Consider the following 272,271-nt stretch of genomic DNA (forward strand, 5'->3'; position numbering starts at 1 on the left):
TCCGCAGCGCAGCATCGTTCACAACCCAGTATTATGGCCCATCTTGCAAAATGGAGACCCGATGGTGTATCTTATGTTGAGACAAAGATGGATGGCTATGCTGATAACTGGAAGCAACATCCCGTTCTCATTTGCGGATGTCTACAACAAATCCGTGAAGGATGTTCCCGGATTCGGAGATCGTTCGCCAATACGCAAATGGCAGAACAAAGGTTACTCAAATAATGAAAGGTAAGTGTTGTTGTTGTCTTTTAGTAACCAGCAAGCACTGTACAGTTAGTAGAACAACTGTGTTTTTATTACTGTGTATTTGATAGGTGCCATCTGAAATTCAACTATTTCTTTTATTTATATATATAATGAAATAAATATATATAGCTAGAATTCACTTAAAGTCAAGTATTTCATACATATATATATATATTGATATATATATATGAAATATATATGAAATACTCGAGTTGGTGAATTATACGCCACCCCTCTTGACCACGCCCCCCGCCCCAACCCCGCCTCCGCCCCACCCCCGACCATGTCCCCGCCACCCCCCACCTCCCGAAATCGGAGGTCTCAAGGTTGGCAAGTATGACCTGCATTATCCTTTCTATCCTTACCCTTTGCGTCCTTTGTAACTGAGCTACTGTGTGGTACAATTTCCCTTGTGGATAAATGAAGTTTGTCTAAGTCATAGTCTAAATTGCTATCCAAACAACACACAGTTTGTTGACAAGATGATGTGACAGCCATCAAAGCACATTTAATCCCGTTCATAACCATAGGTAAAACAATCTGGTGAAAAGATTCAAGAGAGATGGCATCTTAGCCAACAAACTGCCGCTGGTAACTGCTAAAACCAACAAACACAGCTGCGTTGAAACCCTCGAAGATGTCACACGTCACTAGGCACCAAACAAAACTCAGCACACTGTGCTCATATATCACTTTTAAATGATATTTAAAGGTGTTTTTTTTTAAACAACGTAGAAAATACTTTCTTTAGTAATTAATTCAACTAATTAAAGAGTAATTCTGTTAGTAATGAAAGTGCTTTTTAAAACTGTTTTTCAAGACACTGGTTATTACGCGGGGGCTTCACGGTGGCAGAGGGGTTAGTGCGTCTGCCTCACAATACGAAGGTCCTGCAGTCCTGGGTTCAAATCCAGGCTCGGGATCTTTCTGTGTGGAGTTTGCATGTCCTCCCCGTGAATGCGTGGGTTCCCTCCGGGTACTCCGGCTTCCTCCCACTTACAAAGACATGCACCTGGGGATAGGTTGATTGGCAACACTAAAATATTGGCCCTAGTGTGTGAATGTGAGTGTGAATGTTGTCTGTCTATCTGTGTTGGCCCTGCGATGAGGTGGCGACTTGTCCAGGGTGTACCCCGCCTTCTGCCCGATTGTAGCGGAGATAGGCGCCAGCGCCCCCCGCGACCCCAAAAGGGAATAAGCGGTAGAAATGGATGGATGGATGGATGGTTATTACGCACCCACTACACTCGGACCTTGAGGAGAGAATGAGCATGTTCAGTGGAAGGCTCAGACTCTCAAAATGTTACACGGAACGACACAGGAGGTCCTTCGTACAGACAGCCATCAGACTGTATAATGCATATGTTCCTTCTTGACTGCACTTAAATGTAGAATATATGTAGAATATATTTATACTACTCATATATTATATATTAAATATATAATACATTTTATATATCATTTATTATTATCATTGTCTGTTGCAAGCAAACTGTGTTGCTGAATTTCCCCCAGGGACCAATAAAGTACTTTCTATTCTATTCTATTCTATTCCATTACAACTACATACACTGTCTCCGTAGTTGTCTACAAACAAACATGAATTACTATCTACAGATACTGTAATGTGTTAATGTTTTTCAGTCAGTACAGTTTGGTTATTATACAGGTCGGGGAACGTAAAATAAGTTGTTGGATGCATTCCTAAAGTGATTTAGTGGCAGAGTGGATTGCTCCCATTTGCTGCATTGCTAGCCACCAAAAACGAGCCGATTTTTACAAATTTGAATGCAAAAAAAACCAAGAAAATATTTTGTCTTCTTTCATGATGATTGCGAATCATAGAGAAAATAAAAAAAAATGTAAAAAGGTGCAGTTACCCTATAAAGCAGGGGCGCTCACACTTTTTCTGCAGGTGAGCTACTTTTCAATTGACCAAGTCGAGGAGATTTACCTCATTCCTATTTATAATTTATATTTATTTATTTATGAAAGAGACATTTTTGTTAACAAGTTAATGGTGTTTAATTATAATACAAGCATGTTTAACACACATAGATTCCTTTCTGTCATGAAGACAAGAATATAAGTTGGTGTATTTGATTCTGATGACTTGCATTGATTGGAATTAGACAGTGGTGCTGATAACGTCCGCATTTTCAAATGGAGGAGAAAAAAAAGTCCTCCTTTCTGTCCAATACCACATGAACGAGGTTGGATTTGGCATCTCATTTGTCCAACTTGCATACTCGTTTTTAAACACTTTGTTATGAGAGTAGCATATGTGTGTGGCCCTTTAATGTCTGGCAGCAGGTGAGTGATGTCAGTGAGAGTGCGGGTGGGCAAGCAAGTGAGAAAGCGGCCGCTGAGGGCGGGGGAGAAATACATTGGCATCAAACTCCGTAGCTTGCTAGCTTGTGCACGCTAGCTTTCTGAGACTCTTATTTTGTTAGCACAGGCAGGATGAAACAGGTCTTTTATGGTGAAGACAGGAACTGTGCAGTCGCTCTTTAGAGTTTTGACAGTAGGTACGGAGTCTCTAGAAATAAAATGTGTTTCTCTGCGTCCGCCCTGTTAGTGATTTTTTTCTTAAATATGAGCTTGCAGCAGCCAGCGTCATCTCACAAGATCCTCGGGTGCCGAGAATGTCAAACAACTGACGAAAGTGAAGTCTTGGTATGATTGATGATTGCTCATTTTTATGTATATTTTTTAATGCCTGGCTTGAGATCGACTGACACACCCTCCGAGATCGACCAGTCGATCGTGATCGACGTAATGCCCACCCCTGCTATAAAGGGACTACACGCAAAGCCGCAACATTAACTGGATGACATCAAGTACTTGCAAACGTATTTTCAGAGGGACCCGTTGTGCTTACAGTGAAAGTAAAACCGGAAATCCGTCACGGCACACTGTCACCACAGGGAGGACAACGCCAACTGCAAGTTCAGCCAAGCCACATATAACAGGCGGGGAGAAAATACTCAGCTGACAAGTGCAAGCACTTAGTCGCCCACTTGAACAAAGAGGACGAGGGGAAAAAAATACTGTTGTGCTAAATTTAGATATATGGAGCCTGATGTTGATGCATATTCACCAGGAAACTACACTGTGTTTAATTTGGGGGACGACTCAAGAGGCAACACTAACTGTGGTGAATGAAAGACCCCTAAATGGGACAAATGTAAGACCAGCTTTATCTTCGTGTGTAATTTGCTTCAGGTGCAAGACATACAGTATAGCTACACAATTTCAACAAGTTATTCACTTTATGACAGTATCACTTCTCAATGGTCGGAACCGTGAATGGAACTTAGATGTACAAAACCCAAAATCTGTGAAGTTAGCACGTTGAGTAAATCGTAAATAAAAACAGAATGCAAAGATTTGCAAATCCTTTTCAACCTATATTCAATTGAATAGACTGCCAAGGCAAGATACATAAAAGGCCTACTGAAACCCACTACTACCCACCACACAGTCTGATAGTTTATATATCAATGATGAAATATTAACGTTGCAACACATGCCAATACGGCCTTTTTAGTTTACTAAATTGCAATTTTAAATTTCCCGGGACTTTTTTCTTGAAAACGTGGCGTAATGATGACGTGTAAGCGTGACGTCACGGGCTGTTATGAATATGAGCGCTGCGCCCACACACATCTAAAAGTTGTCTGCTCTAACGGCATAATTACACAGTATTTTGGAGATCTGTGTTGCTGAATCTTTTGCAATTCGTTCAATTAATATTGGAGAAGTCGAAGTAGAACAATAGAGTTGGGAAGCTTTAGCCTTTAGCCACACAAACACACGGTGATTCCTTGTTTAAAATTCCCGGAGGTGAAACTTTACTATGGATCACAGCGGACATGGATCCCGACCACTTGTCAACCAGCGGGTTTCGGTGAGAAAATTGTGGTTAAAAAGTCGCTTTTTACTGGATATCAGCTGGGCTTGTGCCGCCCATAAAGCTGCCGTCGACTTCCCTGAGACACTGCGCGTCAACACACGGCCGTGGACGTACACTTCCGACTATCAGGTACTGTTAAACTCACTAAAACACTAGCAACAAAATAGAAAGATAAGGGATTTCCCAGAATTATCCTAGTAAATATCTCTTAAAACATATGAATCCATCTCAATGCAACGCGATTGCAATCGCATTTTTATTTTTTTTAACTTGTTTATTTTTTTTTAGTCCGTCGCTATCAATATCCCCAGACACGAATCTTTCATCTTTGCTCAAATTAATGGGGAAATTGTCGTTTTCTCGGTCGGAATAGCTGTTTTTGTTGGAGGCTCCCATTAAAATCAATGTGAATATATGAGGAGCCATCAACATGTGACGTCATCGTCTGCGACTTCCGGTAAAGGCAGGGCTTTTGTCCAGTTGCGAACTTTATCGTCAATGTTCTCTACTGAATCCTTTCAGCAAAAATATGGCAATTTTGCGAAATAATCAAGTATGACACATAGAATGGACCTGCTAACCCCGTTTGAATAAGAAAATCGCATTTCAGTAGGCCTTTAACGTCCGAACTGGAAAACGTTTTTATTTTTTGCAAATATTAGCTCATTTGGAATTTAATGCCTGCAACATGTTACTCAAGTGGCAAAAAAGACTGATAAAGTAAAAGAATGCTTATCAAACACTTCTTTGGAACATCCCATTGGTGAACAGGCTAATTGGGACGAGGATGGGTGCCATGATTGGGTATAAAAGAAGCTTCCATGAAATGCTCAGTCATTCACAAACAAAGATGGGGCGAGGGTCACCATTTTGTCAACAAATGCGTGAACAAATTGTCGAACAGTTTAAGAACAATGTTTCTCAACGAGTTATTGCGAGGAATTTAGAGATTACACCATCTATGGTACGTAATATCATCAAAAGGTTCAGAGAATCTGGAGAAATCACTGAACGTGAGAGGCAATTCTTGTGAGCTTCGATCTCCGAGGCGGTACTGCATCAAAAACCAACATCATAAATAAATGGGCTCAGGAACACTTCAGAAAACCATTGTCAGTGACTACAATTTCTCGCTACATCTGTGAGTGCAATTTAACTCTACTATGCAACGCGAAAGCCATTCATCAACAACACCCAGAAACGCCGTCGGCTTCGCTGGGCCCAAGGTCATCTAAGATGGACTGATGCAAAGTATTAAAGTGTTCTGTGATCTGACGAGTCCACATTTCAAATTGTTTTTGGACACTGTGGACGTTGTGTCCTCCAATACAAAGAGGAAAAGAATCATCCGTACTGTCAAAGGTGCAAAGTTCAAAAAGCCAGCATCTGTGATGGTATGGTATTAGTGCCCAAGGCATGGGTAACTTACACATCTGTGAAGGCACCATTAATGCTGAAAGGTACATACAGAATTTGGAGCAACATATTTTGCCATCCAAGCAACGTTATCATGGATGCCCCTGCTTATTTCAGCAAGACAATGCCAAGCCACGTGTTACAACAGTGTGGCTTCATAGTAAAAGAGTGTGGGTACTAAACTGGCCTGCCTGTAGTCTAGACCTCTCTCTCATTTAAAATGAGTGGCGCAATATAAAGCCTAAACTACCACATCAAAGATCCCGGACTGTTGAACATCTTAAGCTGTACAGCAAGCAAGAATGGGAAAGAATTCCACCTGAAAAGCTTCAAGATTTGGTCTCCTCGGTTCCCAAACGTTTACTGAGTGTTGTTAAAAGGAAAGGCCATGTAACACAGTGGTAAAAATGCCCCTGTACCAATTTTATTGCAATGTGTTGCTGCCATTAAATTCTAAGTTAATGATTATTTGCAACAACAAAAAAAGTTTCTCATTTAGAACATTCAGTATCTTGTCTTTAAAGTCTATTCAATTGAATATATGTTGAAAAGGATCTGCAAATCATTGTATTCTTTTTTTTACCATTTACACAATGTGCCAATTTCACTGGTTATGGGTTTGGTTTATAAACCACTAAATCTGGCAGAGGGGTTAGTGCGTCTGCCTCACAATATGAAGGTCCTGCAGTCCTGGGTTCAAATCCAGGCTCGGGATCTTTCTGTGTGGAGTTTGCATGTTCTCCCCGTGAATGCGTGGGTTCCCTCCGGGTACTCTGGCTTCCTCCCACTTCCAAAGACATGCACCTGGGGATAGGTTGATTGGCAACACTAAATTGGCCCTAGTGTGTGAATGTGAGTGTGAATGTTGTCTGTCTATCTGTGTTTTGATTGATTGATTGATTGATACTTTTATTAGTAGATTGCACAGTACAGTACATATTCCGTACAATTGACCACTAAATGGTAACACCCGAATAAGTTTTTCAACTTGTTTAAGTCGGGGTCCACGTTAATCAATTTATGGTACAAATATATACTATCAACATAATACAGTCATCACACAAGTTAATCATCATAGTATGTACATTGAATTATTTACATTATTTACAATCCGGGGGGTGGGATGAGGAGCTTTGGTTGATATCAGAACTTCGGTCATCAACAATTGCATCAACAGAGAAATGCGGACATTGAAACAGTGTAGGTCTTACAGTAGGATATGTACAGCCAGCAGTGTTGGCCCTGCAATGAGGTGGCGACTTGTCCAGGGTGTACCCCGCCTTCCGCCCGATTGTAGCTGAGATAGGCGCCAGCGCCCCCCACGACCCCAAAAGGGAATAAGCAGTAGAAAATGGATGGATGGATGGATGGATAAATCAGGTGATCCGAAGTCACAGCCTTTAATAAAAATCCAGCCTCACCTCAATGTGATTTTAGGGAAATAAAACAATTATAACAAATTGTATTTAATACTAACCAGGGTTAACATTGGGCTTGGAAAAAGGTGGAGATGGAAAGCAGATGTGTTGAGGCTTTCCGAACAACTAATTATGGGGGTCAAAGTGTTTCTAAACAGCTGAAACTTCTAAGTTGACCTTCAAAGGGCCCTATATGAAGTTGTGACATTTGACCTTTTGGCGGCGAGGAAGCTTTTAATTATTTTAACACGGCACCTTATGCATGTGGTTATGCATTAACGGGGAAAGAGCGTGGGCTGGGAGCGAGCCCTGAGAGATGGCCTGAATGACAATTGACTGTCAGTTTGTGAGCAGCCTCAGCCTTGACACACAACCATGTGGACGGACACCCTTCAAGTTTTGCTCTCATGCGCTATTTACACGTTTCCCCGCTAATTGACTTTCATTGTGGGGGGATCGTTATCTCTGCCGCTGAACCGCTGAAGGCTCATCACGAATGCAGCTGTGGTCGTGGTTGAGGTTCTCGCTCCGGCAAGTCTTTTAAATCAGCAACTATTAAGTCGTTAGGCTGCCCGTGCAGCCAAGTTTCGCTCCACTGGATCACGCAACTCTCCACTTTTCATCGCCTGATTCAGAGCGGCGGGCGGGCCATCAGTCATACTGCAGACGTTATTGCCAATAGAGAAATCGAGTTTAGTGTCTATTTATACGCAGAAAAGGTCATGCTGTTGATTACTTGCAGCTGAAACACTGTTCCACACTTTGAAGCATCCCTCATATTGCTAAAGTTAAAGTGATAATGATTGTCAAAATTATCCTCTGGATTTGACCCATCACCTTTGCTCAGCCCCTGGGAGGTGAGGGGAGCAGTGGGCAGCAGCGGTGGCCGCACCCGGGAATCATTTCTGGGGATTAAACCCCCAATTCCAACCCTTGATGCTGAGTGCCAAGCAGGGAGGTAATGGGTCACATTTTTATAGTTTTTGGAATGACTCGGCCGGGGTTTCAACTCACAACCTACCGATCTCAGGGCGGACACTCTAACCACTGGGCCACTGTGCTAACATAATATCCTTTGGTAAGATGCTTCATTTCAAAGAAAATTTAGGTAACACTTTAGTATGGGGAACCTATTCACCATTAATTAGTTGATTATTAAAATACAAATTAGTAACATATTGGCTCTTAATTACCGTATTTTTTGGATTATATGTCCCTCTGGAGTATACCTCGCACCGGCCGAAAATGCATAATAAAGAAGGAAAAAAACATATACGTATACGTGGCACTGGAGTGTAAGTCACATTTTTGGGGGAAATTTATTTGATAAAATCCAACACTAAGAATAGACATTTGAAAGGCAATTTAAAATAAATAAAGAATAGTGAACAACAGGCTGAATAAGTGTACGTTATATGACGCATAAATAACCAACTGAGAAGGTGCCTGGTATGTTAACGTAACATATTATGGTAAGAGTCATTCATATAACTATAACATATAGAACATGATATACGTTTACCAAACAATCTGTCACTCCTAATCGATAAATCCGACGAAATCTTCTTCCTCGATGTCGCTTCTAAACAACTCTGCCAACTCCAAAGGTATGCGCCGCTTCCTCTTGTCGTTTTCTGCATATTTCACTACGTCCAGCTTGTAATCTGCAGCACATGATTTCTTTTTCAGTGCCATTGTTGTTCAACCCTTCTCAGTTTTTATAAATTGCCGCCAACTTGAAATAATCAATTTTAATAGCTACGGCAGTAGCATATAGCATATAGTAGTTAGAATCCCATGACCCACAATGCACTTCTGCCATGACCGTCCCCCGCCGAATTCTTATTGGTTGACGTGTGTGTGACGATTGCTGACATTTTCTTCATCTCTTCCGCGAATTAGATAAATAATATTATTTGATATTTTATGGTAATGTGTTAATAATTTCACACATAAGTCGTTCCTGAGTATAAGTCGCACCCCCGGCCAAACTATGAAAAAAAACTGCAACTTATAGTCCGAAAAATACGGTAGTAATTATTAAGTACTTATTAATGCCTTCTTCTGCATGGCCCCAACCCTAGCCAAATAAAACTAAATAAAGTATTTGTTACTTACAATATGTTCCCCTAGTGTCCACATAACGCTTATAATAATAAGAATTACACGGGAACGGCATGGCACGGTTAGGAGAGTGGCCGTGCCAGCGACCTGAGGATTCCTGGTTCGATCCCCACCTTCTACCAACCTGGTCACGTTCGTTGTGTCCTTGAGCACAGTGGCCTCGTGGTTAGATTGTCCACCCTGATATTGGTAGGTTGTGAGTTCAAACCCTGGCCAAGTCATACCAAAGACTATAAAAAGCATCAAGGGTTGGAATTGGGGGTTAAATCACCAAAAATGATTCCGGGGCGTGGCCACCGCTGCTGCCCACTGCTCCCCTCACCTCCCAGGGGGTGAACAAGGAGATGGGTCAAATACAGAGGACAATTTCACCGCACCTAGTGTGTGTGTGACTATCATTGGTACTTTAACTTTAAGACACTTCACCCTTGCTCCAATGGGTCGTGGTTAGCGCCTTGCATGGCAGCTACCGCCATCAGTGTGTGAATGTGTGTGTGAATGGGTGAATGTGGAAATAGTGTCAAAGCGCCTTGAATACCTTGAAGGTAGAAAAGCGCTATACAAGTATAACCCATTAACCATTTAATTAAGTCTTTGTTGCTTAGAATATGTTCCCCCATAAAAAATTATTACCAAAATGTATAAATTTTTTTATGATTTTGTGGAGAAGCGGAGCCGACGGACCGACAGAGCGGCAGGGCATGCTGGATGGCAGCGAGGAGGCGGAGAATTCGAGCGAGCGGCGAGGCGGGGCGTGCCGGGAGCGACGCCACAAGCAAGATCAGGTGCGTTGATCGCGCACCTTGAGACAATTGATGAATCCTCTCGCACTGATGAAAGGGGCGGCAGCTGTGAACGTGGGGGGGGGAGAGGCGTATTGGAAGGAGCCAACGTGAGGTGGACGCGCAGCGAGAGAGGAGGAGAGCCCGAGACAGACGACGAGCAAGCGAGCGTAGAAGTGGAGCTGAAAAGTGACCTGGACTGACGTTTGTAATTTCAAAAAATAAACAAAGTCAGCTTTGCTCGAAGATGTCCCTGTTTGGTGATCCATGGAACCCGCACGACAGCGAGAGACTGTCACAGAACTAAACATACTCAATTTGGTGCAAACCTGTGTACATTTGGATAACAATTGAGCAATGAATACTACACAAATAACTCTATTTTGTCAGTATTTAATTTTAGCTATATACATTTTTGGTTGAATAAGAATCCGTTCATTTCAGCTTGTACTATTGAGTACAATGTTACTATTTATTTATTAGTAACATAAGATTCATGTTTAAACGTTACAGTCTTGTGTTCAATAAATATTCATAAAAAATGCATGGAATTAGTCTCGTCCAGGGGTGTCAAACTCATTTTAGATCGGAGTACACGTGGAGAAAAATCTACTCCTGAGTGACAAAAACAAGCCACGATAACTTAGAAATAAAGACAACTTCAGATTGTTTTCTTTGTTTAAAATAGAACAAGCACATTCTAAAAATGTACAAATCATAATGTTTTTTTTACACTTACATGTTACGGTTAATAGTATTCTATTTTTATTTGTCGTTATTTATACTTTCTGAATAAATTAAGTGATAATGTTCATCAGTCAACTCATTGGTGTTAATTTTCAATCAATAAAGATAAAAAAAATCAAAATCAAATTACAGGATGTTATTTATGTAGTTTGCTCAGTTTCCTCGACTGGTGCACTAACATCAAGTGGTGTTTTTTTGTTTTTTTTACATATGTAGCATTCTACAAAGAATTGCTATTGTGACATCTAGTGGACACATTTAGAACAGCAGTTTCTTTCATTCCAAAATTTTGGCAATTTTTTTTAGTTAGCAAATTCATCTCGTGGGCCCGGATAAAACCTGTTCGCGGGCCTGATCTGGTCCGTGGGCCGTATGTTTGACACCCGTGGTTTCGATTATTAAATACACTATTTCATATTAATTCAAATAAAGAATCTAAAACATTTTTTGTAATTATGAATTTAAATTGTATTTGATGTATTTTTTAAATCATTTATTTTGAATGCAATTCAGTATTTGTTTTATATTTTGGAGTCCACGGGATATATAATAAAACTATGCAATTTCTTATGATGGAATAGTCAGAATTACAGTTGCTATGATTAAATTGATTAGAAAAAAACTTCAATTAATATTATGTTGCTTTGACTAATCTTTTAAAAAGTGTAACTAATTAAAATGCATCACTTCCAGATTGCATGGAGTACCCGGAACTTTAAACATGCCAACCTAGTTTCTACCCAGCCCCTGCGATAGAGCGATCATGAAAGCGGTGGTGCGTGGGTGCTGTGATCTGTGTGGGGGCGAAGGGCTGATTTTTTATTTTTTTTTGTTATTGTTATTAATTTACAGCTGTTAAAAGCGCAGTTTCAATGTTAATGATTTGCATTTATTAGTAAAAAAGAATGAAGGTTACGGCAAACAAACAAAAAACAGTTTATTTCAACAAGTTTCCCTAAAACATACACATTGAGACTAAAGAGGGTTTTTTATACGACTACTCCATTAATTTAGCAAACTAAACAAAATATTATCAATCAATCAATGTTTAATTATACAGCCCTAAATCTCATATATTACTCCATTTCAAAAATAATGGGTCGCTGCAAATGTAATAGTGATGTCAAACTCCTATGCCTTTACACATGTACTTACTATTTAATATTATTGCAATATTATTTTATGCAACAACATATTACTTGTATAGTATTTCCATTACCAATACCATCCTAGCAGACATACTGTCAGTGATGGGCAATAACAAAATACATGTAGCAAAGCTATACGTAGCTTAACTAAATTTCCCAAGCTTGTCGGTAGCTTCACTTTATTTTAACGAGCAGCGATTCCTGTGGCTTACTTTTAGACCCATGTGGCGAGGTAGTTTACATCAAAGCTACAAGCTTAAAAGACAGAAAATGGACTGCAAATCCAGGCCAACAAAAAATATGGAGAAAATACAAAGACCTGGATGAACGAGAACATCCATACATACGGAGAAAATCCATGATGATTAGTTGGTGTTTGTATGATGGGTCACAATTGGCTAAGTTTGGGGCGAAACATTATGGACTGGCCAATCAGAGGCAAGTAAAGGCAGGTCATCATAATCATAACAGAAACTCATGTCACATGATGAGGGAGTTGGAGACAGATGGACACTTCAAGATGACTACTCAAAATAAAAAATAAAAAACATACATGAAAATGGCAGAGGGATTCTCTCCTGCAGATTAAGAATCATACAATAGTGCGTGTCCTTGGTTATATTCAGACAAATGTATGCATTTAGAGAAAACAATGCTCAAAACCTTAATTTTTAGTTTTTTACTCTATAAACTGCTTTCTTCATCTAAGACAGGGGTGTCAAACTCATTTGAGCTTGGAGGAAAATCTATTCCCACGTGGGCTTTCCGGAAAGGTCAAAATCAAGGCATGTAACTTAAAAATACAACTATGACAACTGCAGATTATTTTTTTTATTTTTTTTACTTCGGCCCAAAATAGAACAAGCACATTCTGAAAATGTAGATATCGCAAATAATCCTCTCGACAAAACACTTCGAGTTTGTTGAAAATTCTGTGGAAAAAAAAATCTGTGCCGTTTCAAAAACACCATGAAGAACAATGAATTTAGACTTCATCTCAGTGTCTCTACAAAATAATTCAACTTTAAGTCACAGCCCATCTAGGATTGAACATAAAGCATAAATAAAAACCCTTCTATGTATCAACTATCTTAATTGTCATTTCACATTTGTGCTAACAAGCTCTATACAAACTGCAAACTGGGGTAGAAACTATTCAAGAAGGTGGAGTTACTCCCTGCCTTCAAGGCATCATTGTGTATTGATAGGAAAATAAAAACTGGGCAATGAACATTTTTAACAAACCAACAATAACAACTTAAGAGAATGACAGTATTGCAGTAAATCACACACTGTTCACCTTCTTTAACCCTTGTGTAATGTTCATATTGTTGTTACTCAGCCAGCATTTGTGGGTCTGATGGACCTGTTGCATTTTGTGGTTTTTAATGCCTCACAATCAAACACTTTTATGTTAAAATACTGAAAACATGTTTATTTGGATAAGGTAAACAGAACAGAACATCAGAGGGTCAAATGTGCGAGAAAATGAGAGCAGACAGTGTTGACAAACAATGTTGCAACCTTGTGTGGGAACCGCAGGTGCACAAACAAAAAGATCCCTATGGGATGCAGAAACTGACAGAGAAATGTACCTTGCAACGTTCATATTGTTGTTACTCAGTCAGTGTTTGTGGGTCTGATGGACCCATTGCATTTTGTGGGTCCATCACACCCACAAACGCTGGCTGAGTAATGACAATATGAACGTTGCACGGAAAACTTCTCTGCCAGTTTCTGCATCCTACAGGGATTTTTCTTTTGTGTTTCTGCACCTGCGCTTCCCACACAAGGTTGCAACATTGTTTGTCAACACCGTCTGCTCTCATTTTCTCGCACATTTGACCCTCCGATGTTATGTGTACCTACACTCTGTCCTCCTTCTGTCTAGACCTACTGTGTGTGTGTGTGTGGTACACCGAATATCAATTTCCACACCTCTATTAGCCCGGGTGGCTATGGACCCGGACATCTTATATGTAATAGAAATATGTAGGGGGGGTGAATGGTGTGTGGTCTTTAAATATGCATTCTGATATATGTTATTTACAGAAAATGAGCCAAAGTCAGTGAGCCTCAGTTTGAAAAATTAATTGTATCATTTTTTTTAAAATACAAAAATAAACGGGTCCCACAGACCCGAACACCACACAAGTTTGCAAAGAAAACACAAAATTTCACAGAACTACATCAATATGCAATGTCTCATGCATCATTTAATGTGGGGTTACAAATTGTTTATTTTACTCCTCTTTGTGTAACATTAGGTGGAGGGGGAGGAGTCGCAGCTCTGCTTCAGCGTGTACCTCTTGCTCGGTATACTTGTACATTTATTTGCCTAACATAATTACTATTGCGACATCTAGTGGACACATTTAGAACAGCAGTTTATTTAACTAAAAAAATGCACCTTAATTTTACACTTAGCAAACTCGTCTCGCGGGCCGGATCGACCCGGTTCGCGGGCCTGATTTGGCCCGCATGTTTGACATCCCTGATCTAAGATGTCCAACACAAAATTAGGAGCACACATTAAGGTGAGTTGAGTTCATGAAAAGCTTTACTGCACATGAATATTACCAACTGCTCCCACAATACTCTTTTGTTTTGTCAAGATATATACAGATGCTGTTTTTTTTATTATTTTAAGGGAGAGAAAATGAATACCATTATGGGGTGGGCCAAAGAAAAACCAAAGTTAAAATAAATACATATTGCAGGGAGCAGGGACCCTACAGGGAGTTGTTACTGAGTCCATTTGTACACTCTGTTACATTAACACTGAAATTATTTACATAGATGTAAATGCCGTTAAATTCTCTGGGGATAGCTTCCACTGTATAAGCTACATTTATTCAAGAGTAACTCGTAGCTTAGCTTACATTTTCTAAGTAGATTTCCCATCACTGCATAATGTACAGCCCTAGGGGTGACAAGTCAGTCCCACATAGAGCACCGGTAGTATTTTTAATGTGCACGCTTATTGCAGACCTCAGTGTGCAGCTCTCATAGATTCTCCTCAAGTGTCTCTTTTAAAACTTGTAATGCTGATTAGGGGCGCAAACATAATAACTTTTCTATGATGCTCGTGCCACTTGGCTTGGAGGGTTTGCAAACCATAATAGTGCGGTGCGGCACCGCAACGAACCGCCCGGTCAAAAAAGCAAATCACTCAGTATCTCATAGGAGTGAATTTAATGGCCGCTAGTTGCTCCGGGCTCTTGACCTTCGCCGAGAGGCTCCGTGTTAGTCACTCTTCACCGCTTTCCAATTGAAACTCAGCCAGATGAGTTTCGCTGCCTGTGAACACTGGAATGAGTTTCAGCTAATGTTCACGCAATGGCGTGTGTGACAATCTGTAACTTTTCTTTTGGAAAAAAAAATGTACTTTTGACTCGTAATTGATTGTTATTAATGTGATGCTTGTTATTCAGATCAATAATGTAATAATGTGTGGAATAAATATAAAAATATGTTTGCTTCCATTTGTCAACATTTATTTTATGTCAATCTACATTGTCAATACTTACTGAAAAACACTTGATGCTTATATTGATTGTAAAATTACCGGTATGAACCAACAATAAAGGTCCTTGATTCTGAGGCCTGGCGTTGCATCTAATATTCGGCTGTGTTGTTCTGCCATCCAGTGGCTACTCGTTGTACTGCAGAAGGCAGTGTTCCGTGTGACAAGTCAAATTGGTGCGTTCAAGGAATTTTATTCCCAAGTACACAATTGGTGACAACTGGAGTGTTTGATTAATCAGTGGCTGTGTAAATAGTTTTTTTTATCGAACTACTTCAGCAATATAAAAATAAAAAATACAGTACATATGTGGTACACTATATTGCAGAACAATACACACGAATAGCATGTTTACATCTAAATTACACAAATACTGTACTGACCCAGATATCTTAAACACCACATTAAATATTTTCATGAACAGCTTTGGCGTGAGAAGTGTGTACACATTTGCATATATAAAAGCAACAACAATGTTTAAATATTGTAGCAAGATAATAAAAAAAAGTTTGGACTATTGCACAACAGTCATGTGAAGAGGATTTGCAGATATATCAGAAAAGAGAAGAGTGATCATTTGTGGGAGTGCCCATTGTGTTCAGGGTTTTCTGCGTCTGAAAACATAATAAAAATGAAATAATTAATGTTAGTCTTGCAGATGTGTATTAAAAAACAAAACACAGTAGCTTACTTGGTGATGCAATGATGTCCCAAGCTAGGTCCCAAGTTGGCACCGGCCCTCATCTCCATAGCCACAGAGCACTGCAGAGAAAAAACACTTTGAGACCCAACAGTCAATTTATGCTTTATTTTAAATGAGTTATGGCAGGGTTGTAATTATCTGCAAAACATTTGGCTTTTTAACTATAAACGTACTCCCTCAGCTGAGCTCAAACAGAGTTTGTAACTTAAATGCTACTAGTAAAAGGCCTAGTGGCTAGAGTGTCCAATCTGAGATCGGTAGGTTGTGAGTTCAAACCCCTGCCGAGTCATACCAAAGACTATAAAAATGGGACTCATTACCTCCTTGCTTGGCACTCAGCATCAAGGGATGGAATTGGGGGTTAAATCACCAGAAATGATTCCAGGGCGCTGCCCACTGCTCCCCTCTCCTCCCAGGGAGGTGATCAAGGGTGATGGTCAAATGCAGAGAATAATTTCGACACACCTAGTGTGTGTGTGAGAATCATTGGTACTTTAACTTTAAATCAGATGCATGTCCATGGCAACAAAGTTTTAATTGGCTCAAAATCTCACGATACATGGCCCCATTCATTCTTTCCTTAACACTGATCAATCGTCCTGTCCCCTTAGCAGAAAATCAGCCCCAAAGCATGATGTTTCCACCCCCATGCTTCACAGTAGGTTTGGTGTTCTTGGGATGCAACTCAGTATTCTTCTTCCTCCAAACACGACGAGTTGAGTTTATTTTGGTTTCATCTGACCACATGACATTCTCCCAATCCTCTGCTGTATCATCCATGTATCCATTTTGGTATAAACTCAACTCATTGTGTTTGGAGGAAGAAGAATACTGAGTTGCATCCCAAGAACACCATACCTACTATGAAGCATGGGGGTGGAAACATCATGCTTTGGGGCTGTTTTTCTGCTAAGGGGACAGGGCGATTGATCCGTGTAAGGAAAGAATGAATGGGGCCATGTATCGTGAGATTTTGAGCCAAAACCTCCTTCCATTAGTGAGAGCATTGAATGGTTGACCAAATACTTATTTTCCACCATAATTTACAAATAAATTCTTTAAAATTCCTACAATGTAAAATCATGGATTTTCTTTTTACATTCTGTCTCTCACAGTTGAAGTGTTCCTATGATGAAAATTACAGACCTCCGTCATCATTTTAAGTGGGAGAACTTGCACAATCAGTGACTGACTAAATACTTTTTTGCCCCACTGTATTGTGCCTGATGCACATACAGTACCAGAAACCGCAGTTAGCCGTGCTAATGTTGGAACACATTTCCTCAGCGTGTCAGCATATTGAGAAGGAAATAGGCATTGACATTACCCATATCCACATAGGTTTTATTTGTCAAAAATATACGTTAGCCTGTATGTTGATGTGTCATCCAACTGACAGGGCAATGGGCATATATTCCCCTTGTTAGCATTGATTGGGCTAGCATGCTAAGCATTCGTTGAAAGATCATAGACTGTATTGGACAATATAGTTTACATACGAAATGTCCATTTATTACAAGTAATAAGAAAAAGTACTACTACAGTATCTTGTAACAGACATTTCCGCCATGTTTGATCAAGGTAAATATGCTAACAGCTGATCAATGTGATCAAACTGAAATTAATCACAATCATTGTTACGATCATATTATTGCCCAGTCCTAGTTAGAAATACGACTAAATTGGTGTCAACCTGTATTTAGTATTAATCTGATTGTGGTCATTTTCATACCCTTGTCTCCACGTCAGTCACAGCGCCATTTTGATTGTCTCCGCTCGTGCCTTCTGAAGACCTCCTCTTGCGGCTTAGGAGTTTTAAAAGTGACATATTGTTAAAACCCTCAGAACACCTTCAGTAGTTTTGGAATTGACAAAGAGTTGGTCCCTACCCTGGAACTGTGGTGAGCTGCTGTTTAAGTATCTCAATGTCAGTGAATTGGACAGATTGTCCTCCTCCTCTTGTCTTCAACACGTCACCCTAAACATACACAAACATATTGCGGTCAACCCACACAACACTCATGGAAGGACATATTCCATATGAGCGGTCTTACCTTAACAAGTTTGGTCTGTATCTCTCCGTCGGAGGCGATCTCCTGGTGCGTTAACACGTAGCGATCACACTTGGACAGCACTTTCTCATTGGGGGCTGACACTTGGATGGCGTTATGTATTACGGGTTGCAGCACCGTTCCCAAGTCCAGGCTGGAGGAGGGCTTGTGGTCCACCCACTTCTCACCGCCAGCTGAGCGGGAACGCCGGTGCAGGGGACGAACCGGTGTTGACGTCTAGTTAGATTACAGAAAAGGAGGACATGAGAGATACTGCATGCTGCATGAAATCAGGGATGTTTCGAAAACATACTTCTAAAACATGGCTGCTGCCAAAGCCTGTATTAATGTTGGCCATTGGTCTGATTTAGCTCCCAAAACTTGATTTTAGTTTATTACCTTAGTCTAAGACTCGAAGGTCTAAAACTACAAACCCCGTTTACATATGAGTTGGGAAATTGTGTTAGATGTAAATATAAATGGAATACAATGATTTGCAAATAATTTTCAACCCATATTCAGTTGAATATGCTACAAAGACAACATATTTAATGTTCAAACGGATGAACATTTTTTTTTTTGCAAATAATCATTAACTTTAGAATTTGATGCCAGCAACACGTGACAGGATAATTGGTGTGCAGGATAATTGGGAACAGGTGGGTGGCATGATTGGGTATAAAAGCAGCTTCCATGAAATGCTAAGTAATTCACAAACAAGGATGGGTGGGGCGAGGATCACCACTTTGTAAGCAAATTGTTGAACAGTTTTAGAACAACATTTCTCAACAAGCTATTGCAAGGAATTTAGGGGTTTTACCAGCTACCGTCCGTAAAATAATCAAAAAGTTCAGAGAATCTGGAGAAATCACTGCAAGTAAGCGATGATATTACAGACTTTTGATCCCTCAGGCGGTACTGCATCAACAACCGACATCAGTGTGTAAAGGACATCATCACATGGGCTCAGGAACACTTCATAAAACTACTGTAAGTAACTACAGTTGGTCGCTACATCTGTAAGTGCAAGTTAAAACTCTACTATGCAAAGCCAAACCCATGTATCAACAATTAACTGAAACGCCGTCGGCTTGGTTGGGCCTGAGCTCACCTAAGATGGACAGATGCAAAGTGGAAATGTGTTCTGTGGTCTGACGAGTCCACATTTCAAATTATATTTGGAAACAGAAGACGTGGTGTCCTCTAGAACAAAGAAGAAAATAACCATTCGGCGTGTTATAGGCGCAAAGTTCAAAAGCCAGCATCTGTAATGGTATGGGGGTGTATTAGTGCCCAAGGCATGGGTAACGTACACATCTGTGAAGGCCCCATTAATGCTGAAAGGTCCATACAGGTTTTAGAGCAACATATGTTGTCATCCAAGCAACGTTATAATGGACGCCCCTGCTATTTCAGCAAGACAAATGTTACAAGAGCGTGGCTTCGTAAAAAAAAGTGTGCGGGTACTTTCCTGGCCTGCCTGCAGTCCAGACATGTCTCCCATCAAAAATGTGTGGCGCATTATGAAACGTAAAATACGACAGCGGAGACCCCGGACTGTTGAACGACTGAAGCTCTGGATAAAACAAAAATGAGAAAGAATTCCACTTTCAAAGCTTCAACGATTAGTTTCCTCAGTTCCCAAACGTTTATTGAGTGTTGTTAAAAGAAAAGGTGATGTAACACAGTGGTGAACATGCCCTTTCCCAACTACTTTGACACATGTTAAAGCCATGAAATTCTAAGTTAATTATTATTTGCAAAAAAAATAAAGTTTATGAGTTTGAACATCAAATATCTTGTCTTTGTAGTGCATTCAATTGAATATTAGTTGAAAAGGATTTGAAAATCATTGTATTCAGTTTATATTTACATCTAACACAATTTCCCAACTCATATGGAAACGGGGTTTGGAGTTTATGTGAAATAAAGGGACATGTCAGAAAGCAACTGGATTAATTTAAAGCAGATTATTCTAATCCTGGTTTTATTTATGCCCCAAATGCAAAACCAGGCATTTATGGCCATTTTTAATCATTAAGTTATTTGTTGCGCACAAAGTAGTTGTTGGAGAATGACAGTGGTCTTTTGAGTTTCACAGCTAATAAGACTGTTTTTTTCAGAAGAGTTTGGTGCAGTAACCACATTAAAAAAGGAACCGCACATTTTTTGGAATTTTGGTTATGATTCACAATCCTTATATAAGAAGAGAACGCATATGATTTCCTGTTTTGCATTCTAAATATTAAATAAATGCGATCAAAAGTCATCTTACAATGGGAGTCATATGGGAGCTGCTCGATTCTGCCTATAAAATCACTTAAAAACATCCAAACACTTCTGTTATGGTTTTATATATATGCTGTAAGTTTATATGTAATGTAGTGGGCACATTAATAATAATATTTACGTATTTTGATAATTTTAACCATACGCAGCAAATTAATTTAAAAAACATCTCAACATTCACTTTTTTCCCCACTGCATCTCTGATTTCTGCTCACTGACTTACTGTGCGATGTCTGCAGTTATTAGGATGCCCTCTGATAGCATCTTGTTATATTCCCGTTTTTAGATGAAAAAAGTGCTCGCGGGCGTAAGGCAGGGTACACCCTGGATATGTCGGATAAAAACCTTGTCTTTCTACTATAAAAGGTGGGAGGCATGATTAATAATATACAATAAACATTCACGAGTAAAGGAAGCAGCTTCCCACTCGATGTAAACAGGCAGACATGCCATTGATCACAGCACCACTATAAATAGTTTATGTGCATTAGCGCTTATAATAACAATATCACTAATACTTGGTTAATATTCAAGTCACGAAATGTGAATGGTGTATTGTTGGCCCTTTTTGTATGTTTTTTCATTGGGTTTTATGGGCGGAATAGAGGATCTCCCACTGGTTCTGTTGTAATGTGAATTTTATTTACGAGTAAGAAAGTATTAAAAAAAAAATGCATCTGTCGCCTTGACCTTAATAATGATAGGCAATATTCAAAAAAGTGCAGTTGCCCTAGTGTCATTACCTCCAGCAGGAAACTATGTAACCCTTGTTGTTCCATTGTCTCTCTGTAAGTCAATTAGTTAACAAAATAAATCAAAGAATTATGTGCACTTTTTCATGCGATTTTTAGGGAACTGATTTTGGGCCTGATTCAGATTATTTTTACTATGTTACCTTACGTCAGAGATGGGCAAATAGTTTGACTCAGGGGGCCACATTGAGAGAAAAAGTGTGTTTTGGGGGCCAATGTGTATGTGTGTATGAATGGTAAATACACATTTAGCTTTAAAAATCTGCATTTTTTTTAGGAACATTAATTAAAAATAAAAAAACAATGTCTGAAAGAATTCTAAAAAGTTATGAAACACCACTTTAAAAAAACGGAATGGAATTTTAAAGTTTTTTACTGAATGGGACACCCAAAATGTACATTGAAATGGGATTTACAATATTTACTATGAAGAATAAAACACTGAATATTAACAACATATGAACGTCACTCCTCTTACTTCTCAGACCAGCTTCTCGTAAGACATCTTTTACAAACAAGCAAAACACAACAAAAATGTAACTACCAGCAAAATATCAATGCATCGGGTAATAAACACCTACAATATGATATATTATCATTCTTATGCACACATTTGTTGTAAAAATTTGCTTTCGCATCCGTTCCTGACACATGCGTTTCGGGCTGGCTGCTCTGAAAACAAACCCCGCCCACACTGCTTTGTTCCTCGAATGAGCAGTTGTGACGTAGATTACTGTAATAACTTGTTTAACACTCAAAAGGGCAGATTTCAACCATTGAAATACTTTCTATAGTTCAAGACTTAGTCATTTAAAAATAGCACTGCATGTCATAATGGCGGCTACAGTTTTGATGATAAAGGTCTAAAAAAATTATGTAGAATGGCCGGCGGTCCGAATTGAAAATCTCAATGGGCCGCATGTGGCCCGCGGGCCGTATTTTGGCCAAGCCTGCCTTACGTATACGACAGACAACAATGTTCACCTGGTTTCTTTCATTGCACTATCAATAGCTCGAATAGTTCCATCCATCCATCCATTTTCTACCGCTTATTCCCTTTTGGGGTCGCGGGGGGCGCTGGCGCCTATCTCAGCTACAATCGGGCGGAAGGGTTACAGGCCAATTTTCTTCCAGGAAGTGTCCGAAATGGGATAAAGAACAAGTCTTTAAATGCCTACTGAAACCCACTACTACCCACCACGCAGTCTGATAGTTTATATATCAATGATGAAATGTTAACATTGCAACACATGCTAATACGGCCTTTTTAGTTTACTGAATTGCAATTTTAAATTTCCCGGGAGTTTCGTCTTGAAAACGTCATGTAATAATGACATGTACGCAAGACGTCACAGGTTTTTAGGAAGTATGAGCGCTACGCGCACACACACAGTTAAAAGTCGTCTGCTTTAACTGCATAATTACACAGTATTTTGGAGAACTGTGTTGCTGAATCTTTTGCAAGTTGTTCAATTAATATTGGAGAAGTCAAGGTAGCAAGATGGAGTTGGGAAGCTTTACCCTTAAACCACACAAACACACGGTGATTCTTTGTTTAAAATTCCTGGAGGTGAAAATTTACTATGGATCAGAGTGTGGTCAAGCGAGCATGAAACACGACGGAATGTCAACCAGCAGGTTTCGGTGAGAAAATTGTGGTTGAAAAGTCGCTTCTCACCGGAGAAAAGCTGAGCTTGCCCCGTCCATAGCTGCCGTCGACTCCCCTGAGACACTGCGCGTCAAGACACCCGTGGACGTACACCTCCGACAATCAGGTACTATTTAACTCACTAAAACACTAGCAACACAATAGAAAGATAAGGGATTTCCCAGAATTATCCTACTAAATGTGTCTAAAAACATCGGAATCCGTCCCAATGCAATCGCGTTTTTATTTTTTTATTTTTTTTTTTAGTCCGTCGCTATCAATATCCTCAAACACGAATCTTTCATCCTTGCTCAAATTAATGGGGATATTGTCGTTTTCTCGGTCCGAATAGCACTTTTTGTTGGAGGCTCCCATTAAAAACAATGTGAATATTGGAGGAGCCCCCACACTTGCGACGTCATCGTCTGCGACTTCCGGTTGAGGCACGGCTTTTCTCCAGTTGCCAACTTTATTGTGGATGTTCTCTACTAAATCCTTTCAGCAAAAATATGGCAATATCGCGAAATGATCAAGTATGACACATAGAATGGACCTGCTATCCCTGTTTGAATAAGAAGATCTCATTTCAGTAGGCCTTTAAATTTTGGAGCTGATTCGGATCACCATCTGAATTCAGGACTTGGCATTTGGCGGAGGTCTGCACTTTCCTAGTGCTTTTCACATATTGATATTTGCTTAACCTTTACGTGTTGCTGGCCATGGTTGGACTAATCCAAACATAGATACCGTATCTGCATTCTAAGGAGAGGATATGTCATTTATGCCAACTAACAGTGTTGAATATAAAAGTAATCACATCATAGCATACCGGAACAGCAGAGGGTGAGGCGGATCTCTTTGCAGGGATGGGAAGGCGCTCCTCTCTGGAAGGCCTCTGAGGTTGCGTCTGACGGGGTGGAGGCTCAGGGCGGCCTGGTTTGTTGTTTTCGGTCACGATGGCTATAACCTGCTTCAGCTGCTCGTCCTTCACCCATAGTTTGTTCTGCAACTGCTGCTGTACTGCATTCACACGTCGCTCCTGCAAAGCGAGGGGGATGTTCCACATCATTTACCAAATTGAAGGACTCACCTATCCTAATTATTATTTGAAGGAGACATACGCACACATTTTTTTTCCCACTTGTACTGTGTGTCTGTGACGGCCCCCTGCATGCGCTCCTCCATGCGTCTCTTCTCAGACAGCTCTCTCTGCAACCTTTGCTCTCTCGTTTCCAGCTCGTGCTGTAGGCAACGTTTGTCGTCCTCATAGATCTTTGTCGTTTTCTGAAGGATGTCAATCTAGGATGGAACAGTGAGGGATAATCAGAGACACGTCACAGTCAATGTACCCTCTAATTTTTCAAGTGCAAAAACTCCCTGAGTACTCAGTGGAGCACATGTTAGCAGCATCAGATGTGCACACCGTGGCCATACTAGCATCGCACCTGTCCCAAGTAGGGTAAATGTTTATTTCATTTAATAAACAAATAAGAGCAGTAATTTTTATGAGACTATTTTTAATATAAGGAATTTAGCCCACTTACAATTAAAATAAAGGGAAAAAAAAAAGTTTTTCGTGAGCTATGTACCAGTATTTTATGCCCGGATGGGGTCCTACTTCTTGAAATAATTTGTATTCCTTTCAGGATCACATTTTGTTCCCCTTAAAACATTTTCATGTTGCACAATGAGATGTAAGCCTGGGATAAAGTGTACATTCCTGAAACTTTCTGTCTGTAAAATATATATTTTTATTAGCATTTATGTAATTTAACAACATTTCATGATTAATATCAATAAATTAACATTCTTAATAAATGACAGTAGAATAAGCACACATCTGATTGAGGAGTCATATGGTAACGACCTGGCATTTACACTTTGTGTGGTGTTGGAGTTGTCCGACTTTTTGTGTGGCCTTAAACGCATCAGTGGGTAGGTGCCATGAGTATGTGTGTTGGTGCAGCTGAGAGAGAGCGGAGTGCCTGCTGTTTATATGACAGATGACAAAGAGTTGGTTATGGCTTAGTTTGTACTGTAGAAAACGACTAGTTTTTCTAAATAAAAGTCTTTAGATATTTTTTTGGATGTAGTTACGCTCGAATATTAACAGTTTCGCCCAATAAAGTGATCAATGGAACATGTGTCTTTAAAGGGTCTTGACAGACGTTACAATAATTGAACAGTGTTGACATTGTATTATCTTTTACAGAACAAATAGTTATGCGTTTATTTTATTTATTGTCTTTTTTGCATGGCATAAATTTGCGGTGCGCAGAAGACGCATAAGCAGTGCCCTATTGTGCAGGCGCGCACCTTAGAGGGAACCTTGGTCACAATCAAAGCCACAAACTCAGGAGGGTTTTGGACATGAACACACCTTGTGTTCAAGCATCCTTGTTTTTTTCTCCAGTCGCTCAAGCTCTGCCTTGTTGTTTTGGATAATGTTATCTTTCTCCAAGAGCTTGCTGTTCTGTTCATGAATGTAACTCTCTTTGGAATTAGCATTGCTGTCAAGCTCATGGAACCTAGACTTGATCATGTTGGCTAGAAGAAAACAATAAAAGACGTCAAAACAGTACCAGATTACCAGAAAGAGGGGGTTAGCTCAAACTTTAAAAGGCACCTGCTCTGTTGTAGTCCTCTAATATGATCTGTCTAATCCTGGCTCTGTTCTGTAGAACTTCAATCAGCCTGGGCAGGGTGACATCATCGTGGGCATCTGTAACCTCGGAAGACGGGATTGGAGGCAAGCTGTGTATCGCTGGGCTTAATACAACAGGTACATCTGTGGGGAAAAACACGATATAAATTACACTTTTTGTATTTTGTGACACAAATATTACCTCACTGGCACATTCTGATGTGCCATAATGTGCACAGAATGTGCATTGGTAAAATGCACATCATTACAGATGTAAATTGGACTAAGATCATTTTTACCACACTTAGCTAAATGAGCCCTCCTTTGTCCACACATTACTTCAGTGAAAACAGCTTTGTGAAAAAAAATAAAAATAAACAGACACACTACACTTCTTAAAATACAGCCAGGAGTTCTAAAAAAACTGACAGTCAACTTAAGACTTGGGAGGTGTACAGCTTATCATTTTTTTACTCTTAAATCAATACAACACCCTACCATTATGTTGCGGTTAGAATGTGAGTTTAATGTTAGCATTGTAGCTCAGATTGCCATACTAGCGTTCTTAGCTTTTGTGTCCAACTTTTCCACTTCTTATAAGTGCTGTAAATCACTGGCTCAAAATTGGAACTCTGATCAAAAAGAACATCTAAGAAAATGACAACCTGCTAGCATATGTTACCATGACTGGTTTAGAAAAACAGATTAAACAACGTCTATATTTCCAATGGCTAGAAGTTAAGGTCATGTCTGCTCGAACACGGATATTTTATAAATGCATACCTATCTCTGTGTTTAGGCCTCTTGTCCACACGCAAACGCATACTCTTGTCCTTAAACACACAGACTTGTGCAAATGTTGGCCAAAGTGTACAGTTTGAAAACACGGTACAAACGGAGAATTGTATTCCTCTGATACCGTCACATTTGTGTGGTGTCATATCCTGTTTTCTTGGCTTTGAACACACTATAACATAATGTACTGTATGTTTAAATGTAAACATGCTATTTTCAGTCCGCTATTTTGGACATGATTGCTGTCGAACCTCCACCTGATGGAACAACTTTGACGAGTAAGACTTTTTGCTTTATGTCATAAGAAAGATGCAACATTAGCTCATTAATCCTTATTCAATGACAGATCATGAAGTGATTTCCATTTGTGTACCGTATTTTTCGGCTTATAAGTTGCTCCGGAGTAGAAGTCGCTCCGGCCGAAAATGCATAATAAAGAAGGGAAAAAACATATAAGTCACACTAGAGTATAAGTCGCATTTTTTGGGGAAATGTATTTGATAAAACACCAAGAATAGACATTTAAAAAGGCAATTTAAAATAGATAAATAATGTCCAACAGGCTGAATAAGTGTACGTTATATGAAGCATAAATAACGAACTGAGAACATGCCTGGTATGTTAACGTAACATATTATGGTAAGAACCATTCAAATAACTATAACATATAGAACATGCTATACGTTTACCCAACAATCGATTTGTCACACCTAATCGCTAAATCCGATTAAATGTTCTTCCTCGGTTTCGCTTCTAAACAACTCCAAAGGTAGACAATGCGCCACTTCGTCTTCTATCGGTAAGTCGCTTACGTCAGAGTCATCGTCAGTTGCAGTTCCAATTATTCCAACCTTTCTGAATCCGGACATTATGGTTTCGGTTGTCACTGAAGCCCATGCTTTGTCGATCCATCCAAAGACATCCAGAAAAGTTGTAATACTATTTGATATTTTACAGGAATGTGTTAATAATGGCCCTGCAATGAGGTGGCGACTTGTCCAGGGTGTACCCGCCTTCCGCCCGATTATAGCTGACATAGGCACCAGCGCCCTCCACCACCCCAAAGGGAATAAGCGGTAGAAAATGGATGGATGGATGCATGGTGTTAACAATGTCACATGTAAGTCACTCTAGAGCAGGGGTGCCCATTACGTTGATCGCGAGCTACCGGTCAATCACGGAGGATGTGTTAGTCGATCGCCAGCCAGGCATTAAAAAAAAAAGACCTAAAAATTAGCGATCATCAATCTTCACCAAGACGTCACTTTTGTCACTTGATTGACATTCACGACACCTGAGGGTCTTTTGAGATGACACTGGCTGCTGCGAGCTCATTATTAAGAAAAAGTGATAGACAGAGAGACGAGAAAACCTTTTTATTTCAACACATTCGTGCCGTACCTGCTGTCAAAACTCTAAAGACCGACTGCTCAGTTCCTATCTTCACAATAAAAGCGCTGCTTCCTCTTGCCTGCGCTAACAAAATAAGAGTCTCAAAAAGCTGGCGTGCACAAGCTAGCAAGCTACGGAGCTAATGGATTTCTTGTAAAGTGTATAAAAACGAGTATGGAAGCTGGACAAATAAGATGCCAAAAACCAACCACTTTTATATGGTATTGGACAGAAAGGAGGACTTTTGTTCTCCTCCATTTGAAATTGCCGACGTTATCCGCACTTCTGTCGGATTCCAATCAATGCAAGTCAGCCGAATCACGAAATACTCCAACTTATATTCTTGTCTTCATGAAATAAAAGACTCTGTGTTAAACATTATTGCATTATCATTAAAAACATTTAATATGTTAACAAAAACGCATGTTTCATAAATAAAAACATATAGATGATATATATGAATGAGGTATATCCCCTCGACTTGGTCAATTGAAAAGTAGCTTGCCTGCAGAAAAAGTGTGGGCACCCCTGCTCTAGAGTATAAGTTTCAACCCCGGCCAAACTATGAAAAAACTGCGACTTATTATCCGAAAAATACGGTAAATTGATTTGGGTGCTAAAAACAACATGATGTAGCGTCCTCCTTGTTAGTGTGAACTGATGTTAAAAGACAATATACACTGCATTGCACATGTAATATATTACTATAACTAAATATTTATAATAAATATTTCCACAGGACGTTTGCAGCGGCACACAAAAGTCTGTGTGCTTTAGGCACTTACACATTTAAAAATTCCCTTGGCTGCTTAAAGTTTGTGGCGATTTTACAAATTGTGTACACTTCACATGTATTATATCAGCATGTTATAATCTATTGTGTTGGTGGGTTTAAGCAGCACAGGCACATATGTGTGCTTTAAACACAAAGAGATTTATAATGTTCCCAGGGCTCTGTGTACGTGCAGGCATTGTATGTCTTTCATATCAAACTAAACATTTTAACAGAAGTGTAATGCCACCAAGTCAACTGTTGCTGCTTTTTTCATGCTTTTTATTGGACATAACGTGCTTGACAGCAGGAGTACCGTATTTTTTGGACTATAAGTCGCAGTTTTTTTTCATAGTTTGGCCGGGGGTGCAACTTATGTGTGAAATTATTAACACATTACCGTTAAATATCAAATAATATTATTTAGCTCATTCTTGTAAGAGACTAGACGTATAACATTTCATCGGATTTAGCAATTAGGAGTGACAGATTGTTTGGTAAATGTATAGCATGTACTATATGTTATAGTTATTTGAATGACTTAGCACAATATGTTACATTAACATACCAGGCACCTTCTCAGTTGGTTATTTATGCGTCATATAACGTACACTTATTCAGCCTGTTTTTCACTATTCTTTATTTATTTTAAATTCCCTTTGAATGTCTATTACTGGTGTTGGGTTTTATCAAATAAATTTCCCCCAAAAAATGCGACTTATATATGTTTTTTTCCTTCTTTATTATGCATTTTCGGCAGGTGTATATATATACCTCCGAAAAATACGGTATATGTGTGTTTGTAGACCGAGACAGTTTTGAAACCACACCCGTGTGGATGGAGATTGTTTTAGCCCCGTATGTGAGTTTTTGAAACTCCAAGTGTTCGTGTGGACACGACCGCAATTGAATAAAAATGAAACTCCAAGTGTTCATGTAGACACGACCGCAATTGAATAAAAATTGTTGTTTGGCCCTATTAAGATGGCTGGTGGTGTTTATGGCTGTCAGTCATGGCTGTATCGTACAAACGTAGACGCTGGTAGCGTGTGCACACACACACACACAAGTACTCACAGAGATGCGGCCAACAATTTGCAGTCACGCTGCTGTCACATAATAAAAAAAAAATGCATTCAATAATAGTTAACTAGTAACTAACTTTGCCATATTGCAAACATAACTAATGAGCTTGTAAGGTACTGTGGAGCATGGCTTACATAGTGGGTGGTGGTATATAGTAGGGATGTGAATCTTTGGACACAACACGACTCAATTTGTCTCGATTCTTACGGTTAACGATTAGATAATGAAATCGATTCTTGATTCAAAATCTATACTTTTTTATATTGTTAAATACATTCTTCCATAAAATAGACATAATACTTAAAAGAAAACTTGTTTAGTTCAACAAAATTCAAGCCAAACATTTAATAAAGTCAAATACAAATAAGGTAACGAGACATATCCAACACCTCTTTTCTAAAGTAAATCTGTACAGCAGACATGGGCATCTAGATTAACAATTATACTTGCCTGAGTGGCTGGACAGGACAGATTAAAAAAAAAATACAATTTTTTTTTTATTATCCGATTAAGAATCTATACAAAAAGAAATTATATTAATTCGAAACTCGATTTTTTGACTCCCCTAGTATATAGTGCTTGCAGAGTTGCAGCATGTTCCAAAGTGCCCACGTAACCGTTATCTATCATGTTGGAAATGCAGTGACAGTTACATAGTATATTTAAAAAGTGGATAAAGTGAACAACATCACTTTGTGAAATCTTCAACTTTTTTGGAGAAAGGCAGGGGAAATCGCTCATTAGCATTAAAACTACTGACAAACATAATCGCATGTTTTTAGTGGGGTTGACTAAAAGCTCTTGTAAGTTTACAAGTGCTTTTAGCAGCTTCAAGTCTCGATACTGGCCAACACATGGTTGTCTCGGACATAATTGTCTTTCATACACCATTGTAGAACCTCTAAGACTTATTACAAACTATAAATAAAAATGTTTAAAAGTATGAAATGAGGAGATATGCCAATTTATTAACCGATTTTCTTGAGTAAAGATGTAGTCGTCATTGCTAGAAGTTTTTTTTGTAAGGGGGTCAGTGAGGTAGGTATTCTGCATTTCCTGAATTTAGTGTTTAAAATCAACATCATTGCTGGTAGGCAAAGATGAGGAAAACAAAGCAAGAGCAATCACAAAAGCTAATCCCCTCAGGCTAATATGGTAATTATTTTTAATCCCCAAGGTGACAAGATAGCAGAATTATGTGTCTCCAAACAGCGAGGACCTGCTCCCCCATGTTAAAAATAATTTCTACAACAGAAAAATGAACTGCATTTCTTGGTATCATTGTCAAATACTGTATTAGGACGAGACTAAACAATAATAATAATTAATAATACTTTAGAGAGAAAGGATAATATAAAAACTTTTGGTGTGTCAGCATCGCCACAGTTAGTACGCGACATGTAAGAGGATGGCGGATCAATCCCTACAGTTTTGGTGTCGATACCAAGGCTGCTATCAGTATATGGTATACTAGAGTTTTTATGGTAGATGTATATTTTAATTTTTTCATAATCGTTTTTCTTTCAATGTTACAAACTCGTAGACTAATTCCCTGGATACAGTAGGATTTAGAGGGCAACAAAGGGTTCAGTGATTGGTAATGGAAAATGTGCAGTTAATACATGTGACTTGGATAGGCCAATCTCACTCATGAATGATCAGAATTGGCAGCACAAATGCCTGATTGGAACAAATGGCTACAATGTGCTGATTAGTGTGTATAGTTTATATCTACAGTATGCATGTAATGCTAGGACCACAGTACACTTTGATTAAGGCTGTGTATGTTACATATTTACACAAAGCTACCTCTGTATATTGGACCACCACGCTCCTCCAACTTGCGAGACAGCTCATCTTTGAAGGCCACGTTTCTATGGCGGCGGCCTGGCGTGAACCCACAGATGGGTCTGTCCACTGGTCGAGCTACTTCCACTTCCTGGGTCATCTCTGCGAAGCGCATCACCAGCTGGACGGTGACAGAAAATGATTTGTTACTCAAGCTGTAAGACCTATTTTAATGATAGCAGAAAATTAAACATGCAGACTGAGCTCACCAAAGTTTCTTCGTAGTCATCCGCTTTTGGGTTGACGCAGACAATCATTTTGACTTTTCCTTCTCCGTCAAAGTAGTTTTTGAAAAGATGTGTGATTTTGGAGTCTCTGTAGGGAACCATCTAGAAGAAAAATATCAAACAGTTGCAATGTGGACTAAAGTGATAAGTGATGTGCAGCGCAGCACTAACCCGGTTTGTGCCACACATCTGGTTCTCTCGTAGGATCTCTATACACGTCCGCAGATTCAGCAGAGACTGATTGATGTTTCCTGCAAGGGAACACACAATTAACTGCCACATAAATTCATGTCAAAATAATGCTCCCTCTTAACACCACATTACCTGCTTCACGAATACGAGTGCCCTCCGCCCCTGTCCTGCCTGTTCTCTCACTTCCTGCCAGGTCTACCAGACACAGCTGACTGACAGCCATCTGGTTCTTCTCATTCAAATAAGTTGGAAGGGCAAATAAAGGAATACAAATCCAAACTGTTCTTAAACCAGTCCCATAAATGTTGCTTTAGTTTCAGTTTACCTGTAAGATGGTGTCACCATCCGCATCTAGAGGGGCCTGGGCCAGTTTGATAATGAACACGCTGTGGGAGCGACTGGATTCTCGATTTAGTCGTGTATTGGCCACCTTTCTCTTCTTCTGTCCTGGAATGACATCAATCCACATACTCTGTATTAACAGAGAGGTCTTCCTCAAAGTGTATGATAAACTATTTCATGGTCTGTTCAGTAAGAGGATTAAGTGAAGTAAATTCCCGGTCAGAGTCCACCCAAAAGCCAACAACACCAAGTCAGTCCAATCTAAGATCATCAGCACAAAATGCCTTTGTAATTATATTTCCACAACTCACCTCGCCAAAACACCTGAAAAGCCTCCTCAGCAGACTTGACTTCAACCTCCATGCAACCAGCAACGTACATGTTGTGGTTCTGATCCTCTCTGAGAAGTCTAGACTGAGGTGGCCTGCATTAAGAGCAAAAACAAGTTTTAGCTTGTAAATACATCAAAGTCCTTCTAAAGAAAAGGTTAAGCCAGACCAAGTATTTTAGTTTTGCCAATACAATGCAGTGCAACGACGAGCAAAAGCAGCAGCAGCAACAGCAACAGGGAGACAACGTCAATAACTCTGCCATCACTGAAGACGTATGGATCACATGTTATAGAATGTATTGCCAATTCTTGCAGACTGCGTACACACATGAACATTTTGGAACTAGAGTACACCAGTTTGCACACCATCAGGGGTGTGTTTATGACTGAAGCTGAGGTTTGCACTTGTGTACAACGACACTGCATCATGACACCTGTTTCATATGTTGTACTAGCACTAGACCTGGGTGATAAATCAATTGTATCAACAAATTTGAGTTTTTTTGTTGCAGACGTTTTAAAAACTAAGAAAATTATGTTTTTCTTTTCTTGCTCCTGCTTACTTTTTGCCCCTAGGAGCTTCTGTAGCGTTCACCTTACCTGTCATTTACTTGGTGGAGATTCACAAACACAGCAACAAAATTGCTACTGCTAACGCAAACGAGAGAGAGGAAAAGTGTCGTCATTGGTTTGGATTTGTGACAACAGGCATCGAACAAATGACTGCATTGTTTATTTTAAAAAAGACAGTAGGAAAACGAACGTAAAGAAAACGAGAAGACGAACACAACCGCAACCACAAATAAAAAAATTACTGCTTAAAAAGCAGCTTCCTGCGGCAAAATCGTTTACTTAAGGTACCATGTATGATAGGAAAGGAGCACAACTGAGAATGAGAACTAAAGTGTTGCTCTAAAGATGTGGTGCCCAAACAGTGAAAAGGCCTGTGTGTATCCACTTACTAAAATTATTGAGCCCTCTCAATGTTAGAGTTGGTAATTTATTTGCATACATTCTGCAATACTAAATTTTTGTTTACGTAGGTATTTAAATCAAAACATCAGATTTAAGTTTGCACTTTATTAATCTCAATACTGCAGTCTATTTATTTTCATGTAAAGTGCAATGTTACAGTTTTGTTTACGGAAGTATTTTATTCAAGACAAAGATTTTGCCTCCAAGTGCAAGCTCTTAATTTAGTTTTGTGTCAATTAGAGTATAAAAAGGGCAGATTATATTTGTTCTAAAAAGAACAACTTCATAAAAAATAAGTTTTGCCAAGAGTAAATGCAGTGTATGTTCACGCCATCTATCCGTGTAAATGGTGGCATTCTTTGTCTCCTTTCAAACAACAGTATTAGTTTTTGATAAAATAAAAACAAAACATGTTTTAAAAGTATCTGTCATTTGTAGTTAATTGTTTTTTTACGAAGTAAGAAAACGTTTGTTTACATTTTTTTGGTGAAAAAAAAAAAAAAAAAACACTGCCCAGGCCTAACTACCACAATATTAGATTTAGGTTTCCAGCTATGGCAAAGTATACAAAAAGCACATTCGGCACACGCAAGTGCAACAGGGATCCTGATTCTAAATGGGAAACTTAAAAAAGGTGAAGTTTGCAGCGAAGCAGTGTTTGGAAAAGCGTATGATCTCACTCACCAGTTTAACACCGATATTGCAATATTAACAATCATTTTGAAATCTTTTAGTTCCAAAATCTCTACTGAGAAGAGGCTCGTGCGATGGCCACGCACGTCTATGCAAAATAGCTGTGATTGACAGCCATAAACGCAAATGTAATATTTCCCAGTAATTTTTTACTTTTAATTGTGACATCTATTCTCTTAAACCACTATTGGTAACACATCCCAGCCACTAGTAGTGTTCTTATGTTTTTTGATTTACATTACTGTAGTTTAAATTTGAAACCTGCTGCAAACTACCTTTTTAATACTAAAAGCATATTGATGCTTTCATAACAATTGGATAATACATATGAGGTTCACTGGTCACGTACATGAACTCAGTATTCTGGCGCACAGGTGTACCACCACCATTCCACCTAGTAAGAAGAAAATAGAATAATTTGATTTCTAGCTACTCTGAAAATGTAGTTCAACAGTAAATATCTGAACATGTTGACAGAATTTTAAATCTACAATTCTATGTTTTATGTGTGTACTCACTTTGGCCTGATTGCATCCTCTTGATTTTCCTCGAGAAGATCATAGATGTAGTTGTTGTAGATTTCAATGTAGGACACAAAGATACTGTAGCTGCTGTCCTCGTCCAACCCCTCAGCTCTACAGGCCTCCTCCGACGTAATCATATCAGCCATTTCAGGATCAAGCTTCTGTCTAAAGTTACGGTAGCAAATTCCATATCAATAAACAAAATTTACATAGAAGCTGGGTTCCAGTGTTTCCTTTAGAGGTATAGGGGCAAAAATATGCACACATGCATCACTGTTACCGCTCCTCAGATCACACGTTAGTCTGTGTAGCTTGGGCTGACAACCGATATATAAATACAAACATGTTCGCAGTGTCGGTAGTCTCTATTAGTCCACAAAATAAAAAACTTATAATAATCAATGTGTTAAAATATTCTACAAGAAAGGTATGCTGCATATATTGATTGCATTCCATCTGTTGTGATCTGGCACTCTATAGAACATTTAATTAACTGGAACTTGTGGGGGAGGGTGTTTCCCCGCCTAATATCACTGAAAAGGGAAAAACTGGTTTTCTATAAATGGACAGCATTTTCATGTACCTGGATGAGGCTGTTTTTGGAATGCAAACATTTTCCCTCCGTTGGCGCTCCAGCAGGGCATCGACTTCATTCTGTACCTCTATGCCATTTTTATCATCGGTCTTGAAAACCTAAGAATTCAAATTGACATTTATCATCATTGAGTCAAAGAAAACGTTTTTTAATATTGGATTTTTTTTTTAATTATGTGTATTTAACAGGGCCAGGTATATACTGTACATGAGACGTGATATTTTACCGCACTTGTAGCAATGGCTAACCTCAGATTTCCACTGAAATTTATTCAAGTCAACATGTCCAAATCCACTGCCTGCGGAACGCCACAGACTTGACATGGCGACGAAGTTCTGCATTCCAGCATTAAATATATGCAGAGCTTCTATATTAACTGTTTGTAGTAAGGAATTAATACATTTAGCTAAAATTGTGTTGGACAGGAAGTCATGCACAAACACAAAAATAATTTATACAGTTTAGTTACAAAATAAATTAATCCGTTTTTCAAGGCGGATCCTATTTTACACTTTTAAACGTCCTAATGGACTTGAAGTCAACTTTTCAAATGGTTTCCAGATGTAATGTCACCCCTTTGACACAAATGGATGAGGACAAGCTGACATGAGGTCCAAAATTGACAAATCATATACAGGCATATCCCGGGTAGCCAAATGGAATATAGGGGCCTGTGTCAAATATAAGCTGACACAAAGGGAATGGTGCGTCTGTGTGCCACAGAATTAACTGTTTTGGGTTCGCTTTATTGCAACTACCCTTGTCATATGATTATGCGCAGATTTGAGAGATCTCGTAACATTCTCCTCCTTTTTGCGGCAAGGAGCAACAAGGGAACAGCGGTGGGGATTGTTAGACTGCGGACGCCAGTGTCGTTCCGCATCCAGTTGAAATCTGGGGTCATTTGCAACGCTGGTCCCTAGAAGGGCCTTTAAAATAACTACTACAATTGCCCATGAACAATAAAAACTGTTAAAACACACGACAAAATGCAAAAATAAACCCTTCACAGTTTATAATTCATGGTCATATGAGTGACCTTGTCTTAAAACACCTTTAAGTTCATATCTAAAATCTATGTGCATTCCTTACATATCTCTTGGCCTGGTAGGGCCCAATGCTGTTGAAGATCATGTCAAGGCAGCGAGGCAGAAGTCCACCCATGCCAGGTGAGCCCGTCATGGTGAATGTCTTCCCACTTCCTGTTACTCCATACGTAAAGAGTAGACCTGCATTAAGAAGAAACAACAATCAAACAACATTGGATTAAATCACCACAAGCAAAGCATATTAAGTATCTGAAGATTAACCATGTTCTTACCGTTTTTTCCATGGATGAGGTCATCAACCAGAGGTCTGGCAACACTCTCAAACAGCTCTGGTTGAGATACTAATACTCCAAATACTTTCTTGAAAGAGTACTGTGTCTGTTAGACGAAAAAGATTGAACAATTTTATGGTATACGTTTCAAAACCAACTCACCTGTTTGATTACTCCTACTTTGAGGTGTGCAGTTTATTTAACAATGAGTGGAAATTAACGAATGAATACGTTTTCTTCTCGCTCCATAATGAAACTATCATGGAAACAAGTCAGACACATTAAAACAAAAATCTCAAAAGCCTCTCAATTATAAACAAAGCAAAACTATACCTTAATGAAAATGCACTTTGTACTCTATACCAGTGTTTTTGAACCACTGTGCCGTGAGATGCAGTCTGGTGTACCGTGGGAGATGATCTAATTTCACCTATTTGGGGTAAAACATGTTTTTTGCAACCCAGTAATTGTAGACTGCAAATGACGATTACCATGAATTGATTAACGTGGACCCCGACTTAAACAAGTTGAAAAACTTATTCGGGTGTTACCATTCAATGGTCAATTGTACGGAATATGTACTGAACTGTGCAATCTACTTATAAACGTATCAATCAATAAAAAAAAAAAAACATGTGTTGTTGAGTGTCGGTGTTGTCTAAATTAACCGTGTAATACTCTCCCATATCAGTAGGTGGCAGGTGGTTAGGGTTGGGTGATTTTATTAATATCGCCATATTTTTATGCCATATTGAGATATACGACATATATTACGATATTTTGCTTTGGCCTTGAATGAACACTTGATGCATATAATCACAGCAGTATGATGATTCTATGTGTATACATTAAAGCATTCTTCTTCATACTGCATTAATATATGCTCATTTTAAACTTTCATGCAGAGAGGGAAATCACAACTAAGTCCATTGACCAAAAGTGTATTTATTAAAAACTCTTCATTCTCTCGCGGGTGACTTTTTAAATGAAAGAACAAATTAGTAGTGCTGCTACCTTTTTGTAGTAACACTTCTGCTGCATACTTTGCATATTTCTGTTGTCTGCTGAATATCTTCCCACTTGAAGCCAAACCACCGCCAGATGATGGACCCCCTGCTCTTTATTTTGGGCATTTATTGTTCATCCTGCATTTGTGATCAGTTTCGCACCTTCTGTCTCTTGTAATGTCACAAGCTCCGCTTCGCTCAACCTGCCTCAGCTACGGTTAGCCATGCTGCTACCTCTCTGATCGGCGAGAGCGTATGACGCTACACGAGCGAGAGTATGTGACGTATGTAAGAAGGCGGGCTTGTTTTTCGTCCCCGTGAGAAGGAAACGAGGAGTGAGAAACGCCAGTAATGTAATGCACGCAGCTAAAAGCAACTCCACCTGCCTCAGCTAACGTTAGCCATGCTAACGTTAGCTCTCGGCGAGAGCGTATGACGCCACTTGCGTAATTTCCTTGCAGCTCTAGATTAAGCTTATTCAACATGTTGGTCAGATCGGTTAAAAATGCCAAGTCTAACAGCCACTGACCGTCATTTAGTTGCGTGTATTCTGCATGTCCAGCTACACGGAAAAACTCCTTAATCTCTGGACAGGGCTCTCGAAATCTTTGCAGGAATTTCCCTCGACTAAGCCATCTCATGTCAGTGTGCAGCAACAACTCAGAGTGGTCGCAGTCAGCCTTCTCCAGATGTGCACAGAATAACCGTCTTTGAAGAGATCTGGCGCGAATAGAACAGGCGATCTTCGTTAAAACATCCATCATCTCCTCCAAGTTGAGCATTTTAGGACATAACGCTAGTTGGTGGATTATGCAATGGTAATTTAGGAAGTCCGGGAAATCATCGTCCTGCCTGCACTTGGCAATAAATCCATTCAAGCGGCCAACCATTGCGGGAGCTCCATCCGTGGTGATAGAAATCAGTTTGTACACTAGGAGCCGAGTTTTCTCCCTAAAGTTTTTAAACGACTGAAATACAGTATGTCCTCTCCTCGCGTCTGTTCTTTTATGGGCTGTACTGTTAATAGCTCTTCTTTTGTAGTGATATCACTAAACACCATACGAATGAAAATGCAAATCTGGTCTGTGTCACTCACGTCCGTAGATTCGTCCAACTGCAGTGAGAAACACTCGCAATCTCCGATGTCCTTCCAAAGTTGCTGGGTAAAATCCTCAGCCATGGCTTCACAGCGACGTGTAACTGTACTTCTTGACAGCTGGAGAACTTTGATCGGAGATAATATTTCTGCCTTATTTTTAAAGTCTCGGAACAATGAGTCAGCTGCTTCATCGAATGCCTCCGTTACCATCTCTCCGTCTTGGAAGGACTTCTTGTTATTAACGATGATGTTACTCACCCGGAACGATGCTCCGGTGGCGGCTTTCGCTTTTGACGTTTGTTGTGTGAAAAATGACTGCTGTCCGGACAACTGGGATTTCAGTTCCTTCACTTTTCTCTTTCTCAGCTCGCTTTTCAGCGGGAAGTCTATTTCGTATTTTCCATGAATAGTCCGAAAATGCCGCTCCACATTTCCCTTCTTTGGTAGACAGGCAGATGAGGCAAACGCACTTAGAAAATGTCATTATGGAAAAAAAAAAGTCCTCCTCCCATTCCCTATGAAAGTGATAAGTTTTTGTCTTCTTACTTGGTCCAGCTCCCACATTAATTTTTATACCCTTTCTTAGGTTTAAGAGGAAAAACTGAGGGCTGAAAATTGGCGGTAACTCGCTAAAAAGCTTGTTTGTTTTGCTGCACTGAGCGCCGTTGTTTGCGCATGCCCAGTGACCTAAGTGTCAGAAAAACGCAGAGGTCATCTGATAGGCTGCCCTGTTTATCAATCAAAAGACGGGATGGATGATAGGCTAGCGTCAATTTTTTTTATGAAACGCTTCAATTTTTTTTTATGTAATGCGTGACTGGCTGCCCTTTTTATCAATCAAAAGACGGGATGGATGATAGGCTGGCATCAATTTTTTTTTATGAAACGCGTCAATTTTTTTAAATGTAATGCGATGTACCAATACTACCTTTGAGATCGACTGGTAGATCGAGATCGACGTATTGAGCACCCCTGCCTTACATATTACAATTAATCATCTGATCATATTACAGAAAAGAGCAGTGCGGATCATTTACAACATTGTTTTGTTTTTGTTTTTTTAGAAAATACTCTTAATCTGTTTATGCAATCAAAGTTGCTCAAATTTGATGATCTTGTTAAATATAATACATCAATCTTGTATAAAGCATTTAAGAAATGATTAGCGCTTAATCTACCAGGTTTTTTTTATAACATGAAAGGCTTTGGATATTTCTCCTTGCCGAGAGCTCAAATCACTCAAACTTTTGTGTGTGTCTGTATGCGGAGTACAACTATCGAACAAACTAGACTTATAACACAAGCAATGCCAAACCATTAATTGATTTAAACTGTTATACAAACATCGGGTCTGGTTCAAATATAGAGATGAAGGTCTTTAAAGGCCTACTAAAACCCACTACTACCGACCACGCAGTCTGATAGTATATATATCAATGATGAAATCTTAACATTGCAACACTTGCCAATACGGCCTTCTTAGTTTACAAAATTGCAATTTTAAATTTTGCGCGGAGTATCCTGTTGAAAACGTTGGTATGACGCGAATGATGACGCGTGCGCGTGACGTCTCGGATTGTAGCGGACATTTTTTTCCAGCCCGATCCAAGCTATAAGTAGTCTGCTTTAATCGCATAATTACACAGTATTCTGGACATCTGTGTTGCTGAATCTTTTGCAATTTGTTCAATTAATAATGGAGAAGTCAAAGAAGAAAGATGTAGGTGGGAAGTGGTGTATTGCAGCTGCCTTTAGCAACACAAACACAACCGGTGTTTCCTTGTTTACATTCCCGAAGGTGAAGCTTTACTATGGAACAGAGCGGTCAAGCGAACATAGTTCTCTACCACATGTCAACCGGCAGGTTTCGGTGAGAAAATTGTGGTAATAAGTCTGCTCTTACCTCCTCCGACCGGAGACACTGGCGGTCACCACACCCCTCCGACTTTCAGGTACCATATAATCTCACTAAAACACTAGTAACACAATAAGCAGATATGGGATTTTTCCAGAATTATCCTAATAAATGTGTGTAATAACATCAGAATCACTCCCACTGCCCTCGCCTTTTTCTTCTTCAAGTCCTTCACTCTCACTATCCTCATCCACGAATCTTTCATCCTCGCTCAAATTAATGGGGAAATCGTCGCTTTCCCGGTCCGAATCGCTCTTGCTGCTGGTGGCTATGATTGTAAACAATGTGAGGATGTGAGGAGCTCCACAACCCGTGACGTCACGCGCACATTTTCTGCTACTTCCAGTACAGGTAAGGCTTTTTTATTAGCGACCCAAAGTTGCGAACTTTATCGTCGATGTTCTCTACTAAATCATTTCAGCAAAAATATGGCAATATCGCAAAATGATCAAGTATGACAAGGAGAATGGACCTGCTATCCCCGTTTAAATATGAAAATCTCATTTCAGTAGGCCTTTAAATTGACTTGCTGTTGTACTCTGTCACAAAGTGTTAACGTGCACAATGTTTCTTCACCATTAATGCTATTTTGTCAATTACCATTGTTGGTATGTTCATTCTTCCTACATTGTTGATACAAATTATTGTTAAGGTGTAATTATTATTGTTACCCGTACTTTATTTGACGGAATAAATAAAGTACTATCTATCTATCTAATGCCACCATGATACAACATTTGTATTATAATCTTTGTCATTGGCACTCATCGAGGGTCGACGCTCCCCTTTCCTCTCCCTTATCTCTCCTGCTTGCTTCTATGTCTTGTCTTAACTTTCTTGTTGCACTGCTCTCCAAATCTAAACATTGGAACTATTTAACTGGCTGCAACGAAATTGACAAGATCTTGGGTTTGGGGGAGCCTGCTTGTCGTGACGGAGCGGTTGTTGCTGGACACACGACGGACTCTTGGGAGAAGAAGGAGTGCTGCGTGCCTGGCGACCCAATCAGTCGAGGACGTGAAGATATTCCACATATTCAGAATTATGACATCAGGACACCTGCTGATTTGAGTAAGCGTTGCTTTGGTTTGTTCAAAGTACCCTAAAGCTGCCACAAATGATTGGAGGATGCGGGAAGAACTGTGGACACTCTTGTGATTTAGATAACATCGGATTTTCTGCCCTGCAGGATTTTGAGGACCATCCATCCATTTTCTGCCGCTTATTCCCTTTGGGGTAGCGGGGGGCGCTGGTGCCTATCTCAGCTACAATCGGGCGGAAGGCGTATACACCCTGGACATGTCGCTACCTCATCGCAGGGCCAATTTTGAGGACCAGTCACCGGTGATTTATAGTGAAAAGCAAATATTATTTTCACTCGCATATAAAACATTCTAACTTGGATTGTTTCCCTGGCTTCGAGACTCTCCCGAAGGGCACTGAAGCGAAGACACAACAACCTCCCTTCTTGTCCCTCATGGACACACACCTGTTGTTGTTGACTTTGGACTGACTAGGGACTGCACGACACCAAGTCCGCGGAACAGAGACAGGCAACAGGCACACACACACACACATCCATCGCCCTTGACACGAATCCCTTAGGGGTGATGGACGGATGGGCAGTGCCTGAAGGGCTGCAGCCAGCCACCGTGGCCCCCACTCCCTACCCTCTGTTGCTCGTCTCGAAATGTTGTAATATGTACAGTATATGTGCTTTGTTATGGGGTTTTTTCCCCACTCCAGACTGGGGCCCCTTATGAGCCCAGTCTAGATTGTATTTTTTTGCTCATCCTTCCCCAGCATTTAACTTATTCCTATCTTTAACAGGGCGCCTTGTGGCGACCCATCAGCGTTCCTCTTCTGTAACCCTGTACACTGTTTGTTTGTCTAATTTTGAACAAGTTTGTACTGAAAACGAAGTTTTGTTGTACTTGTGCAATTACAATGAAGACCTACCTACCTACCATAATCCTTAAACAAAGTAACAGTAAAACTCAATGTATTAATCACTGAATGTAGAGCTGGGGGTGGGATTAAAATAAATTATCTTCTTCACACTCCCTTTTCAGGCAAAACTGGATCATGATGCTTACATACTATACATTATCTTTTACATTATATTCAATTATATTATGTGTTGTGTACTTTGTACTTTTTATGCCATTGCCTGAAATAGATGATTTATGGATTTATCTTCAGAGTTAAATCAGCATAGGTTACTCTCGACTGCCTTCACTCACCTCTTTGTACTCGCCGTTGCGGTTTGTTTTAAAGCCTTCAGGTGCATGCAGTTGAATGGTGGTGCTGCTGATCACCTCAATGCAACATTCCTCATTTTCTGTCCCGAGAGGTCGCACACGGCAGTAAACCTGAGGGGAAATAAACATGGCTGCCTAAGCACAGCGGATCTCGTCTATCAAATACATACTATTTACATAACACTTACCCCGACCGGGTCTTTTTCCTTGCTAGACGTTTTTTTGTAAGGTGGTCGATGCGGTCTTCTGCCTTTCCTGAAATTAGTCAGTGTTTGAAATGACAGGCGAATATGGGGAAAAACAAAGCCAGAGGCGAGTTAGGCCCACAGCTAACAGTGTTAACAAAAGTGGCCAACCTCCACCCTTTTTGATATTCGAACACGCCAGTTAGCAACATTACTTTTATCGGAGATAATACGTTCATTGAGTCAACTGAGTCATTATTATTTTACTTACGCTTGCCTGTTCATTTTGGCTCGTACGTTCTGTTTTAACGATTTTCACTCCTCCCTCGCCTGCGTTCAAACTAAAGGACGTATTCAAAATGCGCCAGTGTCAGCCAATCACAGCAATTAGTTTTTGCCTACGTAGTTCCGCTTCCGTTTAGGTTTTTTATTTATTTTAATTGTTTTATTTTATTTTATTTTATTTTTATTGAACAACAAACGTAAGTTTATAATTCACACAAAAGTCAAGGCACTTTCAACAAAGAGGGAAAAAAAACAAAAGCAAATACAGAAAGTAATATTACAAAAAACATTCAAAAAATAAAGTAAAATAAAAAAGACAAAAAGGTCTTAATAAATCACTTTAAATGTTTTTAACAAATACACCAATTTAAGAGTTGTTGTACTCCTAATCATTCTCCATTATTTGATTGATAATTGTAAACCATTAAGCCTATTAGAAAATGCAGGCCTTACTTTCATAAATCGACATTTATATTGAAAACATTTTGCCTTGAACACAATAATTACAAACATTTCTATGTTACAGTCGTTTATGAAAATACCAAATGTTATCTCTTCTATAGAGAATTGGGACATTTCCACACCCTTGTTTCTCAGCCAATCTCGGTTTAATGTTACCTCGCCTGCAAAAAACGGAAGTGTTTTTTTAGACCGTAAAACGTGAATATGTGTGATTTTGACTAAATCATCTGATTTAAGTTCCGCCATTACTAACGCTTAACTTTTTTTGGGATAATATTAGTTGTACATGTTCATAAGTAAGTACATGGATAAAGCTTTTACTTTCAACTGAAGGCCTGTAGCAAAATAATTAGTTGCTTTTTCAATACATTTATGTGTTTATTTTTAAATACATTGTGTAAATTTACTAATCTATTTTTGAATTGACCAAAATCGTCCATTAATTTTCTACCGGTTATGGACGTTTATTGGTTAATGGTCCAACACTGCCACCCATCTGTCAATCTTGGTAGCTCATAAGTTACAAAACAGCCATTGTATAAAACCAAACCTAAGTGAGTGCTGTTGTGTAAACGTTGCTAGTTTCTTTTTAAGCTGCGACTCCAAACGCCAAGCATCACAGGTGAGCTGCAAGAGGTTGTGATGCAAGTGTGACATATTGCTTAGAATGTGTGCTGTTGTGTTTATGACCATGTCAAGTCAACGTCTTTTTTTTCAACGTTAGACATGAACAGCAGACGATCGAAGTCGCCCGCCTCTGAATCCAGAAAGGCCAAGGTAAAGAAACGAGCTGGCGAAAACTCTGCAACGCTCTGTAGGAAACTACGAGACAAGAAAGAAGCAGAAACAGGTGTGCATTGTGCAATTACAGAATTTGATGAGTTTGGGGCGTGTTGACTGTGGGTCTGTCGGCAGGGTCTCCTGTCAAGCCCACTGCATTCCAGAGGAAACGTGCACATGGCAGCATACTGCACTACATCTACAGGAACACTCTGGGACAAAGTCTTCACTCTCATGTGAGACAGGTAAGAGTGGAGCTGCACATGTAAGCACAATACTAATGTGAGCAATTTGCAAAATGCTGTTGCAAATTGCTTCCAGCTATATATTTCAATAATATGTGGTGCACATTTTGAAAATCAATGGGCGCATTTTGCAAATTTGTATAATGCACAATTTGTATAATGTACAACTAAACTACTACCACAAATGGGTTTATTATTTATAAAATATAACAATGTAGGGTTACCTGTAACTTGAAGTGTCAAATCAAATCAAATCAAATGTTTACATCACTATACTGTGTACATCCACAACTAAACTACTGACTAAACTACTATCACATTTGATTTACTATTTATAAAATATAATAATGTAGGGTTACTGACTAAACTACTACCACAACTTTGTTTAGTAATTTATAAAATATAATAATGTAGGGTTACTGACTAAACTACTACCACAACTTGGTGGTTTACTATTTTTAAAATATAATAATGTAGGGTTACTGACTAAACTACTACCATAACTTGGTTTACTATTAATAAAATATAATAATGTAGGGTTACTGACTAAACTACTACCACAACTTGCTTTACTAATTTATAAAATATAATAATGTAGGGTTACTGACTGGGGGCCTCACTGTGATAGAGGGGTTAGTGCGTGTGCCTCACAATACGAAGGTCCTGCAGTCCTGGGTTCAATCCCAGGCTCGGGATCTTTCTGTGTGGAGTTTACATGTTCTCCCCGTGAATGCGTGGGTTCCCTCCGGGTACTCCGGCTTCCTCCCACCTCCAAAGACATGCACCTGGGGATAGGTTGATTGGCAACACTAAATTGGCCCTAGTGTATGAATGTGAGTGTGAATGTTGTCTGTCTATCTGTGTTGGCCTTGCGATGAGGTGGCGACTTGTCCAGGGTGTACACCGCCTTCCGCCCAATTGTAGCTGAGATAGGCGCCAGCGCCCCCCGCGACCCCAAAAGGGAATAAGTGGTAGAAATGGATGGATGTATGGTTACTGACTAAACTACTACCAAAACTAGGTTTACTAATTTATAAAATATAATAATGCAGCCGTCCTCAAACCATCCATTTGCACGGTTGCGCCATTTTCTAACAAAATCTCATCTTAAATCTCGTATTGCGATATGCAAATTGCTTGCACACACAATGGAAATGACGTATAATTTGCAAAGGGCGCCAGATTGGTGAAATGCTTACAACACACACAACTGCACATGACTGTTAATGTTTAGGTATGTAGCACCTTTTAAAACAACCACTACTGCCCCAAAGTGATGTGAAAGTTGAAAGAAACAGTATGTAATCTCATGATAAACAAACAGACCTCCTAAACTCTATCTCTTAATAATAAATAATCCAGCCATCCATCCATATTCTACAAATTGTCCCGTTCAGGGTCACGGGGGTGCTGGAGCCTATCTCAGCTGCAAGGCAGGGTACACCCTGGACAAGTCGCCACCTCATCACAGGGCCAACACAGATAGACAGACAACATTCACACTCACATTCACACACTAGAGACCATTTAGTGTTGCCAATCAACCTACCCCCAGGTGCATGTCTTTGGAGGTGGGAGGAAGCCGGAGTACCCGGAAGGAACCCACACAGTCACAGGGAGAACATGGAAAGTCCACACAGAAAGTTCCCGAGCACAGGATCGAATCCTTAAAACAAAGAAAAATCCTGAATGCAGACACTGATCTGAATCCGCCACTTTTGTTCACTTCCTTAAAAATTACACATATGTTTCTTATTGCAAGTTTGTCCATAAATAAAATAGTGAAGGTACTAGACAACTTGTCTTTTAGTAGTAAGTAAACAAACAAAGGCTCCTAATTAGTCTGCTGACGTATGCAGTAACATATTCTGTCATTTATCCTTCTATTATTTTGTCAACATTATTAAGGACAGGTGGTAGAAAATTAATTATTAATCTACTTGTTCATTTACTTTTAATATCTGCTTACTTTCTGTTTCAACATGTTCTATCTACACTTCTGTTAAAATGTAATAATAATTTAATCTTTTGTTGTTTGATACTTTACATTAGTTTTGGATGATACTGCAAATTTGGGTATGAATCCGATACCAAGTCATACAGGATCATACGTTGGTCATAGTCAAAGTCCTCATGTGTCCAGGGACATATTACCTGAGTTTACAAGCATAATATAAATGTAAAAAAAAACAAGGAAGATTTTGTGATGCTAAAAAATATCGATGTAATCATAGTAGTATCGACTAGATACACTCTTGTACTTGGTATCATTACAGTGGATGTTAGGTGTAGATCCGCAAATGGCGTTTGTTTATATTGTAGCTTCCCGGAAGAGTTGGTGCTGCAGGGAATTCTGAGGATTTGTTCTCTAGAGTTTATGTTGTGTTTTGCTGCAAATATTCTCCCAAAATGTGTTTGTCATTTTTGTTTAGTGTGGTTTCACTATATAATACATATTTATGACAGTGTTGGCGTTGTTCATACGGCCACCCTTAGTGTGACAAGTATGCCTGTTGACTAAGTACGCGCTTCATTCACTTTTGTGTAGTGTGTTCAATATTAAATTGGTATAGTGAAATCTTGTCTTGACTTTGATAACTATAGACTATTTTTACCACATCCAATGTCTTGACTCCGGTGTTCTACAGTGTGTAGTGAAGCACGTACAGCCACCACTCGCCCTGATAAGTGAAACAATTGTATTTCGGTTGTCTCCATAGAGACAAGGATTAGAGATTTAGAAGTAGTTACAATGCTGCTGACAAATTCTGTCCTCCCTTTTCTGTCTATTGTCTGTTTGCAAGTACTTTGTAATTGTGCACTGCCGAACATACTCGTCTGCATGATACGACGTGACGAATATGACTCAACAGTATCGCCGTACTCTACTAATACCGGTATACCGCACTAATTGGATCATCTTAGCATATGCCACATTGTTTGATTTATTTGCTTAATCCTTCCCTAATTTGATATCACATACAAATATACTAAAGGTCTTAAGTGTTGTACGTGCATACAAATGTTTTAAATTAGATTTTTCTCTAAGGTTATATTTCTTCTCTTTTGTTGAGAAGGATTGCTGTACGTTCTTCGGTAGCAAGTTAGTTTGTGTTGTGCATAATTTTAGTTGTTTAAATTTAAGATTTAGGTTTAGATTTAACATCCATCCATCCATCCATTTTCTACCGCTTATTCCCTTTCGGGGTCGCGGGGGGCGCTGGCGCCTATCTCAGCTACAATCGGGCGGAAGGCGGGGTACACCCTAGACAAGTCGCCACCTCATCGCAGGGCCAACACAGATAGACAGACAACATTCACACTCAAATTCACACACTAGGGCCAATTTAGTGTTGCCAATCAACCTATCCCCAGGTGAATGTCTTTGCAAGTGGGAGGAAGCCGGAGTACCCGGAGGGAACCCACGCATTCACGGGGAGAACATACAAACTCCACACAGAAAGATCCCGAGCCTGGATTTGAACCCAGGACTACAGGAACTTCGTATTGTGAAGCAGACGCACTAACCCTAGATTTAACATATATATTTATATTAAACCTTTACCGCTCACATTTACTTTAGGTTCAGATTTAAGATTTAGGTTCAGATTTAACATTCAGCGCTTAAATTTAACATTTAGGTTGAGATTTAACACATAGGTTTATATTTAAGATTTAGGTTTACATTTAACATATAGAGAAAAGTAAGTGAAATCTGAGAAACTTTTACATTTGGCAGTATAATCATTAATTTATTAAGATTACATGCAATGAAAAAAGCTTTATGTTGTAATTAATAGAGATGTCTATTATAGGCCGATAAATGCTTTAAAATGTAATATCGGAAATTATCGGTATTGGTTTCAAAAAGTACATTTTATGACGTTTTAAAACGCCGCTGTGTACACAGACATAAGGAGAAGTACAGAGCGCCAACAAACCTTAAAGGCAGTGCCTTTGCGTGCCAGCCCAGTCAAATAATACCTACGGCTTTTCACATACACAAGTGAATGCAACGCATACTTGGTCAATAGCCATACAGGTCACACTGAGGGTGGCCGTACAAACAACTTTAACAATGTTACAAATATGCGCCACACTGTGAACCCACACCAAACAAGAATGACAAAACACATTTCGGGAGAACATCTGCACCGTAACACAACATAAACCCAACAGAACAAATACCCAGAACCCCTTGCAGCACTAACTCTTCCGGGACGCTACAATGTACACCCCCAACTACGCCCACCTCAACCTCCTCATGCTCTCTCAGGGAGAGCATGTCCCAAATTCCAAACTGCTGTTTTGAGATATGTTAAAAAAAAAAATATTGCACTTTGTGAAAGTCACAGAATAGTATTTCCCATAGTTGTAGTGGGTATCGATATTATCTCAGGTAGATCCATCCACCCATCTTCTACCGCTTATTCCCTTCGGGGTCGCGTATCTCAGGTAGAACACGTCCCAAATTCCATTCTGCTGTTTTGAGGCATATTAAAAAAAATAATGCTTTGTGACTTCAATAATAAATATGGCAGTGCCGTGTTGGCATTTTTTTCCATAACTTGAGTTGATTTATTTTGGAAAACCTTGTTATATTGTTTAATGCATCCAGCGGGGCATCACAACAAAATTAGGCATAATAATGTGTTAATTCCACGACTGTATATATCGGTATCGGTTGATATCGGAATCGGTAATTAAGAGTTGGACAATATCGGATATCGGCAAAAAAGCCATTACCGGACACCGCTAGTAATTAAAATTTGAAGCAGATACCAGGAATGCAATCTTACTTTCATGACAATACTATGTGACTCACCAGTTCAACAAAATATTTGAGTTTTTACAATTATAATATTTGTTATCATGTATAGCCCTCATATCTCATGTCGCGATATAGTGAAGAGATTTTCTCAAGGCATACTAAACATTGAACTAATGAAATAAACTATGGATGTTGTACATTTTACAAGATATTTTCTCAACAAAAACAATGAACTAAGGATGGTGTGGTTCAGTCATGAAAAAGAGATGTGGTAACATCTAATGGTTAAAAAACATTGGTAAGTGTTTTTGGGCTTTTACATAATTTCTATGTAGGAAATGCTTTCCAAAACATCTTCAAAATGGTCAAATGTATTCAACTTCAGAGGGCAATGACCCCTGAGCCCTCCAAAAGTGTCCCCTTGAACCTAGGCTGATATTTTTAAATTGTATTGTTTACCTCACTGAGATCCCTGTTTTTTCTGCATGAGCTAGCTTTATTTCCTGTCCTGTTCTTGTGTCTTTTTCAGTGTCTCCAGGAGCCTTTTGTCCGCTCGCTCTCATCCTACCTATTCCACGCAGCCACCAGCCCCTTTGATCGCAGAATCACCTCCTTGGAGTGGCATCCCACTCATCCCACCACGCTGGCCGTGGCCTCCAAAGGTGGGGACATTAATCTGTGGGACTATGAGCTCCCCAGCAAAAGGATGATGATTCAAGGGGTAAGCCTGCCTTCAGTGAGCATTAATATTGATATTACTATTGTTGGAAGATTATGGATTGATTGACAGCTTGCTGCTGGTTCCCTGATCAGATGAGTGCCGTAGACTCAGTTACAGATATGAAGTTAGACCCGTTAAACCCCACTCATCACCTATGTGGTATCACAACACTGTGATTTAAGTGGGACAACTTAAACAGTGCTTGCCTTCTCAGACTCACAAAAGTAAGAATACAGTGCAGATGTTGACGGTCTGGGTCTTCATGTGAAATTTCAGCGAAAACGTGGAAATCCGCATACCGATCTCTCGTGGTTTAAAGGAGCTGAGCCGGAAGACAAAGTTCTCAATTTACTGGCCGATCTATGTTCCCATCCTCACCTATGGTCATGAGCTCAGGGCGGGGTTCAGCAACCCGCAGCTCTCGAGCCACATGCGGCTCCTCAGTGCCGCCCTAGTGGCTCCTTAGAACATTTTTTAAAAAGGATTGAAAATGGAAAAAGATGGGTGGAAAATAATTTTTTGGTTTTAGCTTTTTAGGCTTTGTCTCATTTTGTCCACCAAGCGTTTTATACTGTTCTGTGCGTGAATGCACAAAGGTGCGCTTTGTTGATGGGATTGACTTGTTGGACTGCTAATCAGGCATATTTGGTCAGTGCATGACTGCAAGCTAATCGATGCTAACATGGTTTTTAGGCTAGCTGTATGTACATAGTGCATGTCCAGGTGTGAATGAATGATGGGTTCCCACTTCTCTGTGAGCGGTTTGAGTATCTAATAATAGAAAAGAGCAATATAAAATCTAATCCATTATTATCATTATTATTATCATTATGCCTCATTTGTAGGTATATTTGAGCTCATTTAAGATCCTTTACTTTTATCTTCTTTGTATGTAACTTAGTTTTGCATGTCTCATGACACATGATCTGTGTGTAATATTGGCTGCATTTCAGATAGTTGTTTGTGTGCCATGTTGTTCCGGACCATAGCAAATGTTACCCAGTTTGCAAAAATTGTAATAAATCCACTAGAAGAAGACAGCCTGACATTTCCTTTACCTTGGACATACAAATCTATACATTTGGCCATTAAAAGCCAGTATTTTCCAGGCGTTATGTCACCTTCTGAGTAGCCTCTGATTTATTGATGTTTTCGAATATAAAAAATGTGTAGAATAAATATAAAATTTAAACATTTATGTCAACAAAGATTTGCTTCAGCCTGCGACACCTAGTCATTTTGATAGTAGGCTATTATAGCTAATGTACGTCATGTGTTGCCTTCATTATAAGACTTATGTACAACTTTTCGTTTTTTGCGGCTTCAGACACTTAAATTTGCAAAGTTAATTTAGTGTACCGGTACATGTGTTGATGGTGTTGGATTTTGACATTATTTTGTGTTTATCTACTACCAAAAACCAAACATTTCTGTGGTACATTACATGGGACATGTAAGTGTCAAAAAGGCAGCCAAAAATGGTTGGTAGAGAACAAATGTAGAGGTAAAATATGGTGTAGGTATGCAACCAAATGCAAAAAAAATAGTTTTTATTTTCAAAATTGTCTTCAGAGGTATGCATAGCAGCATTTTATGCTGATAGAAATGTTCCTCTTTTTTTCACAACAGGTGCTCACTTTTTTGCTTAATGGATTAACCCATCATTGGTGATCATGCCAAGACTATATTTTAGTTGTATCCTTGCCAGGCTATGGGTTAAAAATCTCATTTTAGATTACAAGTGCTCAATGAAAGTTGTGTGTGTGTGTGTGTGTGTGTGTGTGTGTGTGTGTGTGTGTGTGCGTGCACACAGAATGGTGCTGGAGACTCTATTGGAGGGATGAAGTTTTGCCCCATGGACCACTCCAGAGTCTATGTGGCGTCCGTTGAGGGCACACTGAACGTGCAGAGCTTTGAGGGACACGCAGCCACCATTTTATCTCGAACTGGAGACTGTGGCCACGATCACCACAATGTTTGGTAAGAAATGTGCAAAGAATGGGGATGAGAGTTGTTTGATTGTGTGTGTTTTTGTATTTTTGTGTTTAAGTTTCTTTAAATGTCCCCTATTATGCATACGTGACTTTTTTTAACAACGCTATAAATATGGGTGTCCCGATCAAATATCATCTAAAAACAAGTACTGTGTCGGATGAAACCGGCTTGCATCTGCTTGTATCTGTGATACAAGCAGTCCAACAGCGGGTTTACTTGTGCAAAGCTAGACCGCCTGCTGACATGTAAATGTCGTCACATAGCACAAAAGGTTGGTCTTTTCCTTTATTTTAATCATGTCAGTTAAAGGTGCCATATGTAGTAATGTGGCCAGAAATGGTACTGCAATCACGATCAAAATTCTGTAGTCCCCTCCCACTCTCCATGACTGAGGTTGCCAGATACGCAGCCCAATCCGAATCCTACTTCCAAGGAACTTCAAATGGCAGTGGATGAGTCCTACGGTGTAGGTTTCTCTTGTTTATGCTTCTTGCAAGATGGTTTACTAAGTAATTATGCCACATTTTATTGATGTTGTTTAGCCAAATGTATTTGTAACGTTATGCAGCAACATTTTAGTCAAGACAGATTGTTGGCATTACCCTGCTTAAATGTCTAGAGTGACCGCACGGACCCATCCATCCATCCGTTTCCTACCGCTTATTCCCTTTCGGGCTTGCGGGGGGCGCTGGCACCTATCTCAGCTACGGACCACCGTCAAATTAATTATATATATAATAATAGACAACATAATATATATCGCATACAACATAATATATATCGCGTAAGCCTACTTTGATGGCAAGCCAAAGCCAACAGTAAAATTAACGCCACATTTCATGGCCACTCCAACCTGACGCACTGCATTCTTTTCCATGTACGCACATCACCATCTTTCAGTGCAGCGTACGATTCTATGAGCCAACCCACATTACGCATAAATCATATAGCCTACTACCATGTCAGTACACAAAGTAGAAAATCATTACATGTAATGCGTTATATTGTGCCAAGCAAATCCCACCCCATATGTGCCTGATGCACATACAATACCTGAATCCGCAATTAGCCGTGCTAATGTTGGAACCCATTTCCTCAGCGTATCAGCATATTGAGAAGGAAATAGGCACTGACACTACCCAAAGCCACGTAGGTTTTATTTGTCGAAAATATATTTTGCCCTGTCAGTTGAATCATATTTCAACATACAGGCTAACGGGCATACTGTATATTTCCCCCGTCAGCCTGTATGTCGATGTGTCAATGACGGGCTCGCATGCTAAGCATACCTTGCACGAACATACTAGCTTTGTTAGACAAGATCACATAGTATTGGACAATATAGTTTACATACGCAATGTCCATTTTCATTTATTACAAGTAATAAGAAAACGTAAATGCCTTACTTACCTATCAAGGCGGAAACTAGCAAGCTTAGTGTCAGATGAAAAATTCTTCTCCGCCTTCAATCGTCTCCATCTTTCAAAGGCATCTCCTGGCTTTGTCATGAATAAGTTGAGAATCGTAACGACGCATTTTAGATTTACTAATGTCTGACATGTTTAGTAACTTTACCAGTGGCAGTAACTGGCAACCTGGTGACAAACTCACAGACTTTCTAATTGGTCAAACGGTGGAGGGGGGGGGCATTGAAATGAAAACAATAACAATATTTGGGGTCTGTAAATCTTAATTTTGAAATGAGCATATCCCGGCTGAACTACTGTTATCTGTTATAAAGGTATTCAAAAATAACATGATTTATTAATGCCTTTTGACATATCAGGGCCATTTGATAATGACTTTACATTAAATTATTACATATGGCACCTTTTAATAAATGTAAACGTGGTAGGCTGCAGGCCAGTAGAAGCTAACAGGAACTCCGCACAACAGCTAAGCACACAAGCTACACATACGTAGTTAGTGTTCTAATTGAACGATATTGCTGTCTATCCATCCATTTCCTACCGCTTGTCCCTTTTGGGGTCGCGGGAGGTCGCTGGAGCCTATCTCAGCTGTATTTGGGCGGAAGGCGGCGTACACTCTGGACAAGTCGCCACCTTATCACAGGGCCAACACAGATAGACAGACAACATTCACACTCACATTTAGTGTTGCCAATCAACCTATCCCCAGGTGCATGTCTTTGGAGGTGGGAGGAAGCCAGAGTAACCGGAGGGAACCCACGCAGGAGAACACGCAAACTCCACGCAGAAAGATCCCGAGCTCGGGATAGAACCCAGGACCACTCAGGACCTTCGTATTGTGAGGCAGATGCACTAACCCCTCTTCCACTGGCTGCCCAGTATATTACAGTCTAAAACACAACATTTGTCAATTTAAAATCACATAATTATATCCATCCATCTTCTTCCGCTCATCCGAGGTCGGGTCGCGGGGGCAGCAGCCTAAGCAGGGATGCCCAGACTTCCCTCTCCCCAGCCACTTCATCCAGCTCTTCCCAACGTGTCCTGGGTCTTCCCCGTGGCCTCCTACTGGTCGGACGTGGCCGAAACACTTCCCTAGGGAGGCGTTCGGGTGGCATCTTTGTTGCAGAAGTTTTGTAGTTCCATATTTCCTTGCTCAACAATCTTTGATGTCGTTTCAATAATCTCTATAAGTGTAGATGGATCCAGTCATGAATCTAAGTCTTCTTTTTTTGTCGTCCCTTGCAGCGTAGTAGTGTTGATGTTGAATTTAGGTGCTTGTTTTCTGTCAGAGTCCATTATCATCGTTGTTGTGGAAACTGTAAACTTAAAATTTGTCCAGGTCCTTGATGTCATTGACAACAATTACTCTTGCTTCTGGACCTCCATTCAGCTTGATGTAGATTTTACAGTTGGCGCTCCAAGTTCCTTGGAATTTTCCCTGCTTTCTCAAGTCGCGTGCTTTTTTGGCGATTCCAGAATTACGTTTGGTGAGATGCTCATTCATGTACACATTTGTTCCCTTCAGCTTCTTTCCCTGTCTCAGCAATGCCATTTTAGATTTTCTGTTTACGAGTTTCACGAGCACGACTGGAGTGGGGTTCTTGTTTCAAAGGTATTGTCGATTTCAATTTCCTTTGATTGCAGAAAGTTGACCACTTGCTGTTCTACCGAGACAAGATCCATTTCTTCTGGTTCACCTTCATTATTCACAGCCTTCGCATAGGATCTTGGTTTAATTCGGTGCCCTGTCACGATGATATCATTCATTCGTTTACCCTGCTCCATTTCTTCTATGATATTCCACAGCATGTAGTTGTCTTCTTGAAGGGTCTTCATTTGTTGGCGCATATCTTCTTGAAAGGTCTTCAATTGTTGGCACATATCAGAGACATCATTTTTTCTGGTGATGATTTGAGTTTTCAGACTTTCAATATTTTGCTGCAGAATTTTCACATCTAGTTTGTGTTCTTCCATTGCTTTTTTCAGATCTTTTTTTATTTCTTTCATTTCTTCTTTCATTTCTTTCCAATCTTCTTTTAATTCATGGAGTATTTTTAGTAGTACTCCTTCTTGATTCCCATCATATCATGTGTCCAGTCTCAAATCGTGGTCCCAGTTGTGTCCTGTGTCGGCTGACACCGAAGGTTTCGGGCTTTCAGTCTTCCCTTTAGCTTTTGGCATCGTGGCAGATCGATGACGTCAGTGCCTCTTGTGTCTTAAACGGCAGTTACTTTAGCAACTTGCAGCACGTTTAACTTGTTTGTTCCAACAATGCGTACCTTGTGTTGTTCACAGATCAATTTGAGGTGTTAGTCTGTCAACTTATAACACTCTGCGACAGTGGAAGCACTTTAAAACAGCTGTAAACTCGCCGTAGCTTTTGGTTGCTAGGCAACCGCTTTGAGCTGCGGTAAGGCGCCGATGGCTTGAGGCAAACGTCTCATCCAACTTGCCTTATTTCAGCGTATCAGTGCCTCACAACTGACCAAAATGAGGTCAAGGATGCCAGTTGACTCTCATGTGGCTGTGATCGCAAATCAGTGGTCAAAATCTTCAGAATAAACAAAAACTCCGGTAGCAAAACCGGAGCCTTTTTCTTTTGCGTCCTTTCTCATGAACAGGAAGTGACGACAAAAGGATTAAAAAATGCTTGTAAGAAGAAGAATACACTATATAGAAAATGTATAGTACAAAGAACTACAGAGGCAGAAGTTAAGTACAAAAGGTATAAAAACAAGTTAACAAACATACTACGATCATGTAGAAAAGAATATTACAGTGAATTATTGGACATGAACAAAAATAATATGAGAGCAACATGGGGCATTCTCAATAGCATTATTAAAAAAGTCACTAAGAGGGATTGCCCCCAATACTTCCTAGATGGAGATAAACATAATGACAACATAAAGGAAGTAGTTGAAAGCTTTAATAACTACTTTGTAAATATTGGACCAAAATTGGAAGAAAGAATTTCAGACCCAGTTTTAATTGAGGACTATAATGATACCATAGAGCGAAATCCCAACTCCATGTTCCTCAGAAATGTGACACAGGAGGAAATAGTTAAAATCATGAAAAAATGTAAATCATTTACATGAATCCTGAAAAATTATGCGTGTCCGCCTTTGTAGTCTGTGACGATGACGTAGTTGATAAGCTTCTTCTTTTTGTCTACTTGTTATGGGACTTTCATTCTCAGCTGTTGCCATTTCTAATATAAAGTAGTGTAAAGTTCTTACTTCCATCCATCCGGCATAGCTCGGTTGGTAGAGTGGCTGTGCCAGCAACTTGAGGGTTGCAGGTTCGATTCCCGCTTCCGCCATCCTAGTCACTGCCGTTGTGTCCTTGGCCAAGGCACTTTACCCACCTGCTCCCACTGCCACCCACACTGGTTTAAATGTTACTTAGATATTGGGGTTTCACTATGTAAAAAGCTTTGAGTCACTAGAGAAAAGCGCCATATAAATATAATTCACTTCACTTAACTTCACAATTTTCTACCGCTTATTCCCTTTGAGGTCCCGAGTGGCGCTGGTGCCTATCTCAGCTACAATCGGGCGGAAGGCGGGGTACACCCTGGACAAGTCGCCACCTCATCGCAGAAGTTCTTACTTACACCTGTCAATAAACTCGCCATGAAAGCGCTAAAACATACCGGTGTAGTGAGTTTACATTATTCACCCAAGTAACTTTAGTTATTAGAGAGTTCCGGTCGGACGGTTTTTCACGGGACACATTTCCTGTGTTGTTTCTGAATGGGGTGATGCTGCTCCGTTATTGATTTAAGTAAAGTCTGAATGTCATTAAAACCGTTTGCTCCATCTTTGACACTTCTTCCCCTCCCGTCCTTGCACGCTACACCGCTACCCCAAAGATGACGAAGGTGAGCGACGTAAATAAGACCGCCCACAAAACGGCGCATCCGGTAGAGAAAGCGGCTTGATGAAGCTCTGTAAAACATGATCTATGTAACATTTTGACCAAACAACCACCATTACATGTTATGTAGACCACACGGAAGTGTTTTCCATTTCGAAAAAAATAAATAATAAAATTACTCTTTGAATGCGTCCTATAATCCAGTGCGCCTTATATATGAAAAAAGATTCAAAATAAACCATTCATCTGCAGTGCGCCTTATAATCCGTTGCGCCCTATACTCCAGAAAATACATTACTTTTTTATATATTTGACACGTCTCTTGTATTTAATCATATTAGCCAGTGATTCTAATTACATCACTAGTTAGCGTGGGCACTTCTTAGCAATCAGTAATTTGTATGCGTTTATGTAAGATGAGTGACAAAAGTTATGTGTTTGCAATGTTGTCCTTGCAGTTGCTGGTACTGCTGTGTAGACGTGTCCATCAGCCGACAGATGCTCGTGACAGGGGACAACTTAGGGAAGCTCTTACTTCTGGGTTTGGATGGGCAAAAGGTCCTTGGTTTTTTTGTTTTAATACTACAATAAATGTCATCACTATGACTTCACATAATTCTTGTCAATGTTTCAGATTTTCAGTGGCAAGTTACACAAAGCGAAAGTGAGCCACGCAGAGTTCAACCCGCGCTGTGATTGGCTGCTGGCGACGGCCTCTGTGGACCACACCGTGAAGTTGTGGGATCTGAGGAACATGAAGGACAAAACGAACTTCCTCCATGAAATGCCTCATGAGAAGGCTGTCAACTCAGGTGTGGCTCTCACTTTTAGAAGCACCAGTGGACAAATTTGACACTGCAGCTTGTTCCACTGCATGTAAGGCGATTATCAAGTTTCTGCTGTGTCCTCATAGCCTGTTTTAACCCCCTGGATGGTTCTAAGTTGCTAACAACTGATCAGTACGACCAGATCCGCGTCTATTCATCTCACGATTGGTCCAAACCTCAGCAGATCATCCAGCATCCACACAGACAGTTTCAGCATCTCTCACCCATCAAGGTTGGTTGACTCGGCAAAGTTAGCACTCAGCTGTCCGGACATTTTGGTGTTGGAGGGAACCTGTATGTCACATCAGAACTTGTTTTATCTTTGCAGGCCACATGGCATCCTGTCTATGACCTCATTGTGGTAGGTCGTTACCCTGACGACAGGGTTTGCACTGGAGACCAGAGGACCGTTGACATCTTTGATTCAAACACAGCAGAGCTTGTGTGTCAGCTGCAGGATTCCGTTGTTGCCGGAATCAAGTCTGTGAGTAAAGAACCAATTAAACGCCATAAACAAGAGACAACTGTACATATATTTAAAAACAACTCGATTGTATTAGTTATTAGTATCAACTAGTTTTGCAAAGGGGTGGAAGTTTCAAGTAAATTTCCAGAAATTTACCATGGGAAGTTAAGCACGGGAAGTTTGGAAATATTGACCATTTTTTGATTATTCAAAGGTGGACGCCGTCCATAGGAATTAATGGGGAATTACAATAATTATATGTTATTGGGCACTTGTCTATATGCTGCTGCATCTTTGTCTCATTGCACAGTATTTGCAAATGTACACAGCCTTTCAGGTTGGGGTGAAATGTCTACACACATCAGTTGGTGTACGTGGCATTATTCTGTTTGTGTTTTTTAATTCTTGTAAAAAAACTAATACAATGCCACACAGAGATATAAATTGTCAGCTAAACAATTGGAGTAGTCTTTAAACATATTTTACTGATGGACTAATGAATAGAAATAGGCTAGATCAGCTCGATTGGTACCGGGCCGCAGAATAATTATTTATTAATCTTAATTATTTTTTAATAAAAAGATATATATATATTTTTTTTTTTAATTAAAACAACGTAAAAAACACAAGATACACCTACAATTAGTGCACCCACCCAAAAAACCCTCACTTTTTCATGACAAAAACCTCCCTTTTTCATGACAAAGGGAAAAAAAAAACCCTGTCTAGATTTATTATTTGCTAGATGAACTTTACAGATCACAAAAAAGGTAAATTCGGATCGCTAACATCATTAGCATAAATGAATGGGATTTAACATTGAGAAAATTAGCATCACGACTAACGGAGAAATATTTTCGGTTCATTATGAGACTGTGGTGGTACATCAACCTAGCTAGCTAGAGATATTGGCCCCAAAATCATTTAACAAGGACAGGAACAGCTAGCTAGCTTGAGTGGAAGTCTGCTGGAGCAGTCAACAGTCATTACACCTCTATTAAACTTAAATATCATAGATCAAATATATTTACCCCAGTAATATCATCAACACTTACCTGACTGGATAAAGTCTTAGGGCCCCAGTATTAGTGTGGCCTCAATAGCCCTGCTGTATTGTGTAGCATGCTGCGAATTATCTGCACATGTGATGGAGGAATGCACAGTGTAGGGTTGAAATTCTACTGAATTTGCATTAAATCAGTTTGTTTTAGCTAATAATAATGCTGCAAGATATAGCATGTTGCATTAAATGTTTATTCCCATTAATTTCCCATTAATTCCCGTTTATTCCCATGGAAAGTTTCCAACATTGAATATTCCCAGAATTTTGCAACCCTAGTATCAACATATCCTTTTCTTGTTACATTATTTTGTTTTGCTATCATTTTCAAGGGTTGCTACTTATTTTCTTAGACAGGTTGTACTTTGCACACAATGTTGTAATTACTTTGGCAGATAGGTAAACAGTATTATAAATTAGAGATGAAAAACATCTAACTCAAGGTTGTTTCTTAATATTCTCCACAATGAAGTTAAGCACAAAAAGAAAAGTACATTAATATACACATGAAAAGCAGATGGATGTAGGAATTATGTTCAATCGTCAATACAGTTTGCAATAAAGTAGAAAAAAATCTGATGCACCCACAAGGGTTGTACGGTATACCGGTAATAATAAAGTATCGCGGTACTAATCAATGGAAATCTGTACTAAACCATCTTTGAAAAATGCCGGTACCATTCTTTCATCTAAATGCAGCTGTGCGGCGGTGACTATAGAGCCGAAGCGCCTGATGTTGAGTGTATCAAAAAGAGCATACAAGCAATAACATCATGGAGTGGAAGAAAGGCAAAAAACAGTAATTCTATTGGTTAAGAAAGAGGGTGCGTGAAGTGCAATATGGAGGTATTTGGGCATCAAAACTTACAATAAAGGTGACGCTGTAAACAGTTCGGTTTTACACCTTTCCTGCTTGTCGGCTCCCAGACTGTGGTCGAGGAGCGAAGGGGAGACGTTCCCTCCAGGGCCGATGTTTTATCAGGGGTAACACCCTTCACTTTACTTGGCAATGGGTCTGTAAAGCTCCACTCTTTGGTCGTAATGACGAGGCCGTCGATTAGTTACAAGTTGGTCACTTTATTTATAATTTCCACAGGGCACACCCGGACATCCACCATGGTATTGAAACTCCTCCACATGCTACCGCTACCTCTCCTTTCTAGCCCACTCACTTACTCACGTCTCTCACCCCACATACTTCCATTCTTAAAGGAACACACACAAATACGCTACTCTCACAACAGTTGCTTTAAAACACGCCTCGCCAAATGTGGCGATTTGTATTACCACCTTTGCTTCAAACTTAGGTAAACATTCAAATAATAAGCATTGAGATCTGCACAAGGAGTTATAACAAGTGACAGGTAATAATGTAGTTGTTATACCTGTCCTGCTGTACAGCTCAGGCGCAGACCACAGTCGGGGAGCGCAGGGCAGACGTTCTTTCCAGGGCGGATGTTTTCATTGGGGGTAACAGCCTTCACTTTACCCGTGCAATAGGTCTGCAAAGCTCTGCTTTGCGGTCAGAATGACGAGGCTGCCGATTCGTGACAGTCTGATTTCTTTTTTGTTTGTTTGGCTGGACACAACAAGACCTGTTCATCATTCTACTGTGAAGTGCACACGCTGCCTCTCTCTCTTTACTCCCCCACTCACTCACTGACGTCACTCAGCCAACACGTTGCCATTCTCGCAAACACACACACATACACACACACACGCACACTACACTCATAAGTTAACCAGCTCCTCTGTTGTGCACATGTAGATACATAGACACGCACACAGCTGCTTGGCTTGATGCCAAATATTAGCGGAGTTAGATCGCCCAATTAGGGAAGTGCAATGCAAGTAAAATGACTGTATTTTTTAACATATATACATTTTAATCTTGTATAAGTTTGTTAAAAAAAATAATAATATATATATATATATACACCTCTGTCTCTCTCTATCTATCTATATATATATATATATATATATATATATATATATATATATATATATATATATATATATATATATGTATATATATATATATATATATATATGTATATGTGTGTGTGTGTGTGTGTGTATATGTATACCATATTTCCTTGAATAGCATGTAATATGCGCCTGCCTTGAATTACTGCCGGGTCAATCTCGCTCCCCAAATTTATTAGCGCATGCTTACTTTTACCGTCGGGTCAAAGTCGTGACGTCACGAGAGATGCTTCCCCTGTCGTCATTTCCAAAATTGCTGTTACTATGTGTAAGCCAGGGGTCTTGTTCCACAGCCATACAGATCACACTGATGGTTGTGATATAAAACAACTTGTCTTTAACACTCTTACTGATATGCGCCACACTCTGTGAACCCACACCAAACACATTTCTGGAGAACATTGGCTCTGTAACAAATTATAAAGGCAACATAAGAATTACCCAGAATTCCAATGCATCCACAACTCTTGGCTATATTATACACCCCGCTAGTTCCAAAACCAAACCTGACCCAGCAACACTCAGAACTGCAATAAACAGAGCAACTGAGAAGACACAAACACAACACAGAACCAACCAAAAGTAGTGAAACAAAAATGAATATTATCACTAACAGTATCAATATTAGTTATAATTTCAACATAGCACTGATTAAATATCCCTCATTGACATTATCATTAGACATTTATAAATATAAAAAAAAGAACAATAGTGTCACAGTGGCTTACACTTGCATCGCATCTCATAAGCTTGACAACACACTGTGTCCAATATTTTCACAAAGATAAAAAAAAAAAGTCATATTTTTACTTCGTTGAATAGTTAAAACAAATTTACATTATTGCAATCAGTTGATAAAACATTGTCCTTTACAATTATAAAAGCTTTTTTTTTTTTTTTAAATCTACTACTCTGCATGTCAGCAGACTGGGGTAGATCCTGCTGAAATCCCATCCATTGAATGAATACAGAATCGTTTTGAATCGGAAAAATATGGATTTTGAATCGAGAATCGAATCGAATCGATATTGAATCAAATCGTGGGACACCCAAAGATTCGCAGCCCTAATATATATATATATATATATATATATATATATATATATAGCGATTAAAATTTTTAATCAAAGTTAATCGCACTATTTTTCCGATTAATCGCGATTAACTGCATTATATACGCAAAGCCCAATAATAAATTCAAAAGTAGTGTGTAGTGCAGCTTTATTGGAATATTCTCCCATATGAACTAAAGTGTCAAAACATTTGTTGTGCAAACAATTTAAATCACTACTTTTTAAACAGTAGCAGTTAAATAGCATATTTTTTGAAAATCCGCTCCAAAAATATAAATACAAACATTCAAGCTTATTGCCATTACCAGGGTATTTAAGTTATCCTGTTTATGGAAAATAAATATAATCTACATACAAATCCCTGAGCCACAATCACAACATCCGAACAGGCAATTTCTGAGGTAACAGCAGAAACATTTTCTTATATCAGGGAGAAAGAAAAGAAAGGGTGAAGCACAAAACACTTCACCCCTGGGATTTCCTTTACAGGGACTAGAATGTAAAGTCAATGTTAATAATGGAGTTCCTTCAGAGAATCTCACTCAACTCGGTGCAGTTTGTTCATTCATAGAACTTGACGGCCATTAATTTTAAACATACTGCCCTTTGAATTAAAGTGCCATAATATTTACTGGGCAAACACACTTTTAATAGCATTTTTAAAAAGTTAGCAGTCCAATAAAATATTTGTAAATCTTCAGCCTCAGCTTCAACAATGTTGTCGAAGCAAATACAAAATTAAAGCTTATTGCCACTACTTGGGCATTAATGTTATACTGTTCCTTATGAAAAATAAAAAAAATCCTGAGCCACAATCACAACAATTCTACAGACAATTTCTGAGGTAACAACAGAAAAGTTTTACGGTCATCATGAAGCAGCACAACAAGTCTATATTCAGAACAAAATGTTTCTATTAGAGAGAGGTGACGCTCCAAAAAATTCACTGCTGGGATTTACTGTGCTGAGGACTAGACTATAAAGTTATATACTAGAGTTCATTTGTTTACTCTTCTGCACTGAGCCAGTTGGTAAGGCACACAAGAATATTTACATTTTCAGAAGATAAAGCAGCTCTCTTTTTCTGCACAATATGACCAGCAAGAGAAAACAACCTTTCACAGGGGACATAGGTTGCAGGTGTGGCCAGGTACTTCTGTGCTGTGTGAACCTGCATGGTTGGACCACCAGTCTAATGGACAGAAATCTGAATTTATGGCAGGTTCTACTCTATCGATGCACACTGTTCTCAATTGAGTCTTCTTCATGTTCAGAATCAGACTCAGATGAAGCAGCCAACAGGGTTAACTTTTTCTTTGGTGGCTCTGAGGTTTTTTCTTGCACAGGTTTCTCTGCAGTAACCATGTCTTCCTTCAGTAAGTTGGTGATTGAAGCCCACACCTCACTCCTCTCAGCTCTGGGGATGCACTTGAGGGCCGTGAACCTAGGGTCCAATGCAGTAGCAATCTTCAGATATGCAATGTTGGCATTTCCCTTACGTGTCTTTAGATCAGTGGTTCCCAAAGTGGGCGGTACCAGGGCGGTGGAAAGATCTGGGGGGGCGGTGAGGAAGAAGGGGGCAGTAGGGGGGCGGCAGTCCGAAGTCGAAGTCAGAAGTTCGAACGTTTGTTTGACGATTTGTAGACAACACGTGCAGCAGGACGAGTCAGTGGACGACGCATCAGGGTCCGGTTACCACACGCCGCTCTGGCCCAGTCAAATCCGACAGCATAGACTACAAAAGCAAAAGCTCAGGTTTGTAATTTCAAGCTTGTAATGTTCAGAATTGTATCTTATAATAAAAACCGCATTCTGGCGGTCAACATCATCTTGAGTTCAAGTCAACATGAAATTGGGGACTCGCCAGAACGCGCCGTGTTGTGTTGTGTTGAGCTGGTTAGGGTGGTGCATTCACTGATATATATTGTTACGAATGTATATGACTTTGTACCTGTGTGTGCATGTGTGTGTGCGGGGGGGGGGCGCTAGGAATTCACTGGGGAGCCAAGGGGGCGCCAGCCTGCAAAAGTTTGGGAACCATTGCTCTAGATCCTCTCTAAATGTAGACTTGAACTTGGTCACGTAGGCGGGGTCATCATCTGAGCTCTCCATCACCCGAAAGAGATGGCAAAAAGCAGTGAGAACCACAGAGCAAGACACATACTTTTCTCCTCCCAAAAGTTCAGTCAAATACCTGCAACAGAAAATCCACTCCACTTCAGCCAAAAATAAATAGCATTCATTTATACACAACAAATATCTTCTACATATTCATGCTGCATTTACATATTTTTTCTCTCTTACATGAAATCGGACTGGATATTGAGTAATATGATGTAAAACATACCTGCAAGGTTCCAGTAGCGTTTCCAGCCTCTGCAGCTTGTCCATTTCAGCTGGAGTTGGCATGGCAATCTTGGTGCTTGTGGTGAGGACGTCACTCAGAGGACGTTCATTTCTGCGGATGCTTTTTATCATGTCCAGAGTTGAATTCCATCTGGTAGGAACATCTGGCACAAGGGCCTCTTTCTTATGTCCATGTTCAGCTTGTTTTTGCTCTAATTCTGCTGCATTTGCTGGACTATGTTTAAAGTGCCCGACAACTTTTCTGCACTTGTAAAGGATGTTGTCAAACGCACTGTTGTGCAGACAAACAGTGACAGAACGCTGGAGACTGTGCGCAAAGCAGGGGATATGATCAAAAGGCAGTTGTCTCGTTGTCTCGCAGCAGCAATCATATTTCGTGCACTATCCGTGCTTAGTGTGGTGACTTTATCTGTCAATTTCCACTGTTGTATAACTTCAGTGAAGTGCCCCGCGCATATTTCAGCATAATGCCTCTCCTCCGTTTTCATTATAGACAGAGCATATGAATGCATCACCCCCTTTTCATCAATATAATGCACTGTAACTCCAGGTAATTATGGTTACCGATTGATGTCCAGTAGTCCCCACTGAGAGCAACTACAGCTGCACGTTGTAAAGTTGTCAGTTTTATAGTCCTCTTCTTTTCATACAACTCGTGTATTCTTCGTGCGATGGTGCGTCTCGATGGCGGCTCACACGTGATGCGATTCGCACAATGTTTCTCAGGCCGACGTCTTCCACAACACTAATGGGCCTACAGTCTGTAACTATCCACTTCGCTATAGCATTTGTTAGCTTCTCTTGCTCTCGTTTATCTATACTTCTCCCGCACGCTGCATTTAACGTAGTCTGCCGGAGCCTGGCTCCACTTTCTACTTTATTGAATGGTTTGCTCGCATCAACAGTGTGCTTCGCGTGAAGGTGATATTTTAGACTGGAAGGACTCCTGTGATAAGAAAATTCAGCTTGGCAGTGGCTACAAACGACTTTGCTTCTATCAAATCCGCCCCCTGGAAGTACTTTATACTGAAAATGACCCTGTAAAAGTTAGGTTGAGTTACCCTTTCTCTCCATGGTTGTTTTGTTTTTTTCTGTGTTCTTCTTCCTTTTCCGCCGGAGCCAGCAATAGCCGTTAACGAAATAAAAGCATGTAAACAACATACGCAAATGCGCGATCAAATTATTCTGTCAAATCCGCCGCCTGGAAGTACTTTATAATGAAAATGACCCTGTAAAAGTTCTGTGGAGTTACCCTTCCTTTCAATGTTTTTTTTGTTTTTTTTCTGCGTTCTTCTTCCTTTTCCGCCGGCGCCAGCAATAGCCGTTAACAAAATAAAAGCATGTAAACATACACAAATGCGCGATAAAATTATCATCGGCGTTAATAGATTGATGAGTTAACTCAAAATTAACGCATTAAATTGCCCACCCCTAATATATATATATATATATAAATCATCAATCAATGATTATTTATATAGCCCTAAATCACTAGTGTCTCAAAGGGCTGCACAAACCACAACAAAATATATATAATATATATCCATCCATCCATCCATTTTCTACCGCTTATTCCCTTTCGGGGTCGCGGGGGGCGCTGGCGCCTATCTCAGCTACAATCGGGCGGAAGGCGGGGTACACCCTGGACAAGTCGCCACCTCATCGCAGGGCCAACACAGATAGACAGACAACATTCACACTCACATACACACACTAGGGCCAATTTAGTGTTGCCAATCAACTTATCCCCAGGTGCATGTCTACATGTGTATATATATATATATGTATGTATATATATATATATATATATATATATATATATATATATATATATATACACACACACACAACCAGTATGTATGTAATTGCGTGTGGGTGTTTTATTTTTCTTTTTTGATATCATTTTATAATTATTTATTATTGTAGCAATATGGTTGTTAAAGCCAGGGATTTTTGTGATTTCTGATCATTTTTGAGGGCACCAAAAGGACTTCTGAGTGCATGTGCTTGTTGGAATAGCAGAGCATACAGCACAGCTAACCTTGTGTATTTTTAGCTTGTTAATAGAGAGAGAATTCATTATAAATCACCATCTTAATCACCTCCTTGTTATGAGTATTTAATATACAATGTATAGAGTGTTTTAGCATTTAGATTATTTTTCAAGTTTACAAAACCTAATTAAAACAGGCATTTTTGTCAAGGCTGCAACCCATTAATCATATTTAACGTACAAACTCTCCGATTTATGAACCCTGTTCAAAAACCAATTAAGTTCATAATTTGAGGATTTACTGTATTGAATGTAAGATATTGTTTTACGTTGAAGGTACTACTAAGATGTAGAAGAAGTTCAAAAGAAATGCAAAGACATGTAAATGTCGTTACAGATCAACAAATTTAATCCCACAGGAGAAGTGATTGGCTCTGGAATGGGTGAGTTGATGATACAACAACGTATATTTCAGTGCTGGATTGAGGCTCTTTCAAGTAATTTTTGTTTTGACTGACAGGCGTAACAGTACTGATTTGGTGCAGAAACAAGTTGTTAGGAGACGGAAACAAGCAAGAGGAAACGTCCACCTCAGCTCAGAGTTTAAGGAGTGAACGTAGTGGTCAGCAGCGATCCGTTAGGAACAAGAGAGTTGCTGATGTGGAAGCCAAGCTCAAGAAAAAACTGCTTTCTCTGAAGGAAACGGAGACCGGAACCAAGACTAAGAGCACTAAGCAGTCGAGGAAGCACTGAATTTAACTTGTCTAGTTTTTGAAATTCTTTACTACTATGTTAAACTTAGAAATATTGCACGTTATTGTTTTTTCTACTGTATTTGTAATAAAAAGTTTTTACCATAAATTATTGAATGATTATTTAAACATAGCATCCACACTGGGCTCCATGAAGTTGGATACCTGTTTTGGGCTGACAGTAACCTTTTTATATTTAATATTTTGTCATCTGTGTGTCACCACAGTGAAGTCGTAGTACGACTACTCCTTCCAGCATGGAAACAAACACACCTGTCTCTTGAGAATGAAAGCTTGGCAGCAACATTACATTTCAAGTTGATTATTATTTCCTGGAGTTACATAATGAAGTTAACATCACCAATTATGCAACCAGTAGTACAAGAACATGTTAAAACCATTTTGATTGGATTTTAAAGTGCAATGAATGATTTTGCCAAGAATAATGTTACATGTCTTTGCCTTGAAAAAGTAGTTGTTGCTTTTTCCAGTAACTAGCATTCAGACTACTCTTGGGACTACATAAGTGGGCTTTGTAGTTCCAAAGGTGGATAACTGAAGCGATTGCTATACCTGTATGAGGTCCTTAAATACGCTGCATGTGAGGCTAGTCTACACTTTCTGAAGGAAAACACATGTAACATTCTTTAATAGTGGCCTGATCTGAAAACAATAGAGCTTGAAAAACAAAAGTGAAAGCCTGCAAATTATGACAATACAAGTTGTATATTCACAATTACTGTATATACCAATGATCACCCGCAAATGGATGAAATCTACATAAAAGGAAGTCATTTCTCAACATCATAGTTTAAAACGTTAAAAAAAATAACTCTCTTCATACCCCTGCGCCTGAAAGTCTTGACCGAACATCCATCCATCCATTTTCTACCGCTTATTCCCTTTTGGGGTAATACACACCAAACATGAACATTTTCCATCAACCACAAAAAGCAAATCATTTTTTAATGTTGACCAACTTCCATGGTCTGCACTTTTTTTGGAACTAAATACAATGCTTATGTGAAACTAAAACAGTTATTTCCCTTTAATGTGCATTCTAACTAGTGAAAAACTACTAGTAAAAGGCAGCTAACGATGCACGTAATGTGGATACGATCTATTCGCCAATGTTTTATATCCATTCTGTATTTATGTTGGCCACTCTATCAACCGGTTGGTAGAGTGGCCGTGCCTGTAACTTGAGGGTTCCAGGTTCGATCCCCGCTTCTGCCATCCTAGTTACTGCCGTTGTGTCCTTGGGCAAGACACTTTACCCACCTGCTCCCAGTGCCACCCACACTGGTTTAAAAATGTAACTTAGATATTGGGTTTCACTATGTAAAGCCATTTGAGTCACTAGAGAAAAGCGCTATATAAATATAATTCACTAATGTAATGGGGTAACAGGCACACTCATGATAATGTAATATTTACAGAGTTTGGTTCATATAAGCTTTACTGTAACTGCTTTCCTGGGTGCATTGGTTTCAAGGTGTGCATAGCAACTGTAGCATTTGTTGCAATGCAGTCTGTGAACCTGTCTCAACAACAAACTAAGGAACACCCTCTGTGCTGTTTGCTCCCACTAACGGAATACTTTTTGAGAGCCTTGGAGCGTAATCATGCAGCGCTATTACTAAATGCTTCAAATGACTTAAATTGTGCGCTACAACTGGGATGGTTTCATCTTTCAGCACTTGGGCTCTCCTTGAGTTGGTAATTTCTGAATACTTCTCAACGGTTCCTAGTGACGTTGCACTGATTTTATGCCGCATTCCATTTGTTGAGCGCCATATTGTATCAAGTTGGTAGCGTGAGGATTTTATAAGTTGACTAACTCTACGGTTTGGTGATTGAGACTTAGACAAACTTTATTGATCCACAATTTGAAATTGTTCCACACAGTAGCTCAGTTACAAAGGATAATGCAGGTACAAAGTAGGCAAAAAAATGTACCGTTGTAGCTATATAAAATGTAACATATATGCAATATTTACATGTCGTAATTCATCCATCCGTTTCCTACCGCTTGTCCCTTTCGGGGTCATGGGGCGGATGCTGGAGCCTATCTCAGCTGCATTCGGGCGGAAGGCCGCATACACCCTGGACAAGTCGCCATATATACTGATATTATATTATATTTTTGTGTAATATATACAATATATAGGCACCGGTGACCCCAAAGGGAAAAAGCGGTAGGAAATGGATGAATGGTTAACAAATCCCAATTACCATGTACAATATTACAGTATATTAAAGCAAAAACATTTTAAATTCTAGCATTACCTTTTTATTTAACGTTGTTAATGTAAAGGCAATCGAGTAGAAGCAGCTTAAGCTCCTTTATTTATGACTGGTTGCAACCAACCAAGCTCAAGTAGCTACTAGCTGGCTGCTCGCTCGCAGTCACAGGAGCACAAGTACAACCATTTCATTTCAGTGTGAGCAAGGTGATGTGTCACGCCAGAAAAGTAGTTCCTCTGTGTTTGCTCTTACGATACCATAGAATGGATAATATGCAGGTAACGTCATGCTAATGAAGTGTTGTTGGTGCTTTTTTATGTTGTTTTTTTTGGTTGCTTTATAGGAGGATTTACTTGCAGCCTAGTCACCTAATTTTATCAGTTTTTACTCTATTTATAAGGTGCATAAAATGGAAACATGCATGTTCTTGTCTCACTGGGATGATGGGCAAAAAAAACACAAAAAATGCACTTCCCCTTTATGATTACGCAATGTTTTGTTTTTTTTCCTTTGTCAAATACAAATTCCATCTTACTGGCTTACCTGGAATGTCTGTACATTTCCATTCAGGGTTTTTCAACTTACAAGAATGGTGCAACTATTAGTTTTGACTGACATGACACGGCGAGGCTGTCATTTAAAAATATGTTTATTATTGTTCCAGTGCTATATAGTGTCCGCCCTGAGATCGGTAGCTCGTGAGTTCAAACCCCGGCCGAGCCTACAAAAATAATGGGACCCATTACATCTGTGCTTGGCACTCAGCGTCAAGGGTTGACACTGTTGAATCACCAAAAATGATTCCCGAGCGCAGCCACCGCTGCTGCTCACTGCTCCCCTCACCTCCCAGGGGGTGAACTTGAGAATGGGTCAAATGTAGAGTAATTTCAACACACTTCAAATGTAGAGTAATTTCAACACACCAAGTGTGTGTGTGACAATCATTGGTACTATAATTTTTATATTTTTACCCTTGACTATTTTGCCCTTGTACTTGTTGATGTAATGTTACTTTTATATTTATTTACATGAAGTGTTTGTGTTTACTGCTGTGTTGAGTGTACAATCAGACTAGTTGTGTCCCAAATTAGATTTCAATCACTTCATATTTTTGCATTACAAATCACACAAGCAGCCCCGGCTTACAGGACACGTGCCTGACATGAGAATGTGCATTTAACCAGTCCGTCAAGTTTGCCAGCATTTACTGAAGCTGCTTAGGTGGAATGAGGGGAAGTTATCTCATCTCACCTGCGGGGCAGGACGGAATAACACTCGGCACTAGCTACCCCTCGTCAGCCAGATGGCAGCGTGTGTGATCAGCAGGGAGGACCTCATATGTCCGCGGTGCACCGAGATCTACTGCTTCCCCGTTCTGCTCCAGTGTGGACATAACGTTTGTAAAGTTTGCCTGCAGAAGTTCTGGGAATGGAAAGGATGTCAGGAATGTCCCGTGTGTTGCGCCGTGTGTATTCCCAGGAGGCCTCCCATTAATTTGGGGCTGAAGATCGCCGCAGACCAGTACAACTTGGAACAGAGCAAGAGGGCCGGAGGAGAACTCTGCAAAATACACAACGCGAAGCTTAGTATTTACTGTCAGAATGACGAGGAGCCCATCTGTGTGGTGTGCCAAACATCCAAACAGCATAAAATTCACAAATGCTGCCCGCTGGAGGAAGCCGCCAAGCAGAAAAAGGTACCGCAGAGTTCTAGATCTATCACTTTGAACACTGACTTCCAAAGCAAACGCTAATATACTTGGAATATGTCAGGAAAATATTACAGTCCGACTGGAGTCTCTCAAGAAAAAGCTCCAGACTTTGAGAAAGACACAGGAAACTTGGGAAGGAACCCGAAAATTCATCCAGGTTCAAGTAATCATAGTTGACCGATGTTTTCCTCTGTAACGTTGTGTCTAAGCAGCTGTGCTAACCCTACAGATCCAAGCAGCTGCAAACCACAGAGCTATCAGGGATGAGTTCCAGAGGTTGCACTTGTTCCTTTTCAAGGAGGAAGACTCCCGACTTCAAGCACTCAAACAGGAGGAAGAGGTGAAGGTAAAAGTAATGAGACTCAAGGTGGAACACATCTCCAAGCAGATCAAGAACCTTTGCTCCACCATTAGCGACATCCAGACAAAACTCCAAAGCGACGATTTCCCCTTTTTGAAGGTACACAGATACCTTCCTTTAGTCGCCAGTCTTGTTCTACATTCCATTCTTCTCTTTTTTTTCTGTAGGATTACAAAGACACAAAGAAAAAGTATGTGTTTATATTCCTGCATCAGTTTTATTCCCCCGTGAGACAACAGTGTGATCATTGTCAACATGTGTGTAGGCTGAAATGCAACATTGGAGAGCCAGAAATTATACGAGACATCCTGATTAACTCTGCAAGTCATCTGGGATCTCTTAAATTCAAAGTGTGGAGGAAGATGGAGGACATTGTCCAAAGTGGTGGGTCGACACAACACAGGTTATGGTTGGGGTTGGGGATTGACATCAGGTTTTGGTTGGGAGGTGAGGTTTTGAATATTATTTTGGTTAGGACTAATATACAGAAGTTGGGTTGTTGCAATACTTTTAGTCTTAACGTGGACACCGACTTAAACAAGTTGAAAAACTTATTCGGGTGTTACCATTTAGTGGTCAATTGTACGGAATATGTACTGTACGGTGCAATCTACTAATACAAGTTTCAATCAATCAATCAAAAGTCTCAAGTGTTGGGGTTGGGCTAGGCTCTGGGGTTTGGATTTCGGTTGGAATTAGATTAATGTTGGGTTGGGGTTAGAGTTTTAAAATGGGTTTTAGTTAAGGCTAAGTGTTGGGGATGTGGTCGGGATAAAAGAGTTAAGTTTAGTGTTACGGTTGGGGTTTGTGTTTGTTTTCAAGTTCTTTTTAGGGATGGGTTTTCGATTAATCAGTTTAGATGTTGGTTGGGAGTTAGATTGAGGTTCGGGTTTTGATTGGAGTACTAGTAAGGTTTTGGTTTAGGTTTAGTTTTAAGGATGTTGTTTTGGACAGGGTTAGGCTTACAGTGTATCCGGAAAGTATTCTCTTCGCTTAATTTTTTCCAAATTTTTTGTCACTTTTTCCATGATGGAAAAAGTTTATTTTAGAGCATTTTGTAAATGTATCCATCCATCCATCCATTTCTACCGCTTATTCCCTTTCGGGGTCGCGGGGGGCGCTGGCATAAAAAACTAAGAAATCGCATGTAATGTAATCACAGGCTTTGCTCAATACTTTGTTGATGCACCTTTTGGCAGCAGTTACAGCCTCAAGTATTTTGAATCACAAGCTTGGCACACCTTTATATTTGGCAGTTTTGGCCATTCCTCTTAGCAGTACCTCTCAAGCTCCATCAAGTTAGATGGGAAGTGTTGGTACCATCCATTTTCGGATCTCTCCAGAGATATTCCATCGGATTCAAGTCTTGTCTATGGCTGGGCCACTCAAGGACATTTACAGAATTTTCCTGTAGCCATTTCTTTGATATCTTGGCTGTGTGCTTAGGGTAGTTGTCCTGCTGACAGATGAAGACGAAAACATCTGGGATCAATTCCATGTAAGATTTGTACCTTGAGAACCTCTTGTCTAGGAGGTCTACAGACAGCTCTTTCAACTTCATTCTTGGTTTGTGCTCTGCCATGCACTGTCAAGTCTGAAACTTCATAAATAGACAGGTGTGCCTTTACAAATCATGTTTAATTAACTGAATTTACCACAGATGTACTCCAATTAAGCTAGAGGAACCGCTCACGAATGATTAGATGCACCCGATCGCTCACTTTTGAGCTTCATGTCAAAGGCTGTGAATAATTATGTACATGTGATTTCTTTGTTGTTTATTTTTAATACATTTGCAAAAATCTCTCTTAAAAAAGTTTTCACATTGTCTCGGGGTATTGCTTGTAGAATTCTGATGACAAAAAGGAATTCTGCAAAAAGACTCACATAAAATTTTTTCGAAAAAGTGAAGCTTTCTGGATGCACTGTATGATTCATTTTGGAGTCTGGTTAAGCTTCGGTTAGGGTTGGATTTGAAGGGTTTGAGAGTTGGGTTTTGGACAGGGTTAGGCTTCTGATTAGTTTTGGGATCTGGTTTTAGAATTGAGGTTAAGTTTAGGGTTGGCAATGTGATTGGGTTTAAGGGTTAGGGTTGATTTTGGTTAGGTCTAAGTTTACTGTGGGTTTAGTGTTAGGGTTAAGGTCGGGGTTATGTTTAGTGTTGGAATTGGTTTCAATTAGAGTTAGTTTTGGAGTCAGGGATAGAACTACATTTTTTTGGTAGACCAATTCAGAGTGTAACCCACCTCTCACCCAAATTCAGCCTGTATAGGCTTCTGCTTACCTGTGGCCCAAAAGAGGACAAGAAAATAAACTGTTAAATTGATCCGTCTCTCTTCCAGTTCCCATCACTTTGGATCCAAACACAGCTCATGCCAATTTGGAGCTCTCAAATGAGCTGAGCTGTGTGCAGTACAGCAGCCAACATATTCTACCAAACAACCCAGAACGCTGCACAGGTAGTTTGTGTGTGCTCGGAGTCACTGGCTTTGTGTCTGGAAAACACAGCTGGACTGTGGACGTGGGACAGGGTAAAGACTGGTACATCGGGGTGGCCCAGGAGTCCATCCAGAGGAAAAGGGCCTTGTTCCTCAAGCCTTCTGAAGGCATATGGCTCATCGGTGGGACTATGGGGGACGGCATTTGGGCTCAGACTTCACCTCGCATCAAGCTGGACTTGAAGCAGAAACTCGAGAGGATTATTGTGGAGCTGGATTACGACAAAGGGAAGGTGGTGTTCATCAATGCTGAAGATTCAAAGACAATTTACACATTTAAAGACAAGTTTACTGAAAAAATCTTCCCTTACTTCAATCCCGGCATCCATGAGGAGGGCAGTGGCTCCTTCCCCCTCACCATCTGTCCGCAGAACATCTCAGTGACTGTCAAAGACCCCAAGTGAAGAGCATGGTTTCCTTTGCACTAGGTGTTCTGACCAGTTTTAAAAAAAACAATCTCATTAATTGTTATATGAATAGATGATGCTTTAGGCATCAGGAAATAAATTTTGTTTAGTAGCAGCCTTTGTTTCAATACTAAAAAAAGAATGTGCCAGTAATGTTCAATCACGTTTGGCTGGTGTTTTTTTTTGTCTCATGTCACTTCCTGGTTCTACTGTAGAAACTCATAAATGCCCAACTGTCTGATGTAAACAACTGTCCACCCTATCAAACATTGTTTCTGAAAGAATAACATTTGTGCACACAAGAACGTTAGAGTTCATTTATACTATAAATGAACTCTAACGTTGAAAGAGCCATATTGGACCAACCATACAAAAAAGTAATCTGTCTGGAACCGCAACAAATTAAAAGACTTACATAATTGTTCTAATGATGGCAACACATGATGTAAGTGGCTAATTAGCTATAATAGCTTAATATAAAAATGACTATGTGTCGCAGGTTGAAGCAAATCTTTGCTGACAAAAATGCTGAAATGTACTATTTATTCTAATGGATTTATTACAATCTTTGCAGGCTGGCTAACGTTTGCTTTGGTCTGGAACAACATGGCACACAAACAACTATTAGAAATGCGGCCAATATAACATCCATACAATGTGTCATGAAACATGCATATATAAATAACATAAGTAAAGGAAATTAAAATAGCTCAAATATACCTACAAACGATGTATAAAGATGCAATTTGTACATACAGCTAGCCTAAATAGCATGTTAGCACCGATTAACTTGCAGTCATGCAGTGACCAAATACGCCAGATTAGCACTCCATAACAACTCAACAATATCACCTTTTTGCATGCACGCACAGTATAAAACGTTTGGTGGACCAAATGAGACAAATAAGGAGTGGCATAAAACACGTCTTTCAGTGGCAGCGTCAGAGAAACAAACTTCTTCTTCTTCTTCTTCTTCTTCTTTTGTTTTTATGGCGGCTGGCAAGCAACCTTCCGGTGTGCATTACCGCCACCTACTGTAATGGAGTGTGGACCGAGGTGGATCCCTACTCTATATTGTTTTATTTAACCCAGTGTTTTTTAAATATGTGTATATTGCTTTGTATCCTATGTTTTCTGAATGCAATCCTAATATACTTCCCACTTGTAACCTAATATTTTCTTTTGCTAACTTATTTTCCAGTATTTCTCTATCTCTATTGTATTTCCTACATTGTATTAACCTTCCTCTTGTGTTAGCTTTCTGTTACCATCTCTTATGTTAACAGGTCGGTTTTGACCCATGTTTTAAATCAGCTGTAAAATACACTAAAAACAATTATCCATCATCCAATTTGTTTCTCATCTCTTGTTTACCTTGTTAGGCTTCCTTATCCTTGAAAATATTGGTTTTAATATTTTTGGTTTGGGCCATTGGGCCTTATTTTGTCAGTATACCCCTCGATTTCAATTTTTCAAAATGGTAAAACGAACCTCAAGAGAATCATATAAATAAAAAAAGGTTGTTGTGTTACCTAACTATTACTAAGGGGTATTAGAACACATCTCTTAAATAAATGTGTTTTGTTTATTTTTTCATTTTAAGAATTTTAACTATTGTAACATCTATGGTGTTACGGGTCAATTTCGACCCATATATATTTACTTCAAGAAAAAGGCTAAAAAGTATTTTTTTCAGCAACAGAAATCCAACATCAAACAAACAACCAATCCAGCAAATGAAACCAAGAGAAATAGATTACTAGTTCCAAAACTAATAAAAAAACTAAATCAGAGTGGCAAAAAGTAACACTTTTAGTGTCCGTGTTTTGTTTGTTTTTGTACAGGATAACAAGGTCAAATGAGAATCCACTAAAGCTCACATGATTGGGAGAGGAGCTGGCAGTCAGTGTGTTCAGTTTTGGCTCTTATCATTGCTTTATCATCTTATTTTTATAACCAGGTCGAAACCGACCCTAACAACACCAAGGGCATCATTTCTACCAGAGCATTTTATAATTTAGTGAAAAAAATTAAAATGTTTTATTTTGTTGACAAAGAGGTTCCTGAAAAAGTAAAAAAGCTTTGATGCAAAAAAATAAATGTATGTGGTGTTTTTATGCATTTAAAAACTAAAACGGGTCGGTGCCGACCCTAACACAAGACGAAGGTTAAAACATGGTCAACATTCTCTATTTGATGGCAAAAATCACACAGCCCTGTAGTATGTTTTCCTATCAATTTTAGTGAACTATTTAGATATGTATGTCCTAATCTCATTCTAGTAATAATGTCTTCTTCTTTCCTATTTCTACCCCCTCCTCTCATGACACCTACTCTCCTCTGGACTTTGTAAAACTCTCTACCTTTTATTTCCTTATTCCAATTATCCTGCCACTTTTTATTGTGATCTATCTTAATTATGCTCTTCACTTCTTCTTTACTGTGCTTAATCTCCATGTTTACTTCTGTTTTAGTGGTTGCTTGTTTTCCGTATCTATCAGCTAACTCATTTCCCTCAACTCCTACATGAGCAGGAACCCAGAGAAATGTTACCACACCTCCCGCTTTATTTATCCTGTAGATTGCCTGAACTATTTCATAAACTATATCTAGTCTTGTTTCTGATGCTATGTTTTTTATGCTCGTCAATGCACTGCTGGAGTCCGAGCACACGACTACTTTCCTTGCTTTGTTTTCCTATATCCAGTTAACTGCCATATAAATTGCTACCAATTCCCCCGTAAAAACAGATAGTTTATCACTGATTCTTTTACTTAATACTATATTTCCTTGGGGGATAACTACAGCAGCTCCTACTTTACTATTTATAGTTTTTGATGCATCTGTGAATACCATGATGTTATCAAAAAACATTTCCTCAATCCAATGTTCTATCTGGTAACTATTTAAATTTCTATTCTTCAGTAATTGCATGTTTACCTTTGGGTTTTCATACATCCACGGTGGTATTGCAGGAATTGGTACTGTAGGGCTAACTTTAATATTGTCAATTTGTGCTTTGATACATATATCTCCTATTATCCACCCAAAACTATTCATTATTTTCTTCTCTTTTTCTTGGCAGTTTATTAGCACTTGACGGGTTGGATTTCCTTGCTTGGATCCTTTTAAGTTTGCCCAATAAACTGCTGAGAGTTGATCTCTCCTCATGTCCAAAGGTTTTTCGTTCATTTCAACTTGTAATGCTGCCACTGGAGTAGATTTAGTAGCTCCACAACATAACCTTAACGCCTGTGACTGGATCCGGTCTATTTTCCCAAGTAGTGTTTTTGAAGCGGATTGATAAATAATGCATCCGTAGTCAATAACAGATGGAATTAAAGTGATATATATTGTTTTCAATGTCAACCTATCAGCCCCCCAATCTTTACCCCTCAAAACCCTCATTATATTTAACACCTTTTTACTTTTCTCCACTATTTTGCTGATGTGGGTTGACCAGTTAATATTTTTATCAAACCATATTCCTAAATATTTAAATACTTGTACCTCTTCTATGTTTTCTCCATAGAGTTTTATTTGGAGCTTGTTTTGTACTTTCCTCTTCGTAAAATGTATGACTTTTGTCTTTCCAACAGAGAATCTTAAACCCCAAGCCGTCCCCCAGTCTCGAACATTATTTACCGCTTTTTGAATCTTCTTTTATATATGATTTGTATTTCTACCTCTCTTCCACATCACTCCATCATCAGCAAACAATGCCACCTCCACTAACCCTTCCACTTCACTAAAAACTTCATTTATCATGATGGAAAATAGTACTGGACTTATTATACTCCCTTGTGGGGTCCCATTTTCCACTTCGTATTCTCTGCTATATTCATTCTGTATTTTTACTAATAATGTTCTACTTGTTAAAAAGTCTTTTATCCATCTGTACATTCTTCCTCTAATCCCAATCTTATATAGTTTCATCAGCAACCCCTGTTTCCGCAACATATCACAACATAGCTTTCTCTATGTCAAAAATTACTGCAATTATACTTTCTTTATTTATTTGTCCCTTTCTAATTTCCTCTTCCAGTTGCACTGCTGGGTCATTTGTGCTTCTTGCTTTGCGAAAACCACTTTGGTAGTTTTTTATAATTTCTTTTGACTCTAAATATTATATAAATTTTTCTTTAATCATTTTTTCCATTACTTTGCCCAAATTTGAGGTCAATGCTATCGGCCTATAATTTCCTGCCTCTTCCGGATCTTTCCCTGGCTTGCATATTGGAATTATTACAGCTGTTTTCCACTCATCTGGTAATTTTCCTTCTTCATATATCCTATTATATAATTTCAAGACCACTTCTTTGCCGATGCTACCTACATTTTTGATCATTTCATAACTCACCAGGTCTTTCCCTGGCGTCGTATTTTCAACTTTTTTTAAAATTCGAACCATTTCATACAAAGAAAATGTCATATCCATAGTGTTGGTAAAACTATTATCGTTGTCTTCCTTCATTTCCTCAATATTTAAACTAATTGTTTCTTCTCTCTTTTGTTTTTCTACATTTCTCAAATTATCATTACTGTGCACTTTAACAAAGGTTTTTGCTAAAAGTTCTGCTTTTTCTTTCTCTCCTACCACACTCCGCGTTCCATCTTTCATCACATGATTTTTATGTTCTTTTCTGACCCCTGACATTCTCTTGATCATTCCCCACACTTGGCTTAAAGGAGTAGTTCTATTTAGTGTTTCACAAAAAGTTCTCCAATGGTGTTTTCTTGTTTTTTTAATAACATACCTTACTCTAGCTTGATGCCTTTTATATTGGATCATGTCTTGGAAATTATGTGTTCTTCTCAATATTCTAAATGCTCTATTCCGTTCTTGTATTGCATCTGTGCACTCTTGTGTCCACCACGGCACTATCTTCCTTCTTCTCCCTATACTATTCCTTGGTATGCTCTGTTCGGCTGCTTCTATTATGCACTTTGTAATATCTGTATTTAATTGTTCAATATTTTGATTTATATCTACTTCCTTTAAAGTTATGTCGGTAATTTCCCTAAATTTCCCCCAGTCACCATGTTTATACTTCCATCTTCCTTCTATCCTAGTGCTTTCTGTCCTATGATTTATGTTAATGTGAATGAAGATTGGATAGTGATCACTTCCCATTGTGCTGTATGTATTTACTTCCCACTCCACCTTTCCTGCTAACCCTTGTGACACTAGAGTTAAATCTATTGCTGTTTCTTTACCCGTGACGACATCCAACCTTGTTCCCGACCCATCATTCACACACACCAGTTCTTTTTCCTCCAAAAGTGCTTCCAATGTATCCCCATTCCAGTCATCCCTTTCACCCCACATTGTGCTATGTGCATTAAAGTCACCACACCAAATAATATTGCCACTCCAGTGCTCGATTATTGTTTCTAGTTAGTGAATTTCTAATTTCTTGCATGGATTATAGAAGTTTAGTACTTTGTATCTTTCTTTATTATTCCATACTTCTACTCCTATTTCTAGTTCTTGTTTTACTTTTAATATTGAATAATGCATATCTTCCTTAATAAATATGGCACATCCTCCTCCTTGCCCATCATTCCTATCTTTACGTATCGTTATATATCCTTTTATTATAAAGTTTAATTTTGGCTTCAGCCATGTTTCTTGAATACATATTATATGTGGTTTATTTTTCATATTATTAATATATCCCTTTAATTCCTGTCCGTTTGCTATCAAACTTCTGGCATTCCACTGAACAATTAACATGGCGTTGGATTGTGGTCACATGACTCGGTCTCGTCTACTCTCTGTAGCTCACCTTGCACCTGTTCCCAGGATAGCTCTTTTAAATTTAAAAACTTTGCTGCTGCTTTGACAATTATTTTGATTTTCTCAGTCTTGTTTCTAGCCTGTTCTGTACAATTTATTACGTAAGCCAGGAATACAACTATCAATCAATCAATCAATGTTTACTTATATAGCCCTAAATCACTAGTGTCTCAAAGAGCTGCACAAACCACTACGACATCCTCGGTAGGCCACATAAAGGCAAGGAAAACTCACACCCAGTGGGACGTCGGTGACAATGATGACTATGAGAACCTTGGAGAGGAGGAAAGCAATGGATGTCGAGCGGGTCTAACATGATACTGTGAAAGTTCAATCCATAATGGATCCAACACAGTCGCAAGAGTCCAGTCCAAAGCGGATCCAACACAGCAGCAAGAGTCCCGTTCACAGCGGAGCCAGCAGGAAACCACCACAAGCGGAGGTGGATCAGCAGCGCAGAGATGTCCCCAGCCGATACACAGGCAAGCAGTACATGGCCACTGGATCGGACCGGACCCCCTCCACAAGGGAGAGTGGGACATAGGAGAAAACGAAAAGAAACGGCTGATCAACTGGTCTAAAAAGGGAGTCTATTTAAAGGCTAGAGTATACAAATGAGTTTTAAGGTGAGACTTAAATGCTTCTACTGAGGTGGCATCTCAAACTTTTACCGGGAGGGCATTCCAGAGTACTGGAGCCCGAAATGAAAACGATCTATAGCCCACAGACTTTTTGGGGGCTTTGGGAATCACTAATAAGCCGGAGTCCTTTAGTTTGTCCATGGAAATTCCTGTATTTGCTGCCTCTTGTTTTTTATTTCTTGAACTATTTTCACTTCTGTCCTGTTCTGCACTTTCTTGATTTCTTATTTCAACTGCCTCTGCGTATGTAATATTTCTTTCAACTCTGAATTGCCTTACTTCTGTTGCCTGTTTTCTTATGATGCAGCCCCCATACGCTGCTATGTGATTCCCGCCACAATTACAACACTTGACCTGTTCATTTTCTCCACATTGTCCATATTCATGCTCTCCTCCACACCGTCCACATCTCATCTTAGCATGACAAACACTAGCTATGTGCCCATAGTGTTGGCACTTGAAACAACGTACTGGGGGTGGCACGTAAGCTCTAACATAGAAGCTTAAATACCCAATCATGATTCTCTCTGGTAGGACCTCCTCTGCAAATTGCACTAGCACGGATTCGCTCTCAGTCTTTTCACCGTTCTTAAATGCCATCATTCTTTTCATCATAGTGACAGTTCCTCCTTTTATTTCTTTTTTCAGATCATCCAAATTTTCTCCTCTTGGGATTCCTGTCACGACTCCTCTTGCCCCCTTTCGTTCTCCCACTTCGATTTTTTCCTTTATTATTTTGTTGCACAGTTTTTGCAATCGCATAGCTTTGTTCTTTTGCTCTCCATTTTTGCATTTGATCAACAGCCGTCCGTCCCTGAGCACCTTCGCTATCTCCACCTCTCCAATGTCCTTCTTTAATCCCTTAACCAGTGTCATCAAACTAATGTCATTCATATCTTGGTTTGATTTAAATGTATAAATTATCTTATATTCATCCACCATAACCCTTTTCCTCTTATCAACCTCTTCATCGTCTTCATGCAGTCTTTTAGCACTCGACTTTCCTTCACTCCCTCCTCTCCCCTTCTTTCCTCTCTCCCCTCTAGTCCTATCCATTTCCATACTATCCTCATACATCCCGTCACTATCCCCTTCCATCTCGATCCACTCACAAAACAGCTTATGCTCAACCGCCAAAATAGATTTAGACACTCTCGCCGCCGCCAAATTCACTCCAAATGTTTGGTAGTTCCGCGTTTCTCCTTCCGGAAGCTTCCACCCGTCGTGTGAATGTGACGCCCCGTAAGACCACCTCCCCTTCGCCCAGAGGAACAAACTGTTGAGTCACAGTCCAAACAACGGTGAGTTCAAAGGCCGCTGAAGTTATTAGGACAAAACGGCGCTTGCCAAATACTCCCATCCGTGAAGCATCAATCAATCAATCAATCAATGTTTACTTATATAGCCCTAAATCACTAGTGTCTCAAAGGGCTGCACAAACCACCACGACATCCTCGGTAGGCCCACATAAGGGCAAGGAAAACTCACACCCAGTGGGACATCGGTGACAATAATGACCCAGTGGGACGTTGGTGACAATGATGACTATGAGAACCTTAGAGAGGAGGAAAGCAATGGATGTCGAGCGGGTCTAACATCCATCCATCCATCCATTTTCTACCGCTTATTCCCTTTCGGGGTCGCGGGGGGCGCCGGCGCCTATCTCAGCTACAATCGGGCGGAAGGCAGCGTACACCCTGGACAAGTCGCCACCTCATCGCAGGGCCAACACAGATAGACAGACAACATTCACACTCACATTCACACACTAGGGCCAATTTAGTGTTGCCAATTAACCTATCCCCAGGTGCATGTCTTTGGAAGTGGGAGGAAGCCGGAGTACCCGGAGGGAACCCACGCATTCACGGGGAGAACATGCAAACTCCAAACAGATAGATCCCGAGCATGGATTTGAACCCAGGACTGCAGGAACTTTGTATTGTGAGGCAGACGCACTAACCCCTCTGCCACCGTGAAGCCCGGGTCTAACATGATACTGTGAAAGTTCAATCCACAATGGATCCAACACAGTCGCGAGAGTCCAGTCCAAAGCGGATCCAACACAGCAGCGAGAGTCCCGTTCACAGCGGAGCCAGCAGGAAACCATCCCAAGCGGAGGCGGATCAGCAGCGCAGAGATGTCTCCAGCCGATACACAGGCGAGCAGTACATGGCCACCGGATCAGACCGGACCCCCTCCACAAGGGAGAGTGGGACATAGAAGAAAAAGAAAAGAAACGACAGATCAACTGGTCTAAAAAGGGAGTCTATTTAAAGGCTAGAGTATACAAATGAGTTTTAAGGTGAGACTTAAATGCTTCTACTGAGGTGGCATCGCGAACTGTTACCGGGAGGGTATTCCAGAGTACTGGAGCCCGAACGGAAAACGCTCTATAGCCCGCAGACTTTTTTTGGGCTTTGGGAATCACTAATAAGCCGGAGTCCTTTGAACGCAGATTTCTTGCCGGGACATATGGTACAATACAATCGGCAAGATAGGATGGAGCTAGACCGTGTAGTATTTTATACGTAAGTAGTAAAACCTTAAAGTCACATCTTAAGTGCACAGGAAGCCAGTGCAGGTGAGCCAGTACAGGCGTAATGTGATCAAACTTTCTTGTTCTTGTCAAAAGTCTAGCAGCCGCATTTTGTACCAACTGTAATCTGTTAATGCTAGACATGGGGAGACCCGAAAATAATACGTTACAGTAGTCGAGGCGAGACGTAACAAACGCATGGATAATGATCTCAGCGTCTTTAGTGGACACAATGGAGCGAATTTTAGCGATGTTACGGAGATGAAAGAAGGCCGTTTTAGTAACGCTTTTAATGTGTGACTCAAAGGAGAGAGTTGGGTCGAAGATAATACCCAGATTCTTTACCGTGTCGCCTTGTATAATTGTTTGGTTGTCAAATGTTAGAGTTGTATTATTAAATAGAGTTCGGTGTCTAGCAGGACCGATAATCAGCATTTCCGTTTTTTTGGCGTTGAGTTGCAAAAAGTTAGCGGACATCCATTGTTTAATTTCATTAAGACACGCCTCCAGCTGACTACAATCCGGCGTGTTGGTCAGCTTTAGGGGCATGTAGAGTTGGGTGTCATCAGCATAACAGTGAAAGCTAATACCGTATTTGCGTATGATGTCACCTAGCGGCAGCATGTAGATGCTGAAGAGTGCAGGGCCAAGGACCGAACCCTGGGGAACTCCACACGTTACCTTAACGTAGTCCGAGGTCACATTGTTATGGGAGACACACTGCATCCTATCAGTAAGATAAGAGTTAAACCAAGACAGGGCTAAGTCTGACATACCAATTCGTGTTTTGATACGTTCTAATAAAATATTATGATCGACGGTATCAAAAGCAGCGCTAAGATCGAGGAGCAGCAACATAGATGACGCATCAGAATCCATCGTTAGCAATAGATCATTAGTCATTTTTGCGAGGGCTGTCTCCGTGGAGTGATTTGCCCTGAAACCGGATTGAAAGGTTTCACATAGATTGTTAGACGCTAAGTGTTCATTTAACTGCTCCGCAACAATTTTTTCAAGGATTTTTGAAATAAAGGGAAGGTGAGACACCGGTCGGTAGTTTACCATGAGGTCAGGATCGAGGTTAGGTCTTTTAAGAAGAGGATGAATAACCGCTTTTTTGAATGCTAGGGGAACAGTGCCCGAGGAGAGCTATAAGTTTATAATATTTAGCACTGATGGACCTAATAATACAAAGAGCTCCTTGATCAGTTTCCCAGGAAGAGGGTCAAGTAAACATGTTGTCTGTTTTATTCCATTTACACGTTGTAAGAATTCTTCGAGTGTTATTTCCTCAAAATGAGAGAAACTATTTTGGAGGGCAGTATCCGCCGTATATACAATCGTGTTAGTGTTAATAGAACCCCGTTGTAGCTGGGACGCATTGCCTTTAATCTCCTTTCTAATGACTTCAATTTTCTTACTAAAGAATTGCATAAAGTCATCAGCTGAGTGGGTTGAGCTACTGGAAGGGGTCCCTTGTTGGGTTAGCGATGCTACCGTACTAAACAAAAATTTAGGATCGTTTTTATTACGGTGGATGAGATTTGAGTAATATTTAGCTTTAGCTAAGGTAAGCATGCGTTTCTAAGTTATTAAACCATCACTCCATGCTTGATGGTGCACCTCAAGTTTAGTCGTGCGCCATTTGCGTTCCAGCTTTCTACATAATAATTTCTGAGCTCTAGTTTCTTCTGTAAACCACGGGGTGCGCTTTTTTGGAGCCTTTTTTAACTTTAGCGGTGCTAAATGGGCATTTTTTTGTGTGTTTTTCTTGCCATCTCTGGGTATAAACTGAATTTCAAAGTTGACCAACATCTCGGTTTATGGCTACATCCTTTTACTATCCAGGTGAGAGGCATGATTTATAATCTAAATTTACTTTCACCAACTCACAGGCGATGCAACAGCTCACCGGCTCAGTATGTCACTATAGCAGCATAAATTATAATTATCTTATTGCGCCACTAATCAGGTCATTGACCAAGTCCTGCCGTGTAGTCCTGGGCTGATTCCTCACCTTTCTTAGCATCATTGAGACCCCACGAGGTGATATCGTACATGGGGCTCCACTCCGATTGAGATTGACCGTCATGTTTAGCTTCTTCCATTTTCGAATGATTGCTCCAACAGTGGACCTTTTTTCACCAAGCTGCTTGGAAATTTCTCCGTAGCCCTTTCCATCCTTGTGGAGCTGTACAATTTTGTCTCTGGTGTCTTTGGACAGCTCTTTGCTCTTAGCCATGCTGAATGTTTGGGTCTTACTAATTGTATGGGGTGGACAGGGGTCTTTATGCAGCTAACAACCTCACACAGGTGCATCTGATTCAGGATAATACAGTGGAGTGGAGGAGGACTTTTAAAGGCGGACTAACAGGTCTTTGAGGGTCAGAATTCTTGCGGATGGACAGGTGTTCAAATACTTTTTTTCAGCTGTATCACACAAATAAATTGTTAAAAAAATCATAGATTGTGATTTCTGGATTTTTCTTTTTAGGTTATCTCTCATACAGTGGACATGCACTTACCGTGAAAATTTCAGGCCCCTCCATGATTTCTACGTGGGAGAACTTGCAAAATAGCAGGGTGTTCAAATACTTATTTTATATATATATATATATATATATATATATATATATATATATATATATATATATATATATATATATATATATATATATATATAATATATATATATATATATATATATATATATATATATATAAAAACTGGAAATTGTGATGTATCATGTTTTATGCATGCATGTTCGAAATAAACACCAACTCAACTCAACAGTTGTCCATTTAATTTAGTATTTTTTTGCGTTCACTTGCTGCTGCCCACCTGCTAAAATCATTAGTTTGCCGCGACTTTTATTTTGAAAATTGAAACCAGGCGGAAGTTATCGAGCTCTGTTTGTGGACGCCGCAGAGACACGTTGTCAGACAAGCTGTTTTCACAATACTCAGCATTTATTCATTACTAACATTTCGTTTACATTGCTGCCTATTTGTTGTAAATATCTTAATAGAGTCGCTTTCAATTGTCCGTTTGACGTGACTAGTAACCGGAAGTGTATCAAACAAGCTAACAGGAGAAAACCCACGGTTTCCCCCCGGATGTGTTCATTTATGTGCTTTGAAAATGACAACCACGTTTTTCGTGTTGTTTACTGTGCTGTGCTGCTGCTGCTCGGTTAATGCCACGCTGTCAAAAACGGACGCAAAGAGGTCGAACAAAGTGGAGACTCAGGTGAGCAAGTCTTTTACTTTGACAGTGTGCGTGAATGAGGTGTTAATGGCGGCACGTGTGTTTGGCAGGCTTCCCCAGCACACGTGACCGTGTTGGAGAGAGGGCTTGTGGTGGCGGAGGTCCACTGGAAGGACATTGTGAAGGAGGAGAAGAGATACTCTTCCCACATCAGGAGAACTTTTCCTGGAGCAGTTCTTGGTTATGTTACACCTGTAAGTCTGAACTACTACTACTAGTACTACTATTACTACTATTACAAGTAGGTCTGTATTGCTAATTGAGCACACCAGAGGATGCAACAATTAGAACATGCCAATCAAGGTTATTTCCAGCAAGACCTTCTCTGCTGGCCTAACATAACCAGAAATCATGATCATAACTAGAAACTTCCCATGGGAATTTTGATGGGCCTGCTGTCTGTGCCCTGGACCTTTGGCCAGGGGTCGCCGGAAACCGCCGTACTTATTAGATAAGGGGTCACCAACCTTTTTGAAACCAAGAGCTACTTCTTGGGTACTGATTAATGCGAAGGGTTACCAGTTTGATACACATTTAAATAAATTGCCAGAAATAGCCAATTTGCTCAATTTACCTTTAATAAATACATCTATATATATATATATATATATATATATCTGAAAAATGGGTATTTCTGTCTGTCATTCCGTCGTACATTTTTTTTCCTTTAACGGAAGGTTTTTTGTAGAGAATAAATGATGAAAAAAACACTTAATTGAATGGTTCAAAAGAGGAGAAAACACGAAAAAAAAGAAAATGTGAGCCTCAACCCCGCCCACCTCAACCGAGCACGGGGGGGGGGTTGGTGCTAGCGGGGGTGTATAATATAGTCTGGAAGAGTCATGGATGCATGGGATTCTGGGTAATTGTTATTTTGCATTTATGTTGTGTTACTGTGAGGATGTTCTCCCGAAAAGTGTTTGTCATTCTTGTTTGGTGTGGGTTCACAGTGTGGCGCATATTAGTAAAAGTGTTAAAGTTGTTTATATCACAACCGTCAATGTAACCTGTATTACCCAGTATGCCTTGCAATCTCGTACGTGTATATGCTGAAGCCACACACAACATGATACTGGACTGGCAAGCTGTTGGTACATGTTGTCGAAGGCGTCAAAGGCAATGGCTACATATCACGCCCTTATTATTGTTATCCGGGTGACCACCAGCAGTTATTCGCAAGAATGATTTCGGCTCCCATTTTCTTCTTTATTTTGTGAAATGGGTCAAAATGGCTCTTTGAGTGGTAAAGGTTGCCGGCCCCTGAGCTAGAGCAATGATTTAGAATCTACAAATAACTTTCACCAACTCAGAGGCGATGCAGCAGCTCAGCGGCTCAGTATGTCAGTAGCAGCATGAGCTTGTTACCTTTCTGTGATCACGCCACTGCTAAAAATAATTCCTCAGTGTTTGCGCTTATCATAACAATATTGATATTACTTAGTAATATGCAGGCCATGAAATCTAAATGGAGTATTGTTGGCAGTTTTAAAATGTTTTTAGAGGGCTCTATGGGCACAATAAATTATTCCTATTATCTTCATTGTTAGTCACCTCATACTTGCCATATTTTACAAATTAGAATGCATAAAGAAAGAAATACATATGTGTTCTTGTATTACATAAGGATTGTGAATGATAGGCAAACTTCCTAAAAAAGTGCAGTTCCATTTTAATGTGTCTTGTATTCATTTTAGTATTTAAGCTCCTACCTAGCTATCAACTAAATGAGCTTTATCACCAGTTTATCGAATTGTGGTTATCAATCATGTTTTTTTGATCATTTTAATTTGAAACGGTAATACTAACCATCAGGAATTTTACCGCAAATGTGTCATGGATATCGATGATGGTTAGAAACCACTAAGCACGCCACATGCCGCTGTTTCAACGTGGTGGTTGGAGTTTGCAGTGGCGTAGAACTGCACTACAATACATTATGCTGACAGCTCTTTTTAATACTTTACATAAAAGTTTAACTACTAGGGACAGCATGAGGCATTAGTTGTACACCACTGCAAACTAAAACCGCAGTAGTATATATCGTGCATGGGTCCGTAACGGACAATGCATGGCGTAAAACGGAAAGAGTCCTTTGGAAATCAGGGTTAAGGCCTGGGAGGCAGGGCTTCCCCCCTCACAAATATTTTATTTTCAGAACCAACATTGTATTAAACATTTTTTGGTCTATGTATTTTCAAAATTCACAACAAAATAGCTATGTTTGAAAAACACAAGTGTCCACTGCATTGGAGGCTGGTATTTATTATTTAAGAGGTTAATATGTCAATGCAAGGATATACCAATATTTACACTAGTCCAAGTTCCTCTATACAACAAGAGCATGCTAGTGTATTTTATTTCCCAGTATCCATCCATCCATTTTCTACCGCTTATTCCCTTTTGGGGTTGCGGGGGGCGCTGGCGCCTATCTCAGCTACAATCGGGCGGAAGGCAGGGTACACCCTGGACAAGTCGCCACCTCATCGCAGGGCCAACACAGATAGACAGACAACATTCACACTCACATTCACACACTAGGGCCAATTTAGTGTTGCCAATCAACCTATCCCCAGTTGCATGTCTTTCCCTGTAGTGCTGTCAAATGACACATTTTTTAGATCCGATTAATCACTTTTGAATTTGGAATAATCATGATTATTTACAGGTTATCACGCTCTTCCATATTTTAAATCAACCAAAAAAAGACCACAATATTTGGGCAAAAATGCAATATCTTTGTCAGAATGTCACCCAGGAACATTTACAAAACTGTTTTATTTGAATGCACCTCATTTCTTTTCTCAAAACAATTTTATCCTAAGTCCAGTCAGTGTATTTTGAAGTGAAGTTTACCAAGTCATCATCATCAGCAGTCACTTGAACGAGTATGACGATCCTCCTGGAAGGGGTGTATCCCTTCATGGAGGATGCCTGTTTGTGACTTTGTTTAACGTGGGCAGACTGGTGCACAGACAGTCACCACACGATCCTTGACAGAATCAGGTCAGGTTCCAGTGGCATGGAGTCCAAGACGACTGGGGACCCTTTTCTGCTGCAACCTTCTTCCGCCATCGCAGCCGTTGTGATAGTTCTTAAATCTACCGTCTTCCGCCTGCTCCGCCGTTGAGGTCTTCACCGTATCCCTGGCTAGGGTACAGTCAGGTACTAGGCCTTTGCCAAGGGCCACCTGGTGTAACAGTAGTTAACCTCCTAGCGCCCCAATACCCCATAGAGGAGCCTCCACTGCTGGATCCACTTTAACGTCATGCTTAGGAAACAAGTCGCAGTCTCCTTACTCATCTTGGCACTGACACATGCTTTGGCTTGATCACTGCTGTTCTTGTTTTGTATTTTGGTTTAGAAATTGTTACTTAAACAAATTGCAAACAGCCCTTTTAACTCTTCCAAGTCCGGCACGCTCGGCTACTCCAAGTGCACTTAGCTACACACTTGGGTTCAATACACTTCCCCCTTCTTTAACAGGATTGGAAAGAGGTGTGCCAGGAAACTGCACAATTCCCCACAATAACAATAATAGACCTACTTGAAATAATAGAAATGCAGAATTGTAGAAGTAAGCAAACCTGTGCCATACTCCTTTTGTTGCATCCACACAGACCATTTTTATTGTCCATGTTGTACCTCAAAGTAGACACCCACACACCTGCCACTGCACAGAGCATCAATGCACATTCAGCAAAAATTTAACCCGGAAATCTTTTAAAAATCCTCACAGCACAAATCTGACAAAATAAAACTACAGTTGACTTGTGCTGTACGAGTATGCTGCAAAACAAAACAACAGGTTAGAAATGAGTGAATGAATAGATATCCTCACTGTGAGATATTTTTAAGTCAAATTTCAGCTTCCCCAAAACTACTGTGTACATTATTCACTTTGAACAAGGAATGTTTTAAACTATTTTTGACTCAAATGTACATTTGATCTATTTTAATTTATAAATAACACATTTTAATTTGGATTTTGTGAATAGTACTGGCAACTATTTTTTTTTTTGGGGTAATCTATTCCACCAGTGGAACTCTCACGGTTATGACATCACCAAGCTGTTTGGGCCCAAGCTGACATCTGTGTCTCCAGTGTGGCTTCAACTCCGCCGCCGAGGACATGAGACCTTTGAGGTGACGGGGCTCCACGACCACGATCCAGGTAGACCATCTGTGTCCTCACCAATAGAATGTTTCTTTTAGGCTTGTCCCGATAGCAATATTTTGGTACCGGTACCAAAATGTATTTTGATAAGTTTTGATACCTTTCTAAATAAAGTGGACTACAAAAAAAAAAAGTAATTATTAGCTTTATTTTAACAAAACAATTTATGGTACATTAAACATATGTTTCTTATTGCAACTGGAGAAAAATGTTGTCCTTGAATAAAATAGTGAACATACAACTTGTCTTTTAGTAGTAAGCAAACAAGGCTCCTAATTTATCTGCTGACATATGCAGTGACATATTGCGTCATTTTCCATTCTATTATTTTGTGAAAATTATAAAGGACAAGCTGTAAAAATTGATTATTCCACCTGTTCATTTACTGTTAATATCTGCTTACTTTTTATTTTAACATGTTCTATCTACACTTTTGTTCAAATGTATTAACTTATTCTTCTGTTTGATACTTTACATTAGTTTTGGATGATACCACAAATATAGGTATCGATCTGATACCAAGTAGGAGCCTACATTGGTCATATTCAAAGTACTCATGTGACTAGGGCAGGGGTCCCCAAACTTCGGCACGCGGGCCGAATCCAGCCCATCAGCGTCCAAAATACGGCCCGCGGGAAGTCCCAGGTTAAAAAAAAATATATAAGGGGTGTAACGGTACGTGTATTTGTGTTGAACCATTTTGTACGGGGGTTTTGGTTCGTTACTGGGGTGTACCACAGGAGTTTCTAAACAAAAGTCTTAACAAGCTGCTTTGCTTCTTCTGCCTTTGTCTCAGGACCCAGCATTGTCCCACCCACACAACCATCTGATTGGTTACATATATAGCGGTAACAGCCAATCAGCAGTGCGTATTCAGAGCGCATGTAGTAAATGCTTCAGCGTCGAGCAGATAGGTGTTTAGGAGGTGAGCTTAAGGCAGCGTACTCTCCCCAAATGATATTAAACACTTCCCAGTCAACTACTACTAACATCACTATGAGCCCGTTGACCTTCTAGAAACTTAAACTGCAGCTCAGTTCGTTAGCAGTCCTGGCTTGAGGTGAAGGCTAATTAGATTATAGCGTAACATTAGCTAATTTTGCGGTGTGTGTGTGTTTATTTTACGGACAGAAAAGCTTTGAATGGCAGGGTCGCTGCTATCACATGTTGATAAAAAAAAACAAAATTTACATAATAAAAATCAACTGAAGGCTTCCCAAATGCTGTGATAAATTAAGCATGAGGAGTTGACTTGAAACTGTTTAATGTTGCACTTTTTATATGTAGAAAAAAAGTTTTGTAATTTTACTTAATCCGAGCAACAATTTGAGGCAATTTAATGTTGATTAACATGGGCAGAATTATTATAGTGTTCCCAATGTTAAAAAGATAAAGCCATTGTTTACAAATTTGGTAAATAACCCCCAAAAATTATATTTTGTTGTGTTCCAACTTTACCGAAAATGAACATATATATATATATATATATATATATATATATATATATATATATATATATATATAATTTTTTGGGGGATATTTTTTTAAATCCGTTCTTTCTAATCCATTTTCTACCGCTTGTTACTTTTGGTGTCTCCTAGCAGCTCAGTCAAATCATATTGTCTAAAAATACATATTTCCCATCCATAACGTGACATAATTGCGCTTGGACTATATATATATATATATATATATATGTATATATATATATATATATATATATATATATATACACATATACACACATACAAACACACACACAGCCCGGACCCTGGCCAAAATTTTTTTTTAACCCAATGCAGTCCCCGAGTCAAAAAGTTTGGGGACCCCTGGTCTAGGGACATATTTCCTGAGTTTATAAACATAATTTCATTATTATATAGGGTTAGGCCCAATAAGTGATTAACTTCAGCCTAAATCAATCAATCAATCAATCAATGTTTATTTATATAGCCCCAAATCACAAATGTCTCAAAGGACTGCACAAATCATTACGACTACAACATCCTCGGAAGAACCCACAAAAGGGCAAGGAAAACTCACACCCAGTGGGCAGGGAGAATTCACATCCAGTGGGACGCCAGTGACAATGCTGACTATGAGAAACCTTGGAGAGGACCTCAGATGTGGGCAACCCCCCCCCTCTAGGGGACCGAAAGCAATGGATGTCGAGCTGGTCTAACATGATACTGTGAAAGTTCAATCCATAGTGGCTCCAAGACAGCAGCGAGAGTCCCATCCACAGGAAACCATCTCAAGCGGATCAGCAGCGTAGAGATGTCCCCAACCGATACAGGCGAGCGGTCCATCCTGGGTCCCGACGAGCGGTCCATCCTGGGTCTCGACTCTGGACAGCCAGTACTTCATCCATGGTCATCGGACCGGACCCCCTCCACAAGGGAGGGGGGGACATAGGAGAAAGAAAAGAAGCGGCAGATCAACTGGTCTAAAAAGGAGGTCTATTTAAAGGCTAGAGTATACAGATGAGTTTTAAGGTGAGACTTAAATGCTTCTACTGAGATAGCATCTCGAACTGTTACCGGGAGGGCATTCCAGAGTACTGGAGCCTGAACGGAAAACGCTCTATAGCCCGCAGACTTTTTTTGAGCTCTAGGAATCACTAATAAGCCGGAGTCTTTTGAACGCAGATTTCTTGCCGGGACATACGGTACAATACAATCGGCAAGATAGGCTGTAGCTAGACTGTGTAGTATTTTATACGTAAGTAGTAAAACCTTAAAGTCACATCTTAAGTGCACAGGAAGTCAGTGCAGGTGAGCCAGTACAGGCGTAATATGATCAAACTTTCTTGTTCTTGTCAAAAGTCTAGCAGCCGCATTTTGTACCAACTGTAATCTTTTAATGCTAGACATGGGGAGACCCGAAAATAATACGTTACAGTAATCGAGACGAGACGTAACAAACGCATGGATAATGATCTCGGCGTCTTTAGTGGACAAAATGGAGCGAATTTTAGCGATATTACGGAGATGAAAGAAGGCCGTTTTAGTAACGCTTTTAATGTGTGACTCAAAGGAGAGAGTTGGGTCGAAGATAATACCCAGATTTTTTACAGAGTCACCTTGTTTTATTATTTGGTTGTCAAATGTTAAAGTTGTATTATTAAATAGAGGTCGGTGTCTAGCAGGACCGATAATCAGCATTTCCGTTTTTTTGGCATTAAGTTGCAAAAAGTTAGCGGACATCCATTGTTTAATTTCATTAAGACACGCTTCCAACTGACTACAGTCCGGCGTGTTGGTCAGCTTTAGGGGCATGTAGAGTTGGGTGTCATCAGCATAACAGTGAAAGCTAATACCGTATTTGCGTATGACGTCACCCAGCGGCAGCATGTAGATGCTGAAGAGTACAGGGCCAAGGACCGAACCCTGGGGAACTCCACACGTTACCTTAACATAGTCCGAGGTCACACTGTTATAGGAGACGCACTGCATCCTATCAGTAAGATAAGAGTTAAACCATGACAGGGCTGAGTCTGACATACCAATTCGTATTTTGATACGCTCTAATAAAATATTATGATCGACGGTATCGAAAGCAGCGCTAAGATCGAGGAGCAGCAACATAGATGACGCATCAGAGTCCATCGTTAGCAATAGATCATTAGTCAATTTTGCGAGGGCTGTCTCAGTCGAGTGATTTGCCCTGAAACCGGATTGAAAGGTTTCACATAGATTGTTAAACGCTAAGTGCTCATTTAGCTGCTCTGCAACAATTTTTTCGAGGATTTTCGAAATAAAGGGAAGGTGAGACACCGGTCGGTAGTTTACCATGAGGTCAGGATCGAGGTTAGGTCTTTTAAGGAGAGGATGAATAACCGCTTTTTTGAATGCAACGGGAACAGTGCCCGAGGAAAGTGATAAGTTTATAATATTTAGCACTGATGGACCTAATAATACAAAAAGCTCCTTGATAAGTTTCCCAGGAAGTCGGTCAAGTAAACATGTTGTTTGTTTTATTCCATTTACACGTTGTAACAATCCTTCTAATGTTATTTCATCAAAATGAGAGAAACTATTTTGGATATTTGCAGTATCCGCCGTATATACAATCGTATCTGTGTTACTATAACCCAGTTGTAGCCGGGACGCATTGTCTTTAATCTCCTTTCTAATAAGTTCAATTTTCTTATTAAAGAACTTCGTAAAGTCATCTGCCGAATGGGTGGAGCTACTGGAAGGAGTCCCTTGTTGGGTTAGCGATGCTACCGTACTAAACAAAAATTTTGGATCGTTTTTATTAATGCGGATGAGATTTGAGTAATAATTAGTTTTAGCTAAGGTAAGCATGCGTTTATAAGTTATTAAACTATCACTCCATGCTTGATGGTGCACCTCAAGTTTAGTCGTGCGCCATTTGCGTTCCAGCTTTCTACATAATAATTTCTGAGCTCTAGTTTCTTCAGTAAACCAGTAAACTCTTTCGGTCTGCAACATTTTTTATTTTCAGTCTATGAATGTACAACTGTTTGTTTTGCTTTGTTGATCATTGACCGAAGAACAATAAACAACAACAAGAATTTTATAATGAGGAAACAAGATTCTGTTACGATAAAAAATGTAAATGTAATCATAGTAGTATCGACTAGATACGCTACTGTACTTGGTATCATTACAGTGGATGTCAGGTGTAGATCCACCTATGGTATTTGTTTATATTTAGGCGCAATAGCTTTTGTTAGCGGTGACGGCGGTGAGCTGTTGTATCTTACTATAGTGTGTAATAAAGCATGTTTAGCTATACCTCATCCTGCAGGTATGTTACTTGTAAGAAACTTACTTTATGTGTCGCCATGGAGGCGAGGATTAGTGATTTAGAAGTAGCTAAAACACTGCCAAATGCGGATGGATGTTCGCTGCTAGATAGCCATGTCTTAAAGCACCTCTTCTTGAGGGCGTTTCCGTGTTATAATTTCACCTTTATTGTTAGTTCTTAGGCCAAAATGCGTCCGTTCTCCCTTTTCTGTCCACAAACTGTCTGCTTGTAAGTACTCTGTGATTGTGCACTGTCGAACATGCTCCTCTGCTCATAAACCCAGCAATGTCATGACGTGATGGTGCGGAGTCATGCCCTTTGGAGACCGGTACTTTTCAAACATAGTATAGTATCGTGACGCAGCATGGCTCTGTTGGTAGAGTGGCCGTGCCAGCAACTTGAGGGTTCCAGGTTCGTTTCCCACTTCTGCCATCCTAGTCACTGCGGTTGTGTATTTAGGCAAGACACTTTACCCACCTGCTCCCAGTGCCACCCTCACTGGATTAAATGTAACTTGGATATCGGGTTTCACTATGTAAACTGCTTTGAGTCACTAAAGAAAAGTGTTATATAAATATAATTCACTTCTTCACTTCACTGTTTTTGATTAATTAGTACCACAATACTATACTAGTACCAGTGTACAATACAACCCTGGTTTCTTCTTATTTAGGAGTCTTGTGAGCTGGAGGATCGGCCCATTTTCCACCAACATTCCCAGCTACTTGCTATACTTTTATCCTTCCCTTTTATTAGCTCAAGAGTTCTGTAAGATATTCAGATGAGACTGATGATGCACGTGTCTTTCCAGGCTGGGTCAAAGCTGTCCGAAAGTCTAACAAAAAGGTCAGATTGGGTGAGTTGATGTGATCATGTGACTCGGTCGTTCTTCTCCTGATAAAGACTCCATATTGTTTGTTGCCAGTGCCGAGGTTGCTGTTTGACGGCTGGTCATACCAGGACTACATGAGCGTGCTGGCCAGTGAAGATGAGATCGAGGAGCTGGGAAGTGAACTAGTGCAGGTTGCAAAGGTAAAGTGGACTGACTGGGATTACTTTTTCAAATCCTTTAGTGTATTTTAACTTATTTTGTGCTGCTGCAGACTGAAGGATTTGATGGTTTCACACTGGAGCTGTGGAGCCAGCTGGCGGGCAAAAAAAGAAAGTAAGTCACGGAGTAATATTTGTATTTAATTGTGACTTACGTATGAGTGTTGTGTGTCTCACAGAGAATTGGTCCATTTGGTAAAACACATCTGTGAAACCTTGAAGAGCAAAAACTTTGACTGCATCCTCGTCATTCCCCCTGCTGTGACAAGGTGAGTAAGGGGGGAGTTGGAGCACCAGCGGGAAAGTCAATATATGTCTTTAACTCTTCCATGTCTGGATCAGCACGGGGCAGTCTAGTATGTTTGGAAGGGAGGACTTTGAGCAGCTTGCTCCTGCAGTAGATGGCTTTAGTCTCATGACCTATGACTACTCAAACGGTGCCAGGTAAGAATACAAATACAAGGCATGGTAAAATGTAGAACATTTTTCACATGATCTGGCATTTTTCTAAAAGGATGTAAAAGCCCAACAATCAGAAAAATAGGATCTGAATGTGTAACCCCCGTAGTCCCGCCTGGGATTCGAACCAGCGTCTTGGTTTGCACACGTACAGTGGGGCAAAAAAGTATTTAGTCAGCCACTGATTGTGCAAGTTCTCCCACTTAAAATGATGACAGAGGTCTGTAATTTTCATCATAGGTACACTTCAGCTGTGAGAGATGGAATGTGAAAAAAAATCCAGAAATTCACACTGGGAATTTTAAAGAATTTATTTGTAAATTATGGTGGTAAATAAGTATTTGGTCAACCATTCTAAGCTCTCACTGATGGAAGGAGGTTTTGGCTCAAAATCTCACGATACATGGCCCCATTCATTCTTTCCTTAACATGGATCAATCGTCCTGTCCCCTTCGCAGAAAAACAGCCCCAAAGCATGATGTTTCCACCCCCATGCTTCACACTAGGTGTGGTGTTCTTGGGATGCAACTCAGTATTATTCTTCCTCCAAACACAATGAGTGGAGTTTATACCAAAATGGATACATGGATTATACAGCAGAGGATTGGGAGAATGTCATGTGGTCAGATGAAACCAAAATATAACTTTTTGGTATAAACTCAACTCGTCGTGTTTAGAGGAAGAAGAATACTGAGTTGCATCCCAAGAACACCATAACTACTGTGAAGCATGGGGGTGGAAACATCATGCTTTGGGGCTGTTTTTCTGCTAAGGGGTCAGAACGATTGATCCGCGTTAAGGAAAGAATGAATGGGGCCATGTATCGTGAGATTTTGAGACAAACCCTCCTTCCATCACTGAGAGCTTTGAATGGTTCACAAAATACTTGTTTTCACCATAATTTACAAATTCTTTAAAATTCCTACGATGTGAATTCCTGGATTTTTTTTCCACATTATGTCTCTCACAGTTGAAGTGTACCTATGATGAAAATTACAGACCTGTCATCATTTTAAGTGGGAGAACTTGCACAATCGGTGGCTGACTAAATACTTTTTTGCCCAACTGTACTATTGCACTGCCACACTCACTGGCATCTTACATACACATTATGTTAAAATCTCATAATTGTCCAAAGGTTTTTTTTAACATATTTGTAATTATCATTCTATACATTTATAAAATGCTACTAATACAGTGATACCTCAACTTAAGTGTTTGGAGGTAAAAGCAGTCTCTCAGCCAATTATACTTTTTACAAGCATCCCCAACATAATTTTGCAATACAAATGTTTCAGTGAACCCTGTGAGATCTGCCCAAAACATCTGGTGAGCATTAACTTATGGTTTGAGTTAGGGCTGGGCGATATATACGATATATCTCGGGTTTGTCTCTGTGCGATATAGAAAATGACTATATCGTAATATTCGAGTATACGTTCTCACGCAGTTGCTTTTAGCTGCGGGCGTACACTTCAGGCTCTTCTCACTCTTTCCTGTCTCTCCTTCTCACAGATGAGCAGGCGCACATTCTTACATACGTCACATACTGTCACGTCATATATGTGTCCGCCCTCGCAGAGCAGAGAGGTAACAGACTGGGCTACGTTAGCTCCTAACGTAGCCGTACGAGAGAAAGAAGGTGCGGATCTGGTAACAAATGAAGGAAGACTTAATTCCCAATAAAAAACAGCAGGGTTTCCATCGTCTGGCGGTGGTTCGGCTTCAAGTGGGAATGTGTCGAACAGACAACTGTAATTTGTCAAGTGTGGGGAGAAAAAGCGTTGCTATAAAAAGTACCTACACTGCTAATATGTAGCATCATTTGAAAAGTCACTCGCTAGAGAATGAAGAGAATTTCAAAACCTTAGTAACATACCACATAGTGAAGGACGAATACTATTTGATTTCTTATTATGCAGCTCATTTTTATTTGACACTTAAAATGTCTCTGACAATCTTGCACTTTCTGTTTTGGAAATGACTTAAATGTTTGTGCCACTGCTTAATAACTTTAATAAATACACTTTTGGTCATTTGACTTAGTTGTGATTTCCCTCTCTGCATGAAAGTTTAAAAGTAGCATATATGAATGCAGTATGAAGAATGTTTTAATGTAGACACATAGAATCATCATACTGCTGTGATTATATGCATCAAGTGTTCATTCAAGGCCAAGGCAAAATATCGTAATACATATCGTATATCGCGATATGGCCTAAAAATATCGCGATATTAAAAAAAGGCCATATCGCCCAGCCCTAGTTTGAATCCAACCATGAGGAAAAAGGGAGTGTGAAGGTGACATTGATTTGGGATACAAAGGTTTTAAGCGCCGCCACAGAAATAATTAAGCTCGTAAGTTGAGGTACTACTGTAATAAAAAAATGCATGGTCGGTCACAAATGACATTTCATCGCAGTTGTTATACTGTGTATATGTAACATGTATTTTAATAGAAAAAGTAATCATGTTAATGCTCAGTTTTGGACAATGCTGTAGAGGCATTCACTTAACAACTGTTATTATTGTAGTGCAGTTGCAGTAGTTTACAACAGCCCAACATACTGAGATTTGTCTGTTTTGTCGCTTTAATGTAGCTAAATACTAAGAAAAAACTGCTTTGTTTTTAATGTATGTTGCCTCTTCCAGTTAAGCATTGCAAGTTTTTTTTTAAATTGTGTACATCCAAAATCCAAGTCGTTAGGTCCAGTCTAGTGCATAGCAGTAAACAAACAAAGGTGATAAATTGATTTTGAAGAAAGTGTAAGATGGTGATGCATAGTGGGTGTTTGTTCCCAGACCAGGACCAAACGCCCCCCTGTCCTGGGTCAAAGACTGTGTCCTCCAGCTGGCACCCAAGACAGAGTGGAGGTCAAAGATCCTGCTTGGACTCAACTTGTATGGCCTGGACTTTGTCAATCAAGGGGTGGAGCCAATACTCGGGGGGAGGTGAGCCAAAAGCTGCGGGACCACAATGTTCCCTCGCCACTTTGTGGTTTACTTACCACTGACTCAAGAGTGTGAAGAGTTTTAAGAACATAAGAAATATTTCACTGTTTTTGAAAGCTTTGCGGAGGGATTATAAAGACGAATGCATATAATTTGGAAATTAATATTGAATGAATAGCATTGCTACTTAGCAGGAATTCACTTACCACAGTGCTGGGGTCACAGTAATCGAGAGAACACTGTACTTAGATATGATTAAAATGTTAGTAGGATGGAAGAGTCACTGTGTGTGTGTGTGTGTGTGTGTGTGTGTGTGTTTTTGTGTGTAGGTATGTAGAGATTTTACGTGAACACAGACCCAAACTCCTCTGGGACGAATATTCTGCTGAGCATTACTTCACATACAAGAGGTAATGATGGACAGTGTCATACAGTCAATACAACTTTATTGAGTTTGATCTGTACAACTAACGCAATTATTTCTGGTCTTAATTTCAGGAGCAACGGGGCTAAGCATGTTGTGTACTATCCAACCTTGAAGGTACAGCTTTTACTATGCCTGTGAATATTCTCATTCATTCTGGTAATTGAATCGAGCATAACTGGACTGTTAAGATTGTCTTTGAAGACATTTCGCTGTATTGTTGCAAAAGTGCAGTTTTTGAAAGCGTCCTTGTCTGAGCATGTCACTACCTGTAAATGATAATTATTAAGATCCAGCACCATCCTCGCAGACTAGAGCTGTCATATCCAGGTTTGGCAGTATTAACTGATAAAGCCTCCTAATTTAAAAGGTGCAAGTCTTCTAGACATTCTGAACAATCCTGTTGTGATCTTTTACTGTACAATGGAAATGTTTTATCAATGTTTTATTGTGCACATTTTACAGGCAGTGTAAAAAGTAAAGTCTATTTTTCCAATTATATAATTGGTGTTTTGGGTTTTAAGGAATAAATCATGTTCCTTTACTTGTTCTTTCCAGTCAGTGCACATGAGGATCTCTCTGGCTGAAGAACTTGGTACAGGTATCTCCTTATGGGAACTTGGACAAGGATTGGACTACTTCTATGACCTCCTATAAGAACTTTGTTCATCAGCACAAGGATTTGTGTAATCATTTCAGATTACAAAGGCAAGCGCTGCACAGATAATTTTTTTGTTTGAAATGACTAACTCTAAAATGAGACAATATTTAAACAATAGTACTTTAATCTGTGGACAAATGGGTACATTGTTTTCCGCGGCTGACAAAACACCTATTTGGTTCAAGTCAAAGTATGAGTGTATGTTTGAAGTGTTCCGTTGAAGATCGATGAATTTGTGAAATGACTAAGCTTACTTGGCGCTAGAAAGCAGAATTAAATTGTTGACAGCAAGCCAGGTGGACTGCATGTTCTGTCCAGTGATCAGGTGTCTGTCTGTGACCACATGCACGGCGTCTTCTTGGCTTGCTGGGAAATAAAGAGTGACTTGAGTTTTTACTAATGTAATTCTTATGAATTTGTCAGCTCACCTGTGTATGATCCCCCACTGTCCTTGACAAAGTCTTCCACAATTAATGGCAGGTTTGCAAAGTCAGGCCTACGGACCAGTTCAAACACTGATGGCTTCAATGGAAACAGTCAAATTTAGATACACAGGACATTTCACCAACATTATACCAAGTGTGTTAACTTGGATTATGTCCAATTTCCCCAAGTGTTACAACCCAATTTGCATTGGCATTAGGTTACAATAAAGTGAAACATACCCCAGTCAAGCTGTAGCCATTGAAGATCCACCTGTGTTCTTCTGTGGCACAACAGAGTGCAGACACTCCTTGTCCTACAGCACACACAGGCTCTGCACACACACCAACACAAACCGTATACAAGTACTGTACATACACGTAGTGACACACTTTCTAGGAAGCCTCACTGACTTTGCTGGGAGATGAAGTGTGACAGAATGCGGTGCAAAGAGCCGCTATGTGCCAGGTCATTGGGCGCTCCCGGGCAGTCGGGGATAAGCAGGGCCTGGTATCGCGCACCTGGACACGGCCAAGGAGACACAGCTGAGCAACACCGCGGGCAAGAAAGAACACTGACCATAGATGATTCTCACCATCGATGGATTCAAGTTTGGCAGGAGTGGCATAAGGATTCAAATTGAAGTCCTGCACCCACCTGGACGTGCTTTCATCAACCCCAAAAAAGTCTATAGACTTCCCCTTTCAGTATACAAGAGCAAAATCATCGTATATTTAGCGTACAGTAGATAAATCAAGTAAACATCCAACCACAATAACTAATGTGACTTAAACTTCAGTAGAAAATAAAGTACACACATAGTGTATTTTGCCGGTTTTGTAAACCTTTTGAGAACAATGTTTTGGCATGTTACCTATAACCTAGTATTACTATGACACTACTGTTATTTTAACAGGAGTGTGTTCACTTCTATTGCCACTGATGATAGTCTTCATTCGTTTCCCAAGTGATGGAGAACGATTAAAATACACTATATATTTTATCGAAAGGTATTTTCTTTATTTATATCCCTTTTGCAGTGTAAAGAAGAATCTTACCGCCGGCGTGGCTGTCTGCAGGTTAAAGACTGAGGAGCAAAGACTGAAGCACTGATGGAAAGACTTTGCCGACACTCCTGCAAGGAAGGAACACAAACATGACTATACGCTACCAAAATGTCACTTATTACACGAAAACATGCTCGTCGAATGTTGATTTACATACCTTGAGGAGACGCACTCAACACAATCAAACATGTCGGCTTTGCTGACATTTCTACTTCACGAATCCGTTTAACATTAATAAAATGTTGGTTACAACCCGGAAAACCGCCGAAATAGAGGTGCAGTCACCTGACATCCGCCCATAGGACCTTCAGAATAAGAGCAGCCAAAATGTTACCGGAGTGAAACGCCAGGGAAAAAAAAACTGTTATATCTCTGTCAACAGGGGGTGACAACACAAGCTTGGAGATGAATATACAGTATCGTATCTTAAAAGTTTTCACAAAACCTAGTTTACTTTTTCAGTCACGTTTAAACAAGACATTTACAATGCGGCTTTCACACACGAGTTTATAAGATGGTCTGTACTCTGTACTGCATGGGTGCCCACACTTTTTCTGCAGGCGAGCTACTTTTCAATTGACCAACTCGAGGGGATCTACCTCATTTATATATATCATTTATATTTATTTATTTATGAAAGAGACATTTTTGTAAACAAGTTAAATGTGTTTAATGATAATACAAGCATGTGTAACACATATTGATGTCTTTCTTTCACGAAGACAAGAATATAAGTTGGTGTATTACCTGATTCTGATGACTTGCATTGATTGGAATCAGACAGTAATGATGATAACACCCACATTTTCAAATGGAGGAGAAAAAAAGTTGTCCTTTCTGTACAATACCACATGAAAGTGGTTGGTTTTTGTCATCTAATTCATCCACCTTCCATACACTTTACAAGAAAAACATTGGCGGCAAATTCCGTAGCTTGCTTGATTGACATTCACGGCACCCGAGGGTCTTGTGAGATGACGCTGGCTGCTGCCAGTTCATTATTATGAAAAAAATGACAGAGAGGAAGGCGAGAAACACTTTTTATTTCAACAGACTTTCGCGCCGTCCCTTCCGTCAAAACTCTAAAGGCCGACTGCACATTTCCTATCTTCACAATAAAAGCCCTGCTTCATGCTGCCTGCGCTAACAAAATAAGAGTCTCGGAAAGCTGGCGTGCACAAGTGATGTGCACGCCAGCTTTCCGAGGGATCGCTTGTGCACGCCAGTTTTCCGAGACTCTGTATTTAGTTAGTGCAGGCAGCATGAAGCAGGGCTTTTATTGTGAAGATAGGAAATGTGCAGTCGGCCTTTAGAGTTTTGACGGAAGGTACGGCGCGAGAGTCTGTTGAAATAAAAAGTGTTTCTCACCTTCCTCTCGGTCATATTTTAATAATAATGATCTTGCAGCAGCCAGCGTCATCTCACAAGACCCTCCGGTACCGTGAATGTCATTTAAGTGACGTCTTGGTGAAGATTGATGATCACTAATTTTTAGGTCTATTTTTTTTAAAAGCCTGGCTCGAGATCGACTGTCACACCCCCCGCGGTCGACTGGTAGCTCGCGATCGACGTAATGGGCACCCCTGCTGTACTGTATGAAATGATTAGTGAAATGCATTTAACAGGCAGGTCAACACACATTGTGTATACTGTATTGTATATAGTTTTAAAAAAATACCACAAAAGGGACAGCATTTTAAACATACAGTATCACCACACCAAGATAGTATTTACCTACTTTGATAGCATCTTTAACATGAAATGAGAAAAATCATGTTTTGCATGGTGAAGTGCTGCCCAGCAGCATAACAGAATCTTATGTATGCATATTTTATTGACTTAAAAGTCCAACAGGATTGAAGAATAACTTAAGTCTCAAACCACATGTTAACACTTTAAAAACTTCCAAAATCAGTGTGGTTCATCTTCCAGCTTCTGGTAAAGGCAGCAAGTAAACATCATTCCAAGAAGCTGAAATTAAAAAAAATAAACCTTAATGTTAGTTTAAAAGGTCATATTGGTTAAAAAAAATGAGGGACTCCACCTGCAAAATTGCAATCCCAATGCCCAATCCACTCAGAATGTAGAGCTGATACAGAAGGAAGTCCTCTAACTTCCCAATACAGCCTCCCTGGCAGTACAGGAAGAGTAACAACACTTGTATCATTATGAGATGTACAATTCCAGGACATCTGTGTCCACCTCCACCTTGTAGATATTGGATGGATGGTCCCTGCGGCCACAGAGGCTGCTGGGAGTCTTACAGCAGCTGACAGGAACGAGCTCCTCGTCCTGTGCAGCCTGGATCCAAGTGCTGTATCTCCAGTCAGAGGAACTGTTACTCCCGCAGCACTGGAACTGAGCGGTAAGAATTGACTTTGAATCTAATCAAGTTTAGTGAAAATGTCAAGTTGGTCAGTCTGCACTGGAAGACAACATCTCACATGCACACCTCCTGATGGAGCTTGTCCACAGTACGCGTGACCCCGTCTTCTCCTGGTTGTTGGTATTTCTGCAGCAGGGTCACCTCCAGGTTCTGTCTCAGCGCATCATCCAGCTGTGAAGCAGACACTACACATTAGCTCACAAACAATATTACATTCTTATTTAAACATCACTAAATGCTAAACAGGATGTCTTCAAGTTCTTTGGAATTCTCACTTTCAATTTAAAGATATCTGACTTGAAGTGCTACAGTTCAAGCATTTCATATCAACGTGTCACAGCATGTTGATACGAAATTGCAATTTACCTGATGGCAGAAAGGGAAACACTGGAGCAAGAAAAATAGGGGAAGAAAGACAGGAGTGAGAAAAATTTGAAAATCATGCCAAATGGAGATGTGAATGAAGGCACATGCGGTCAGTATTCTATAGGCCAGGGGTCATCAACGCGGTGCCACCAGGTAGCCCGTAAGGACCAGATGAGTAGCCCGCTGGCCTGTTCTAAAAATAGCAGCACTTACCAGTGAGCTGCCTCTATTTTTTTTATTTGATTTATTTACTAGCAAGCTGGTCTCACTTTGCTCGACATTTATAATTCTAAGAGAGACAAAACTCAAATAGAATTTGAAAATCCAAGAAAATATTTTAAAGACTTGGTCTTCACTTGTTTAAATAAATTCATTTATTTTTTTACTTTGCTTCTTATAACTTTGAGAAAGACAATTTTAGAGAAAAAATACAACCTTAAAAATGATTTTAGGATTTTTAAACACATATACCTTTTTACCTTTTAAATTCCTTCCTCTTCTTTCCTGAGAATTTAAATCAACGTTCAAGTATTTTTTTTTATTGTAAAGAATAATAAATACATTTTAATTTAATTCTTCATTTTAGCTGCTGTTTTTTCGACGTAGAATATTTGTGAAATATTTCTTCAAACTAATTATGATTAAAATTCCCAAAAAATATTCTGGCAAATCTAGAAAATATGTAGAATCAAATTTAAATCTTATTTCAAAGTATTTTGAATTTCTTTTAAAATTTTTGTTCTGGAAAATCTAGAAGAAATAATGAATTTTCTTTGTTAGAAATATAGCTTGGTCCAATTTGTTATATATTATAACAAACTGCAGATTGGATTTTAACCTATTTGAAACATGACATCAAAATTCTAAAATGAATATCAATCAGGAAAAATGACTAATGATGTTCCATAAATTATTTTTTTAATTTTTTCAAAAAGATTTGAATTAGCTAGTTTTTCCATTCATTTTTTTCAGTTGAATTTTGAATTTTAAAGAGTCGAACTTAAAGATAAAATATGTTTCAAAATTTAACTTTCATTTTTTTCGTGTTTTCTCCTCTTTTAAATCGTTCAATTAAGTATTTTTTTTCATCATTTATTCTCTACAAAAAACCTTCCGTAAAAAGAAAGAAAATGTACGATGGAATGACAGACAGAAATACCCATTTTTATAAATATATATAGATTTATTTATTAAAGGTAAATTGAGCAAATTGGCTATTTCCTGCAATTTATTTAAGTGTGTATAAAACTAGTAGCCCTTCGCATTAATCAGTACCCAAGAAGTAGCTCTTAGTTTCAAAAAGGTTGGTGACCCCTGCTATAGGCAGTCCTATGGTAAATAAAAAATGGACACAAATGATAGGAAGCAGTAAAAAAAAACATGCATGGCAAAAAATGTTTTTAAAATTGTGGCATGTAAAACTACAGTCATGATCAAAAGTTTACATACACTTGTAAATAACAATGTCATGGCTGTCTTGAGTTTCCAGAACTTCCCTCTAGAAGGTCTTATCTTTGTCCATGTGATGTCAGATGAAACAAAAATTGAGCTGTCTGGCCTAAATACCCAGCAATGTGTTTGGAGGAGAAAAGGAGAGGCCTTTAATCTCTGGAACACCATCCTACCATCAAGCATAGTGGTGGTAGTAATATGCTCTGGACCGTTTTTGCAGCCAATGGAACTTGTGTTTTACAGAGAGTAAATGGGATAATGAAAAAGGAGGATTACCTCCAAATTCTTCAGGACAACCTAAAATCATCAGCCCGGAGGTTGGGTCTTGGGCGCAGTTAGGTGTTCCAAAAGGACAATGGCTCCTAACACACCTCAAAAGTGATAAAGGAATGGCTAACTCAGGATAGAATTAAGGTTAATTAAGTCCTAACTTAAACGCATTGCTGAAGAAACAAGTCCATGTCAGAAAACCAACAAAGTTAGCTGAACTGCACCAATTTTGTCAAGAGGAGTAGTCAACAATTCAAACAGAAGCTACCAAAAGTGCCTTATTGCAGTGAAACTTGCCAACGGACATGTAACCAAATATTAGCATTGCTGTATACTCTTGACCCAGCCGATTTGGTCACATTTTCAGTAGACCCATAATAAATTCATAAAAGAAGCTAACTTCATGAATGTTTTTTGTGACCAAAAAGTGTGTGCTCCAGTCACTCCATCACAAAAAATAAGAGTTGTATAAATTATTGGAAACACAAGACAGCCATGACATTATGTTCTTTACAAGTGTATGTAAACTTTTGACCACGACTGTACATGTTGGCAATTACATAAAGGCTGGAATTGAAAGGGTTTAGCACTCATGAAATAGTTCACCTCTTGGTAGGTAATATAAGCCATGACTGCTGCAATGAGTTCCAGCAGGAACACGCAGAGTAACAGGACCAAATACTGCAAGAGAGATACAAAATACCAACAAATAGAGCAGGCCAGTCATAAAATATCTAAAGACATTACTAGTATTAGATACAAAAAGCCAACATGAAGTTGTTCATCTGTTGCCGGAGTAACAAGGTCACTAAGGTGGTTCCCATTATCGTCTGTATTACAGTGCATGTATCCTCTGGCTGCGTCTGCGTGTCTGCTGCACACGGCCGCTTGTCATGCTCCTCATTCCTGTGTCATTCGTCACACTCTAAATGTAAACTTTTAACGACACACCACTTGACTATAACAGCTACCGTTACTGTAGTGAGCTGCAGGAACAGACACGGTCACTCAGGATTAACTTTCAATCCCATACAGACCTGTGTGTGTGTGTGTGTAAACAGAACCTAGAACAGCCCTTTTTTGTCTGAGTGAAATAAAAAATATATATATTTTTCTCATATGCAGTCTCACCACAATCAAAAGACTCTTATTCTCCATCAGGGTCGCGCAGCATCCGATGATGCCAGTCACAAACACAATGACCCCGGCAGCGATCAGGATGTAAGCAGATTTTGAGTAGAAGCCAGAGTCAAGGAGACTGATGTAGTCGCTCTTCTCCACCACAGTCCACACACCCACGGCCACCAATGCACCCCCAGCTAGCTGAAAGAAGACCCAAAATTGAATGCCTTGTTCGTCTTTGAGCCTCGCTGTCAATTTATTTGACAGAGGAAATAATAAATATTGTAGTTTTGATTCTGTCCTAATATACCATAATAGATTAAATTACAATAAATGTTACAGTATTATACATTTAAACAAATAACATGGTTGCTTAATGTCTCAACACTTAAATCTGCATAATCTCAAATAGGGGTGTGCCGTTATTAACATCTTGACTCCCGATACAATACTTATATTTTGGAGCCTTGAGTGTTGGCTAATACTGACAATCTGATACGACATCAACACAAACCTTAGTACATACTTTGAAGTGTGATCAAGACAAATTACTCAAGATTGATGGTAGGCATGAAAAACACTAACTTTATGAGACTGATGCTGTCTTTAAATTGAAATTGAGTGGCCACAATAATTAAGTTAATCTAATGATGCAGTAAATTGAATGATTTGTTACTGGAAACTTTTCAATAGGCTTCTGCCTCAGATACTTTGTGTAAGTAATGTGCAACTATAAGTATTTGATACTTGTTAATGTTGACACGTCGGGTTTTAGCCCGCATTATAGTTAAATTACGTGTGTCTAGCTTGTGAGATTGTGTTTGCTTAGCTGCAAGCTCTTAGTAAACCCATAGCTTACAATGTTTACTGTTCATAAATAACCACTAAAATAAAAGACCACATAACTGGTGCTTACTGGAGGAGATTAAGCTGTTAACTGGCTGTCCAGCTTTGCACAAGTAAATGCGCTGCAGGACTGTTTGTATCATTGATTTTACATGCAGGCAGTTATAAGTGCTGATATTGAACCTATGTTTGATATTAATATCGGATGGGGGGACCTTCATTTTCAAATAATCCATCAGAGATCAACTTACCCAAAAAAGAATGTTGAACACAATGAGCAGATACTTCAGACAGATTGTCCCACAGTTGTTTTCACGGATAGTTTCCATTCTAAAATAAAGAATCACTGTGAGGTGAGTCCCACCCCATGTGTTGCAATGCAATACAGTTTGATAATAACAGGATTGGCTGACTAGTAATAAAAAATATAAAGTCACTTCCCTTTAAACAGTGCACAAGAAACAATTTATTGACTGGAAATCAAAGGCACTAGGAAACATGGATAACTTTACCTTATTGCTAATGTATATATCATCAAAATGTATTCAGATGCTCTAATGTCCCTGCATGGAAATATGAAGTAGAGTTTAACAGATGTCTTGTTTTTTTGTACTCAAACTTCCCAAAGTGCTGTTGAGTATCTTCCATTTTGACTTTGCTTCACAAGCCTGTCAGAAAATGCACTACATTGCCAGACACTTTTCAGGGATTTTTAGTCACATGGGTTAATTTTTTAAAAATCAGATCAATAACAATAACTTTGGCATTTTTTAAGTTATTCTTATTCATATAGTATTTTATTAGTTAGTAGTTTTTCTATAGATCCACACCGTCCCCAGCATTACTATACTGGATTACAAAAAAAGAGTGTAAAGGTGACTTCATGATTAGAAGGCTCACATAATGTTGAAAAACATATTGAGAAGGTCATAAAGAGGTTTTTATGTTAAAGCTATGAAATTATTTGATTTATAATTGATTGGATAAGATCAATTATTGCATTGTGGTCATGTCCTGAAACCAACCAAAACAGCTATTAACGAGGCACTACTGTAATTTAGATTTTTAATAGAATTGAACCCTGAATTATTTGTTGGGGCTGACCATCATAGACATAGCTTATCAGCCAAAAGTAAAAAAACTAACCCAGAAAACTTAATGCTGTAAATATAAATACACAGAAAATATGCCTTTTGTCACATAAGACAAAAGTGCACATGTACAAGCGGTGGTCAAAGCAAAACACTTTCCTGCTGGGAGTTATTTTTAACTGTTGTCATGGAAAAACTTGCTCTTGCTTTGCAGTAAAGCCAAACGGTCCTACCTGATTCAAGATCACAGTAGCAACGTTTTCCTGGATCAGCCCAAAGTGGACGTGCTTCTACTCATGCAGGTAGCACTTTCACGTCTTATTGACAGAAGTGTCCCTCAGCAGTGTGTCCTCTTACAGCTGCTCCCTTAACTGAAGAACATGTCTGCCCCTGCCTGGCCTCTCTCATACACTGGAGGGCTTCAGGTGGCCAAAATGTGAGTGTGACTAGGAGGAAGCCGTTAGGAAATAGACTATGACAAGAAGGGTAAACCCAACTATATTTAACCAAATCAGTGTACAGAGAGCTTTACAGTAAACTCGCCTTTGAGCAAACAGAAAATTACACTATGTGTGCGTGTTGTTAATCTCTAGACTACACTGTCCAGTTGTGCAAGTGTAATTTTAACTTTTAACTCAGAACTGTCCCAACTAATGAACTGCAAGGCCAACAAATTGTGCCATTCTTAAAAACGTCCACTGATCATGCACAGCAACCGCTTCGTGCGGTACACTGTGCCAGGGAAAGTGTGTCTTCACGTTGTCGATCAATCTGGGCAACCAACATCCTGGAATTAAAAAAAAAAAGATAAAATACACTCAGTGACTACAACATTAGATTCACCAACACAATCAAATTACGATGAAACATAAAAGTGTGCCCTTTTAAACATAACGCCTTGTCTCATATGTGGAAGTGCACTGCAACATTTCTATTGCAATCAAAAGCAGTAAAAAAGCCATTATAACACTGTGATGAAACACTGGAATAGATCAAATAATACACACGTTGGGTGACAAAAACATGCATACACACTACAGAAAACACATTAATACTTACATATGTAGACACTGACACTTATGAATACATCACCTAAAACATGGCACACCACTTAACGTGCCCTATTCTTATTACAATATCAGATAATGTATTTCTTTCATAATCTACTTATTTAGTTTTGTATTGCTACATTTGAGTTGATAGTTATTGTGATAATAAAAGGTAAATACAGGTGGGAATCTTTGGGTACAGCACGATTAGATCGAATTTGATTGAGAATTGATTCTCGATTCAAACAGATTCTTGTAATTCTTTATATTTGTATGGTAATTGAAGTGCGAGTAACCATGGAGATGGCCTAAAAACATTTTTAAAATGTGATTCTTAAAAAAATAAGAAATACAAAAACAAACATTTTTAAATTTTTTTTTTGAAAACTATGAATCAATTTAGAATTAAAAAAAAAAAAAATCACAAATCAGATGTGAATTGATTTTTTTGAGCGCCCCTAGAAAATATTATTTGTAGTTAAAATTGTGATTACTGTTATTGTAATTATAGTGTAGTAATGATCATTGTCAATACTGTATTGATACTGTTCACTTCCTTAATTTGTTTTTATGAATACAGTTAAATATGTGTTGTTGTAATTATAGTGTAATAATGATCATTGTCAATAGTGTTTTATAATTGTTTAATTCATTAATTAGTTTTTATGAATATTTGTATCATATTTGTATCTGCTGGTGTACCTTTGTTGCTGTTGTGTTTTTATTGTCACACTTTGTCTTGTCCTCTTTTTCTTAACCCTTGTCTTCTTTTTTCTTCTTTTCAACCCTTATTTGATGTGGTTGCTATTATTGAACTTATTATTATCATAATCATATAATATTTGGACACAGAACAGGCATCATACAATAAATTACATCATAGCTTTTGTAAGAAATAGTGAATATTGTGGTGGAAAAAAATGTAAAAGAGTCCTACTGAGCCAGGTGAGTCATCAGCTCTTCCATATTGTATCCAGTTTTAGCACTGCACTCGTAAAACAGAGCTTGGTGCTGCTGCTTAGACCAGAGGAAGAGAGAATATATTTGATTATCCCAGCATAGGCAAAAAGTTCTTGAATGATAAATTGTACCTTACTTCTGCCAACTTCTGCCCATCTCTAGTCATCACTTTTCTATTTTCCGAAACGTCTGCCAGGTCAACCTTGTTCCCCAGCATCATCAGCACAGCGCCATCGCACGCCTTCTCCTGGGATACACACCACTTCACTTTACTCACTCTAATTGAAGACAGTTGAATTATAGTTATGTAATCAAGAATAAAAAATATTATTGTTTGCTCATCAACTAGCCCACCTACATCCACTGATTCCATCCACCCTCTCACAGCTTTGAAGGAGGCCGCCTGAGTGACATCATACACAACCAGAATGCCGTCAGCCTTGCGGTAATACTGCTCCGTGATGCAGCGAAACCTGCAAACGTGTGGAAAAACGTAATACGTTAGTAGCAGACTAAAACAGCTCTAAATATATAGTGTGGCATACCCCAGGGATCAAAAGTGGGACCAACATTCTTCAATTTCTATATATAAATCACATATGTAAAGTTACAAAAATCTTAAAATTGTTAGTATTTGCAGACAATATGACCCCATTTTGTTCCGAAGAGAACACACAGAAGTTGATACAAAAAAAGTATAAGAAATTAACCAATTAAAGAGATGGTTTGACAAAAACATACCATCCTTGAATCTCATTAAAATTAAAATAATTCTATACGGTAACAGTAGGAGAGAAAGTCAAACACAAATACAAACAGATGAAGTAGACATCTTCAGGGTAAAAGAAACCACATTTTTAAGTGTAATAACAAATACATGATAAAATTAACCAAAAAAACACTTATGAAAATGTACAATGTTAGGTAGCAAGAAATACGTCAATGAATAAAGCAAAACATCTAGAGGACCAAAAATCATTCCGTATTTTGTACTGCTCGCCAGTGTTACCATATCTGAGTTATTGTGTAGAAGTATGGAGAAATACCTACAAAAGTATGCTTCATTCGCCAACCATGTTACAAAAAAGATCAGTTAGGATAATTCATAATGCCTGATATAGAGAACACTTTATTTAGTGGATACAAATATATTAAATTCAATGATTTTGGTGAATTTGCAAATAGCAAAAACTATGCAGAAAGCAAACTATAACTGTATACCGAAAAAGAGAAAAAAAATCTCAAAATAGGAGAACTATAATTTAGGGAAAAAGTTTAAATAACTGTATGCACATACAGCACTTGAAAACCTTTAGCATATCAATATGTGGAATTAAATTATGGAATGAGTCAATGTACTGATAAGATGAAGTTTAGGAAACTGTTTAAATTTAAAGTGTTTACAGAGTATAAGGAAAAATACTGATAAACATTGATTGATTGATTGATTGATACTTTTATTAGTAGATTGCACAGTACAGTACATATTCCGTACAATTGACCACTAAATGGTAACACCCGAATAAGTTTTTCAACTTGTTTAAGTCGGGGTCCACGTTAATCAATTCATGGTAGTCATCTTATTGAATAAGGTGATCTTTTAAATCATCTCATTATGTTAATCACAACTTGTAGCTATTCATGAGAACGTTATTATTGATGTATTTATTATTTTTATATTTGTGTTACATATCGAGCACAGAGTGAACAAACAAATGTGTTAGCAAATGCTATGGCAGTAAAAGGGTATGATTAAACACACTCTGCTTCTTCCTACTCTTTTTCGGACATGTAATGAGAAACTGGAAATATGTGATGCACAATATTGTAACTATATGCATGCTCGTAATAAACGAATACCATAAAAAAGGCGAAGTGGACTGACCTCTCCTGGCCTGCAGTGTCCCATAGCTGTAGGGTGATTGAGGTGGAGCCCAGAATGAGCGTCCTCATCTGGAAGTCTATCCCTATAGATGCAAACGAGCTAATAAAGGAGCGAAGGACGTGTTAAAGGCTGTGGAAGGGTGATAAAAGCTTACCAACAGTAGTGCTCAAAGGACTGCAGAGATGTCCTGTGCAGTAGTGCTGGATGAAGGAGCTCTTACCCACCCCTGCGCTACCCAAGAAGACCACCTTGAACACCTGCTGAGGACTCACGAGTCTGTTCTAAAAAGGTCACATTTCCTTGCAGTAAGGAAGGAGTTTTACTCTGTCTCTGCTGTAGCTGAAATTGATATGGTATGAATGATTTGATTAATGTTTTTTTCCTACCTGTCCAACGTTCTCAGAGTCACACCTGACTTTACATGACGGATGGCAACTCTGAGATGTGTTTGATTTGACTGCTTTTATGTTTTTGACAAGCTCCAACTCATCACATGAGATCGGGCGTCTTCAGCGTAGGTAAGTCGGTACACAGAAGGCGTTGTTAAGATAAGCCAGTACACAGTGTGTGTCTGCTAACTCGCACAAACCTTTGCAATGGCTTGTCTTGGAGAAAGTACTGCCCTACGACCGACCCTCTTTTCAGCAAACTCTGCGCCATATTCAGATTCTGAAAAACGGTTTTGTGGGAAGGGAGAAAGAGGAAATTAGCTGCGATATGATGTGAAATATTAATTAACACTGTCACCTTCACTTGTAGTACAATAAAAAGTTACCAAGTTCTCAGTGGCGACATTTATTCTGCGGCACTAAAAGTTTCACAGGTTAAGCACACATCTGATTTCAATTGATGCAGGACAATACAAGGTACTAATAAAACTGGTCATGTTTCACGCATTTTGGAGATTATTTTCCACCTTGTCTCTTAGTATTACTGTGCACCGCTTGTATTTTTATACCCACGTGAGGAACGGAAATTCAAAATAACACACAGAATGAATGTCTTTTCACTGTCAATCAGCCCATGCATCCACACTTGACCAAGATGCTGACTGAGTTCAGTCAGGAACAAGCTGCCATTCAAAGGAGGCGTGAGAGGAGCAGTGCGCAGGTCCCAGACTTAGCTTAGGGGGGATAAATGTGCTGCTTCCATGCGGTGTAAAAGTCTGCACTGAAGTCATATGTTAGTGGCGGAGGAGAAAGGAGCGGGCGTCTGTGACTAACCCTCTTCTTTGTCAGTTGGGCATCTTTCTCGTCCCGAAGGTTTTTGTTCATGTCCCTGCAGACCAAAGTAACAGTGGTTACTAATAAATTCTTATTCTGATATACGTACACCTGTAAACTCTGAGATCCAATACGTGACTCACGTAACATGAGTAGTATTACAAATGTTTTTCCCTTAAAAAGTAAATCTCAAGTATTAATATTGTAGATGTAATTATGCAGTGATATTACGAGTAATATTTTGCCCCTCATCAGTGGAGTTCTTTAACACAGCAAACATCTTATGAAAGTTGAATGCAAAACCAAGCATGAGTCAACCTGTGAGGTATTTTTGTCACGTATTGAGAGTAATAACACTTTGCTGTTTGGAGTATATTTCAATTAAAAAAATTAAATAAAAATGTTGCTATGGACTTACCTTAACAACTCTAGTTGTCTGAAGAGACTTTCCTTCTCTTTTTGCATGTTTCTTGACACCTTTATCACATTTCTATGATGAAAAAAGAGATACATTTATTTTAAATTTCAAGTAGGTCTAATATGATGTATTTGGGAATAATGACAAAAAGATTAATTCAAGATAAGAATATTACATTGACAATACACTCTGAAAACAAACTAAATGCAGATATACCTTTAACTTTACATTACCAACCAAACATATTGTATAATTCTCTTCAGTCTGAGTCAATGCTGGTAAAAATGTTCCTGGACAAGATAATTCTCAATTTGTAGCATAATTTGTTGATACAAAAGCAGGTGTGTGAAACTAATTTAATGGAGGGCCACGTCACAATTATGGTCATATAGTACTGTATTTGAATACAAATGTATAATAGCCTTGTTTAACAATTTGCATGGGCAATTGTGTTTATTACATTTTTACAAAATGATTGATGGAGATTAAGTCAGGCTGACAAACATCTATTAAGTATTTATTTTTGAAAACCCAAAACAAACAAAAAAATGTAATATCTTGTTGGATGATCAAATAATATTAACATTTAGAAGATATGCAATTGCATGCAGAACATTTTTTCTGCTAAAATTGAAAGACAAACTAACTTTCAAGTGTTTTTGGATGCACATTATTTGCAGCCCGCCGCGGGCCACGTAAAATGACGTGGCAGGCCTTTGACTTTGACACCTCCGATGCGAAGAGAGTTAAGTTTTGGTTTGAAATGAAACATTTATAGAAGGTGTTTGATAAACTTCAAGTTTTGCTACAGGACTGTCTCACTAAATTAGAATATTGTGATAAAGTCCTTTATTGTCTGTAAAGAAACTAAAAACATGGAAATGTCACACATTCTGGATGCACTACACATCAACTGAAATATTGCAAACCTTTTATTATTTTAATATTGCTGATTACGGCCTGCGATGAGGTGGCGACTTGTCCAGGGTGTACTCTGCCTTCTGCCCGTTTGTAGCTGAGATAGGCGCCAGCGCCCTCCGCGACCCCAAAAGGGAATAAGCGGTAGAAAATGGATTGATAGATGGATGGATTATGGCATACAGTTTAAGAAAACTCAAAATCCTACCTCAAAAAGTTACAATATTTCCTCACACCAAGTAAAAAAAAAAAAGATTTATAACAGCAAAACAAAATCAAACATTTGAAAATGTCAATTGATGCACTAAGTACTTTGTTAGGAATCATTTCGCATGGATTACAGCATCAATGCAGCGTGGCATGGAGGCAATCGGTCTGTGGCATTGCTGAGGTGTTATGGATGCCCAGAATACTTCACTAGAGTCCTTTAGCTCATTTGCATTATTGGGTCTGATGTCTTTCAGCTTCTTCTTCACAATACCCCACAAATTCTCTTTTGGGTTCAGGTCAGGGGAGTTGGCCGGCCAATCGAGGACAGTAATGCCATGGTCAGTACACCAGTTACTGGTGGTTTTGGCACTGAGGGCAGGTGCCAGATCATGCTGGAAAATTAAATAATCATCTCCATAGAGCTTTACAACAGATGGAAGCATGGACTGCTCTTGGTACACAGCTGCATTGGCTCTTGACGTGATGAAACACAGTGGACCAAAACCAGCAGCTGACATGGCTCCCCAAACCATTGCTGACTGTAGGAACACACTGGATTTCAAGCAAGTTGGATTTTGCTCCTCCCCAGCCTTCCTCCAGACTATAGCGCCTTGACATCCAAATGAAATACAAAATTTGCTTTCGTCTGAAAACAGGACTCTGGACCACTCTGCAACAGTCCGTCAGTCAGACGCTTCTTGCGTTGTCTTGAGTTCAGGAGTGGCTTGACCATGGGAATACCACTATTGTAGCTGTATCTGTTGAAAAGCTCTATGGAGATGCACCAGTGTACTGTGTACGGTACACTGGCACAGAAAAATCGAGGACAGTAAAGCCATGGTCAGTACACCGTACTGGCATTACATTACTGCCATGGCAATACTGTCTCCGATTGTCCTGCCAACTCCCCTGACCTGAACTCCATAGAAAATTTGTGGGGCATTCGGAAGAAGAAGCTGAAAGACACTAGACTCAATAATGCAAATGAGCTAAAGGCCGCTATTGAAGCATTCTGGGCATCCATAACACCTCAGCAATGCCACGGACTGATTTCCTCCATGCTACGCCGCATTGATACAGTAATCCGTGCAAAAAGATTTCCCAACCAGGTACTAAATGCATTAATTGACATCTTTAAATGTTTGATTTTGTTTTACTGTTATAAATCTTCTTTTTTTACTTGGTCTGAGGAAATATTCAAATTTTTTGAGATAGGATTTTTTAGTTTTCTTAAGCTGTATGCCATAATCAGCAATATTAAAATAATAAAAGGCTTGCAATATTTCAGTTGATGTGTAATGAATCTAGAATGTATGACACTTTCATGTTTTTAGTTGCATTACAGAAAATAAAGGACTTTATCACAATATTCTAGTTTTCTGAGACAGTCCTGTATATGAAGCTATGCAGAAACCAAACTGAGGTAGCCCGTGCTTCTTACTGTTGTCTGGCCACTTGCTCCTTGGCAGCGCTGAGCTGCAGCTGGGCCAGCTGACCCAAAGCAGCCTGCAGCTGGTCTCTGCTGCTCTCCGCCTGCTCCTGGAGCTGCATGTTGAGGCTACGCAGCTGGTGGTTCTTCTCCTTCATGCTTACTTGCTCAGCGATAAGCTGCTGCATTCTGGTGTCCAGCTTCATGCAAATAGAAGTTCTGGTGACTTTTGTTATGTTGACATTGTAGAGTAGTAACATCCTACACACCTCTTTCTGTCTGCTGAGCGTTATCTCCAATTCTTGGTCCCGCATCTTCAACTCTTCTTCAAGCTGTAAGCCTCTTTGCTTCTGTCTGACACTATCCTGAGGTCATTTAATTAGTAAGATCAGCTGTTCAACAGTCAAAGTACATACTGCCTGTTTATACCTGAGCAAGGCGTTTCTCTTGTTCCTCACGGAGCTGGTTTTCCATTTCTTCATAGATGGACCGAACAACTTGATCATGTTCAGTCTCACGTCTTTAAGTGCAACAAAGTTCAAGGGATTTTCAAACTGAGCTCAACGTTTGAGCCCACAGAGCAAAATGAAGGGAATAGGTTTTCTACCTGCGCAAAGCCTGTTCAAGACTGTCTCGGTCTCTGATGGAGTCTTGTAAACGGGTCAAGGCATGGAGCAGGATGCCTTCCAGGAGACACAGCAGCTCTGGACGCTCTCTCTGGAGCTCACACCACAGAGAACAGAGCTCCTGCCGACTGCCACACAACAGGAAAACAAAGTCAAATTTCAAAAGCATACACTGTAGTAATAACAATCATTATGAGTCGAAAAATACACTTGCCAAAAAACTATTAATTCCAATGAGCATCCCTTGATTTTATAATTCACTACTTACCAGTATTTACAGACTGGATTTCTCATAACATAATTCACGCTTTCATATTGTATGTATGTACGCCGTGAAACCACAGTACCTTAAGCAACAATGTATATTTGCACCTCAATTTCATATGCTCGGTTTTAGACAAAAAATGGAACCTATATATGTCTTAGTTTTAGTATGATACAGTCAACGAGAGCCTTAGAGTCTGTGTTTCCAGAGCTTCACTTAATTCACCAACCTGCTATGCTAAGTCTTGCTAAACAATCAAAAGTAATATGGGGTTTACCGGTATTAACTTTGAAATAAACCCAGCACGTTTTGACTGCCTCGAACATTACTTCCACCTCGTATTCGATGCTGATGTAAAGGGAGGAGGGGTGACCAGGCAGTTTGCCAGAACAAGAAAGACGGCATGTAAACACATAAAGCTGTCATGACAATGTGACGTGCTGTGTCGTAAAGCTATCTTGCACTCATGCGTGTGATAGCATTGGTTGATGTAGAGAAAGTTGATTAAGCGCAAGGTTGTTGTGTGTGCGTTCTTGGAAATAAGTGCAAACACATAAATATGGAGAGAAACACTATTGAATTCAAGAAAGAACTGGAAACAAAGTACATAGGTGGCATAAACTTCCACCACCCCTTTTCCCTCTACACATCTTTTCTGCAAACAAGGGTCTTTTATTAACGATAAGTTATGTTAAATGTTAATTTATCAATTTAATTTGTCTTTTATATGCATTTTGTAGGATTTTCTGTGTGTAAAACTATGATTGTTTTCTATTTACTGTGTTTTGTGTTACAATTTGTATGTCTGGAATAGGTTAATTAGATTTACATTGTTATTGGAAAATGTCGGTTTTTAACAGAAGTTTTTGAACGAATTAATAACAAAACTTGAGGTACTACTCTACTATACATTTTAAGAAAAAGTTAAAGTTAAAGTACCAATGATTGTCACACACACACTATGTGTGTTGAAATTTGTCCTCCGCATTCGACCCATCCCCTTAATCACCCCCTGGGAAGTGAGGGGAACAGTGGGCAGCAGCTTTGCCACGCCCGGTAATCATTTATGGTGATTTAACCCTCAATTCCAACCCTTGATGCTGAGTGCCAAGCAGGGAGGCAATGGGTCCCATTTTTTTTATGTAGTCTTTGGTATGACTAGGTCGGGGTTTTAACTCCCAACCTACCGATCTCATGGCGGACACTAACCACTAGGCCACTGAGTAGGGTGTCTTGTCTTTTGGGGTATTTTTTTTTTTTTTACCAGCAAGGATCTCACCTGTCAAAAAGTTTGTCTGCACCAAGTTCATTTAGTAGGTGTGTGAGTGTAATTGCAGCCGAATTTTCAGACCAGTCGACCTGTTCTCTTTCCTTGTCTGTAAGGTCTTGGCTTTGCTCTGTCGAGTCATTCTGCTCCATCAGTTCACCTGCACCGTGAATTTGAAATATAAGACAGTTAATATGTATTTCTCCATTGCATGTGGGCTACAGTCATTTGAAGAAATCCAGATACTCCATGGCAGTGTTCCTCAAATGGGGGTACACGTACCTCTAGGGGTACCTGAAGGTATGCCAAGGGGTACGTGACATTTTTTTAAAAATATTTTAAAAATAGCAACAATTCAAAAATCCTTTACAAATATATTTATTGAATAATACTTCAACAAAATATGAATGTAAGTTCATAAACTGTGAAAAGAAATGCAACAATGCAATATACTGTTGACAGCTAGATTTTTTGTGGACATGTTCCATAAATATTGATGTTAAGATTAATTTTTTTGTGAAGAAATGTTTAGAATTAAGTTCATGAATCCAGATGGATCTCTATTACAATCCCCAAAGAGGGCACTTTAAGTTGATGATTACTTCTAAGTGTAGAAATCTTTATTTATAATTGAATCACTTGTTTATTTTTCAACAACTTTTTAGTTATTTTTACATCTTTTTTTCCAAGTAGTTCAAGAAAGACCACGACAAATGAGCAATATTTTACATTGTTATACAATTTAATAAATCAGAAACTGATGACATGGTGCTGTATTTTACTTCTTTATCTCTTTTTTTCAACCAAAAATGCTTTGCTCTGATTAGGGGGTACTTGAATTAAAAAAATGTATATAGGGGGTACATCACTGAAAAAAGGTTGAGAACCACTGCTTCATGGTGTAGATTTTACAGACATGAGCTTATCATACACCTTAAAAAGTGTGACCCAAATTTCAATCTTCAATCTTGGTATATTTGTCAGAAAAACAATATCTAGGCAACCAAGTAGGGGTGCATATTGCTTGAAATAAAATTGACGTCCCGTCCAGCTCATTGAATACGCATGGTGGTCAAGCCAGCGTCTGTTGTCAATGGGTACGAGGCGCCAACATATAAATAAATAATGAATCAACTTTGATTGATTGATCCTTAAGACACATTTTGGCTACGAGTGTTCCCTTAAACACCAACTCGGCAAGTCTGGATAAAATAAATCAAATGTGAGCGAAACCTACAAGAGTTAAGCTTTTACCAAAGGCAACGATCATAAATGAAGCTTTCAATGAAGCTTTCAGCACATACACAACGTTGACATCAATAGTTATACTTGGTAAAGAAGGGAAATGACACATACGCGTAAACTGTGTAAGCAAGGGCAGGAAACAATATGAAAGGAGACACAAAGTTAAATCAAATAATGCAACTTTACCCGAGCAAAAAAGATGCACATTTATCCGGGAGAGTCTGATACCAATGTCCTGGAAGCAGCCATAAACAAAGAAGCTGTAGACCTCAATGCTTTTAGAAGTTTTTATATCTTTTGTCATGTAGAATGATGTTTGGACTATGGAGCACAAGATAGTTTGATATGTTTGGAAACCCCACCGACAAATAATCCGTTATCACTCAACAAATCTTTTTTTGATAGGGATCTATTCGAGGGTTGCAACTAACAACTAATTTGATAATTGATTATTCTGTCGATTATTACTTTGATTAATCGATTAAAAAAATGGATAAAAGAGACAAACTAGATTTCTATCTTTTCCAGTATTTTATTGGAAAAAAAACCTGCATACTGACACCATGCTCTTTCAACTCGCCAAATAAAATGAGTGGCCTGGTCAAGGCAGATTGACTTCATGTTCCATTCTTCTCCAATGTAATGGCATGTATTGCCAAGGTGGCTACACTTGCCCACACATCAGTAGTGAGAGCAATTTGCTCCTAGTGGCTTTTATGTCAGTCTAAACTGCTTAGAATGTCTGCTCGTACTTCCTCTCCATCAGTTTGGTAAAATGGCTCCTCCAGGGAAGAGTGTAACCAGGGCTGAGGATGTGAATTAATTTGTCTAAAACCTTCATCTTCCACCATTTATAGTGGCCTCATGTCAGTTAGCAACATATTCAGGATAGCATCAGTCAATGCAACCGCTTGCTTTGGTGTGCACACCTTCCTTTGTACCTAGTCACTAATGGTGGCTTGTTTATTTCTGAAATGAGAAAAACCATATAATGAACGTACATAGTAGCATCATTTACATGTAACTTAATACACACCTAGTTGATTTAATTAATAGTTTCTGACGTGAAAGGCAAATACGCCACCACATTAAAAAAAACAGCTCAATTAAATAAATGGACATTGGGGTTGCAGCATACAACAATAACACACAAATGTAACTCATCAGATCAGAATTGGGTTAAATATTGTACATGTTTCTGTTGTGAATAATAAATGATTCATTTTAGGCTGCCTGTGAATGATAGCATGAAATATTCCAGCACCTTCATGACGTTTCGTTATACTAATGCGTCACTCAAGTTTAAATAGATTTATATAGCTTTATTGGGCCCTGCTACATTGATCCATTATGAAACCAACTTGAGATATTTCTGTCCGTGATGTTTATTTCGAAATTGTTAACCGTGCGTTTTCTCCCTCAAAACGGAGTCAAATCTGCCGCAGACACATTATCAGCCCCGCGTTGCAAGAAAGGGATAACGTTAATGTTACTCAGAAAAAAGAGCTGCCATGCTTAACTCATGAATGCCTGTTGCGACTCATAACAACACAGAAAATGAAGTCGTCGCACTCTCCAAGATGTTCCTAACACTCTGAAAGTTAATACACAACAGTTGCTGCAGCGCTGCCTTAAAAAAATCTCCTTGTTAACAAAAGATTAAAAATACACAAAGACAGACACAACGGATATATTTATCCGGACTCTGGACTTAAAGTTACATACCGTGAGTTCCCTTCATCCATGGCTCCCACATGTTTCCTCTTCAGGTGCTCCCGAAGCAATGTTGTCCTTCCGTGCCACGCGAGGTCCATGCTGCACATTTTGCAGGAAACTGTCTTCTTTCAAGTCTTTATAGTAAAGTATTCCGACACTTTGGACGACTTAGGTCGTACACTTTTCTCCGTTGAAGCATTAACCTCAAGATGTTTCTCCGCTGAACTATCGGTACTGCTTTCTTCCGCCATTTTTCAAATGTTTCCAGGCAAAGCATACGACGTGGTCACGTGAGCTGCACAGTACACATCATTGGCTGGCTTACTGCCACCTCATGAGATGTAGCCGCAGCGCATGAGTATAGTATAGATCCAACGAATCGATGACTAAATTAATTGGCAACTATTTTTATAATTGATTAGTTGTTGCAGGCCTAATTTATTCAATTTGCAGGAATATACAGGCCCATTGCGTACTCAGTGCGTGCACTGCTTGCTGTACAACAGCCATCTTAGCTTGGTTTTCACTTCTGGGAAGAAATCACTTGTTGGATTACAAGTATTTATGAGAAACGTGCACCCTTTTGTTTAGAAGAGTCTGAGTAGACCAAGGGGTGTACAGAAAACTGTATGTTGAAGTGCAGTATGCTCACCAAGTCCGGTGCTGAATTCCAGAGGAGTAAGGAAACCATTGCTTTCGCGGTCTAAACTCTCAAACACTGTCTCCAGCTGTTCAGGCGAAAGAGGCAACTCCATCTGCAGCCTCTGTGGAAAGGATGTCAGTCATGTGACTGTAGACCCAACACCTTTTCTTTCTCCTGAGGACCCTGAAACGGAATGGGCTCCCTCACGATCTCCTCTCAAACTTCTACCGCTGCACAATAGAAAGCAGCCTGATTACAGCTGTACAGTCTGGCACTGCAGCTGCACAGGAAATAAACAAAAAGGTCCTGCAGTGGATCATCAAAACGGCTCAGTGCATTGTCGCCTCCCCACTTCCTCAACTGAGAGACACTTACTAAAGAAGTCAACAAGAACCACAAACACCTTTACCACTTTCCCTTCAGGCAGACTCGGGACCGGACCCACATGCACAAGCAGACTAGGAAACAACTTTTTCCCCCTAGAGCTTTTAAGAGTCTACTGAATCCCTAAACCCAAACCCACTGCACACACACGCTCGCACACACACAAATGTGGACATGTATGTTGTATGTGTGACACACAAATGTGGACATGTATGTTGTATGTGTGTATACATATCTGTTCTCCTTTACTTCAAGTGTAAAATTAAAGTGCTACTAAAACCTGCTGCACCTTTTGTAAGAAATACATATCTTGTCTACACTTGTATTGTTCTATTTAAAATGTTTACACTTGTTTTGTTGTTTATTCTATTTTATTCCTGTAAATACCTTGTACAATGTCTCAAGACTGCTTGCCATTTCAACGGACCACCGAATCAAGTTTTGTTGTGTACTTTGCGCAATGACAATAAATAATCTTAATTACCTAATTAACTTCTATCAGCTGCTCACCTGCATGTCACGCTTGGTGATGAAGCCTTTCCCCTCTTTGTCGCACAGCACAAACAGCTCCTTTGCCTTGCCCAGTGTCTCTGCCTGCGGGCTTGAAGCTGCTGATGCTCTTCTAGCGATGGGTGAACCCAGTGGGCTATGACCCCTGCCTAACATTGGGCTCCCTGCTGGCAGTACACGAGGTCGCGGGCTCACGGGTACCGCCTCGCCACTCCCTTTACCTTCTAGCACCTCGCCGTCGTTCAGCCACTTGGACATTGCTGGAGCTGTGCTGAGACAGAGAGGAAAGAGTGTGGACTGGATCTTTAAAAGAGAGTAGAAAAACTCACACCTGGGCGTCAACAGACTTTAGTCTACAATGTTCTATTAGCAGTCGGCTTACGGTTCCTCCCTAGTCAAACAAAAACTACAAACTCTGCTAGGACGCTAGACATGATTTCTAGCTGCTGTGTTAAAGCATACAGGTACAATATATAATGTACATCATTAAACACACACACACACACACACACACACACACACACACACACACACACACACACACACACACACACACACACACACACACACACACACACTTATATAAGCTCAAACTCTAGTGAGACATGTCTTTTTGGTCAGAAACGGGGAATTGGGAATCAATTTCCATCACTTAAATATATAACATGTTACTAAGGCTAACTACTTATTGGACTTTTCCGGACTATAAGACACACTTAAAAAATGTTTTCCTCAAAACTCGACAGTGCAACTAATAACCTGGTGCGCCTAATGTATGGAATAATTCTGGATTTGCTCAACGACTTTATTTGGTACATGGTGGAATGATAAGTGTGACCAGTAGATGGCAGTCAAAAATAAGAAATAGTGGTAAGAGGTATGATGCAATAGCCCTCAAGTAAACACCCACATTTTATATGTTGCATTGAAAATATAGGACATTACACACGGGGCTCAAAAATCTATCAATATGTATTAGTACGACTTTGATAAGTTATGAAGCCGCTCCGCTTGGTGGATTGCTGGCGCATTAAAGATACGAGTATTATTATGGTGTGTGCATAAGGTAAGACATTATCTGAAGTTTTGTTTCGCAATATTATGCAAAAGCAACTTTTTTTACCTGCCAGTACCTGCTGATCTGTATTTGGGATCTTCATAAATCCTGGAAAATTGCGCGTGTCCGCCTTTGTAGTCTGTAAAGGTGACATAGTCGATAGGCTTCATCTTTTTCTCCATTTTCTTGTTATGGGACATTCATCCTCTGCTGTTGCCATTTCTAATATAGTGTAAAGTTCTTACTTATATCTGTCAGTAAACTCTGCATTAAAACACTAAAACATACCAGTGTAGTGAGTTTATATTTTTCACCCAAGGAACTTTAGTTATAAGGGTTCCGGTTGGACGGTTTTTCAAAACTTCTTGTTGTTTCCAGATGAGGAGATGCAGCTCCGTTATTGATTTAAGTAAAGTCTGAATGTCATTAAAACAGTTAGCTCCACCTTTTGACACTTCATCCACTCCCGTCCTTGCACGTTACACCGTTACAACAAAGATGACGGGGAGAAGATGCTGCAGAAGGTGAGCCACGTGAATAAGACAGCTCACAAAACAGCACACGTGGAAGCCACTGTCAAGAAGCGGCTTGAAGATAATTTGTAAAACATAATCTATGCAACATTTTGTCCAGACAACCACCATTACATGTTATGACCACAAGGAAGTATTTTCAATTTAGAAAAAAATAAATAATATGACTCCTTTAATGCACCCTTTATATGAAAAAATATCAAATATAGACCATTAATCGGCGGTGCGCCTTTTAATCCAGTGCACCCTATGGTCCGGAAAATACGGTACAAATGAAGAAATAAAAAGGATACATTACACAACAACTGTAACATGCTCCAGGCTGTGTAAAGGGTATGGCCCGGATTGGAAGGATCATGTGAGGTTTGTGTATTCTTCAAGAGGAGGGTGGATAGGCAAGAGTGAGGAGATGCAAATAGTGTTTGACCTAATTTGCATTGTTAGAGCTACCACAATTGCAGGCAAATCTGCCTCCAAGAACCGCAGGGAAAATGTGTCCCAAACTTTTGGCTCTTACTAAAAGTGATTTATGACAGCGAGCCTCCATGTTATGTTATTTCCATTTATTATACGCCCCCCTTCAACCAACTGTTACATTTGATGTTATAACAAGGATGGATGATAATTTAAATAAAGCAAAAAAAGTACCTTATCTAGCGAACACAGATGTAAAACACTAAAATGTTTCCAGATTCATAACAATTTTTAAAACATTTTTATTAATTTTTTTTTTATGAGTGGCAACTGATAAGCTATGAGGAGATGATAAATGGAGCCTTTAGAACTTCCTCCTGACATAAGAGATAAGTGGAATTCCAGTGTGAAAACTTGTGTCAACATTATATGTGGAGAGTTTTAATGTTTTAGGTAGTCAGGCAGGGCAAGAGTGAAATTAACTTTTAAAAGTCAGTCATTTGTTCAAGGCAGTGCCATTGAACTAAATTGTTTTGGGGGCAATATTTCCGGCAAGCAAATAAGTATTCTTTGTATTTAGTGCAGAAGTTTGGGGAAATAATCATAAAACCAACATGCATCCCTGAACAATTTTAGAAAAACGGGCACTTAGAATTATCCATAATGTGGGGTTCAAGGAGCACACAAATAGCTTATTTTTAGGGTCAAAACTGTTGAAATGTGGCAATATTTCTGGCAAGCAAATAAGTATTCTTTGTATTTAGTGCAGAAGTTTGGGGAAATAATCATAAAACCAACATGCATCCCTGAACAATTTTAGAAAAACGGGCACTTAGAATTATCCATAATGTGGGGTTCAAGGAGCACACAAATAGCTTATTTTTAGGGTCAAAACTGTTGAAATGTCCTGATTTAGTAGAATATTTGACAGGGCTTATCAAGTTTAAAGCAATAAGTTATCAAATGCCTGCAAATATTCAAAGTTTATTAATTGAAAGGGATGTGGGGTATAACCTCAGAGTAAGGGCCAAATATAAACACGCTTTAGCACAAGGAAAAGTTTATCTGTCTCAGTCTGTGGGGTGAAAGTATGGGACAGCCTGATTGATGAGCTCAAACACTGTTCAAACATTGAGCTGTCAAGCTTGGGCATGGATTGTGTGTGCTCCTTCGACGCAAAGGGATTACAGGACAAGCCAGGCATGAATTAAGGTACATGATGTTTTATTTGGAATTCTAAATACAAAAATAAACAAACTAAGGGCGCTCACAAGGAGGTATAAAACTTGGCTACAAAACATAAACAGGAAACAAAAACACTTGCTCGATTGGCATGAATGAACTATGAACAGAAACAGCACGATGGCATGACTATAAACAACTAAAACAAAACACTTACTGTGACAACAAAAACAGGAGGCAATAATAGCAAGGTGTGTGGCAGGTGATCGTGGGCATGGAGAATGAGCAGCAAAGGTCGTAGATTACAATGAAAGTTAGAAAGGCATGGGTAATGAAAGTTGATGTTCCCAGACTGATGGACAGAAAGAAATTGACTTAAATAGTGGCTGTGAATAATTAGGAACAGGTGCGGGACTGAGGGCATGGGCGTGACTAGGAGGGCAAGGTGAAGAGCAATGAGTTGTCATGGTAACAAAAACAAACCAGGAAGTGAAAAAACAGAACAAGAGTCCACAACACAAAACAAAACATGATCAAACATGAAATCAAATTTACAAACGTGACATGAGCACTTTAAGAAATTGTACAAATCTAATATTTTGGTTCCGTACAGTAAGGTCTAGGCTTGTTTTGAATATGAGTATGAATGACATATATGACTTAATTATGAGAATTGTAAGCACATTGTTCTGGGCAAATTGCATTATGTGGAGCCAGATTAATGTGATAAAATGTGGTTCAGAGGAAACCGGAACTTAGTTAAACTATCTATGTAAAAAAAACATTTGACATATGTATAATTTCATTTAATTGTATTTTCTTAATTCAATTGTAGTTTTTTTTTAAAATTTAAATATCAATACTGCCATTGAGCACAAGACTGTTCACTGGAGATATGTCCTGTATGTATATTATGTACTACATGTATGATGTGGAGCTGACAATGTCATACTCAATAACAACAAATAAACTATTTCAGTGTTTTTCAACCTTTTTTGAGTCAAGGCACACTTTTGTTAATAAAAGAAAAAGCACACCACCAGCAGAAAAGAAAATGAAACTCCAACAGGTTGTTGTGCCTTATTTCTAGTTTGTTGTTGTTTTCCTGTGTGTAGCGCTTTAGTTCTTGTCTTACGCTGTTATTTTGGTGGCTCTTTCTGTTTTATTGGTATTTTCCTGTAGAAGCTTCACGCCTTCATTTGAGTGCTATTGCCTGACCTGCTTTGTATTGGCAAACAAGACTATTTCAGTTCTGTGGACGATATCCTTCTTTGTTGGGACATTGTTGATTGTCATGTTACATGCTGTAAGTCTTTGCTGTAGTCCATCATTCTGGTTTTGTTTAATTTTTAGCCAGTTCAGTTTTACTTTCGTTTTGCATAACCATCCCTATGCTTCAGTGCCTTTTCCTTTAACATGGCAGACCATGGTTAACCTGCCGAGCTCTACACAGCACAGGCAGAAGACAAGGGCACGTCATAATTATTGATTACGAAAAAATATTTTTTGGACCAATTAGGTGAAGTTGCATCATTTCTCACGGCACGCCAGACAATATCTCACAGCAATCTAGTGTGCCGTGGCACATTGTTTGGAAAAACACTGAAATATGTATGATATTCCTGAGAACCATGCAGTGGACATTTGATTTGTTGTTCATTTTGTCAGCGTTGCTGTTCTTAAGGACCTGCTGCCAAAAAGATGGTCAAAAATCACCTATATGAAAAGGAATCTGCTGCAAAAATGTTCATCTCTTCCACGTTTTTTGAATTGAACTCGTGGGCCGGTCTGGTGTCATTTTCCTGGGCCAGTTTTAGCCCCCGGGTCACTGGTTGATTAGCCCCGGTTTAACTTGTGTTTTTCTACCCACAAGGGAAAAGTGGAGTAGGGGCTAAGTTTCATATTTATAAATGTAAGTTTCTCAATATCCGACCTGTTTTTTGTGCCTTTAAAAAATAATTAGAACTCTACTTGAAAACACTCTCTACCTCTAACAACCAAAAAGCTGTGAGAACGATGACACTGTGCTCCAAATGTGGATTATTTACGGAATTTGTGTGAGCCTCAATTGCTTTACATATTTTTACATGTATATATTTTGCATTCTATTTTAGTTACTTTATCAAGTTTACAATCCCCTGGCTCCGTTTTGTACTGTTTCTGTACTTAGTTTGTTTTTATTTCTTGATTCTATGTAAATATTGCATATTATAAACATCCATCCTTCCATCCATTTCTACAGCTTATTTCGTTTATAAAATAAAAATAAAAAAGTGGAGTAAGAGGTTACAGGCATGACTCGACAACTTACGCTGAATATAAATACTGTATTTACTGACAACTTCCGCCACAAAAAAGTCTAATTCTACAGTCAGTTTAATTTATACTTATACAAAATATAGCAACCAAACAGCTGTCGCTTTGGTAACGTTAGCTAACTTAGCTAACCCACGTAAAATACAACATAAAGTGGCACTTGAAATTACTCATAAAAAGAAACAACGAAGCTTTATTTACGTTGGCACACATTTAAAATTGAGAAAAACTAGTCATACACTCAAGTTACATCAATTTGTATGAGTTTCCAAAGTTTCGAGAGGTACATACCTCGGTGACCAGGCGCAGGTGTCCACTGTGTCCTTTGATCACTTGCCGCAATACGGTCAAGTACCAATTATAGCCGCAAGGTGGCAGTAGAGATCGGGTTCACTTAGCTTTACCGTAAAGCCTAGTATTGAACGCAGTAGGAAATTCGTGCAAGTATTATTGAGCCCTTAACTCTGTATTTTAGTGCTATTTAAAGTATTATGTTCAAAATTAAACTAAAATAACTTACAATAATGTTGTGTCCATGCGGTAAAACACGTGTGAGAAAATTCCAAGAACCACTGTTGTGTTTATTACCGTGGCGGGCCCTGTTGTCATGAGGATACGGAAATGAAGGCACAGTTTACTTCAGGAAAGCGTTATGGAGGTTGATGGCTGTTATATCTGTGGGGCTGTGGAGGATGTCAGTCATCTGGCTGGGGAATGTGAGAGTGTACATGTTTCTTGGGAGGAGATCAGAGATTGGCTGAGGAACAATTTGGAGATGTCCCCATTCTCTATAGAAGAGATCAAAATTGGTATTTGAGTAAACGACTGTAACATAGAAATGTTTGTCAACATTATTATTCTCCTGGCAAAATGTTTTCTACATAAATGTCGATTTATGAAAATAAGGCCTACATTTTCCAATTGTCTTAATGTGTTCTAATTATCAATCACATATCAGACAATGATTAAGAGTACAAAAGCCCTAAAATTGATATCCCTGTTAAAAACATTTAAAGTGATTTAGGTATCCCTTTTTGTCGTTTTATTTATTTATTTAATAATAATAATAATAGATTTTTTTTGTAAAAACATCTTACATCGACAACCTCAAAGTGCTACAGTGCATTTAAAAAAACAAAAACGCTCGAACCATAAATAGCTGCCCCCATCAAGAAAAATAAATAGTACAAAAAAATGTAAACTACAACAGCCTAAAAGCCAGAAAGAACACACATATATCTAAAATATATTTATTTATTTTTTCATATTTTTTAGTATTATTACTCTATTTGTATTTTATTTTGTTGTCTTTCCTTGGTGTTGAAAGTGCCTTGACTTTTGTGTGAATTATAAATGTTTGTTGGTTGTTCAATAAAAAAAGAAGACAATTATCATGCAAATAAAGTTATTTGAAAAAAGCAAGTTGACAGGAAGTGAAAAAAAAAAAAAAAAAAAACCTTCTGGAAAGCATTTCCAGCAGGCATTGTCTCCTAGGGAACACATGAAGGTGTTTTATTCTCCTTTCGAGTCTACTTTTTGTCCTCCTTGTTCCTTTTTGCCGGTAAGATGCGTCGCTTAATGCCTTCCGGTTCGGCAGCGAAGACAAATATAACAACGCGGGAGCTTAATGTAGAAAAACAGCTAAGCGGAATTCCTCGAAGTTACCACGCTGTTGCTAAGGATGCCAAATTAGCGATTATTGCATGTTTTCTTTCCTAAGCAGTATCGATTTACTGGGACATTAAAAGCGAAATCGTGGCCGTTTGTGGGGTGGGGGAATGCCAAAAAAGATTTAATGGTAAAGTACGGCCAGTTGACTATTGCAAATTAGGTCCATCCATCCATTTTTTACCGCTTGTTCCTTCATTTTGGCGCAATCAATTCCTCGGGCGGGACTTGTGTAAGAGTCTGAGCATGTCGAATATATAACGCTCTCTCGCTGACATCATTCCAGGGCCGGCAGATATCTTAATACAGGTACAAAATCACAGTTTACCTTGAGACAATACACACAGTCATCCTTTCTTTCTGTTTCCTTGCAGGCCATCATTCACTATGTGGGGATCTTTAGTGAAAGATGCCATTGTACAAAGAGCTGCTTCCTGGACTTTCTGCAATCATGATATATCTCATCCCTAAGGAGACAAAAACAGTATGTTTCTGATCAGAGACGTTACAGGAGTGGCCAAGCATTTTTTTTGGAAGAATACAACACTTTCTATGTGAATGAACAGACGCTCGCAGGCAATCGCCATTGAGAATCTTGGTGTGTCGGAGTAGTGAAATATGCTGCAGACAGGCAACTACTCACTCGTGCTGCTGATCCAGCTGACACTACTGGCCTTTGACCTCTTCGTCAACTCCTTCAGTGAACTCTTGAGAGGAGCGGCCGTCATCCAGCTTGTGCTCTTCATGTAAGTCCTTTATTTGCGTGTGTAATGATAGTAGTTTCAGGAGTACTGTACTTCTAAAATTGACTGTGGCATGGGCAGAACGATATACAGTGCATCTGGAAAGTATTCTACAGACAATGTGAAATGTTTTTCTTTTTAATTTTGCAAATGTATTAAAACTAAAAACAAAATATGCATGTACATAAGTATTAACATATTTTGCTCAATACTTTGTTGATGCACATTTGGCAGCAGTTACAGCCTCCTCAAGTCTTTTTGAATATTGTGCCACAAGCTTAGCACACCTATCTTTGGGCAGTTTTGCCCATTCCTCTTTGCAGCAGCTTTTAAGCTCCCTCAGATTGGATGGGAAGTGTTGGTCCTCAGCCAGGATGTCTCTGTACGTTGCTGTATTTATCTTCGTCTAGTCCAGGGGTGTCAAACTCATTGTAGATAGGGGGCCCCATGGAGAAAAATCTACTCCCAAGTGGGCCGGACTGGTAAAATCATGGCACGATAACTTAAAAATAAAAACAATTTCTGATTGTTTTCTTTTTTTTTAAATAGAACAAGCACATTCTGAAAATGTTCAAATCATTATGTTGTGTTTTTTTTTACACTTACATGTTGCAGTTAATAGTATTCTATCTTTATTTGTCGTCATGTATACTTTCTGAATAAATTAGGTGATAATGTTCAACAGTCAATTTTCAATCTATCAAGATAAAAAAAATATCAAAATCAAATTACAGTATTTTATTTATGTAGTTTGCTTATTTTCCTCGACTGGTGCATTAACATAATGCATCGTTTGTTTTTTCCTCATCGTTGCATAGTCCACAAATATACAAAGAATTGCTGTTGCGACATCTAGTGGACATATTTAGAACAGCAGTTTCTTTCATTCAAAAATTTCGGCAAATTTTTATTCTTAGCAAACTCATCCCGTGGGCCGGAAAAAACATGTTCGTGGGCCGTACGTTTGACACCCCTGCTCTAGCCCAAATCTTCTCAAATATTTCCTGTTACTCTCCCCCTAGGAAGAAGAAAATATTTTGCCCCCCCACTTTCAACTGTCACTATAAATAGTATAATTTATCCATAAAAAAGTGTCACTATACCTCTGCATAACATTGTAAGTTTATTAAAATTAAAATAAACAACCCACTGGCCTTTCCTCGCTTACCGCCGTGGTTACAGTGAAGCCAAGTGCTACATACACTTCGTCATATTCTGGTGCGGGACAAAAGCATGTTGCCCAAGGTCACATGTTACCCTACTATTTGAGAAGGACTTGTCTATCTTTCTGTGTGGAGTTTGCATGTCCTCCCGTGACTGCGTGGGTTCCCTACGGGTACTCCGGCTTCCTCCCACTTCCAAAGACATGCACCTGGGGGATAGGTTGATTGGCAACACTAAATTGGCCCTAGTGTGTGAAAGTGAGTGTGAATGTTGTCTGTCTATCTGTGTTGGCCTTGCGATGAGGTGGCGACTTGTCCAGGGTGTACGCCGCCTTCCGCCCAATAGTAGCTGAGATAGGCACCAGCGCCCCCCGCGACCTCAAAGGGAATAAAAAGGTAGAAAATGAATGAGCTAGTCAGGGAGGTGACCAAGAACCCTATGGTCACCCTATCAGAGTTACAGCATTCCTCTGTGGAGAGGACAACCACCTACAGCATTGGTGTCAAACTCATTTTAGCTCAGGGGCCGCATGGAGGAAAATCCATTGGCATGATAAATTCAAAAATAAAGACAACTCCAGGTTGTTTACTTTGTTCTACTTTGGCCAAAAATGGAACAAGCACATTGTGAAAACGTACAAATCACAAATAATCCTCTAGAAAAAACACTTCAAGTTTGTTGAAAATTCTGAGGAAATTGGTGCAGTTTCAAAAACACAATGAGTTTAGACGTGGTCTCAGTTTATCTACAAAGGCAGGATTAAACTTAAAGTCACAGTCTTTTTGGGATTGGACAAAAAAACATGTGAACTCTTCGAGGTATCAAACACTTCCTTTGTCATGTCCACATATCAATCCAGAGCTAACACAACAAAACTATCCAAAAGGGTTAAGTTTTCTCACTATATTTTCATACCTTAGTTGGTGCCTGTCGTGGCGTTAATCCTGGAACCCGTTGGTGAACACCTTATTTCATCGGTTTGGTCCATGTCCCGCCTCTAATGGCTCTGATATTCCGAAGCGTTGTGGGTGTGTAGCAAAATGTTTTATCCATCTATTATTATTAACAATGTTATTATTACCGAAAAAGACAACAACGAGGCATCTTGCAATGGTAAAAGTTGATTTTCAAGACAAAATATTATTTTCAAGGTAAAAGTTGATTTTCAAGACAAAAAGTTTTATCAGAGTACACAAGATATTATCGTCTATTCTTAAAACCCACACAAAGACATTATTGGGGAGTAAGGGTGCCAAATAATGTGTTTGAAGCAGAAGACACAAAACGGCAGGTTTTAAGTTTCCATGCTATACGTTGTACCTCTTGCTGGTCTTAACAGAATTGCTATTGCGACATCCAGTGGACACATTCAGAACAGCGGTTTCTTTCATTAAAAAAAAAAATGCAACTCATTTTAATACTTGGCAGACTCATCGGGCGGGACAGATAAAACCTGTTGGCAGGCCTGATCCGGCCCACGGGCCGTATGTTTGAAACCCCTGATCTACAGCAATCCACCAATCAGGCCTGTATGGTACCCTTGCCAGACGTAAGCAATTTCTTAGTAAAAAAAAAAAAAGGTTTCTGAAATACACTGACCATGAGAAATTATCTGGTCTGACAAGACAAGATTGAACTATTTGGCATGAATGACAGGCATCATGTTTGAAAGAAACCTGGCATCGCTTGTCATGAGGCCAACATCCTCCCTACAGTGAGGAAAGATGGTGGCAGCATCATAATGTGGGGATGGTTTACGGTGGCAGGACCGGCAGACTAGTCAGTATAGAGAACAATGAATGTGTACATGTAGAGATTCTGGATAAAAAAAATAAAAAACTTCCAATCTTATCTGATGGAGCTTGGGAGGTGCTGCAAAGAGGAATGGGAATTGACTGTTAAAAAAATGTGAAGGTTTTGTTACGTGCTTTGTATCCTCATCAAAAAACTCTTGCTTGCAGCATCCAGGACATCGCCATCTTGTTCAACGTGATCATCATCCTGCTGATGATGTTCAACACCTACGTGTTCCAGGTAGGCCTGATGTCCCTGCTGCTGGAGCGGTTCAGAGCCCTGCTGTTGTTCTCCGCCCTTTACCTGACCTTCAGCATCTGCCTCCACAGCTGGGTGTTGGTATGCCATACATCATTTGTCTTAAACGATCTCTGAAAAAATACAACTGTGCACCACCTTTACAAGGGTTTTCCTTTTTGATAGAATCTAAGATGGAGAGAATCTAATCGCTTTGTTTGGACAGACGGCCTCCAAGCTCTCTTTGTGTTCCAGAGGACAGGTGATTAATTTGTCAAAAAAACATTTTTATTTCACGCTCAAATATTTTCTCTGTTTAGCAAGTGTATTTCTGCTTACAGTGGCAGTTTTGTATTACTACTTCTACAAACGTACAGCCGAGTACATGGGAGACCCGAGGCTCTACATGGATTCTCTTTGGCTCCGTGAAGCCTTTGCCAAAGCTCGTCAGTAGAATGTATTTTCATCAACTACTAAGGAACAAATGCCTTCAGGTGGTAGGTGAACATTGATGTAGCAATTTCTTCTACATTCAAAGCCTTTTTCACATTTCAGTTGCTTCAGTTCATTCATAAACTAATCAACCTAATAAAAGATACTTCAAGAGGTCAAAACCACGAAGAATCAGGGCTTAAGCTATTTAGGGAATGCTGCCATTGTTTTTACATTAATGGCAGGACACTACAGTACTACTTTTTTACTACTGGCAAGAGGGCAGATGCTTGAAAGCTTTCCACTGACAGGCAAACTAAACCTGGGATATTGTGTTAATCAGTATTGAGCTGGGTAATCTATGTGGCCTTTAAGACAGGGGTGTCCACACATTTTCTACTGAGGGCCGCACACTGAAAAATCAAAGATTGTCAAGGGAAATCTTGAATTTGTATATTTTCAAAACCAGTACTACAATAGATTTATTTAAAAGAAAAAATTCTGCCCTGCATGTCAGCTTTATTAGGGTTAACATTTATGTCCCCCTTTTAAATTACACCGGTTTGCTTTTTATTCCACTTTTTATATACTTACACACATTATATATATATATATTATATACAAAGAATATTCTTTGAGTATGCTTTATGTATAATACAGCATGTTTGTCACACTTATGAAGAACCCTGTTGTCCTTAATCCTTGTGTAAAGCTTATACAGTATGAGCTGTTTACATGATACCAATGATGACTACAATGTAAGTCCATGATCCTGTCAGTAATTTTTTTTTAGTTCATGTTGTTTTATTTGTATTATTAAACAAACTTTTTCCAATCCTGTTGTAATCCATCACTAGGCTACTCTGTATTATCCTGCAGACAAGGTGAAACAGACGTTCTATTTTTAACACGAGGATTAATCAGGGGATTGGAGGTTCTAGGAGCCACTACCAGTGCATCACACCATAAATAGCTGTCTCAGTGTTAGAAATAACCTTCTCGTTGCAGGTTAGGTTGCTGTGCACTTCCATGTCTAGTTCTTGAAACTGCAAAAAAAATTTAATTAGATGTATGCGAGTGTCGCAGCTGACGTGTTAAACAAATGAAAAGTATTTAAGTTGTACAAACCCCTCTTTTATTGTGAAAACAGTCCAAAATATTGTCAGTACACCCAATCAAATGCAAAAGCCAGGTGTGTGTGCGTGTGTTTTGTCTTGTTGGAATGTGTCATCTTCGAAGTCAGCGACCTGAAATGACAACATAGGCAAATTAGCTGCACCCTAACATGAAAAAAATACATTCCAAATTGTTTTTTGTCGCTCTATAACGCACCTTCATACATAGATGCCAACCCAAAGGAGCAAGAAGAGCACACCAAAGCCCATAAAAAGCGAAGCCACCAGGGAGATGAGCAACTCCTTGTAGACATCTCTGGTGTATTTCGTTGACGTCACCTCATAGCTGATGAAGCTGAAGTCAAGGCTGATCTCACTTAAAAAACGTGATGGGCAAGCTACTCGGAAAATGTAGTTAGCCAAGCAAGTTACTCTCAATTAACTGTAGCTAAGCTACAGGGGAAACTATCCCTAGAGAATTGTAGCTAGCTACTGCAAATGTAGCTTGCTACATTTAACAGCATTTATAGCATGTATAATATTAATGTGAATGTAACAGAGTGTACAATAGGACCCAATAAGGGTCCATTACTATTAACTGTCATTTAGCTTAGGACATCCTACAACTACTTCTAGGGGTCCCTACACCCCACTCTGTATTTTGTTTGTCTTTTCTTTGGCCCACCCCTTTAATGTTATTTTCTCTACCTACATCTTGAGAAAAACTGTGATGTGGTATGGTTTGAAAAAATGGCATATTCATCTTAGTCCCCCCTCAATCTTAAATTTTGTTTCAGACAGTTACAGTATATGTGTTCAACTTTGTGGTAAAAATAAAATTGGGACTTTTCTTTAAGTCCAAATAAAGTTAAAAAAAAAAAGTGCTTGGAAGAGTTGGTGTAGAACAGTGGTTCTCAAATGGGGGTACGCGTACCCCTGGGGGTACTTGAAAGTATGCCAAAGGGTACGTGAGATTTTTTTTTAAATAAATATTCTAAAAATAGCAACAATTCAAAAATCCTTTATAAATATATTTATTGAATAGTACTTCAACAAAATATGAATGTAAGTTCATATACTGTGAAAGGAAATGCAACAATGCAATATTCAGTGTTGACATAGATTTTTTGTGGACATGTTCCATAAATATTGATGTTCGAGATGTATTTTTTTTTGTAAAAACATGTTTAGAGCACTTCAAGTTGATGATTACTTCTATGTATAGAAATCTTTATAATTGAATAGCTTGTTTATTTTTCAAGAAGTTTTTAGTCATTTTTATATCTTTTTTCCAAATAGTTCAAGAAAGACCACTACAAATGAGCAATATTTTGCACTTTAATACAATTTAATAAATCAGAAACTGATGACATAGTGCTGTATTTTACTTCTTTATCTCTTTTTTTCAACCAAAAATGCTTTGCTCTAATTAGGGGGTACTTGAATTAAAAAAAATGTTCACAGGGGGTACATCACTGAAAAAACGTTGAGAACCACTGGTGTAGAACACTCACATTAGACACCTCTGGGATAAACAAAAACAGAGACTGCAATCCAGCAGACCCTAGCAGATGGTTTTTAGGGTGTATGGAAAAAAATCATCCCAACAATTAACTCTTAAAACTGCATTTTCACTTCCTGCCTAAATTTAGGGTACATTGGCCAAAATAATAATCATATTCATTTCTTTAGCAATATTTAACTCACTAATATTCATTACGTTAGGTAACACCTAAATATGCACACAACTCTTTCACTGCAGAAACATAGCAAAAAAAATTATGTGTTAAAAGACAGCCAATCGAGGAAATACAGACAGATTTTTTTTTTTTTTTTTACCCACAGACCTATCATATGGACAGACAACTGAAAACACACCCGCAAAGCTCTGATTACACACACAGACACAATAATTTACGGACAAGTGAATTGGATTACAGATACGCATTTACAAAAAATTTAGCTAAAATAATAGTTCCATAACTCGGCCAACCAGTGAACATTGCTGCAAAGTACAAAATTTAGGAGGAAAACTTTTTTTTTCAAAGCCAAATGTCCCTTTGTGGTTATATTTCAGCTTCAAATTGGATGATCAATATGAGCTCTTTAACTGGCAAGAACAAGAATCGTTTTTCCAACTGGAAAAACTGCACTTAAAAATGTTAAGTATTTATTTCATATATAAGGCGCACCAGATTGTAGGGTGCATTAAAGGAGTCATATTTTCTTCTGAATTGAAATCACTTCCTTATGGTCTACAAAACATGTAAACGGTGGTTCTTCGGTCAAAATGTTGCAAAGATTATGTTTTACAGTTCATCTTCAAGCTGCTTTCTGACAGTCGCTTCCAGATAGGCCGTTTTGTGGGCGGTCTTATTTACGTGGCTCACCTTCAGCAGTGTCTTGTCCCTGTCATCTTTGTTGTAGCGGTGTAGCGTGCAAGGACGGGAGTGGAAGAAGTGTCAGGAGATGGAGCTAATTGTTTTAATGTCATTCAGACTTTACTTAAATCAAACACGGAACAGCTTCTCCTCATCCGGAAACACCACCAGAAATGTGTCCTGTGAAAAACCGTCCGACCGGAACTGTCTAATAACTCAAGTTTCTTGGGTGAATGACTTAAACTCACTATACCAGTATGTTTTAGCGCTTTCATGGCAAGTTTACTGACAGATGTAAGTAAGAACTTTACACTACTTTATATTAGAAATGGCAACAGTGGAGGATAAATGTCTATCCATCCATTTTCTACCACCTTTTTCCCTTCGGGGTCGTTGGAGCCTATTTCAGCTACAATCGGGCGGAAGGCGGGGTACACCCTGGACAAATCGCCACCTCATCGCAGTGCCAACACAGACAGACAGACAAAATTCACTCACATTCACACACTAGGGCCAATTTAGTGTTGCCAATTAACCTATCCCCAGTGGATCTTTTTGGAGGTGGGAGGAAGCTGGAGTACCCGGAGGGAACCCACGCAGTCACAGGGAGAACATGCAAACTCCACACAGAAAGATCCCGAGCCCGGGATTGAACCCAGGACTACTCAGGACCTTCGTATTGTGAGGCAGACGCACTAACCCCTCCTCCACCGTGCTGCCCAGAATGAATGTCCCATAACAAAAAACAAATACAGAAAAATATCACGGACTACACGGGTGAACGCGCGCAATTTTTCAGGACTTAATCAGATCCCAAATACGGATCAGCAGGTACCAGACCGAAGAAAAGTTGCTTTTTGCATAATATTGTGAAACAAAACAAGAGATAATGTCTTACCATATACACATACACACCGTAACAATACTGGTATGTTGAAGCACATTAAGTGGCTTCATAGCTTACCAAAGTCATACTAAAACAGTTTGACAGATTTTTGAGCCCAGTGTAAAATGTTCTATACTTTCAATGGCACATGTAAAATGTTGGTGTCGTTTACTTGAGTCATATTGCCATCATAGTGCAGCCTCCACTTATCTCTTATGTCTGACTGCCATCTACAGGTCACAGTTATCATTACACTACGTAATGGGGTTAGAGTGTCCGCCCTGAGATCGGTAGGTTGTGAGTTCAATCCCCGGCCGAGTCATACCAAAGACTATGAAAATGGGACCCATTACCTCCCTGCTTGGCACTCAGCATCAAAGGTTGGAATTGGGGGTTAAATCACCAAAAATGATTCACGGGCGCTGCCCACTGCTACCCTCACCTCCCAGGGAGTGATCAAGGGTGATGAGTCAAATGCAGAAAATAATTTCGCCACACCTAGTGTGTGTGTGTGTGTGACAATTATTGGTACTTTAACTTTAAATTACCACATACAATAGCTTCGAGGTGGGTAAGCTCATCAAACCTATTCCTAACATTAGGTGCACCAGTTTATAAGGCGCACTGTCGAGTTTCAAGAAAAATAAAAATAATTTTAAGTGCGCCTTAGAGTATGAAAAACACGGTAAATTCAAATTTTCCTTACAGAAATTAGTTAATTTTATTTTTTTCGTTTCATTATTTATGATTACTAAAAGTTATTTATCTTTCAATTACAGTACAATGGTACACATCCATCCATTTTGAATTCTAAGAAATGTTTTTGTTTTTTTTAATTGGTTACTTGCATTATTATATATTATTATTACATTACATTATAATCACAGCATATGTATTGGTTATTTCTTCAGTTTAACAGCATGATGTATTGTTGATTAATTATTCAATTGACTAATTGTTCACTCATACCTTAAGTATTCAAAAGTTAATAGTCTTGACAGGTCATTTAACTGTGTGTTCACACTTGTAGTCTTGTACTGTGGACTGGAGCAAAAATATTAAAAAGATACTTTGTGTGCATTTGAGTAGAGTTCAGTTTGCATTCATATTTAGTTAGTTAAGCTTATGCATAAAGTCGGGCCTCAACTCGACAATGTTTTTTTCCCAAATGCCGTGGCTGCTGATTGCAGGAGCTCTGTGCTCTTTTGCATTATCCTTTTGTGTTCTTGATGTTTCCCTCCTTTTTCATGTGTTTTTTGCCCTTTGGTTCTGCACTACACTTTAGTGACTTCTCTGTGCTTTTTTTGTGAACTTTTGGATCCACCTCAGGGGAGTTTTGGCCATGACTTTGTTTGCACCGGAGACCAGTTGCTGGCTCTCGTGAAGAGACAGGACTGCGCGTCAGGATGGACGAACTTCATTGAGCCCTGCCTAGCTAAATGAGAATGTGTTGGACACTTAGGTTTCCCTAGATCAGGGGTCAGCAACCCGCGGCTCTTTAGCGCCGCCCTACTGGCTCTCTAGAGCTTTTTCAAAAATATATGAAAAATGGAAATGATGAGGGGGGAAAAAACATATTTTTGTTTTAATATAGTTTCTGTAGGAAGACAAACATGACACAAACCTCACTAATTGCTATAAAGCACACTGTTTGTATTAAACATGCTTCACTGATTCAAGTATTAGGCGAGTGCCGTTTTGTCCTACTAATTTTGGCGGTCCTTTAACTCACCGTGGTTTGTTTACAAGTATAACTTTCTCCGACTTTCTAGGATGTGATTTATGCCACTTCTTTTTCTGTCTCCTTTTGTCCACCAAACTTATAACGTTGTGCATGAATGCAAAAAGGTGAGTTTTATTTATGTTATTGACTTATGTGGAGTGCTAATCAGACATATTTGGTCCCTGCATGACTACAAGCTAATCAATGCTAAGATGCTATTTAGGCCAGCTGTATCTACATATTGCATCATTATGCCTCATTTGTAGCTATATTTGAGCTCATTATTTTCCTTTAAGTCCTCTTGATTCAATTTATATCTCATGACACACTATCTGTATGTAATGGCTTTTAATTTTTTGCGGCTCCAGACGGATTTGTTTTTGTATTTTTGGTCCAATATGGCTCTTTCAACATTTTGGGTTGCCGACCCCTGCCCTAGATGGATTCTCGCTCATCCACGCGGTTTTATTATTGGCATATAGAGTGGGCTCTCTGGGTTGCTTTGTTAGGTCTGTTCTTGTCTCTGGCTGTGCAAACCCCCCCACCCAACCCACAAGACAATGGCGTGGAGCACCGCAGATACCACCATGGTGTATATGGGTGTTGAAATGGTGTTTGGATTTTGTTTAGTTTTTTGTCTATGTATGGTGCAATCATATGTGCACAATAGCCTATCTATTGTTCATTGCTCTTTTTTTTTGGTGTTTGTTTTATTTTTGTAGTTTTATGTGTGGCGACTTGTCCGGGGTGTACACTGCCTTCTGCCCATATGCAGCTGAGATAGGCTCCAAAGACCCCAAAAGGGACAAGCGGTAGAACATGGATGGATGGATAGATGTAGAAGTGTCAGTTGGGAGCATCAGCCCGGTGCTCTTTTATTGTCTTTTATGTCCTTTGTGATTTCCCTCGTGTTTTCATGTTTTTTTTCCCTTATTAAAGCGCGTACCGCGCTTTGTGATTTTATTTGTGAAAAGAGCTTTATATACAGTGGGGCAAAAAAGTATTTAGTCAGCCACCGATTGTGCAAGTTCTCCCACTTAAAATGATGACAGAGGTCTGTAATTTTCATCATGGGTAGTACACTTCAACTGTGAGACAGAATGTGAAAAAAAAATCCAGAAATTCACATTGTAGGAATTAAAAAATATATATTTGTAAATTATGGTGGAAAATAAGTATTTTTTCAACCATTCAAAGCTCTCACAGATGGAAGGATGTTTTGGCTAAAAAACTCACGATACATGGCCCCAAAGCATGATGTTTCCACCCCCATGCTTCACAGTAGGTGTGGTGTTCTTGGGATGCAACTCAGTATTCTTCTTCCTCCAAACACGACGAGTTGAGTTTATACCAAAATGGACACATGGATGATACAGCAGAGGATTGGGAGAATGTCATGTGGTCTGATGAAACCAGAATAGAACTTTTAGGTACAAACTCAACTCGTCGTGTTTGGAGGAAGAAGAATACTGAGTTGCATCCCAAGAACACCAAACTTACTGTGAAGCATAGGGTAGAAACATCATGCTTTGGGGCTGTTTTTCTGCTAGGGGGACCGGACAATTGAGCCGTGTTAAGGAAAGATTGAATGGGGCCATGTATCGTGAGATTTTCAGCCAAAACCTCCGTCCATCAGTGAGAGCTTTGAATGGTTGACCTAATACTTATTTTCCACCATAATTTATAAACAAATTCTTTAAAATTCCTACAATGTGAATTCCTGGATTTTTTTTCCATACTATGTTTCTCACAGTTGAAGTGTACGTATGACGAAAATTACAGACCTCTGTCATCATTTTACGTGGGAGAACTTGCACAATCGGTGGATGACTAAATACTTTTTTACCCCACTGTATAAAATGTGCTTCCTTACTTGACAGTTACGGCTTTCAGAATGCATCAATATTTACAAAGAAATATACGTCGTACTGTATGATCCTTTTTTCATCATTTTACACCACGAATAGTTGATTTAGTGTAAAGGATACACGAAGAACCAGGCGGTGAAGAACATGCCGATGGCCAGCAGGACCACTGTGAGGTGGGGGAACACAGCCGGGTTCACCGGGCTGGTGTATCGCGTCATCGCCTCAAGTTCCTGCAGAAAAAAGGAGCAGATAATAGAATATTCCACTATCATATTGGACCACACACTGTATTAGGGCTGGGCGATATATACGATACATTGCGGGTTTGTCTCTGTGCGATATAGAAAATGACTATGGGGATAGGTTGATTGGCAACACTAATTTGGCCCTAGTGTGTGAATGTGAGTGTGAATGTTGTCTATCTATCTGTGTTGGCCCTGCGATGAGGTGGCGACTTGTCCAGGGTGTACCCCGCCTTCCGCCCGATTGTAGCTGAGATAGGCGCCAGCGCCCCCCGCGACCCCGTAAGGGCCAAGCGGTAGAAAATGGATGGATGGATGGATGGATATATCGTAATATTATAGGACTTTTAGCTGCGGGCGTACACTTCGGGCTCTGCTCGCTCTTTCCTGTCTTTTCTTCTCGCAGACAAACAGGCGCACATTCTTACATACGTCACAAACTGTCACGTCACACGTCACATACATATACGCCCTCGCAGGGCAGAGAGGTAGCGACGTGGCTAACGTAAGCTGCTAACGTAGCTGTACGAGACAAAGAAGGTGGGGATCTGGTAACAAATGAAGGAAAACTTAATTCCCAATAACAACAGCAGGGTTTCCATCGTCTGGCGGAGGTTTGGCTTCAAGTGGGAATATGTCGAACAGACAACTGTTGTAAGCACAATACCAATGGCGCGCAATTTGCAAAATGCGCAGCCGCATTTTGCAAATTTAATGTCAAATCAAATCAAATCAAATGTTTATTGGATTCATCACTATACAGTGAAGTGAAATTATGTTTATATAGCGCTTTTTCCACAAGTGACTCAAAGCGCTTTACATAGTGAAACCCAATATCTAAGTTACATTTAAACCAGTGTGGGTGGTACTGGGAGCAGGTGGGTAAAGTGTCTTGCCCAAGGACACAACGGCATTGACTAGGATGGCGGATGCGGGGATCGAACCGCTCTACCAACCGAGCTATACCGCCCCTCAGTGTACAGTGTACATCCACGACTAAACTACTGACTAAACTACTACCAAGTGTGGATTCAGGCCGGGTGGCCTATTTCAAGTTCCAGGTAACTCTTCATTATTACGTTTTATAAATAGTAAACCAAGTTGTGGTAGTAGTTTAGTCAGTAGTTCTGTCGTGGATGTACACTGTAAAGTGATGAATCCAATAAACATTTGATTTGATTTGACATTAAATTTGCAAAATGCGGTTGCGCATTTTGCAAATTGAGCGCCATTGGTATTGTGCTTACAACACAACCGTAATTTGTCAAGTGCGGGGGAGAAAAGCGTTGCTATAAAAAGTAGCATTACTGCTAATATGTAGCATCATTTGTAAAGTCACTCGCTAGAGAATGAAGAGAATTTCCAAACCTTAGTAACATCCCACATAGTGAAGGACGAATACTATTTGATTTCCTATTATGCAGCTAATTTTTATTTGACACTTAAAATGTCTCTGACAATCTTGCAATTTATGTTTTGGAAATGACTTGAATGATTGTGTCATTGCGTAATAACTTTGATAAATACACTTTTGGTGAATTGACTTAGTTGTGATTTCGCCTCTCTGCATGAAAGTTTAAAAGTAGCATATATGAATGCAGTATGAAGAAGAATGTTTGAATGTAGACACATAGAATCATCATATAACTGTGATTATATGCATCAAGTGTTCATTCATGGCCAAGGCAAAATATCCTATTATATATCGTATATCGCGAAATGGCCTAAAAATACCGCGATATTAAAAAAGGCTATCTCGCCCAGCCCTACACTTTTTGCATTCTGTACTTTTTCACCATTTTGTGTTCACTCTTCGTTGAGTTTTACTCATTTCACATGCTAACGTCACTCCACTAGCTAGCACCTTTTTTTTTTTACCAAACGACAGATAATACAGCAACTGTGTGGATTGGTGGTGTACCATTCAGTTAAATGAAGTAATTAAAACACAATTTAGAATATTATTAAAGCAGAAAACATACCATTTTGAGGGGCTGCTGCTTCTCTGGTCGAAGAGGGTAAGGCCACGTACGACTGTCGTTTCTGGGTTTGTGTGACGTAGGGGTTGTAAACTATACCCTCGGTAAAGTCTTTCAGTTTTCTTAAATCCTGATTGAGTCAACATCTCGTTTTCACCAACAACATATGTTGAAAACATAAATGTGAAAGGATCACTACTAACAGTGTTATTATGCATTGGAGCTATGTTGGCTAAGATGTAATAAAAAGAGCGTTCTGTAAGTGCCTTTAAGGCTATTTGTAGGGCAAAACCCGTATCATGGTATCAGGACAGTTATAATTTCCTTGCCTGCCTCCTGCTGGCCAAAATAAACAAACAGCCTTCTTGCGCCACAGATATTTTTTTATTCACATATTTATTTCATTTTACAGTATTACAGCATATTCTTGACAAAATGCTCTGATAGTGTGATGAAAAAGTGGACTCTTAATTAAATGAAGTGGCATTTATGCATTCAAGTGTTAGTGTCATATTTTAACTTCACATTTAGAATGTTTTCATATTTTGTGAACTCTTTGTGAAGAGCTGAATGTTAACACGTTATGATTAGAGCAACACAAACACAAACAATGAAAAACAGGAAAACATGGGGATATTTTTTTACACATAATGTTGCCTCACATGGTCTAATACAGTTCTACTGGAGGATGTGAAGCACATGGACAAAGCAAACAAGATTCACACATGTACAATATATATACAGTGGGGCAAAAAGTATTTAGTCAGCCACTGATTGTGCAAGTTCTCCCACTTAAAATGATGACAGAGGTCTGTAATTTTCATCATAGGTACACTTCAACTGAAAGAGAAAGAATGTGAAAAAAAAATCCAGGAATTCACATTGTAGGAATTTTGAATAATTTATTTGTAAATTATGGTGGAAAATAATTAAGTATTTGGTCACTTCAAACAAGGAAGATCTCTGGCTCTCACAGACCTGTAACTTCTTCTTTAAGAAGCTCTTCTGTCCTCCACTCGTTACATGTATTAATGGCACTTGTTTGAACTCGTTAACTGTATAAAAGACACCTGTCCACAGCCTCAAACAGTCAGACTCCAAACTCCACTATGGCCAAGACCAAAGAGCTGTCGAAGGACACCAGGAAAAGAATTGTAGACCTGCACCAGACTGGGAAGAGTGAATCTACAATAGGCAAGCAGCTTGGTGTGAAAACATCAATTGCGGGAGGAATTATCAGAAAATAGAAGACATGCAAGACCACTGAAAATCTCCCTCGATCTGGGGCTCCACGCAAGATCTCATCCCGTAGGGTCAAAATGATCATGAGAAGGGTGAGCAAAAATCCCACAACCACACGGGGGGACCTGGTGAATGACCTGCAGAGAGCTGGGACCAAAGTAACGAAGGTTACTACCATCAGTAACACACTATGCCGACAGGAAATCAAATTCTACAGTGCCGGATGTGTCCCCCTGCTTAAGCCAGTGCATGTCCAGGCCCGTCTGAAGTTTGCCAGAGAGCACATGGATGATACAGCAGAGGATTGGGAGAATGTCATGTGGTCAGATGAAACCAAAATAGAACTTTTTGGTATGAACTCAACTTGTCGTGTTTGGAGGAAGAAATATACTGAGTTGCATCCCAAGAACACCATACCTACTGTGAAGCATGGGGGTGGAAACATCATGCCTTGGGGCTGTTTTTCTGCTAAGGGGACAGGACGATTGATCCGTTGTAAGGAAAGAATGAATGGGGCCATGTTTCGTGAGATTTTGAGCCAAAACATCCTTCCATCAGTAAGAGCTTTGAACGGTTGACCAAATACTTATTTTCCACCATAATTTACAAATAAATTATTTAAAATTCCTACAATGTGAATTCCTGGATTTTTTTCACAAATTCTGTCTCTCAGAGTTGAGGTGTACCTATGATGAAAATTACAGACCTCTTTCATCATTTTAAGTGGGAGAACTTGCACAATCGGTGGCTGACTAAATACTTTTTTGCCCCACTCTATATATATATATATATATATATATATATATATATATATATATATATATATATATATATATATATATATATATATATATATCCATCCATTTACTACCGCTTATTCCCTTTGGGGTCGCGGCGGGCGCTGGTGCCTATCTCGGCTACAATCGGGCGGAAGGCGGGGTACACATGTACTGTATATATATATATGTATATATATATATATATATATATACACACACATATATCAATATATTCATATATATATACATATGTGTATTCATACAAGCAGTAGAAAATGGATGGAGATATGTTTATATATATATATATATATATATATGTATATATATATATATATATACATACATACATAGAGTGGTTTCATTTATGCTAGCTGGTGTGATATAAATAAATAAGCAAGAATATACTACACAATAGTAATAGTAAGAGTTGCTTTAAGTTGTCTTATGATATCGTATATATATATATACATTGTTTCTGATGGCTGTTTTTCCTATGTTATATTGAACTTGTGGAACATATGCTTGGGCAACAAAAAGCACAACAACCAACAACAAGACATAAAAGCTTTTAAATCAAATATCTTACAGAATATAGTCAATATGTTATCACATATTGTATATTAAAATTGGACTCAAAGGACTATTTTTTAAAACAGTGTTGTTATCTAATGCAACTCTCTTGCAGCGTTTTGATTAATTAGTTTTTTTTAAAGTGAGTTTAAGGTGAAGCAGCAGTGAGTTGCGATGGATAATTTTGGGGAAATGATTGGAAAAGCAAAACTTCCTTTCTCAACTCACCAACATAAGCAAATTACAGTGTGAGCTATTCCAGTGTTTTCTTGAAATATTGTCAGTGTTGGACATATTACATTATATTCCTCAATGGGATTTCCAGTTATCAACCGTATATTCATCCAGTCTTAATCATAAATGAAATTAGCATGACTTCACAAATCACTTTGAGTATAGGAATGTGCAGTGATGCATTTCTAAACAGTTTGGATGTTTAGAAAGGATAGTATCATACCTGCATGTGCAGTATGGTATAGTCACATAGTCAAACAAAAGAGGCCAAGAAAGTACCAGTGTGGACTATTGAGGTCCAATAATTATTTTGACTCTCCAGTGTATGAAAGGTTTGGTTGAGATGACAGTAAATTGTACTATAGTATGATCGGTCAACTTACAAACATTATTTCACAATGGCTTTCAGCTGTGATGCAAAACAGTTGTCAATTTACAGTAATAATAAAAATAAAAAAAAACGTTCAGTGACAAACAACAGTGTGGACCACAGCAAAAAGAGATGTCTTAAAGATAACATATCGTTTTTACATGACTTACTTTGAAAATAATTTACAATAATCACACCTAATGCTTAAAACGCACATCAACCCTAAATGGGACGCTGATGGCTTGCTGTAAAGGCACAACTGGGGAGGAGGCACTCTTCTCACTTGCAGCTGCTTTCGATGACTAAGTGGTAGTCGGAGTAGGACGTTTCTTCCTCAGTGGTGCAGCTTTTTTCCTTCTATCAGGAGAGAAATATACATATGAATGAAAACAATTAATGAAACATACTTGTTGCTTCACTTGCAATGTGTTGTCAGATCGAAAAAAAGTAATCAATGAATGAATAGACTGAAATGTCAATAAAAGAGATTAATGGATGACTAAAACATAATACACTTAAATGATAGCGGCATGCCGAAAAAATAATGGGAAAAAAAATATCTTATAGTATTACTAAACATCTTATAGTATTACTAATTGGATTATCCAGAGAATAGTGCTCGATACCGTGGTAGAGCGCAATATGTATGTGTGGGAAAAAATCACAAGACTATTTCATCTCTACAAAACTGTTTCATGAGGGGTTCCCTCAATCATCAGGAGATGATGACTGAGGGAGATTTATCTCCTGATGATTGAGGGAACCTCTCATGAAACAGTTCAGTAGAGACGAAACAGTCTTGTGATTTTTCCCCCCACACATATACACACACATATATATATATATATATATATATATATATATATATATATATATATATATATAGACATATATATATATATATATATATATATATATATGTATATATATAGGGGTGTAACGGTACACAAACATTTCGGTTCGGTACGTACCTCGGTTTAGAGGTCATTTTCGGTACAGTAAGAAAAAAAACAAAATATACATTTTTGGTTATTTATTTACCAAATTTGTAAACGATGGCATAACATACATATACACACAGGGTCCATGGCCAGGGTTAATGTGGTCAACATATATAAAATAAAAACTAAATAAGACAAGGCTCGGAATGGTTTCTTAACAAAACCTTTCCACATATTAAGTGCTTTTTTTGATTGATTGATTGAGGCTTTTATTAGTAGATTGCACAGTACAGTACATATTCCGTACAGTTGACCACTAAATGGTAACCCCCCAATAAGTTTTTCAACTTGTTTAAGTTGGGGTCCACGTTAATCAACGTTAAACTACCTCAAGTTGTTGCTCAGATTACATAAAATGACAAAACTTTTCTTCTACATATAAAAAGTGCAACATTAAACAGTTTCAAGTCAACTCAGCCTCAGATTAACTTTTCCCAATACCATCACAGATGCTGGCTTTTGAACTTTGCGCTTATAACAATCCGGATGGTTATTTTCTTCTTTGTTCCGGACAACACCACATCCACAGTTTCGAAATATAATTTGAAATGTGGACTCGTCAGACCACAGAACACTTTTCCACTTTGCATCAGTCCATCTTAGATGAGCTCGGGCCCAGCGAAGCCAGTTCCTTGGTGTTGTTGATAAATGGGTTGCTTTGCATAGTAGAGTTTTAACTTGCACTTACAGATGTAGCAACCAACTGTAGTTACTGACAGTGGTTTTATGAAGTGTTCCTGAGCCCATGTGGTGATATCCTTTACACACTGAGGTCGGTTTTTGATACAGTACTGCCTGAGGGATCAACAGTCCGTTATATCATCGCTTACGTGCAGTGATTTCTCCAGATTCTCTGAACCTTTTGATGATTTTATGGACCGTAAATGGTAAAATCCCTAAATTCCTTGCAATAGCTCGTTGAGAAATGTTGTTCTAAAAGTGTTCAACAATTTGTTACAAATTGGTGACCCTCGCCCCATCCTTGTTTGGGAATTACTTAGCATTTCATGGAAGCTGATTTTATACCCAATCATGGCACCCACCTGTTGCCAATTAGCCTGCACACCTGTGGAATGTTCCAAATAAGAGTTTGATGAGAATTTCTCAACTTTATCAGTATTTATTGCCACCTTTCCAAACTTCTGTGTCACGTGTTGCTGGCATCAAATTCTAAAGTTAATGATTATTTGCAAACAAAAAAAGTTTATCAGTTTGAACATCAAATATTTTGTCTTTGCAGCATATTCAACTGAATATGGGTTGAAAATTATTTGCAAATCATTGTATTCCGTTTATATTTACATCTAACACAATTTCCCAACTGGAAATGGGGTTTGTATATATATATATATATATATATATATATATATATATATATATATATATATATATATATACATATATATATATATATTTATACTTTTTAAATACACCAATGGTGCAACTGGACATATCCTCAGTGATGTAACCTAGGATCACAGGGGGTTTCGGGTCTTTCAACAATCGGACCCCCTCCCCTAGGCGACCCAGCCAGGGTTGATCAGGCCCCAGCCTGTGTCCAGGTAGCGCTACTGCCCTACATACCACGCCTCTCCCCTCCTGAACCACAGCCACCTTGATGCCACTTCTGCTGCATCTGTGACTAACTTCATGGCCCTTTGCTGGCTGGCCCCTGTGATGCCAAGCATTCTGTAGGCCCTGCAGAGAGATTTGCCCACAAACCCTCGACATCCCACTTCAACAGGCCGGCACATCGCTCGCCACCCATTGCTCTGACACTCCTCCACAAGCTGAGAGTACTTTGCGCTCTTCCTCTCATTGGCCTCCTCCATACGGTCCTCCCAAGGCACTGTGAGCTCCAAGAGGATTACCTGCTTGGAGGCCACTGAGGTGAGCACAATATCTGGCTTTAGTGTTGTTTTAGCAACCACGTCAGGGAACTTCAACTGCTTTCCCAGATCAACTGACAGCTCCCAGTCGCGTGCTGTTGCCAACAGACCAGAAGAGGTGTTCTGGGCAGCCGGTGTTGACTTCTCCCCAGCTCTGATGAAAGCAGTACTCTTCACTGGGCGGCGGCTCTTGCTGTGACTGACTCCCCTGCAGATGGAGTCAGCTATGGCCTTCAGGACCTGGTCATGTCGCCAGCGGTACTGCCCTTCACCCAGGGCTTTTGGACAACAGCTTAGGATGTGCTCCAAGGTTCCTCTCCTCTGGCAGAGGGGGCACCCTGGTGTCTCCACCTTTCCCCAGGTGAAGAGGTTGGATGGACTTGGCAGCACGTCGTAGACCGCCTGGATCAAGAACTTTATTCGATGGGGTCCGGCTTTCCAGAGCTCGGTCCATGTGACCTTACGCTCTGATGCGTGTTCCCATCTCGTCCAGGTGCCCTGTTGCCGCATTCCCGCCATCTGGCAGGCTCGCCTTTCCTCAACTCCTGCTCGCACCTCCTCGAGTATCAGTGACCTCTTCTCTTTCCCCTGCGCCTTATCATAGCGAGGTGTTCTTCTGCTACCTAAGCCAGATCTCCCCTGCGCCATTGTCCCGACCAAAACCTTTTGCCGTAGCCTTGCCTCTGCGACATCCACAGCCTCGACAGCTCTCCACTTTCGCCCCGTCCTGACTTCAATCCCAGCCTGTGCAACCTTTGGGTCACTGGACTCCCGATATTGTAGGAGCTCCCTGGACCGTGTCACCATGAACTCCTCGCTCAGGCTGCTGATGGGGAGCTTCAGTTTGTTGTTATGCCCGTATAGAGCAATGCTGCTCAGGCTTCGCGGCAGTCCTAGCCACCTGCGCAGGAACCTACTGACCCTCATCTCAAAGCCTTCCACTGTTGAAATGGGGACTTCGTACACCATGAGGGGCCAGAGGATCCGAGGGAGAATCCCGTGCTGGAAAATCCAGGCCTTGAACTTGCCAGGAAGGCCAGACTTATCCACCATGGTCAGCCAGGTCTCCAGGTCTTGGTTAGTCGATTTTGTGGAGGCTGCGTCTCTCAGGCTGCAATTAAACACCTTTCCCAAGCTCTTCACAGGTTCCTCGGTGAGTGATGGTATTTTGGTGGTGCCAAGTGAGGAGCAGAACTTGCCAGTAACCTTTCTTTTCTTTAGCACTAGGGCCCTCGACTTGGCTTGAAGTTCATGCGAGCCCAGGAAATCACCTCCTGAAGGCCATTCAAGATCCACCTGCAACCTGGGACAGATGGAGTGGTCACTGTCAGGTCGTCCATGAAGGCTCGGATGGGTGGCTGTCGGACTCCAGACCTGGAGAGGGGCCCTCTGCACTGAACTTCCGCAGACTTCACCAGCATGTTCATGGCGAGTGCAAAGAGGATGACTGAGATCGTACAGCCAGTGATGATCCCCTTTTCAAGCCTGTGCCAGTCGGAGGTTGTTTTTCCGGAGGAGACTCTTAGATGGAAGTTGGCATAGTAGTCCAGAATGAGGTCTCTGAACTTCTTTGGAATGTGATGCCGATTCAGTGCCTCTTCGACCAGCTTGTGGGGTATGGATCCATAGGCATTTTCGAGGTCCAGCCACGGAACAGCCAGGTCCCCCTTATCCTCCCTGGCTTCCCTGATGAGCTGAGTGACCATGCCTGTGTGCTCCAGACATCCAGATACCTCTGGGATCCCTCCTTTCTGGACTGATGTATCAATGTAGGAGTTCTTCAGGAGGTAGTCTGTCAGTCGCCTGGCCATGAGGCTGAAGAAGATCTTCCCTTCAACACTCAGCAACGAGATGGTTCGGAACTGTTTGATGTTCTGAGACTTCTCCTCCTTTGGGATCCACACACCCTCTGCCTGTCTCCACTGGTCTGCTACCTTGCCCCTCCTCCAGATCACCTTCAGGATTCTCCAGAGTCTGTGGAGTAGTCTTGGACAGTTCTTATAGACCTTATAAGGTACTCCACTGGGCCCTGGAGCAGAGCTCGTCCTTGCCCTGCGGACCACCTCCTGAATCTCCTTCCAGCCGGGCTCTTTCACATTGAAGTCAAGCGCTGGTGTTGGTGGATTGATCAAGGACCTGCAGGGGCCTAGGTCTTGTTCTCTGCATCCATCGCTGTAAATTTGCTTGAGGTGGTGGTCGACCTCAGCTTTGGAGCAGGCCAGTCTACCGCTTCGCTTCTGTCCTAGCAGCTGTTTTGTGACTCCAAAGGGATTCGCCAGAAAGGCAGCTCTCCTCCTGGACCTTTCCTTCCTCCTCCTATGCCACTCCGCTCTCCTCAAGGTTATTAGCTTCTTGCGTATTATACAACATAGTTACGCAAGAGGCCCCCTATCCTCTTCACTTGCAACCTTGAACTGCTGTCTTAAACACTTCAGTTCCTACCTGAGCTGATGGATTTTACTCGCTCTATTGTTCATGATGTAGGGGGGCTTCGCTGCCCGCTTCTCCTCAAGTCCAAACCTCTCTGCAGCGAGGCTGATGATGATCGTGGTCATAGTCTTGAGGCGTCGATCAGCGTCCCCTTTGGCTGTTGTTTCCAAGATAGTATCAGCATCTTCATCAAACTGGAGCCACTCTTTCTCCTTGCTTGCTTGGGGCCACTTTACCCGACGATGTTCTGATGTCCTGTATATATATATATATATATATATATATATATATATATATATATATATATATATATATATATATATATATATATATATATATATATATATATATACAACGTTCTCACTCACATTAATATACCAGGGCCATTTTAGTGTTGTCAGTTAACCTATCCCCAGGTGCATGTCTTTGGAGGTGGGAGGAAGCCGGAGTACCTGGGGGAAAACCATGCATCCATCCATCCATTTTCTACCGCTTATTATCTTTGGGGTCGCGGGGGGTGCTGGTGCCTATCTCAGTCATGGAGAAAACATGTAAATGTATATATATATATATATATATATACATATATATATATATATATATATATATATATATATATATATATATATATATATATATACACACACATCCATCCATCCATCCATTTCCTACCTCTTATTCAACAAGAACAACATTAAATTGAGCTACAGCTGTATGGATAACATACAACAAATCATTTTAAACCACAACAAAGCAATTGCAAAAGGACTGCCCACCCCCAGACTAAACGACTCTGAAACCAATAAGGAATGTAACTGTCACAAGAAACCTGATTGCCCTCTCAACGGAGGGTGCTTACAGACATCAGTCGTTTACCAAGCAAAGGTAACACGCAAGGACATTAACACATCCGACACGTACGTAGGATTAACCGAAGGAGCGTTCAAAACAAAATGGAATAATCACAATGCCTCCTTTAGAAACCAGACTTTGCGGAATTCTACAGAACTCAGCAAACACATTTGGAACCTCAAAGACAATAATGTTGAATATTCAATAACATGGCAAATTCTTGCATCCAGCACACCTTACAACAGTGGTAATAAAAGATGCAACCTATGCTTAAAAGAGAAACTGTTTATTATATATCATCCAGATCTATCATCCCTCAACAAGCGCAGTGAAATCATTTCAACATGCCGCCACAGACGGAAACACCTCCTAGGTAACACATGAGCCAATCACCACGCCCCTACGCCTGCCTGTACCCACCCACTCTGTGCCCTATATAAACCATTGTATGTGAATGCTTCCATTAAAATCTCCTGATGATTGAGGGAACCCCTCATGAAACAGTTCTGTAGAGATGAAGTAGTCTTGTGATTTTTCCCACACCTACAAATTGCGCTCTACCACGGTATCGAGCAATATTCTCTGGATATCCAATATATATATATATATATATATATATATATATCCATTCATTTTCTACCGCTTGTCCTACTCTGGGTCGTGGGATGTGCTAAAGCCTATCCCAGCAGCATTCGGGCGGAAGGCGGGGTGCTTTTGTGTGTGTGTGTGTGTGTGTGTGTGTGTGTGTGTGTGTGTGTGTGTGTGTGTGTGAGGAAGGAACTCTGGTTCACACTCCATACAGTAAGTTACGGTAATGCACCTTTAACGTCAAGTGCCCCGCCATTAAACAAGAAGAAGCAGCAGTATAAAAGATGCTTTATGTTTATTCAGACTGAAATGGATTATACCTTATTTACATATAGAAATGTTTTTAATGAATGTTTAGAGTATTTAATAAGTCACACTTGAATTCATAGCTATTATCACGTACATGTGTATATTTATTTTATGATATTTAAAAGTATGTTATGGTTTTGTAATATAAGTTTGGAATCTGTAATGCAGTTAGGAGCCACACTTTCTTTTTTAACCTATCTTTTATTTCTTCAGTATGTATAATTTTCTTTATACCTCTTTTATTCTTTTGACATCGTTATCGTTTTGCATCGTGGTAGACTTCTTGAGTTTTCAGGTAGTGAACAGATGAAAATAAGAGGATCTAGAATTGTTTTTCATCATTTACTGTTGCAAGCAGGATGACGAGGAAGTATAAGAACGTCACGCTAAGGCTTCATTAAGAACCTACAATATGATATAATATAATAAAATATAATATAACATAAATAGTGCTGTAAATTGATAATTTAAAAAAAATCAGATTATTTAAACTTGAATTTTGATTAACTGTGAATAATATATATACATATATATATATATACAGTATATATATACAGTATATATATATATATATACATATATATACATATATATATATATATATATATATACATATATATATATATATATATACACACACATATATATATATATATATATATATATATATATATATATATATAAATACAACATTTTGACAAAAATGCAATTTTATTGTCAGAATGTCATACACAAAAATTTTCCAAATATTTTACTTTAATCTACTACTACATTTATTTGCTAAAAAAGTAATAACAATATAGTAAAAAACAAAAAAGAAAAACAAGGCGCTAATATGGCTCAATAGATAATGTACTAAACACAAATTACCTACAGGACGTATTTTGGAGGAAAATTTGCCACCGAGCACGCAAGTCGGAGTCTCATCACTGATCTTTACACATGTACCTCATCATAACCATCCATGGTAAAGGTAAAGGAGCATGTGTGGTCAAAATAAATTGCGTGATTAATCTGCGTTTATATGCGTACATGGTGAATGCGATTATTTTTGTGTTAAATCGAATGCGTTGACGTTGACAGCCCTAAATATAATATAATACAAATACCCCAAAACCAGTGAATTTGGCACGTTGTGTGAATCATAAATAAAAAACAAAATACAATTATTTGCAAATCCCTTTCAACATATATTCAATTGAATAGACTGCAAAGACAGTTTCAAACTGGAAAACATTATTTTTTGCACATATTAGTTCATTTGGAAGTTGATACCAACAACATGTTTCCAAAAAGCTGGCACAAGTGGCAAAAAAGACTGCGAAAGTTGAGGAATGCTCATCAAACACTTATTTGGAACATTCCACAGATGAACAGACTAATTGGGAACAGGTGGGTTCCATGATTGGGTATAAAAGCAGCTTCCATGAAATGCTCAGTCATTCACAAACAAGGATGGGGCGAGAGTCACCACTTTGTGAACAAATGCATGAACAAACTGTCCAACAGTTTAAGAACAACATTTCTCATTCAGCTACAGCAAGGAAATTTGGGATTTCACCATCTATGGTCCGTAATGTCATCAATAGATTCAGAGATTCTGGAAAAATCACTGCACGTAAATCGACGATATTATGGACCTTTGATCCCTCAGGGAGTATTGCATCAAAAAGCGACATCAGTGTGTAAAGGATATCACCACATGGGCTCAGGAACACTTCAGAAAACCACTGTTACACTTGCACTTTTCCAAAAAGTGCAAGTTAAAACTCTATTATGCAAAGCGAAAGCCATTTAATACCCAGAAACACTGACAGCTTCGCTGGGCCGGAGTTCATCTAAGATGGACTGATGCCAAGTAGAAAAGTGTTCTGTGGTCTGACAAGTCCACATTTCAAATTGTTTTTGGAAACTGTGAATGTCGTGTCCTCCGGACCAAAGAGGAAAAGAACCATCCGGATTGTTATAGGCACAAAGGTCAAAAGCCAGTATCTGTGATGGTATGGGGGTGTGTTAGTACATACAGGTTTTGGAGCAACATATGTTGCCATCTAAGCAACGTTATCATGGACGCCCCTGCTTATTTTAGCAAGACGATGCCAAGCCACGTGTTACAACAGCCTGTCTTCATAGTAAAAGAGTGCGGGTACTAGACTAGAGGATAATTGTACAGAGTCTAATTGTGTATTCTATAGTAAACGAAAGTCTCAATAGAGATGATTTTAATAATAGAAGACCAGAGATTACTGGTATAATGACAACTACTGTTGGTTCTAAGATAAAGTTAAATGTAGATATTGTATATGTACCGAGCTATTGTATTGTTATTTACTAAGGATTGAACAATGTTTAGTCTGAGTAGTATTTTGATGCTATTGTTCTTCGGTTTCGGGTTATCAAGCAAACCTAATAAGTTTCAGTAAAAAAGAAAATTTACTGCAAGAACTTGCACTTGTCCTTAATTGAATATCATTATTTAGAACTTTTACATATTCAATACAAGTATAGATAATGGATGGGTGGATTATACCAAACGAAAGATAACCATACATTATTTTCATTGCACAATCCAGAGCTCAAGTGTACTTACAGAAGAGACACGAAAGTGGTAGGTGATGTCCTGGAAGGACAGCAGAGGCAATGACCACAAGTGATCAGTCCCCTTAAAAACAAAAGCCAAGTAAGTGAAAAAGCAAAAATAATATGCAGATCAAACTCATAATTGCAGAAGACAAATCATTTTAGATGTTTTTTTGTACCTTCGTTGACCTCCTTTGTCCACCATACAGTTCTGTTTCAGTGTGATTCGGACATAGGTGTCCTTTGATGACTCGACATTGTTGGACCCACACGATATCTGTGGACCTACAATAATGACATGGGCTTTAAAAATGCCCTTCCATTTCAGTTTGTCCAAATAGTTGGTATTTATATTAGTGGACAACCCATGTGAACTGAAAAGTGCACACCGTTTCTATAGAACTAACTTCTTTTTAACAATGAATGCCCCATTGTTGTTGAAAGTCTTGCAGGTTTACATGATATATTGTGTCTTTGTGAGCAACACTACAAAGATGTCCTTTCAGTTAGTGGCAGCTGACCAATGACGCAGTTTTAGCAGCACAGCTTCTCTACTTTCATACAGCTTAAAATTAAATGTTTGTAAAAAAAAATAAGCAATACTGTATTCCTTTCTCTTACCTATATACAGAAAATAGCACATTTTATGCAGAATATACAGTACAGGCCATAAGTTTGGTCACCCCTCATTCAATGTGTTTTCTTTACTTACCTGACTATTTACATTGTATATTGTCACTGAAGGCATCAAAACTATAAATGAACACATGTGAAGTTATGTACCTAACAAAAAAGGTGAAATAACTGACATGTTTTATAATCTAATTCTTTCAAAATAGCTGCCTTTTGCTCTGATTACTGCTTTGCACATTCTTAGAATTCTATTGATGAGCTTCATGAGGTTGTCACCTCATAAAGGTGTCATAGTTTTAATGCCTACAATGTAAATAGTCATGGAAATTAAACGCATTGAAATAAGAAGGTGTGTCCAAACTTTTGGCCTCCACTGTACGTAAGTCCACCCATTTAGGATAAAGCATTTCTATTTCTCACGTTTGGTGCTATGCATAAACAATGAAGTGTTTGTTTAGTTCACTAAATTGGATCCTCATTTGTTATTACTAAGGCAAGGCTATTTTGATACATTTTGTTCATTAAAGATACTAAAACCAATAAAATATTGGTCGAATAATATATGCTAAACCAGGGGTTCCCACATTTTTTGACTCAGGGGCCGCATTGGGTTAAAAAAATTTGGCCGGGGGCCGGGCTGTATACATACACACACACACATATATATATATATATATATATATATATATATATATATATATATATATATATATATACCCCCAAAAAAGGGACAAGCAGTAGAAATGTATGGATGTGTACATAAATATACATAAATATATACACATGACATCATCACTTACCGCAAGTGATGATGTCACGTTATCCATTGGAAAATGCATTTTTAGACTAGGAGACACCAAAAGTAACAAGCGGTAGAAAATAATTTAGAAAAGACAGATTTTAAAAAATATATAATAATAATAATTATTATTATCATTATTTTTTTTAACTTGGGACTTCCCACGGGCCGGATTTTGGATGTTGGCGGGCCGGATTTGGCCCACGAGCTTTAGTTTGGGGACCCGTGTGCTAAACTATCTGAACATCCATCCATCCATTTTCTACCGCTTATTCCCTTTCGGGGTTGCGGGGGGCGTTGGCGCCTATCTCAGCTACAATCGGGCGGAAGGCGGGGTACACCCTGGACAAGTCGCCACCTCCTCGCAGGGCCAACACAGATAGACAGACAACTTTCACACTCACATTCACACACTAGGGCCAATTTAGTGTTGCCAATCAACCTATCACCAGGTGCATGTCTTTGGAAGTGGGAGGAAGCCGGAGTACCCGGAGGGAACCCACGCATTCACGGGGAGAACATGCAAACTCCACACAGAAAGATCCCGAGCCTGGATTTGAACCCAGGACTGCAGGACCTTCGTATTGTGAGGCAGACGCACTAACCCCTCTGCCACCGTGAAGCCCACTATCTGAACAACATATTCTAATATTAGCTTGGTGGTTTAGGTATAACGAAGGAAATGAGTGTAATATCTATCTAATCCTCTTGAGATATTAAATGCATTGTTATAAATCTTTACTATTAATATTGTTTTTCTACCAATTCATTATTTGTATGTGCTTTAGCACATTTAAAAACTTGCAAGAAATGTGTACACCCATTCATAATGACAGGACACAAAGGAATCATCAATGGCCAAATAGAGTAGGATGCGCAGGCCGTCAGCCATTTTGGTTTTCAGGTTGCATTTTTGGGACGTTTCGGGCCTGTTGCATTTGTCTTTGGTTTTGTTGTGTAATCTTCTAATACGTGATGTGTTTATTTTCTTTTAGAATATGTCGTGGGCCATTACAAAATAGGTTGCGGGTCGCATTTTGAACACCCTTGATCTAAGGCAACAACACAAAACAAAACACAAAACAAAAGTGTTATGTGGGTTGTTATACGGTCATTGATCAGGTCAAAGCATACATCAGTGCTAGGATGGGTGAAGAGACTAAAACTGGTGTGCTCACTGACACATTTCATTTCTAAATACACCCTACCTTGACTTTAGTAAAAACTGTTACCAAGTATTGAGCAAATAAATGATATGCATTCAAGTATAACATTTAAAATGTTCCTGGATGACATTTTGTCAATAAAATTGCATTGGTGTACAAATATCGCGTTAATTTAAAATATGCAAGTGAGAAATAACCTGTGATTATTCAGTATTGATAAAAATTCAAAAGTGGGAATAAGCTGATAGAAAAAATTATTAATTTGACAGCACCAATAAAAAATGTTGATATACTCACGTCATGTGCAATGTGAGTTGTGAGAGCGAGGAATTAGTGTTTCCCTTGAGAGAAATTGTGTAGCTAGAAAGAGTTGACACAGAAAAACAGTAGCATCACTTCACAAGACCTGCATTCAAACTCTCAGAACTATTATTGGGTTCCAAATGTAAAAGTTCAGTCACACTTTTCTAGCAGATATATTTCTCACGTTTGACTCAATTTTGTCACAGTTACCACACTTTTCATTTCACTTTTAACTCATTTCCATTACATTTAAGTTAAAATGAACTCTTATGTAATGTTAATCTGTTGATCTAAATGTTACATATAAATCTAAATATTATATCAACATTTAAATGTTAAATCTTACATTTTAATTTAAATCGGAAATCTAAATTTGAGCGCAACGTGTTAAATCTAAGTTAAAACCTCTCAAGGCCCAAACTGTTTGTTTAAATGCTTTTTTTATTTCTCTTTGCAATTTGGGCTTATTGGACCCTAATTAGAATAAAAAATGAGAATCCTCTTTTGATATGATGTACTAAGTCCATAAGTAACAAACGTGTACTTAATGTTTAGTGACATGCTAATTCTTATTTTTACATTTTTTTTTTCTCCAACTTCCAATGTACATTATACTCTTCTGACACCACCAGATGGCAGTATAAGTGTCCACATAAAGGACCCTAATTCAGTAGTATACACAATTTTGGAAATAAGAGCTAAAAGGTGCTGTCCACGTATGTGGCCAGTAAGCCTCTAGAGGTTTTAAATCTAAATCTAAATGTTAAATGAAAATCTTGAGTGTGAATCTAAATGTAAGTGCTAAATCTCTTACCAAGTGTAAAGATGAATATTTATAGAAATCCCAATTTTCCACCAATCCGAGGCCTCTTAGCCAAAAAGCTGTGCCTGACAGATTGTTTGTGTTTTAGTTTTTTCCTGTGTGTGTAGTATTTCCTGTCAGCGCTCTTATTTTGTTTATTTCCTGTCTTTCTCCCTGAGCGCTGCTTCCCCTCAGGTGCGGAGGATTAGCACCTGGCCACACCTGGAGTCAATCAGCCCGATCCTATTTGAACCTTTTTTGTCCTCCAGTCGAGTGCTGGATAATTGTCATGTCGATGTCACTTCCGTATTGTCGCCCCTGTCGTGTCATTTCATTGCAGCGTAGCGGTAAGCTATATTCGTTTGCTCTTTGTAACTTACTGTCTTTTGTTCCCTGCTTCCGTTTTGTTTTCATTCTACAAGTAACGACTTCTATTTTCCTGTTCGCTACCCGCTAGCTTCCACGCTAGGCCCCTTTTGTTTTTTGCTAGCTTCCATGCTAAGTTCCTTTTTGTTTTCTAGCTCCCATGCTAGCTCTCTTAGTTTGTTTTCCGCCTCGTGCGCGCTTTGTGTTAGTACCCTTTTATTTGTTCTTGTTCTATTATTTTGATTAAATCATGCTTTCTCACTCAATGCCTGCCTCCTTCTCTGCATCTTGGGGTTCGTCACAAACTAACTTTGACAGTGTCCACATATTTGCCTTTCAGTGAACATCTTGGAGGAAACACAACAAATTAATGCCAATAAAGTTGCATATTGTTAAACATTTTAGCTCCAGACGTGAGTGTGCATGGTGTGTTGCATAAAGACATATTTGAAAACATGACGCTCAAAACGCTGATCAGTTTACTTCTGCAATTGACATTGAATGATTTGATTCTCACACAGAGGAAGTCTTCAAGATAACACCTATTTTTTATTTGTATCTATATCATTTCGCTGTGCTGTTACTTCATGATTGTGTCACAAATGAACATTACTTTGCTGTAAACAACGCAATCACTGTCATGCTAAAAGTTCCTGCAGCAGCCAGCTCAAACACTGGCTTTGGATATATACCTGTAGGTGAAATGATCAGCTGTTTGAGCGGCTTGTATTTGTGATACACACCATGAACACTCACAGGTTTGACGCTACCATTTTTAACAATATGCAACCGAATTTACATTAATCGTCCTTAATCATCTTTCATGTTTCCTTCTTCCGCAGACGGAAATATGGAGAAGTGTCATGCACTCAAAGGCAGAGATGTGGGCGCGGCTTTGCGGCTGAGAGGCCTCGGATTGGTGGAATATTGACATTCTATAGTTATCTCCACATTTGGCGAGAGATCGAGTGCTCACATTTAGATGTATGATTTAGATTTAGATTTAAGATTTGGTTTGAACATTTAGGCTTAGATTTAACATTTAGCGCTCACATTTAGATTTAAGATATATATTTAAGACTTAGATGTAAGATTTAGGATTAGATTCAACATTTAGATTTATATTTAACTTGGGGTTGGATTTAAGATTTAGCATTCACATTTAGATTTATGATTTATATTCAAGATTTAGATGTAAGATTTAGGATTAGAGTCAACATTTAGATTTAGATTAAATTTAGGGGAATAAGCGGTAGGAAATGGATGGATGGATTTTACATTTGGCGGTCACATTTAGATTTAGGATTGATAATTAGATCTAACATCTAGGTTTAGATTTAAGATTTAGATGTAAAAATTAGATACATATTTTACATTTAGATTTAACAATTGGCGCTCACATTTAGATGTAGATTTAGATGTAAGATTTAGATTTAAGATTTAGGTTTAGATTTAAAATTTAGGCTTGCATTTAACATTTAGCACTAACATTTACATCTAAGATTTATATTTGAGACATAGATGTAAGATTTAAATTACAGCCAACATTTGCATTTAGATGTAATTTAGGTTTAGATTTAACATTTAGCGGTCACATTTAGATTTAGGATTTATATTTAAGATTTAGATGTATGATTTAGGATTAGATTCAACATTTAGATTTATATTAAATTTAGGTATGGATTTAACATTTGGGTGTCACATTTAGATTTAGGATTTATAATTAAATTTAACATCTAGGTTTAGATTCAAGATTTAGATATACTGTATATTTTTCATTTAGATTTAACATTTTGCACTCACATTTAGATGTAGATTTAGATGTAAGATTTATATTTATATTTAAGATTTAGTTTTAATATTTAGATTTAAGATTTAGGTTTACATTTAACATTTAGTGTTCATATTTATATTGAAGATTTATATTTAAGATTTAGCTGTCGGATTTAGGATTAGATTAAACATTCAGATTTAGATTTGATTTAGGTTTAAATTTAACATTTAGCGGTCATATTTAGATTTAGGATTTATAATTAGATTTAACATCTAGGTTTAGAATTGATATTTAGATTCAAGATTTAAATATATATTTTACATTTAGATTATGATTTAACATTTTGCGCTCACATTTAGATGTAGATTTAGATGTAAGATTTAGATTTAAGATTGACATTTAATATTTAGATTCAAGATTTAGGTTTAGATTTAACATTTACTTTTAAAATTTAGTTGTAAGATTTAGGTTTAGATTTAACATTTAGTGGTCATATTTAGATTTAAAATTATAATTAGATTTAAAATCTCGGTTTACATTAATATTTCATTCAAGATTTATATATATATATATATATATATATATATATATATATATATATTACATTTAGATTTAGATTTAACAATTAGCGCTCACATTTAGATTTAAGAAAGAGATTTAAATTGAACATTTAGGTCTATATTTTAACGTTTAGATTTAACATTTAGTTTTAAGTTTTAGATGTAGATTCAACATTTAGATTGTGATTTAATATTTAGGTTTAGATTTAACATTTAGATTTTAATTTAAAATTCAACATTTGATTTAAACTTAAATGTGATGAAAATGAGCTAAATGAGAGAAAAATATCTGCTAGAAAAGTGTGAGTGAATGTTTAAATGGATTTAACTTCTTAATGCTGATGTTTCCTGTAAAATTATTAGCATGTATGCACCTGCAGCTCTTGGAGAGTTTGCAATGTTGTGTGGTAAGTTCTTGCTCGGTTTCCACAATATGAAGACGAGCCAGGGATGGAGTTGATCTTCCTCCTGCAAAAAGAGAGGTGAGCTGCATTGAATGTTTCTGCACTCACAGCATTGTGGTGTGTTTAATGCAGACTAACATGTTTGCTTCCTAGGCTTGTAGCATCAAATTCTGGGCCCCCATACACAAGACACCTAAAGGGCCCCTCATCCTACTCTAAACACAACGTAGCCGCTCCAGACACGCACACTTTATTATGTTTACATGCATTGCAAAACTAATTGCATGGAGTTGGTTGAAACCATTAAAAAAAAAATACATGTAAAAAACTTAAAAGGGAAACTGCACTTATTTAGGGGAAATCTTGCCTATCATTCACAATCCTTAGTGAGGCAAGAACACACATTTTTTGTCTTTTTTTTAATGCATCCTAACTCATAAATAAATGCTAGCAAATGTCAGTTAACAATGAAGGTTCACATTCCCCCAATAAAGCGCTCTAAAAAGCTCCCAAAGCATCAATCAACACTTTATACACACACACTATAAGTATATAAAGTATGTAATATAGTAACAGGTACATTCATAATAACATCCATCCATCCATTTCCTACCGCTTATTCCCTTTTGGGGTCGCGGGGGGCGCTGGTGCCTATCTCAGCTACAATCGGGCAGAAGGCGGGGTACACCCTGGACAAGTCGCCACCTCATTGCAGGGCCAACACAAATAGAAAGACAACATTCACACTCACATTCAAACACTAGGGACCATTTAGAGTTGCCAATCAACCTATCCCCAGGTGCATGTCTTTGGAAGTGGGAGGAAGCCGGAGTACCCGGAGGGAACCCACGCATTCACGGGGAGAACATGCTAACTCCACACAGAAAGATCCCGAGCCTGGATTTGAACCCAGGACTGCAGGAACTTCGTATTTTGAGGCAGACGCACTAACCCCTCTGCCACCGTGAAGCTTCATAATAACATGTACTGTAATATTTACATATTTTGGTCATTTAAAGCATACAGCGGTGCATTCATTTTACAGATGCATCAGGAGATCGCAAAAAGCCGCTGCCTGACCAGGGCTCACAAAATCTGCAGAGACTCCTCCCACCCCCACCAAGGACTGTTTTCACTGCTGGACTCTAGAAAGAGGTTCCGCAGCCTCCGAAGCAGAACCTCCAGGTTCTGTAACAGTTTCTTCCCTCAGGCTGTAAGACTCTTGAACGCATCATAATAATCCCCTCATTTCCCCCCAAAAATGGATTAACCTGCTGGAATATAAAGACAATATGAAATACATCCATAAACATGGATGCATATGAAAAAGTGCAATATATTTATCAGTACAGTAATCTATTCATTTATATCTGCACCTTATTGCATTTTTATCCTGCACTACAACGAGCAATTTCGTTCTTATCTGTATTGTAAATTTCAAATTTGAATGACAATAAAAAGGAAGTCTAAGTCTAACAACCACAACTACTACCACACATGGCAGACTTCCTGAGCGACAACAACGACTATTTTAGGGCAAGTGATAATCCAGAACCCTATATTTTTTAGCCTGAATATATGGAGGAGAGGTACGCGTTTTAGAAGCTCAAAGATAAGCAGATTCAGCAAGTATCACCATTGCTAAGTGCTAAACAAGAAATACAAACTACGAACATAATAAAACAAACACTGTACAATTTCTGCTCTCACCGGGATGCCAACTGATTGGATAATTGTATTTGTCATGATCTGGCAGCTCTGCTGCCGCCTATGTTCTTTTTGTTGCAGTGCCTGGTTTCTGGGTCACAGGGCGTGCACCCTATATACTAATTTCCTCCTGTCCACTTTAGCGCTTCAGTACCTTCACTCGGCGCTAGTAGGTTCCTACAAGCGCCGTACATATTTACCATTCAAATATAGACTCCGCTGTCTGCGTGGTGTAGGTTGCTGACCACCTGGGAGACGATTGGGTGCTGCTGCCCCGTCCTGGTCTGTCGACGTGGGCCTTTTGGACTTGGCAAAGTACAGTGGAGTGGACGTGTGACTGAGGCGGTTTCTGTTGCGTCCGTCCTTGTCCATGATTCTGGACTTGGCCTTCTTATTAATGGTGCCTGGTGTGGGGACCAGGTTGTCTACACGTACACAGATAGATCATTATGTTAGAAGCCTTCAGCTCTTTATGGAGTCTCAATTATTAATATTAAATAATGTTGTGACTGGTGTGAGTTTATAGCAGGGGTGTCAAACGTACGGCCCGAAGTTTGGCAAGTATTAAAATGAGCTGCTTTTTTTTGGAAAAAAAGAAACCGCTGTTCTAAATGTGTCCACTGGATGTCACAATAGCAATTCTGATAGGCAAGCAAACGCCTTATACCAGGGAGGCACACAGTAAAGGGTGACTGTGGCTCCTCCTCTTCAACCCACATGAAACTTAAAACCTGCCGTTTTATGTCTTTTGTTTCGAACACATGGTCATTTGGCACCTTTGTTGACCCAAAATGTCTCTGTCAAACACAAAAAAGTGAACTTAACCCTTTTGAATTACTTTTACCTGAGGTTCTTAAAGTTTGTTGCGTTAGAACTGGATTGATACGGGGACATGACTAAGGAGGTATTTGATACCTTGAAGAGTTTACATGTTGGGTTTTTTGTTCAGTCCCGGAAAGACTGTGACATAAAGTTTCATCCTGACTTTGTAGATACACTGAGACGATGTCTAAGTCCGTTGTGTTTTTGAAACTGCACCAACTTCCTCAGAGTTTTCAACAAATTTGGAAAGTCTTATTCAAAGGATTATATGTGATTTGTACCTTTTCAGAATGTGTATGCTCTATTTTTGGCCAAAGTAAGACAAATCAAACAACCTGAAGTTGTATTTATTTTTAAGTTATCATGCCATGGTTTTACCATTAAAGTCCCACTTGGGGATACATTTTTCTCCATGCGCCCCCTGAGCTAAAATTAGTTTGACACCCCTGGCTTATAGTAAAATATTTGATATTTGGCTTGCTTACCTGATGTAGATTGGTTGTTATTTGATGTCACAATCGTAGATGATTGGTTAGTCAAGGCTGTGGTTGGGCAGCAGGCTGGCAACGACACATTGTAAGTACAAACATTTCCAATATGTTTATTTTTACTTGTCGTTTACCTGGCGTGGGAGTCGTGGGCTGTGGAACAAATGGACTCTTGCGTGAGGATCCTAGTGCAGCTCTGGACCTGTACCAATGACATCATATGATACTGCACTTCACACCAAACTTGGGTTTAACATAATGGTGTGCAGAACTACGCAAGGTTTAAAGATTTGATTAGAAAGAGAGATGGGAAGGTCACACGTAGCAGAAGAGAGTGGCATACATCGTACCATGAACATGCAGGTGGACAGAAAGTAATAGTGGCAGTGAAGAAGGGCATCCAAGACATGTAGAGACCACATGGGTAAACAACAGAGACACTACAGCAGAAAAGCAGAGATCATATAGAGAAAAACAATTAAAAATAATTATATATGCGCAGGAAAAGGAACGAGACATACCCATCTTTCTCTGTGACATCTCCTCTATGATGAAGAGTCAGTACATATAGAATGGACATGGAAATGACACTTAAGGAGAAAAAAAATACAAATATGAATATATTACATAAGTACATTTGCTATTACATTTAAACCAATAAAATAAATATATCATCACATTATATATTTATTACAATATTTTTTTTAAATGTGTCCCCCTCTTTATACTTTCAAAATACATTGACAAAGTTGCCAAAGCCAAAAGAGGCGGTGAAACCATTTTAGTGTTTTGTAAAAAGGTAACACAAAACAAAAAACAATAAAAGAGAAGAAAAAAGTATAACTAAAGACTTTGAGCAAGGTTTTTTCGACTAAATTGCTGTGGGAGCCACGGTACCAGAAAGTTAAGGACCAAGGGATCCAAAAGTCTTCCTTCAATATTAGTCTTATTTTCTATATTCTGGAGAACCAGTGTCCTCTACAGTAGACATTTGATTGTGGTCTATTTATTTTGTCTGAGTAAGAGGAGCACTATGCTGTTTTTAAATATGTTCTGTAAAAAATATATGTATTTTATGTGACATCACTCTTGTGTTTTTAAGACTCTGCTGAAAAAAATCTGAGTCCCTTACCAATTGAATAGCCCAAATAATGAAAAAGGAACCTTGAGTAACACTATGAGTATAACTAAAAAGTTTAACAAATGACTACTGACTGGATGTGAGGTAAACAAGCTACAGCAACATCTGAGTTACACAAATTATATTACGAAAATAATGTGTTTGCTAGCAAAGTTAAAGTGTCAATGCAAGAATCTGCCAATGTGTTTACAGTGATCCAAGATCCTCTGTACAACAGGAGCACTCTTGTGTTTTTAGAAATTTTCTGCGAACATGTTTTGTCTCCCACGTTTTGAATTGAACTCGGGGGCTGGTACGGTGTCATTCACGGGACAGATTTGGCTACCAGTAAATTGAAGACCTAACCAACCATCCATCCATTTTCTACCGTTTGTCCCTTTCGGGGTCGCAGGGGGTGCTGGAGCCTATCTCAACTGCACATTGGCGGAAGGGGTGTACACCCTGGACAAGTCACCACCCCATCACAGGGCCAACAAGATAGACAGACAACATTAACACTCACATTCACACACTGGGGCCAATTTAGTGTTGCCAATCAACCTATTCCCAGGTGCTTGTCTTTGGAGGTGGGAGGAAGCCGCAGTACCCGGAGGGAACCCACGAAGTCACGGGGACAACATGCTAACTCCACAGAGAACGATCTCGAGCCGGGGATTGAACTCAGGACCTTGGTATTGTGAGGCACATGCACTAACCCCTGTTATACCCTGCCGCCTAGACCAAACCAAATAAAATAAATTATATAGGACTCTTTCTTTCTTGTGGTGAATATATGTGAATAATTAAAAAAATAAATAATTGTTTGTCAATCCTTTGAGATAAAATGCAAGTGTAAGCCACTGTGTTGTTGATAACATTGTTTTTATTAATAATGACTGTGATGGTGATATAAATGATAAGTGATAATGATGATGTTGGTAGATATTGTTTCTGTTATTGTAATTCATGTTGTTGTTCACTATTATTTATGTGATTATTATTGTTACTGATATTGTTGTTGCTATTATTAAAGTCTGTTTTTCCTTTTTAGTATTGTATTAAATAAGTATTGTATTTGTATGTCTTCTAAATTTCTATAGTGGTGTTCAGCTGGTATTGGCTAGGGGGTTGGGTTTGCTCTATTTTCTTTTATTAGATGGACTAACATTGTGCGATTTTTGAAAAGGAAATAAATGAATAAAATTGAAAAACAAAAACAAAACAATAACCTAAATTAATCAAAATTAATTACATGATACTGACCATGACATGTATTCTATGAAGGAATAAATTAGTGAAAAGTCATGTGTGGTAAGGGCATAATGGCACGAACAAAACCATACAAAAGACATACAAATTAATGGTGGTTTTGTTGAAAAAACATAGTTTTCCAAATACACATTAGATAAATAAATATTAGTGCAGTGGTCTAACCTGAAAGCCATGACGATGACGAGGGCAAGGATGGTAGCCTGCATGAACCTATGACTGATACAGCCTTGGTCTGGAAGTGAGCTCTGTGGCATGTTAGACATGTCACATAAAGACAAATAAACATCTTAATACTAAATATTCTTCGTATGGCACACAATAAATTAGCAATGCAGACCTTGCTCCCAGGTTTGACTGTCGTCTTCCTCTTAAGTGGGCCGCTTCCTGTTCTGCTAAAATAACTTCCAGACTGGCTGCAGAGTTAAACACAACAAAGGACTGTTAAAATGTTCCTAAAAATAAACAATAATTATAAACAATTATGCCCTCACCTGATAGTGCCTCCACTCACGGTGCTCTTCATGCTGTCAAAGCGGCGCAGCTTGGCCAGTTTGCGGCTCCAGCGCTCCAGTTCGTCTATTCGTGTCTCCAGGTTGTCTGTCAGCTTGCACAGCTCCTTCACTGCTCCCACGTTCTCCATGAAGATACGCTCCTTCAGGGGGCATGCAGAATATATTTCTAGATTTGTTCAAAATCTTTAAAAACCTTTAGTTTTTCAGCTTTAGCTTTCATGTCCCTGAGCAGGTTCAGTACCTTGCTCAAAGGCACCTGGAAGTTCAGGGTAGTAATTGGTTTCCCCTGCACCGGTTAAATAAACTGTAATTTTCGACTCTTTTTTAAAATTGGATTTTTATCCTAATCAACATTTTTGGTCACAGATCCGATCTGATTTGGGGTCTCGACCTGATACTTAGACCAGTGGTTCTTAACCTGGGTTCGATCGAACCCTAAGGGTTCGTTAAATCAGCCTCAGGGGAGCCTCCGCCGCGAAGGTCAAGACACACCCGACTCATCGTGTAAATACAAACTTCTCCCTCTCGGCGCAGATTGGATACAACAATAGCAGAAGTCTAACTGATTTGCAGGTGTGTAATTCGTTGTGAGTTCATGCACTGTGTTGGTTTTTGTCTATGAACAAGGTGATGTTCATGTACAGTTCGTTTTGTGCACCAGTAAAAAAAACACAACTTTTTCTTGAATTTGAAAAAAATATGTATATATTTTTCACTAAAGAAGGGTTCGGTGAATGCGCATATGAAACTGGTGGGGTTCGGTACCTCCAACAAGGTTTAGAACCACTGACTTAGACAATAGATGGTAGAACTAACCGGTAATTTTTTTTATAGCAAGCGAAATAAGCACAATAACCCAAATCAAGCTTATTTTTTATCAAATTTAAAATGTTATGGCATTATTGTAAATCAGATGATGTGTTGAATTTGTGGAATTGAATGCTACATACATTTTTTTTTAACAAAATAAAGTGGCTAGTACAAAATAACAAGCAAAAACTACTATTGGCTCCTACTTAAATCCTTACTGTATCCACAGACCTACTCTCAGTGTTTGTAAACAATAACAAAAACTACTCAAAACGTCTTTTTAATAATAACAGCAATATAAAGACAAATATTGATCTAATCACGTTAGTATTGTTTACATACCGTATTTTGGGGACTGTAAGGCACATTTAAAATCAATTAATTTCTTAATAATCGACAATGGGCCCTTCACCCGGTGCGCCGAATGTACGTATTAATTGTAGTCGTGCTTACCGGCCTTGAAGCAATTTTTTTTGGTACACGGTGTAATGATAGGTGTAACCAATAGATGTCAATCTGGCGCATGTTCAAGAAAACACGCTAGCAAGCACCCGTAAGCAAGCAACACTAAAACTTTAATGTTTTATTGACAATATAGAAAATTACATATGGCACTCAGAAATCCGTCAAAATGTTTCATTACAACTTTGGTAAGCTACGAAGCTGCACCGCTTGATGGAATGCAAAGCATTACAGCTACCGTAGTCAGACGTAACTGTGCTTCAACATATGGGCATTATTAGGATTTTTGTATAAATACCCCAAAATTGCACCTAATGGGAGACATACAGTATCATCTGGTGTTTTATTTTGCAATGATATGCAAATCAACCTTTTTTTATCTGTTAGCAGCTGCTGATATGTATTTGGAATCTGCATACATGCCGAAAATTTGCACGCTTCTGTCATTATCATCCTTCTTTTTCTCTATTTATGGGGTATTCATCCTCCGCTGTTGCCATTTCTAATCTAAAATAGCATACAGTTCTGACTCAATCCGTCAGTAGACTCACTATGGAAAAGCTAATAACTACGGTAGATTAAGAGACGGTCAAAAAGCACTTTGTAAATAGTCTGTAAAACATATTGTATGCAACATTTTGATTGAAGGTGCACCATTACATGTTATGTAGACCACAAGGAAATGTTTTCAATGTAGAAAAAAATCATAATATTACCGCTTTATTGCGCCTTATAAAACCGCTTCGCCTTTTGTATGAAAATAGACCTGAATAGACCTGTTAATTGGCAATGAGCCTTAAGATCCATTGAGCCCTACGGTCCGAAAAATACTGTATGTATACACAACATACTAATTGTCGATAGTATCGATATTTGGATCAATCACCCTCACTTTACATTGAAGCTTTGGTGGTAAGGGGGTTGTCCTGCTTGGCATGTGTGCGTGTGTAGAATGCTTAGTCATTGCTTTTCCTAGATATTTGGATGAAACTTTGTTCATTTTCCGCCACAATGTTGAGGTAGTATCTTCGCACTGTGGATAGACAACACATTTTTTGCAGCTTGCTCTCACATTTGAGCTGGTGTTACTGTAATTCATGCAACTCCTGCATGTGTGTAACAAGGAATCAGGAAACGTAATTGTGTCTTTTTAAGCGTGCATCCATTTTGAAATAATTTTTCACGGGATTACGTTCTTTTGCCATGTAAACAATAGGACACAGCTGCCTTAAAGATCTGCATGGCAGCTCATCAGCTATATGCTGATCCATTAAAAAAGGCAAATATCGAACTCGGATCCGATCCCATTATTGGGACATCTTTAAAAAAATATTCATGTTGATTACCTTGTTGACAACTAAGAGGTTGGGAATGGTTTCACCGTTGGCGCACACCACATCTCCGCCCTCCTTGACTGCTTCTGGTAAGATTTGCTGGACTTCCTGAGCGATCACTCCTGGAGGAGAGAACAGGGTGACATAAAAAGTAAAACACACAAAAGAGATGTTAAGATAGTAAAAGTGATATAAAGAAAGTGACAAAACGAAATGAGTTACCGGTCTCTGCAGTGGTTTCTATACCGACAGTGGCAGCAAACTCGGGCTTGTATTGATAATGGACCAGCCTCATCTGGGAAATCCGCTTCAAATTGTCTGTGGTGTCCACCTGTGTGCATGAGATGCAGATGCCAATGTGACCAAAACATTTGAATTAAGTCATTTATTATGGTCCCAATATGGTTTTCCATATTGGGTCCATGATTTTGTTGCTAACTTGTTCACAGGTCCTCATATGGAAGGCACTTTTCCTTGTTGATGTCTCAAGAAGGGTAGAAATACAAGAACACACACACGCACAAGCACATACACACACGCACGCACGCACACACACACATGCACACAAACACACACTCACGAACACACACATTCTTGTATTTGGGAAATTCTTGTGACCTCCGAAAAATGCCTCCCTCTTTAGGACTACCCTTTCTAGATATATAAAGATTTGTATTTAGAACATTGATAATATATACACGCTATGCAGACATAAAAAAGCTTGTTGTGAAAAATGTGTTGAAATTTCACAAGGAAAAGGTCACAGTTTCAAAAGAAAAAGTTAGAATTTTGGCAGTATTATAATAAAAGTCGTAATTTTTCTCAACACAAGTCAAAATTTTACAAGAAAAACTGAACATTATAATGAAAGTTGGAATTGACACAATAACAGTTGCAATTTTACAAGAAAAGCTTATCATTTTAGCAATTTTTTGAAAAGAGTTGTAATTTTACTCGACAAAAGTCACAATTTTATAAGAAAACTTTAAATTTTTTGGGCAATATTATAATAATAATCTGAATTTTTACTTGGCAAAATTATGCAAAAAGTCACAATTTTACTCAAAAAAGGTCACTATTTTACAAGAAAAACCCCCAAAAATGGGCAATATTGTGATAAAAGTCGGAATTTTTATCTGACAAATGTCACCATTTTACATACAAAAGTAATAATTTTATGAGAAAATATTGCAATATTACGGAAAAAGAAAGAATATGAGAAATTGTTCCCAATTTTTAAAGAAAAAAGTTGACATTTTGAGAAAAAGACTGCTTTAAAGGTATATTCCATTTACCGTTTACCATTTTACCATTTCGATTTATTAGATACACTTCTTATTACATACGTTGGCCGGAAAACATTTCAAACTTTTACAGTTGTCTGTCTATCTGTGTTGTCCCTGCGATGAGGTGGCGACTTGTCCAGGGCGTACACCGCCTACCGCCCAAATGTAGCTCAGATAGGCTCAGGCACCAGCCGCTACCCCAAAAGGGACAAGCGGTACAACATGGATGGATGGACACACACTTGTTATTTCATATGTTCACCAGAGGGGGAGCACTTTTAAAACCGACACACAGTCAATTTGAAAAATCCCTCCTTTTTGGGACCACCCTCTTTTTGATAGATTTCACCACCAGGGGTGCAAATGAGACATTCTCTGTTAGATGCAATGGTTTTTCTTATTGGAACCTAACTTGTTCACCGGTCCTCATATGGAAGGTCTTTTACTTGTTGATGTCTCAAGAAGGGTAAAAACACACACACACACACACACACACACGCACACACACACACACACACACACACACACACACACACACACACACACACACACACACACACACACACACACACACACACAAACATCCTGACCTCTTGCACGTTCTCTTTGGCTCGGATATCCGACGGATGCACCAGGGAGCCCATAATTTTGACGTTGCCATGGACAACGAGGGCCTCGTCAGGCCGGTCCGTGTTGACGCCGACCCTCCCGTGGTGGTAAACCGAGTCGGGCAATTGGCCTCGCTGCCACAGCACCTCGTTGTCACTTTCAAACTGGCCTGGGTTGGATGCCTGTGACCGCCAGACATGGAAGAAGTGCAAAGAATCTGACCTTCAATTATTAAAACAACAAGCTAAACATGTCAATATTTCCCATTATATATGGACAAAATTATTGGGACAAATTTAACAATCAATAAGATCACGGGTGTCAAACTCAAGTCAGCGGTGGCGTAGCTCGGTCGGTAGAGCGGTTGTGTCAGCAACTTGAGGATTCCAGGTTCTATACCCGCTTCTACCATCCAAGACACCTTACCCACCTGCTCCCAGTGCCACCCACACTGGTTTAAAATGTAGCTTAATTTAACCTCTTAAGGCCCAAGCTGTTCGTTTACATGCTTTTTTTAATTTCTCTTTCCTGTTTGGATTCATTGGACCCTAATTAGAACAAAAACAAAAAATCATCTTTTTATATGATATACTTAGTTCCTAAGTACACACACGTGTACTTCATGTGTCGTGACATGCTAACTTTTATTATTATTATACTCTTCTGACACCACCAGATAGCAGTATATGTCGGCATAAGACTCCAAGTGTACACAATTTTGGAAATAGGAGCTAAAAGGTGCTTTTTTGATTGATTGATTGATTGATTGAAACTTTTATTAGTAGATTGCACAGTACAGTACATATTCCGTACAATCGACCACTAAATGGTAACACCCGAATAAGTTTTTCAACTTCTTTTAGTCGGGGTCCACGTTAATCAATTCATGCTGTACACGCATGTGGCCACAAGGCTTTTATTTAAAGATATACAGTAGATAATGTAGTAGTGCTTTGAGTCTCTCGGGAAAAGTGCAACATAAATATAGGGGGGAACAATTCTGAGCACTCTTCAGATTGAGGGCTGAACAGGATTAATTGAACTCCCCACTAAACACCCCCCCCTTCCCTTCACACGCGTGCATGTGCTGTATAACAACACAATTAAAAAACATTCATGTTGTCTCCTGGACTCTATGCAAGTGTGCGCGGATTGGAAAGATACAGAGGTGTGATGTGAATGTGGCTGCTTTTTTTTGGCTTTGACAAAATGTGCATGACAGCCAGTGAATGTGTTTTTAATTGGAGAGACATGTTTTTAAATCCAAATTGTGTCAATGGACTGACACAAAAATATGAGGAAAAAAGGATATGGAAATATCAGCCTGACAGTTTGGAAGTGTGAGCTTAGGGAAAACGCAGGGGGAGATACTGTGGGAGAGAGTTGCTTTGTGTGCGCTCTGAGATGGCTGTGAATGTTGGTTTGGCTCGTTTGAATAATCCGATTACTGGTCGACCATCTCCTCTTCAAGCTGCAATATTTCAAATGCACTCAAAAACAGCAGAATTCGGGAGATTTGTAACTTCCGTCTGGTTTTCGCTAGACAAGCATCTTTAATGTGTTTTTTAGTATAGACATGGTTCAATTGTTTTTTTTCAATAGCTTTGTTACCTGCTCAGTGGCCTTGTGGTTAGAGTGTCCGCCCTGAGACTGGAAGGTCGTGTGTTCAAACCCCGGCCCAGTCAAACCAAAGACTATAACAATTGGACCCATTACCTCCCTGCTTGGCACTCAGCATCAAAGGGTAAAAATGGGGGTTAAATCACCAAATGATTCCTGAGCGCGGTCACCGCTGCTGCTCACTGCTCCCCTCACCTCCCAAGGGGTGAACATGGGGATGGGTCAAATGCAGAGGATAATTTCACCACACCTCGTGTGTGCGCGACTATTATTGAGACTTTAACTTCTACTTAGTTTAAGTGGTGTCATTTGTTGATGTGTATAGGTACAAACCCTGTTTCCATGAGTTGGAAAATTGTGATACATGTAAATATAAATGGAATACAATGATATGCAAATCATTTTCAACCCATATACAGTTGAATGCACTACAAAGACAACATGTTTAATGTTCAAACTGAAAAACATTTTTTTTTTTTTCAAATAATCATTAACTTTAGAATTTGATGCCAGCAACACGTGACAAAGAAGTTGGGAAAGGTGGAAGTAATACTGATAAAGTTGAGGAAAGCTCATCAAACACTTATTTGGAACATCCCACAGGTGTGCAGGCTAATAGGGAACAGGTGGGTGCCATGATTGGGTATAAAAACAGCTTCCCAAAAAATGCTCAGTCTTTCACAAGAAAGAATGGGGCGAGGTACACCCCTTTGTCCACAACTGCGTGCGCAAATAGTCAAACAAAACAACGTTTCTCAAAGGGCAATTGCAAGAAATTTAGGGATTTCAACATCTACGGTCCATAATATCATCTAAAGGTTCAGAGAATCTGGAGAAATCACTCCACGTAAGCGGCATAACCGGAAACCAACATTGAATGACCGTGACCTTCGATCCCTCAGACAGCACTGTATCAAAAACCGACATCGATATGTAAAGGATATCACTACATGGGCTCAGGAACACATGAGAAAACCACTGTCACTAAATACAATTTGTCGCTACATCTGTAAGAGCAAGTTAAAGCTCTACTATGCAAAGCGAAAGCCGTTCATCAACAACATCCAGAAACGCCGCCAGCTTCTCTGGGCCAGAGATAATCTAAGATGGACTGATGCAAAGTGGAAAACTGGTCTGTGGTCTGACAAGTGCACATTTCAAATTGTTTTCGGAAATATTCGACATCGTGTCAAAGGGAAAGCGAACCATCCAGACTGTTATCGACGCAAAGTTAAAAAGCCAGCATCTGTGATAGTATGGGGGTGCATTAGTGCCTAAAGCATGGGTAACTTACACATCTTTGAAGGCACTATTAAGGCTGAAAGGTACATACAGGTTTTGGAACAACATGTGCTGCCATCTAAGCGCCGTTTTTTTTCATAGACGCCCCTGCTTATTTCAGCAAGACAATGCCAAGCCACATTCAGCAAGTGTTACAACAGTGTGGCTTCGTAAAAAAAAGAGTGCGGGTACTTTCCTGGCCCGCCTGCAGTCCAGACCTGTCTCCCATCGAAAATGTGTGGCGCATTATGAAGCGTAAAATACGACACCGTAGACCCCGGACTGTTGAACGACTGAAGCTCTACATAAAGCAACAATGAGAAAGAATTCCACTTTCAAAGCTTCAAGTGTTGTTAAAAGAAAAGGTGATGTAACACAGTGGTGAACATGCCCTTTCCCTACTACTTTGGCACGTGTTGCATCCATGAAATTCTAAGTTTATTATTTGCAAAAAAAATAAAAAATTATGAGTTTGAACATCAAATATATTGTCTTTGTAGTGCATTCAATTGAATATGGGTTGAAAAGGATTTGCAAATCATTGTATTCGTTTATATTTACATCCAACACAATTTCCCAACTCCTATGGAAACGGGGTGTATAAAATATCGCCACTTTTGCTAGTAATTTGACAGCTATAGAAAAAATGGTTAATGCAATACTTTTTATTAATGCCACTGTGGCCTCTGGAATTGATTACAATAAAAACGGCGTATAATTTACGTATGAGATTTGCAGGGTAGTCAGTTGCAGGGTGGTCAGTTGCAGTTCTCATTTGCTGAAATTCATCACGAGAGCTGAATGCATGTTTTCAAATGGGCCATGTGTTTGAAACCTGTGATTTATATCAGATGGCATTTCTTACGAATACATTTTTGGACACTTTCTAGCTTTAAACCAGGGGTGTTAAACGTAGACACCCATGACACAAAATTATTATGGCAAGTATAAAAATTTGTTGAAATTTTTGAATGAAATAAACTGCTCTTCTAAATGTGTCCAATGGATGTCACAATAGCAATTATTTGCATCCCATGCAACAGGAGGGCCATGACTTTAGAAAGGGCGGAGCTATGTGTTAAGATAGAGGCCTGGGGACACATTATCTGGGCACACATAAATAAGCTGAAATAATATGTATCCCCTTCTAATTTCATGTGTGATTCATCAAATGAGGTCAAATTCTCAAGTGTTGTTGTAGATTATCTGTACACAATAAATCACATGAAGTTAGTACACCAGTTGAGAAAATGAGTAATTTACATTAATAACGTCCTGTAATTTGATTTTGATTTAACTATTTATTACATCTTCTGATAGATTAACATTTTATACCAATGAGAGCATTTTAAAACTCTGCCAGACTCAAACCTATTTGACTGTTGAATATTATGACATCATTAATTTAGAAATGATAAATCACAAGAAATGAAGATTGACTACAAAGAACAGCAACATGTAAGTGTAAAAAAAACAAGAAGTCTTTATGATTTGTATGTTTTCAGATTGTGCTTGTTCTATTTAGAGGCAAAGAAAACAACCTGAAGTTGTCTTTATTTTTTATTTATCGTGACATGATTTTACCAGTCCGGCCCACTTGGGAATAGATTTTCCTCTATGTGGCCCCTGAGCTAAAATGAGTTTGACACCTCTGCTTTAAAATGTGTGGGGGCAGTTTGAGGAAGCGCACTTTCTGTTCAGAAAATGCAAACAGCAGACGAACCTTGGCCTCAACAACTTCATACACATTTGAGTTCAACACCATATTTTCTTACAGGTGCGATAGACAAGAGTCCCAATACTTTTGTCCATGAACACAAATTAATTTTACTATAATGTAAAATGCATTGACATTTGGCATTTGAAATTTTTCATTGAAGTGATTAAGAGAGAAACTATCATGCATGGAAAGTAAAAAAGAACAATGTCACATTCACAACTGATAAGATTGCTGTAGGAGGCAGACAGACATGGCTGGACGTTACCCTGACGATGATCCTCTCAGACACCTGAGCAGCCACAGTGTAGGTCTGACTGTGGGACTGAGCGTGCAGCGCCACCACCAGCATGAAATACCTGCGAGGGCAACATAAGCGGTCTGGCACTAAACTTAGAACCAAGTTGTGATGTGTTTGCACGTCTTTCACCTCTGGTCAGGGTTTGGTTTGCCTTTCTTTCTCATGTTGTTTGCTGTGGTTTCACTGAAGTGGAGCCGCCCCACTGTGACCTTTGTGACCTGCTCTGGGGGCAACGTGACCCTGAAAAGAGAGAGGAAATTCATGAAGAAGATATTCCTGCACCTTTATTAATAACTCTTGTCAGTATTATTCATTAAATGTAATATATTGGCCAGATACAAAACCCAAAACCAGTGAAGTTGGCACGTTGTGTAAATCGTAAATAAAAACAGAATACAATGATTTGCAAATATTTTTCAACTTATATTTAATTGAATAGACTGCAAAGACAAGATACTTCGCATTCGAACTGAAAAACGTTACTATTTTTGGAAGTATATTTTTGGAAGTATTATCCGTAATTTAATGCCTACAACATGTTTCAAAAAAGTTGGCACAAGTGGTAAAAAAGACTGAGAAAATTGAGGAATGTTCGTCAAACACTTATTTGTTAAATCCCAGAGGTGAACAGGCTAATTGGTGGGTGCCATGGTTGGGTATAAAAGCAGCTCCCCTGAAATGCTCAGTCATTCACAAACAAGGATGGGGCAATGGTCACCACTTTGTGAACAAATGTGTGAGCAAATTTTCAAACAGTTTAAGAACAACATTTTTCAACAAGCTGCTGCATCTATGGTCCGTAATATCATCAAAAAGTTCACAGAATCTGGAGAAATCACTGCACGTAAGCGATGATATTACAGACCTTCGATTCCTCAGGCAGTACTGCATCAAAAAGCAACATCAGTGTGTATAGGATATCACCTCATGAGCTCAGGAACACTTCAGAAAACTATAGTTCGTTGCTACATCTGTAAGTGCAAGTTAAAACTACAATGCAAAACCAAAGCCATTTATCAACAACAACCAGAAATGCCGCCGGCTTCGCTGGGCCCGAGCTGATCTAAGATGGACTGATGCAAAGTGGAAAAGTGTTCTGTGGTCTCACGAGTCCACCTTTGAAATTTTTTGGGAAACTGTGAACGTCGTGTCCTCCGAACCAAAGAGGAAAAGAACCATCCGGAGTGTTATAGGCAGAACGTTCAAAAGCCAGAATCTGGGATTGTATGGGGGTGTATTAGTGCCCAAGGCATGGGTAACTTACACATCTGTAAACGCACCATTAATGCTGAAAGGTACATACAGGTTTTGGAGCAACATATGTTGCCATGCAAGCAACGTTATCATGGACGCCCCTGCTTTTTTCAGCAAGGCAATGCAAGGCAATGCAAAGCCATGTGTTCCCAAACAGTTTACTGAGTGTTGTTAAAAGGAAAGGCCATGTAACACTTTGGTAAACATGCCCCTGTGCCAACGTGTTTGCAATGTGTTGCAGCCATTAAATTCTAAAGTAAGGATTACAGTACTTGCAAAAAAAAATTTAAAATTGTTTTTCAGTTCGAACATTAAATATCTTTTCTTTGCAGTCTATTTAATTGAATATAAGTTGAAAAGGACTAGCAAATCATTGTATTCTATTTTTATTTACGAACTACATAATGTTTTGTATTTAACTGCTCTCTTTCTTTTAGTGTCAATCCAAGTTTCTACACTCACAAAACAGGTTTGAAAGGCCTCTTGCTGCGGTCCGACTGCGACTGCTCCACACTGATGGACTGGTTCATGGCCTCCACCTTGCAATCCAGAAAAAACAACGCCACACTAAATAAACACACAGCGGCGCTCCACATGACAGGACAGCATGAGTCACCACGGTCCCTCACTTTTACTCCGTTGAGTTTGAGATAGAAACAATCGATGGGCTGCAGGCCTTCGCTCGTCTTGACATACTTGGGATCCCCCAGCATCCCCACGTACACCGTCACCTGGAAGTGATTCTTCTTCTGGCACACAAACGCATCGTCGGCCAAGGAGAAGTTGAAGCCTTTGTCAGCATCGACGCGGTAGGTTGGCATGGGACTGAAGACAAAATATGGCGACATACTGTATTATGGATCATGTTTTCGTAATTGCTTTAATACACGTTTGGATGCTTATAACAGTGTTTTTCAACTTTTTTTGAGCCAAGGCACATTTGTTGCATTGAAAAAATCCGGAGGCACACCACCAGCAGAAATCTTTAAAAAACGAAACTCAGTTGACAGTATAAAGTTGTTGTCGCAACTGTTGGATATGACTTTAAACCATAACAAAGCATGCATCAATGTAGCTCTTGTCTCAAAGTAGGTGTGCTGTCACCACCTGTCACATCGCGTCATGACTTCTTTGGAGTTTTTTGCTCTTTTCCTGTGTGTAGTGTTTTAGTTCTTTTCTTGCGCTCCTATTTTGGTGGCTTTTCCTGTCTTGTTGGCGTCTTCCTATAGTCTTACTTAAGCGCTATTCCCCGCACCTGCTTTGTTTTAGCAATCAAGGATATTTCAGTTGTTTTTATCCTTCTTTGTGAGGACATTGTCAATTGTCATGTCATGTTTGGATGTACTTTGTGGACGCCGTCTTTGCTCCACAGTAAGTCTTTGCTGTCATCCAGCATTCTGTTTTTGTTTACTTTGTAGTCGTTTTTAGTTTTGTTCTGCATAGTCATCCGTAAACTTCAATGCCTTTTCGTAGGAGCGCTGACCTTTTGTTTATTTTTGGCTTAAGCATTAGATACCTTTTTACGTGCACGTTAAAATGATTCCCGGGCGTAGCCACCACTGCTGCCCACTGCTACCCTCACCTCCCAGGGGGTGATCAAGAGTGATGGGTCAAATGCAGAGAGTAATTTTGCCACACCTAGTGTGTGTGTGACAATCATTGGTACTTTAACTTTTAACTTAACTTTTTACCTTCACATTGCCTCCCGTTGTTTCCAAAGCAATTAGCTACCGGCTGCCACCTACTGATATGGAAGAGTATAACGCGGTTACTCTGCTGAGCTCTAGACAGCACCGACACACTACAATAACACATCATTTGCAGACTATAATTACTTGTTTGCAAAATATATTTTTAACCCAAACAGCTGAGCTTGGCTCACCCCGAGCGGGACAAGTGGTAGAAATGGATGGATGGAGGTGAAATTAAATAATCTCCCATAGCAGACCAGACTGTATCTCACAGCACAGTGGTTGAAAAACACTGTCTTAGAGGGCCTGGTCAACCTTCAAGTGTGAAATTAGCTAAGTAAACCCCTGCTGCTTCTAACAGGACTGTTTAGAGAGGGTTACAAGGGTGCTGTAATTATTGATCCTTGTACAAATTTGTTCAATAAGTATTCCATTCTTTTAGAATATTGCAGCCTTTTTTTGTGATTGTCACGGCCCAAAAACACCCGAATTTGTAGCAGCTTTTTTAGAAAGTTGTGGCAAAAGTTGCAATGCTTTGAAGCATTTTCTTTTCCAATAACATTGACTCAATTTGTGATTTAATGAATGTGATTACAATGGTTTAAGCATTCCTTGAAAACGTAACTAAAACATCACTAAAAACTGGAAAACAAATACAGGACCAAGAAGGATCAACAACTCAATTTCCCCGCTTTCTACTTGTCTGTTCAAACTCTGTCTGTGTGCAACAATGTCAAATGCATAGGCCACCTCATCAATGACAATGTGGAGGATGATGCTAACATCCTTAGACAGAGAAGAATGCTGTATGTCCATGCCTATATGCTAGTGAGAAAATTTCACTGTTCTGATGAAGCAAAGGTGTATTCATTTAGAGCTTACTGAACCCCTAATTACACAGCACGCCTTTGGGTGAGGTTCAAAAAATGAGAGCTTGTAAAAACTCCAGGTTGCATATAATGACTGTCTCAGAATCCTGCTGGGAAAGCCCAGGGGTAGTAGTGCCAGCAAGCTTTTTTGTGATTTAGGGATAAACACCTTTCACGGCACCCTGAGAAAACTGATGTTAAATTTTATACATTGACTGCAGGGGTCAGAGAATGATCTTTTTATACAGACAACCAATCCGAGGTGTAGTTCTGTTCGGTACCAATCGTATGTATGGAAACACTGCTTTCTGTGCCTTTTATAGAATGTCTACTAGACACATTTTAACGTGTAAATATATATTTTTTATTGCTTCTTTTATTTATTTATTAGATGCCTTTTACTGAATATGCACAAGCACTGTTTTTAATATCATGTGATAATGCCTTTTATACTGTATTTTTTTGTTTTGTTTTATTTACTGTATGTGATTGTATGTCTACTTGGACGTTGGAGTCTGCAATAAAGCTTGATTGATTGAGTATAAATGTTTTACTTGTTTCACTAAAAAACAGTCACAAGATGGCACTAAAAGCACATACTCAGAGCTCATTGTCAAATTATTTTCCTGTTTTAATTAATTATAGCTAATATCAGTCGGATTTACATATAATTACTGAAAAAACCCCGCAACTAAAGGCTTTCTTGCTATCCGCTGTCTGCTCTGATGTCCACAAGTTGAAGATGTCCATGTATGTTTTATGATTGAAAAAGTGTTTGTCCATTTTAAACATTCATTTATGCACACACGTGAAAAACATTTGTGAACTGTTGGGAGCGATCTACAGCGGAAATTTCTGTTAAATGTGAGACAGTGAGAGGTTATCATCACACCTCAACATGTCCAACATGTTAATGCTGCCTTTTTGCTTAAGTAGGCATTGCAAATGAAAATATGTTCCTAATTGTCTTTTCTTGGATAAATAAAGGTTAAATTAATATATTATTATGTACAAGCAAGGTGAGGATGTCGGTGTTCGGCCAAATGTCAGAAACTGTCACGGCCCGGACGCACCCATCTGTGCGCTGCGCTGGGCGCACCTCCAAGAGCGCGGCAAGCGCGCGCCACAACAGCTGCAGCAGGCGGCTGCATTAAATCGGCTCAATCAGCAATCTACACACCTGTCGCTGATGAGCTTCCCTGCCTTCTTAAGCCAATGCAAACCTGCGTTCTGGGCTAGAACGTAGCGATCTGTTCCTGTACAGTAAGCCGACAAACCCTATCTCTATGCACTGTCTCTCTCTCTCTGTGTTTTCTTCCCCTCCGTATAAATTGGTCTCGTCTCCCCGTATTCCCTCTGGTTCCCTGGCTGCTTCTTGGATCTCGACCTCCCGCCTAGACACAGACCTTCGACGCCTCTCTATTGCCCCCGACTTCCTGCCTGTTCTCTGGACCTCCGAGTCTATTTTGCCCCTCTTGGACTTCTACACTACCGGTAACGCTAAACAGTTAATTTCCACACATAGTCGCACACCATACATTGTTTGGATTAATTACACTCCTCATTTACCTTGTGAATATAGAATAATTAGCACTAAAACAATGTCCCTGCTGTCTGTGCGGTCTTCTTCCCCTGTGAACGCATAACAGAAACAGGTAGAAGGTCTGAGCTAAGCGGGGTGAAGACAATTGTATTTTCTTGTGCCAAAGTTATGAACTCTCTGGTGTTTGTCTGTCTGTTAGGTAGTTAAAAACATAGCTCAAAACGTTATGAGTAGATTTTGCTGAAACTTCCAGAAGATGTTACGAATGGGATAAGAAAAAAGTGAATAGAGTTTGGAAGTGAACTGAATCACCGTGTTGATTTAGGATTTTTTTAAAAGGCGGATGTCTGCGCTCTCTGAGTACTTTTCTGTTTTTTTTCTTTCATTTCTTATGGGAAAGTAGTTTGTGAATGTTAACAAATACAGCACCATAGAGAAGTTCACTGTAATCTCCAAACCACGTTCAACATATTTTCCCTTGTGTGATGTTTACTATTGAAAAGTCTGGTGAGATTATCTTTACTCATGACTCTCTGTTTCCAACACAGCCTGTGTAGTTTCTCCCTTCTCCCTCCCCGTCCTCATGTAGACTTTCTTAGCCGAAACCTTGCACTTAATCACTCCCCCGCACAGCTCACCTCTGAGGAATTTATAGACCTCTGTAACCTTGCCATGCCAGTTCTGCGGTTGAATTATCTTTTCAAACAATTATAACTCCTTTCATTTTTCGCTCTCGGGGGAAACTGCCTTCAGTTCTTTAGCCTTAAAATAAAGATTTATCGAAATGCATTCAACCCACAGCTCTTTGCAGTTAGCATCGTAAAGTGGTGTCCACTTGTTCTGCTGGTGAGGTTGCCACTTGATGCACTGATAGTTGGGATCCAAGTAGCCGTTGTCTGCATCCTGCATCAAACCTGTAATAAAGAAATGTAAAATATGAGGATTTAAGTACTGATGGCCAAAACTACAATTTTGTGCAGACTTAATAGTTAAGACTGGGTGATGTAAAGGTGAGGAAGACAGAAAGATGTCTGCCTACCTACCTGGTTCTTGTTTGATGATACCTGTGAGGATTTGGGAATTGAGGGTGCTGTTGGGTGATTCACAGTGCTTCCTCTTTTTGGCCTGATGGACAGGAATTCCACTTTTGCAGCAAACAAAAAACACATTTTGACATCTAATTATACAGCGAGGGAACAAGAAGGTCTTCTTTCCACGGTCACTCACTCCTGCCCCTGCGGATGCTGCAGCAGCTGGTGGAGCATCTGTGTCTGCTGCAGGTCTCCACCTGCACTTGTAACCGGGCCGATGGGATACTGTGATATTATTGGCTCGGGCTTCAGGTACATGTCCCGGTGCATGCTGGGATAGTGCCCGTGCGGTGGGAGGGGTGGCGTTGGGGTCATGTGACACATGTTTTCCGGCGTCATGGTCCTTATCATGTTGGGATCTAAAAGGCACAGGTGCATGTTTACACAGTCAACAAAGATCTACATTTTTCACAACAACTGTCAGCTAGTCTACTTCAGACAAGTAATGAGGTACTATATAACGTATTTTTCGGATTATAAGTCGCAGTTTTTTTCATAGTTTGGCAGCGGGTGCGACATATACTCCGGAGCAATTTATGTGTGAAAGTACTAACCAATTGTTTCTTTACTTCCACAATTTTCTAAAATCATTGAAAAACTGTTCAATAACAGATTAGAGAGTTTCATAAATAAAAATAGAATATTCGAAGAGAACCAATATGGATACAGAGCTAATGTTTCAACTTCAATGGCTTTATTTGAAATCACAGAAGAAATTACCAATGCAATAGATAGTAAAAAATGTGCGGCAGCAGTGTTTATGGATCTAACTAAAGCATTTGACACAATTAATCACAATATTTTGATAAAAAAACTAGAACGATATGGCATCAGAGGGTTAGTCTTAAATTGGATAAGAAGTTATCTAACGAACAGGAAACAATACGTGAAGCTAGGCGAACACACTTCTACAATGCTAAATATTTCCTGTGGGGTACCTCAGGGATCAATACTAGGAACTAAATTATTCAATCTCTATATAAATTACATTTGTAAAGTTACAAGAGATTTACAGTTAGTATTATTTACAGATGATACAATAGCGTTTTGTTCAGGAGACAACACTCAGAAGATAATACAAATAATAACAGAAGAAATGAAAATGGTTTGACAAAAACAGACTATCATTGAATCTCAGTAAAACTAAAATAATGCTTTTTGGTAACAGTAGAAAAGAAAGTCAAACACAAATACAAATAGACAGAATAGAAATTGAAAGAGTAAATGAAACCAAATTTCTAGGAATATGATTGATGATAAATTGAACTGGAAATCTCATGTAAAAAATATACAACATAAAGTAGCAAGAAATACGTCAATAATGAATAAAGCCAAGTATGTTCTGGACCAAAAATCACTTCATATTCTCTACTGCTCACTAGTGTTACCATATCTGAGTTACTGTGTAGAAATATGGGGAAATAATTACAAAAGTACACTTCATTCACTAACAGTGTTACAAAAAAGATCAGTTAGAATAATACATAATGTTGGATATAGAGAACATACAAACCCTTTATTTATTGAATCAAAGATACTGAAATTCCACGACATATTGGAATTGCAAACAGCTAAGATTATACACAAAGCAAACTATAACCTGCTTCCCAAAAATATACAACAATTCTTCTCAACAAAAGAAGAGAAATATAATCTTAGAGAAAAATGTAATTTAAAACATTTGTATGCACGTACAACACTTAAGACCTTTAGTATATCAGTATGTGGAATTAAATTATGGAATGGATTAAACAAAGCAATCAAACAATGTACTAATATGATCCACTTCAAGAAACTCTTCAAACTGGAAGTGTTTACAAAATACAAAAAAGAATAACTATGATAAATATTCTGATTTTACTCACCCATTCATTCTCAAAATAATCTTACTTATCTCATCGTATGGAATAAAACTTGCTTCACCAATTATTTATTTGTTTATTTATTTTTATCGTGATTACTTATTACTTAAGGAGTATACATTGTGAATACATTGAGAACAGGAAGTGAACAAAAGTTTTAGCAAGTGTTATGTAAAGAAAAGGGGTAGGATTAAATAAACTCTGCTTCTTCCTACTTCTTTTCGAACATGTTGAAAAGAGAAACTGGAAATTGTGATGTATCATGTTGTATGCTTGCATGTTCGAAATAAACTCAAACTCAACTCAACTCAATTACTGTAAAATATTAAATAATATTATTTATCTCATTCGCGGAAGAGACGAACAAAATATCAGCAATTGTCACACACACGTCAACAACCGTCACACACACGTCAACCAATAAGAATTTGGCCGGGGAGGGTCATGGCAGAAGTGCATTGTGGGTCATGGGATGCTAACTGCTATATGCTATATTCTACTGCCGTAGCTATTAAAATGGATCATTTCAACGTTGGCGGTAACTTATAAAAACTGAGAAGGGCTGAACAAAAATGGCACCGAAAAGGAAATCATGTACTGCTGTTACGTTCCACGTAGTGATGGTTTGTTTTTGTGTTGTTTTTTTTCTTTTTTAGTTTGAACAGGTCACACTCAATCATGACTTCTGCTGCCAATCAACCGGTTCCTGTTCCCAGCTGTTCCTCGTTTCACCTGTTGATCAGCCAGCCAATCCCGGTCCACCATTCATCCTCCTGTGCTGCTTAAAAACCACCTGCTCGCCACTGGATAGGAGGATTCTTTTTCTGATATGCTGTGTGGAGCTTTGAGAGACGCTACTTTGTCTTTGCCGCTACTTTGTTTTGTAATCATTTTTTTTTAGCTCTTTGCTAAACTTGTGCCACCTGTTTTTTTGTCTTCCTTTTTGTTTGACCTTTCAACCTTTGTAAGTATCTGTGGCCTAGTCTGGGGAAAGGTTAGACAGAGACCTCTATACACTACACACGTAGGATTTGTTTGTGTATAGAGACACCAGGTTTAGTGGTGGCTGTCACCCTTGTATGTTTTGGACACCCTCTTTGGTTAGAGTAGATAGGTAGGTTTTTGGTTTATGCTAATTAAATAGCTTTAGTTAGTCAGCTTACTTTTCTTTTCTAGAGTTGTATTTTGGTATGTTTTGTTCATTTCTTTGACAGCACCTGTATTCCCAAGCTAGGCTAGTGTTGTGTCTTTGTTGTAACCCCACCACTCCATGGTTACTTTTCAATATACTAGTTTTTGTTTTCAATTCTTGGCTTCGGTGTCTTTAATTTACATCTTATTTTATTTATAGACTTTTATGTTGCGTTCCCCTACGATCCCTAGACTTTGAGGTCACCTGGGAACGTAACAACTGCAGATTACAAGGTGGACGTAGTGAAATATGCAGCAGAAAACGACAAGAGGAAGCAGTGCATACCTTTGGAGTTGGCAGAGTTGTTTAGAAGCGACATCGAGGAAGAACATTTAATCGGATTTATCGATTAGGAGTGACAGATTGTTTAGTAAACGTATAGCATGTTCTATATGTTATAGTTATTTGAATGACTCTTACCCTAATATGTTGGGTTAACATGCCAGGCACGTTCTCAGTTGGTTATTTATGCCTCATATAGCGTACACTTATCAAGCCCTTGGTTCGCTATTCTTTTTTTAATTTTAAATTGCCTTTCAAATGTCTGTTCTTGGTGTTGGATTTTCTCAAATAAATTTCCCCCAAAAATGCGACTTATACTCCTGTGCGACGTACACTATATATGATTTTCGGCCGGTGGGATGTATACCCCGGGGCGATTTATAATCCGAAAAAAACTGTACATAATTAATTCCTAGATTTGTAATGTAATAATAATCATTGTCATTTTTGTATTATTATTTATTTCACTAACTGCTTCTTTACTATAAATTTTACCATCATATTTTTACATATCTTATTTGCTGATGTTGTTCTATTGTTGTTGTTATTGTTGTAATTGTTATTGTTGTGTTTGTTGTTGTTTTTTTATCGCCCTCTTGTCCCCACAATTTTCCCCTCTGTTTTCCTTTTTTTCTCTTTCTATCTCCTCCTGCTGGGGCTCCATTTAATAAAGTCAAGTACAAATAAGTCAACAAGAAAAATATCCCACACTTCTTTTTTGTAAAGTAAATATGTACAGCCAATATGGGCATCTACAGCAACAATATGATTTGCCTGAGTAGCTAAACAGGACGGAAAAAAATAAAAATAAATACAAAATAAATAAATTCTATATCAATGTGTCTATGCATCGATATAAAGTGGTACCTCAACTTCACTTAAGAGTGCTCTAGCAAACTTACGCAAAAATTGAGTCAACTGCTCGGTGACCTTGTGGTTAGAGTGTCCGCCCCAAACCAAATTCTTGTAAATACTGTACAAATTGTCAAATTTTTACACTGTATTTATTAGGGATGTGTCATTGATGCATTATGAAACACTATAAGTCATACTGTGTCCCTCGAAGCTTCGATGTGTGGTTTAAGTAAACAACCTTGGGACAGATACAGCTGCTTTGCCGTTTGACTGTCAAGTGGAAAACTGTGTTCATCAGGAAGTTCACCTTTCACCAAGTGACAGTTCGTTCTAAATGAAATAGGAGGAATAGTGTGCCATGGGCTTTTGTTACAATCATTGATCAAAATGCTCTTAAGAAAAAAGGATTAATTACAAAGTATTTGATCATTTTGATCTTACAGCGCCATATAAGGTAAATGTCCTTTCCCTGTTTACTATTTGGCTCGTTGATCAGAGTTGCACGTTCAATTCCTTTCTGCAATTAGTCGTTTAGAAATATATGTGTATATATCAGGGGTGTAACGGTACGTGTATTTGTATTGAACCGTTTCGGTACGGGGGTGTACCGAACGGGTTTCTAAGCTAAAGTCTTAACAAGCTGCTTTGCTTTTTCTGCCTCTGTCTCAACATCCAGCATTGTCCCACCCACACAACCATCTTATTGGTTCCATGTATAGCGGTGACAGCCAATCAGCAGTGCTTATTTAGAGTGCATGTAGTAAATGCTTCAGCGTCGAGCAGATAGGTGTTTAGCAGGTGAACATTAGGCAGCATTCTCTCCCCAAATGATAATAAACACCTCCAAGTCAACTACTACTAACATCACTATGAGCCCGCTGACCTTCTAGAAACTTAAAATTGCAGCTCAGCTCGTTAGCAGTTCTGGCTTGAGGTGAAGGCTAATTAGCTTTTAGCGTAACGTTAGTTCATTTTGCAGTGTGTGTGTGTGTTTGTTTTACGGACAAAAAAGCTTTGAATGGCAGGGTAACTGCTATCACATGTTGATAAAAATATAACATTTACATAATAAAAATCAACTACAGGCTTCCCAAATGCTGTAGTAAATTAAGCATGAGGAGTTGACTTGAAACTGATTAATGTTGCACTTTTTATATATAAAAGAAAAGTTTTGTCATTTTATTTAATCTGAGCAACACTTTGAGGCAGTTTAATGTTGATTAATGTGGGCAGAATTATTATAGCATTCCCAATGTTGAAAGGATAAAGCCATTGTTTACAAATTTGGTAAATAAATAACCCAAAAATGTATATGTTGTTGTTTTCTTACAGTACCGAAAATGAACCGAACCGTGACCTTTACACCGAGGTACGTACCGAACCGAAATTTTTGTGTACCGTTACACCCCTAGTATAGATACATGTATATTTTAAGGCTGTCAATTATTTTATCCATCCATTTTCAACCGCTTGTCCCTTTTGGGGTTGGGGGGGTCGCTGGAGCCTATCTCAGCTGCATTTGGGCAGAAGGCGGCGTACACCCTGGACAAGTTGCCATCTCATTGCAGGGCCAATTGAAGGGGGATCCCCGCCACCCAATTTGAAACATCTTCATTCAATGAGGAAGCACTTAAAATAAAGATGTTTCGTCTTTGCGGCTTAATCAATGACAGATAGAATTTGTGTGTGGACTATCTTTAATATCGATCTGGTTGCATATGAACAGGATTAGTCTGCTTGTCTTTAAGATCTGTTGAATAGACTTAGGTGATGAGTAACCTATATATTGATTTGAGTGTAAACCTTAGTTTTGTCATGTGTGAAAAATGTCTACATTTATGATTACTGTATGCATTTTTGGCATACCTTCTCTGTGATTTAATCAATTGTTGCTTTTATTGCTGCCATAAAGTCCTGCACTGCAATGTTCATTTTATTCACGATTATTTATTCATTGTCATTTAATTTGATCATACTGACTGTAATCCTTCAAGGGGAACTGTAATTTATAGTCTGCTGCATATATTGTGTTACACACCACACACATGCAGATGTGGCTCATTAATATTTGAATAAGATATTAAAACAAGCATCCCTGATGCATGCCTGATATTTTTTTTGTACTTACTGCTAATTGTGTCTATCCTAATCGTTAATGTTTTTGTTGTGATGACTCACCATTCACCTGCTGAGGGGAGTACGGCTCTGAGCTTGAGTCTGGTGGAGACTCAGGTAGAGTCCTAAAGAAAAAAAAAAACAGACAATGCAAGGAGAAATATTTTAAGTTGGGTAAAAAGTACAAGTTCATTTTCTGAAGTGGATGTTTTCTCTTTTCTTTTCCTTTGGTAGACTGATCTGCATCTGCAAAGCTCTTTTTGTTCAACACCTAGTAAAAATAGATGCATCACCATACTTGCAGGATGTTCATTCAGTTGTTGATTTTTTTTTAAAGCAGATAACAGACATGACACAAAACTATAGTCATTTCAAATGGCAACTTTCTGGCTTTAAAAAACACTAAAATAAATTAAGAAAAAAAAGTGGTAGTCAGTAACAATTTCATTATTAGATCAAGATCAATTATTCTATTTTGAAGAATTAAATATGAAATCATGAAAAACATACAAAAACACTACAACAGCAACTCTAACTCTCTCAGTGGCATTGGTAGGTAGGTCGTGAGTTCAAACTCCAGCCCAGTCATACCAAAGAATATAAAAATGGGACCCATTACCTCCACGCATGGCACTAAGCATCAAGGGTTGGAATTGGAGGTTAAAACACCAAAAATGATTCCTGGACGCGGCCACCGTTGCTGCTCACTACTCCCCTCACCTCCCAGGGGGTGATCAGGGGTGATGGGTCAAATGCAGAGAATAATTTCGCCACACCTAGCGTGTGTGTGATTGGTACTTTAACTTTTAACAGACACAGTGTGTAGACAGAAACGGGAGAATGGACGCATTTTGGCTTAAAAACTAACGATACAGGTGAAGGAAGAGGTGCTTTAAGACATGGCTAGCTAGCTAGCGGCTAAAGTCCATTCGCAGTCTGCAGTGTTTTAGCTACTTCTAAATCACTAATCCTTGCCTCCATGGCGACAAATAAAGTACGTTTCTCACAAGTATCATCCCTGCAGGACGAGGAATAGCTAAACATGCTTCACTACACACTGTAGCTCACCGTCGTCACAATGTAAACAAACGCCATTGGTGGATCTACACCTAACATCCACTGTATTGATACCAAGTTCAGGAGCTATTGATTATGTCAATATTTTTTGGCATCACACTATCTTCTTTCGTTTTCAAAAAAAAAAGTACATTCTGTTCATAAACTCAGGGAATATGTCTCTCGACACATGAGGACTTCAAATATGACCAATGTATGATCCTGTAACTACTTGGTATCGGATTGATACCCAAATTTGTGGTGTCATCCAAAACTAATGTAAAGCATCCAAACATCAAAATAATTACATTTTAACATAAGTGTAGATATAACATGTTAAAAGAGAAAGTAATCAGATATTAACAGTAAATGAAAAAGTAGATTAATAATTAATTTTCTACCACTTGTCTTTAATAATTTTGACAAAACATCCATCCATCCATTTTCTACCGCTTATTCCCTTTCGTGGTCGCGGGGGGCGCTGGCGCCTATCTCAGCTACGGAAGGCGGAGTACACCCTGGACAAGTCGCCACCTCATCGCAGGGCCAACACAGATAGACAGACAACATTCATACTCACATTCACACACTAGGGCCAATTTAGTGTTGCCAATCAACCTATCCCCAGGTGCATGTCTTTGGAAGTGGGAGGAAGCCGGAGTACCCGGAGGGAACCCACGCATTCACGGGGAGAACATGCAAAACAATATAATGATAAATGACACAATATGTTAATGCGTATGTCAGCCGACTAAATTAGCAGACTTTGTTTGCTTACTCACTAATAAAAGACAAGTTCTCTAGTATGTTCACTATTTTATTTAAGGACAAACTTGCAGTAAGAAACATATGTTTAACGTACCCTAAGATTTTTTGTTAAAATAAAGCCATTAATGCAATTTTCTGTGATCCCCTTTTATTTAGAAATGTATCAAAAAGTAACGAAAAGTATCTAAATTATTTTGGTACTGGTACCAGTACCAAAATATTGGTATCGGGACAACACTAAAATATATATACAAACCCCGTTTCCATATGTAAAGCCAAACCCATTTATTAACAGCACCCGAGTTGAGTTTATACCAAAAAGTTCTATTTCAGTTTCATCTGACCACATGACATTCTCCAATCCTCTGCTGTATCATCCATGTATCCATTTTGGTATAAACTCAACTCGTCGTGTTTGGAGGAAGAAGAATACCGAGTTGCATTCCAAGAACACCACACCTACTGTGAAGCATGGGGGTGGAAATATCATGCTTTGGGGCTGTTTTTCTGCTAAGGGGACAGGATGATTTATCCGTGTTAAGGAAAGAATGAGTGGGGCCATGTATCGTAAGATTTTGAGCCAAAACCTCCCTCCATCAGTGAGAGCTTTGAATGGTTGACCAAATACTTTTTTTCCACCATAATTTACAAATAAATTCTTTAAAATTCCTACAATGTGAATTCCTGGATTTTTTTTTCACATTCTGTCTCTCACAGTTGAAGTTTACGTATGATGAAAATTACAGACCTCTGTCATCATTTTAAATGGGAGAACTTGCACAATCGGTGGCTGACTAAATGCTTTTTTGCCCCACTGTATGTTGTCATCCAAGCAACGTTATCATGAACGCCCCTGCTTATTTCAGCAAGACAATGCCAAGCCATGTGTTACAACAGCGGAGCTTCGTAGTAAAAGAGTGCAGGTACTCTCCTGGCCCGCCTGCAGTCCAGACCCGTCTCCCATCGAAAATGTATGGCGCATTATGAAGCGTAAAATACGACAGCGGAGACCCCGGACTGTTGAACGACTGAAGCTCTACATAAAACAAGAATGGGAAAGAATTCCACTTTCAAAGCTTCAACAATTAGCTTCCTCAGTTCCCAAACGTTTATTGAGTGTTGTTTAAAGGAAAGGTGATGTAACACAGTGGTGAACATGCCCTTTCCCAACTACTTTGGCACATGTTGCAGCCATGAAATTCTAAGTTAATTATTATTTGCAAAAAAAAAAAAGTTTATGAGTTTGAACATCAAATATCTTGTCTTTGTAGTGCATTCAATTGACTATGGGTTGAAAATGATTTGCAAATCATTGTATTATATTTACTTCTAACACAATTTCCCAATTCATATGGAAACGGGGTTTGTGTATATATATATATATATATATATATATATATATATATATATATATATATATTTATATATATATATATATATGGAACTCATATGGAAACGGGGTTTGTATATATATATATATATATATACATATATATATATAAAAAGCAGATAATATATATATGTGTATATATATATATATATATATATATATATATATATATATATATATATATATATACATACATATATATTTATTATCTGCTTTTTTTTCTACAAATGTAAACCTACTGAATAAACATCCTTCATTTTTGTCACACATGTCTTCTTTTGAAGTCATTCTCGTAAAGCAGGGGTGTCAAACTCATTTTAGGTCCGGGGCCGCATGAAGGAACAATCTGTGCACAAGAGGGCCAGACTATTAAAATTATGGCAATCAAAAAAAAGAAAAAGAAAAAGAAAAGCCAACTTCAGATTGTTTTCTTTGTCTTACTTTGGCCAAAAATAGAACAAACACATTCTGAAAATATTACCAAAAAAATGTTGAAAAAACTACCAGCAGTGGTAAAATTTAGATCCATGAAGGAAATAAAAAATTGAATGAATGTTTATAACTGAATACATATACATATGCATACAAATGTGTTTTCTTTTGTATTATTACTTTTTAATGAATCAAGTGACGTTTATGACAACCTTTTTCCAAAACACAATATAGAATGTGAGATATAACAGGATAATGCACACATTTATCATTTGTTTTCAAAACGGTTACAAAAAAGTGGGAGCCCAAAAATTTACTTTGGGACCCCATTTTTATGACTTGATGGGGTCCCTGGAACCCCATTTTGAAAATTCCTAGCCCCAACACTGATTGAGTATTGGTGCGTGTAAAACGACCTGTGGGACGGTTCTAATACTAATTCAATATCATCCCGGGGGCAATGACTTTGACACCCCTGTTTTAAAGTGTGCTCACCCAGGGGCGTAGTGGCCTCTTTGCTCAGGCTTTATGTGAGTCGACTGCTGGTGCTGCTGGTGCTGCTGGTGATGCTGGTGCTGTTGCTGACCCAGGCAGGGGTAGCTGTGTCGGAGGCCCAGGGATGGACCTGGAGGGTACGCGTTTGGACAGTTAAGAGGCCCAGGCGGAGGGACTCCCTGGCGAAGGGGAATAGGAGGGCTCACGCCACACACCAACCCCCCTGAGGAAGACACTCCTGCTTGTGGAGATGAGTAATTTGGTCCCGGGGTGCTGTGGACCTCTGAGAAGCAGCTGGAAGATCAGAGGGGGGGGAAGTTGGGCGGGGGGATTAGCGTTATCAGAAAAAACAAATTCCTTTGTAACAACATGATCTGCATCGGCGGTGTGTGTTGTTTTGACATCGCCGGCAGGGTTGGTGTGTAGTCTCTACTGACATGTCAGTGCTATCGTCCTCCTTGCTGATGTACTCTTCCAGGATACTGGTGTCGATGTTGGCTGGCTCCAGAGAACTGGTAATATCATGGCCTGGGATTAAGGGGGTGGGGGCAAGACAGGGGAGACAGAGAGCATCTGGGAATTATTTACAAGAAAGTCCACACACTTGCCACGGCCGCTCCAGTTTAGACACAATCTTACATCCTAATGAACCCGGCAGTTCCTTTTCCCACAGATCACAAATGACTTGATGACATTGTATGTTTTTACGTTATTTGAAATAGATAAAATGGCAGAAGAAACGCTAATATCTGCTTACTAGGAATAAAAAAGTTAAAGGGTACACGCATGAGCAGCAGTAAAACGTGTTAGTACTAGTGTTGTCCCGATACCAATATTTTGGTCGAGTACCAAAATGTATTTCGATACTTTTCGTTACTTTTCTAAATAAAGGGGACCACAAACAATTCCATTATTGGCTTTATTTTAACAACAAATCTTACGTTACATTAAACATGTTTCTTATTGCAAGTTAAACCTTAAAGAAAATAGTGAACATACAAGACAGCTTGTCTTTTATTAGTAAGTAAACAAACAAAGGTTCCTAATTTAGGCGCTGACATATGCAGAAACATATTGTGTCATTTTCCATTCTATTATTTTGTCAAAATTATTAAGGACAAGTAGTAGAAAATGAATTATCGATCTATTTGTTCATTTACTGTTAATATCTGCTTACATTCTCTTTTAACATGTTATATCTACACTTCTGTTAAAATGTGATAATCCCTTATTCTTCTGTTGTTTGAATACTTTACATTAGTTTTGGATGAAACCACAAATTTAGGTATTGATCCGATACCAAGTAGTTACAGGATCATACATTGGTCATATTCAAAGTCCTCATTGTGTCCAAGGACATATTTACTGAGTTTATAAACATAATATTAATTAAAAAAAAACTAAGATGCTAAAAGATATCGATCTAATCATAGTAGTATCGACTAGATACGCTCCTGTATTTGGTATAATTACAGTGGATGTTAGGTGTAGATCCAACCATGACTTCTGTTGTTTGATACTTTATATTAGTTTTGGATGATACCACATATTTGGGTATCAATCCAAAGCGGACCGGTACTATTTGGACCGAATCATATTCGGTACTATAGTATCGAATATGATTCATTAGTATGGCGGTACTAATACCGCTATACCGCACAACCCTTGTTAGTACTAGGCCAAATTGCAGCTGATTGCTGACACATTTATTGTGTCAGTGAAGTTGGCACGTTGTGTAATTCGCAAATAGAAACAGAATACAATGATTTGCAACTCCTTTTCAACCTATATTCAATCGAATACACAAGATACTTAATGTTCAAACTGGAAAACTTTGTTATTTTTTGCAAATATTAGCTCATTTGGAATTTGATGCCTGCTACATGTTTCAAAAAAGCTGGCAAAAGTGGCAAAAAAATACTGAGAAAGTTGAGGAATGCTCATCAAACAGTTATTTGGAACATCCCACAGGTGAACAGGCTAATTGGGAAGAGGTGGGTGCCATGATTGGGTATAAAAGCAGTTTCCATGAAATGTTCAGTCATTCACTTTTAAAAGGTTTAATAGCATTTTTATATCACATTTGCGAATCAAGAATAATTTCTGAATCAAATTGTCACCCCAAGAACCAGAATGTGAGTTGTTGTAAACTTCCCATCCCTAGCTACTACCACTTCTACGACTACTACTACTACTGCATTCCCATATATTTCTTTTGTTTCTCCCAAATATATATCATATCATAGTACATACATCATGCCACCTAATACAAAACCCAAAACCAGTGAAGTTGTAAATCGTCAATAAAAACAGAATACAACGATTTGCAAATCCTTTTCAACTTATATTCAATTGAATGGACTGCAAAGACGAGATATTTATTGTTCAAACTGAGAAACATATATATATTTTTTGCAAATAATTATTGCCTCAGAATATAATGGCAGCAGCAGTTGGCACAGGGGCATTTTTTACCACTGTGTTACATGGCCTTTCCTTTTAACACTCAGTAAATGTTTGGGAACTGAGGAGACCAATTTTTGAAGCTTTTCGGGCAGATTTCTCTCCCATTCTTGCTTAATGTGCAGCTTAAGTTGTTCAACAGTCCAGGGTCTTCGTTGTGGTATTTTATGCTTCATAATGCGCCACACATTCTCAATTGGAGACAGGTCTGGACTACAGGATGGTGATATCCCAAAATTCCTTGCAATAGCGTGATGAGAAATGTTGTCCTTAAACTGTTTGACAATTTGCCCACGCATTTGTTCACAAAGTGGTGACCCTGGCCCTATCCTTGTTTGTGGATGACTGAGCATTTCATGGAAGCTGCTTTTATACCCAATCATGGCACCCACCTGTTCACAATTAGCCAGTTCACCTGTGGGACTTTCCAAATAAGTTTTTGATGAGCATTCCTTAACTTTCTCAGTGTTTTTCGCCACTTGTGCCAGCTTGTTTGAAACATGTTGCAGGCATCAAATTCCAAATGAGCCAATATTGGCAAAACATAACAAAGCTTTTTTGAACGTTATGTATCTTGTCTTTGCAGTCTATTCCACTGAATATAGGTTAAAAAGGATTTGCAAATCATTGTATTTTGTTTTTATTTGCGAATTACACAACGTGCCAACTTCACTGGTTTTGGGTTTTGTAATCCCGTGCTTACTCCAGAGTCTTTTTTTTCACCCTTTGTGAGCCAAAGCCTCCCAAATCCTTAACACATGACCTCACTAAATATTTAAAACATGTAGAACAGGCATATTCATATATTTACATCCCTTGCACACAGAAACATCCAGCTATATTCCTGAATGTGAGAGGCAGCGTGATGATTTATGATCATTGTTTTCATTCTTACAACCGGCAGCTTGATTTGCGTATGTTTTTTTTCAGGGTGGGTGTTGACGTTTAGGGTAAGGACCGTGGTAAGACTACTGCATGGGCAAACTATTTCAATTCCCTATTTCCCCAAGTTATGATAGATAAAACATTTCTTTGGGAGGGGTTGCATGGAATTTGTGTATAAACATCAGAAAAAAAATGCTATTTATTCTTCCTTATCCACAAATGATGTTCTACTTAATAAACATTGACAAGTTTAAATTGGCCCTAGTGTGTGAATGTGAGTGTAAATGTTGTCTGTCTATCTGTGTTGGACCTGCGATGAGGTGGCAACTTGTTCAGGGTGTACCCCGCCTTCCGCCCGATTGTAGCTGAGATAGGCACCAGTGCCCCCCGCCACCCCAAAGGGAATAAGCGGTAGAAATGGATGGATGGATGTTTCTCAACAACAGTAACGATGTCAAAGTTAAAACCAGACCCGATGTTCCATAGCCAGATTAGAGTCACCCTGCATTTTATTGTTCTGCATCAATCTTCACATTGCAATGTCAAGTCCTCTGCAACCTTTAGCATGTTTACACTGTCGTCAGTGGCTAGAAGCAGATGGTAAATGTCTCTTTCTAAAGCATGCCAGTGCAGCAGAGAAAAGCAGGATAGGTTCCCCCCTAAAATAAGTTCCAGATGTGCACCCCACCCACAACAGCCGTAAATCTAAAGTGGCAGGCCTGATAACGAAAGGCTGGAGGGAGGGTGGAGGCTGGATGGATGGACGGAGGTTGAGGATGGGGGGGTGTACGGAAGACAACATTCAAGTTGGATGTACAGGGGGGCGGAATGATGGAAGAAACAAAGGACATCTGCATAGAGAAGATGAAACAAGGGGTGTCCAAACTTTATCCACAAAAGGCTTCGGAATGAAAAGTCAAAGCAAGAAAGGGCATTTTAAATTGTGTTATTTTGGGGAAAAAATGTTAACAATATACATTACACTGTATCTACTTAAAATCAAACTTTGTGTCAACTTTGCTCATTTGTATGACATTTTTATTGTTACTTTTTTATGATTTTAAATTCGACACTATTCCGTAGGCCAAAAGAACTTTAGATGTAAGTCGCATTGGACATTCCTGAGTCAACGCCATCTTTATGTTCATGTCATGTTTTCGATCAAGAACGTAACATTAAATGATTAACAAATGTCTTTAAAGGTAATATTTAGCTTGAACAGTTGTTGGTGGGTTTATATTTTACCTTTGGCGTTCATATTTCCCTGTTTTTGTTGCGTTTCGCTTGATTGTAAAATATATCTATCGAGACAGGGTGTGACGTTCATATGTTGTCAATATTCAGTGTTTTATCGTTCAAAGTTAATATTGTAAATTCCACATTCTTTATTTTCATGTACATTCTGGGTGTCTCATTCATTAAAACAAATACAATTCCATTCCGTTTTTTGAGGTGGTCTGTCATTGTTTTTAGCATTCAATCAGAAATGTTTGTGAGGTTTTGTATTAGTGTTCCTAAAAATAGATATGCAGGCCCACAGACACATTTTTTTCTCTAAATTTGACCCCTGAGTCCAAATAATTGTCGAGGCCAATTAATTTCAATGGGAGACATTGATTTGAAATACAATTGAGTTCAGAGCTCGGTCACAGGACCATCTATCCATACATCAATTTTCTACCGGTTGCGGGGTGTGCTGGAGCCTATCCTAGCTGCACTCGGGCGGTAGGCGGGGTACAGTCTGGACAATTCGCCACTTCATCGCAGGGCCAACACAGATAGACAGACAACATTCATACTCACATTCACACACTAGGGACCATTTAGTGTTGCCAATCAACCTATCCCCAGGTGCATGTCTTTGGGAGAACATGCGATCAAACCCAGGACCTTTGTATTGTGAGGCACACGCACTGACCCCTGTTTCACCGTGCTGCCCCGTCACAGAACCAATTAATTACAGTGTAAATCAAAGCACCAATTAGGAAAATGTATCTTTTTATAATATTTTCCAACGAATTGTGATGGTATGGTAGCTCGTATAGGAGAGCTGTATCTGTGGTCCCGCCATGGATGGCACAGCGTCCCGACCATACACAAACCAGGAGACTTCTCATGCTTTGGGGGAGAGGCGGAAGCTCACTGGTCAACCACAGAGCACATTTACAGCAGGCACTGCCTAACATTCTCAACTATGGACAATTTATTCTGCAATTAACCTAACATGCATGTTTCTGGACAGCATGGGGAGAACATGCAAAAAACAAAAGTTGAAGGACGACCACATGTACACAACACCGTTCGATTCTGCCAATTTCTTCCCCAACTAATATTTCTTGTGTTAGGCAACGTTAATTCATCAGCGTCCATCTCGAAACAATGCGATGGATGTGCAAGTTTGCCACTGCTCTGTGTTTTCTCAGTGCAGCTGCGTCCAACAAGAAACAGTGAATTTATTGTCACACTCAACTTCCATTCAGACTGATCTTTTCACAGATTGGAGTGTGTGTGTGGATGTATATGCAGATGGGTGTGTGTGTGTATGACATTTTTTTCAAAGCCTGTCTGTCAGCAAAACATGAATCTGACTTGCACACAAACAAAAAGAGTGTGTGTGTATTAATTGATTGATTGATTGATTGATTCAGAAGTTCATTGACGTCTTAAAGAATTGAATCCATGTAATGCTTTAAAAAGGCAAATGGATGGCACAAATAGCCAAAAGGCTTGTTTCCATTGTGGTCCATTAAATATTCATCACGTTTGATACATTCAATAATAAAATATATATAACCTGTAACATGTATATAACAAGTTACGTTATATATACGGGGTATATACACAATGTACATGACACTATGTACATGACTATGTACATGTTGACTCTTAGAGTGCGCAAAATGGAATGAGAATATATATATATATATTAGGGGTGGGCAAATTAGTGCGTTAATTATGAGTTAACTCATTAATCTATTAACGCCGACAATTATTTTATCGCACATTTGCGTATGTTGTTTACATGCTTTTATTTTGTTAACGCCTTTTCTTAACAAGATGGCGTCGCCCGGCGTCGAGGGGCTCTTGGTAAAGATGGAACATTTGGCAAAAATACCGGACAATTCTGCAAATTTCATGGCTGGCTTACAACGTGGTCACTCTGGGATCACTTACGACCGCCAGACAATTCTGGGTGTGGATAGATCGGGCCGTTTTGGACTGAATGACTCGTGCTTGATAGATCGGCTAGCTCGCATGGGAATACTTCGCCGGCTACATCCAGCGGCCTGTGAAGCAGCAGAGTATATGTGTTGTCTGTCTATTTATAAATAATGCAGACGAGGCGTATTGGCTGAGTTCTTAACGTTTGCTTTCAGAGCGTGCATATCACAACATACAAGATGGCGTCAAGGCGACACAACCTATACCGGGCTACCGCGCATGCTCGTCACTCCTGTTGCATGCTGGGTAGGGTAGTTCTTTTATTCCCTGGCTCATAACGTCACAATATAGTACCATGTATATGATGCGTTCAGTTTATCAAAGCACCAAGCAAACAATCAGAAAATTCCCTTCATATCAATCCCTAGATATGGTCATAATTATCTTAAGTGCACTACGCAGAATAAACACAACATTATTAATATTGCTACTACGGATAATTTGATCAAAAATTCCCTAAAACAGCCCACTACCTATAATATAGGTTTTTTAAACATAAGATCTCTGATAAAAAAAATGTTTCTGCTGTTACCCCAGAAATTGCCTGTTCAGATGTTATGATTGTGGCTCAGAGATTTGTATGTAGATTATATTTATTTTCCATAACAAACAGGATAACTTAAATACCATGGCAGTGGTAGTAATAAGCTTAAATGTTTGTATTTACATTTTTTGAGTTGATTTTCATAAAATATGCTATTTAACTGCTACTGTTTAACAAGGACTGATTTAAATTGTGTTTGCACAACAAATGTTTTGGCGCTTTCGTTCATGTGGGAGAATATTCCAATAAAGGTGCACTACACACTACTTTTGAATTCATTATTGGGCTTTGCGTATACAATGCAGTTAATCGCGATTAATCAGAGAAATAGTGCGATTAACTTCGATTAACATTTTTAATCGTTGCCCAGCCCTAATATATATATATATATATATATATATATATATATACATATATATATATATATATATATATATACACTTTAAGCACATATAAACCTGTTTGATTCTTTGAAGAGTTGCTGGGGATCAATTTTGATTCGGATCAGGTAGAGGTTGAGATTTTACAGCAGTTTTAAAATTTAGTAGGAAAGTTCAATTTTTAAGGTCTGTTGGTAGTGCATTCCACTGTACGGTGGCAAAATAGTACAATGCATTTTTTCCCATGAGAGTTTGGAATTGTGGGGGGACGAGGTCTGAGGAACTCCCTCTAGTGTAGTACCTGTGAGCATCACTTAATCTGGTGAAATAGTTGGACAGGTACTTTGGGACAGTTTCTATGAGTATTTTAAATATCAGGCACATTGCAATTTGGTGTATTAGGGTTGTACAGTATACCGGTACTGGTATAGTATCGTGGTACCAATGAATAAAAAACGGTACTATACTCTGTTTGAAAAGTACCGGTTTCATGCCATTACCTCATGACATTGCTGGTTTTACAAGCAGAAAAGCATGTTTGGCAGCGCACAATCACAAAGTACTTACAAGCAAACACAATGTGTAGACAGAAAAGGGAGAACAGACACATTTTGGTCGAAAAACTAATAATAAAGGTGAAGTCATAACACTGAAACACCCTTAGGAGGAGGTGATTTAAGACATGGCTCGCTAGCTAGTGGCTAAAGTCCAGTTGCAATCGGCAGTGTTTTGGCTACATCTAAATCACTATTCCTCCCCTCCATTGCGACAAATAAAGTAAGTTTCTTACAAGTATCATCCCTGTAGGACGAGGAATAGCTAAATGTATACAATAGCTAACTGCTAACAGCAAGCTAGCACGCTGAATGTAAACAAAGGCCATGGGTGTGTCTACCCCTGACATCTACTGTAATGATACCAAGTACAGGAGCGTATCTAGTCAATACCACTATGATTACATCAATATTTTTATAGTCACAAAATCTTTTTTCCTTTTTATAAAATGTATATTATGTCTATAAACTCAGAAAATACGTTCATTGATACATGAGGACTTTGAATATGACCAATGTATGATCCTGTAACTACTTGGTATCGGATTGATACCTAAATTTGTGGTATCATCCAAAACGAATGTAAAGTATCAAACAGAAGAATAAGTGTGTGAGACTGGGTGGGCATAGCGATGCCGGATTTGTTCTTCCAAGGATGCGTCGGCAAGAACACAGCGTAAGGTAAGAAATAAAGGATTTATTTAACTAATAAAAGGCTAAGAACAAAAATACTGGTGCTAGGCAGAAAAGGCAAACAAAAGGCGCTAGGATGGAAGCTAGGGAAACAAACAGATACACTAACACTTGGCACAAAGGCACAAAAAGGGAAAACAAAACAACTAGCATGAGAAGTAGCGTGAAAGCTAGCGAGTAAGAGCATGGAAAACAGTCGTCACTTGTTGCATGAGAGCAATTTAGGAACCAAGAACGAAATAACAAAAGGGGCAGGTTTAAAATAAGGCAGTCATCAAGAGGAACAGGTGTGCGTGGAAAACAAGGGGCAGGTGAAAACTAATGAGCAACCATGGTAACAGACTAAACAAGGAGCTAAGGCAAACATTGGCAGACTATAATACAAAAATGGAACAAAACACGAATATGGAATGATCCGAACAGCGGATCATAACAAAGTGATTCATATATTTTAACAAAAGTTTAGATAGAACAGGTTAAAAGAGAAAGTAACCAGATATTAACAGTAAATTATTAAAGTATTTCTGATTCTGATTCGGATAAATGAACATGTGGATTAATAATACATTTTTACAGCTTGTCCCTCATAATTTTGACAAAATAGAATGTGTTACTGCAGATGTCAGCAGACAGATTAGGAGCCTTTGTTTGTTTACTTACTACTAAAAGACAAGTTGTCTTGTATGTTAACTATTTAATTTAAGGACAAATTTGTTCTTTGATTGCAATAAGAAACATATGTTTAATGTACTGGAAGATTTTTTGTTAAAACAACAATAATGCCATTTTTTCGTGGTCCCCCTTATTTAGAAAAGTACCGAAAAGAATCGAAAGTTATCGAAATACATTTTGGTAACGGTACCAGTACGAAAATAACACTAGTGTGCACAGTACATAGTTCATAGGCACACATTTTCCTTTCGTTTCTCTTTTTGTACAATACACAGCGCAGCCTCGCAGTCAAACACCACCAGTTTAATTCCCAATGTTGGATAACTTCATAGGAAACTTCAACATACCTCAAGCGAGCTAAGTCTAATGAGTCTCAAAAAGTTTAACCTTGCATGTGTAAGGGTTTTTCTTTGGCATTAAGGGCGGTTTAAGTATATAATTTTTTCCTTTTTTTTTTCTTCTGTTTTTGTGCACATTTATTTGACCAATAAAAATGTTAAAAACTGAGATGTGTGGGGCGCATTAACCCAACCCTTTTGTATGTTGGCCAAAAAAGCAAAACTAAATTGTTTTGTTTCTTACATTTTATTATCAGCAGCTGGTTGACTTAATTGTGCATTTTCACATCATTTAAGAATATTAGACTGTTACCCAAACGCAATTGGGATAGGCTAAGGCCACCCCCGTGACCCTGAGAGGGACAAGCGATACTAAATGGATGGATGGATGAATACATGAAAAAATTACTCGTACCGCTGACAAAACATTTATGATGATGCCAGCAAGAGCCTGGGAGGGATTAATCAATCAATGTCAATCAATGTTTACTTATATAGCCCTAAATCACTAGTGTCTCAAAGGGCTGCACAAACCACCACGACATCCTCGGTAGGCCCACATAAGGGCAAGGAAAACTCACACCCAGTGGGACATCGGTGACAATAATGACCCAGTGGGACGTCGGTGACAATGATGACTATGAGAACCTTAGAGAGGAGGAAAGCAATGGATGTCGAGCGGATCTAACATGATACTGTGAAAGTTCAATCCACAATGGATACAACACAGTCGCGAGAGTCCAGTCCAAAGAGGATCCAAGACACAGCAGCGAGAGTCCCGTTCACAGCGGAGCCAGCAGGAAACCATCCCAAGCGTAGGCGGACCAGCAGCGCAGAGATGTCCCCAGCCGATACACAGGCAAGCAGTACATAGCCACCGGATCGGACCGGACCCCCTCCACACGGGAGAGTGGGACATAGAAGAAAAAGAAAAGAAACGGCAGATCAACTGGTCTAAAAAGGGAGTCTATTTAAAGGCTAGAGTATACAAATGAGTTTTAAGGTGAGACTTAAATGCTTCTACTGAGGTGGCATCGCAAACTGTTACCGGGAGGGTATTCCAGAGTACTGGAGCCCGAACGGAAAATGCTCTATAGCCCGCAGACTTTTTATGGGCTTTGGGAATCACTAATAAGCCGGAATCCTTTGAACGCAGATTTCTTGCTGGGACATATGGTACAATACAATCGGCAAGATAAGATGGAGCTAGACCGTGTAGTATTTTATACGTAAGTAGTAAAACCTTAAAGTGACATCTTAAGTGCACAGGAAGCCAGTGCAGGTGAGCCAGTACAGGCGTAATGTGATCAAACTTTCTTGTTCTTGTCAAAAGTCTAGCAGCCGCATTTTGTACCAACTGTAATCTTTTAATGCTAGACATGGGGAGACCCGAAAATAATACGTTACACTAGTCGAGGCGAGACGTAACAAACGCATGGATAATGATCTCAGCGTCTTTAGTGGACAGAATGGAGCGAATTTTAGCGATGTTACGGAGATGAAAGAAGGCCGTTTTAGTAACGCTTTTAATGTGTGCCTCAAAGGAGAGAGTTGGGTCGAAGATAATACCCAGATTCTTTACCGTGTCGCCTTGTTTAATTGTTTGGTTGTCAAATGTTAGAGTTGTATTATTAAATAGAGTTCGGTGTCTAGCAGGACCGATAATCAGCATTTCCGTTTTTTTGGCGTTGAGTTGCAAAAAGTTAGCGGACATCCATTGTTTAATTTCATTAAGACACGCCTCCAGCTGACTACAATCCGCCATGTTGGTCAGCTTTAGGGGCATGTAGAGTTGGGTGTCATCAGCATAACAGTGAAAGCTAACACCGTATTTGCGTATGATGTCACCTAGCGGCAGCATGTAGATGCTGAAGAGTGCAGGGCCAAGGACCGAACCCTGGGGAACTCCACACGTTACCTTAACGTAGTCCGAGGTCACATTGTTATGGGAGACACACTGCATCCTATCAGTAAGATAAGAGTTAAACCAAGACAGGGCTAAGTCTGACATACCAATTCGTGTTTTGATACGTTCTAATAAAATATTATGATCGACGGTATCGAAAGCAGCGCTAAGATCGAGGAGCAGCAACATAGATGACGCATCAGAATCCATCGTTAGCAATAGATCATTAGTCATTTTTGCGAGGGCTGTCTCCGTGGAGTGATTTGCCCGGAAACCGGATTGAAAGGTTTCACATAGATTGTTAGACGCTAAGTGTTCATTTAACTGCTCCGCAACAATTTTTTCAAGGATTTTTGAAATAAAGGGAAGGTGAGACACCGGTCGGTAATTTACCATGAGGTCAGGATCGAGGTTAGGTCTTTTAAGAAGAGGATGAATAACCGCTTTTTTGAATGCTAGGGGAACAGTGCCCGAGGAGAGTGATAAGTTTATAATATTTAGCACTGATGGACCTAATAATACAAAGAGTTCCTTGATCAGTTTCCCAGGAAGAGGGTCAAGTAAACATGTTGTCTGTTTTATTCCATTTACACGTTGTAACAATTCCTCTAATGTTATTTCCTCAAAACGAGAGAAACTATTTTGGAGGGCAGTATCCGCCGTATATACAATCGTGTCAGTGTTAATAGAACTCCGTTGTAGCTGGGACGCATTGTCTTTAATCTCCTTTCTAATGACTTCAATTTTCTTACTAAAGAATTGCATAAAGTCATCAGCTGAGTGGGTTAAGCTACTGGAAGGAGTCCCTTGTTGGGTTAGCGATGCTACCGTACTAAACAAAAATTTAGGATCGTTTTTATTACGGTGGATGAGATTTGAGTAATATTTAGCTTTAGCTAAGGTAAGCATGCGTTTATAAGTTATTAAACCATCACTCCATGCTTGATGGTGCACCTCAAGTTTAAGTCGTTTTGCATAATTACAATGTGAAAATAGGCTCAAAGTTTGCAACCTGCAGCTCAATTTTTATTGGCCCCCAGGAAATAAATTTATAAATGAAATTAAACTTGATAAAGGAGTATTAGATAGATAAATAGATAGATAGATAGTACTTTATTGATTCCTTCAGGAGAGTTCCTTCAGGAAAATTAAAATTCCAGCAGCAGTGTACAGAGTTGAGATCAATTTAAAAAAAAGTAAAAAAGTAAATAATGGGGGTTTAAAAGGAAACAAAATAGAGAAATATTACAAAAAGAATAAAAACAATGGGAATAACAATATAACAGTAAAATAAGAATATAACAAGACAAAGTAGGCAGTAGTGACCATGTTATGAAAACGTATTGCACTGTTATTGTTTTGCATCCCCTGTCATCCTAGTACCCCCCGTCCCCCGTCCCAGAGAGGAGTTGTACAGTCTAATGGCGTGTGGGACAAAGGAGTTTTTGAGTCCATTAGTCCTGCACTTGGGACGAAGCAGTCTAGCACTGAACAGGCTCCTCTGGCTACTGATAACGCTATGCAGGTCAACAAGAGAAAATCTTGAAAATAATATCAAATATTATCACACAAAAAACAATAATAATTATTTAAATATATTTATTTAACGGCTAAGTTTGTCTTTACCTACACTGGAAAAAAACGATAAAAAGAAAGATAAGTGACAATATCAAACCTTAGAGGTTCTACTGTATATTGTAGTGTCACTACGAGTGATACTGGCTATTAATTAGGCATGTTTGTGCCGCTTTCTTTGCTGTTAAAGTGTAGTTGTTTTTTATCGCTTCGTTAAGTTGTTTATTATTCTCCATAGGAACACAAATTTTAGCTACCTGTTGTGTGTTATGCTATCATTTTTATGCATACCGTAAGTTAGGTAAGTGCTCTGTGTCGTCACCATTAACACTATTTTCAAGTTGAGAATTGGCTGTGGCTTGCTCAATTACCAGCAACTTATTAAAGGGCGCCTATTATGATTACAATGTTGGATACTCAAACAATGCCAACGTGAGAAATCATAAGGCTCATGCTTAAGGTTGCGAGCACTTTAAAAAAATGACTGTAAAACCACGGCAAGAAATTGTTAAATAGCAACAGTAAAACACTATAAAATCAAAAATAGTTTATGATGCTGTGGATTCCTACAAACAGTAGATAACCTAAAATACTATGGTTACATTACGTACAAAACACATGACTTAACTGTAAAAATAATGAAAAATTGTGCAATGTATGCAGCTGAGATAGGGTCCAGCATCCCCCACGACCCCAAAAGGGACAAGCGGTAGGAAATGGATGGATGGATTTGTTAAAACTGTAATGTCACAACCGTGCAAATACCCAGACATTTACAGTATTATTAGGTCTGAATAAAATATTTTGATGCTTGTACATTTAACTTTACAGCATAACTTAGTTCTTTTGGGGGTTTGTGTTAAAGCCTTGTTAACTTTTGGCTAACACCATGTTTTCTTTTCTTTCAGTTTTTTCATAGTAATTCACCACTAGCAAAAACAGTTATCAACTGTAAAATTAATGGATTCACATCAACATACCGTAATGTTCATGTGAATCCATGACTATATGACAATATTTTTTAACTTTTTTTGAAATCCTGGCAACCGCAGCTGCCGGAATTTTACCGTGAATTGTGCATATATATATATATATATATATATATATATATTTTTTTTTTTTTTTTTTTTTTTACAGCGTACAAGCAGTTTTGAATGCCTCAGAACACTGTGATTTGCAGTTTTTTTTTTAACGCTGGGCACAGTTGTTCAGATGTATTTAAGTGGCAAATTTAGTACTGTACATGCTCTCTGCCAGGCCCCTCCTCTCTCTTCTGCTCTATTGTGACTGTTATGTGCCGCCTGGAGCCTCCCATGTCATGCCAATCCTCATCTTATGCCCTCCCGTCTGCTCTAATATCAAAGCCCACAACATTTTAAACATGACTGTTTTGTCACCATGAGCCAAGACAAAGTAGAATTACACATTAAACTGCTGTTGAAAGACCGCGCCATTCCAATCAATCAATCAATCAATCAATCAATCAATCAATCAATCAATCAATCAAAATGTATTTATATAGCCCTAAATCCCAATGTCTCATTAAAATCAGAATTGGAATCAGAAATACTTTATTAATCCCTGAGGGTAAATTAAGATTTTCAGCACAATCCCATTCAAGATCAGACAAACATTACAGGGAGACAGAACAGGATCGCTGATGGGACTGCCAACTTCCGGTGTACCCTTACAAAAAGCAAGCCCTTACAAAATTCTCGGCCCAGTTTCCACATCAGAGCATGAGAAAACTCAAAATTAACAATTCTAACATTGGTTATTTGGTCGGGTTGATAAATTACAAGAGAGTGTTATAATTGAATTCATCAGTGTTCTGTTTATTTTGATGTTCATCTTCAAGATACACATTCCAAAATTTTACAGGCGCGGGGCATGGAGGGGTTCATTTGCATCAAAGGACCGCTTCCCCAAAGGAATCGTTTTCGGGTATACTCATAAAGAGAGTTAAAATATGACTGTGGAGCAAAACCTAAGTCAAAGCATATCCAATACACATTATCTCGACCACAAGGAAGTCAGGGTTTCCACTTAATGTACTTGACAGTGGTGGTGTGCCACGGGAAAATATTAGACACCATCCATCCATCCATTTTCTACCGCTTATTCCCATTTGGGGTCGCGGGGGGCACTGGCGCCTATCTCAGCTACAATCGAGCGGAAGGCGGCGTACACCCTGGACAAGTCGCCACCTCATCACATGGCCAAAACAGATAGACAGACAACATTCACACTCACATTCACACACTAGGGCCAATTTAGTGTTGCCAATCAGCCTATCCCCAGGTGCATGTCTTTGGTGGTGGGAGGAAGCCGGAGTACCCGGAGGGAACCCATGCAAACTCCACACAGAAAGATCCCGAGCCTGGGATTGAACCCAGGACTGCAGGACCTTCGTATTGTGAGGCAGACGCACTAACCCCTCTAACACCATACCTTAAAAATCTGGGTTTTTTTTTTTTACGAGAAAAAAAATAAAAAATAATAAAACATATTGTAGCGTCGAGAAGAAGACACACAAAGTCTGACACTTATGCTAACAACTGGCAAACACACACTTTAACACTAGCAAGCAACTGTGTAAACGGATATGGATGGTTTATTATTATTGACTAGTGATGCACTGAAAAATTGTCCACCGTAAAAATATGTATTTTGATCACTGGAAAAGTACTGCCGAAACCGGATGTTGTGATGATGTATGATGTACGCATGGTCTTGTCTGGAGTAGAGGCGGCATATCCGAGCTGTTGACATATATTAATGTACCCGAGATAAAGCGATCTTTCAAATTTAAGATGACAGTAGCGGCTTGGAAGGAGAGGAAGGCTCGCAGCATCACGAAGCAAGTGTGGCTCTAGGCTCTCTGGAGCTCGCATTTGGTAGTGTACATGGAGCGACAGAAGTAAAGAGTCTCTAAACAGGAGTACAGTCTACAATAACACCAGAAATAGATGCTCGATTTGTTGCTAGTCCTTTTCATAATAAAAAAAAGAGTGACTAAAAGGATCTGCGAAATCTCTAGAAAATAAATTCTCAACAAAATATATTGTAAAATAAGCAGCGACAATTGAAAAATATTATGTAAGACAAAATGTTTGTTAGTGCTATAATTAATATCAGTATATTTGTTTTAGATGTATGTATAATGTTTTGCCTTGTTTTTTAAATATATGCATCATAGCAAATAACATTATGTCATATTGACCACGCCTCAAGCCACACCCCCAACGCCACAGGTATCTTGGCAATCGATGGGGAACCATGGAAGTGTGTTAAATGTACAAAACCCAAAACTAGTTGGCACGTTGTGTAAATCGTAAATAAAAACAGAATACAATGATTTGCAAATCCTTTTCAACTTATATTCAATTGAGTAGACTGCAAAGACAAGATATTTCCTGTTCGAATTGAGAAACTTAAATTTTTTTGCAAATAATCATTAACTTAGAATTTGATGGCAGCAACACATTGCAAAAAAGTTGGCACAGGGGCATTTTTACCACTGTGTTACATGGCCTTTCCTTTTAACAATACTCAGTAAACGTTTGGGAACTCAGGGGACCAATTTCTGAAGCTATTCAGTTGGAATTCTTTCCCGTTCTTGATTGATGTACAGCTTAAGTTGTTCAACAGTCAGGTGTCTCTGTTGTCGTATTTTAGGCTTCATAATGCGCCACACATTTTCGATGGGAGACATGTCTGGACTACAGGCAGGCCAGACTAGTACCCGCACTCTTTTACGATGAAGCCACGTTGTTGTAACACATGGATAGGCATTGTCTTGCTGAAATAAGCAAGGGCGTCCATGATAACGTTGCTTGGATGGCAACATATGTTGCTCCAAAACCTGTATGTACCGTTCAGCATTAATGGTGCCTTTACAGATGCGTAAGTTACCCATGCCTTGAGCACTAATACACCCCCATAACATCACAGATGCTGGGTTTTGGACTTTACGCCTATAACAATCCGGATAGTTATTTTCTTCTGTATTCTGGAGGTCACAACGTGCACAGTTTCCAAAAACAATATGAAATCTGGACTCGTTACACCACAGAACCCTTTTCCACTTTGCATCAGTCCATCTTAGAAGAGCTCGGGCCCAGCGAAGCCGGCAGCGTTTCTGGGTGTTGTTGATAGGCTTTGCATAGTAGAGTTTTAACTTGCACTTATAGATGTAGCGACCAAATGTAGTTACTGACAGTGGTTTTCTGAAGTGTTCCTGAGCCCAGGTGATGATATCCTTTACACACTAATGTCAGGTTTTGATGCAGTACTGCCTAATGGGATCAAAGATCACGGGCATTCAATCTTGGTTTTCAGCTTTGCTGCTTATGTGCCGTGATTTCTCCAGATTCTCTGAACATTTTGATGCTATTACGGACCGTAGATGGTGAAATTCCTAAATTCTTTGCAATAGCTTGTTGAGAAATATTGTTCTTAAACATTTTGCTCATGCATTTGTTCACAAAGTGGTGACCCTCGCCCCATCCTTGTTTGTGAATGACTGAGCATTTTCATGTAAGCTGCTTTTATACCCAATCATGACACCCACCCATCTGTTTCCAATTAGCCTGTTCACCTGTGGGATGTTCCAAATAAGTGTTTGATGAGCATTCCTCCACTTGCTCAGTCTTTTTCCCCAGTTGTGCTAGCTTTTTTGAAAGATGTTGCAGGCGTCAAATTCCAAATGAGCCAATAATTTAAAAAAATAACCAGTTTGAACATTAAGTGTCTTGTGTATTCAATTGAATATATGTTAAAAAGGATTTTCAAATCATTGTATTCTGTTTTTTTTTTACAATTTACACAATGTGCCAACTTCACTGGTTTTGAATTTTGTAGATTGGAATCATGATAGGTTTCCTTTAAAATCAAACTGAAGACCCTCCAACCATTTTGGGTTACTTAAGGACACCCCAATATTATAATTGTATTCATCCAATAAATAAAAATTGCTAAATGTTTGGAAAAATAATCAAATAACTTTTACAACATGTGAGTGTTACTATGTAAAGTAAATTTCTCTTTCACACAAACAGCCAGTATATACTCTTACTAGCACTACACAATAATGCTTTAAAAAAACACATTGTCCATCATGTTATTTGCAAGTTACAAATCGAGAAGACTTGACTACACAGAATTAAGTATAGACTCAATAATAACACACAAAACTCAATTATGTCCAAAATACCTAATTACAAGAGTACACATGAGGAATTTGCCCGAAGCAATTGAAACTGAGAGGTATAATATAATTCTTTTTAAATGTACTTTCTTTGAAGAAAGTTCAGAATACACATCTGTGTAGCAAAAGGCTCTGAAACACTAGAATAAGGTGCCATAACATACATATTGGATCACAATGAGACTTTATCTACACTATAAATACAAATTGAGAGAGAAAACACATTAAATCTACACTACAAGGTGTTAGACAAGTCTGATATATATCCCGGTAGTTCTACATAAATTCCTACACAAACACACAGACGATCAAGAGGAGAAAGCCCCTCATTGTGCAGGGAGCACTAAATCACACACAGTACCTGCGCGTAGCCAAAGCATGTTGATGTCCTTGAAATGCAAACGTCTGAGAAACAAAATGAGAAGAACAAAATCCACTCTAATTTCACATGTTTCACAAATAAGGTTGGAAGACGTTCTCCTGCGGACTTGAGAGTCCTTCAAAGACAGAAGTGTGTATGTGCAAGGTTGCGCGTGCACGCCTAGTGCAACATAGTGTGTGTGTGTGTGTGTGTGTGTGTGTGTGTGCGTGTGAAATTGCTTTTGGGGCTGGGGGTGTTATAATAAGGATTATTCCCCTGGTCATGAGAAAGGGCTGTACCAGGCTACCACACACAGCACTTGTCGCTCACCAGCACTGGTCGCACTGGTGGACATGGCTCAGGAGATTAGAGGAGTGACAAGGCTCGGACCCAGACACGCAGCTAGCTTGGAAAAAAGGTTGTCAAATACGTCAAATAAGAGTTAAAAAGTAAAAAAAACAAAAACAAAACAAAATTAGCAGGATTACACAGAAACTAGTAAAACAGTATTTTTGCACAGTGTATTTTGTGCAGAGCTCTTGTATGGATCAAGAAAAAAAAAATACATGAAAACAATGCTGGCCTTTCATTAATTTTGAAGTGAATTATATTTATGTAGCACTTTTCTCTAGTGACTCAAAGAGCTTTACATCGTGAAGTGAATTATATTTATATAGCGCTTTTTTTTCTCTAGTGACTTAAAGCGCTTTACATAGTGAAACCCAATATCTAAGTTACATTTAAACCAGTGTGGGTGGCACTGGAAGCAGGTGGGTAAAGTGTCTTGCCCAAGGACACAACAGCAGTGACTAGGATGGCAGAAGCCGGGACCGAACCTGGAACCCTCAAGTTGCTGGCACGGCCACTCTACCAACCGAGCTATGCCGCACCTCAACTGGTGTTTGTTGTTACCTCAACAAACAATCCATAAATATTAACATCAAAATCCAGGGTCTCCTTGTGTGAAGTTTGCATGTTGAGGTGGCGACTTGTTCAGCGTGTACCCCGCCTTCTGCCCCGGTGCAACTGGGATAGGCTCTAGCCCCCCGTGACCCTGAAAGTGTTAGAAAATGGATGGATGGATGGATGGATGGAATTTAGGAATATGCAGCAGGTGCATATTTGTAAAGGGGATTAGTACTTAGGCAGTAGAGCAATGCTGTTTGAATACCTGTCTTGGTTTGTTAGCAGATTAAGCCAAACCTTTGCAAAATATTTACATTCAACTCTGTGCAGGGGTGGCACATACAGTACATTATATATGCTGAACAAAACTGAATACAAATAAAGGAGTATATTAAAGAAAGATACACTCAATTTACTATAAACCATGATTATACTTGTGCATATTCACTTCTAAATCTCCTCCGACAGCCTCTGTTGAAACATTAGGGACAGTGGGCCCCATTTAGCAATAAGTTCCTAACTTTTCCTCTTATCTTTCTTCCTAAGTGATTTCCTAAGAGGAGTCCATGCAAATTCATGACTTGTTCTTATACGGCCAAATTGTTCCCACCTGTTCCCATTTGACTGAATGCCAAATGGTTAGCGCGTGCGTATCTATCATAAATTGCATATAAACACACCCTTATTTCCCCAATATGCATAAGTAAACACCCTTAATTCCGTAATGTGCTTTGATAAACACCCTTAATTCCTCATATATGGGCACAATTCCAGCGGAAAATCTGAACATCAAACACATGGAGAAATCTCAAACAGATTCCAGAAGAGAAATTTGTTTCATCCCGCGAGGGAAATACATAATGTCAGAACGTAAGTTTAAAAAAGGGGTGAATGCTGAGGTACCCTAAAGCATTAAAATAAATATTCGTCACTTTGGGCAAATAGGTCTACATGGTGGTGAAATATGCGCTCCCTCCCCAGGGCACGATCTGTGGCATCTTGCAGTAGCAGCAAGAAGAGTGTAAATGTGTGTGTGTGTTTGTGTGCGTGTGTGTTTGTGTGCGTGTGAGTGCGTGTGCGTGTGCATGTGCGTGTGTGTGTGTGTGTGTGTGTGTGTGTGCACGCACACGGTATTTTGAAATGTCTATATATTGCTCATTTTGCTACATGTCTGTCTGTCTTGTCTACATCATTCTATCTATCTATCCATCTATTTATCTATCTATCTATCTATCTATCTATCTATCTATCTATCTATCTATCTATCTATCTATCTATCTATCTATCTATCTATCTATCTAATTATCTATCTATCTATCTATCTATCTATCTATCTATCTATCTATCTATCTATCTATCTATCTATCTATCTATCTATCTATCTATCTATCGATCCATCTCACTGTCGCACGAAGATTTTGTGCTTACCTACGAACAAATCCCAGCTAAGAAAACATTGGTAAATACCAAAAATCTCCTTAAAAACTTCGTAAGTGGGTCCAAGAACAAAATTAGTTCCTAAGAACGGTTGCTGAATGGGGCCCAGTGTTTTCTCGATGGGTACCTCAGTGAGCAGTCACAACTCTCTTAAAGCACTCACTTTCCCCCGTCCTGTGTTTTAGTCCATTTACGTGTTGGAATTGTTTACCCACTGTGCAATTTCTTCACTGAGCCGCTCCTTGTTTTGCCCCATTCTTTCATTTGTTTTGGCAGCTTTGAAAATGGTGCATTTGCTGGAGGGAAAAACGAAGGGACATACAAAAAAAGTGCTCGTGAGTGATAGTTTAGTAGTATTCAAGAACTAAATGGGGTAAAAAAAAAAATAGCTATATACAGCTGTAATTGATACATATATAATCATGCTTAAGATTCCCCTATTTAAAACAATGTACTTTTTAATGCGATTAATTTCATGACTTCATACAGGATAGACCTCCTTCTTTATGAAAATGATGACGTCTCTGACACGCCCTTGGCAAGATGAGCCCTGCATGTCTATACACCCACCAATAAATGGAAGAACTTTGTTAAAAAAGGGGAACAAACCTTCCTCACGCATCTTTAAGGAGCCATACGTAAACATTTGGCCAGAAATGGCACTGAAATCATGGTCAAAATTCTGTGGTCCGCTCTCCCTGACTGAAGTTGCCAAATACGCAGCCGAATCCAGCTCGATCGACTAGGCTACTCCAAGGAACGTCAAACTTCCGCTGCCTCTTACTAGGGGTTGAGGGGCTGGGACCATACTAGCTGAATAGACAAGCGGTTTGTCAATAGCCAATCACTAATCAACACATTTTGGACAGAATTTGGCTATTTTCAGGAAGAAGAACGTCATGCCGGTGTACAATATCACAACACATTGCAAACATATGGTTATTGTCAGTACTATTAGAAAATAAAGAATAAAACAAACTACAACCAATGTTAGCAATGGTTGCACTGGTGAAAAAAAGTAGAGCATACTTAGCATTCTAAAGTACGGCCAAAACTAAAAAGGAGAGAATTTTCCAGGAGACTCCCGAAATTCAGCACCTTTCCCGAAAACCTCCCAGGACAAATTTTTTCCCGAAAATCTCCCGAAATTCAGGCGGAGCTGGAGGCCATGCCCCCTCCGGCTCCATGAGGACCTGAGTGACGTGTCTGAGAGCGTGTCTGCCCAATGACGTTATAACTGCAGAATGATCGAGGGCGAGTTCTTGGTTTCTTATGTGGGTTTATTGTTAGGCAGTTTCATTAAGTCCTCCCAGCGCAGAAACAACACACAACAACAGCAGTCACGATTACTTCTACCACTCTACCGTAAGACAGTTAATCCGCCGTAAACAGCATGTGACACTCTTAAACAGGAAAATACTGCCATCTACTGTACATGCACCACAACACCTCCAGGCAAGTAATCCTCCTCCATTCACATCCCATCTCCCCGGATTGTAAATAACCTAATGTAAATAATCTAATGTATTTCTAATGTATATACTTGTTCTTATGCTATCTGAACTCACTATGTTCTCTGCTCGCTGTACATATTCTACTAAGTAAGACCTACACTGTTTCAATGTCCATTGGTCTGTTGATGCAATTGTTGATGACTGAAGTACTGATATCATCCAAAGCTCCTCATCCCACCCCCTGGATTGTAAATAATGTAAATATTTCAATGTATATACTATGATGATTAACTTGTTTGATGACTGTATTATGCTGATAGTATATATTTGTACCATGAATTGAATAACGTGGACCCCGACTTAAACAAGTTGAAAAACTTATTGCGGTGTTACCATTTAGTGGTCAATTGTACGGAATATGTACTGTACTGTGCAATCTACTAATAAAAGTTTTAATCAATCAATCAATCATGCATATGTGACAATAACATCTAATTTAGAAAGTGCAGAGCACAACTGCGCACACAACAGCTGTAAATATACTCTTCCCCTCTTAACCACGGCCCCAACCACGCCCCACCCACCCCGACCACGCCCCCTGCCCCACCCCCACCCACGACCACGCCCCCCACCCCCACCTCCCAAAATCGGAGGTCTCAAGCTTGGCAAGTATGCAATATTCAAACACGCATGAGGAATTATTTGATTTGGCTGTCTCCATAAATTTCACATTGCCACGACAGCTGTGCAAATGTTGGAACCCATTTCCTCAGCGTATCAGCATATTCACAACGAAAAAGGCACTGACACTACCCCTATTTGTCTGAAATATATGTTGCCCTGTCAGTTGGATGACATATCAACATATAGGCTAACGAGCATATCTTTCCCCCGTTAGCTCATATGTCAATGTGTCATTGACCGGGCAAGCATGCTAAGCATTCGTTGCACAAACATTCTTACTTTGTTAGACAGGATCATAGACAGTATTGGACAATATAGTTTACATACCAAATGTCAATTTCCATTTATTACAAGTAATAAGAAAACTTAAATTCCTGACTTACCTATCAAGGAGGAAATTAGCAAGTTTGGTGTCCGATGAAAAAATCTTCTCTGCCTTCAATGGTCTCCATCTTTCAAAGGCATCCCCGATACAAATCCTCGTTTGGTTCCTGGTTTTGTCATGAATGAGTTAAGAATCTTAACGATGCCTTTTATATTTACTGACATGTTTAGTAACTTTACCAGTGGCAGTAGCTAGATGACTCACTGACTTTTTAATTGGTCAAACGGAGGAGGGCGGAACATCAAAATGAAAACATTAACAAAATTTCAAGGCTTTAAATCCAATTTAGAAATGAGCATAGCCCGGCTGAACTACTGTTATCAGTTATAGAGGTATTCAAAAATATCATGATTTATTAATTTCTTTTGACATATCAGGGCCATTTAATGATGACTTGCAATGAAATTATTACGGCTCCTGTAAAAAGAAGACAAGACTTTTGCCAATTATCTGTGAGCTCAAGATGTGGGAGTTGTAAATTTTATAATTTTGCTTTTTTACAGCAAATGCGCTAACCAAACATGATGTTGCTGTTAAAATAAGCGTAATGCTGGCACTGCAGCTCACATAGATAGCTAAGATGGTTGCTAATGTTTGTGTTCTCCCCCACGCCTACATTGTTGTTTGTAATTAATGGCATCTATTACGTTGGACAAGTGCAGAGTTAGGGTCTGATTTACTAAGATCCAAATACATAGTGCTAAACAGCGTGTGCTATCTGTAAAATAGTGTGTACTATAAGATTGAATAGAGCGCAGACTGTCTTTTTTCAATGAGGATTTTGCATGTACTATACGGGGCATCACCACGGAGACACTCATTTACTGGACATACATGTTATCATGCTCCTACCTGTGGCGTTTTGCTATGTTTTCAAACATGCAGGAGACTTCTACTAGTCTTAAAGGCCTACTGAAACCCACTACTACCGACCACGCAGTCTGTTTGTATATCAATGATGAAATATTAACATTGCAACACATGCCTATATGGCCGGTTTAGTTTACTAAATTGCAATTTTAAATTTCCCGCGAAGTGTCCTGTTGAAAGCGTCGCGGTATGATGACGCGTGCGTTTGACATCACCGGTTGTAGGGGACATTTTTTTCCAGTCCGATCCAAGCTATAAGTAGTCTGCTTTCATTGCATAATTACACAGTATTCTGGACATCTGTGTTGCTGAATCTTTTGCAATTTTTTCAGTTAATGATGGAGAAGTCAAAGTAGAAAGATGGAGGTGGGAAGCTTTAGCCTGTATCCACACAAACACAGCCGGGTTTCCCTGTTTAAAATTCCCGGAGGTGAAGTTTTACTATGGAACAGAGCGCTCAATCAAATATGGATCCCGACCATATGTCAACCGGCAGGTTTCGGTGAGAAAATTGTGGTAATAAGTCGGCTCTTACCGTAGTTATGTGCGGAGCTTGCGTCCTCCTGCAGCTGTGGACTATTACCTCCTCCCACCGGAGACACTGGCGGTCACCACTCCCTTGGCCACACTCCTCCGACTTTCAGGTACTATACAATCTCACTAAAACACTAGTTACACAATAGGCGGATAAGGGATTTTCCAGAATTATCCTAGTAAATGTGTCTAATAACATCTGAATCGCTTTCACTGCCCTCGCCTTTTTTTTTTGTTTTAACTTTTTTTTTCTTTCTTTTTTTTTCTAGTCCTTCACTCTCACTATCCTAATCCACAAATATTTCATCCTCGCTCAAATAAATGGGGAAATTGTCGCTTTCTCGGTCCGAATCGCTCTAGCTGCTGGTGGCTATGATTGTGAAAAATGTGAATATGTGAGGAGCTCTACAACCAGTGACGTCACGCGCAAATCGTCTGCTACTTCCGGTAAAGGCAAGGCTTTTATATTAGCGACCAAAAGTTGCGGACTTTATCGTCGATGTTCTCTACTAAATCCTTTCAGCAAAAATATAGCAATATGGTGAAATATCAAATATGACACATACAATGGACGTGCTATCCCCGTTTAAATAAGAAAATCTCATTTCAGTAGGCCTTTAATGAGCATTTTGGCAGCAGTCGTGCAGTGCATCTACATTGCAAGAAGTTGTTATTATATAGGATGTATGTGAGTAATACACTGTATATTCTATGTGAGTGTCCTGGGCATGACGTTAAAGTGCATCCGGCAACGGAGGCTCCTCTAAGGGGTCTTGGGGCACTAGGAGGTTAACCCCTTTACTACTATTAACCCAGGTGGCCCTTGGCAAAGGCCTAGTACTTGACTGCCCCCAAGCTAGGGATACGGTGAAGACCTAAACGGCGGAGCAGGTGGGAGACCGTAGATTTATGAACTACCACAACGGCTGCGATGGCAAAAGAAGCCTGCAGCAGGAAAGGGTCCCCAGTCGTCTTGGACTCCATGCCACTGGACCCTGACCAGGATATGTCAAGGATCGTGTGGTGACTGTCTGTGCACCAGTCAGCCCACATTAAAAAAAGTCACGCAAAGGCATCCTCCATAAAGGTATGCCCCCTACCAGGAGGACCGCCATACTCGCTTCGAGTGACCGCCGATAATGACGATGATTCAATACGAAAAAAACTAAATATTACAGGACACCAAAACGCATTAATTGATTGAAATGTGTTTTAATCACCCCCTTACATCATCCAGAAGCTATGGAATTAGAAAAGGGTGTTGCTGAATGGACGTTGTTTTTTCTCCGAATATGTTGACACACACACGAAGGACAAAATAAATACATAAATAATATGTACATAAATAAAACACAAAATAGACCTCCCAAAACGGGGATGAGTGTATATACAGTGGGGAAAAAAAAGTATTTAGTCAGCCACCGATTGTGCAAGTTCTCCCACTTAAAATGATGACAGAGGTCTATAATTTTCATCATAGGTACACTTCAACTGTGAGAGACAGAATGTGTAAAAAAAAATCCAGGAATTCATATTGTGGGAATTTTAAAGAATTTATTTGTAAATCATGGTGGAAAATAAATATTTGGTCAACCATTCAACGCTCTCACAGATGGAAGGAGGTTTTGGCTCAAAATCTCACGATACATGGCCCTATTCATTCTTTCCTTAACACGGATCAATTGTCCTGTCCCCTTAGCAGAAAAACAGCCCCAAAGCATGATGTTTCCACCCCCATGCTTCACAGTATGTATGGTGTTCTTGGGATGCAACTCAGTATTCTTCTTCCTCCAAACACTACTAGTTGAGTTTATAACAAAATGGATACATGGATGATACAGCAGAGGATTGGGAGAATGTCATGTGGTCAGATGAAACCAAAATAGAACTTTTTGGTATAAACTCAACTCGTCGTGTTTGGAAGAAGTATCATACTGAGTTGCATCCCAAGCACACCAGACCTTCTGTGAAGCATGGGGGTTGAAACATCATGCTTTGGAGCTGTTTTTCTGCTAAGGGGACAGGATGATTCACAGATGTGAATACAAGGATTTGCAAATCCTTTTCAACCTATATTCAATTGAATAGACTGCAAAGAAAAGATTCTTAACGTTTGAACTGGAAAACTTTTTTTTATGCAAATATTAGCTCATTTGGAATTTGATGCCTGCAACATGTTTCAAATAACTTGGCACAAGAGGCAAAAACGACTGACAAAGTTGAAGAATGCTCATCAAACACTTATTTGTAACATCCCACTGGTGAACACGCTAATTGGGAACAGGTGGGTGCCATGATCTGGTATGAAAGCAGCTTCCATGAAATGCTCAGTCATTCACAGACAAGGATGGGGCGAGGGTCACCAGTTTGTGAACAAATGTGTGCGCAATTTGTCCAACAGTTTAAGAACAACATTTCTCAACGAGCTATTGGAAGGAATTTAGGGATTTCACCATCTACGGTCAGTGATATCATCAAATGGTTGAGAGAATCTGGAGAAATCAATGCACGTAAGTGATAATATTACAGACCTTTGATCCATCAGGTGGTACTGCATCAAAAAGCAACATCAGTGTGATGATATGGGGGTGTATTTGTGCCCAAGGCATGGGTTTCTTACACATCTGTGAAGGCACCATACAAGTTTTGGAGCAACATATTTTGGCATCTAAGCAACGTTATCGTGGACGCCCCTGCTTATTTCAGCAAGACAATGCCAAGCCATCACATGCGAACTTAAAGACACACACACACACACACACACACACACACACACACACACACACACACACACACACACACACACACACACACACATGCTCACTGGTTAAGAACGACTCTGCTGGCCCTGATGATGAAGGTGAACAATAAAAAGTGAGCACCTCAAGCCTGGCCGCTCTCAAACAATACATTCCTCTTAAAGCAAATCACCACTGAACCAGTAAATCAGGGAACACAGGCAAGCATTTGGCTTTCAAACAACCTTCCTAACCATGATTCACGATCGTGTTGGGAGTACAGCGGCACTTAATAGGAATTTTGATATAGAGACATGAGTAATGGGCTGTAATTTTTTTTCGGGAATAACAAGGAATACTGGTATACACAAACCACTATAGATGTCAGTGCTCGTCAGGCACGTAGTCCATCAGTCGGCTTGACGTGAAACACCATCTGTACCATGAGTATATTGGGATTATCCATGTTGAGAGAATGTTTTCTGATACGCCAACTGCAAGTATTTCATTCAACTATTGGCACGTTCATGTTTCTGGGTGGGGGAATGAATGAATGGAAAATAAAGGTCAGGAACATCAATGATCACAGACCATGGAGTACGGTACACTTATTAAAATCCTTAGTTATATTCTATGTATCTGCATGTCTGTATAAAAAAACAAAACAAAATTCAATGGCCACTAGACCAAATAATATAACAATAAATTAAATGAGATAGATATCAATTAATTTCCATGTCTCTGTGTGTTTGTTTTATTCATCTCTTGCTTTCAACCTCTTGTTCTTACAGAACTGGTGAGTGTTTATTCAATAGCAATATGAAATAAACAGAGGGAACCCTCCCATTATCCACAATCTTTTTCTTGGACCGCTAGCTTACACACACACACACACACACACACACACACACACACACACACACACACACACACACACACACACACGCACGCACGTACGCACACAAACACACACACATGCACGCACACACACACACAGACACGCACGCATGCACACACACACACACACGCACGCACACGCACACACACACACACACAGACACACACGCATGCACACACACGCACACACACACACAGGATGCACGGACAGAAGACCTCGCTGATCACAACTTGGTAGTGAAGAGCGCCGAAATAAAGGTAAACAATTAAGGGGAACCAAAACGATCAGTGAAAAGCCAACGGTTTGGGAATGTTAAGGCTACAAACCGAAAGAGCAACATGAGCTCATCAACACGGACAAATTAACCTGTGTGGCCAAATTTGTTGGAAAAGACCAGCTGACCCTGTCTTTCCAGTTGAGGAAATAAACACACTTCAAGATGTTCAATATTTATTAAAGTGCAACTTTTAAAAGACATTGAGAGGTTTTATGGCTTGTTTACTCATTAGGATAATTACAATTTGTTCACATACAAATTACAATTGTAAAAAATATTAATAAGAAATAGAACAGGGTGATGAGTTTGCATTTTTTTTTTATGAAAGAAACTGCCCTTCTTAATGTGTCCACTAGATGTCACAATAGCAATCTGTTAGGACTATCTAGCGGTACAGAGTAAAGCGTGGCTTCGGCTCCTCTCTCTCGACCCAAATGGAATTTAAAACCTATGTCTTCTACTTCGAACACATCGTTATTTGGCATGCTCACTCCCACATAATGTCTCTGTCAAAAACGATACAACTTAACCCTTTTCAATAGTTTTTATCTCCGTTTCTTACGGTTTGTTGAGTTAGCGCTGGATTGATTTGTGGAAATGACAAAGGGTATTTGATACCTCGAAGAGTATACATGTTGTGTTTTTTGTTCAATCCCGAAAAGACTGTGACTTAAAGTTTAATCCTGGCTTTGTAGATACACTGAGACAAAGTCTAAGCTCATTGTGTTCTTGAAACTGCACCAATTTCCTCAACAAATTTAAAGTGTTGTGTCCAGAGGATTATTTTTTATTTGTATATTTTTATATTGTCCTTGTTCTTTTTGTGGCCAAAGTGAACAACCTGCAGTTGTCTTTATTTTCATGTTATCATGGCATGATTTTACCATTCCGGCCCACTTGGGAATAAATTTTCCTCCATGCGGCCCCTGAGCTAAAATGAGTTTGATACCCCTGGAATAGAAGTTTATTGCGTTTTTAGAATGACATTATATGATTACGTTAATGCTTGAATTGGTGTCACAATATTGCTAACAATATCATCGTTTATTGGCTATAATTTGTGGGACAATATAATGATACAAAATGTTTTAATGGCCAGGCCAACACACTGTTATACTCTCAGAAGGCGCCAATTTATTTGCTTGATTAAAGCCTGGGGCATTTTTTACACTTTCACGGTGAGAAAGTGTAAAAAATTTTTTTTCAATTTTCAAGAAAATTGAAAAAATACAAAAAAAAAAAACAGTTTTTACCTTTGTGAGTTTTTACAACATGTTATCAACATCACTGCTAATAGGACTCATTTAATCCCAGAACCCCAAAAAAGTCTGAGGGCTATCGAACGTTTTATATTCTCCAGTACTCTGGAATGCCCTCCCGGTAACAGTTAGAGATGCTACCTCAGTAGAAGCATTTAAGTCCCATCTTAAAACTCATTTCTATACTGTAACCTTTGAATAGACCCCCCTTTTAGACAAGTTGATCTGCCGTCTCTTTTCTGCTCTGCTCCATTCTACTGCGTAGAGAGGTTTTTAGTTGACCACAGATGAAGCACTAGCTGTTCAAAGTCGGGACCACTCATTTGTGCACCAGTTGGGGACATCTCTGCGCTGCTGACTTGTCCCCACTCAAGATGATACCCTGCTGGTCCCCCTATTAACTAGATCCACTCGACGTCCATTGCACCGGTCCCCCAGGAGCGGGGTTCCCACATTTGCGTTCTCCTCCAAGGTTTCTCATTGTATCCCATTGGGTTGAGTTTTTTATGGCCCTGATGTGGGATCTGATGTCGCTGTGGCTTTTGCAGCCTTTTTAGACACTTGTGATTAAGGGCTATATAAATAAATTTTGATAGATTGATAATTGAAAAATGACAACATATACTGTATGGTGATTGAATAAAGACAACAAGATTATGTATTTCATCCCATCAGAAAGAGCTCGAGTCATATCAAAGACTATAACAATTGGACCCATTACCTCCCTGCTTGACACTCAGCATCAAAGGTTGGAATTGGGGGTTGAATCACCAAAAATGATTCCCGGGCGTAGCCACCGCTGCTGCTCACTGCTCGTCTCACCTTCCAGGGTGTGATTAAGTGTGATGGGTCGAATGCAGAGGACAATTTCACCGCACTGAGTGTGTGTGTGACAATCATTGGTACTTTAACTGTAACTTAACATTTAACTGATCTTACTTGTCTACACCGTGCATAATGTACATATTATAATCAAAGAACAGATCAAACACTCCTGAACACTCAGTTATTCACAGTTCACAAAGAAAAAAACTCAATTGTCAACGTTAACCAGAGGCAGCGGCTGTACGTTTTAAAGGGGAACATTATCACCAGACCTATGTAAGCATCAATATATACCTTGATGTGGCAGAAAAAAGACCATATATTTTTTAACCGATTTCCGAACTCTAAATGGGTGAATTTTGGCAAATTAAACGCCTTTCTATTTATCGCTCTCGGGGCGATGACGTCAGAACGTGACGTCACCTCGGTAATAAAGCCGCCATTTTCTCAAACACATTACACGCAGCAAGTCAAATCAGCTCTGTTATTTTCCGTTTTTTCGACTATTTTCTTGAACCTTGGAGACATCATGCCTCGTCGGTGTGTTGTCGGAGGGTGTAACAACACTAACAGTGAGGGATTCAAGTTGCACCACTGGCCCAAAGATGCGAATGTGGCAAGAAATTGGATGAAATTTGTTCAAAATACGAGGGTGTGGGGAAAGCCGACAAAATGGTCAGTCGTTTGTTCTGCACACTTTACCGACGAAAGCTATGCTACTACAGAGATGGCAAGATTGTGTGGCTATCCTGCGACACTCAAAGCAGATGCATTTCCAACGATAAAGTCAAAGAAATCTTCCGCCAGACCCCCATTGAATGTGCCGGAGTGTCTGCACATTTTACCGGCGGTGCTAAGGCAGACATGGCACAGAGATGTATGGATAACCTGCAGATGCATTTCCAACGATAAAGTCAACTAAATCACAAAGGTGAGTTTTGTTGATGTTGTTGACTTACTGTATGTGCTAATCAGACATATTTGGTCGCGGCATGACTGCCAGCTAATCGATGCTAACATGCTATTTAGTCTAGCTGTATGTACATTTGAAACTAAATTTACATCCAGCGTTTCCCTCCACCTGCATTTAATGCCAAACAAACACTTACCAATCGATGGATTTAAGTTGATCCAGTGTCACAAGATGCGAAACTTCCGATCGTTGGTCTGCACATTTTACCAGCGATGCTAAGGCAAACATGGCCGAATAGCGTCAATAGCTATTCGCTCAATGGCTTCAGTTTCTTCTTCAATTTCGTTTTCGCTATCTGCCTCCATACTCCAACCATCCATTTCAATACATGCGTAATCTGTTGAATCGCTTAAGCCGCTGAAATCCGAGTCTGAATCCGAGCTGATGTTGCTATATCTTGCTGTGCTATCCATATTGGCATCACTGGATGACGTCATAGGAAAATGGACGATGGTTTCAGAGATAGCGAAAATCAGGCACTTTAAAGCTTTTTTTTAGGAATATTCTGGGATTGGTAACATTTTTTTAAAAACTTCAAAAAATAAAATAAGCGACTGGGAACTGATTTGTATTGGTTTTAACCCTTCTGAAATTGTGATAATGTTCCCCTTTAAAATGTTTAAAAAGAAACGTTCATGAAACTGTATGAAGTCCACGCGCGGATGTTCTACTTCAATCACTTGTTCGGTTGACTTAGAAAGGATTGTTCCTTAAGATGAATCAACACAACAGTAATAAATGTCACTAACCTTTGTGTGTGTCAGTGTGAGTGCGAGCAACTGTTTATTGTCCAAGTGAGTCAGAGAGGAGAAGGTCAAGTTATGGTAGAGGAAGGGGGTGTTCCAGTGGAGATTTGCTTGGCTTTCTCCCAATGGGTGAGTCTCTCAGCACTGAGTCTGCTCTGTCTCACCTCCTCACCCTGTCTGCACACTGTTACTCTAATGGAGGCCGAGGGTATGACAGCCAACGATGAGGAGAAACACCAGTCTCACCTCCTGTTTTAACAAGCGACCCAGGCTATGCCAGGAATGCACACTGTGCATTAGGGTGATGTATACATATTTCTGTAATCCGAATAAAACATGGCTTACTAGCAAGATCTATCGCTGTGATGGGTCCAAGTGTGCTCCTGGATATAGCCCACCGACTAAAACAAAAGGTAAATGTAGAGACTACTGTACATTGTTCAAGTGTAGTATTTCACATAGCTGGCTTGGGATCAGTTGCTGCTGAATGCACTCCATTAAAATAAACTGCAGTCTAAAATAAATGGACAAACAGATTTAGTGATTTTTTTTTCCATTTACAAGACCTACTTTGTATAGTTATGGCATTGGCAAGCAGAAACTAAAGTGTGTGAAAAAAGCTGATATTGATGGGAAACTTGCTAATGCGACATGGTGTCAGTAGACAGATCAGAATATAAATGACAAATGTATATGGATCAAAACTACAATGAGAGCATACAGGTGCATGGATCAGTTAAACAAGGGGTCCTCAAACTATGGGCCGCGGGCCAGATACAGCCCGCTAGCGTCCAAAATCCGGCTCACGGGAAGTTCCAAGTATACACAAAAAAATGAAAATAAAAAATAAATGAATAAAAAATATATTTTTATATATATTTATTATAAGTAGTATTTATTATTATTATTATTGTTATTATTATTATTATTATTATTTTTATATATATATATATTTATTTTTTTTTTTTTTTTAAACTGTCCTCTTTGATCCATCTTCTAATGCTTGTTACTCTCGGTGTCTCTTAGAATAGAATAGAATAGAAAAGAATAGAATAGAATAGAATAGGATAGAAAGTACTTTATTGATGGCTGGGGGAAAATGCAGCACCACAGTTCGCTCACAATAGACAATAATAATAATAAATAATATATGATTAGTATAAATATATTCTACATATATTCTACATTTAAGTGCAGTCAAGGAAAATATACATTATACAGTCTGATGGCTGTCGGCATGAAGGACCTCCTGTGTCGTTCCGTGTTGCATTTGCTCAGGCAAATCATATTGTCTAAAATGCATTTTCCCTACAATAATATTGTTGGGCAAACACGTGGCAAGTGCGCGCTCTTTCAGTTAATTAGTGCGCGAATAATTTTTTTAACCCACTGCGGCCCTTGAGTCAAAAAGTTTGGGGACCCCTGAGTTAAACAGTAAAAATTATGTCTGCCGATGTTACTCTCATTTTCAAACCTTTATTTTCAGTTTTATGTTAATGTCATTATTGTAAGGCAGTGGATACCTGTGTTTATTTTTTTTCAGTATATTAATATTGGGAACTCATCATATGGCATTCATACAGCCGGGGTATTCAACAGGCAGCCGGGGGGCCAAATCCGAATCGGGAATGACACCATGTCAGCGCCTGTGTTCAGTTCAAAATTTGGGAGACAAACTTTTTTTGCAGCAAATTCCTAAACACACTAGCGCGCTCTTGCTTTAAAGAACTTGGACCATTGTAGGGTTGTACGGTATACTGGTATTAATATAGTACCGCGATACTAATGAATCATATTCGGTACTATACCGCCTCTAAAAAGTCCCGGCCCACCAACCCCCCGCCCGTTGACGTCACGTTGTGACATTGCTGGTTTACGAGCAGAAGAGCATGTTCGGCAGCGCACAATCACGGAGTACTTACAAGCAGACACAGTATGTACACAGAAAAGGGAGAACAGACACATTTTGGCGTAAAAAACTAAAGATAAAGGTGAAGTTATAACACTGAAACACCCTCAGGAAGAGGTGCCTTAAGACATGGCTAGCTAGCTAGCGGCTAAAATCCAGCCCCGGACGGCAGTATTTTAGCTACTTCTAAATCACCAATCCTCGCCTCCATGACGACAAATAAAGTAAGTTTTTTACAAGTATCATCCCTGCAGGACGAGGAATAGCTAAACATGCTTCATACACACCATAGCTTACCGGCGTCACAAAGTAAACAAACGCAATTGGTGGATCTACACCAGACATCCACTGTAATGATACCAAGTACAGGAGTGTATCTAGTCCAGGGGTGTCAAACTCGAATACAGAGTGGGCCAAAATTCTAAACCGAACAAAGCCGCGGGCCAAAGTTGAACAACTTAACCTTTTAATAGGGACCTAAACAAGTTTTACATTGAATATTGAACAAGCAAGGCTTATATAACTTTATACTGACATGCAAAATTGAGGTTTGTTGGTAGCGGGGGTGTATATTGTAGTGTCCCGGAAGAGTTAATGCCGCAAGTGGTTCTGGGTATTTGTTCTGTTGTGTTGTTGTTGTGTTACAGTGCGGATGATCTCCCAAAATGTGTTTGTCATTCTTGTGTGGTGTGGGTTCAGAGTGTGGTGCATTTGTAACAGTGTTAAAGTTGTTTATAAGGCCACCCTCAGTGTGACCTGTGTGGCTGTTGACCAAGTATGCCTTGCATTCACTTGTGTGTGTGTGTGTGTGTGTGTGTGTGTGTGTGTGTGTGTGTGTGTGTGTAGAATCCGCATATATTACATAACTGGGCCGGCACGCTGATTGTATGGCGGAAAAGCGGACATGACAACAGGTTGTAGGGAACGCTAAAAGCAGTACCTTTAAGGCACGCCGCCGATATTGTTGTCCGAGTGGAAATCGGGAAAAATTTTCGGAGGGTGGGGACACTGAAATTCGGGAGTCTCCTGGGAAAATCGTGAGGATTGGCAAATATTAGAATTAGCGATGAATGCACCAATGCTGTATAATACCGGCGGGCCAGCTCTAATGTTAATTTAATACTGTCTCAAGGGCCAAAATAAATTGCATGGCGGGCCAAATTTGGCCCGCGGGCCGGAGTTTGACACCCATGAAACTAGTCGATACTACTATGATTACACAGATATTTTTTAACGTCACAAAATCTTTTTTTTTTTTAATTCATATTATGTTTATAAACTCAGGAAATATGTCCCTGGACACATAAAGACTTTGAATATGACCAATGTATGATCCTGTAACTACTTGGTATCGGATTGACACCCAAATTTGTGGTATCATCCAAAACTAATGTAAAGTATCAAACAACAGAAAAATAAGTGATTATTACATTTTAACAGAAGTGTAGATAGAACATGTTTAAAGAGAAAGTAAGCCGATATTAACAATAAATGAACGAGTAGATTAATAATCCATTTTCTACCACTTGTCCTTAATAATTTTGACAAAATAATGAAATGATAAATGACCCAATATGTTACTGCATATGTCGGCAGCTGAATTAGGAGCCTTTGTTTGTTTACTTACTAATAAAATATAAAATATTTTATTAAATATTTTACAAACTTGCAACAAGAAACATATGTTTAATGTACCGTAACATTTTTTGTAAAAATAAAGCCAATAATGCTATTTTTTGTGGTCTCCTTTATTTCAAAAAGTATTGAAAAGTACCGAAAAGCATAAAAATACATTTTGGTACCGGGACCAAAATATTGGTATCGGGACAACACTAGACCATTGTACACACATTGGCATTCTAACCTTGCTAACAAACATTCGGATCCAGACTTGTGATTTACATAAATGAGGCATACCTCAAGGCACCCCTTTTTGTCCTCTCCTTTTTGGCAGTTACACTTTTTTTTTGTAACGTGAATCATGTAAGCAATGCGTTGCTCTCGCTTGTTTACTTCAGATACAGTCAGTCCTCATTTGTTCAACCTTTTTAGTTATACTAGTCGTGTTCCTCAGGGTTCCATTTTGGGTCCTCTCTTTTTCATCATTTGGATTAAGCAACTGGTGAACTAAACTGGAGTTTAGTTCAAAGAACTTGCGAGAGACTCACATTGTTGCAGCAGATTCTTATATAACAATAGAGTTCAGTGATAGAGATGATCTCTGACTAACTTTTTTGCAAAATGTCCTTAAAAACAGCAGATCCTTCTTTGTAACTTGGACAAAATAAGTAGATTAAAATAAAATGTCTACTGTAGAGGACGCTGGTTCTCAGTAATATACAAAATAAGTCTAAAAGTGGAGGATGCGGCCCCCAAAACAATTGAGTTGAATATCCCAGGACTACACAGTATAAAAAACTGGAAAATCAGAAATTCAGACATTAAATCCAGTCAGAGCAATCCTCAAATAGTGTGCAATTATGGCCACCAGTGGATGTGAAAGGCATTGAGGATCATCATCATTCTTATATATACTTACTATTAGAAGCTAAGACAAGTGTCCCCAAACTACGGCCCGTGGGCTGCATCTGGCCCGCCAACATCCAAAATTTGGCCTGCGAGAAGTCCCAAATTAAAAAAAATAAAAATAAAATATTTGTATTCAAAAAACAAACAAGAAAAACATATATATATATATATATATACATATATATATATTAATATATATATATATATATATATATATATATATTAATATATATATATATGCATATTATATATTATATCTAAGTATTTTTTTGTTTTAGATAAAAATTAAATATATATATATGCATATTATATATAATATATAAGTATTTTTTTGTTTTAGATAAAAATTAAAAAAAATATATATATATATACATATATATATATATATATATTTTTTTTTTTCTAAATACAAATATTTTATTTATTTATTTTTTTTAACTTGGGACTTCCCGCGGGCCAGATTTTGGTTTGGCTGGCCCCTGTCTATATATATATATATATATATATATATATATATATATGTTTATTAAATTTTTTAGTTTTAAATAAAAAATAAAATAAAGATAAAATAAATATATGTAATATGCATATATATATATATATATGCATATTATATATTATATATAAGTATTTTTTGTTTTAGATAAAAATTTAATATATATATATATATATATATATATATATTCATATATATATATGCATATTATATATTATATATTATTTTTTTGTTTTAGATAAAAATTAAATACATATATATATATATATATATATATTTTTTTTTTTATTTTATTTTTTTTTTATTTATTTATTTATTTATTTTTTCTAAATACAAATATTTTATTTATTTATTTTTTTTAACTTGGGACTTCCCGCGGGCCAGATTTGGGTTTGGCTGGCCCCTGTCTATATATATATATATATATATATATATATATATATATATATATATATATATATATGTATATATATATGTTTATTAAATTTTTTTGTTTTAAATAAAAAATAAAATAAAGATAAAATAAATATATGTAATATGCATATATATATATATGTATATATATTAATTTATATATATACACACATATTATATATATTTATTTTATTTTTTGTTTTAAATAAAAAAAAAAATATATATACATAAATATATATATATATATAAATATATATATGTATATATATATGAATATATATATACATAAATATATATATATAAATATATATATGTATATATATGAATATATATATATATATATATATATAAAATTGATTTAAAAAAAAAGTTTGAAAAAAAAAAATATATATATATATATATATATATTAATTTTTTTATATATATATGCATTATATATATATATATATATATACATATATATATATATATATATATATATATATATATTAAATCTGTCATTTCTAATCTATTTTCTACCACTTGTTGCTCTCGGTGCCCCGCAAATCATATTGTCTAAAAATGCATTTTCCCATTAATAACGTGACATTGCGCTCGTGCGGCAAGTGCGCACTCTTTCAGTCAATTAGGATTTTATCAAATCCCCTGAAGAGCAGGGAAACCTGCGAAACAGTCTTGTAGGGATGCAATAGCCTCTGTGTTTTTTCCTGACCAAATGTATATTCCGCTCTACCCCGGTATTGAGCACTGCATAACGGATAAACCACAATAACCGAGACTAGATGATAGATGACATATATATATATATATATATATATATATATATATATATATATATATATATATATATATATATATATATATAAATATATATATATATATATATATATATATATATATATATATATATATATATATATATATATATATATATATATATATATATATGTATATATATGTCTTGATTGGATTATCCAGAGAATAGTGCTCGATACCGTGGTAGAGCGCAATATGCCTACCCCCAGACTAAACGACTCTGAAACCAATAAGGAATGTAACTGTCGCAAGAAACCTGATTGCCCTCTCAACGGAAGGTGCTTACAGACATCAGTCGTTTACCAAGCAAAGGTAACACGCAAGGACATTAACACATCCGACACGTACGTAGGATTAACCGAAGGAGCGTTCAAAACAAGATGGAATAATCACAACGCTTCCTTTAGAAACCAGACTTTGCGGAATTCTACAGAACTCAGCAAACACATTTGGAACCTCAAAGACAATAATGTTGAATATTCAATAACATGGCAAATTCTTGCATCCAGCACACCTTACAACAGTGCTAATAAAAGATGCAACCTATGCTTAAAAGAGAAACTGTTTATTATATATCATCCAGATCTATCATCCCTCAACAATCGCAGTGAAATCATTTCAACATGCCGCCACAGACGGAAACACCTCCTAGGTAACACATGAGCCAATCACCACACCCTACGCCTGCCTGTACCCACCCACTCTGTGCCCTATATAAACCATTGTATGTGAATGCTTCCATTAAAATCTCCTGATGATTGAGGGAACCCCTCATGAAACAGTTCTGTAGAGATGAAGTAGTCTTGTGATTTTTCCCACACCTACATATATATATATATATATATATATATATATATATATATATATATATATATATATATATATATATATATATATATATATATATATATATATATCTCCATCCATTGTCTACTGCTTATTTTCTTCGGGGTCGCGGGGGAAGGTATATATATATATATATATATATATATATATATACCTCCCCCCGCGACCCCGAATATATATATATATATATATATATATATATATATATATATATATATATATATATATATATATATATATATATATATACATAGCTAAGACATCATTACCACAAACAGGATTTTTCCGTCCATGCATGATTTTGACTGTAAAAGCCAGATCTAAAAAAAGATATCAAGCATCTTGAAAATCCTTGCTAATGGCTCAAAGGCCACATCTGACATTGCAGCATAAAGCATCAAACCTGAGCACCTACTGTTTACTTTTCATGGCCAAGCTGACATTTTAGTGCGAGCAAGCGTGGCTGACATAATGCCAAAAAGAGAGAACATCCCTTTTACTCCCAAAGCAAGAATGTAAACTCACTAAATTCCTGCCAAAATGACATGGAAAACTCTCGACTGTCAAGGACTGCTGTGTATAATTTATGATTTTAACACAATAAAGGGTCAGGTCTTTGCACATACAGTATAATTGATTGTACATATATACAAACACAAGAGTGTGTCTTGACCATGGGGGACACTTGACATTGACCCTCTCTTATGTAGTGAGCGGGGATTCTGAATAATGGAGTGATGTTGGGAAAAAAGTCAAATTTATTTGTTAGGGCACTTGATGTTTTGTGAACAAAACGTCAGCTATAAATACTGTACATATACTCACTATTCCGAAAATAACCTTTAACATTGCAAACAATAACTTAATGTATTGACATTTTTTTTAATTAAGAAAACACCAGCATATGCAGCTGAGATAGGCTCCAGCACCCCTGTGGCCCGAAAGGGACAAGAGGTAAAAAATGGATGGATGGACCAGCATTACTCCTATCCCCAACTCTTTGTGCCATACCTTTGCGAAGCATGTGCTTCATGCACTAACTGTGTTACAAAAAAGATCAATTAGTATAATACATAATGTGCGATATAGTGAACATACAAACACTTTATTTATTAAATCACAATTATTGAAATTCAACAATTTGGTGCATTTGCAAACAGCTAAAATGATGTACAAAGCAAACTATTACCTGCTACCCAAGAATGTACAACCATTCTTCTCAACAAAAGAGGAGAAATATAACCTTCGAGGAAAATCTTATTTAAAACATTTGTATGCTCGTACAACACTTAAAACCTTTAGCACAGTGGTTCTTAACCTGGGTTCGATCGAACCCTAGGGCTTCGGTGAGTCGGCCTCAGGGGTTCGGCAGAGATCAAAACACACCCGACTCATTGTCTCAATAAAAACTTCTCCCTATCGGTGTATTACGGCTACGGCAACAGCAGAAGTCACACTGATTTGCAGGTGTGTAATTTGTTTTGAGTTTACGCAGTCTAGTGTGAGTTTAGTGTCGGTTTTGTTCTTTGAACAAGGTGATGTTCATGCACGGTTTATTCTGTGCACCAGTAAAAAAACATGGTAACACTTTAGTACGGGGAACACATTCACCATTAATTAGTTGCTTATCAACATGCAAATTAATAACATATTGGCTCTTAACTAGTCATTAAGTTCTTATTAATGCCTTATACAGCATGGCCTCATTATAACCCTAACCCTCTAACCCTAACCCTAACCCTAACCAAATAACTCCAAATTAAGTCTTTGTTACTTAGAGTATGTTCCCCTAGTGTCCAAAAACCTCTAAATTAAGTCTTTGTTACTTAGAACAGTGTTTCTCAAATAGGGGTACGCGTACCACTGGGGGTACTTGAAGGTATGCCAAGGGGTACGTGAGATTTTTTTGTAATATTTTTAAAATAGCAACAATCCAAAAACCCTTTATAAACATATTTATTGGATAATACTTCAACAAAATATGCATGTAAGTTCATAAACTGTGAAAAGAAATACAACAATTCAGTGTTGACAGCTAGATTTTTTTTGTGGACATGTTCCATAAATATTAATATTAAAAATTTATTTTTTTGTGAAAAAATGTTTAGAATTAAGTTCATTTGTTGCTGGATACTTTCCAATACACTTCTGCCTTAGAAACATTTAAGCTGTATGTAATAAGCAACTGTAAATACTTGATGCTTGTTTAGTTTCTTAGTTGCTGTTAGCTCATAGTAGCCTATGGCAGTGGTTCTCAAATGGGGGTACGCCTACCCCTGGGGGTACTTGAAGGTATGCAAAGGGGTACATGAGATTTTTTTAAATGTTGCTAATAAAAATAGCAACAATTAAAAAATCCTTTATAAATATATTTATTGAATAATACTTCAACAAAATATGAATGTAAGTTCATAAACTATGAAAAGAAATGCAACAATGCAATATTCAGTGTTGACAGCTAGATTTTTTTGTGGACATGGTCCATAAATATTGATGTTAAATATTTCTTTTTTTGTGAAGAAATGTTTAGAATTAAGTTCATGAATCCAGATGGATCTCTATTACAATCCCCAAAGAGGGCACTTTAAGTTGATGATTACTTCTATGTCTAGAAATATTTATTTATAATTGAATTACTTGTTTATTTTTCAACAAGTTTTTAGCTATTTTTATATATATTTTTTCCAAATAGTTCAAGAAAGACCACTACAAATGAGCAATATTTTGCACTGTTACACAATTTAATGAATCAGAAACTGATGACATAGTGCTGTATTTTACTTCTTTATCTCTTTTTTTCAACCAAAAATGTTTTGCTCTGATTAGGGGGTACTTGAATTAAAAAAAAATTCACAGGGGGTATATCACTGAAAAAAGGTTGAGAACCACTGACTTAGAATATGCTCTCCATACTAAAGTGTTACCAAAAACATGCACACAACTTTGTCTTGAATTTGAAAAAAATTTTTTTTTTTATTTTTCACCAAGAAGGGTTCGGTGAATGTGCATTGAAACTAACGAGGTTCGGTACCTCCAACAAGGTTAAGAACCACTGCTTTAGCATATCTGTATGTGGAATTAAATTATGGAATGGATTAACCAAAGAAATCAAACGAATATGATTCAGTTGAAGAGACTGTTCAAACTACAAGTGTTCACAAAGTACACAAAACATCTTGAACCCTTTCTTGAGATAAAGATTATTGATGTATTTAATATTTGTTTACTTTCTATGGTACATTATTTATTTATCATGTATTCAGTGTTCTGTTGTAGACAACAAGGACATGGGATAAAATTGCTATGATATGAAAAGGGGTAGGATTAAATAAACTCAGCTTCTACCTACTCCTTTTCGGACGTGCTGTAATGAAACAACTGGAAATATGTGATGCATGTTCCAAATAAACTGAAACTGGACTGAAAACACACAATTTATCTTCTTTAACTTGAATTCCTACAATGTCCAACACTCCAGCTCACCCTCCTCCATCTCGTCTGCCCCCCTAGGAGTTTAACTTGATCTGTTAGCCATCACCAGCACTTTTGCTGCTGCTGCACCCTTGAACCCTCCAGCATGCTTACATTTTTGCTTTTCCAAAGAAAAAAAGTCAAGGGAGAAAAGACAAGTCAAACACACATTGAAGTTTAGCAGCGAAGCTACTTCGTTTGTAAGTACAAGATTTGTGTATTCAGAACTTTATTTTGGCATACAAAATCCACTTCAAAACCCAATTATTTAACGAGTGAGAGGGGCTTACCTTCAAAAAATCTCTGTAAAGCTTCAGTTTCATCTACCACGTCCATCCTAGCGGGTCCCACATAAAAAATCCATTAAAAGTCTCCTCCCGGTCCGAGCGACAGCAATTCGGATCTAAGAAACTTTCACAGATGCATCGCATGTGCAGGGCGTCTTTCGCTTGATCTGCTGCGCCGCTTTCACGCAACCTAAAACGCGCAGGTTGTTATTATCACTCGCTTCTTTAAAAAAAAAAAAGAAAAAAGAAAGAAACAACAACAGAGAAACAATCCACAGGTGCCGCATATATTAATCTCACTTCAGTTGCCACTCGCCATTTTCGCCCACAACGACATAAATACCGACTATTTGGAGGGCAGACCTGTCAGATCGTGTGCGCAAAGGCTGCGTAAAACGTCAGTGAAGTTGGCGTCCCCTCCTCCTGTCTCTCCCACTCGTAGAGGATGTGTGCGCAGAGGTCAGAGGAGGGCAGCTGAGGCAGGTGAGGGATGGGCTGCAAATAGACCCGGACAAGAATGAAAACAAAAATGTTTGTTTAGTCTTTGTATCCACCATTTATGTGCAACACGTTGTGGAATAATATCACACATGCGTAATGAATGACAGAAACATGAACGTATTTTGCCTGATTGTGTTTGTATGCAACTCACTAGAGCAGTGGTCACCAACGCGGGCACCAGGTAGCCCGTAAGGACCAGATGAGTAGCCCGCTGGCCTGTTCTAAAAATAGCTCAAATAGCAGCACTTACCAGTGAGCTGCCTCTATTATTTAATTTTGATTTATTTACTAGCAAGCTGGTCTCACTTTGCTCGACATTTTTAATTCTAAGAGAGACAAAATTCAAATAGAATTTGAAAATCCAAGAAAATATTTTAAAGACTTGGTCTTCACTTGTTTAAATAAATTCTTTTTTTTTTTTTACTTTGCTTCTTATAACTTTCAGAAAGAGAAAAAAATACAACCTTAAAAATGATTTTAAGTTTTTTAAACACATATACCGTTTTACCTTTTAAATTCCTTCCTCTTCTTTCCTGACAATTTAAATCAATGTTCAAGTAAAACATTTTTTTATTATTGTAAAGAATGATAAATACATTTTAATTTAATTCTTCATTTTAGCTTCTGTTTTTTCGACGAAGAATATTTGTGAAATATTTCTTCAAACTTATTGTGATTAAAATAAAATAAAAATATTCTGGCAAATCTAGAAAATCTGTTGAATCAAAATTAAATCTTATTTCAAAGTCTTTTGAATTTCTTTTAAAATGTTTTGTTCTGGAAAATCTAGAAGAAATAATGATTTGTCTTTGTTAGAAATATAGCTTGGTCCAATTTGTTATATATTCTAACAAAGTGCAGATTGGATTTTAACCTATTTAAAACATGTAATCAAAATTCTAAAATTAATCTTAATCAGGAAAAAATATTAATGATGTTCCATAAATTATTATTTTTTTTTTTCCAAAAAGATTCGAATTAGCTAGTTTTTCTTTTCATTTTTTTCGGTTAAATTTTGAATTTTAAAGAGTCGAAATTGAAGATAAACTATGTTTCAAAATTTTATTTTCATTTTTTTCGTGTTTTCTCCTCTTTTAAACCAATTAAGTGTTTTTTTCATCATTTATTCTCTACAAAAAACCTTCCGTAAAAGGAAAAAAAAATGTACGACCGAATGACAGACAGAAATACCCACTTTTATATATATATATATATATATATATATATATATATATATATATATATATGTATATATATATATATATATATATATATACCCCAAAAAAAGGGTTAAGCAGTAGAAATGTATGGATGTGTACATAAATATACATAAATATATACACATGACATCATCACTTACCGCAAGTGATGATGTCATGTTTTCCATTGGAAAATATATATATATATATATATATATATATATATATATATATTTATTTATTTACTAAAGGTAAATTGAGCAAATTGGCTATTTCTAGCAATTTATTTAAGTGTGTATCAAACTGGTAACCCTTCGCATTAATCAGTACCCAAGAAGTAGCTCTTGGTTTCAAAAAGGTTGGTGACCCCTGCACTAAAATATGGTGGGTTATTTTGATAACCCAATTTATGACTTGCAACTGTTGGGTTAACTTTTGGAGTTATTTTTATGAAGACCAATCAATTTTGGAGGGTTTTAAGTAATTTTCCCTCCAATTATTCATATGTGTGAGCAAACGCCAAAACTCCTCGAGCATTCAGTGGCGCACATGTGAGCGACGGCAGACTGTTGTGCACTTATCTTTTTATTCGATTTTGTGCGAGGCCTAGATTTGCTGTGCGCAGAGGACGCGTGAGCAGTGTGCGATTGCACAGGCGCGTACCTTAGAGCAGTTAGTCAAATGGGGGTACGCGTACCCCAGGGAGTACTTGAAGGTATGCCAAGGGGTACGTGAGATTTTTCAAAAATATTCTAAAAATAGCATCAATTTAAAAATCCTTTATAAATATATTTATTGAATAATACTGTAAGTTACTAAACTGTGAAAAGAAATGCAACAATGCAATATTCAGTGTATACAGCTAGATTTTTTGTGGACATGTTCCATAAATATTGATGTTAAATATTTCTTTTTTTGTTTAGAAATATTTAGAATTAAGTTCATGAATCTAAATGGATCTCTATTGCAATCCCCAAAGAGGGCACTAGACCCGGACAAGAATGAAAACAAATCATCAACAGTTGATGATTACTTCTATGTATAGAAATCTTTATTTATAATTGAATCACTTGTTTATTTTTCAACAAGTTTTTAGTTATTTTTAAATCTTTTTTTCCAAATAGTTCAAGAAAGACCACTACAAATGAGCAACATTTTGCACTATTATACAATTTAATAAATCAGAAACTGATGACATAGTGCTGTATTTTACTTCTTTATCTCTTTTTTTCAACCAAAAATGCTTTGCTCTGATTAGGGGGAACTTGAATTAAAAAAATGTTCACAGGGGGTACATCCCTGAAAAAAGGTTGAGAACCACTGCCTTAGAGGGAAAGTTGGTTTTAAGTGTATTGTTAATTTTTTGCAAATATATTTTATTGAATTTTACAGTTAAAATCACATTTGACAGTCATACTTTGCTCATACAGACCCTTCATACATGCACACATCCACTCATACACACTCACATGCACACTTGAGGAGAGTGGTTTGCAGCACGGGTCCCCAAACTACGGCCCGCGTCTAGCGTCCAAAATCCGTCCCGCAGGAAGTCCCAGGTTTAAAAGAAAAACAAACCTTTCTAAATAATAAAAAAAAAAATCTGTTGTTTCTAATCCATTTTCCACCGTTTGTTACTCTCGGTTTCTCCTAGCCGCTCAGGCATATCATATTGTCTAAAAATGCATTTTCTCACCGATAATGTGACATCATTGCATTCGCGCCGCAGTGTCGGGCGAGCGCGCAGCAAGTTTGCGCTATTTCAGTCAATTAGTGTGCGAGGAATATATATATATATATATATATATATATATATATATATATATCCATCCATCCATTTCTACCGCTTATTCCCTTTCGGAGTCGCGGGGGGCGCTGGCGCCTATCTCAGCTACAATCGGGCGGAAGGCGGGGTACACCCTGGACAAGTCGCCACCTCATCGCAGGGCCAACACAGATAGACAGACAACATTCACACTCACATTCACACACTAGGGCCAATTTAGTGTTGCCAATCAACCTATCCCCAGGTGCATGTCTTTGGAAGTGGGAGGAAGCCGGAGTACCCGGAGGGAACCCACGCATTCACGGGGAGAACATGCAAACTCCACACAGAAAGATCCCGAGCCTGGATTTGAACCCAGGACTGCAGGACCTTCGTATTGTGAGGCAGACGCACTAACCCCTCTGCCACCGTGAAGCCCTATATATATATATATATATATATATATATTTATTTATTTATATATATATAAACACAAACACAAGCCAGGCCCCCGGCCAAATTGTTTCTACCCAATGTGGTCCCCCAAGTCAAAAAATTTGGGGACCCCTGGTTTACAGTATATCCATCCATCCTTTTTCTACTGCTTGTCCCGTTCGGGGTCGCGGGGGGTCGCTGGAGCCTATTTCAGCTGCATTTGGGCGGAAGGTGGCGTACACCCTGGACAAGTCGTCCTCTCATCGCAGGGCCAACATAGATAGACAGACAACATTCACACCCACATTCACACACTAGGGCCAATTTAGTGTTGCCAATCAACCTATCCCCAGGTGCATGTCTTTGGAGGTGGGAGGAAGCCGGACTACCCGGAGGGAACCCACAGTCACGGGAAGAACATGCAAACTCCACACGGAAAGTTCCCGAGCCCAGGATTGAACCCAGGACAACTCAGGACCTTTGTATTGTGAGGCACATGCACTAACCCCTGTTCCACTGTGCTGCCCGGTTTACGGTATAGACATTATTAAAACAAGTACCCAGATATCGTATCTATACATCCATCCTGCACTGGCTCAGGATCAGCAGACGATCAAGACCATAGCAAGATGGATCATTATTCCTCGGCATGAAGGATCCTCAGGAAGTGATCACTAAATCCCCTCCCAGGGACCTCTCCACCGTTCGCACTTAAAAAAGAGAAGAAAAAAGTCACATGTTGGTGGCTTGATCAGATGTAAAAAAATTAGGGCTGGGCAACGATTAAAAATTGTAATCGAAGTTAATCGTACTATTTCTCAGATTAATCGCGATTAACTGCATTGTATACGCAAAGCCCAATAATGAATTCAAAAGTAGTGTGTAGTGCACCTTTGTTGGAATATTCTCCCACATGAACAAAAGCGCCAAAACATTTGTTGTGCAAACACAATTTAAATCAGTCATTGTTAAACAGTAGCAGTTAAATAGCATATTTTATGAAAATCAACTCAAAAAAAGTAAATACAAACATTTAAGCTTATTGCCACTGCCAGGGTATTTAAGTTATCCTGTTTGTTATGGAAAATACATATAATCTACATACAAATCTCTGAGCCACAATCATAACATCTGAACAGGCAATTTCTGAGGTAACAGCAGAAACATTTTTTTTTTTATCAGGGATCTTATGTTTAAAAAACCTATATTATAGGTAGTGGGCTGTTTTAGGGAATTTTTTATCAAATAATCTGTAGTAGCAATATTAATAATGTTGTGTTTATTCTGCGTAGTGCACTTAAAATAATTATGACCATATCTAGGAATTGATATGATGCGAATTTTCCGATTGTTTGCTTGGTGCTTTGATAAACTGAACGCATATACATGGTACTATATTGTGATGTTATGAGCCAGGGAAAAAAATAACTACCCTACCCAGCATGCAACAGGAGTGACGAGCATGCGCGGTAGCCCGGTATAGGTTGTGTCGCCATGACGGCATCTTGTATGTTGTGATATGCACGCTCTGAAAGTAAACGTTAAGAACTCAGCCAACACTCCTCGTCTGCATTATTCATAAATAGACAGACAACACATATACTCCGCTGCTTCACAGGCTGCTGGATGTAGCCGGCAAAGTATTCCCATGCTAGCTAGCCGGTCTAGCAAGCACGCGTCATTCATTCGATCTATCCACATTCAGAATTGTCTGGCGGTCGTAAGTGATCCCGGAGTGACCACGCTGTAAGCCAGCCATGAAATTTGCAGAATTGTCCGGTATTTTTGCCAAATGTTCCATCTTTACCAAGAGCCCCTCGACGCCGAAACCCATCCGGGCGACGCCATCTTGTTAAGAAAAAGGCGTTAACAAAATAAAAGCATGTAAACAACATACGCAAATGTGCGATAAAATAATTGTCGGCGTTAATAGATTGATGAGTTAACTCGTAATTAACGCATTAATTTGCCCACCCCTAAAAAAAATACAAATAAAAATAGAAATAAAGAAAGAAAAAAAAAGTCACACAAAAATAGCAAGTAAACCATGATAAAACCATATCAAAAGTGACAAAAGAAAGCACTAGTGGTGTGGGAACAATACAACAAGTAATAACCATAATAAAAAAGGAATACAACTACAAAAAAGATAAGACTATTTTTCATTTATTTATTCATTTATTTTATTTTTCATTCCTCTTTCCCTTCTTCATTCCATTCTTTCCCCTTTCTTTTCTTTCCTTTTTAAGGGTATTATTTTAACTAAATTTCTGGGTTTTCAAAACTATGAACCAGTTTTGGGTAAAAGGCGTTTTTCATAATAAGGATACTTGTTTCTTGAAGGGAATTTTATTAGGGATTAATCTCATTAACACTATTTACAATTACCCAACATTGAGTTAGCATAACTCAACTTTTCGATTAAATAATTCAACCCAATAGTTTGGCAGGGATTAACCCAATAGTAAGTTATCATAACTCAACTTTGTGGTTAAATAATTCAATGCACAAGTTTTATTGAAAACATTAACCCAAAATGTTGGGTTAAAATAACTCAAGTAAGGGGTTTGTCCTTTTCTGAACCAGCAGTTGAGTTAAAATTAGGTGATGGGGTCAAAATATTTGAGCATGCTGTATAGAACTACCATGACCATACACGGCAATTCTTGTAAAAAAAAATAAAAAATAAAAAATTCACTTATATTTTGCTTTTGAGTATATTTGTATATCTGCCTGGATCATGTTTGGTTTAGTTTTTGATTCCCTCAGTTCTGTTTTCAGCACCCCTGGGTTTGTGTTTTAGTTGTCATGCGTACTGATTAGTTTCACCTGCCTCTGATTAGTGTTCACCTGCTTCTGATTAGACGCTCACCTGCTCATGGGCACTAATCAGAGAGCTACTTATTTCCTGCTTTTTGCCACACTCAGGCGGGCTTTCTTATTTGCTTCATGCAACATTTTTGTTTGTGAGCCATGCTTTTGATTGTTGATTCCTGTGCTAAGTTTTGCCTAAGCTCCCTCTGCTATCGGCATGCTTACTTTGTTTGTTTGTTCTTGCCTGATTTATGAGATTAAATCATTTTCTTACCTGTACCTTGCCTCCAGAGTTTTCCGTCTGCATCCTGGGAGAACGACCCACGCAGTAAAATGTGACCCCGATGTGACAATATTTCATTGGAATAATATTTTTTTTGGATCAGCAGTTGGGAAGGAGTAGGACAAACCAGCAGTAAAATTTATAATTTTCAAACAACTATTGGGTCAAGGAGCGCTAAATTGCCAATAGTTGGATTTGGAAAAACCCAACATTGAAGTGAGCATAACTCAGCTTTTGTGGTAAATAAATTCAACCCAATAGTTGGGTTGCGAATCCACCAACATTGAGTTAGAATAACTCAACTTTTGGGTTAAATAATTCAACCCAATAGTTTGGTTGGGAATGACCCAAAATTAAGTTATCGTAACTCAACTTTTTGGTTAAATAATTCAAGGGGTTTGTCCTTCTCTGAACCAGCAGTTGGGTTCAAATTAGGTTGTTTTTTAACCCAACATTTTTTAGTGTGTATATATCTGGCCTGGGCAATTATTTTGACCCGTGGGGCCAAATTTAATAATAAAAAAAAAAAAAGTGTCTGGGGCATGTATATCTATTTTTAGGAACAGTACTACAAAGTCTCACAAAAATGTCTGATTGAATGCTAAAAACGTACTGACAGACCGCCTTAAAAAACGGAATGGAATTGTACGCTTTTTTACTGAATGAGACACCCAAAATGTACATGAAAATAAAGAATGTGGGATTTGCAATATTAACTATGAATGATATAAACTCTGAATATTGACAACGTATGAACGTCACACCCCCTTTGGATCGACATATTTTACTATCAAGTGAAACGCAACATAAATTCAACAAATACAGCAAAATATGAAAGCGAAGGGTAAACAATAAACCCACCTACGATCTGATACATCTGATATATCACTAAGTTTTAGAACTTTGTGTCATTATCCGGGGTGCGGCTCATGTTCAATTTAGTTATGTTCTGTTAGTTTTGGACTTCTTTAGTTCCTGGTTTCACTTCCTTGTTTGTTTTGTCACTATGGTTACTTATGATTTTCACCTGCCTCTGTGTTTTGGGACACACCTGTGTCTAATCAAGAAACAATATTCAAGCCTGCCATTTTGATCACTCGTGCTGGCTTCTCTGTTTGCTGTAAGCAACAGTCACGTTTAGGTATTCCTGTACTAGACTGTGCTAAGTTGTTGCCTTAACTTCCCGTGCGTTTGGCACGTTTTTCTTTTGTTTCTGTCTGTTTGGTAGTGTATTATTTATTAAATCATTGTGACGGACTTCCTGCCATCACCACGTGAGTTACAAGGACCTTCGATGCACGACACCTCGTAGCAGGGTTTACATACGTTTATTGTTTCAATAAAGGTCGTCGTTGTGTCCTCATCGGACGCGTCACTTTCTAGCGCGCCCTTGGCTGCTCGTCTTCGTGCACCTTTCGGTGGCCGGGTGTTGCGTCTTCCGCGGGGGCTCATGTCTTTTTCTGGTCTCTCGTCGCTGGTGTCGTTGCCGTGGTTTCCTCCTCCGTCCTCTCGTGATCGTGCCCCTTTCGCCTCTCTTATGGTCTAGCAGCAGATGGAGGGATTGTGAGCAGGTGTGTGTTGTCCCACCTGGCTCAAATTGCCGCTGGCGTGCCGCTCCGCGTGTGTCACGCCTCTCCTCTCTGCCCCATGCCCCGCCTCCTGGCCTCCGGCTTAAGCAGGACCGTCTCTCTCAGCCCGCTGTCGGCCCGTCGGCTGCGTCACTCCACAGACCTCCCCCACCAGTTCGAGGCTGGGCTCCAGTCCGGCCGAGCGTACTTCCCCCCCACCTTTTTTTCCAGGAGAGGAAAAAAAACTGATGCGGCCATCTGACTTCTTTACCTTTGTCTTTACTTTTTCCTTTGACTTCCCGACCTTCAATTTCTTTGTCTTTCACCTTGTCCTCTTTGAGTCTTCCCTTGTCCTCTTCGTCCTCTTCATCATCATCATCATCATCATCCTCATGGTCTTTCTCACCGTCCCCCTCGTCATCATTATCATCATTATCATCCCCTTCATTGTCGTTAGAATAAGCTTTTTCTTTCTCAATTTCTTGAGTACCTTCTTCTTGCTTGACTCTTTCTTTGTCCTCTTCGACTTCTCTGACCTTTTCTTGCATTTCTCCAAGCACTTCTTCTTTCTTTTATTGCCTTTCTCCAAGTATTTCTTCTTTTCTCTCAATTTCTTGAGTTTCAACTTCTTTAACTTCTTCTTTATCTTTACCTTCTTTACCTTCGACTTCTTCTTCCTCTTCCACTTCTTCATCTTCATTTTCCTGAATTTCTTCAAGTATTTCTTCTTCTCTCTCAATTCCTTGAGGTTCTTCGACTTCGCCTTCATCTTCAATTTCTTCTTCCTTTTCATCATCTTCTTCATCTTCTTTATCTTCCAGAATTTCTTCACTTATTTCTTCTTCTTCTTCATCCTTTTCTTGGACTTCAACTTCTTTACCTTTTTCTTAATCATCATCAACTTCTTCTTCTTTAACTTCTTCTTCGTCATCTTCAACTTCTTCTTCATCTTCTTCTTTAACATAAATTTTATCATCATCGTAGTCTTCATCATCGTCGTAATCTTCATCATCAACATAAACTTCATCATCAACGTAGACTTCACCATTAAAGTAAACTTCATTCACAATGGTGAATTTCTTCCTTATAAACCTCTTCTTCATATACTTCTTTACCGTAAGCTTCATCAACGTAAACTTCTTCAATTTACATTTCTACTTTCTCCTCGTCCTGCATTTCTACAGGCCCTTTCTCTTCTTAATGTTTGGCCGCCAGCTCGCCCTGCTGGTCTGTCGCTGCTACTGCCGCCTCTCCAGCCCTGCCTCCCAGGTAGATGACCTCGGCGCCGGCTTTCTTGGCTTCTTCTTTTGTCTTCTCCACCAACGCTAGCAGCATCTGGGTTTCCTGGTGTTTCTTTTCAAGCAGTTTGTTTCAGCTTGCGACGAGCGCCCAGATTACGTCATCGCCCTCCGCTTCCGATGGTCTTCCTCTATTGGGCGCCCATGTGACGGACTTCCTGCCATCAACACGTGAGTTACAAGGACCTTCGATGCACGACACCTCGTAGCAGGGTTGACATACATTTATTGTTCCAATAAAGATCGTCGTTGTGTCCTCATTGGACGCACCACTTTCTAGCGCGCCCTTGGCTGCTCGTCTTTGCGCACCTTTCGGTGGCCGGGTGTTGCGTCTTCTGCGGGGGCTCATGTCTTTTTCTGGTCTCTCGTCACGCCTCTCCTCTCTGCCGCATGCCCCACCTCCAGACCTCCGGCTTAAGCAGGACCCTCTCTCTCAGCCCGCTGTCGGCCCGTCGGCTGCGTCTCTCCACAATCATATCCTACCTTTACGTTTTCGTCCGGATTGTCTGTGTTGCAATGGAGGAACGATCCCGCACAAAGATGCGACCCCTGTGCGACAGAAGGAAGCCAGCTGACAGTTCCTTCGCCATAGACTCTGAGAAGGTGGAGAAAGGTACGTGGATGGTATTAAAGGCAATGGAGGCGGAGACTCTACACCATTCTCCCTTGGAGCGCCAGGACCTGATGTGGGGTCCTAATGGTAATTTGATCCATATCAACTGCGTATGGCCTGAGGACATTAGTGCGCCACCGCGATACCGGACGCGTCAACAAAGACGGAAGCCGTCCAAAAGGGCTTCACTCCGCTGTCGGGACGTGTCGCTCTCGAAAGCTCCTCCCCCGAACCGAAGCAAGCTGCAGGCAGCCCAGTATCCTTCCCATGATGACGTCAGCGACCAAGAGTTTTTTAAAATTCTGTTTCTTTCTGTCAGCTGCCCTCTAAAGATTGTAACTCCATGATAAGACATTATCAGAACATGTTTTTGGAAATTAGAGCTAGTCAGTCTCAACCACCTCTTAATTTTCAGGCTACGCCCCCCCAAGATTCAAGCCCCGCCCACATCACAACATTTTTCTTTTTTTTCACCCACACAAACCCAAGTGGGGAAAAATGAAAGACAATTTATTGGACAATTTAAAGGTGAGGATTCTGCCCCCCTCCTGACCTCTCTTCCACCCACCCCTAAAAAAAAAAGGTTCCAGACCGCAGGTAGCGCGTCTGGGATCCGCATCTTGAAGGGGGGGGGCATGGGCAGGGAATGGTACGGGTGGGGTGGCTCACCGGTGTCACGCCAAGCCGCAACCCCCGGCCCGACCACCACCACCAGTCTTATGCCACGCCAAGCTGCAACCACCGACCCGGCCACCACCACCCATCTTTCGGCCCGCCAAGCCCCAACCACCGACCCGGCCACCAGCACCAGTGGTTCGGCCTGCCAAGCCGCAACCTCCGGCCCGGCCACGACCACCAGTCTTTCGGCCCGCCAAGCCGCAACCCCCAGCTAGGCCACCAAATCCAAATCCATAGGTAGCACCAAGTCCAAGTCCACGGCTAGCACCAAGTCCACGGCTAGCACGAAGTCCACGGCTAGCACCAAGTCCAAGTCCACGGCTAGCTCCAAGTCCACGGCTAGCACCAAGTCCAAGTCCACGTCTAGCACCAAGTCCACGGCAAGCTCCAGTGCCTGCACCACGCCAAGCTCCAGTGCCTGCACCACACCAAGCTCCAATACCTTCACCACGCCGGGCTCCAGTGCCTGCACTACGACAGGTACCATTACTTGCTCCACGCCAAGTTCCAGTGCCTGCACCATGCCGGGCTCCAGTGCCTGCTCCACGACAAGTGGCGTCAGTAGCAGCTCATCAACCCCAAGTGCCTTCAGTACCTGCACCTCTGCTGGCACTGGTACCTGCACCAGTACCTGCTCCTCGGCTTGCACCAGTACCAGTACCTGCACCTCGGCTGGCACCAGTACCTGCTCCTCGGCTGGCAACAGGACCTGCACCTGCTTCTCGGCTGGCACAAGGACTTCCACCAGTACCTGCTCCACGGCTGGTACGAGTACCTGCTCCCCGGCTGGCACCAGTACCTGCACCACGGCTGGCACCTGTCGCAGCACCACGACAAGTACCAGTACCAGCTCCACGCCACCAAGCACCGCCATGCCAAGACCCAAGCCAAGTTTCGTCTGCTGCTAAGTTCCACGTCTGACTCGTCTGCTGCTGCGTCCACGCCTGACTTTTCCACTGCTTCCAAGGCTGCCACGACGACGGCGCCGACGCGCCCACCTCCAGGTCGACCACGGATGTGGCCGCTCCCTGGTCGTCCGCCTCGCCAAGTGCGCCCACCTTCCTATCGGCCACGGATGTGGCCGTTTCCGGGTCGCCCGCCTCACCTACTGCAGCGACGTTCCACTCGCCGCCGCCACTTGACTTGTCCTCAGTGGATTCGGGGACAATTGACCTGGCGACCCTTTGCCAAATCCTCCCTCCGCCCTCCCGTGACTATTGACCCTGCTTGGTTTTTGTTTGTTTGTGGACATCTGGAATCTGTCCTTAAGGGGGGGCTCTGTCATGATCCGTGAACCGGATCATGTTCAGTTTAGTTATGTTCTGTTAGTTTTGGACTTCTTTAGTTCCTGGTTGCACTTGCTTGTTTGCTTTGTCACTATGGTTACTTATGATTTTCACCTGCCTCTGTTTTTTGGGACACACCTTTGTCTAATCAAGAGACAATATTTAAGCCTGCCTTTTTGATCACTCGTGCTGGCTTCCCTGTTTGCAGTAAGCAACAGCCACGTTTAGGTATTCCGGTACTAGACTCTGTGCTAAGTTGTTTCTTAGCTTTTCATGCGTTCGGCACACTTTTCTTTTGTTTCTGTCTGTTTGGTACGGTGTATTATTCATTAAATCATATCCTACCTTTACGTTTTCGTCCGGAGTGTCCGTGTTGCATTGGAGGAATGATCCCGCACAAAGATGCAATACTTAGTTGTAAATATCTCCTTCTGCGTCCGTCCCTGACACTTGCATTTCAGGCTGGCCGCTCTGGAAACACTCTGCTGAAACGCTCCCCACCCACACTGCTTGGTGCCTCTTCTAAGCTGCTGTGGGTTAGATTACCATAGTAACTAATTAGATTACCATAGCAACTAACTACATTACCATGGTAACTAGTATATCATGCAAAAGCGCAGATTGCAACTGTGACGATCTCAAGCCATCGTCTTGCGGGGTCCATGGACCACCAAGTAAGGACATGATTTTCAGCAGATTTGACTCGCTTTATTTTTCAAAACCAGCTTGTCTGCGGTCGGGTCGCTCTTCTGCGGCGTCTCCCGTCTCCCTCTGCTGCTCGCTCCGCCGTCTGCTTTCCAGCAGTCCGTACCTCCGTCAGACTCTTGCGCTCTGTCTCCGTCATTGTCTGCTGTTCTCTCTCCGCACCATCACCAACCTTGTTCTCTCTTCCTTCTCCCCTTTTATACATTGAAAGGAGATATGTTAATTGTGTCCAGGTGCGCAATTCACACACCTGATTTCGTTTGTGGCGTCGTTCACTCGCCATCTCCGCCTGGGCTGAACTCCAGCGTGCCCTGCCTGTCTGTCGGACCCTCGGCTGCGCCTCTCCACAGTCCTCCATCACCAGACGCAAGCCGGGACTCCGACCTGCTGAGCCTATCCCCCGCCCCTTTTTTTTCAGGAGCGGGAAGTGAAGGCGACCACGACCACCTGTTCTATTTCTTCCTCTTCATCGTCTTTTTCTTTGTCTTCTTTGTCTTTTCCTTTGTCCTTTTCTTTGTCTTCTTTCTCCTTTTCTTTGTCCTCTTTGTCCTTTTCTTGGTCCTTTTTGTCCTTTTCTGTGTCTTGTCTGCGGTCGGGTCGCTCTTCCGCGGCGTCTCTCGTCTCCCTCTCCTGCTCGCTCCGCCGTCTGCTTTCCAGCAGTCCTTACCTCCGTCTGACTCTTGTCTGTTGTTCTCTCTCCGCACAATCACCGACCCTGTTCTGTCCTCCTTCTCCCCTTTTATACATTGAAAGGAGATATGTTAATCGTGTCCAGGTGCGCGATCCACACACCTGATTTCGTTTGTGGTGTCGTTCCTGGCACGCCCTACCTTTGCCCTTCACTCGCCATCCCCGCCTCCCCGCCGCCATCTCGGGCCGGGCTGCAGCATGCCCTGCCTCTCTGTGTGGACCGTCGGCCCCGCCTCTTAACACCAACCATTGAAATACTTTGTATAGTTCAAGACTTATGGTCATTTGAAAACATCCCTGCACATCATAATGGCAGCTACACTTTCCATCTAAAAGACATAAAAATTTGTTCCAGGTCTGCTATATATTTTAAAACCATATTCCAAGAATAGGACGACTGGTAAAGAAGCCTGAAGTGAAAAGTATTTAGTGTGAATTCTATATACACTTTTACACGTGTACATTGTTATAGTTGTAGAGCACATGTGTCAAACCCAAGACGTCATCTCATCTGACTTGGAAAAAATCTGGAAATTTGTGTCAAAAAGGCATTTTGTTGATTTTGCTAAATGTGTTTCAATTTTGACAGAAACAATTGTACCCCATTCAACTGCTGTTTGTCTAACTCAACATCAAAATCTATACCAAGTGTGACGATCCGTCACTTCATTTCTGTTTGTCTCCCCGTTTTTGTATTTATTTCTCATCAGTGCTCTTATTTTATTCCATTTCCTGTTTGTCTTTGAGCACTGTTTGATCACTCACCTGCCGTTGATTGGCAAGCAGTCCACACCTGCTGCCAATCAGCGTGTCCTATTTATGCCTTGTCTCGAGCACTGCTCATTGCTCGAAGATCGCTTTATGTTTGGAACGCTCGCATGCAAGACTGCTTCATATCCCTCTCTGTTTTGAGTAATACAACTCATCTTAACTTCTCATCGTCTCCTGGTTCCTGCATCTTGGGGTCACAAAGACGGCAGCCATGCGAGTTCCTCACACCGAGCACTATTTTCCCCATTGAAACCTTGTTTTGAAAGGAATTCTACAATATCTGAACTTTCACATTTGCTTGTCACCTTGACTGATGATTGTTGTAAAAATGTGGTGTTATACAGTACAGGCCAAAAGTTTGAACACACCTTCTCATTCAATGCGTTTTCTTTGTTTTCATGACTATTTACATTGTAGATTGTCTCTGAAGGCATCAAAACTATGAACGAACACATGTTGAGTTATGTACTTAACAAAAAAAGGCGAAATAATTAAAAACATGTTTTGTATTCTAGTTTCTTCAAAGTAGGCACCCATGGCTCTGATTACTGCTTTGCACACTCTTGGCATTCTCTTGAGGCTGCGGGGGGTGCTGGAGCCTATCTTAGCTGTGCCACCGTCCTGAGATACACACAAACACACACACAAACACACACACACACACACACACACACACACACATATATATATATATATATATATATATATATATATATATACACAGTTAATAATAAAAAAAATGTAATTAAATAAAATCTTGCATAACTAATAGGATGAAAAGTAAAATACAAATGACTTCAATAAAATAATTAATATCACGTAAAAGCTAAAAAATGTTGGTCTTCAGCCTACTTTTAAAAAACATGAACGTTCTCTGCAGCTCTGAGGTCCTCCGTTAAGCTGTTCCATTAACGGGGGCCATAAGGGTGGAAAGATGCCATCCTGTGACTTTGGGAATAATTAGGAGATGAGTGCTGGAGTATCTCAGGGCCCGGCCGGGAAGCTTCATAGGGTAAAAGTAAATCTTAAAGATAAGAAGGCCCAATACTATAAAAAAAACATTTATAAACCATAAGAAGAACCTTAAAATTGATCCCGAAACACACGGGGAGCCAATACAGAGATTTTAAAACTGGTGTAATGTGAGCCCGCCTTCTGGTCTTTGTCAGGACACATGACGCTGAATTTTGGAGTAATTGTAAAGGTGTCCTTTTTTAGGAAGAACAGAAAGCAGTTCCTCGACTTGTAATAAAAGCATGCATTAACGTCTCTGTGTTACCCTGAGAGAGAATTGGTCGAACTCTGGCTATATTCTTAAGATGATAAAAACCTAAGTTTGTTATATTCTTTACATGTGGTATAAAACTGTGATGAGGTGGTGACTTGTCCACTTTCCCAAATGCAGCTGAGATAGGCTCCAGCGACCGCCCGCGACCCCAAAGGGGACAAGCGATAGAAAATGGATGAATGAATGGATAAAACTAAGGTCAAGGTCGAAAACGATGCCCAGATTTTCCACTTGTATTGATGGCGCTATAGACAATGATTGTAGTTTTGATATGTGTTTGTCTCTCAGAGACTTAGGGTCGATGACTAAGACTTCAGTCTTGTCCTGGTTAAGCTGTAAAAAGTTATCTGCCATCCAGGACTTGATATCTGAAATGCAATTAAAAAGAGTATCAATTGTGACTGTCACCAATGGCTAACTATGAACCCGCGAGGCAGGCAGGCTGACACCGAAAGCTCTCTGATTACCAATCAGAAGCAGGTGAGAATAATTAGCACGCAAGGAACTAGAAAGTAAACAAATGAATGAGCGCTGAAACATAAAATGGCTGTTAAACATAGGAGAATAACCTCAAACAAAACAAAACATGACCTGTCATAAACAGGCCTTGACAAATACATTATAATTGCCTGTACTCTGTATAATTATAGCTTTATGGAATAAAATCTGTTAAAAAACAAACCTAGTACACTAACCTTGAAAATACTTTTATTGCACTAGTTTAGAATTTTGTTCCTGTGGGGTTGGACCAGGTGGGTTTTTGCTCAGTGGACCTGCTCAGTGGCCTTGTGGTTAGAGGTTCTGCCCCGAGACTGGAAGGTCGTTAGTTCACACCCCGGCTGAGTCATACCAAAGTGTATAAAAATGGGACCCATTGCCTCTCTTCTTGGCATTTAGCATCAAGGGTTGGAATTGGGAGTAAATCACCAAAATGATTTCCCAGCGCGGCCACCGCTGCTGCCAACTACTCCCCTCACCTCCCAGGGATTGAACAAGGGGATGGGTCAAATGCAGAGGATAATTTTACCACAGCTAGTGTATGTGTGACTATCGTTGGAACTTTAATTTTAACTTTCACATGCAAAGAGCTCGGAGTACTAGCTTACAGCCGAACATACCACAGATGAGATACAGTATAAAGGACTCTTAAACTAAATTGTTCTCGAGGCCACCGTAGCTCTGTTATGCAACATACAAGTGGGCGCTGGCCATTAGGAGGTTGAAATGTCATTGCAGGGCTCTGCCAATGTGTTTGCACTTGTCCAAGCTCCTCTATACACAACAGGATCGCTGTAGTAGTTCTCGAGTTCTTCCAAGTTTTGTATTGAACTTAGAGCCGACCAGGGTTGGGTTTGGCCCCAAGGGTTAGGTGTTCGCCAGTTGAATAGGCCTGGTCATCAGCCAAAAGACTTCCCAGCAAACCGGAAATGTAATAATAAGACTAATTAGACAACACAGCACACCTGGACTAGACATGAAAGAAAGGATGGCACTGATTGGATAAATAAGAGATTGTGACAGTGTTGTGATCCGTTACCCGGATCATAGTTAATTTCACCACACCTAGTGTGTGTGTGACTATCAGTGGTACTTTACCTTTAACATTTTTTGTTCATTTTTGTATGTTTTTGAATGATTTATAGGAATAAATCTTTTCCTACCTGCACCTTTGTCTCTGAAGTTCCTGCTGCATTGCTTGGAAAAACAATCCGTGCATCACAATGCGACCAGCACGTTACAGACAGTTTTCCACAAACATGTAATACATCGGAATAAGATTGTAATCTATTGATGATATTCCTCCACCCTGGAGAACTTCTTCAGTATTTAATAATGTATTTTCTTTGACTATCTTGTGTCAAGTGAGTTCAACTGAGCATAAATGGTCTTCAAAATGCATCCTCGCGTCACATCTAGAGAAGGTGAACACTTTATATTGTCACTGCAACATTTTACCAGTGAATTCATTAGTTTTACAAACCCCAAAACCAGTGAAGTTGGCACGTTGTGTAAATCGTTAATTAAAACAGAATACAATGATTTGCAAATCCTTTTCAACTTATATTCATTTGAATACACTACAAAAACAAGATACTCAACGTTCGAACTGGAAAACGTTTGTTATTTTTTGCAATTATTAGCTAATTTGGAATTTGATGCAAGCAACATGTTTAAAAAAAGCTGGCATAAGTGGCAAAAAGACTGAGAAAGTTGAGGAATGCTCATCAAACACTTGGTTGGAAAATCCCACAGCTAACAGGCTAATTGGGAACAGGTGGGTGCCATGATTGCGTGTAAAACCAGCTTCCATGAAATTCTCAGTCATTCACAAACAAGAATGGGGCAAGGGTCCCCACTTTGTGAACAAATGCGTGAGCAAATCGTCAAACAGTTTTAGAACAACATTTCTCAACGAGCTGTTGCAAGGAATTTAGGGATTTCACTATTAAAGGTCTGTAATATCATCAAAAGGTTCATAGAATCTGGAGAAATCACTGCATGTAACATTGAATGCCCATGTCCTTGGATCCCTCAGGCGATACTACATTAAAAAGCGACATCGGTGTGTAAAGGATATCACCACATGGGCTCTGGAACACTTTAGAAAACCATTGCCAGTAATTACAGTTGGTCACTACATCTGTAAGTGCAAGTGAAAACTATACTATGCAAAGCCAAAGCCATTTATCAACAACACCCAGAAAAGCCACCGGCTTCGCTGGGCTCAAGCTCATCTAAGATGGACTGACGCAAAGTACAAAAGTGTTCTGTGGTGTGACGAGGACACATTTCAAATTGTTTTTAGAAACTCCGGACCAAAGAGGAAAAGAACCATCCAGACAGTTTTAGGCGCAAAATTCAAAAGTCTGCATCTGTGATGGTATGGTTAACTTACTCATCTGTGAAGGCACCATTAATGCTGAAAGGTAAATACAGGTTTTGGAGCAACATGTGTTGCCATCCAAGCAATGTCTTTTTCCATGGACACCCCGGCTTATTTCAGCAAGACAATTAAAAATGTGCAAAAGTAAAGTAAAACAGTCCGGGTACTGGACTGGCCTGCCTGTAGTCCAGACCTGTCTCCCATTGAAAATGTGGGGCGCATTATGAAGTGTAAAATAGCACAACTTAAGCTGTACATCAAGCAAGAATGGGAAAGAATTTCACCTGAAAAGCTTCAAAAATTGGTCTCCTCATTTCCAAAACGTTTACTGAGTGTTGTTAAAAGGAAAGGCCATTTAACACAGTGGTAAAAATGCCCATGTCAACTTTTTTGCAATGTGTTGCTGCCATTATATTCTAAGTTAATGATTATTTGCAAAAAAAAAACAAGTTTCTCAGTTCGAACATTAAATATCTTGTCTTTGCAGTTTATTCAATTGAATATAAGTGGAAAATGATTTGCAAATCATTGTATTCTGTTTTTATTTACGAATTACACAATATGCCAACTTCACTGGTTACGGGTTTTGTACTAGATAAGAACATTATGTAATAAAAACTCAAAAGACACTATTCTTTTATCTTTTTTCATGATTTAAACGACATCTGCGGAGTGTCCACGTACAGCTTACATCAACAGGAGTCTTTTGCGTTAAGGCTTCCCAAGGGGAGGATTTAAAGGGAATGATCCATTCCCCTCGCTCTTATCAGCAGCATCCCCACCCCCCATAACAATGCCACTGTGTGTAGCCTGGACACCCACCACCCCCTTTGCCACATGTGAGATGCTGTTGTGTTGTCTTGTCCCCCCCACACACAGCTGGAGCATCTCCCTCTGCACCCCCTCTCCACTGCTTTTCCTCCATTCAAGGCAAACAACGCCTCCGTTCTTGCAGCTACACTATGCAGATTGTTCCAGAGGACAGGCAAGACAGAGAGCCAGATAGATGCTGATGGGGACAATGAAACAGCTGGCCATGTTAAGACAGTTCATTTAGCTATTCTGTATCTCTTATCTCATATAACCATGTACAGTATGTGTGGGTATACAGTATATGAGGGCCTTATGTATTACAAATTCAGTCATGCGTGGAGCGAAAGGTCAGGTTGAATGAGTACTTTCAATAGCTGCAAGGTGTGTGGATTTTAAAGCAGCTGTTGTACCACAATTTGTTCATTAGAAGAGGACAATGACGCTGAGAGAAAAGCAAACTTGACAATCTCATTGGATCATAATGGATGTGACCAAAAGAACTTGACCTCAATCCCATCTAACATCTTTGGGATAAGCTAGAACGTCAACATTACTGACCTCTGATCTACGGCTGGGCGATATATCGATAAACTCGATTTATCGCGGGTTTGTCTCTGTGCGATATAGAAAATGACTATATCGTGATATTCCAGTATACGTTCTCACGCAGTTGCTTTTAGCTGCGGGCATTACACTCGCTCTTTTTTGTCTCTCCTTCTCAAAGTCAGCAAGCGCACTTACACACGTCACATACTGTCACGTCATACGTCACATACGTATACGCCCTCGCCGAGCAGAGAGGTAGCAGCATGGGTTACGTTAGCTGTGGTGCTAGAGGAGTGGTGCGAGTGGTAATACGAGAGGAAGAAAGTGCGAATCTGGTAACAAATGAAGGAAGAATTAATTTCCAAGAAAAACAGCAGGGGGTCCATTGTCTGGCGGTGGTTTAGCTTCAAGTGGGAATATGTCGAACAGACAACCATAATTTGTCAAGTGTGGTGCTAAAGCGTTGCTACCAAAAGTAGCATTACTGCTGGACTGATTACTCCGTACGTCAACATCTCCAATCGGTGCCACACTCCCACAAACTCATGCACAAAAGTGCACTTTATTTGTTTTGAACTATTGTAATGGTGTTCTGTACAAAAAAAATGCACTTTAATTTAATGTTTTGATATGTCATCTTAGTGACATCTTGCACAAAACTGCACTAATAGCTTGTTTTAAAATGTCTCTGACGATCTTGCACTTTCTGTTTTGAAATGACATGAATGTTTGTGCCACTGCTTAATAACTGTTTCATAAATACACTTTCGGTCAATTGACTTAGTTTTTTTTTCTTTCTCTGCATGGAAGTTAAAAATGAGCATATATTAATGCAGTATGAAGAATAATGTTTTAATGTAGACACATAGAATCATCATACTGCTGTGATTATATGCATCAAGTGTTCATTCAAGGCTAAGGCAAAATATCGAGATATATATTGTGTATCGCGATAAGACTTACAAATATTGAGATATTTAAAAAAGGCCATATCGCCCAGCCCTACTCTGACCTCACATGATCGTCTGGATAAAATGAGACTCTTTTTAAAATAGTAGACAGCGCTCTATATTTTCTTCTATTTTTATTTCCTGTAGATACACAATTTGGAAAATAAAACAGTTACTCTTACATTTATACACAACTTTTATTTTTATTTTGTAACCTCCTCGTATTGTTTTGGGTTTCCTTCCAAGATAATGACTCCGAGTTAGAGGCAGGACACTTGCGCACACCCTGATCCCCTAAGATCGCAAATAACACACGCTAAACAGCATGTTCAAACTATATAGTTGTGCACACTATTAGTGGGCATGTTGCAGGTGATCTACTAAAACTGTGTGAGCAATTGATAACACGTGCAAAAGTGGTGCAGACCACCCTATTTAAATGAGGATTTAGCGTGTACTATATCGGGCGTGCCCATGGGGCCGCTGATTTAATGCTCACCACTTTCATCATAAGCTCCAACCTGTAGTGTATATTTGTGTTATGTCGTATAAAATACAGCGCACAATTATAATTTGTAACACCTTTTCTGTGTTATATCATTCTGGGCGTTATGATCGGTTGCCCGGATCATAGTTTGTTTAGGTTTATTTACGTTGTGATTCACTTGTGGTTTAAGTTCTGTTTCAGCACCTCTGTTGTGTGTTTCTAGGTTGTTATGGGTGCTGATTGTTTTCACCTGCCTCTGATTAGTGCTCACCTGTTTCCGGGCACTAATCAGAAAACAATTTAGTCCTGCCTTTTCGCCTCACTCAGTCCGGTGCTTTTGTTCGCTGTCATGCAACACCTTATGTTTGTTCTTCGTGTTTCTTGTAGCAAGTTCCGCCTTAGCTTTCCCTTGTGTAGCTATTCTGTGAGCTTCCGGTGCCAGAGGCATGCTTGTTTTGTTTGTTTTCTTGTGTTTGTGTTGTTCCTTCCTGATTTATGAGGAATAAATTATACTTTTACCTGCACACCGTTTCTTGTCGTTCCGTCTATACCTTGAAAGAACAATCTGCGCATCACCACACGCCCGTCGCGTAACACTGGGTATATTAAAAAATATATATATTTTATTCATAACTATTTATTAATGGGAAGCTTATTTGTTACGGATTTACTTATTTATTTACTTATTTAATTATCCACGGTTTGTATTACAGATTACGCACAAAAAAATGTGTTAAAAATTGCTATGAATAGGAAAAGGGCAATATTTTAAAAACTCTGCTTCTACCTACCCTTTCTCGTGCATGCTGTCATGACAAAATGGAAATATGTGATGTACTATATTGTTATTGCATGCATGTTCGAAATAAACCAATACCATAACCATACATAAAAAGACAATCAAGAAGGTGTGCTCTGGGAGGCGCCAGGGTGTTGTGATTAGGGGTGCAAAGGTATCCCACGGTCCTGTCTGAATCTCCATTCAGCTTGAAGTAAATTTTACAGTTGGCACTCCAAGTTCCCTGGATATTCCCCTGCTTTCTCAAGTTGTGTGCTTTCCTGGCGATTCCAGCATTACGTTTTGTGAGATGCTCATTCATGTACACATTTGTTCCCTTCAGCTTCTTTCCCTGTCTCAGCAATGCCATTTTAGATTTTCTGTTTACGAGTTTCACGGGCACGGCTGGAGTGGCGTTGTTTTAAAAGTTTATGCAGTCTAACTTATAAATAATAGTTACCAAAAGCCAGCTAACAATGGATATAATGGGATGGGATTGACTTGATTATGCCTATACTCTAAATAACCCTTCAAAAACCTCAATCTGGCATAAATTAGATGTCAAATTTTAAAAAACTTTTTGGTTTATGGCTACAGCCTTCTACTATCCAGGTGAGAGACATGACTTCTAATCTATTTTCACAACCTTAGTGGCGATACAGGATCTCACCAGCTCAGTATGTCAATATTGGGGCGGTATGGTGTAGTGGGTAGAGTGGCCATGCCAGAAACCTGAGGGTTGCAGGTTCGCTCCCTGCCTCTTGACATCCAAATTGCTGCCGTTGTCTCCTTGGGCAGGACACTTCACCCTTGCTCCCGGTGCCGCTCACACTGGTGAATGAATAATGAATGAATGAGAGGTGGTGGTCGGAGGGACCGTAGTCGCAAACTAGGCGCTTCCGTCAGACTATCCCAGGGCAGCTGTGGCTACAAATGTAGCTTACCACCACCATGTGTGAATGAAATATGGGTTCCCACTTCTCTGTGTCTAATAATAGAAAAGCGTGATATAAAATCTAATCCATTATTATCGCAGCATACGGTATTAAGCGCTCTGTGATCACATCGCCACTAAAAATTGTTGGTCTGCGTTAGCAATTATAATAGCAATATTGCAATTAGTTGGTTACTGTTTAGGTAACAAGATTCAAATTAAGTATTGTTGGTGTTTTTTGGATGTTTTTTTACAGGGCAAGATGGGTCAAATAGTGTATTCTCACAAGCGACCTTGTTTGATGACTTAGAATGCACAAAAAAGAGAACAACATGTGTTCTTGACTTACATTGGGGTTGTGAATGATAGGTAAAATCTAAAAAAAAGTGCAGTTCCCCTTCAATCTTCCTGGTATAAAGTTGAAAATACACAAATTTGTCACAGAGACGAGGTGACAGGCTTGGCAAGATGCAGAGGTGACAGGTTTGGTACATGAAAACATGGTTTTAATTTTTGAAAAAAAAAGGCAAGGAAAACACAAACCAGAAACCAGGAAACAGCAAACAGACACAGGAGTCGGGATCCAGGGAATAGCTCACAGCATACAAAAAAAGGCAGTCCACAACATACAGCAAACAATACTCCAGACCTGACTGGAGGGCAACGCAGGTTTAAATAATGCCTCTGATTAGTGCTCGGGCAGCAGGTGAGCGGGCAAACACTAATCAGAGGCAGGTGGAAATAATCAATCACTCAATCAATGTTTACTTATATAGCCCTAAAGCACTAGTGTCTCAAAGGGCTGCACAGACCACCACGACATCCTCGGTAGGCCCACATAAGGGCAAGGAAAACTCACACCCAGTGGGACATTGGTGACAATAATGACCCAGTGGGACGTCGGTGACAATGATGACTATGAGAACCTTAGAGAGGAGGAAAGCAATGGATGTGGAGTGGGTATAACATGATACTGTGAAAGTTCAATCCACAATGGATACAACACAGTAATAAGTAACAATGGTAACTAAAACAAACAAGGGTGCACAAAAAACAGGAACTGAAGGAGTCTTAGACAGGAAACAAAAAACATGATGTAGACCACAGATCATGACAGAATTAAACGTTTATTACGGCTTTTCCTCATGGAAAAGGAGCCAGATGAGGTGACTCGGGCATCTAGTCAGGATGCCTCCAGGGACCGCGTCCGGCCGGTAGGAGGCCTCGGGAAGGACTGAGGACATGCTGATGAGACAATTATAATCCAAAACTGGCCTGAGAATGCCTTGGGATTCCCTTGGAGGAGCTGTGCAAAGTAACAAGGGAGAGGAAATTCTGGGCTTCTCTGCTTAGACTGCCGTTTCCGTGACCCAACCTCAGATAAGCGGAATAAGATGGATGCATGTTAGTTTTTGTTTTTAATTTAAAAAAAAAAAAAAGGTTTCTTCTTCTCAAAATTCTCACCTGGAAGTTATTCTTTAGAAAACATTTAATATAATGCTTAAATCATACTGAATACAAAGAGATATAGTTGTTATTTGCCAGGTATAGCAACCTGTTGCTGGCAAACACACTTAGCCCCCATAAAGCCGCTAGACGGTGGACTTAGCACAGTCCCGGTGGAGAGTACCATAACCAGATTGATTAAATATTGCTAAAAAGCACTTCTGCTCAAGCGTCAACACTGGCAGGACATGCAGCTTTCCAAAAACAGACAATGTGTCAAAGTTAGTTTGTGACGAACCCCAAGATGCAGAGATGGAGGCAGGCATTGAATAAGGAAATATGGTTTTAATATAAAATACTAGAACAAAACAAACAAAGGGTACAAACAAAAAGCACGCACGTGGGCGGATAACAAACTAAGAGAGCTAGCATGGGAGCTAGAAAACAAAAAGGAACTTTAGCATGGAAAACAGAAGTTGTACTTGTACTTAGAAAACAAACTGGAAGTAGGGAACAAAAGACAGTAAGCTAAAAGCCGCTATCAAACATAGCTTACCGCAATGCTGCATTGACACGACAAGATACGACACAACAGGTAGCAATGACAAGTGCGACATGCAATACAATACAATAATCCAGCAGTGACTGGATGGGAAGACAAGTGTAAATAGGAGCGGACTGATTGAAACCAGGTGTGGCCAGCTGCCAATCAGCCGCAGCTGAGGGGGAACACAGCACTCAGGGAGAAAACAGGAAACCAACAAAATAAGAGCGCTGACAGGAAACACGACACACACACACACACAGAGGAAACAAAGACAAATGCAGAGGAAAAAACTAAAACATAGTCAAACTGTCAGAGGCAAGCCTGACAGTAGCCCCCCCTCCCATAACGGATACCAGACGTTTAAGGAAACCTCCGCCCCTAGAAGAAAAAACAGTCCAAAGTCACGGGAGGGTGGGGGGAGGACAAGGAGGTGGCCCGCCAGGCCAGGTGTCCCCGCACCCAGCGGGGAAGAGTCAGGTGGCGACGGCGAATAGAACGCGGCTGCAATTGGAGAGGAGATCGCCCATGAAACGACCACATCTGTGGCCGACAAAAGTATGGTGGCGCACTCTGCTGGCCCACCGGAAAGGATGGTGGCGGCGCCCTCTGCTGGCCCACCGGACAGGATGGTGGTGGTCTCCCCTGCTGCTAGCCCACCGGACAGAATGGTGGTGGCGCCCCTTTCTGCTGGCCCACCGGAGAGGATGGTGGTGGCGTCCCCTGCTGCTGGCCCACCGGAGTGCGTGGTGGAGTCTGCTGGCCCACCGAAGTGGCTGGTGGTGTCTGCTGGCCCACCGGAGTGCGTGGTGGCGCATTAGGTTGCAGACCCACCGGAGATAATGGTGGCGTCTGCCGGCCCACCGGAGATGATGGTGCCGTCTGTTGCAGACCCACTCGAGATGATGGCACCGTCTGTTGCAGACCCACTTGAGATGATGGCGCCGTCTGTTGCAGACCCACTGGGCAAGAAGTAGCTGTGCCTCCCCAGCTGCACAGCTACTCCTAGCCCCCCCATCAAAGGACGGATCCCAGACGTCCCCCGAGAAGCCAACATAGGCCAGGGATGGGTGGGAGGGATTGCAAACTGAGGCAAAGTGTTTCCTCTATTCGTCCATCAATTCTAAAATTAAATTGAGTCCCTCTGCCATAGACTTCTCTGCGGGGTTTGAATTTGGCTGGATTATTCTGTCAAAATTAGTTTGTGACGAACCCCAGGATGCAGAAATGAAGGCAGGCATTGAATAAGGAAATATGGTTTTAATATAAAATACTAGAACAAAACAAAAAAAGGGTACAAACAAAAAGCACGCACGTGGGCAGATAACAAAATAAGAGAGCTAGCAAAGGAGCTAGAAAACAAAAAGGAACTTAAGCATGGAAAACAGAAGTCGTACTTGTACTTAGAAAACAAACTGGGAGCAGGGAACAAAAGACAGTAAGCTAAAAACCGCTATCAAACATAGCTTACTGCAACGCTGCATTGACACGACAAGATACGACACGACAGGTAGCAATGACAAGTGCGACATGCACTACAATACAATAATCCAGCAGTGACTGGATGGGAAGACAGGTCTAAATAGGAGCAGACTGATTGAAACCAGGTGTTGCCAGGTGCCAATCAGCCGCAACTGAGGGGGAACACAGCGCTCAGGGAGAAAGACAGGAAATCAACAAAATAAGAGCGCTGACCGGAAACACTACACACACAGAGGAAACAAAGACAAATGCAGAGGAAAAAACTAAAACATAGTCAAACTGTCAGAGGCAAGCCTGACACAATGGGAGTGACCACTACCTTGTCAGTTCAGTTCAGTTTATTTGGAACATACATATAATGCAATAACAATATAATGCATCACATTATTTTCAGTTGTTTTATTACAGCATGTCCGAAAAGGAGTAGGAAAAAGCAGAGCTCATTTAATCCTACCTTTTTTCATACCATAGCAATTTTATCCCATTTGTTTTTTCTCTGTTTGTAACAAAAGAGTGAATAAATACATAATAAATACATATATCATAAGTAAGTGAACAAATATTAAATATACAATTAATCAGTATTTTTTTTTTTTTTCAAAGGTTCAATGTATTTATGATAATTGTTCTTTGTACTTTGTGAGCACTTGTCCTTTGAACTTTTTCATATTGGTGCTTTGTTTAAATTCTTTGCTTAATCAATTCCAGACGTATAGTCTACATACAGATATGCGAAAGGTCTTAAGTGTTGTACGTGCATACAGATGTTTTAAATGGGATTTTCCTCTAAGGTTATATTTCTCTTCTTTTGTTAAGAAGAATTGTTGTGCATTCTTGGGTAGCAGGTTATAGTTTTCTTTGTACATCATTTGTACACCAAATTGTTGAATTTCAAAATGGGGGGGTGGGGGTGGGGGGGGGGGGGTTCTCATAGTCATCATTTTCACTGGCGTCCCACTGGGTGTGAGTTTTCCTTACCCTTATGTGGGTTCTTCCGAGGATGTCGTAGTCGTAGTGGTTTGTACAGTCCTTTGAGACATTTGTGATTTAGGGCTATATAAATCAACATTGATTGATGATTGATTGAATAAAATACATTTTAGTCAAAAGACTTTTAACACAACCAAATAAAAAAACTGCTGTCAACACTGTTATATGTACATATGAATGGCTAGTTTTATATTTTTAATAAATTTACGAAAATATTAAAAAAAATGTCATTTATGTGGTATTGTGTGTAGCGTTTTGAGGACAAAAACAAATGTATTCCATTTTGGAATAAAGCTGTAACATAACATTTAAAAAAGTGAAGCGCTGTGAAACTTTCCAGATGCACTGTATTTTTCAAAAGTATGTCACCGGGTGTACATTAAATGTTTTAACGGGTTTTCTGGATAGCTGCTCACAACCCAATTTTGGGAATGTTTATTTGTAAAATAAAATTGTGAAAAATATTTCCCTTTATCATTTGTTAAATGTGTTTAATATTTGCAAATAATTTAAAAACTATTTTAAGCACATTTAGAGCTGTTGGTCTAAATCAGTAAGTTAATGTATTCAACTAAAATTATTTCGTATCACTGTATCTTATTTTGGGCTTCACGGGGGAAGAGGGGTTAGTGCGTCTGCCTCACAATACAAAGGTCCTGAGTAGTCCTGGGTTCAATCCCGGGTTCTGGATCTTTCTGTGTGGAGTTTGCATGTCCTCCCTGTGAATGCGTGGGTTCCCTCCGGGTACTCCGGCTTCCTCCCACCTCCAAAGACATGCACCTGGGGATAGGTTAATTGGCAACACTAAATTGGCCCTAGTGTGTGAATGCGAGTGTGAATGTTGTCTATCTGTGTTGGCCCTGTGATGAGGTGGCGACTTGTCCAGGGTGTACTCCGCCTCCTGCCCGATTGTAGGCACCAGCGCCCCCTGCAACCTCAAAGGGAAAAAGCGGTAGAAAAATGGATGGCTGGGTATCTTATTTTTCCCTGCTTTATTGTTAGGAATATTCTGTGTTCTGTAAGTACTGACACACTCCCGCCAACAGAGGGTGTTGTTGCTTTGATAAAGATGTGAGCATGTGTATAGATTACATCCATCCATGCATTTCTACCCTTTGTCACCTCTCCAGGTCACAGGAGGTGGGGGTGCTGGAGCCTATCCCAACTGCACTCGGGCACCCTGGACAAGTCGCCACCTTATCACAGACAACTCACACACCAGGGGAAATTCAGTGTTGCCAGTCATCCTATACCCAGGTCACAGGAGGTGGGAGGAACCCAGAGTATCCGGAGTACCCGGAGAGAACCCATGCAGTGCCGGGGGGAGAACATGCAAACTTCACAGAGAAAGACCCTGAGCCCAGAAATTGAAGCCAGGACCTTCTTGCTGTGACGCAGGGGTACTAAACCATGCACCACATTGCTGCTTGATTACATACACTGTACTGCCTCAGAGGACCAACATAAGTTTGGAAGTATACAAAAACAAAACAATTCCATCCATCCATTTTTCTACCGCTTGTCCCTGTTGGGGTTGCGC

General features: G+C 39.3%; 10 protein-coding genes, 3 long non-coding RNA genes and 1 other non-coding gene across 37 annotated transcripts; 4 read left to right on the forward strand and 10 right to left on the reverse strand.

The window, feature by feature from the left end:
- Positions 1–15,503: 15,503 nt before the first annotated feature.
- Positions 15,504–43,370, reverse strand: kif23 (kinesin family member 23). 2 transcript variants are annotated; one of them, XM_061917157.1, is made up of 23 exons: positions 43,245–43,370; positions 42,977–43,043; positions 42,771–42,899; positions 36,507–36,612; positions 36,278–36,414; positions 35,174–35,283; positions 34,585–34,755; positions 34,416–34,460; positions 32,379–32,491; positions 32,051–32,172; positions 31,858–31,954; positions 31,705–31,784; positions 31,516–31,635; positions 31,268–31,427; positions 25,396–25,557; positions 25,150–25,316; positions 23,895–24,068; positions 23,599–23,808; positions 18,084–18,317; positions 17,919–18,007; positions 17,762–17,834; positions 16,018–16,088; positions 15,504–15,940 (listed from the first exon to the last, which is right to left on the reverse strand). In XM_061917157.1, the coding sequence occupies exons 1-23, from the start codon at positions 43,256–43,258 to the stop codon at positions 15,925–15,927; spliced, it is 2,667 nt and encodes an 888-aa protein (XP_061773141.1). In that variant the 5' UTR covers positions 43,259–43,370; the 3' UTR covers positions 15,504–15,924. The 2 variants fall into 2 exon arrangements, with proteins under 2 accessions (XP_061773141.1, XP_061773142.1); XM_061917158.1 differs by lacking the exon at positions 34,416–34,460.
- On the reverse strand, positions 32,250–32,346 carry LOC133563920 (Z30 small nucleolar RNA). Its single transcript, XR_009809192.1, has one exon. It is a non-coding gene; the product is annotated as a Z30 small nucleolar RNA (small nucleolar RNA).
- Positions 43,371–44,189: 819 nt separating the features above from the next.
- On the forward strand, positions 44,190–68,180 carry ddb2 (damage-specific DNA binding protein 2). The gene is made up of 11 exons (XM_061917159.1): positions 44,190–44,342; positions 44,445–44,570; positions 44,636–44,745; positions 50,046–50,237; positions 52,051–52,217; positions 58,006–58,105; positions 58,182–58,359; positions 58,461–58,606; positions 58,703–58,858; positions 67,717–67,762; positions 67,840–68,180. The coding sequence occupies exons 2-11, from the start codon at positions 44,447–44,449 to the stop codon at positions 68,070–68,072; spliced, it is 1,452 nt and encodes a 483-aa protein (XP_061773143.1). The 5' UTR covers positions 44,190–44,342; positions 44,445–44,446; the 3' UTR covers positions 68,073–68,180.
- LOC133563186 (uncharacterized) lies at positions 63,091–66,669 on the reverse strand. The gene is made up of 2 exons (XR_009809013.1): positions 65,307–66,669; positions 63,091–65,153 (listed from the first exon to the last, which is right to left on the reverse strand). It is a non-coding gene; the product is annotated as an uncharacterized LOC133563186 (long non-coding RNA).
- Positions 68,181–69,919: 1,739 nt separating the features above from the next.
- On the reverse strand, positions 69,920–76,297 carry LOC133563185 (uncharacterized). Of its 2 annotated transcripts, XR_009809012.1 has the most exons (4): positions 76,148–76,297; positions 75,200–75,321; positions 73,672–75,100; positions 69,920–72,551 (listed from the first exon to the last, which is right to left on the reverse strand). It is a non-coding gene; the product is annotated as an uncharacterized LOC133563185 (long non-coding RNA). The 2 variants fall into 2 exon arrangements; XR_009809011.1 differs by having other exon boundaries at positions 69,920–75,100.
- On the forward strand, positions 71,535–75,723 carry LOC133563184 (E3 ubiquitin-protein ligase TRIM39-like). 2 transcript variants are annotated; one of them, XM_061917160.1, is made up of 6 exons: positions 71,535–72,014; positions 72,091–72,192; positions 72,259–72,489; positions 72,558–72,580; positions 72,656–72,774; positions 74,733–75,723. In XM_061917160.1, the coding sequence occupies exons 1-6, from the start codon at positions 71,622–71,624 to the stop codon at positions 75,290–75,292; spliced, it is 1,428 nt and encodes a 475-aa protein (XP_061773144.1). In that variant the 5' UTR covers positions 71,535–71,621; the 3' UTR covers positions 75,293–75,723. The 2 variants fall into 2 exon arrangements, with proteins under 2 accessions (XP_061773144.1, XP_061773145.1); XM_061917161.1 differs by having other exon boundaries at positions 71,536–72,014; positions 72,091–72,186.
- A 10,848-nt stretch (positions 76,298–87,145) lies between the features above and the next one.
- Positions 87,146–102,435, forward strand: chid1 (chitinase domain containing 1). Its single transcript, XM_061917162.1, has 12 exons — positions 87,146–87,521; positions 87,590–87,733; positions 91,578–91,710; positions 97,301–97,345; positions 97,415–97,521; positions 97,593–97,654; positions 97,719–97,808; positions 97,882–97,983; positions 100,801–100,950; positions 101,280–101,360; positions 101,449–101,491; positions 101,933–102,435. Exons 1-12 carry the CDS (start codon positions 87,414–87,416, stop codon positions 102,029–102,031), a joined length of 1,164 nt encoding a protein of 387 aa, XP_061773146.1. The 5' UTR covers positions 87,146–87,413; the 3' UTR covers positions 102,032–102,435.
- gatd1 (glutamine amidotransferase class 1 domain containing 1) lies at positions 102,142–103,842 on the reverse strand. Its single transcript, XM_061917163.1, has 7 exons — positions 103,683–103,842; positions 103,517–103,593; positions 103,054–103,159; positions 102,872–102,979; positions 102,701–102,792; positions 102,464–102,557; positions 102,142–102,401 (listed from the first exon to the last, which is right to left on the reverse strand). Exons 1-7 carry the CDS (start codon positions 103,729–103,731, stop codon positions 102,286–102,288), a joined length of 642 nt encoding a protein of 213 aa, XP_061773147.1. The 5' UTR covers positions 103,732–103,842; the 3' UTR covers positions 102,142–102,285.
- A 1,319-nt stretch (positions 103,843–105,161) lies between these two features.
- Positions 105,162–111,484, reverse strand: cd151 (CD151 molecule). 5 transcript variants are annotated; one of them, XR_009809016.1, is made up of 9 exons: positions 111,292–111,482; positions 110,219–110,297; positions 109,131–109,322; positions 108,606–108,680; positions 106,278–106,298; positions 105,978–106,082; positions 105,734–105,883; positions 105,570–105,682; positions 105,162–105,496 (listed from the first exon to the last, which is right to left on the reverse strand). XR_009809016.1 is itself a non-coding variant. In XM_061917173.1 (9 exons), the coding sequence occupies exons 2-9, from the start codon at positions 110,294–110,296 to the stop codon at positions 105,447–105,449; spliced, it is 702 nt and encodes a 233-aa protein (XP_061773157.1). In that variant the 5' UTR covers position 110,297; positions 111,292–111,484; the 3' UTR covers positions 105,162–105,446. The 5 variants fall into 5 exon arrangements, 4 of the variants coding, with proteins under 4 accessions (XP_061773157.1, XP_061773155.1, XP_061773156.1 ...); XM_061917173.1 differs by having other exon boundaries at positions 105,570–105,656; positions 105,790–105,883; positions 111,292–111,484; XM_061917171.1 differs by having other exon boundaries at positions 105,570–105,656; positions 111,292–111,479.
- A 194-nt stretch (positions 111,485–111,678) lies between these two features.
- Positions 111,679–131,719, reverse strand: cracr2b (calcium release activated channel regulator 2B). 9 transcript variants are annotated; one of them, XM_061917166.1, is made up of 18 exons: positions 131,600–131,719; positions 125,807–126,077; positions 124,922–125,033; positions 121,321–121,468; positions 119,758–119,904; positions 119,580–119,670; positions 119,420–119,515; positions 119,163–119,350; positions 116,594–116,665; positions 116,176–116,230; positions 115,542–115,621; positions 115,339–115,459; positions 115,107–115,233; positions 114,953–115,034; positions 113,426–113,540; positions 113,204–113,314; positions 113,045–113,121; positions 111,679–111,845 (listed from the first exon to the last, which is right to left on the reverse strand). In XM_061917166.1, the coding sequence occupies exons 2-18, from the start codon at positions 126,062–126,064 to the stop codon at positions 111,761–111,763; spliced, it is 1,965 nt and encodes a 654-aa protein (XP_061773150.1). In that variant the 5' UTR covers positions 126,065–126,077; positions 131,600–131,719; the 3' UTR covers positions 111,679–111,760. The 9 variants fall into 9 exon arrangements, 7 of the variants coding, with proteins under 7 accessions (XP_061773150.1, XP_061773148.1, XP_061773151.1 ...); XM_061917164.1 differs by having other exon boundaries at positions 113,045–113,124; XM_061917167.1 differs by having other exon boundaries at positions 113,199–113,314.
- A 1,017-nt stretch (positions 131,720–132,736) lies between these two features.
- Positions 132,737–138,181, forward strand: tmem138 (transmembrane protein 138). 3 transcript variants are annotated; one of them, XM_061917176.1, is made up of 6 exons: positions 132,751–133,285; positions 133,351–133,460; positions 133,543–133,722; positions 136,845–137,016; positions 137,101–137,176; positions 137,256–138,181. In XM_061917176.1, the coding sequence occupies exons 3-6, from the start codon at positions 133,595–133,597 to the stop codon at positions 137,366–137,368; spliced, it is 489 nt and encodes a 162-aa protein (XP_061773160.1). In that variant the 5' UTR covers positions 132,751–133,285; positions 133,351–133,460; positions 133,543–133,594; the 3' UTR covers positions 137,369–138,181. The 3 variants fall into 3 exon arrangements, with proteins under 3 accessions (XP_061773161.1, XP_061773160.1, XP_061773159.1); XM_061917177.1 differs by having other exon boundaries at positions 132,737–132,869; positions 133,351–133,722; XM_061917175.1 differs by having other exon boundaries at positions 133,351–133,722.
- Positions 138,182–138,458: 277 nt separating this feature from the next.
- On the reverse strand, positions 138,459–147,691 carry tmem258 (transmembrane protein 258). The gene is made up of 4 exons (XM_061917178.1): positions 147,544–147,691; positions 145,440–145,549; positions 138,679–138,807; positions 138,459–138,593 (listed from the first exon to the last, which is right to left on the reverse strand). The coding sequence occupies exons 1-3, from the start codon at positions 147,544–147,546 to the stop codon at positions 138,681–138,683; spliced, it is 240 nt and encodes a 79-aa protein (XP_061773162.1). The 5' UTR covers positions 147,547–147,691; the 3' UTR covers positions 138,459–138,593; positions 138,679–138,680.
- Positions 144,140–145,426, reverse strand: LOC133563195 (uncharacterized). Its single transcript, XR_009809017.1, has 2 exons — positions 144,952–145,426; positions 144,140–144,854 (listed from the first exon to the last, which is right to left on the reverse strand). It is a non-coding gene; the product is annotated as an uncharacterized LOC133563195 (long non-coding RNA).
- Positions 147,692–149,617: 1,926 nt separating the features above from the next.
- On the reverse strand, positions 149,618–243,352 carry myrf (myelin regulatory factor). Of its 7 annotated transcripts, none has more exons than XM_061917182.1 (27): positions 242,987–243,352; positions 199,865–199,955; positions 199,428–199,721; positions 195,350–195,411; positions 189,117–189,339; positions 188,954–189,033; positions 188,689–188,803; positions 184,415–184,611; positions 184,249–184,333; positions 182,662–182,772; positions 182,485–182,590; positions 177,595–177,795; positions 175,941–176,049; positions 175,731–175,840; positions 173,092–173,252; positions 172,938–173,013; positions 172,763–172,845; positions 170,730–170,798; positions 170,559–170,648; positions 170,343–170,410; positions 170,206–170,280; positions 169,099–169,323; positions 167,162–167,255; positions 163,280–163,342; positions 160,564–160,669; positions 160,395–160,466; positions 149,618–151,092 (listed from the first exon to the last, which is right to left on the reverse strand). In XM_061917182.1, the coding sequence occupies exons 1-27, from the start codon at positions 243,030–243,032 to the stop codon at positions 151,015–151,017; spliced, it is 3,090 nt and encodes a 1,029-aa protein (XP_061773166.1). In that variant the 5' UTR covers positions 243,033–243,352; the 3' UTR covers positions 149,618–151,014. The 7 variants fall into 7 exon arrangements, with proteins under 7 accessions (XP_061773166.1, XP_061773167.1, XP_061773164.1 ...); XM_061917183.1 differs by having other exon boundaries at positions 182,500–182,590; positions 184,249–184,325; positions 184,416–184,611; positions 188,933–189,033; XM_061917180.1 differs by having other exon boundaries at positions 184,249–184,325; positions 184,416–184,611; positions 188,933–189,033.
- Between the last annotated feature and the right edge of the window lie 28,919 nt (positions 243,353–272,271).

This window comes from Nerophis ophidion, linkage group LG12 (genome assembly GCF_033978795.1).
Source record: "Nerophis ophidion isolate RoL-2023_Sa linkage group LG12, RoL_Noph_v1.0, whole genome shotgun sequence".
NCBI classification, from domain to species: Eukaryota; Metazoa; Chordata; class Actinopteri; order Syngnathiformes; family Syngnathidae; genus Nerophis; species Nerophis ophidion.

Excerpts from the sequence above, each read along its gene's own strand:
- tmem258 (XM_061917178.1), bottom strand. Across the intron at positions 138,808-145,439 it reads TTCACCGCCTGGTTCTTCGT|CTATGAGGTGACGTCAACGA; the intron begins GTATCCTTTACA and ends CAGCTTCATCAG.
- chid1 (XM_061917162.1), top strand. The coding sequence starts at position 87,414 with ATGACAACCACGTTTTTCGTGTTGTTTACTGTGCTGTGCTGCTGCTGC. Across the intron at positions 97,522-97,592 it reads AACTAGTGCAGGTTGCAAAG|ACTGAAGGATTTGATGGTTT; the intron begins GTAAAGTGGACT and ends GTGCTGCTGCAG. Across the intron at positions 101,361-101,448 it reads CATTACTTCACATACAAGAG|GAGCAACGGGGCTAAGCATG; the intron begins GTAATGATGGAC and ends TCTTAATTTCAG.
- cd151 (XM_061917171.1), bottom strand. The coding sequence starts at position 110,296 with ATGGAAACTATCCGTGAAAACAACTGTGGGACAATCTGTCTGAAGTAT. Across the intron at positions 106,299-108,605 it reads CTTATATTACCTACCAAGAG|TGTTTCCCTTTCTGCCATCA; the intron begins GTGAACTATTTC and ends TTCTTGCTCCAG. Across the intron at positions 106,083-106,277 it reads GTTTCCCTTTCTGCCATCAG|CTGGATGATGCGCTGAGACA; the intron begins GTAAATTGCAAT and ends TCTGCTTCACAG.
- cracr2b (XM_061917164.1), bottom strand. The coding sequence starts at position 126,064 with ATGTCCAAGTGGCTGAACGACGGCGAGGTGCTAGAAGGTAAAGGGAGT. Across the intron at positions 119,516-119,579 it reads AAGAGAAACGCCTTGCTCAG|GATAGTGTCAGACAGAAGCA; the intron begins GTATAAACAGGC and ends AAATGACCTCAG. Across the intron at positions 113,315-113,425 it reads GGTGGATGGAATCAGTGGAT|GAGAAGGCGTGCGATGGCGC; the intron begins GTAGGTGGGCTA and ends TGTGTATCCCAG.
- LOC133563184 (XM_061917160.1), top strand. The coding sequence starts at position 71,622 with ATGGCAGCGTGTGTGATCAGCAGGGAGGACCTCATATGTCCGCGGTGC. Across the intron at positions 72,015-72,090 it reads AAGCCGCCAAGCAGAAAAAG|GAAAATATTACAGTCCGACT; the intron begins GTACCGCAGAGT and ends GGAATATGTCAG. Across the intron at positions 72,581-72,655 it reads TACAAAGACACAAAGAAAAA|GCTGAAATGCAACATTGGAG; the intron begins GTATGTGTTTAT and ends ACATGTGTGTAG.
- kif23 (XM_061917157.1), bottom strand. Across the intron at positions 34,756-35,173 it reads CCAAAAACAGCCTCATCCAG|ACAGAAGCTTGATCCTGAAA; the intron begins GTACATGAAAAT and ends CCGTAACTTTAG. Across the intron at positions 17,835-17,918 it reads CAGCTCACCACAGTTCCAGG|CCGCAAGAGGAGGTCTTCAG; the intron begins GTAGGGACCAAC and ends AAAACTCCTAAG.
- gatd1 (XM_061917163.1), bottom strand. The coding sequence starts at position 103,731 with ATGTCAGCAAAGCCGACATGTTTGATTGTGTTGAGTGCGTCTCCTCAA. Across the intron at positions 103,160-103,516 it reads TGCAGACAGCCACGCCGGCG|GGGAAGTCTATAGACTTTTT; the intron begins GTAAGATTCTTC and ends GTATACTGAAAG. Across the intron at positions 102,402-102,463 it reads CAGTGGGGGATCATACACAG|CAAGCCAAGAAGACGCCGTG; the intron begins GTGAGCTGACAA and ends TTTATTTCCCAG.
- myrf (XM_061917179.1), bottom strand. The coding sequence starts at position 243,032 with ATGGACGTGGTAGATGAAACTGAAGCTTTACAGAGATTTTTTGAAG. Across the intron at positions 184,334-184,414 it reads CAAACTCAACGGAGTAAAAG|ATTGCAAGGTGGAGGCCATG; the intron begins TGAGGGACCGTG and ends TGTTTTTTCTGG. Across the intron at positions 173,014-173,091 it reads GTGAGTGGAGGCACTATCAG|CCAGTCTGGAAGTTATTTTA; the intron begins GTGAGGGCATAA and ends TTAACTCTGCAG.
- tmem138 (XM_061917177.1), top strand. The coding sequence starts at position 133,595 with ATGCTGCAGACAGGCAACTACTCACTCGTGCTGCTGATCCAGCTGACA. Across the intron at positions 133,723-136,844 it reads ATCCAGCTTGTGCTCTTCAT|CATCCAGGACATCGCCATCT; the intron begins GTAAGTCCTTTA and ends TCTTGCTTGCAG. Across the intron at positions 137,177-137,255 it reads CTTTGTGTTCCAGAGGACAG|TGGCAGTTTTGTATTACTAC; the intron begins GTGATTAATTTG and ends TTCTGCTTACAG.
- ddb2 (XM_061917159.1), top strand. The coding sequence starts at position 44,447 with ATGAACAGCAGACGATCGAAGTCGCCCGCCTCTGAATCCAGAAAGGCC. Across the intron at positions 52,218-58,005 it reads CACGATCACCACAATGTTTG|TTGCTGGTACTGCTGTGTAG; the intron begins GTAAGAAATGTG and ends TTGTCCTTGCAG. Across the intron at positions 67,763-67,839 it reads AGTGATTGGCTCTGGAATGG|GCGTAACAGTACTGATTTGG; the intron begins GTGAGTTGATGA and ends TTTGACTGACAG.